Below are 233290 nucleotides of genomic sequence, written 5' to 3'. Positions count from 1 at the left end.
AATGAATGTGTGTCTCACAGTCTGACAGCAACACAGCACCAGAGAATGAATGTGTGTCTCACAGTCTGACAGCAACACAGCACCAGAGAATGAATGTGTGTCTCACAGTCTGACAGCAACACAGCACCAGAGAATGAATGTGGGTCTCACAGTCTGACAGCAACACAGCACCAGAGAATGAATGTGTGTCTCACAGTCTGACAGCAACACAGCACCAGAGAATGAATGTGTGTCTCACAGTCTGACAGCAACACAGCACCAGAGAATGAATGTGTGTCTCACAGTCTGACAGAAACACAGCACCAGAGAATGAATGTGTGTCTCACAGTCTGACAGCAACACAGCACCAGAGAATGAATGTGTGTCTCACAGTCTGACAGCAACACAGCACCAGAGAATGAATGTGTGTCTCACAGTCTGACAGCAACACAGCACCAGAGAATGAATGTGTGTCTCACAGTCTGACAGCAACACAGCACCAGAGAATGAATGTGTGTCTCACAGTCTGACAGCAACACAGCACCAGAGAATGAATGTGTGTCTCACAGTCTGACAGCAACACAGCACCAGAGAATGAATGTGTGTCTCACAGTCTGACAGCAACACAGCACCAGAGAATGAATGTGTGTCTCACAGTCTGACAGCAACACAGCACCAGAGAATGAATGTGTGACACAATATCATCAATTAAAACGTCTCACTACAACTAGGCCGCCACCTGTTATGATAAATCACAAGTATAAAAGGAAAGTATTTGAACATCTGGAAAGAATTAGATAATTTAGCATTTAATTGATCTATTTTTTTATTTTTTTATTTATTTTATTGACTCTCTAGTTTCAAGAACAAAAATATGACAAAACTTGAAACGTGAAAAATAATCTGTATGTAATTTGACTTAAGTGTCAAACACGATTTAACTAAATTGAACAAAAATATGAACGCAAAACGTAAAGTGTTGGTCCCATGTTTCATGAGCTGAAATAAAAGATCCCAGAAATTGTCCATACGCACAAAAAGCTTATTTCTCTCAAATTTGTTTACATCCCTGTTAGTGAGCATTTCTCCTTTACAAAGATAATCCATCCACCTGACAGGTGTGGCATATCAAGAAGCTGATGAAACAGCATGATCATTACACAGGTGCACCTTGTGCTGGGGGACAATAAAAGGCCGCTCTAAAATGTGCAGTTTTATCACACAACACAACGCCACAGATGTCTCAAGTTTTGAGGGGGCGTGCAATTGGCATACTGACTGCAGGAATGTCCAACAGAGCTGTTACCAGAGAATTTAATGTTCATTTCACTACCATAAGCTGCCTACAACGTTGTTTTAGAGAAGTTGGCAGTACATCCAACCGGCCTCACAACCACAGACAATATGGAAGGCGTCGTGCGGGCGAGCAGTTTGTTGATATCAACGTTGTGAACAGAGTGCCCCATGGTGGCGGTGGGGTTATGGTATGGGCAGGCATAAGCTACGGACAACAAACACAATTGCATTTTATCGGGAAGAAAATACCGTGACGAGATCCTGAGACCCATTTGGAGGCCCATTTTTATAAAGGTATCTGTGACCAACAGATGCATATCTGTATTCCCAGTCACGTGAAATCCATAGATTAGGGCCTAATTCATTTCTTTCAGTTGACTGATTTCCTCATATGAACTGTGACTCAGTAAAATCGTTGAAATTGTTGCATGTTGCGTTTATATTTATTCAGTATAAATCAATGCTCTACAGTTAAAAATATTACTTGATAAACCTTTGTATACCAGCTCAACAACATCTCTACAAGACTCTACAACGACTACATCTCCTTACTCCCTATAGGTTGGCAGCAGCTGTCTCACCCTGAGGGCTCCGTTGCTATTGCAGATGCTTTATTGCCGGCAATTTAGCCTCAGCTGCTATCTGAGCCATCTCTGGAATGGACACGCTAAAATCAAATGCAATAAAGCACAGAGTGCCACAAACTGCAGAGAAAGAAGGGGTGGGGGGGAGAGAGAGGGAACAAGCTTGTCTGGACAGCCATTGACAAAAGGAGGGAGTTTGAAGGGGGGGGGGGGGGGTTCCCCCTAAGGACCTTTACACTGACAGAAATTCTCTCACTCACACACACAGAGAGAGAGAGAGAGAGAGAGAGAGGGAGTGAGAAAGAAACGAAAACAGACAAACACACACACCCTTGCCCCCAGTCAGTTTTCTCAGGCTCCAGGCCAGACAGGCGCTCTGGTTCCAGTATGCAGAAACGTCTGTCCTCCTGGGCTTTTTACGCGTGACAGTGTCTAGGGTTTACAGAGAATGGTGCGTCGGTCCTTGTCATGGATGGGCTATTGCAGCAGACAAACCCACCGGGTTACACTCCTATCAGCTAAACACAAGAAGAAGTGGCTCTAGTGGACATGTGATCACCAACACTGGACAACTGAGGAATGGAAAAACATTGAATCCTGGTTCCTGTTGAGTCATGCCGATGGCAGAGTCAGGATTTGGCTTAGCAGCATGAGTCCATGGTCCTCTCCTGCCTGGTGCCAACGGTACAGGCTGGTGGCGGTGATGTAATGGTGTGGGGAATGTTTTCCTGGCAGACGTTCGGTCCCTTGACACCAATTAAGCAGCGTTTGAACGCCACACCTTGCAGAATGCATGCCACGAAGAATTCAAGTTGTTCTGGAGGCAAAGGGGTGTCTGACCCCGTACTAGATGGGTGTACTTAATAAACTGGCCACTGAGTGTATATGCAGTGCCTTCGGAAAGTATTCAGACCCCTTGACTTTTTCCACATTTTGTTACGTTACAGGCTTTCTTCCTCATCAGTCTACACACAATAGCTCATAATGACAAAGCAAAAACAGTTTTTTGACATTTTTGCACATTTATTCAAAATAAAAAACAGAAATAGTACATTTACATAAGTATGCAGACCCTTTACTCAGTACTTGGTTGATGCACCTTTGGCAGCGATTACAGCCTCAAGTCTTCTTGAGTATCACGCTACAAGCTTGACACACCTGTATTTGGGGAGTTTCTCCAATTCTTCTCTGCAGATCCTTTCAATCTCTGTCAAGTTGGATGGGGAGCGTCGCTGCACAGCTATTTTCAGGTCTCTCCAGAGATGTTCGATCGGGTTCAAGTCCGGGCTCTGGCTGGGCCACTCAAGGACATTCAGAGACTTGTCCCAAAGCCAATCCTGTGTTGTTTTGGCTGTGTGCTGAGGGTCGTTGTCCTGTCGGAAGGTTAACCTTCTCCCCAGTCTGAGGTCCTGAGCGATCTGGAGCAGGTTTTCATCACGGATCTCTCTGTACTTTGCTCTGTTCATCTTTAACTCGATCCTGACTAGACTCCCAGTCCCCCCCTCTGAAAATCATCCCCACAGCATGATGCTGCCACAACCATGCTTCACCGTAGGGATGGTGCCAGACGTGACGCTTGGCATTCAGGCCAAAGATTTCAATCTTGGTTTCATCAGACCAGAGAATGTTGTTTCTTATGATTGGTGGAGTGCTGCAGATGGTTGTACTTCTGGAAGGTTCTCCCATCTCCACAGAGGAACTCTAGAGCTCTGTCAGAGTGACCATCGGGTTCTTGGTCACCTCCCTGACCAAGGCCCTTCTCCCCCAATTGCTCAGTTTGGCCGGCTGGCCAGCTTTAGGAAGAGTCTTGGTGGTTCCAAATTTCTTCCATTTAAGAATGATGGAGGCCACTGTGTTCTTGTGGACCTAGTGCCAACTGTAAAGTTTGGTGGAGGAGGAATAATGATCTAGGGCTGTTTTTCATGGTTCGGGCTAGGCCCCTTAGTACCAGTGAAGGGAAATCTTAACGCTACAGCATACAATAACATTCTAGACGATTATGTGCTTCCAACTTCGTGGCAACAGATTGGGGAAGGCCCTTTCCTGTTTTAGCATGACAATGCCCCCGTGCACAAAGCGAGGTCCATACAGAAATGGTTTGTCGAAGATCGGTGTGGAAGAACTTGACTGGCCTGCACAGAGCCTTGACCTCAATCCCATCGAACACCTTTGTGATGAATTGGAGCGCCGACTGCGAGCCAGTCCTAATCGCCCAATGTCAGTGCCCGACCTCACTAATGCTTGTGGTTGAATGGAAGCAAGTCCCCGCAGAAATGTTTCAACATCTAGTGGAAAGCCTTCCCAGATAAGTGGAGGCTGTTATAGCAGCATAATGGGGACCAGCTGACATCGCTCCTTCTGATATTTCTTAAATTCTTTCTTTTTACTTTTTGGATTATGTGTGTATTGTTTTGTACTGCTATGCATTACTGCACTTTTGGAGCTAGAAACACAAGCATTTCCCTGCACTTGCGATAACATCTGCATATCTGTATACGCGACTAATTAATAATGATTTGATTTGACATGATATGGTTGCATCGTTCTCCCCCTTGTCTCTGCCCCTCTCTCCCATCTCTCTTTTTCTCCCCCCTTCTCTCTACCCCCTCTCTCCCATCTCTCTTTCTCCCCAATTTCTCTCTGCCCTCTCTCTCATCTCTCTCTTTTTCTCTCCCCCCTTCTCTCTGCCCTCTCTCTCATCTCTCTCTTGCTCCCCAGCTTCTCTCTGCCCCCTCTCTTCCATCTCTGTCTTTCTCTCCCCCTTCTCTGCCCCCCTCTCTCCCATCTCTCTCCTTATTTTCCTCTCTGCCCCCCTTCTTTCTGCCCCCCCTCTCCCATCTCTCTCTTTCTCCCCCCTTCTTTCTGCCCCCCCTCTCCCATCTCTCTCTTTCTCCCCCCTTCTTTCTGCCCCATCTCTCTCTTTCTCCCCCCCTTCTCTCTGGCCCCCTCTCTCCCATCTCTCTTTATTTTCCTCTCTGCCCCCCTCTCCCATCTCTCTCTTTATTTTCCTCTCTGCCCCCCTTCTTTCTGGCCCCTCTCTCCCATATCTCTCTCTTTCACCCCCCCCCCCCTTGTCTCTGCCCCCCTCTCCCAACTCTCTCTTTCTCTCCCCCTTCTCTCTGCCCCCCTCTCTCCCATCTCTCTCTTTCTCTCTCCCCCCTTCTCTCTGCCCCCTCTCCCATCTCTCTTTTTCTCCACCCCTTCTCTCTGCCCCCCTCTCTCTCTTTCTCTCCCCCCTTCTCTCTGCCCCCTCTCTCCCATCTCTCTCTTTCTCTCCCCCTTCTCTCTATCTCTCTTCCCCTTCTCTCTGCCCCCTCTCTCCCATCTCTCTCTTTCTCTTCCCCCTTCTCTCTATCTCTCTTCCCCTTCTCTCTGCCCCCTCTCTCCCATCTCTCTCTTTCTCTTCCCCCTTCTCTCTATCTCTCTTCCCCTTCTCTCTGCCCCCCCCCCTGTCTTTCTCTTCACATACAAAAAGTCATAGTATTTCTGCCAGTGGTAGGTAGCTGCTGGGACAAAAACACATCAGTCCCCAGACAGACAGCCCAGAGCTCTGCTGTGTTTGGAGACAGAGCAGATGTACCATTACCTGCCTCCAGCACAACAGATAAGGGCCAAGATCCCCCTCTCACTCTTTCGTTCTCTCTCCTTTTTTCTTGTCCCTTTACCTCTCCTTCTGCCTCTCTTCTCTTCCCCTCTCCCTCTCCCTCCTTTTTTCGACTTCTCTTCTGCTCTCCTCTCTCTCACTAAGGCCCTACAACTCACCCACTTAAGGGAACAAAACAATACACCAGAGAACCACTCATTGTTGAGCAGGACAGAGACAGCCAGGGGGAGAAAGAACAGACAAAAGGGTAGATAGAAAAAGAAGACAACACTCACACTACAGACAGGGGAAACAGTAGTAACAAATACAGGGAGTATGTAACCTTTTTGCAATCAATCACACCATGACAGGTCTGAAAGCCTGCCAACTGATACCTGAAGACCTGTCCTGAGGTGGCCTCGATGCAGTACAAGTCTCTGTATAACTCAATTGCAAAGCTTGCCTGAAGTGTCAGATGGGTGGGTTTGCACTTATTTGACAATTCTATTGGTTCCACAGTACCAGGCAAGCTCAATCAAGTCCAGATGAAGTATTTGGGTACAGTGTTGCAAGTCGGTTTCATGTCGACTCACTAGGCTCTGTTTACACAGGCTGACCAATTCGGATCTTTTTTTCCACTAACTGGTCTTTTGACCAATCACATCAGATCTTTTCACATCAGATCTTTACCAGAGCTAATTTGATTGGTCAAAAGGCCAAATAGTGAGAAAAAAAACATCACAACTGGGCTTCCTGTGTAAGCGCAGACCTAGAGAGGCAGCTGTATATATAGCTTTTAGTGGGGCGTATTAAAACCTGTTTATGATTCTATTGTTATGTCTGTAGCAATGGACTAGACTCAATCATGCTGTCTCTAGATCTGTGTTGGTGGCCTCACCCCGGACCCTCACTGTTAGCCTGCACACACACACACACACACACACACACACACACACACACACACACACACACACACACACACACACACACACACACACACACACACACACACACACACACACACATATCTAGCTTACACTTTTGTGCGTTTTATTTTTTATCTGACCTACTATTGATTCTGTGCATTTCACTACTCTTCCTGGGCTCCACACAAGTTGTATCCTGTGCACGTGACTAATAAACGTTGATTTGATTTGACACACACACACCACACGCCACACCACTTAGCCAAACAAGCTCACACACATTACATAACAGTCGCACGCACATGTAAACACACACTCGACCCACCGTCTTTCTCAGAATGGCTCTGCGTACTTCTGATTTACTGCAGAGTAAACGGCTTTAGTTGCTCATGTCACTCCAACACCTAAACAACTGACAGGATACTCATAAATAAAGCTTAGCCAGAGTCCGCTGCGTGGGTAATCTACACCTGCACTATCTCTTAAACTAACATGTTACATGTCTCCACTCTATGTTTCATCACTCAGGAGAGAGTCACTTGGAGGAGGGAAGATGAAGGAGCCAGATGGGGGAGAGGGGATGGGGGTTGGAGCGGGGACTTCAAAGTTGCAAGGCCCAGAGAGAGGGTTGAGGGTCTTGGGAGTGGTTTTGGGGCCCGCGGGGGAGTTGGCTCGTCACAGGCGGGGCCCACATAGGGGCGGGGCAGGCCTGGGATGTTCTCTTCAAGACTGTGGGAGCCAGTGGTGTGGTCCTGGCCTGGGGCTGGGAGCGTCCCTAGCCTCTGGCCACAGTCATGTAGAGACACAGACACAAACCTGGCCACAGAACCAGGCAGCAGTAAACCAAGCAGCTGGAAAAAATCAAGGGAGGAACACAGCCTCAAGCGCTTCTCCCCCACTTCTCCCTCCATCATAAATCGCCGTTCTTTGTCTCTTATCTCTTTCACTGGGTGAAAACTTATCCCCTTCCATTAAGAATGATGGATCTCAGACTCTCAGTGCTGTAAGAGCCTCTGGGGTTACTGGTTGTTCAGTTAGATATCCTTTCTACAGAAAGCAGGAGGTAAATAGCCTCCCAAAAAGATTGCCTCTAAAATCTATTTCTGTCCAAGCACTGCCTTCACAGAGAGCAGGAGGGAAAATGGCCTACACTTGACCTTTTTTTTATTTTATTTAACCTTTATTTAACTAGGCAAGTCAGTTACGAACTAATTCTTATTTACAATGACGGCCTACCGGGGAACAGTGGGTTAACTCCCTTGCTCACGGGCAGAATGACATATTTATTTTGTTTGTTTTCTCTGGCTCAGATCACGTTCAAGGCAACATTGAAAAAAAATGAATCATTGCAATGATTTGGCTTGGACTATTTGTAAAATTTGCATAGCTTGTTGCTGCATATAAAAACGAATTTACATAACCTTGGCTTTGTGTTTCCAACTGTAAGTAAATATGGCGCGGAATGCAGGAGACATAGCTCAATCTAACTCGAATTGACAGCATCTTGCTCCCTCTGGTGGGCATTTATAGAATATTTCTAAATATGATTTATTAGCTCTCTAACAAGTCTATCCAGCAGCCTACAGTTGCACTGCATGGAAAAATGCATTTTGAATACACAGCTGTTAACACAAACACATCACTCAACATTATGTCTGACAATTCGTTTATTGAATACTCGTTTTAAATGCTTAAGAAGAGTGAAGTACTACAGCTAACTGGCTGTGATCTGTTTGAAATGAATGGGAGAACAACGTCTGGTAGAAGATGAAAGAGTTCCTTTGCACGTGTTACAACAGCTACCTGAGTAGACTACAACACATGAATCTAGCCCAAACGTTGGTGCGCCAACCTCCAAAACAGTCCACTGAGGGGTGATGCCCTCTAGTGGTGATATCATGATATGACAATGGCCAGAGCCCTCGTTCAACAGCATTGCAGGGTGAGCCAATCCTTTGAGTTATTTGAAAAGTGATACATCCGCATTGTGTTAATACCCACTTCAACCTGAACCAGCTTGAATAAGTTATAAATGTGTGTGTGTGTCAATGGCGGTTATAGACCATTTCCACTGGGGGGGCCAAGCTGGGGCCAGTTGTACTGTTCGAGGGGCCAGTTACATTAATAACGGATGTAAAAAAAAAGAAATATAGCAAAACTTAGTTATGTAAAAATTATTTCATACTCCACATTTAGGGGGGCCACAATGGGGTCCAAAATTGTTGTCACAGGGGCACTGGCCCCCCTTGCCCCCCCACCAGAATCGCTAGTGGTGTGTGTGTGTGTGTGTGTGTGTGTGTGTGTGTGTGTGTGTGTGTGTGTGTGTGTGTGTGTGTGTGTGTGTGTGTGTGTGTGTGTGCGCGCGCAGGTATGAGTGCATGCACGTTTATGTACGTAGTCTACGGTACGTATGTGTTCAGACCATACATGCATGGTTTCAGTCAGTGTTGGGGATGCTTATCTGAAAATATAGTTTACCAAACTACCAATTAGTTCAAACCGGAAGAAATAAAGCTAAACTAAAGCTACCAGTAAAACCTTCCAGATATAAAGTCCCCTGTTTTGGGGACCTACATGGATGTGTTGAGCGGTAGCCCTGATTCTCACGGACACATGACAATGTCTCTTCTGCCTGTGTGACGCAGATGTCAAATCAAATCAAATGGTATTAATCATATGCGCCGAATACAACAGGTGTTACAGTGAAATGCTTACTTACGAACCCCTAACCAACAATGCAGTTGGAAAAAATATATAAATAAGAATAAGACATTAAAGTAACAAGTAATTAAAGAGCAGCAGTAAAATAACAATAGCGAGACTATATACAAGATGGTGCTGGGAAATATGTACATGTAGGTAGAGTTATTAAAGTGACTATGCATAGATGATAACAACAGAGAGTATCAGCGGTTTTAAAAGATGGGAGAGGGGGGCAATGCATATAGTCTGGGAAGCCATTTAATTAGGTGTTCAGGAGTCTTATGGCTTGGGGGTAGAAGCTGTTTAGAAGCCTTTGTGCCTCTGACACCACTTGAAGCTGGTACGTCCCTCCTACCATTTATTTTGCTCATCTGCCTGTCCATCAACTCCTGGCTGAACCCTATGTCATAGCCACTAACAATTCATATGCCTAGAATACTACAACTCAGCAATATATAAAACATGTTTTACCAAAAGGTGAGATTTGAACCTTTCTTGGAGTATGCAGCATTACTAGTTGTTGTTTATGGGCCTCATGATAAATAATTACTTTTGGGAATTACATAGATTACACTTATGATTACATTTAGTTACATTTAAGAGGTTAAAGAGGCAATCTATAGTTGCTACCTTCACTTATAAATGAATTATATATGCCCATTGATTCTTGAAGAATATAACTTATAAATGCCTCATGAGCTTAGTTCAACTGTTGTACCCCATCAGAACTTAGTTCAACTGTTGTACCCCATCAGAACTTAGTTCAACTGTTGTACCCCATCAGAACTTAGTTCAACTGTTGTACCCCATCAGAACTTAGTTCAACTGTTGTACCCCATCAGAACTTAGTACAACTGTTGTACCCCATCAGAACTTAGTTCAACTGTTGTACCCCATCAGAACTTAGTTCAACTGTTGTACCCCATCAGAACTTAGTTCAACTGTTGTACCCCATCAGAACCCAAAATATCAACTTGTTTTACGCCAATGTTTATAAACAAAGTAAATGTAAACCAATACCATACAGCCTCAAAACATGGCTAAAACTATACTTTTGGTATCATGGATGGTAGGTCCTTCAATCCATAGTCCTGTTTATGATTTTGAGATTGGTTACATTTATCCAGCCGGTTCCCTCAGCTTTTTACCAAAAAAAGGGGTGGGGAGCCCTCTTTGTTATTGTTTCAACTACTTATTGTCCCTTTAAGAAAATTGTAGTTTACTTAACGTTACTTTGAAAGTAGTTTGCTACATCCAAACTACTTAGTGAAAAATTATATGTATATCTGAACCGGCGGACTACAAATCGCAAGACAGATCACTTTGGGGTCACATTTTAAGAGAGTGTGTAAATTAGCCTATAAAACACCATGATATTTCAGTGAGAATTAGGCAGGTCTGATGCTAAAAAAGAAAGGAAATTATTGCCTACAAAAAAAGTAGGGTGTAGATCCAGCAGTTGGCTACATGGCAATAACAAAAACAGAAACTACTGAAAACACTACCTAGATTTCAACTGATTTCAACTACCACTGGAAAATGTAGTTCAATTACTAGTTGAACTACATGTAGTTTACTACACACCAACACTGGTTACAGTGCACTTGTGCTGTGGGCACACCTATAGCCCCAATGCGCTCGTGCTGTGCTCCACCCACTGGACAGTAAAGGCACATAAAGCCTAGTAAATTGCAGGAGGGTAATAAAACAGCCATAAAACACCAAACATAGTACATTAATCAATCAGCAAAGAGCGCTGGGTGTACTGTGTTGAGCTGGAGGAGCTGGTTGAGCTGCTGAGAGGGAAATCATTTCTAGGGTTTATCAGCTCAGTAGTTGCGAATCCCATACTAAGGGCCAGGGGGCAGTGTGGGACCAAGAGGGTAGCGCTGTTCCCCTCCCACCACTCCTGAACCTCAGCAGGCATGATGTGATCAGCCCCACCGCCACTGTTATATGTTTAACGCTATGAAACAAATGGGTTGGTACATTCATTTTCAGTGTACACTCTAATTTCACAGTTTACAATTAAAACAAGCAAATAAAGTGATTGAGTGGTAAAGTTGTAGGCCTCTCAGTGGTGGGAATAGGGATCCCCAGCTTTCAAAACGTTGGCTTTTTTCTGCTCATTGCTAACTGGGGCATTTTAAGAACTCATAGCATGTTGATTAAGGGGGTTGGGTTAAATGCGGAAGACACATTTCAGTTGAATGCATTCAGTTGTACAACTGACTAGGTATCCCCCTTTCCCTTTCATAGCCCTTGCATTCCAGCCCCTCCAGTCCCTCCTCCTGCCTCCTTCCCTCCCTCTCCCACCTTTCGGCCTCCCTGTGGCGGCTGCAGAAAGAGATGCCTGCTCAGGAGCACCTGGATTTATGTAGGGGAACCAGACGCAGCAGGTGTTGTAAACTCAAGGCCCAGTGGGTTGGCAGTCAGTAGAATGGAGCAGCTTCAGGAGGGATGTAAGTGTACCCAGTGGTCAGACTTTATTACAGACAGAAATACACCTCAGCACCCCTCCCCCTCAGTCTTTCACGTCTCTCTCTCTCCCTCTGTCTCCTCCACTTCTCCCTCTCTCTCTCCCCCTCTTTCTCTCTCTCTTATTCTCTCTCCCCCTCTCAATCTCTCTCTCTCTCCTACTCTCTCTTTCTCCCCTCTCTCAATCTCTCCCTATTTCTCTCTCTGTCTCGCTACCTTTCTCTCTCTCTCTCCCAGCCAATAGGAAACAGATGAGATACTTAGTCTGAGGCGGCCCTCCTTTGCCCTTCCTGTTGTCAAGGCAACACATCTGACATACATTTTCACATAGTTTGGAGTAAAGTCTCCTTTTTTTAGAGCCGATCGTTTGAAAGTAACAACACACTCAGGAGAGGAGGTCTTTTCAAGTTGAAAATAACCCGTTTATTTATTACAATTGGGATTAGGATAACGTTCTTGAACCTAGATATACTGTTCAGTAGCTCTGAGATGTGAAAGAGGTGTATATTTCCCACCTTCTTACCTGGATCGATACTTAATCTCAGGGAAAAAAAGACTAAACCATTCATGTTGTATCCCTGACCAGATAAAAGATGAAACCCCTAGTCTAGCGCCATCACGGAGGAAATACAGGCAGGATCATTATGAGATGACAATAACACATTATAAGAGGGTAATAGGCCTGCATGCTTATGACAAGCCTTACATTGCATTATAACTGCATCGTAATGCACCATACCGGCAAGCTTCAAGTGTTACAGATCAATTCAATTTCCCTTTCTACTCTAGTTTAAACTGATCCCTTCCAAAATTGCATGATATACTGTACCTTTCCGATACGGCGTCAGCCTTTTTACAACAACTCACTGAAACAAACCAGGTGGAGGCACGCCATCGGGGAGAGGTCAGTAGTGGAAACACATGAAACACGTGATGCTGTCTGTCCTCTCCTTGCTCTTATCATGTCTAGTAGTTGGTCAAGTGCTGCGTGGTAAAACGGACCATTAAACCTTGCCGTATCAATATTGCAACATGTATGTCAGGCTGAGTCAGGAAACCAGGGCAGGGTGCCACGGTGGTTCAAAGGACTAGATACAGAGGGTAGTGAGAGAGAAGGGGAGAGCAGGAGGGTGAGTGGTGAGAGAAAGGAGAGAGTTGAGAGATAGAGAAGTGGAGAGGGAGTGAGAGATTAAATGTTTTATTATATCCTAATTATTTTGTGTATTGTATTGCTTTGGCAACATTTGATCGTTCCTGTCATGCCAATAAAGAATATTTGAATTTGAGAGAGAGGAGGTAAAGTTGGTGAGGAAAGATGAGGGGAGGGTACTGGAGAGGGAGGTGTCTGGTGGTGGAGAGGCCATCTGTTCTGTCTGCTCCCCAAATTCACTCACATTTCCTGGATTCCTGCCACGCTAATCTGGGCTACTTTGGTAAGATTGGCTTTATTTCTGGCCAACAGAGAGGAGACGAGATGGACTTGATGTGAAATGTTAGTATGGTGGCCTGTGTGGTCCAGCGGTGAGAGCCACTGACTCTGGCATACATGTATGAGTCGGCATGGGTTCGAATCCATCCCACTGCCCTTTGACTCACCCTTCCCTGTTTTTTCAAACACATCTATTCAATAAAGCAAAAAAAATTACAAAAAAAATACCTTCAACATTTTTTGGATGTATTATGGTCATGTGGCTCTTCTCAACCACTAGAAATGAAGGATCTGATGATGACACACTGTCTTTGATCAAATACATTCTCAGCGTAATCAAAGATACTTCCTACTTCTATCCTCTTCTGATATAAAGGGCTTGGAACTGTTGTGAATGCATTACGCATGCGGGTCATGAATTCTTTTTTTTAAATCAAAACTTATAGTCAGATAATAGTTAACCCCTTAACATTATAAATCAACATAAATGACATCAACATATTTTTACTACATTACATAAAAAAAATGCTTGTGCTGCCTTTTTGTCACTGGTGTTACCTATATTTTAGATGGCAATTCAGGCTTTTCAGAATGTAATTTCAGTCTTTAATTTGCACATATAATCAAAGACAGAAAAGATTAATGATAATACTAAGAAATTATTTGGATGAGTAATAATTGACTTTAAACATGTAACATTCTATTGTCTGACATTTTTCCATTTATACTGTAGCTTTTCTTTTTTAGTAACTTTAGAAATAATCGAGGTTGAGTCGTCAAAATTGAACGATCATATCCTTAAAATGTTTACTAATGAATGTAGCAACAGTTAGGTAGATACAAAAAACGTATTCAATTCAATTGGGCAACTCTGATGCCAGAACACCAATATGCAATACAGTAATAACAGTGACACAATGTGAAACCAGTGATAAACGTAAGATCATTTCAAACACATTTTATCAATTTATTAGTACTATTTAGAATTACAAATCATTTCAGATTTCATGAGATGGGTTGATTTAATATGAACAATAAAAGGAGGGTTATGGTCAAAGATTAAGACCGAAAGATGAAGCCTATTGACTAAAATGTGCCTTTCATAACACAACATTGTCATGCAAACATATTAAACATGTCCACTAGAACATTAGAAACACCAACATTGAACATAAACTTAAACAGTTTTCCTAACCACACTGCTACCAACATTTTGTCTGCAGTAAAACGTGTTCACGGAATTCTTCCTGTATTGTTCTTCACCTTTACTTCAGATATGTTTGTCTTTGCCATGTTATTGTGTCGCGTCGATCTCTTATCATCTCTGAGACAATCTCCATTGCTTTCTAGCTACTGACGGCGTCTTCACCGGTAGCCAGTTCACGTCTGCCACTTTCACAAGGTCAAGTGCTCCTCCAAGTACTTCCAGGTACTGTGGCGAATTTGATCTGATCTTTTGTTCACTGGCAGCGGCTCTGGCATCAGACAAACAATCTGGTCATCCCCATACCAGTTGATATCATCTCTTGGGGCTCGGCCAGTAGAACTTGTTGACACCATTCCTGTGCTTGCACTTAACTTTGACATTATGTTCTTCAACCTCCAGTATAATGCCAGGGTTGTTCGTCGTAGTTCACAATACACCACTGTCCACTGTGGTGAGACTCGATGACATCCGGACAAAGTGGACCTGAGGTATCCAGGTCGATGACATCTGGTTGATGTGGAGGTGAGAGGTCACGGCCTTTAGCCGGCATTGTCGGGAGGGTGACTTCTTGGGAGTCCATAACATGGGCAATCCCACACGCCTTCTGCTGCTTGGCAGAGACAACTTCTGTCTCTATATTGTAGGATGCCAAGTGTGATACTTACAACCTGGTGCATTCGCATGGTTCCTTTTATGGTATCGAGAGATACCTCAGACATCTTCTGTGACTTTCTTTCCACCTGTTCCTCGCTGACATAATGCATCTGTATTTGACTGCCAGAGTCCCTCAACTCCTGGTAGAAAGACATTGCATCCGTTATGTCTCTCCCGTGGTGGACCAAGAGGTCGGCTGACCTCTTTAATGAACCTTCCCACTCCATCCGGAGCACCTTTTCCGTGACTGGCCTCAAAAAAGTTCCACGTAGTCCCCTGGAAGCCCTTCTTGTAAGGTTCTGTGCAAACCATGTAGAAGTTGCCCTTCTGTTAATATTGTGTGGCAGGGCCATCACTGAAGAAATGAAGGTGTTGCACGGCAGGGTACTGGTGTTTTATCATGTCCAGGATGGGGTCTAGGTAAGCCCATATGGCTGCTGGATCATGCCTTCTGCTGGGTGAGATGGTGGAGAAAGAGATGGGGGGCTCCTCTGCCACATAGGGGACACCAGTGTGGAAATTCAAATTGTTAACATATGAAGAGAGGGTGCACACTCACCGTGTGCTTTTCAAAATAGTCTCGTCTCCAATGAACCTTTGACTCAGGAAGAATTTGGCAAGGATGTTGCATTTTTTCAAAGTGGTGGTTTTTATACATTTTAACACTAGTGACATGAAATTGAGGGACAGCTATTACTCATAAATTATTTGTAATATTTATTTGATATTTTTGTTTTTTAAGTTGTCCACTAAATAACTATAATACTTTCCTTCGTATTATGACATTTAAAAATATATTTTTAAACTCTAAATATGTCAGTAAACCATGACTAAAACATTCCACTAATCTCATTGCAACTCCCCTCCAAATCTCCGACCACTACCTTGTATCCTTTTCCCTCTTGCTCTCATCCAACACTTCTCACTCTGCCCCTACTCGGATGGTATTGCGCCGTCCCAACCTTCGCTCTCTCTCTCCCGCTACTCTCTCCTCTTCCATCCTATCATCTCTTCCCTCTGCTCAAACCTTCTCCAACCTATCTCCTGATTCTGCCTCCTCAACCCACCTCTCCTCCCTTTCTGCATCCTTTGATTTTCTCTGTCCCCTATCCTCCAGGCCGGCTCGGTCCTCCCCTCCTGCTCCGTGGCTCGACGACTCACTACGAGCTCACAGAACAAGGCTCCGGGCAGCCGAGCGGAAATGGAGGAAAACTCGCCTCCCTGCGGACCTGGCATCCTTTCACTCACTCCTCTCTACATTCTCCTCTTCTGTCTCTGCTGCTAAAGCCACTTTCTACCACTCTAAATTCCAAGCATCTGCCTCTAACCCTAGGAAGCTCTTTGCTACCTTCTCCTCCCTCCTGAATCCTCCTCCCCCTCCCCCCCCCCCTCCTCCCTCTCTGCGGATGACTTCGTCAACCATTTTGAAAAGAAGGTTGACGATATCTGATCCTCGTTTGCTAAGTCAAACGACACCGCTGGTCCTGCTCACACTGCCCTACCCTGTGCTTTGACCTCTTTCTCCCCTCTCTCTCCAGATGAAATCTCGCGTCTTGTGACGGCCGGCCGCCCAACAACCTGCCCACTTGACCCTATCCCCTCCTCTCTTCTCCAGACCATTTCCGGAGACCTTCTCCCCTTCCTCACCTCGCTCATCAACTCATCCTTGACCGCTGGCTACGTCCCTTCCGTCTTCAAGAGAGCGAGAGTTGCACCCCTTCTGAAAAAACCTACACTCGATCCCTCCGATGTCAACAACTACAGACCAGTATCCCTTCTTTCTTTTCTCTCCAAAACTCTTGAACGTGCCGTCCTTGGCCAGCTCTCCTGCTATCTCTCTCAGAATGACCTTCTTGATCCTAATCAGTCAGGTTTCAAGACTGGGCATTCAACTGAGACTGCTCTTCTCTGTGTCACGGAGGCTCTCCGCACTGCTAAAGCTAACTCTCTCTCCTCTGCTCTCATCCTTCTAGACCTATCTGCTGCCTTTGATACTGTGAACCATCAGATCCTCCTCTCCACCCTCTCCGAGTTGGGCATCTTCGGCGCGGCCCACGCTTGGATTGCGTCCTACCTGACAGGTCGCTCCTACCAGGTGGCGTGGCGAGAATCTGTCTCCGCACCATGCGCTCTCACCACTGGTGTCCCCCAGGGCTCTGTTCTAGGCCCTCTCCTATTCTCGCTATACACCAAGTCACTTGGCTCTGTCATATCCTCACATGGTCTCTCCTATCATTGCTATGCAGACGACACACAATTAATCTTCTACTTTCCCCCTGCTGATAACCAGGCGGCGAATCGTATCTCTGCATGTCTGTCAGACATATCAGTGTGGATGACGGATCACCAGCTCAAGCTGAACCTCGGCAAGACGGAGCTGCTCTTCCTCCCGGGGAAGGACTGCCCGTTCCATGATCTCGCCATCACGGTTGACAACTCCCTTGTGTCCTCCTCCCAGAGTGCTAAGAACCTTGGCGTGATCCTGGACAACACCCTGTCGTTCTCCACTAACATCAAGGCGGTGACCCGATCCTGTAGGTTCATGCTCTACAACATTCGCAGAGTACGACCCTGCCTCACACAGGAAGCGGCGCAGGTCCTAATCCAGGCACTTGTCATCTCCCGTCTGGATTACTGCAACTCGCTGTTGGCTGGGCTCCCTGCCTGTGCCATTAAACCCCTACAACTCATCCAGAACGCCGCAGCCCGTCTGGTGTTCAACCTTCCCAAGTTCTCTCACGTCACCCCGCTCCTCCGCTCTCTCCACTGGCTTCCAGTTGAAGCTCGCATCCGCTACAAGACCATGGTGATTGCCTACGGAGCTGTGAAGGGAACGGCACCTCCATACCTTCAGGCTCTGATCAGGCCCTACACCCAAACAAGGGCACTGCGTTCATCCACCACTGGCCTGCTGGCCCCCCTACCTCTGAGGAAGCACAGTTCCCGCTCAGCCCAGTCAAAACTGTTCGCTGCTCTGGCACCCCAATGGTGGAACAAGCTCCCTCACGACGCCAGGACAGCGGAGTCAATCACCACCTTCCGGAGACACCTGAAACCCCACCTCTTTAAGGAATACCTAGGATAGGATAAAGTAATCCTTCTAACCCCCCCCCTTAAAAGATTTAGATGCACTATTGTAAAGTGGTTGTTCCACTGGATATCATAAGGTGTATGCACCATTTTGTAAGTCGCTCTGGATAAGAGCGTCTGCTAAATGACTTAAATGTAAATGTAAATGTAATGACTCCTGACCCGAGGGACAAGCCAATTTCATGGTACTGACCGTGCTCTACAATGTTAGTTTCTCCCTCGTTAATTGTCATAATACTAAGGAAAGTATTCTAGTTATTTTGGGGTCATTATCTCACATTTTGAAGTGTTTTTCTTGGTGAATAAGGCCGGGACAGGAAAGCCTCCATTTTCGTAGAATTACCCAGGCACACAATCCGGTGCATGCAAATATCCAGAGGAAGGGTTGATAATCTACACCACACTTAAACTATGTAACACTAATCCCATGAGCATCAAAAGTCCACTGTGCTTTGTAAATCTGTTTCCTCTTGTGGAAAGGATTCTATTTTGAGTCAAAGGCACTTAAAACATTTTGCCAGATCCGACTCCGTGCTTAATCAATGAATATGAGAACCACATTTTGTGATGAAAGAAATATCACAGTTGGAAATCCAGAGGATTTCACAGGCTCTTAGAACCATAAGCCCCCATGAAAAGAGTGTGTTTCCTTCTAATGGCCATTTCGGTTACCGTCTGACAATCTCCAGTTGAAATGTATGAAGTGTAGACAGAGCAGACCTGGGTTCAAATAGTATTTGAAATCTTTACACATTCGATTGAGCCTGCCTGGGGTGCAAGATGAGCAGTGTTTGCACTTTTGGAACTTCTCCACTTTTCCAGCTGAGTCAAGCACAGTTAAATTATTTGAAAGTAAAATCAAATCCTATTTGAACCCAGGTCTGGTGCATAGGTTAACATTAGACAGATGTGGCCATTTGTTTTTTCTCTCCATTGCCAAATGTGGCTTCTCAGTTCTACAGTCACAGCTGGGTTTTTTTTGTTATTTTTTAACTTGATCCCCCATATTGAAACCTCAAGCGTATAATACCATTCATTGAGAGAGTGTAAGGTTAGATACTTCATGGCGAAGCATTATGCTCGGATAGAGGGCGAGCAGAAACGGTTCTCTGCTTGGCTCTAGCATGCCTTGATCAGTGGTGGGCGGTGGACATGCAGCACCCAGTCAAGGGTTTGGGCAGGGCTAAGAGCCAGAGACCCAGAACGTGTCTAGGCTAAATGTGAGCGGATTAATGCTCACCACACATTCGACCTCTTTAGGAAGTACAAGCCGACTTTTCAACGTAAAAGGGCGCCAATAAGTCTCTGTAGTAAAATGCAGGGTCACATGCTGTCTGAAACAGCCCAATAGTCAGGCAGCCGTGATTATTTCGGGCCAAGGGAGGACAGGGGGCACAAAGCTGAGGGGAGAGGCAGGGGGCCTGAGGCTGGATGATGGAGGATTGGCAGCCGTGATTATTTCGGGCCAAGGGAGGACAGGGGGCACAAAGCTGAGGGGAGAGGCAGGGGGCCTGAGGCTGGATGATGGAGGATTGGCAGCCGTGATTATTTCGGGCCAAGGGAGGACAGGGGGTGCAAAGCTGAGGGGAGAGGCAGGGGGCCTGAGGCTGGGTGATGGAGGATTGGCAACCGTGATTCCTTTGGGCCAAGGGAGGACAGGGGGCATAAAGCTGAGGGGAGAGGCAGGGGGCCTGAGGCTGGATGATGGAGGATTGGCAGCCGTGATTATTTCGGGCCAAGGGAGGACAGGGGGTGCAAAGGGGCTAGGTGATGATGAAGAATAGGATGGGCCCAAGGAGCAGGTGGGTACTTTTGACTGTCCTTCCCCTTATCTTTTAAGCCTCCGAATATCTACACTGGCAGCTGTGTGCGTGTCCTCCCCAGTGAGGACATTATGGGATGCAGGTATCTTTTCAGTTTTCCACTGAGATCTAATGGTGACTGACTAGCATATCTGTATCTTCACTCTGGCTGAGGCTCTGTTCCAACCTCCATCCTAGCACACGACTTAGAATGAAGCTATGTATTGGCCATGTATTATAACTGCTGTTCTAGGGTAGATATTGGACAATGCAACCTCCAAAAGGATCCAGTTTAAATGGCTGATCTACATAGCCTGTTTGTGGTACTTCAAAGTCAATCCCTGCTGAGAATGCATTTTCCAACACAAGGGACGCTCGTTATATTCCTTAATTAGCCTCTGAATCACATTGTGCAGCTGCCTGGTAACTTAGGCTTGTCTAATAGGAATTTACACATGGCAAAGAGAGCTCCATCCCAGAAAAAAACTTATTTGAACTGTTGTTAAAATGTTCAGGAAATGCATTGCGACAGTCCCCATCTCCATGTGTAATTTACCAACAGGGACGATAAAATGAATCAGGATTCATTTGGGTTTTAGAGCTCTCCTCTTAGCTGCTGCACTGTAAATAAGGAGGACCTGGATCGTATTCATTGGGGCACAACGGAATACGAAAACTTCTTATTGGACAAGTTCAGGCAAATCTAGTTGTCTGTCTCCTCCCTGTTTTAGTCCATTTTCTTCCATTCGGAGCCTGATGAATATTACCCATAGTTCAGCCACTGTACAGTGGTAGAGCAGAGTGTGCTGAAAAACTAATTGGTCAATCCATAGTATTTATTACAGTCCAAAGAGTCACACTCTTTAATTTGATGGATCCCATACTTTTTCTTCTAACAATGTATCATCTGAAACTTGCAGGAATATAAACTTTTGTTGTATTGGAATATACTCAGCAAAATATTCTATTATACAATTACTAAAACATTGGAACCGTTGAGTGTGTGCCTGCATTGCATATCAATTCATTTCCCCCCCACCAATCATGAACGGCATACTTAATGCTTTCAATCTTCTTTCTCTCCCTTTCTTTTGTGCAAATGAATTGATGATGTAATTACAGGACAAGCCAGATCACCATCCTTAACAGATGGCAGAGAAACAGAGCTGGATCGTTGCAATCTAGAAGGGGATCAATATTCAGAAGCCCATGGTAACACTGAGTATGACACCGGCTGTATTAACATGGAAATATCATGCAATATCATGCATTATATCCAGTAACTAGGCTTTCATTCTTTGCTGGTTTCATTGGTGAGGAGAACTCGAATTACTGTCCCACCACATGTAGGTTACTCAACAACAACATAACAAAGACATGCCCATAAGAATCGAGGGCTGCTATCAATTGAACCTTCCCCTCTCCCCTTTCCTCCTCATCTCTCCTTTACTGGATTCCCCCTCTTCTCTCAGGGCTAGTCAGTCGTTTCACACTCTGCCTCCAGCATGTAACTCTAGCTAGCCTGTTTAAATTATATCTGCTCATAGGGGCCAAGAATTAGCATTTACATTTTATTGGAAGCACTGAGATTTAGAGCGAGGGGTATATCAGCTCTGAGCAGACAGAATTAGTTAACAATGCATTACCTTCCTTTTATGGCAGCTATAACTCTCTGCCCTGGTCAGTAGAAGAGATGAAGGGGAGGAAGGAGGAAAAGAAGGATGGAGGAGGGAAGGGAAGGGAGTCGGTGGAGTGGGTTAGTCCCAATCCCGCCAGGGGAGGGGGACACAACGGGAGTGTCCTAAATGGAACACTATTCTCTATACAGTGCACTACGCTACACACTGAGAATGGAGAAGCTCTCTCTGTTGCCTTCTTACTGCACATTAACCATGATAGTGAGTCAAATTAGCACATCACTCTGCAATCACCTTCATACGGATCAGTGATACTGCACTGTGCTGTGAGAAGCTGATGCCAGAGAATGGGTTCAAATACTATTCAAAATCTTTCAAATACTAAGTGCTTGCTCTAGCCTGCCTGGAGTGCCAGATGGGTGGGGTTTGCCATTTTGGAACTATTTATTTGGTCCATTAAGCCCGGAAAGATCAATCAAACACAGATAAGGTATTTGAAATGATTTCAAATAGTAATTGAACCCAGGTCTGGTTCTGTGCTGTGAGAGGCTGAAGCAGAAGCCGTCACTCACCCACAGAACAATAGCTGGAGGACAGCTATGCAGACCTGATCAGAACACCAGAAGGACCACATGACATGGCATTGGTCTCAGAGATTTTCCGACACACAGCCGCTATTGAAACACAGTATCATTATAACTCAACATTTAACAGCAAAATACAATAATAGATGGTGTATAAATTCAGTTGCCATGTGTGTGTTGTTGTTGAACAGGCCATGTAATATTGATCAAGCCCACTGCAGCCATCCTTCCCTTCCCAACTAACAACCCCAGCTGCACTGAAGCCCCCTCAACACTCATTTGTGATGATGTGCAGCAAGACAACCAACCGCTTCCTCAGGCAATGCCCTCTGGAACTAATTTACACTGAAAGTTACACAAACACACAATATACGGCACGGGCTGTGCTTGGGGAGGCTGGCGCCCACGCTTTTAATGACAGAAAGCAACCCACACACGCTTAATAGTACATGTGCTCAGCCAATTTGTCATGTCTGCTCACACTCCATGACATCACTGCAACAATACTCACCCGAAATCCATGTATTGTATTTTAACAGTACACAACAGATACACACAATACCGGGGTGTAATTTTAGTGCCTGATTTAGCTAGACAGCAAATTCTCATCCGTAGTCCCTGGCTGGTTTGATTCAACCCTCTCTGAAAGACTGCTCATATTTTTCCAGGGATGCCTCAGTCTTATTCACCACACATATCATGGACAGAGAAAGCTGCCCTGGTCCTGACTAAGGATGCGTTATGATTCTGTACCCTTCTCCAAAAGTGTGTACTTCCTTCACTCCCCCTCATGCATTGAAATGCATTGGATTGGCGCAAGCACGGTTGGAGGGAGTTTCCACTTTATTCCTTACACCAGTCAGTCCATTCCTTTTAAATCCATAAAGGCAGTGAGCAGACAACCCCCTTCTGTTCACTCCCTCTGCTGGACTTAATGGTCCCACAGGCTGGATCATTTACTGGTGACCTTCACATTCCATTTGGAGTGGAAGAACTTTTTCTTTTCTTTTTTTGAAAATTCTACCCTCCCTAAATGTAGCTATGCAGAGAGAGAGAGAGAGAGAGATCCGATTGCACCAACGGGCATGGGCGGATTTGCCGTCTGGCAATTACTAGAACGATGATCTTTTATTAGGGTGGGAAGGTCCAAAAATGGACGTGGCCAGCGGCCCATGAGCCTGTTTTTTTCTGACCTTTGCGCTATTTCTCTGTTGTCATAATGATTCTATATTGAGCATTTGGCAGACCATCAAGCGCACCAAAGAGAGTGAGACCTGCTCTGACTCTCAGTAAAAATAGAAAAACGAAAGGATGGTGCAGGAAAAAGTTAAACCAAAAAAGGGCTTGAGGCTGACGCGGCTAAACGTGTGAAATTAACCAACTTATTTTCTAAAAGTTCTGGTTCTGCTGGTCAGAGTGCTGTGAGATCATGACAGATCACATGCTGTGGTGCAGTCGAGGTAGGAAGAAAACAGAACGACACACTCACTCAGAAATGAATCTGCATTCATAAACTAGTCCAGGCATCATTCTTCTACAAACACAGGTTTTATATTGAATTAAAAAAACAGAAAGGGAGAGACTAACAGTTCCTTAATGTATCTATTGGCTACAGCCAAAACATTAAGGAACTGGCAGTCTCCCTCTCTCCTTCTACTGAATTATATTTAGCCTAATATTTAAACACTTATCTAAAGTGGACAGGGGGGGGGGGGGCACTTGAAATATGTAGTTAGGCGTTCAGTGATTTTCTTCTTTGTCTAATATACAGTATGTGTTTAAAATAAAGTGTTACCCATCCAGGTAGTAAATGAATAAAGGTCCGTAATAAACCATTTATAAAGACATTCATAAATTGTGTGTTCACCATTTATTAATAATTACTCACACATTTAACCATTTGCTGATCATTAGTAAAGTCTTTTTGCAGTCCCCAATCTAAAGTGAGTGCTATTTATACTTTGAGTGACCAGTGTAATTTCTCACAAAAAGATGGACACGCCCTTGGTAGACATTCCTGCAGTACCTGGTAAAAGAACAAGCACACAACACATGACGTTAAAGAAACTATATAGTGTGAATAACTAGCTTACTAACATTTACAAAATGTGGGAGTAATTATTATTAAATGAACGTTTTGTAAATGTGTGCGTCTCTCTCCCCACATCCATTACACGACCGCTGCAGCAGCGATGCCTGTGCTGCTCGGCATCACTGGGACCAGAAGACCACACTGCCTGTGCTGGGCATAGCAACATCCTAGTACCTACACATGTAATAGTAACTAACACTTAGGATGGCAGAGGACATATGACAGCCAGGAACTTATATTTACAATAAGCAGTTAGGCTTTAAAGGCATGGTCATCTATTAGGCCTTTATTCAGTAATCATCTAAAAAGTGTTTATTCATTCACAACTTGGATGTTGCTTGGCCCAGCACAGAAGGACACAGATGTACTGCCAGTTCCTTAATAATGTTGACTCTATATGTAACAGCAATCAACATATAGTGGTGAATTGTATCTCCAGTGGTGCTTTTACATGTGGTCTCTTACACACGAGCTGGTTAAAAGGACTATATTTCACCGGTCACTGGTACAGTGATAAACACTACTATAGTTGCCTATGTAAACGTGTGATGGTGTTTTCCTGACCACCATGTGATGAAAGCAGGAATACCTCTAGGGCTTGGTTGTAGCCTTTACTATATAAAGCCTCTTCACACAGGCCAGGTGGAAGATAATATTCCATTGAATTAGCTCAATAGACAGAGTTGGACTAATGGAGGCAATATGACATCTGTTACCTAGATGGTACTCTTGAATTAAACCGTTTTTTTTTTTTTTTTTTTTTTTAAATAGTCCAAAATAGATAGTGTAGGCCATGTATAAATCAACTACTATTAGTATATCAATCATTGAATCTCTTGATAATATATAATATGCATTCTCTGTAATGTGGGGAAATGAGATTGAGTATTTATTGCTCAAACTAAAATCAGGTCCATTTCAGGATTTCCTTTCTGACATGGCCAGTGACATAGCAAACAGCTCCATCTGCTGGTTAAATATGACTAGTGCACAGCAATCTAGCAGAAACATCACCAGTCCGTTGAATGTTGAAAACAGTTTACTACAATACATACAAAACCCAAATTTCAGAACATTAAAAAAAATATGGTAAGATACACCAAACCGTGGAACATTTTGAAAAAAGAAATCAAAAATGGACTACAAATGAAAATCTTTGAGAGTAAATAAAAATAAACATGAGAAACAGACAACCGTTACATTTGTCCTGAATTAGAGGTGTTTCTGACGAGAGAAGGATATCCAAGTAATCTTTCACTTGTTTCTATGACTACAGTGACAAGACAACTCAGGACTCAGTTGTGCCTTTTCAATTATTATTTTTTGAGTGGGAAAACATCCCAAATTGAATACGAGTATATTTGACCACAATACATAGCACTCTGTCCATTATCAACTCAATGGTATAGGCTACAAATACACTGGAATACTTTGCCCCTATTCTGTGACGGAACAACCTTGCTGTTTGTTACCACACATTTGGATATGATATCATTGAACACAACCTCAATGCTCTCATTACTACATTCAACACAACGGGCGGAAAGCCAAAATGGACAGAATATGTAGTTAAAACAAATCTGCAATATGAAGCCAATGATGTGGATAACATCTTCCCAAAACATTTTTCGGTATTTCGCATTAACAGGAAAGATGTTAAAACTAGAAATTCAGGTCGGGACAAATTATCTTTCTACAAGCGGAACAAATACTCTATAGGTTGTGTGGATTTAACCACTTAATACTCAAATCATTGACGGGATCTTAAAACGTTGAAATAGATAGATAAGCATTCCCAAGGAACACTGTCTGGAAGTAAGCCCCGATCTGCCTTATCCCATTCTCTCACTCAGGGGACTGGGCAGAGCACGTCGGACGAGCCATTTAGCCACAGGGTGGCATACCTTGATCAAATCAATCAGTATGCCCGTTTGGTGTCCCTTTCTACTGCAGAGCATGTGGCATGCTGATTGTCAACTGACGTCTGATCTAAGGGTCAGGTTCCAATTCAGCACTGCTGTGATAATGTAATTCACATTTGCAAATAAAGATGGCTTGAAACATTGGGCACAACTTTTGAAGTGGCCCGTCTGTGCATCTGTAATATTTGCTTAATTGTGCTTGTTGTGGTGATAAAATTGTCTGATAAAAACAAACTGGTAATCGGAAGAATCCAATTCCAAGTTAGGAAAAAGCAGCTACTGACTAAATATGTTCATGATCTTCGCAATGGAATCGGAGCTACATGATTACTTGACCTACAGAACAGCTACATAACAGAAGCCAATGGACAAAAGAGTTCCAATATTAAAATGTAGGTCATTCAAAACTTAGTCCAGCCACAGTACTAGTGAAGAATTGGAGAAATAAAACAAAAAGACATGGAGTACTTAGAGGGGACCATATTGACCTCAGAACATCAAAAGGTGGACTAAAACTACTGAACAAAAAAAAAATGAGCAGGGGAGATTTTCTACCAAGGTGATCTGATTACGATGAAACTAATTTTATCTACCGCATAACTACTGTTATGTTCGAGGTTTGATAAGACTTGGAAGGCTGTCATCTTCCCAGGGCAAACATGTCGAGGGCTCGTATTCCAAGTTTCCCCAGAGTGCCTGATCTAGGATCAGTTTTTTTACCTTTTAGATAACAATGAATAAGAATATATGGACAGGTGGATCAGCACTCCTACTCTGAGAAGCTTTGTGAATGCTCTATGAAAGTCCCACCTACTTCCTGGATCATGTCCCATACTGTTTTTGAATGGGATTCCGGAGTACATCAAATTCATGAAAAAGGTCATTTAAAATACATGTAAAATGATATTAGTAGATACATTTACTCCGAACTGATGGCTTTCATGAAGGTAGAAGTAAATTAATCCACTAAAACAAATATATGCTTAGGATGGCGGTGCACAATTGGCCCATGGTCATCCGGGTTAGGGTTTGGCAAGGGTAGGCCGTCATTGTAAATAAGAATGTTCTTAATTGACTTGCCTAGTTAAATAAAAATAATTTAAACATTTTTTTCCCCACGTTTTCATGATTTACTCTTGAATCCCATTCAAAAACTGCAAGTACATGATTCAGGAAGTCGGCGGGTCTTTCATACAGGGCACTGGACCATGCTTTGATCGACGTGGCCATTTTAACGTTACCTCTCAGTTAAGAGGACTACCTTCAAGTCACCTTAAGATGGCTGCCAGTACCTAGACAGGGTACCACAGAATCAAGAATCGTACTTACACAAAAATACAGAAAGGGAATAAAGCAAGAGGAAAGAAAGACAACAAGCCATCCCCAGTAGCGAGCGCAGCCAGCCTGTTTCACCACCTCCAAAACCCGCAGTCTTCCCTCATCCTTCTCAGTTTGTGTAAAATGGCTAGTTTGGGCTCTTTGTTATTCAGGGAGATTAACCTGTACATTGGGGAACATGAAGTGTGCAGTGTCGTCCATCGTTGGTTGGTGTGGTTTTTGTTATGGTCATTAGCGGGGGGGAAGGGGGGGGGGGGGGGTCTTTCAGTCCCAAATCGCACACAAACCCTCCATTTACCTTAACCCTTCACTGTTGTCAGAGCTGTAAAGGTAGAAGCAATGTGGTGGAAAATATACAACTACACTACTTATACCTAACCAAGCCACATATAAAAAAAAAAAAAAAAGGCTATCATAAAAAAGTGTTAAGGCCAAGGGGAGGAATAGGGTGCGATTTGGTACTGGCTATATGAGAGCCTCCAGCTCGTCCCTGCAGTCGGGGGGGGGGGGGGGGGGGGGGTCAGTGACCATTCCTCTGACGACACCTCCTGCTTACATGCTCACAGCGCCCTTCTCCTTCTTATCCCCGTCTTCATGCCAGGTGAGGCGCTCTTCGTAGAAAGCTATGACGATCTGCGGGCACTTGTGATTGGCCTCCTTGGCCAGCACCAGATCTGCCTCGTCAGAGTCCTTCCTGTAGCGAGAGGAAATTAACAAGAAATAAACATGCTTTATTTACAGGCCTATTACCATGATGATAATGTAAAGATAAGACGCCCTAGTAGACTGCTTAGGAAATAACGACAATTCACGATGTCACAAGACTGGATCAGGAAAACCAGGAAGCTCTTAGACCCACTGTCTTGAAGAGGAATAGTTAACAAAATCAACTTTAAGTGAGCAACCACTTCAGTTAATCAGTTTCGGTCACCAGTTTGAAGACATTCTTAGTGGTGTAATCTAGTGGACGGCATATGTCTAAGTACTCAACACTCACCACTTCATGAGGAACATGAGGTCTCCACAGGAGTCTGTGGCTCCAATAATCTTCTCTGGTTCCAGACCTCTCTCAAAGCCTCTCGCAATCAGGACGTCATCCTGGAAGACAGGAGAAATAACCATTATACCGCTGATCATCTCTATGTTGTACATTAGAAGTGAAACTTAGGCACCACCGCAGGAAATAAGCACAGACAACAGTTGTATTTCACAAAGCCTTTGTCATTCTAGTGACGGTAAGCAACACCCAAAAGCTCAACTATTTCAGTTTGAAATGAGGCGTCTTCAGTTGGTTATAAATATGCAAATGAGAGTTCTCCAGGAAGATTAAGCTTTTGTTCTAGCCAACAATAACAATGCTGCAGCACTTGGTTGGACACTTAAGAGGTCATTAAAAAAAAAAATGTCGAATGGCCTATCAGTGAACTGCAAAAGTTGGAGAGGTAACGAATCTCAATGAAAGTCACCCCCTTTCACAAAGTGATGATCTGTTTTGTAGATTTGCATGTGGCAGTCAATTCACATAGCTCTTATCTAGTGTTAACAACCAAGCCTGGTCTATGTAACCCCCCCTCCTTGATTTTTGTCTATGTAACCCCCCTTGTTTTTGCACTTTCACACACGCTGCTTCTACATCCTGTTTGTACATCCACTGTGCACAGTTTCTACATCCACTGTGCTTTGGCAAAGTGAGTGGGGTTATATCATGCCTGTTTGGCCCTGGGTATCATCGGATGGGGCCACAGTGTCTTCTGATCCCTCCTGTCTCAGCCTCCAGTATTTATGCTGCAGTAGTTTATGTGTCAGGGGGCTAGGGTCAGTCTGTTACATCTGGAGTATTTCTCTTGTCTTATCCGGTGTCCTGTGTGAATTTAAATATGCTCTCTCTAATTCTCTCGGAGGACCTGTTCCCTAGGACCATGCCTCAGGACTACCTGGCATGATGACTCCGTGCTGTCCCCAGTCCACCTGGCCGTGCTGCTGCTCCAGTTTCAACTGTTCTGCCTGCGGCTATGGAACCCTGACCTGTTCACCGGACGTGCTTGTTGCACCCTCGACAACTACTATGACTATTATTATTTGACCATGCTGGTCATTTATGAACATTTTAACATCTTGACCATGTTCTGTTATAATATCCACCCTGCACAGCCAGAAGAGGACTGGCCACCCCTCATAGCCTCCTCTCTAGGTTTCTTCCTAGGTTTTTGGCCTTTCTAGGGAGTTTTTCCTAGCCACCGTGCTTCTTTCACATGCATTGCGTGCTGTTTGGGGTTTTAGGCTGGGTTTCTGTACAGCACTGAGATATCAGCTGATGTACGAAGGGCTATATAAATAAATTTGATTTGTTTGCCTAGCCTCTTTTACCCCACCTACATATTGCCACAACTACCTCGTACTGGTACTCCTCGTATATAATCTCATTATTGTGTTACCGCTTCCCTTTCGCAAATGTCTTAATTTCTAACTACACATTGTTAGGAAAAGTCTTGTAAGTATGCATTTCACAGTAAAGTCTACACCCGTTGTAGTCGGCACATGTGACAAATACATTTCTATTGGATTACAAACAACTCATTCTTGCATTTTTAGGGGGGGGGGGGGGGGAGACTACCTACACCAATTCACGAGGTAGGTTACGCACCTCTTTTTTCCGTTTGGGCTTGTTGCTGCTCCCCTCCTCATCATCGTCAGAGTTTCTTCTCTTGCTGCTGCCTTCCTTGCTACGGCCTGATGACCCTGCACTGGACTTGGCTCCTCCGCTGCTGGGGGTGGCACCGCCGCTAGGCTTCTTGTAAGTCTTCATAAACTCAGCAATGAGCTCGGGGCAGCCAAGATTCTTCTCTGGCTCCCATGTGTTGTGCTTTCTGCAAACAAATGCATTGTCATAGCAAGAACAAAATATATTCGATAGGGAAAACACACTGCAGGGGTTTTTCTGAATATATTTTATTTAAGTATTGGGCAGGTGTAAACATGGTATGTAGAAAATTGACCTTATATATATATATATATATTTTTACATTAAAAAAAGTATATGTATATATATATATATATAACAGCGTAAAATAATAATTCTCAGTAACATGAAACTAGAACACCAAAAGATTTTTATTTTGGGGGATTTTCATCAAAATGTTATCCATGGAAGGGTCCTTTGAAGTTCTGTTGACATTTGTTTCTTAAAGCGCCATTTTTGCCTTACCCGGGCCTCCTTTAAGACGCCATAATGTTTTGTCTGCAGGTGCTACAAAGCAAAAGTTAGTGTCATTTGAAGCTTTATGGCTTGTAAACATGAATATTGAAAATATACTATTTTTGACATATCAATATAGCTGCATTCTAACACGTAAAAGACCCAACCTCCTCCACTTATGCCCTTGGGGAATATCCATGGCCATCTTTGCCATCGGTCCAAACAATTAGCCAAGCATGGGAAGTTGGCAACGTAAGCACTTCAGCCCTTGTTTGTGATAAGAGTGTGCAATTCTGTTCACGCCGGGACTTGAAACGCCCCATAATTAAATTTGGGATAATTGTACATCCGCTAAGAAAAGCCTACCAAAATGTAAAAACCAACATTAATATGGAGAAGTCAGCATTCAAGTGTAAGCAAAAATGAATGTAAATAAGTTAGAAATTGTGCTACTAATGCACAAGACAGCACAAATATGTCTCGGGAAAGTTTGTTTAGTTAGCTTAGGAAACGTTAGCTAACACATACAACTTTCCCTGACATCACACTTACACATCATTTTTACCTGATACCATCAGATGCCTAGTATCTGATGTCTACAGATGAGTGGTCTCCTAGCCAAGAAAATAAATGCAATCATATAGCTTATAAAGCACACCACACAGCAACTACCGGTGGTTTCATGATGACCGAAAACAACCGTAGGATGAACGAGTGGCGATTTCCAGGCAAGAGCGGAAATCCAATTAAAAGTAATCAACTCATCAAGTGTCCACTTAATTTGAGGGTCTGTCTTTTACGTGTTTGGAATGCAGTTATTGTTTAACATAATATACAAGTTCCAGAGGGGATCTCTGGAATGTTGTGCGTGTTTCTTGTTCAGCCCACACATGCTCCTTGTGTACAGTCCTGCTTGTACATGTGTGAAATCGTACACCCACCAAGTTATATTATGTTCAACAATATTGAAAAGTGAGCCAAATCAAAATACTACACATTACAGAGCAAGCAGTAAAGCTTTATATGACACCAACTTTTGCTTTGTAGCACCTACTGATGTCCAACATTTTTTACAAATATTTAAACTTCAATTAATTATTTCTCAATGATGCTTTAAGATACAAAAGTAAAATATATGTCAACAATACTTTCTCCAAAGGTCCCTTCCATGGATTTAAACATCATGAAAATCTTGTTTTGTTCTAGTTTCGTGAGGAATCACCCAGATGGACCTACTCTGAATAGCCTTTCCACTTAAGGAAGAATTCAACTCGGCCCTTCACCGTCCTTCTGTCCAGAACCTTCTCCACAATAAATTCTTCCTCTTCTGAAGATGAGCCCGAGGCATCATCATCATTTTCACGAGTCTTCTTTCCCATGATTTGGTAACGGTACCTCAAACGAGTGAACAAGGAGCACGTCCCAACTTGGAAATGGAAAGTTTGAAATAAAACCTACAAAACGTAGAAACAAAGTTAAGAAATGCGTGCAATATAATACATTGGTCAGCTGTTAATTGCTACTAGCTAGCTACAGCAGATAACTAACCAAACTAGTATAAAACCATGATACAGCTGACTGTCCGTTTAAAAGGGAATCACTCGAATTAAAAACCATGCTAACGTTAGTAGGTTAACGTTTACTAAATTAGCCAACACGGCTAGCTGGCAAGCAGATGTTTTGCTTCCTTAATACAACACATGGCCTGTCCTCTAAAATAAATATGGGTAAATTAACTAGTTATACAATTGCCGTTTTAATTCGTTCCAGTTTGCCAACGATAGTGTAACATTTACAGTACATAGAGACATTTCAATCTAGCTAAATAGTCCTAAACGCGTGTAGACTTGTTTGTCCCAACCCCCGTCTGGCTAGCATGAGAATGAGCTAGCTAGCGGTTCGCCACCGGCTAACGTTAACAATTCATCAAGCGTTATCCTCAATACTTTTTGCTTGAGACGGATTGATTGAAATGGGGGAGGGGGGGTGTAAACTATCTAATATCAGTTAAGTAATTGCTATATGTATTTACTCACCCTTGCTAGCTAAAGCGGTTTACTGGTTCGTTTTCTTGACGCTGTTGCTGGGCTTTTCGTTTCCCCTCCCCAAAGGACTTGCTTGTTTGCCTCGCTGTGCAAGAAAGCGAGCGCCAAAATGCACAATGGCAGACCGTGTAACGCCCACGAAACCGTCAAGCCAAATAACTAGGAGTTAATCAGTAAATGTTGTAGCTATGTTCACTTAGGAAATATGCGGACGTATTTTTGGTATTACTTCTATCAAATAGCCTATTTGCTTAAATTTATACAGACTAGCCTGGTAATGGAATGGAATTGGAATTGAAGTGACGTCTACATAACGTTTTGATAAAACGTAAGCCCACACCCACCACCGGCTGGTATCGTTTTGTTATTGGACATAGCTGATAATTGACTGTAAAATACCCAATCGGAGTTGCAGCGGAAGTGAGAAATCGAATGCAGCGGCAATAGATAACCAATCGCTGAATCCAAGAGGCGTATCCTCCCTATTTATTGTACTCTTTGTTTCATTTGCAGGGTCGTTGCATTCTGTCGCAGATCGTCTTTCTTCGAATAAGGCAAAGGAATCGTAAGCTACCATCCACAATGTCGAAGGAGGTAAGGTTCTCTAACGAATATCTACATACAATTTTGTAACGTCCGTTTAATTTAACGTGTACGTAGACCAATCTAACCAAAAGGGCTTTCCACTCGCGCGTATCTATTAATACAGCCATAGCTCATGTGGGGACGCCGCCATCTTAAAGGCCTCATGGTCTTATTGTTCGTGCGTTTTGTTCAGCCATTTTGCAATAAAGGACGTACCTTTTTTCCCCCATTGCGTTTAATAGTAGTCAGATAATTTAATCCATGCTTTACCCATCGCACATTTCATAGTTTCTTGTTTTGGTTCACATTTGCCAAATGCGAAACATGGCGCTGTCGACCCCGCCATGTTGACGCCATCTGATATCGTTTGAACCCCCCCTCCCCCCAACGTGTTTGTTTTTGACAAACTTAACTGCAGGAATATTGACTAACTGTTGGTAGTGAACATTTCGAGTTAGCTACAGTGTAGCGCTCGCGCTTTGCTGATCTGCGTCTTTTGTTCTAAATACGTTATATTTTTTTTTGTCCAGGCCCCACGTGAACCCGAGCAGCTCCGCAAACTGTTCATCGGAGGTCTGAGCTTCGAAACCACGGATGAGAGTTTGCGAGAACACTTCGAACAATGGGGGTCTCTTACAGATTGTGTGGTGAGTATAATGTAAAAATTATAGCAAACAATATTAACTGCAGGGAGAACTGTACCCGAATTGACTACAGCGTCACAAATGTTTAAATTCCTTTAATGTTTGATTAACCTAAATATCGATGAATCTGTATTTTGTTAAATAATATTTCGCATTAAACTAAATCTCATCAACAGGTCATGCGAGATCCAGCCAACAAACGCTCTAGAGGTTTTGGGTTTGTCACCTACTCTGGTGTGAACGAGGTCGATGCTGCCATGGAAGCACGCCCCCATAAGGTTGATGGTAGGTTGGTAGAGCCCAAGAGGGCTGTTTCCAGAGAGGACTCTAGCCGTCCAGGCGCTCATGTCACAGTGAAAAAAATATTTGTTGGCGGTATCAAGGAAGACACTGAAGACTCCCACCTACGAGACTACTTTGAGCAATTTGGCAAGATTGAAGTAATAGACATTATGACCGACCGCACCAGTGGCAAGAAGAGGGGCTTTGCCTTTGTCACGTTTGATGACCATGATGCAGTGGACAGGATTGTCAGTAAGTAGTTGTCTGAACACAAACTCTTTGTATTGGGATGAAAATAGCTGACTTTCATGAGTTATCTGCTGTATTTTAACACAACCGTTCTATTTTCAGTCCAGAAATACCACACGTTGAACGGTCACAACTGTGAAGTGAGGAAAGCATTGTCCAGACAGGAGATGCAGACAACAGGAGTGGGTATGAGGGGTGGTAAGTACATTTGTACACGGAAAGGGACAGGAGTCTTTCCTGCTTCAGGACATGTGATATGGCCTGGGAAAGGAGTCCACATCCTTGCTATAAGCAGTATCCCTGTGTAACACATTATGGTACATTTTATTTGATTCCTAGTTAAATCATGAGTTGCTGCTTTTATGTTGCGTTAATACTAACTGTTTGAGGTTTCTTTTCCAGGCCGCGGAGGTGGCGGCAACTATGGCAGAGGTGGAGGATATGGAGGTAATGATTTTGGCCGTGATGGTGGACACTTCGATGGCCGTGGTATGTTGTGGTCCTGCACCACTCTCTCTCCGCTTGAACCTGTATGCTTAACCCCTTGTGATTGTTTCGATATACTTTAGGTGACGCTGACTCGTCTGTTTCAGGAGGCAGAGGGGGTGGATACGGAGGAGGAGATGGCGGTTACAACAATGGTTATGGGGGAGGCGACGGTAAGATTTGGATTCTGGAATAGCCATTCAATAACTCTTCTCATCAGTGGCAATTTTAACTGGTAAACAGGTCATTACAGTAGGAAGAACTTAACACGACATGCATTATTTGAGAAGCCGCGGGGATATTACCTTATTTTCATTCGATGGCCGTGTATTTATATTCAAGCTTTACTTTCTATAGGTGGTTATGGTGGAGGCCCTGGTGGTTATGGCGGTGGTAACCGTGGCTACGGCGGAGGACAGGGTTATGGTGGAGGACAGGGTGGCGGCTACGGTGGTGGAAATGGCTATAACGACTACAACAATGGCAATGGTGGAAACTTTGGCGGCGGTAAGTCCATGGCTTCCGCACAAGAAGCAGCCCCAGTTGGTGGTAAGTGGATGGCATCGTAGGCTGTGACTTAATTCTCACACTACATTCTGTTTGGTAAAAAGTATTGATCTACTATATACTGTTTACAAAAAGTAAGGAACAAATGTTACCATACTACACTTGAGATTTCACGCGCTACAATCATATGATTGTCAACTCAAATAGCCTACTAAATGGGAAGTAGTATGAGAACTATGTCATGCCTGACTACGTGTAAGTGACGTACAAAATACTGTTATCACAGCTGTTTTAAACATTTTAAATATCCTTGGGCCGGTGTGAAATGTACAGAGAACCAATTTCATAAAGTAATATGGCTGTTCAAATTGTGTTGCAGGAAACTTTGGCGGCGGTGGCGGCGGCAACAACTACAATGACTTTGGCAACTACAACAACCAGCCTTCCAACTACGGCCCAATGAAGGGTAACAACTTTGGAGGCAGCGGTGGAGGTGGTGGAGGTAGCGGTGGTGGTGGCAGCAGTGGTGGAAGTGGCGGTGGCAGGAGTAGCGGCCCATATGGAGGTAGGTGGCACAGACTAGCTTTAGACCAGGTGTTGGTTGAGCTGTTAACTCAAGTTGGTTTGGCACGCCTTCAGGTAACTTAGGTTGTAAGAATTCTTAAGCTGACTTAACACACTAACTTGTGCTTTCTGGTTTTGTTTGACCGTTTGTTTTTCATTTCAGGTGGATATGGAGGTAACTCAGGAGGTGGCGGCGGTGGATATGGCGGGGGCTCTGGTGGACGCCGATTCTAAATGTTCAAAAGGTATGCTTTTTTTAGCGTGCCAGTTTGAAACCATAACAACCGGAGTGTGTAGATGAGACTAGCATATTCTAGGATTTGTCTTTAAAGTAGTGTTCAGAAACTAGCTCCATTCTTGTACCCTTTGATACATACAATCCTAGTAGTTGTGTTTGATCCAAGTGTTACTAATGCTGGATCTCATGTCGTAGGTTCTGGTTAATCCAACAGTCAGTGCACAGTTTAACTTAATGTTGTTCCGTATTGTTCAACAGGACTCAGTACTTAGGAGAGGAGAGCGAGACAATTGACAGGGCAGCTGCAGGTTTACACCCTAGATCTGCTCAGCCAAACAGTTGTGGCAGGTTACAGCTGCTACAAGAAGAGATGTGTACAATAGAGAAATCATGGAGGGGCTTCATACATTTTTCTGTACTGTCAAACAGGTTTCTTATGTTTCTGGAAAGCAAGCATTCCAATGAGGTTTTAATGTAGATTTTGCATCTATGGTTTTTATTTGTAACTGCAACAATCAAGTTGAAATAAACCACCTTTCAGTTTTTTTAAACTGTCGTTCAGTCTTGTTAGCCTCTCTTTTAGGGGATTGGGTGGGAGGGGGAGGATCTCTTCTGGTTTGTTTTAATGCATTAGACTCTATACAAATCCACACTTGAATGATAGATGCGGTCAATGGCCGTTCTTTAGAAGATAAGTACCACCTGTCAGTGGAGACTCTTTGCCCAGCCCAATATGCTTTATTCCTTACACGAGACATTCTTACTCTGTTCCAATGCACATACTACAGAATGTAGAAAATCTCATATCCCAGCACATCAATGGAAGGTTTGTGACGACGTAGTGTTACAATAGCGTTGAAATCCTTGATGAACTCCAATGGATGAAGTTATGGTATTACAAATACTCGGTCCACACAGAGAGCCCATCTCTTTGAGAACTGCACCAGAGACGTGAGTTGGATGGCTAGATCAGACTTGCCTGTCAGACAGTACAGCTGCCAGCAGAAGGCTAGCTTACATGATGCAGTCTTGAGGCTAGCCAGCCATGGAAGCCAGCTGAGCTGAGGGAGAGACGTAGCAAACAAACCCATCGCCTGGCAGGAAGGAGCAGTGTGAAGCAGGAGAGTGAGTAGCAAGAAGGCATGTGAGACTAGCAGACAGCAGCTACCAAAGCGCTTAGATGCCGCCTGTAGGTAAGAAGACTTTTCCAACTACTGTCAGTTTGAATAACATGTTCTGTAGTTGGTATGAGCAAACACTAGTTTTATTGTAGAAATGAATAGTATAGCGTTAATGACCATGTACGTTTTATTTGGATGTGCAGTGTTTTATTAGAAACCAATGCCCCCATCTAATACAACGGTCTGGACCTTTTGCGTAACATGGTCTTTACCAGCGTGCCAATCTCATAATGCATGCTGACGTTTGCAGTCAAATCATGGAATATATCAGACTAACGCCTCTCATTGGTTTATCTTCTGATACTCATTTGTCTCCTTTTCCTCTGGTGCTTTCTAGGAAAATGACTGATCGAAAGGACAGCTATCCAAAAGCATGATTTTAAGCGGAACATTGTTGCATTGCATACAGTAAGCTACAATAATCTTTTGATAACTTGGAAATATTAAGAGATTGTGAGGCTGTCCTGATTTTAAGCAATGGTCTGTTTCTTGTTTTTTTAGGGTGACTGGAAATATGCAATTGGCTATTTTTATACTGTGACGACTGCTGTGCAGGATTTTAACCGGTTTTTACTCACTTCCTGGTTATCAATAAAATATTTTTTACCAACATACGTTTCCTCATATTATAAATACTGTTCAACTACCACATGGTACACAATTTTCATATTCTGATATACAGGGACATTGTTATAATAGAATTCCCAAATGTACATTTAGATTTAAGATTTATCATTGTATCCAGAACGAGCATAGGCATATGACTGGTTAGCTCGCGTAACTACAGTGCCTTCAAAGCATTCGCACCCCCTTGACTTTCTCCACATTGTCACAGCCTGAATTTATAATGTATATTGAGCCTGTCACTGGCCTACATACAATACCCCATATTAAGGTGGATTTTTGTTGTAGTTGAGCATACATTTCAGGAGAAAATGTGCATAAGTTGCACCAACTACTGACTTATAATTCTGTAAATCAAACGGAATTTCAACCAATTTGACCTCCAAGACCAGGGAGGTTTTCCAATGCCTTGCAAAGAGCACCTATTGGTATATTAAATATCCTTGAGCATGGTTAAGTTACTAATTAGGCTTTTGATGTATCAAGTCGATACAGGCGGCCTTCCTAACTCTGCCGGAGCAGAAGGAAACTACTCAGGAATTTCACCATGGTGACTTGAACAGTTTCATGGCTGTGATAGAACTGAGGATGGGTCAACAGTTTAGTTATTCCACAATACTAACCTAAATGACCAGTGAAAAGGAAGCCTGTATAGACATTTTCCAAAACATGCATACTATTTGCAGTAAGGCACAAAAGTAATGTGGCAAAGAAATTAACTGCCCTGAATACAAAGCGTTATGTTAGAGGCAAATCCAATACCATATTTTCAAGTGTCGTGGTGCCTGTATCATGTTAAGGGTATGCTTGTCATTGGCAAAGACTAGAATTTTTCAGGATAAAAACAAACTGAATAGAGCTATGCACAGGTGAAATCATAGAGGAAAACCTGGTCTGCTTTCCAGGCAACACATTCACCTTCAGCAGGACAACTCAAAACTCAAGGCCAAATATACGCTGTAGTGATATACCAAGAAGTTATTGAATGTTGCTGTGTGGCATAGTTTTGAATTAAATCTATGGCAAGACGGGAAAATAGCTGTCACGCAATGCTCAATAACCAACTTGACAGAGCTTGAAGAATTTAAAATATAATGTGCAAATATTGTACAATCCAGGTGTGCAAAGCTCTTAGACTTACCCAGAAAGACTCTGCTGTAATTGCTGCCAAAGGTGATATCACGTGTTGACTTGGGTGTGAACACCAATGCAAATGAGATTTCTGTATTTCATTTTCAATGCATTTGCAAACATTTCTTGTAACATGTTTTCACTGTCATTATAGGGTATTTTGTGTAGCTGAACAAAAATCTGAACGCAAAGTGTTGGTCCCATGTTTCCTGAGCTGAAATAAACGATCCCATAAATGTCCCATACACACAAAAAGCTTATTTCTCTCAAATGTTGTGCACAAATTTGTTTACGTCCCTGTTAGTGACAATTTCCCCTCTGCCAAGATAATCCATCCACCTGACAGGTGTGGCATATCAAACTGATTAAACAGCATGATCAATACACTGCAGAATTGTACACAGATGCACCTAGTGCTGGGGACAATAAAAGGCCACTCTTAAATGTGCAGTTTTGTCACACAACACAATGCCACAGATGTATCAAATTTTGAGGGAGTGTGCAATTGGCATGCTGACTGCAGGAATGTCTACCATAGCTGTTGCTAGGGAATTTGAATGTTAATTTCTATACCATAAACAGCCTCCCCAACGTTTTAGAGAATTTGGCAACCGGCCTCACAACCACCGACCTCGTGTATGGCATGGGCAAGCGGTTGGCTGATGTCAACGTTGTGAACAGAGTGCCCCATGGTGGGGTTATGGTATGGGCAAGCATAAGCTACGGACAACGAACACAATTGCATTTTATCGATGGCAATTTGAATGCACAGAAATACCGTGACTGATTTCCTCATATGAACTGTTGCGTTTATATTTTGTTCAGTATATTTGATCCATTTTGAATTCAGGCTATAACAACAAAATGTGGAATAATTCAAGGGGTATGAATACTTTCTAAAGGCTCTAAGTATTGATTAGTTTGTTTAACATGGTGCCCTTTTAGCTGTCATTTTATCTGATCTCTACATACACTGTTCCATGGTTTTGTATGTAAATATCCTTAATGGCACTTATTGTACTGTAGATTTAACAACAATTTCATATTGGTATATAAACTGAGGCAGTATACAATAACTGTCCAATAGATTTCATCTTTACATTATTCTCCCTCCAACACTTCACTACGAGGCACCAAGTATACGTTCCCATCAGGGGTCTGCTGTAGAGAGTAGTCATCTATAGAGTAGGGATGTCCATCCTCATCCCGCAGCTGAGAAAAGACCTCAGCATACAAGTCTGTGAGGCGGTGTTTAACAATAGTCAGGTTGCGTTGGAACTCTAACCTCTCCCTGGCCAGGTGTTCCCTCTGTGCCTGTAGCTGACCCAACTCCCCCTCCAGGTAAACAATGTTCTCCAGTTTCCTCTTTCTGCAGTTCTGGGCTGCCACCTTGTTCTTCCCCCGCCGGCGGATGTCCCTGACGAGGGCGAGCTGGGAGTCCGTGAGGGTGTACTGTGTCAGGAGCTCGTTGAAGTCGTCCACAGGTAGGTTGATGATCTTCTCTAGAGGGAAAGGGATCTTGAGGGCGAGGGCTCGGCGTTCGTCCCGGTTCAGAGAGACAGGAAGTGGGTTACCTCTGGGTTTTACATAGAACGCCTGGGGAGAGCTCTCTCTGGTGGCAGAGCTGTTAAGATGCCGGTCGTTCAAGGCACTGGGTGAACCTTGTTGATGTTTCATTGACATGGGAGGCAGGAAGTGAGGCTGTGGTTGCATTTGGGATGGTTGTGTTACAGGGAAGTAAGAGGAGTGCATCCCTGAGCAGTGGTAGGGGTGATTGGGATGCTGCTGATAGTCCACAGAGTAAAAGAGGCTAGCTCTCCTACCTTGCTCACCCATATTCTCCATCTCCCCGTGACTATAGTTCAGACCAACCTCTGTGCTTGAATAAGCAGGGACACCAGTCATGGCATCCTCTGGTGAGGCTAGTGGTGGGCTGGACCCCAGAGATAGGCCAGAGTCAGATTCCAGATCATCCATAGTGCATGGTGTGTTTTTGCTCTGCCCATGACTTGTCCCTAGCACGTACCGACCCGGGCCATGAGAGGGGCCAGCATTGTTGTTTCCAACAAGCCCCTCACCACCGACGCTCGGCAGACTCATATGCTCTAGAAGGCCCATCAGCGAGGGCTGTAGAGGGTTCAGAACTCTGGGGTTCAGCTGGGCTCCAGAATGGTTTCCAGAATGTCCGTACAGTGCCTCTGCTGCTGCTGCTGCTTCCCTGGTGGCCTGATGTTGGCAAGCTGGCATTACTTTAGAGTAGGATCCCTCATAAGCAGCATCAGGATTTGTCTCCCCACCACAGGGGAGGGGCTCTGTATGAGAGTGAGACTGAGCCATGCCATAACCTCCCAGAGAGATGGGCAGCTCCATGGGATGGTACTGAATATTTTCATATGGGCTGTCATGTGGGACCTCAAACTCCTGAAATGAAAAACAAGGTAAGGATCATTGGCGGATGCTTTGTCTATGGAAAACTATGCATCATTACAGTTTATCATTACTATATGTATTGACGACAAATAAAGCAATTCGACAAGTTTGTCATTGAGTTTTAAACAGCTGTGTGTATTTGTGAACACGCAAACGTACATATCACAGGATATGTATGATCTAGGCTATATGGTGACGTAATTGTCAGGTTATTGAATACTCATCCTCCGACCTGAAGCTCAGTGATGGCCATCAGTTCCTGCCAGGCCAAGTCCATCTCTTCGTCGTGTGGGTGGGGGGCTCCATGTGACCGGGCTCCAGGGGCATGGGTGGGCATCGATACCCCCCCACACAGCCTGCCAGGATTCGCCAAGCCCTGGAGAATAGAAATATATAGCAAATCACCTTAGATATTGATAGTAGCTCATAGCAATTTGTTGGTAATGCTTTATTTTACAGCCCTGTTTTGTCCCATTTACGTGGCATAAGCAGTGGAAACGACAGGTACTTCCTGGTACTTGCTTCAAATAATTTAACACAATCAGTAACAACCTGTCATCAAATCATATGTAGTTTTAATTAATAAAGTGTATGTCTATGGTCTATTACACTACATGATGCCACAGCCCTCCAAAATAGGAAATATCCGAGCCAGCACAGTTTAGTTCAGCATGATATTGTGAAAAGAGTATCGAACTCACCTCACTGTGTCTCCTCAATGGGAGCACATAGCTGACTGCTGCACACATTCAGGTCAGGCTGTTGTTGCAGCGCCCCCTCCTGGAAGAAACAGACATTGACAAATATTACTATCAGATATTCAGCCATTAGAATATGCTGAACTCTACGGATTCAATACGTAGCTGCGATCAAACAAGGAAACCACTCATCTAGACGAAGTCTCCTCAGAGCAAAAACATGACATCTTAAAATAAGTATAGAAAATCATGTTATACTATTGTTCTACTATTTGCCCTGCAGAAAGATGTATATACCAAAACTAGACCCACTGTGACATGTAACCTACTATATGGGTGTTTGGGTGCTATTCTGTGTTGAACTCTTTGGGACATGCGAAAGCCAGGCACACAGAGTTCCGTTGGGCTGGATCCATCCTATCAGCTGAGCTGTGGTGCTGCTATGTCAGACACTGATAAGGCAATCTCCTGGGAAACAGCACAGCGTTCCCTCCACAGCAGCAGCAAACAGGGGCTGGGGCTGGGGCCTAACCGCACTCATGTTCCATATGGTAAAGTGAAAGTCAGGGAGAGCTTTATAACCTTTATAAAGGGTTTAACCTTACATCTGGGACAGCACATAAATAAGTCCTCAATTGAGAATAGCAGACAGTACACTGTCGTGGTTTTATAGTGATTATACCATGCATGAGTTCCATATTTAGTTATGTGTATTGTAGGTGGCACTATAGAATACAAGGTATTGACTAAGATACTTTGGATGAAGAGAGTTCATGGTCTAACTTTTGAACAATGCAAAAACTAAGTTATGCATGTATCGTCCAGCATTTGCTCTCATTCCTCCCTGGCTTTGTTTGGATCTCAACAAATACTCAGGAAAAGAGCAGGAATTCTCTGCAACAGCACAATTATGACCATTCCATCTTCCATGACCACAATTGTTTATTTACTTGAGGTGATCTTTTTTTATTATTTACTTTCCATCTCCTCGGCAACACAAAATATTTTCACACAATCTGGATATGCCAAGTTTCCCATGATTAAAGATCTCGGTGATAGAGCATATCATTTACAACATGGGATACATTGCTGCTTCAGAGTAGAACACTTGATGTATCACTTTGGCTCTCACACTTCCTTGTACTCCAGTCGACATGTGTATCTCACACAACTAACAGGTGATGGCGCTCACCTGAACACTGTATGTTTAGTTCCATGTATTGTACTTATACTATAGAATGCAAGGTATTGACTAAGATACTTTGAATGAAGAGAGTTCATGGTCTAACTTTTGAACAATGCAAAAACTAAGTTATGCATCGTCCAGCATTTGCTCTCATTCCTCCCTGGCTTTGTTTGGATCTCAACAAATACTCAGGAAAAGAGCAGGAATTCTCTGCAACAGCACAATTATGACCATTCCATCTTCCATGACCACAATTGTTTATTTACTTGAGGTGATCTTTCTTTTTTTACTTACTTTCCATCTCCTCGGCAACACAAAATATTTTCACACAATCTGGATATACTGCTTCAGAGTAGAACATTTGATGAGGAATCAATTTGTCTCTCACACTTGCACTCCGCTCTACATGTATCTCTCACAACTCGCAGGTGATGGCTCTCACCTGAACACTGTTGCAAAGATGTGACCTTATCCCACCAAATACCCACTCGCCTAATTCATCAAACCAACTAAAGGTTCAGCCATCGTTGTATTTCTACTATGTGATCTGTAGCTACAAGTTCCCATGCATAGAGTAACCAACATGGATGGGCTTGTAACTCTCACCATATCATGCCACTGTTATGTTTGTGGTGATGCTTCCTAAGGCTGTTTCCTCTAGTACTGAGGGGACAAGGTTGCTTGGCCTGTCTAACCAGAACTCTTCTTACATGTCTTACATCAGGTGTTGCATAAACAAGAATATCAGTTGTGAGCACACTGGTAGGGAACAGAGATCCACTAGGCTACATTTTCATATTTTAAATTGTCTTTAAAATTGTGTCGCATGTCATTATCTGAAGAGATACAATTCAATTTGGCAGGGAAAACACTTACTCACATAACTAAGAGCAAAATACATGTAATATATTTGTATGCAAAACCCATAGACAGTAATGTGGATAAGATTAAATGATATAATATGCTATTTGTGTGGATAATCCTTCTTAGCAATGGTCAATGTGGTAAATTTGACATTAATTACTGAAGAGGGATAAAAGGCTTGTGAGTCAATACTTCACCAAATAAATGGCTACGATAAGTGCTCTGGCCTAAATGCTTTCTGCTCTTGAAGATGACAGTTTGATTCGAATTCTATACTATGCCTGTCCTTCAGCTTGAGCATATGATCGTAATATTTGTTTGTGACTCATTTTGAATGAGATATAATGGCAATGAATTGTCAAATGTATTTTTTTCAGTGGAGTTACACTTGTTCTTTGAATAACTGCTTCTCAAGTTTGTAGGACCTGTTTTGTACATTAATATGACAAAGTAACAATGGGTTCATTCAAAACGGATTCTATTTTACACTGGAAAGAGACCTGAAAGAGGCCGCAAATCAACCTTATCTAGCAATGAAAATATATAAACTGCTAAAAAGCTGTAGAGAAGGGGGTTGTGAAAGAACATACTGTACCTGAGCAACATGTCTCTGTGTCTTCAACAGGTGTTCAGGAGAAAAAAATCTTCAGACTGACACGTAAGAAACATAATCCTGGTAAAGAAAAAAAAAAGAAAGTAGAAACAGAACAGAAAAAGTGTTTCTATTCAGTTTAGTGAGGACGTCTGTTAATATGTCTGCTTTTAACCGACCATTATAGGGAGTGCATGTGATTTCATTCTCACTCACTCTCTCTCTCTGTCGCTCTCTCTCTAGCGCTCTGCCTTGCTTCACAGACAACCCCCAGCATAAATGGGATGTCTCTGCCTGCGATGTAAGCAACCTTCCTGTAAAGCAGAAAACCACAAACCAAGGGCCTGACAGACCAACAAGTATCCCGTTGAATCACCTTTTAAACCAAGGCAAATAGCTTAGCTATGATGAATAGGTGTTTAAATGTTAACTACATTCTGTGACAAATTAACCAGTCAATGACACAACATGATGCACAAATCCTTGCACAAATCTAGCCGATCAGGACTCATCTTCCTATAACTAACCAAACCCCTTACAATAAAATGTCTCAAAAGAAGTCCTCTCAATGGAGAGGTTTATGGAGTGTGATCTGGAGCACCTGGAGTTAAACCAACCTGGTTACTGTTGTTAGAGAGGGCCCTGTGCAGGCGGGGGCAGTGGTGGGTTGCAACTTAGTTTAGTAGGGATGGAATGTACACCTCCACCAGGTAAGAAAGGACACATTGTTCCTTTATCTGGCAGAGCAACCACTAAGGGGGGGGAGAGGAGCAGGCCCCAATCCAACACATGCTGTATGCATAAAGACAAGCCTAACAAGCCTAAAACTAACATTAGCACGACGGACATTTCTCTAGCCTTATCAATACACAACCAGGAGTTGGTAATAAGCCTATTTAACTATTAGAAATAATTTGATGAACTTGGTGGAGTAGTTTTACTTCTGTGCAACAATGAACGTAGAGTCAAAGGGGCTGGTGTGATATTCTCATATTTCAAATCTATATTCATAGCAACGACATGTAACATTTATGTTTATCACAAAAACAACACGAAAGGGGAATTCTATGATGGATTTATAGAGGTGGGGTTGGGTTCACGTTTCAAAAACGTTGATTAAACAACAAAATACATTTAATGACTTTTAATCGTAGGGGAGAGTGGGGTAAGATGAGCCACCATTGTTTCTAAGAAACCATATACAAAATGAATAATTTCCCCAAATATTTAGAAAGTCTGTGAAGGAAGAAACCATATGGGAAGCGGTCAAATTAATGTATTGTGTTAGATGTTTCAATAATGCTTGTATCTAAACCAAAATAGATCATTTTAAGATTAATGTTCTTGGGGCTTCTATACGAGGTCCTAAACCTAGCATGAAAGTGCATCATTGTAGCTGTGTGGGCTAATACAGTAAGTTGGGTTAAGCCAACTGCAAGTTGAGCAAATTGAAGTGTTTTCCTCCCAGGCATAATGCAAGGCATTATCACTGGGATATGAGGTAACAACAGGGCCCGGCCTATGTTAAAGTGTTAACAAAAGTGTTTGTTAGGTGTTAAGCCTGTGTTAAAAGATGCTTACAATTATTAAAAGACAGACAAGTAATTTTGATTGTGTTGAATGGTGCTTAGGAAATAAAGATAGACAAGGTTTTGAAAGGGTAGTGGTAATATTGCATTCAGTACAGAAATGTGTAGGCGGCCTAACTTAGCATATCCCGTGGTTCAACTTACCACATACAAGCTATGTTTGTAATGTTTACAATGACTTCTGATTATTTCCAGGGATGCACAACATCTTGACGTAGATACTGGATCTTTGTTAGAAAGAATATTATATTTTGCTTGACAGTGATGCTGAATGTAAAGATTGCTCAACTTACCCCATTCACCCCTACACATAAAAGAACAAGCCAGAAGTTTGAAAAAGTCCTATTACAAAGACCGATCCCATCTCCAAGCCACAGTTTATGATGTTTTCGTGTCATTGTTCTCAAAACATGGGAAGAGTAGGTGGCTGACAGAGTCAACAGAGGTGGGTGTTTACCAGGAATAAGAGAGAGAAGGGACTTCCCAACTTCCTAGCACCCAGCGCCCTACTCACCCACCTCCTAAGGATGCTAGAGAGCAGGCTGTTATTACCCCGACCACAGTGGTTTTCACTCTGGCTGCAGTTACCAGCTCATCGCCCCCTCTCTATGGTTGTGTTTGTTTGCTGCAATTGGTCTGTGACATCTTGGGCAAGTACTTTTCAATTTGTTCTCTTAAAGTATCTCATCCATCCTCATGATTTTTACCACATCTCTGAGAATAATCCCCCAAACGCACTATTATAGTCCTTCCTTTGTCCCTGTCCCCCAAAGACCTACGTAGTTCCATGTAAGTGTAGGTGTAATGACCTGATGTGCGCCCTCTGCCTTTTGCATGGCACCCTGCCCACACTGATCACATCTAACCCTGTATTCTCTTGACCTACAGAATATGGGCTATAAACCATAGCCATTTATATACATATATGGATACACATAAATAATGGTATTTCTAGCATAGCCGTATGCATATACACTGAGTGTACAAAACATTAGGAACACCATCCTAATATTGAGTTGCATACCCTTTTTAGCATCAGAACAGCCTCAATTCGTCGGGGCATGGACTCCACAAGATGTCGAAAGCGTTCCACAGGGATGCTGGCCCATGTTGATTCCAATGTTGACTCCAATGCTGGATGTAGTTTAGGTGGTGGACCAGTCTTGATGCACACGGTAAACTGTTGAGAGTGAAAAACCCAGTGGCGTTGCAGTTCTTGACACACTCAAACCGGTGTGCCTTGCACCTTCTACCTTACCCTGTTCAAAGGCACTTCAATATTTTGTCTTGCCCATTCACCCTCTGAATGGCACACATCCATGTCTCAAGGCTTAAAAATCCTTCTTGAACCTGTCTCCTTCCCTTCATCTACACTTATTGAAGTGGGTTTTTCAGGTGACATCAATAAGGTATCATAGCTTTCACCTGGATTCACCTGGTCACTCTATGTCATGGATGTTTTGTACACCCAGTGTATATGGATACGGCTATGCCAGAATCACCATTCTTTCCACAGATAATTCTAGAATTAGAACTAGGAGTCAGGTGCATGTTCTACTAGTTCTACTCCATGATTAATACATTGCGTCTTTCTCGACAAGTATTTTTAATTATTGTCACCATTTTGTCATTGAAGAGGTGTGGTATTGGAAGTAATGCCTTAACAACCCGAAAACATGATTTATATGATTTGAGCGGAAAAAATACCTCACCACGAATTTGTTTCCTCTGGTTGTGGTCTGGAAAAGGGAAATTCTCAGAGCCAGTAGGCCCACAGCTGTTGGGAAGAGAGGAAGAGAGACTGCATGGACAGGGGGGAAAGTAGAAATAGTTCTTTATTGATTTTATTATTTAACTACGCAAGTCAGTTAAGAACAAACTCTTATTTACAATGACGTCTTAGGAACAATGGGTTATAACTGCCTTGTTCAGGGGCAGAACGACAGATTTTTACCTTGTCATCTTGGGGATTCAATCTAGCAACCTTTCGGTTCCTGGCCCAACGCTCTATCCACTAGGTTACCTGCTGCCCCATTGATACCATGGAGGGAAATTTATACTGAACAAAAATATACTGAAGAAAGATATAAACGCAACATGAAACAATTTCTAAGATTTTAATGAGTTACAGTTCATATAAGGAAATCAGTCAATTGAAATAAATACATTAGACCCTAATCTATGGATTTAACATGACTGGGAATACAGATATGCATCTGTTGGTCAAAGATACCTTTAAAAAAAAAAAAGATTTGGGGGTAGATCAGAAAACCGGTCAGTATCTGGTGTGACCACCATTTGCCTCATGCAGCGCGACACATCTCATTCACATAGAGTTGATCAGGCTGTTGATTGTGGCCTGTGGAATGTTGTCCCACTCCTCTTCAATGGTTGTGTGAAGTTGCTGGATATTGGCGGGAACTGGAACACCCTGTCATACACGTTAATCCAGAGCATCCCAAACATGCTCAATGGGTGACATGTCTGGTGAGTAGGCAGGTCATGGAAGAACTATGACATTTTCAGCTTCCAGGAATTGTAGATCTTTGCGACATGGGGCCGTGCTTTATCATGCTGAAACATGAGGTGATGGCGGCAGATGCCTGCCCATACCATAACCCCATGCCGCCATGGGGTGCTCTGTTCACAACGTTGACATCAGCAAACCGCTTGCCCACACGACGCATGTGGTCTGTGGTTGTGAGGCCGGTTGGACATACTGCCAAATTCTCTAAAATGACGTTGGAGGTGGCTTATGGTAGAGAAATCAACATTCAATTCTCTGGTAACAGCTCTGTTGGACATTCCTGCAGTCAGCATGTCAATTGCACGATCCCTCAAAACTTGAGACATCTCTGGCATTGTGTTGTGAGACAAAACTGCACATTTTAGAGTGGCCTTTTATTGTCCCCAGCACAAGGTACACCTGTGTAATGATCATGCTGTTTAATCAGGTTCTTGATATGACACACCTGTCAGGTGGATGGATTATCTTAGTAAAGGAGAAATGCTCACTAACAGGGATGAAATACAAATTTGTGCACAACATTTGAGAAAAATAAGCTTTTTGTGCGTATGGAACATTTCTGGGATCTTTTATTTCAGCTCATGAAACATGGGATCAACACTTTACATGTTGCGTTCATATTCTTGTTCAGTGTAATTATCACCACAAGCATTGGCAATAGATAATGCTCAGAGACAATAACAAACAGACATGGAAAGGAAAACGTGTTTTTGTATGCTTCATCCAGCATCCCCTATCTCTATATGATGATGTTGTTCAAAATATAACCCATTCCCATTCCTAAGTTAATATCGATGTGTTTTCACATTGCATGGCAAATGCAAGTTTGTGGTGACGGTAGACAGTGGACAACGCCCAGTGTGTTAGTCCAGCATTGTGCAACGGACGGTGCAATGCAGGGAGGATGGAGGGACAATGCGATAGCATGGGCTGCTCCCTTCTCCCCATCTCATGGCAAAAACCACAGCAGTTAGCAGCTCCCTTCATAAGCACCCAATGCTGCTTTTATCAGCACCCAGCAGAGTTTCCTCTACCCAACATCCTCCCTTCCCTCCTGTCTTCCCTCTCTCTCTCCCTCTCTCTCTCTCTTTCTCTCTATGCATACACACACACAGACACACTGCAAAAACAATACACATTCCTGTTGCACTTCATTGAAAAAGTCCAGGTGATAAATGTAATCTTATTATTGTTATAAGATAGTAGTAATAGGCCATAGTCATAGAATAACAACTTTTCAAAATGTGAGGTTTAAAAAGGTGAAATACTCTGTATTGTGAAAGATCACAAGTAGGGTAATCTGAACATCTTATCATTGGTCATATTGAGACATTAGCAATGAATGCAATGATAGTGCACGTTCATGTTCCTCATTTGCTGTTATTCCGATGCAACAATTGGTCAATGGCGAACATTTTACTCAACCTCAACAGACCGTCTTCTGACTATTCTGAAGAATCTCCATGAGCATTATGTTTGCTGTAATGATGAACATGATAGAACTACCAGATAAAGAGGTTATTTGTTACACCAGTAAATGCTGTTGTTCAATTTAGTCATATTGATTAAGCCGTTAAAAGTATCTTGAGCATACTTCAGAAAGGGGCATAATGCCAAAGTGTTGCCTTTAGACTTTACAGTGTCCACGTCTTGTGATTTTCCATCAGTTACATGAAAAATGCTCTCCTCTAGCTCAGGGTTTCCTAAACTCGGTCTTGGGACCCCCAATGGGTGTACGTTTTGTTTCTTGCCCATGCATTACACAACTGATTCAAATAACCAACTCATCAACAAGCTTTGATTCTTTTAATCAGCTGTGTACCGTAGTGCTAGGGTAAAAACCAAAACCTGCACCCATGGCCCCAGGACAGAGTTTGTGAAATCCTGCTCTAGCTCCCAATACAAAAAGGGTTTTATTTTATTTGACTATTTAAAACACATAAATATGTTACATCAGGCAACAGATACATATACCAAAATTGCTGAGTATTATATACACAAAAAGTCAAAAGTTTTGTTTCCATTGTGGTCCTCTATTGGTAGGTAAGGGATGTTCATTATATACTTTGTAAATCTAGTAGTATTTCGCTACACCTGCAAAACATCTGCTAAACACATGTATGTGACCAATAACATTTGATTTGGTTATGGAGGGAGGTCCTCTTTCCTCTCTATTGAATGGAAAGGAAAACCCATTTACCCATATTGTATAGAAGTAAATGATGAATACATTTTGGAATTAAACATGTAAAGTACTAACAGTCACTGTTGTCATGGTTATATTAAGAATAGGCTATACTGTAAAAACACAGGCATCAAGGATGAGAACAGAGGTAGGTATCTGTTAAAACTAAATGTTCTCATACTGCTATACTAAGTACAAGCAATGCCAACATGTGGCATGCCAACATTCTTCTGAGAAGCATACAGGCTTTTGACTGTACAGTCAAGGCTGCATATTGTGTTTCCTCTCAGACATCAAGGGTAATTTCGAAATCTTTAGTGGTACAATTGTGAAAACCCATTGCTGCATTGCAAAATGTGTCGGTTAGCCACAGAACTGTTGCAAGTGAAGTTTTAGATAATATGATCATTTAATGCAGGCTATATAATATATCATATACATTTAGATGTATATTTATATTTGGAAACATACATTCTATGACAAAAACAAATAACTTCAATGGCAATGTGTCTTTCCCGTGAAAACAATATTACACTCACAATACTCCTTGCAATAACAGACAGAATTGATGTTCATAACCAAAATGGAGGTTGACACGTAAACACTGATGCCATTCTGAATAGAGGGGAAACCCCATCACTAGTATGGGTTTCCAGATTGATACTTCCCAGAAGAAACAACCAGGGGAATTAGGTTGGTTTAATGTGGGATGATTCTTTAAAAAAAACGTTTTCATATAACATGACTGACTATACTCAGACACACAATAGGACTCAAAGGGGAGAGCAGATGAGCTTAAGCCAGAGAGGAATACAGTTGGTCTACCTTCATTACTGTAGGCCTACCATGTAGGTTATACTGTATTATACTGTAATGTAAAAACCTAAGGTTTGCAGTGGTGGAGTTGAAGTGCATGTCCTTTGGTCAAAGAAATCTAACTGACTTGAAACGTTTATAATACCCACAGAGCAAGCTGGTGGTATACCACCACCACTGCTTGCTGGAAATGTTACTGCACAGTCCCTAACTTTGTCTTAATTGGTACTGTCAGCTCCTCCAACCACAAATGTTGGCCCCTGGCCCTCAAAATTAAATCCTGCATAATGAATTATATGAGCAGGTAACCCAATTGTATCATTTATAGTAACAGAAACTTTACATTCAAAGTTTATTCACTCAAGTATTTGCACCGTAATGGTCTGGACTGGTTGGCAAATGCCTTATACCTTTGTACTCCGTACTCAGTACAGAATAGGCGGTGTCATATCGGAGTGTTTTGACTGACGCGGAATATTATCCAATGGGAGATCACATAAATATTTAGCTAGGTTGCTAACAAGCTAAGAAGGTTGCTAGCTAGGACCTATTGGAAGAAGATGGATACTGTAACGCTGGTAACGGTTTTTTTTAATGTTATAATTCCTGATGTGACTAATTAAAGGCTAGTAACTTTGCCCACGTCACGAGAGATAATGTGTTTGCTGCCTGTCGAGAAATTGGAAGATATTAGCTAGCTAACTCGCCGGATGTTTTAGCAAACTAGCTGATGTAGCATGTACAACAGTGTAACGTGTGTAGCTAGCTAAATCATAGACGGTACAGTATGTAAGTTTAGAAACTCTGTGGCTAAATCCTCTATCTCTGGTCACAATGCTTAGTAATGTAAAATGTTTCCGTTAGCGAATGTCCTTATTTGCTATCATAGCTACTTAGCTAACTAGTTGCTAATGTTAGCTAATTAGCTAGCTAACGATTGATGATGTGTAACATAGACAGAGAGAAAGAGGCGAAGCGAGAGCCCATCTCCGTCAAAAATGTGTCTTTCCCAGCAGGGGGCCTTGTTTCGTTTTTTTCGCTTACATTCAAAGCGATGAGTTTGTCTGGAGGTCAGTGTCTAATTTGGTCAACAAAAAAATGTAATGGTTTATTTGTTCGAATATAAGTTTTGTAATGGTTAGGTTGTTACGAGTGTACTGATAAGTAGGACGTGACATCCAACTTTGTGAAAAACATCGGAGTTGTCTCGAGCTGGCTGTTAGCATAGCATTTCTATCCATTGACTACAGGCGGTTGACGTCAACAACCCTATATTAAAATAATTAGATGTTTCCACCAATCCAAAGAGAAATAAGCGGGAGTTTGACAGCCCGCTGTGCTGCTTTGTGGACAACTACTCCATTGTTTGGAAGGAGAGACAATGATATTGTCAGTATATCCATAATCTTTGCCATAAAACTGGGATGGGAAAACTCCAGTCCTCGGGGGCCGGTGTGGTGTCGCACCCCTCCTAGAAAACACAGCTGATTTAAACTAATTGCATTCTAAACTGGAGCTCATGATTAGTTGATTATTGGCGTGAGGTGTGTTAGCGAAAGTGTGACTGACACAAATCAGGCCCATAGGACCCCATAGAGAATGATAGAGGCCTCTAGTGGCCAAAATGATATTTTAGCATGGGCAGCTCCATTGATGGCTTCCACCATTTTTAAAGACAAATTTTGTTAATTTGAGTCTGTAATGCCCAGAGCTTGCAGGACCCCCTACCAGCGAACAATGATCTGAACATTTGAAAGAGTCATGATTATACAAGCCTCTCGTTTGCCATAGTGGGCTTATTGAAGCTGTCATTTGTGACGGAGACTTGTAAAAGTGTGCTTTAAACAATGTACATTTGTGGATTGCTTGGCGTAAAAATAAGAGAATTTCTTGATACATTTGAAACAAGGTCTAGTTGTGGCCGCAATCAAACTAAATCGTGAAAGACTCTGGGCGGAATGCATTGCTTGACTGCCGTGAGGGTGATAAGATACCTGACGACTCACACTCAAATCTTCTGTTGCTCTGTCATTCGCTACATACTTCTAATTGCTGAGAAGAAACTAACGTCCGTAGGTGTGGCGTAGCGTTTGCCCGGAGTAAGGAGTCTGGGTAGCCAGGCCTGGTGATAAGCACATTCGAATGCGAACTGCAACCCCCCCCCCCCAAACGATACGTGTTTGAATTTGTTGAGCAGAGGCTGTGTCCATCCTAACATTCAATAATCAATTAATTACAGTCATTCTTGCACCATGCGATGACATCAGTTCTAAACATGTCTATTTTCCTGCATGCATATGACAGACTGTTGGTGAATTGAGCACGTCTCTGAAGCCGCTGAGCCGGAGGAGCGTGTATTAATCCTGCTGTAGTACTCATTGCAGCCAGCACTAGCAGGTCAAACAAACGACTAAAAGGAACAAGTTACTCAGAAAAACGAAATATGACTCGAGTCAGTAAAAAGAGTTGTTCAAAAATAAATAATAGTTTGCGAACTAGACATCACTAATTCTTATGGGTTGTAGCCTCATTGGCGCTGCCCATGCTGTCACAGATGTTATAATGGCACAGATATAAAGATGAGTCCTCTATATGTCTCTGTGTAACTTATTTCACCACAGAGGAAGAGTACGCCCATATTCACCCTCACTGCTACTCATGTCTGTGTATATTTGTCTAACAGGAACCATCTTTGTACACTGTGAAAGCAGTCCTCATTCTGGATAATGATGGAGAGAGGCTCTATGCAAAAGTAAGACTTTGATGATCAGGTGTGTTATACTGGGCTGGAACAAAAGCCTGCACACTCAGTAATTCAGGACCGAAGTTGGCAAGCTCTGCTATGTAACTAATTCTGTCGTTATGCAATACCCAGCTGCATTACCTACCATTGGAAATGTACTAACACGGTCGATCCATATGAGTTCAATCACTTTTTGACAGCATCCCTTTTGATTTAAACAAAACTTTCCATACATCTTTGCCCATGGATGTAGTGGCCAGAAAGTGACTTGTTGGACATGAATGCCAAAACATTCAGGAGATAGAGGTGCTCAAAGTTGACCCATTTTGCATACCCTACCCTGCCATGAGACATCCATGTCCATCACTGGAGAAGATAAATATTTAAGTCTGATATCATTTATAACCTTACAAAACAGGGTCTTCAAACTATTTTATTTAATATATTTTTTGTTGTTGAATAAAAATCTAACATTTTTAACCTTTTTAATGTAAAGGATTTAATAATGTGTAAACTATTTTTGAAATTTTTTATTTACATTTTTTTCTTATTCGCATATATAGCTTATACCCTACTTTAAGTCTTCAGAGGTTTTTGTGATGTGCCAGCCATCGGTTGAGACACAACATGCTCTTGAGTACAAGGTGGGTGTCATTTCAATCATAGGTCCATTCTATGAATTATATTTCTATCTCTTCAGATCAATGTCAACTTAAATGGTCATGTCTATTATCTATATTTCTATGATTTCAATAGGTTTCCTATGGAGGATTGACAGTATAATTTTGAACTGATAAAAAGTATGAGCTGGCACACACCCAGAGAAAAGTATTTAGTGTAGAGGTGCTGACTAATGGTGAATAAACTGTAAGCTATAAAAACCAGAAGAGTCGCACACTCCATATATAACCACCCAGTAATTCATTGGGTAAAAAAAAAAAACATTTCGGCATCACTGTGCCTTCTTCAGGGTGGCACAGTGATACCCAATAAATTACTGGGAGTTTATTTTTTTATTTGTATGTATGTATGTATGTATGTATGTATGTATGTATGTATGTATGTATGGGACTTAAAACATTTTTTTATAGCTTCCAGTAGCTTCCAATTTAAAACAGGTATTCCCATTCAAGTCAACATTCTCTGATGTACTGCCGGTACCATTTTGAAAGTCTAAATTTCTATTTTATTATTTTAGGACACCCACCCTGTATTCGAGCATGTTGTGCCTCAACCGATGGCGGGCACAAAAACCTCAGATGACGTAAAGTAGGGTCTAAGCTACAACATTTGTGAATGGGATTTATTTAAAACATTTTGAGTTTACGTGTTTTTAGATCATTCACATTTATGAAGAAAAAAAAGATGACAAAATTATAAAACAGTTTGACAACACTGTTCTGTAAGCTTTTAAATGATATCAATCTCAACCGTCTTTCTTTTCAAGACATGGATGTCTCATGGTATGGTGGGGTATGCACCTTTTATCTCTTGAATGTTTTGGTATTCAGGTCCAAAAAGTCACATTCTGCGCATTTTCTGCAATGGGCAAATATGTATGGAAGGTTTCATTCAAATCAAAAGGGGGTGCTGTCAAAAAGTGATTGCATTCAAATGGATTTACCCAACAACCAAAAATATTTGTGGTATCGATCCCCTCATTCTGTTCATGCATTTTACTGCTTTATTGACAGTATTATGATGGCACCTACCCTTCAGTGAAGGAACAGAAAGCTTTTGAGAAGAACATCTTCAGCAAGACACACAGGACTGACAGTAAGAAATGCATTTGAATATACACACACACGCATGCAGACTAGTTAGGTGCAGGTCAGCTTTGTTCACCTGCACCTGCACCTGCCCATGCAATTGCTAATAACCCATCTGCAACCCCCGACTATATGTGATAAAGTGAAAATCTGAGGTCCGCACCCGACCCTAAACCACAAAAATATAGAAAATTGACAGTGGGTGCAGGATTTTTAGATTTCTTTTTTTTACGCCTAATTTAGATCACCTACCAAAATGTAGTAAATTATAAGCAGAAACATAGGCCTATTTGTTAGTCAACTTGTCTATACTTAGATACGCATCTCTTCTGTCGTTACTTGTTTCCCTAGAAAACTAAATGAATCCTTAGTCACCAGAAAATGTCATACAACGATTGAAGCATTCATTCTATCTAGTTGACTACGATTCGGTACATTTTTAGGGACCGGGAACGTTTTAAGAAGTTTAGGGACCAGGGAGAAAGTGCAATAACTCTCTCTTATTGAATTAAACTCAGACATTGTCCTTTTTGCCTAAGTTGATCACCGTTAACTTTTTCTGCCCAAATTCCCAAAAGCATTTGGCGCGTGAACAGTTAGTGCGTGTGCCTAAGCTTTACGGCCTAACACCAGATCAAAAAAATATTACAGAAAAACCTAAATGTAGCCTTTAGATATGAATTGAACAATAGTTATACATTTATGGATTTTTAATGCAAAGTTTCTTTTTTTTTCAACCCACACTCCACCCACATGCCCTTCATCCACGCAATATTTCATGACCCTAAACACACCAGCCCCGCGTATATAACCGCAGGGACTATGGGTTATGAGTCAACCCGCACTTCATTAACACATACACAGGTAATTGAATCGTGTTTTACCTCTTTGTTATGTCTCATTGCCATGTTTCTGTGCCTACTCAGGTGAGATCGCTCTGCTGGAGGGCCTCACAGTCGTCTACAAGAGCAACATTGATCTCTTCTTCTACGTCATTGGAAGCTCACATGAAAATGAGGTCATCATATTGGAAAGACGCGATTGGAAACCATTAATGCATTAATTGTACGTTTCATTTCAGTGCACTCTGCCATTCTCTAAATAACCTTTTTTGGTGTGTCGGATTTTTTTTCCTCCAACAGTTGATGCTAATGGCTGTTCTGAACTGTCTGTTTGACTCACTTAGCCAAATGTTGAGGTGAGATCTAAAGCTTATTAGTTACAGCACATATTTAGTCATCGGTCATCAAAAGGCAAGCCTTGAAAAATGATTTGTCTCTCTCTGTAGGAAAAATGTTGAGAGGAGATCTCTACTTGAGAACATGGAAGGTCTCTTTCTAGCTGTGGATGAAATTGTGGATGGAGGGTGAGTTCTATACATTGATAGTTGAGCCGTCCTCTTATCCAGAATGACTTCCAGTTAGTGCTTTCATCTTAAGGTAGCTAGGTAAGACGACAACATGTCATAGTAAATACCACTTTTTCTCAGTAAAGCAGCTGTCAGTAAAATCAGTGCTAGTAAGACAAGTGTGGGCAGTGGCGTGTATTCATGGATGCCAGGCTTCCCCCCCAAAAATGTACCAAGAAAAAAAACGTCAGAGCAAACGAAACAGCACCCCTCTGTCTGTGTGTAGGGCATCTATCTGACGCTGTCTGGTCCAAAATAGTATGACGTTGTTGCTGCCCATAGCATTGAATGCAAGGGATGCCAGCGAACATTTGGCTTCCCTTGATTTAAAAAAAAAAAAGTTGAAAATAATAGCCAATCAGTGAGCTTGACTGTGAATGGTCCTGCCTCACCAAAAAAGTGTCAATGGAAGCCAGTTTGGATTTGGCGTCACTCCTATCAAATCGCGTCGAGAGCAAAACGTCATTGACAGAAAAACTTGAAATGTTGCATCTCGTTGTGTTGTCCTCCAGTAGCTAGCTAGGTAAAATTGGCCCTTTCCTAAATTAGCCATGGATGGAGATAGACATTTGGACTTGTGGTTTTACTTTATTCTCCGTACTGGCCAATGATTGTAATGGCGATTCTGACCCAACCATTCATTCATACATTGTACCCCTGGCCTTAGTTGTCACTGTATTAGACTAAGTATAGGTGATTTGATGACGTTGAAATGGTGCTGGAATAGTGGAGGCAGCTCCTGGATTCTTTGCGACTTGCCGTAACTCTCTGTGGAGTAGTTGTTTAGTGGTGCGAGTATGTCGGAAACACTAACTTGCTTGACAATGCTGTAGGTCATGCAACTGTTTGTTACATGCAATATGCTTTGTGGACTCCACCGGACAGAGGTCGCTCTCCGGTTTTGTGATGAAACAAGGGTGTGGTTGAAATTATTCTGCCGTTGTGTCTTCTTATTGTCTTTGCCTTTATATCACGGTGGCAAGACATATGAACTAACAGGTTATGCAATTATCACAACACCTGTGTTGTAATATGCCTTTATGTCTGGCTTCCCCAGTGAGTTAAAAAAAAATATTTTTACCCACCCACTGCTAATGAGTGTGGCCCTCTGTCCTTGCAGTGTGTGAGTGATAACAAGCTTTTCCCTGCTGTCTCCTACAGAGTGATTCTGGAGAGTGATCCTCTGCAAGTGGTCCACCGTGTAGCTCTAAGGGTAAGTAAAGGTCTCTCTCCTCCCCTCCCATCCTCTCCCTAGAAAGTACTCTTCACTCAACCTAGTGGACCCTAATGGAAAGTGTTCTGAGTATTGGTGCTGTTGTGTGACCAGGAGCTAAGAACACCTGCCAAATGCGGGTAGATTTTGTCATTGGTGGAAAATGTGTCTATTTCACCAGCCACTATTGGTGGGTGGTCACGGCTCCACAGTGTGAGCATTTCACTAGCATTAGTGAATAAAAAGCAAAGTTTGATCACATTTATTGTCAAATAAATGCTGCAGTAGCTGTTTTCAAAGTATTTCTGCCATTTTTGTATCATAGCTGGTAAATTTATCGTACAAAATCAAAGAACTACGAATCCTATATAGCCTATTACACCTTGCGCTGAAACACTGCCTGGCTGGAGGTTGTGCGCAGGTGAAACGAAAGTTTACAGAAGTGAGACTTTATGCTTGTTTCTTGGCTGCTTACATTGTTTTGTTCACAAGCTAGGTTGTTTTTCTATGTTGAGTTTGAACTGTTAGGGAAGAGAAGATGACACGGCTACCAGTCAGATTAAATGTCACGGGCACAAACATGACTCCAGTCGCGCAACCATGGCAACCTCCCGCCCTTAAAGGGGCAGGTGACATTTTTTGTCTCATCTGTGATATTTTGGTTAAAAGACTGAGATGACAAAAAATTACATCTATTCAATATACCAGATTATTTACATCTTACTAGTAATATTGTTTCAGAAACATTACAAAGCATGCTCATCTGTTTTGTTGGTGTAATTTTAGGGGCAATTTTTTTTATTTTGACTGGTAAGAAATCTGAGTGGCAGGTAGATTTAAAAAAAATCTACCACAGTGCCTGGTGGACCAAAACGTTAGTGGCCTTCAGGGCATAATAACAATATGTGTTCTCTCCTACAGGGGGAAGATGTGCCTTACTCAGAGCAGACTGTCACCCAGGTGAGAAAAACAGCCCTAATTACCTCATTCATCTCAACATACTACACTGCTCAGTGTGGAATATGCTCCATTGCATTATTGACTTTCCACACTCCTGAGACTTAGGATGTGTCCCAAATGGCACCCTATTCCCTATGTAATCCACTACTTTTGACCAGGGCCCATAGGGTTCTGGTCAAAATTAGTTCACTATATAGGGAATAGGGTGCCATTTTGGACAGAACCTTAGAGCTGTGCCAAATGTCCTAGCTTGGGAATCCAGACTGAATCACGCTACATTTCACCTCTCTTGTTTCACTCCACTAATTTAGTGACAGTGGAGTGAAACAGAAACTGAATTGAGTCTAGATTTCCAGGCTACCAATGTCCCTCTCTCCTCTACATGGTGGAGATCCGCATACTTCACCATCTCCAATCCTACCGTGTTGCTTTCACACTTCCTTAGTCCTTTTGGATGTAAATCACACAATTGGAAATGATTGGCTGATGGTATGGTAGCCAGTGGTGGTTTCCATCGTGTGTACGCACGCCTGTGTGCGGTTTGCGCTTAGCTCCTCTCCTGATTAATGTGCTCATTTAAGAGGCCTGTGACAGGCTGCCATCCTGCCATCCCTTCTCTCTCTCTCCCTCTCTCTCTCTCTCTCCCTCTCCATCCCTTCTCTCTTTCTCTCTGTCTACTGATTAATGGCTGGCTGTCTTCCTCATGCTTTATGCTTCTGGTTCTCCTTTCCTTCAACGAATTAAGATGATTAATTAATTCCTGCATATTTTCCTTTACCGGCATTACTCATCTTCCTCCATCCAGCCTTTTGTTAAACTTTTTGTTGAGGTCAATTTAATGATTGCATTTGTATGTGAATCATATGGTCTCCCTCCATTCCCTTAAAATGGTCAATTGGTCTTCTTCTAAACCAAGGTGGATGAGATTAGATTAATTCGGTGGATTACATTCATTTGTTTCGATAGGGAAAGTCAAAATTGTAGGGATGTAACGGTTCCCCAGTTCAAAAGTTTAAGATACGAGTGCATCGGTCCGCAGGAGCCCAAACTGATCCAAATGAAGTATGCATTGGTAAGAAAACCGAGTGAAACATTACGAATAGCCAGTTCACTAAAGTTTGTTTACTTATAATTTTTTTCTGCCTTATTGTGAAAATACCTATAATCTATTGTGACTGAATTGCTGCGTCCTCGCCTTCAGCCTATGAAACTTTTTTTTGCATGTAATTGCGATTTGAAATTGATCAACAAGTCACCGACGAGGGGTAGGTCTACCCTATCCATGTTCTAATATTTGTAGGCTACATCTGCGTGACTCCTTAAGCGTTCCAAATGCGCTGTAGAAAAGGGGGTTTTACTGGTGGAGCTGTGTAAGCTACGGAGTGAACACTCATATCTAACTGCTGATTGGGGCTTTTCGATTGCCAGGTTCACCGTACAAAATCTTTTTGGTAGTTGTGCTTTCAACAGTCAGTGCATTTACATGGACAGGGTAATGGTTTGATGTCATAACAAGACCAGCAATCAGTTTTGTTGGGCCTCACTGGTCTGAACTCGAGACGAGCGCAGCTTTCCTCCGTAAAGTTCCAACTGTCAAAACCATTCGCTTTTGAGATGAGGTGAATTCCAGAACTGTTCTATTCATTTCTAAAGAGTAATGTGTCAATATTTATATCTCAAAACATTTTAATCTGCTATATAACAATTTAATCAGTGGGTGTTGAGGATTTCAGATTAAAAGGGATTAAAAACATAAATTGCCCCCGCCCCCATGATCTGCCCTATGGCTCAGCTCAAACACTACATCACACACACACAAACAATCAAATTGCACTGAATTGTTTTGAGTAAACGTATTGTTCCTGTATCAGAGCCCATGTATCTAGATACATATGGAATCGTGCTTGTAAGGAGAGATGCATGCCCTCATAAAATGGATGTCGTTAACGCAAGCTGGGTGCTTATTACACAAACAGGTTTGTTTGTATGTTTACTTGTGTTGGTATGATCTGTTTATAAGGCCAGTTTTCATCCACAGGTGCTGCAGTCTGCCAAGGAACAGATCAAATGGTCTCTGCTACGATAGAACCTGTCGACTCCCCTGTTCAACTCCCCTCATCTAACACTGTACCACCATTTACCCATGGCTCCTCTCTCTGTGATGCCATCTCTTCCCCTGTGCTCGTTACTCACCATTCCTCCAATCAGAACTGACGAGAGGATGATCGCTCAGCCAATCAGAGACTGCCAGGGCAAGGGATATCTGAGTTTTGTCTGTCTGACTCAATCATTTCTATCGTGCGTGTGTCTTTACTGTAAAGGTGTATTCCTCTGATATCTAGTTCTAACGCTAGCTATGAGAGATATTGGACGGATGGCAGCGTGTCCATACATTCCAGTGGTTTGATTCACGTTTTCTCCCACAGTCCCTTACCATTTCCATTGACCGCTTCATGCCCCTCATCTCTGATAACATTACATGGGTCAGTACAGACCATAGAAATAACTCCTTTCAAATTCTATGGTCCAGACGATATGGTCCGATCAGGCAACATCGTTGTTAGTCACTATGTGCTCTTCGGAATACTTTATGAACTCAGTCATTTAAATCTTTTGAATAAAAAAACATTTATAGACACTGAAGCTTCGACTATTATAATATTTTGTGGTTGGTTATGTTCTTGGTCGCCCTATTGATCTTGTCACACATTGAATATGTTAATGTAAGGTTTTTATAAATGGAAACTCTGGTACATTTAAGTCATTTAGCAGACGCTCTTATCCAGAGCGACTTACAAATTGGTGGTCTAGACACTAAAATATGCTCCATTACACTGTGTATATCCACGGCTGTCAGCCAATCAGCATTCAGGGCTCAAACCCCCCCCCCCCAGTTTATAATGCCCTGTAGATTATGTGGAATTTCAGTCCACTTGAATCATGTACTGTCTCAATTGCAACATTCCCATGTCAGACAATGTATTTCCAGAGAACTTGGCTGGCCAAACAGGGAGGGACTCACAGCTAAAGCAAGGGCTCCATCTCCTGGTTGATGCATCAAAACCCATTCCTGAGGCAAATTATTTCAATGTAACTAAGTGCGTCTTTATTGAGACACTTTCAGTTAACGTTACGTGTTTAGGTGCTGATGAATCATGTCTTACATGTTTTTACCTTGATTTCCCTTGGTAATCTCACTACACATCCAATCCAAATTGAGCAGTAGAGAGAGAAATTGAAGCATGCAATTAATCTTTTTTTTGTAGAGCCCCCCCCCCCCCCCCCCCCCACCACCACCACCACCACCACCACCACATTAATTTTAAATCAATTGAAAGATGCCCTCCAGAGAAATGGGTGTGGAATCAGACACTATATCACGTTATTTTAGTGTCTGCATTCCTCCAGCACTGCTGGGTTATATTTATAAGGGCACGCAAATGAAAATGTTGTAAAACTTTTTGGGAATAGAAATCGATATTAAGAAGTCCAGATGGTCCCTCCCTGTTTGTCTGTTTGGTGCCTATTGCCCCTAGTGTAGTTACACACATTCTCAATCTGACTTCTATAAGGAATTTGATGTGTACCATGTTTCATAACTGGTCTACCATTTATTAATGTGAACTGTATTGGATCAGTATATCATCAGTATGATAATACAATGGCTTTAGTATAATATGTCTTTTTTTTAAGGCTTGTTGTCACGTCCTGGCCAGTATAAGGTTAATTGTTTTGGTAGTTTGGTCAGGACGTGGCAGAGGGTATTTGTTTTATGTGGTTCGGGGTGGTGTGTTTGTGTAAAGGGTGTTTGATTTAGTATTTCCGGGTTTTTGGTTGATGGTCTATGTGTTTGTATTCTATGGTTAGTCTGGTGTGTGTGTTTCTATGTTTGGTTAATTGGGGTTGGGACTCTCAGTTGAAGGCAGGTGTTGTCTATCTGCCTTTGATTGAGAGTCCCATATATTAGGGTGTGTTTGTTTGTGTGATTTGTGGGTGATTGTTCTGTGTTGAGCCTATGCTTTGCCGGACTGTCAGTGAATCGTTCGTTTTCTTGTTTGTTGTTTTTGTATTCGTTTTGAAGTGAATAAATGTTCAAAATGAACAATCACATACCTGCTGCGTATTGGTCTACCTTTTCCGATGACGATTTCGCATTATCGTCAGAAGACGAAGAAATCCCTGACACTTGTGAACGTTATAGATTTTCCCTCGGTGTCTTGAATGTACTCACTCACGCAGCCTGTTGTAAGTTGACAACCCCAGCGTGTACAGACCCATCTCTAGGACAGAGAGCATGTACTGCTAATGGACAATGGATGAGGTTGCAGTTCACCTCAGGCTCCCCTCTCTTTTCTATTCTCTCTATCCTTAATGAGAATTTGGCTCGGTCATCAAAGGCAGAAAGAGATGAAGGGAGTGTTCAATTAATGTCCAGTCAGATCAGAGGAGTTTGATAACACCGACACTCACAATCTTGTTAAAGTAGACGTAAAAATGGGGAATGGGCATGAAAATCCAAACCAAAGCACCCTTAGCAAGTTTGTGTTTCATAGAACAACAGGCCTCAAACCTGCTAGTGAGGTCTTATAAGCCTTGACCTAGACATGATTGTCCTTTTTCTTAGGATGTTTGCTTATTAGACCTGCTCAGACACAATGCCTCTGTTTTTGTCCATCAATTACAAGGCTCGAGCCCACCACACATCCCTGGCTGCTTAACAGCGTGTTATGTACAGCGTGTTATGTACAGCGTGTCGACCGTGGCGTTTCAGACTATTATACTCATTCCTGTATAATTAATATAAATTACCTCTACGGCGTTTCACGATGAAAGATAATTATCTGATGAAAGATAGCCGTTGACTACCCCGAGGTGCTGCCAGCCCTCCCGCCGGTGGAATATCTAGTTGGAATTGAAGGGACGGCAGGAGACACACACACACACACACACACACACACACACACACACACACACACACACACACACACACACACACACACACACACACACACACACACACACACAGAGACTGGGACATATAGAACATCTAGATGACAACTACGTGAGTGAATGGAAGTACAGGAAGTACCAATGTGTGTTTTGTGCGTGCGGGATCCATTTTAACGGTTTCCCCTCCCCCCTCTGCTGGGTGAGGGCACGGCGAGATGAATCGAAGCACCTACGGCAGTGCTGCTGTCTAGATCTGCTGCTGTCCAACCTTGTCCTCTTTAACCTTCACATCTCCTGATTCCCCTCCCGTGAAACCACACACTGACTGGGACATGTGCTATAGGTTGAGCTTCAGTATCAGCAAACTGGTTTGATATTGGAGTGAATAAATAGCATGGTACCAGTGACGGTAACACACCTGTCAGTCATGGCATCTCTGTATCCACTTCAACACAGTAAAGAGTGGTGGACTTACTGGCAACACAATAGAGGATCTGACTAGAGGCCCGACGGCGGGTCCGTAGGTCAAAGCCCATAACTTTCATTACCCACACTTCCTCTTCCTCGATCACTGGTATACACCAACGCTCAAACATCCACTCAGCTGCTACTGCAGCGTCCACAATGTGATCATTCAGAAGACGTGTTTTTTATTTTTATCATAGGATAGACTGACGCGTCACACAAATCAAACATTTGCACCCCTATTTGTCTGCCTTCAACAGAAAAATGTAGAAAAATAGAGAGTCATGAGCTGCATTTACTCAATTTAAACCAATCAGAAAATAATTTATTGGCTCAGAGACTGTGTGAACGAGAGCTATAAAGGCTTGTGTATGCATGCGCGCATTCGTGTGTGGAGGGGAGCTGGGACTGAAAGCATGGATGGAGGAGGGGTAGTAAAGGGGTCTTGGGCTGGTCTCCTCTTCTCAACAGCATCACTACAGTATGACATGCTTTATGGCTCTGGTCGCCATGGTGGCCCTCACAGGGGCTGTTTATGGATTCCCATAGAATAGAAAGTCATTGCTGCTTTGCTCTGTGGAGTAGCCAGCCAAAAACAACCCCACCATCAGAGCACAGACCACAGCACTTTCTCTCTGCCCTGGCCCCCTCAGCCATAACTCAGCACACAGTCTGTTTTTGCGAGAGAAAACAATTATTGTATTAATATCAATGACATAAGATGACGATAAATCACTGATGGAAATGTTTAATTCCGTGTTGATGTATGATAAAATGTCACAAGGACCGGAGCTGGTTTATTAGCTGCTGTTGATCCTTTCGGTGGGAAAGTTAGTTTGTTAGGATAACGCTTTTTTTTCCCATCATTGGATAACTTTTGCTTTTACACTAAGCTATTTATCCATCCTTCATCATGTTTCATTTGCTTCTCAAACTGTGTCATATAAATATTCCAACACTTTGATAGGTTAATGGCGTGCATTATCCAGGGTGTAGTAAATGGAAAAAATACTCCAACTTGGCTTGTCTTCTCTCCATCTTTGTTCTACCATTCCTCTATGCAGTTCCTATGCCTTCAGCAGTTTACTTTTGGCAAAGTGTTTTTCCTTGTTCCTCACTGAAAGTCTGTTCTCATTTCATGTTTTTATAGTATGTTATGTCCTAACACATGTGAAAAGTGTCATACGTGATGTGAACCCTCAGATGTCATTCCGCACAAGGCTGTTGATGTGGGAAGAGGAGCTGGTAGTTTCTCTCTCTCTCTTTGTGATTTACATTTACATTACATTTTAGTCATTTAGCAGACACTCTTATCCAGAGCAACTTACAGTAGTGAATGCATACATTTCATTTCATAAATTTTTTTTCTCTTTTTTTTTTTCTGTGCTGGCCCCCCGTGGGAATCGAACCCACAACCCTGGCGTTGCAAACACCATGCTCTACCAACTGAGCTACAGGGAAGGCTAGACAGATTCAAAAGCATAATGAAATCCCCTCAGATCCAGGCCTCTGTCTTGCTGTGCTGTAGTACCCAGACAACAACCGCTCTTCATTTGGACCTGCTGACTGCAGACTGCTGCAGAGAGCTGGAAGAAGGACCACATCTGGTCAGCCAGAGGCCTCTCTGAGCAGAGCATGCAGCTCACAGCCCCTGACCCTAAGACCCGGGGCAGTCTGCCTCCAGTCTGTCAGTCCCACTGTCTGCCCTCATGCCTCCAGCTTGTCTGCCCACTGATATTGCTGTTTCATGGCTATCAGAGCCAGAGGTGAGTGTTATTATGAAACAGTCAACCTACAGTTTGGACTGGAGGAGTTGGCTAGTGATGCAAAGAGAGGGTGAAAAAAATAATTCCCATAACTCATTTTCACTGCAGACATCAGACATACAGCCGTCTGTGGTGGCAGTAAAGGTTTATGGGTGTTTTTCCTGGTGTTATCCAACTCTAGTACCATCCCTCGGGGGGGGGGGGGGGAGGACGACATATGTTTCTCCTCTTTTGTGGCCGTGTTTAGTCTTGTTTTTGTCACATTCCTCTGTCTGCCCTCTATGCTCTTTTAAAAAACTTAAACAGTATGTTTTGGATGTGACTTTGAACATGGCGTGGCTAAAGAATGAGAGGGAGAAAACAAGCGTTTTATTCTGTGGCATACCGCTGTAGCCTTCAGTTCACCCACCCCTTCTCCCTCCCCTCCTCCCTCTGTCATCTATTCTTTCTCTCTCTCACTTTCTCCCCTCGCTTCCTCCCTCCCCACGGATTCCCCAACCACACCACAACCCCGTTAACAGACATACCCTTGACAGATTTACCGCCGCCGTCTTTCCATTGGCCGCCAGCGTGACGTGTGATTTAGTGCCTTGTCCTGATTGGCCCAGGCGTGACAGGGCAATTTATGGCCGTGCTGTGATTTGATGCCAGCTGCCTTTGAAGTGAGTTACAGCTCTGTCGCTTATAGGACACAGAAACGGTGTCAGGTTTCAGTCATAAAATCTTATCCCTGAAGGGAGGTGGTGCTGCCTGCTGGATAACACTGCTGGGCTGACTGACGTCACCATAGGGGAGGAGGAGAGACCCAAACACTAGCCTACTAGTAGAGAGTCGCAGAGAGAAAGAGACAGATAATAGGAGAGACCCACTACTACTAGAAAGAGTCACACAGAGAAAGAGGTCAATATAAGAGGCAGCCCGAGTCACACACAACTGTTCCACCATCATCATTGAATTGTGTGTGGTCTGTCTGTCTGTCTGTCTGTCTGTCTGTCTGTCTGTCGCAACTTCCTCAGATCTTAATTTCTCCAACAGTAGAGACGGGTATCATAAGGATCAGTAACTGCCCCCTCACCCATCTTACCCCGTCTATCCCCGGCCCATACATCCTGTAATCAACGAGGCAGAATTATATCACTTATTATATATCAAAACCTACAATAAGACTTAAAGTGGCAAACTAAATCACTATCGCATAGCTGATCAACAGAAGCAAACTGCCAGTCATTTTGAATCCCTGTCTATCTACCCACTGGTACAGTATCTCCTATCAGCGATAAATACAGTTTGCACGCTACACATCATCTATCTACTGCCTAGCTATGTTTCCATCAGCCAGACATAAGGTGACGATAAATCACTGATGGAAATGTTTAATTCCGTGTTGATGTATGATAAAATGTCACAAGGACCGGAGCTGGTTTATTAGCTGCTGTTGATCCTTTTGGTGGGAAAGTTAGTTTGTTAGGATAACGCTTTTTTTTCCCATCATTGAATAACTTTTGCTTTTACACTAAGCTATTTATCCATCCTTCATCATGTTTCATTTGCTTCTCAAACTGTGTCATATAAATATTCCAGCACCTTGATAGGTTAATGACGTGCATTATCCAGGGTGTAGTAAATGGAAAAAATACTCCAACTTGGCTTGTCTTTTCTCCATCTTTGTCCTACCATTCCTCTTTGCAGTTCCTATGCCTTCAGTCTATCCCGTGGAGATCAAAAAGAACCCATGGCCTGTATTCATAAAACGCCTCACAGTAGGAGTGCTGATCGAGCATCAGGTCCCACCCATCTCTCCGACTCTAATCTTTTTTTGGATCTTTAAAAAAAATATTAAAACATACAATATTCCTGCAGTGAAGCCACTCAACATTTACATTACATTCAGTCATCTAATCGTCTCCCGTCCAGAGCGACCCACAGAAGCAACCAGGGTCAAGTGCCCCGCCCAAGGGCACGTCGACAGATCTCCCACCAAGCCAAAACGGGGTCCAGAACCAGTGGCTTCATCTAATTCATTATGAACCAAAAGACACAACTGATCCTGGATCAGCACTAACTACTCTGAGACGCTTTATAAATAAATAATAATATTAATAATAATATATAAAGTTATTCTAATTTATGAATATGAGCCCAGAGTGCACTTTTGTACCGGCAGTGACCCGTGAATATCTCTAAGGGTAAATGGTAAGGCCGCCCCTGTTTATCAAACCCCAGGGATTCATGCATCATTCACCTGATATCAGATCCCTCCTCACTCCTTCACCTGACACTTACAGGTTAGGTTGGTCTGCTCAAGTGGAAAATTGCTGGAAAATAGAAAGAGAGAGAGAGAGCGTGAGTGAGTGAGTGAGTGAGAGAGAGAGAAGATCTGGACAACTGTAATGTAATTGCATAATTCCTTGAGAGAGAGAGAGACCGGGATATGAACTTGCTAAGCTTGAGGTTAGTACATGGCAGACGCAGACTCACTGTTGCTGTGTTGTGTTAAAGAAAGAAAACAGGTTCTGCACCTAAACAGCATGGCTCCTCGCTTCTGTGAACTCATGACTGACATTTTGACCACAGATGGGCAAAAGATATGTCCAAGTATCTTGTTACAAATACAAAATATCCGACAGATCAATGTCTCAAAATAAAATAAGAGACACTTGCCAAGTAAATACAAAATATATAAAAGTAGACGCCTTAACTATAACAACATTCTCAGTAATGGTAACATTTTTTAAATTATTATTATTATTATTGCTATGACTGTGATGTGTTTTTTTGATCGACCTTAGTTGAATGCACTGACTGTAAGTCGATATGGATAAGAGTGTCTTCTAAATGACCAAAATGTGAATGTAAAAATGAACAATTACAAAGCACACTGGGTATTATTATTGGCCTTGTTTCGGGGGCAGAGTTCATTAGAATAATACCCAGCATGCTTGCAAGTGTTCATTTCGACATTTTTTGACATTTACATTTTTGACACTCTCATCACACCATAGTGCCATCAGACTTCTGATTCCAATGCAGGGTGAGCTGCTATACATTTTTTTAAATACAGGTCTCGAAAGTATCTTGTTACAAATTAAATTGGATTGTATTTCAGGCCGGTGAAATAAAAATGACTCAAAAGTAATTGAAATACGTATTTCAAATACATGTAACAGAAATACTGCCCATCTCTGATTATGACAAGACAGCCTAATCATATCAAAAGCGTATAATAGTTATCAAGTGAGCAGTAAAAAAAAGATATGTTGCCACAATGTGTAAGGTAAAGTGCTAAACCTTTTTAATGTTCTGTTTTTGATCGCTCCCATCCGCCTCGTTGGGTTAATATGCCATGATTGTATCATATCTCCATGTGCATCGATTTCAGAAATGACTAAGTATGTCATACAGGTTGATTACAAACAGGGCTGGAATATTGCTTTAATAAATCCTCCACATGACTTCAGCGTGTCAGAGCAGAGCAGTCAAGTGATCAGACAGTCGCTCATACCAGGGCTGTGTCTCAAATGGCACTCTATTCCATATATAGAGCCTGGTCAAAAGTAGTGCACTAAATAGGGAATAGGGTGTCTTTTGGGATCAGCCCAGAAGTCACACCGCTACAGCTGAGCCTAGAAGTTGAGCCTGGAAGAAGCCTTGTTAAAATTCTATTCTATGGTGAGCACAGATTAAGGAGACTCATATTTCATGTGCAGCATATCTATGACCTGTACTATATATATTTTTTAAACTTTCGCTAACCTACTTCTTGGTCTTGACTCCTGACATATGACATACTGTTGCTGTAACAGATTTAGAGAGGCCCTTGGTGAACTCAGAGTGACTAAATATGTGAAGGGCCTCTTTAGACAAGCAAAATATGTGAATGGATTTTTTTATACCAGCAAAATATGTGAAGGGACTTTTTAGACCAGAAAAATATGGGAAAGGATTTTTTATACCAGCAAAATATGTGAAGGGACTTTATAGACCAGAAAAATATGTATTTAACTAGTCTTCCTGACTTGACACTGCATTGTAGCTAACAGGTTTAGGGCTGTATCCTGACTTGAGAGCCGGTGATTACATTCTTGCCCAAGTCTCCAAATTAATGATTTACACACAAGTCTGAGTATTGCCTGCTTATCTCAACTCTGAGTTGGGCCCTTGAGAGACTTTGGAGATCTCCGAGTGACTTCCGTAAATAGAGACTAGTAGTGCAGACTACTGCGTGCTGGCTGGGTGGCAGTGACGCCCACCCATGATGTCTTGGCGCGATATTCCCTGAAGAGGGACCAGCCCCGCCTCGCCGGCCTTGACGGGTCCCAACGAGCTGCAGATTAATGGGGTGGTGGTGGCGTGGGGCCACGGTGGGTTAATGTATCTGTCTGTCCCAGCTAAACGCCTATGACTCTCTCCGGCCTCCTTCTGTCTGCAGGGGGCTGGGGTGGCAAACCACTCACTGAGGCACCCACCCATGGTGTCTTGGTTTGGAAAGAAAGGAGGGCTGGACTGGGCGCCGGCCCGGAAGTGGTGTCAATCCTATGCAGGGAATGTGAATGACTATTGAACCAATACACCACCAGATATCCACTCTTTCAGCATGGTGGTGGACAGAATGGGACACCATGAAACTTTTGTTCTAGTCTGTGAGTCTGATGGGTTAATACATGAATATGCATGATTTGGTGTGAATAACATGTAAGTAGGCCAGTCGTGTGACTGTTTCATCGTTCAAATCCCTAGTCACTCATCATATGCTCTGATGGTGACAACTTCTCTCCCAGACTTGATCAGATCAGACAGGAGTGTTGAGGAATGGGAATAATATGCTTCAGCTAATTAATCTTGAGTTTTACAAAAATGACAAAAAGTAGCTTATTGGGTGGTAAACAAACTGTAAATTGGACCTTTTTTTTACAGCTTTTGCTTATCGTCCCATATAAAATAAATTCTATAGTATCACAGCCAGGGGACTTTTTAGTATGCTTTTTTTTAATCAAGTGATTGCCTGTGCAAAATAGAGCTGCTTTCTGTCTGTTTTTAGTAGGCAAAAGATGCATCTAAAACAGTGGAGGCTGCTGAGGGGAGGACGGCTCATAATAATGACTGGAAAGGAGCTAATGGAATGGCATCAGACACATGGAACCCATGTGTCTGTATTTGATACCATTCCACTAATTCCGCTCCAGCCATTACCATGAGCCTGTCCTCCCCAATTAAGGTGCCACCAACCTCCTGTGATCTAAAAGTCTTGTTACATTTTGGGAATTTTGCTGATGCTCTCATCACACCATAGTGCCATCAGAAGTCTGATAGCAATGTAGGGTGAAAGAGGGCAACAAAATTGTGAACTGCTGCACAAATGTATCTTGTTACAAAAAACCTTGGATTGTAGTTCAGGCCGGCAGTGAAATACAAATGACAAAATATTCCAAAGTAATTGAAATACATATTTTACAGAATTACTGCCCGTCTCTGCATTTACCCATTAAGCCAAATGAATACAACTATTTGGAAGCCATTTTGTCTATCACCCTTATGCAGTAAGTCATATAAGATGGCTGCCATTTTTAAGGGTCCATTCTTGCTTTCCTGTCCCAAGAGAGTACTTCATGCTCACTGATGTCTCGGGTCCTCTGAACAGCTCTTTTATGGGTCTATTATGCCTCTGTGTTATACTGTGTATAAGGATTCAGACTCATAATTAATTTCAGAATAATTGCATTCAGTATTTCAGAATGTTATTTTGGTGTTCATGAAAAAAATATTGTTTTCACAATTTCTTTATGCAGATCTGTTGGGATTTCAGAATTTATGGAAAAATGCCTCCTGGTAATGGAAGTGTTTGGTATCTGTTTACTAATAGGCTGTCGTTTGAGAAGCTTTGGAAGGTTGTGGTTTACCTTAGAAGCACATCATGATATAAACCATGCTTTACGACTTGGTACTCATTTATAAACCAATTGATCTATCACACTTTTAAGTGCCTAAACCTGAACTCTAGGTTTCAAGGGACAAGACCATTTCTGTATCAATATTTCGTCACTGGGTGGCCACACCGCCGGAAGGTACTAGGTAGTAGTACATGTGTGTGTAGAGGTGGTGTATAACAGGCGGTGGGGTTTGGAGTAACGAGGACGTGAATATTTAATGAAGTGTGCACACACGTTTAAAAGGAACACCTAGCTCTGTCTGTATGCTGGCTTAAATACCAGAGCTAATTAACACACAGGTGGGCTGTCATGATGAATAGCAGGGAGGGAGCGCACGCGCACACACTCTTCCGCAGCATTCACACAGAGCGGCTGTACCATTTATTAATCAAACATGAAATGAGGAGAGAGGAGGAAAGGCTCTAGGGTCGTGCACCTTGGGGAGAGGTAGATATTGTTGGGACAGAGGGTTTCAATCATATTGGCTGTGAGTGTGTGTGTGAGGTATTTGACCGTAGACAGGAACCAAACCAGGTCTAAGTAAAGAGACCGAACCCTGGAAAAATACAAAATAACCACAGATATTTTTGTAACCTGAAAACCTCTTACAATAACAGAGATATTGACAGATTTACATTTGATTATAATTGTTCATTTGTCTTCGGACTATCCTTAGTGTGTAGGGCCCTAACAGAGCAATAGTAGCAGGAGAAGAGGGGCCTCTGTCAGGCCAGCCACACCGCACTCGTCTTGCTGACTGGGTGATAATGGATAACAAAGTCGGCCTCACAATCTCTGCGTCCCAAACGGCACCCGATTTCCAACATTGGTCAAAAGTAGTGCACCGACCCCATAGTGTTGTCTGTAGAATGATTTCAAATCTGGATGATTTCAACACTTTGAGATTATGGAGTGGTATCACCCTCTCTCACCTCACTTAAGACAGTACAGTGTTAAGTGCTCTGGCCTGTGGGGACTGTAAATCAGGGGGGGGGGGGGCGATGTCTCCCCAGGGGCAGAGCACACGCTCCCTGGCCTGCAGTCTCGAGTGTAGGCTGATCTAATCCAGCTCATCTTCCTGGAGGTTTAATTACGACGCCTGGTCAATTAGAGGGAGGATAGCTCCAATACAAAGGGGAGAGAGGTTTGGAGAGGAAGGGATGGGCCCAAACAAGAGAGGGGGAGAGGTATAGAAGGGACAGCCTCACTATGTAGCCTAGTGGTTAGAGCGTTGGGTCAGTATCCGAAAGGTTGCTGGATCAAATCCCCGAGCAGACAAGGTAAAAAAAACATCTGTCGTTCTGCCCAAGCAAGGCAGTTAACCCACTGTTCCCCGGGCGCCGAAGACGTGGATGTTGATTATGGCAGCCCCCTGCACCTCCCTCATTCAGAGGGGTTGGGTTAAATGCATTCAACACATTTCAGTTGAATGCATTCAGTTGTACAACTGACTAGGTATCCCCCCTTTCTCAACAGCTTCCCTGTGGCTCAGTCGGTAGAGCATGGTGTTTGCAACGCCAGCATGGTGCGTGCAACGCCAGGGTTGTGGATTCGATTCCCATGGGGGGCCTGTACAAAAAAAAAAGAGGAATAAAATGAATGCATTCAGTCGCTCTGGATAAGAGCGTCTGCTAAATGACTAAAATGTAAATGTAGATCATGTTAAGAATAGGATCAAAGCCTGACTGCTGTTGGGTTGCAATCACAGACATAATGGCTGTGGATAGAGCATCCTCTAGTGGCGTCTCACGGTCACACGCAATATTGTTGTCCAGATATGATTTGGCGTCCAATTCAGATGAACCAGTATGGCAAGATGGGTGAAACAACAATTCTCTAAATCATATGAGAAAGCATTGACAGTACCAAATGTTTAAAAAGAGAAACACTTTTATTAAAGCTTGAGGCCCTAGTTTTTAATTCACTACAATATCTTACTGAGTCAAAACTTCATTTTATCACAACTTTACTAGGATTGTGATAATGACAGTTATTTTACTTAATTAAAAGAAAACTAATTTTATTTGTAAACAATTTTTACTGTCTTTACTAAAAACATTTATACAATATCTCTTCATTTTGGCGATCACAGATGCATGCAAAACTACTAGTAATAAAAAGTTAATGACTGCTACCGTAGACAGGCACTAGTGGCAGTTCTGCCTCTACTCCTAATTTAATTTTAAAATATATATTAACTTAAATTCAGCAGTAGAAAACTAACTGCCTTTAGTCTTTGTAAAGGGCCACAAACTCCTTTGACACGACTTACAACCTGACAGTGATGCAATAGTAACTACTGGTCCTCTATAGAAAACCTTCTCAGTCTATACAGATAACTGTTGTATATCCTATATTTTGGGCTTCCTCAATCCAGTGTTTAAGATATAGAATGTCAATGATAGCTTGGTCCCAGATCTGTTTGTGCTGTATTGCCAACTCCTATGGTCGTTGGTATGGCAATGACCACAGGAGTTGGCAAGCCAGTACAAACTGATGTGGGACCAGGCTACCATAATGCAACCTGAGACGCTCCAATAAAAATGGGAGTGAAAAGAACCCCCAGTGGAACGTCTGTTACCATGGATGTCCACTGAGTAGAAATATACTGAATTCTAAACCACCCCCTAGCACCTACTGTTTAGCCATTCCTGTAGATCTGAGGATTAGACAGATGGTATTACCATATTAGCAATTCTCTCAGATCTACAGGATTGCCTAGGTTGTAGGTGTTGATTTGGATTTCAGAAATGGTCATCTTCACTTTAGATGCTACAGGTGAATAAAGTGAGCTCAAATTATTGGGAGTGACATTTGTTGTTGTTTTCGCTCTTTACTCCAGCACATTGGATTTGAAATGATACAATGACTATGGGGTTAAAGTGCAGACTAGACTATCAGCTTTCATTTGAGGGTATTTTCATCAATATCGGGTGGACAGTTTTATTTTATTTTGTACATTTTTTAGTCATTTAGCAGACGCTCTTATCCAGAGCGACTTACAGTAGTGAATGAATACATTTCTTCTTTTTTTTTCTCCTCGTACTGGTCCCCCGTGGGAATCGAACCCACAACCCTGGCGTTGCAAACACCATGCTCTACCAACTGAGCCACATGGAAGGTTCAGTTTTAAAATTACAACACTTTTTGTAAATAGTCTCCCCATTTTTGGGGCCAAAAGTATTGGGCCAAAATCACTTGTGTATTAAAAGGAGTAAAGTTTAGTATTTGGTCCCATATTCCTAGCACGCAATGACTACGTTAAGCTTGTCACTCTACAAACCTTGTTTTTGTTTGTTTCAGATTATTTTGTGCACAATAGAAATTTATGGTAAATAATGTAGTGTCATTTTAGATTCAAAGAATATTTCTAAACACATGCATTAATGAAGATGCTACGATGATTCTGGATAATCCTGAAATGCTAAACTCTCACCATTACAATAACAAGAGAGGTTAGCATGTTTTGGGGGGGGGGGGGGGGGTGCCTTCTCACTCATCATTATTCTTTCAGGATTATCCGTAATCATAGTAGCATCCACATTAATGTAGACGTGTTCAGAAACATTCTATTCTTATTTACAGTAAAAGTAACTCCAAAATGACAATACATTATTTGCCATTCATTTCTATTGGGCACAAAATAATCTGAAACACAACCAAAACAAACAGCAAATGCATCCAAGAAATGTGTAGAGTCACAAGCTTGATGTAGTCATTGCATGCTATGAATATTGGACCAAATACTTAACTTTTGACTACTTTAATACACATACTGTATAAGTGAATTTGTCCCAATACTTTTGGGCCCCTAAAACGGGGAGACTATGACCAAAAAGTGCTGTAATTGTTTAACGGTTCACCTGATTTGGATGGAAATAGCCTCATACTAAAGCTGACAGTCTGCACTTTAACCTCGTGTATCATTCAAATCCAACGTGCTGGAGTACAGAGCCAAAACAACAACAACTGTCACAACACTGAGCTCGCTGTAGAAACAAACATGGTATGATATTATAGAGGAAGCATTTGTTCACAAACTGGGTCAGAGCAGGTCAACTGTCCTGCTTCATATGAGATTACCCCTTCTTTAAAATAACACCAGAAATATGACAAGATGGAACGACATACTCAGGACATTTGATAACAATGAAGGACAATAAAACTATTGGTACTCTTCATAGAGTCTGAATGAATATAGAGTAGGCTTACATGCACAGATGTCCTTTGAGAAAGAAAAAAAAACACCCGATTATTCACAACAACAAAAATACTACAAGATCACTTAGATAGAAATAGAATACTAGAATGGACATGAGTAATTCCATTTCCATGGTCACTATCCCCAAACGGTAGCTATGAGAGGTTCTAGAGTTAAACATCTGACCAGTGTAGCAAATTAGAAAGTTCAATATCTTTAGACAGAATTGAGTCAAACATAACAAGGACTGGATGGATGTAAATAACACTAACAACGGAGAACAAGAAATGTGTCCACTACCCAATTATCTCAATATCAAGGTAGGATCAGCTAGTTACACAGGTCTATTAGGCTACGGCCATTCACTAACAAGTCAGACCAGGAACTGTTAAGCTAGTAGTAACAGAACCAACTGGAATGAATCTGAGTAGTTCAAGGCCACGAGGATTTGTGTGTTTAACATTGTCCTTCAAATACTTAATGTCCATAGTATGATGTGCTTGGCCACTGAGGCTGCTAGTGGATCAGGAAGAGTGTCCTGGGTTACTGATCAGTATTGTCCAATGGTAAGCGTACACATACAATCAAATGGTAAAAAAAAAAGCTAAACCAGTTGTTCATATTGGTATGACCAGACCAACCTCACATTAAAGGGCTTTCCAGGCAGGAAGTGGCGGTGGAGTTTCCCATTCATTTTCAATGGAGCTAGGTGGGGGGGCCGAATTCTATCCAGGCAGAGTGGTCAGCAGCACACTTTAAGTCTCCAGTCAAAAAAAAATACTTGTCCAATTGAGGCTAAAACATGTCAGTTAATGAATTCATTATTGCCGTAGTAATATGACAGCTTGCTCAAACTCCTCCCACCTCACCCGAGGTCTCGGCTTCCCCTTCTGTTAAGTACCATGTACGTAACAATTATTTCAAAAGTTATTACAAAAGTAGAAAATAATCCACTATCCCATCAACAGGATATGAGCTAGCTGGTGAGAACAACTTAAGGTTTGGTGTCTTTGTCTTAGCCAGGTTTATCTGGGCTGAGGGAGAATGCAGTACTGGTCTGCTCCAGTATATGGTGCCACTGAGCTGAGGACTGCTGTCTGTGAGAGGGTCAGCGGTTCAAGGTCAGACAGCCAGACGGCTGTTCTGCTGCTGTAGGGGGCTCCAGGCGGCCGTGTGCCCAGGTGCATCCTGGGAGTAGGCTCCTCCTCTGCCCTCGCAGGAGAATGACTGGTTCTCCTCCTTGGGAATGCTCCTTCCCACCCCACACAGACGGCGATGACGTAGCAGACGGTCCGTCCGCGAGAAACTCTGGAACCGGGGCAGAGGGAAAGCATACAAGTAACAAATGATGGGAGTCAGTGTAATGTACATATTGACCCCAAACCATGTTCAGTAGGCAAATGTTGCAGATAGAAATGTCATGAATAGAGCCGACATGATTCCATATTCTACATAACATATTTCTATCTGAATGTTCTACAACGTTGTGCATTGCTGACAGTACCCCAGGTGTGTGTGTACAGTGTGCACAATGTACATTGAACAGAAATATAAAAACGCAACAGGTTGTGTGTTTGTCCGTTGTTTCATGGGCTGAAATTAACGTTCCCATAAGATTCGTTCGATACGCACAAAAATCGTATTTCTCTCAAATGATGTGCACAAATTTGATTACATCCCTGTTAGTGAGCATTTCTCCTTTTCCAAGATAAACCATCCACCTGACAAGTGTGGCATATCAAAAAGCTGATGAAACATGATCATTACACAGGTGCACTTTGTGCTGGGAACAATAGGCCACTCTAAAATGTGCAGTTATGTCACACAACATAATGCCACAGATGTCTCAAGTTTTGAGGGAGTGTGCAATTGGCATGCTGACTGCAGGAATGTCCACCAGAGCTGTTAATTTCTCTACCATAAGCTGCCTCCAATGTGATTTTAGAGAATTTGGCAACATGTCCAAACGGCCTCACAACCGCAGACCTGACTGCAGCTCGGCGTCGTAACCGACTTCAGTGGGCAAATGCTCACCTTCGATGGCCACTGGCACGTTGGAGAAGTGTGCTCTTCACGGATTAATCAGTTTCAACTGTACCGGGCAGATGGCAGACAACATGTATGGTGTCTTGTGGGCGAGTGGTTTGCTGATTTAATTTAACATTTCAAATTTGATGTTAACGTTGTGAACAGAGTACCCCATGGTGGCGATGGGGTTATGGTATGGGCAGGCATAAGCTACAGACAACGAACACAATTGCATTTTATCAATGGCAATTTGAATAAACAGAGGTACCGTGAGGAGATCCTGAGGCCCATTCATCCGCCTGATCAACTCTATGCGAAGGAGATGTGTCGTGCTGCATGAGGCAAATGGTGGTCACACCAGATACTGACTGGTTTTCTGGTCCATGGCCTCACTTTTTTTTTTTTTTTTAAAAGGTATCTGTGACCAACCAATGCATCTCTGTATTCCCAGTCATGTGAAATCGATAGATTAGGGCCTGATTTATTTAAATTGACTAATGTTCTTATATGAACTGTAATTCAGTCAAATCTTTGAAATTGTTGCATTTATATTTTTGTTCAGTGTAGATCTCGCTTACCTGATTGCAGCGATCACACTGGTAGGGCTTCTCGCCACTGTGAACTCTCTTGTGTCTGTCCAGGTGGTATCGCTGAATAAAGCGCATGTCACACACGTCACACGCAAATGGCTTCTCCCCTAAACAACAACACAGTTCAAATCTTAATGCTATAGATTGAATTTGTACCTTTTGGGGTACAAATTACTTTCTACAGACTTTTTTTTACACAGTAGTTACATAGCAAAATATATATAGTTATTTGATATACATTATTACATCTGGATAGATAGTACTTAAGCACATCCAGTATACATTATACACTCCGTGGCTAGTTTATTAGTTACAGCCTGTTCATGAAAATGGTTCACTCCTACAGACAGTGAGTCACGTGACCGTGGCTTTCTATATAAAGCCATCAGACAGACGTCGAGGCATTCAGCTACTGTTCGATTGAACGTAGGAATGGGCAAAATGAGTGACCTAAGCGACTTTGAGCGTATATGATTGTCTGTGCCAGTCGCGACAGTTCCAGTATCTCAGAAACGGCCAGTCTCCTGTGCTTTTCACACATGACAGTGTCTAGGGTTTGCCAAAAATGGTGCGAAAAAACAACATCCAGTCAGCATGTGGGCGGAAGCAGCTTGTTGATGAGAGGTCAAAGGGGAATGGCAAGAATCGTGCAAGCTAACAGGCGGGCCACAGACAAATAACAGAGCAATACAACAGTGGTGTGCAGAACAGCATCTCGGAACTCATCAGTCCTTGTCACGGATGAGCGAATGCAGCAGACGACCACACCGGGTTCCACTCCTATCAGCTAAAAACGAAAAGCGGCTCTAGTGGGCATGGGATCACCAACACCGGACAATTGAAGAGTGGAAAAACATTGCCTCGCCTGACAAATCCCAGTTTCTGTTGCTTCTTGCTGATGGCAGCATGAGACCATGGCACAATCCAGCCTGGTGTCTACGGTAGAGGTTGACCGATCATGATTTTTCACTGCCGATACAGATTATTGGAGGACCAACAAAAGCCGATACCGATTAATCGGACGATTGTATTTATTTATAATGACAATCACAACAATACTGAAAGAACACTTATTTTAACTTAATACATCAATCAAATAAATTTAGCCTCAAATAAATAATGAAAACATGTTCAATTTGGTTTAAATAATGCAAAAACAAAGTGTTGGAGAAGAAAGTAAAAGTGCAAAATGTGCCATGTAAAAAAAGCTAACGTTTAAGTTCCTTGCTCAGAACATATGAAAGCTGGTGGTTCCCTTTAACATGAGTCTTCAATATTCCCAGGTAAGAAGTTTTAGGTTGATGTTATTATAGGACTATTTCTCTCTATACCATATACCTTTGACTATTGGATGTTCTTATAGGCACTTTAGTATTGCCAGTGTAACAGTATAGCTTCCGTCCCTCTCCTCGCCCCTACCTGGGCTTGAACCAGGAACACATCAACAACAGCCACCCTCGAAGCATCGTTACCGATCGCTCCACAAAAGCCGCGGCCCTTGCAGAGCAAGGGGAACAACTACTTCAAGTCTCAGAGCGAGTGACGTTTGAAACGCTATTAGCGCGCACCCCGCTAACTAGCTAGCCATTTCACATCGGTTACACCAGCCTAATCTCGGGAGTTGATTGGCTTTAAGTCATAAACAGCTCAATGCTTGAAGCATTGCGAAGAGCTGCTGGCAAACGCACGAAAGTGCTGTTTGAATGAATGCTTATGAGCCTGCTGCTGCCTACCACCGCTCGGTCAGACTGCTCTATCAAATCATAGACTTAATTATAATAACACACAGAAATACGAGCCTTAGGTTATTAATATGGTCAAATACGGAAACTATCATTTTGAAAATAAAATGTTTATTCTTTCTGTGAAATACGGAACCGTTCCGTATTTTATCTAAACGGGTGGCATCCATAAGTCTAAATACTCCTGTTACATTGCACAACCTTCAATGTTATGTCATAATTACGTAAAATTCTGGCAAATTAGTTCGCAACGAGCCAGGCGGCCCAAACTGATGCATATACCCTGACTCTGCGTGCAATGAACGCACGAGAAGTGACACAATTTCCCTAGTTTAATATTGCCTGCTAACATGAATTTCTTTTAACTAAATATGCAGGTTTAAAAATATATACTTCTGTGTATTGATTTTAAGAAAGGCATTGATGTTTATGGTTAGGTACATTCGTGCAACGATTATGCTTTTTTTCGCAAATGCACTTTTGTTAAATCATCCCCCGTTTGGCGAAGTCGGCTGTCTTTGTTAGGAAGAAATAGTCTTCACAGTTCGCAACGAGCCAGGCGGACCAAACTGCTGCATATACCCTGACTGTTGCACAGAACGCAAGAGAAGTGACACAATTTCCCTAGTTAAAAGAAGTTCATGTTAACAGGCAATATTAACTAAATATGCAGGTTTAAAAATATATACTTGTGTATTGATTTTAAGAAAGGCGTTGATGAAAGCTATGATTCAATGATAAATTAACAGGCACCGCAACGATTATATGCAACGCAGGACAAGCTAGATAAACTAGTAATATCATCAACCATGTGTAGTTAACTAGTGATTATGTTAAGATTGATTGTTTTTTATAAGATACGTTTAATGCTAGCTAGCACCCTTACGTTGGCTCCTTGCTACACTCGCATAACAGGTAGTCAGCCTGCCACGCAGTCTCCTTGTGGAGTGCAATGTAATCGGCCATGATCGGTGTCCAAAAATGCCGATTACCGATTGTTATGAAAACTTGAAAATCGGCCCATTCCGATTAATCGGTCGACCTCTAGTCTACGGTACAGGCTGGTGGTGTAATTGTGTGGGGAATGTTTTCCTGGCACACGTTCAGTCCCTTGATACCAATTAAGCAAAGTTTCCATGCCCCGAAGAATTCAGGCTTTTCTGGAGGCAAAGGGTGGTCCGACCCGATACTAGATGGGTGTACCTAATAAACTGGCTAGCTCATCTAGCTCGTCTGGGCTCGTTGCTGTTAGCTAGTACATGGACAAGCAGTACTGTAGTAGTCAGACATGACAGGAATTACCACCATAGCTGGGTCCTTCATTTTTTTAAAGAAAAATAAAACATTTGCTTTTAATTGCGAGTCGTGCATGTTTCTCTACTAATTAATGTTTTTTATGACTTGTGTTATAACGGTTAACACATTTTACGAGTATTCCTGAGCAAGGAAGGGGAAACGTAATGCGATACAAACCTGTATGTGTGAGAATGTGCCGCTTCAGGTGGTAGCTACTCCGGAATGCTCCATAGCAGTGCTCACAGATAAAGTTCTTCTGTACTTGTGAATTATGATCATCATCACCCCCATTAATATTCATCTCCACCTGCTGAGAAACACAATGAGTTTAAAATATTACAACTTCTCATATTATATACACACACACACAATAAGTGTAACGCTACAGCACGCACACTTCTGTCCTGCAATTGTATCCATCACTGTACATGCCATTTCCCCCACTCTCACATAAACACAACTTACCTCCACTTTCTCTCTCAGCTTGTTGGGTGTCGCTGATTTTCTGTGCTTCTTTTTTGTCGGTTGTGTGTTCTGGCTGGCCTGCATATCTTTCTCATCCAGCAGCCTGGGTGCGTGAAATGAGTGTCCATCCTTTCTAATAAACTATCGAGAGGAGAGAGAAGGAAAAATTGGTGGGGGAAATGGGTGATAATTCATATGTTTCTAACATACCAACCAAAATGGAGCTACTGCTTAGATATGTATTCTTTTTTTGTTGTTGATAGATTTACTATAACTACATGAATATAATTTAAGATTAATTGCCAGATTAACCCCACAATGTAAAGAATCTTCAAATAGGCACATCCTTCTATTCTTCTCTTCACTGCATTCCATTTTCTCTTATTTTTTTCCCGTTCAGTTTTTTTTTTTACTCTCAAAATGACAAGTATATATAGAGAATCAACTAAATTGAATGTTCTGAGTCCATGGCAATGCATAGATCACAACGGAAGACAATTCTTTAGGTCTGGGAAAAAAACAAAAACATTTAGATTTTTTGGTGTAATTCTCCTTTACTTCAAGTGCGTACCTAGTGAGAGAGGAACGCGTTTTGGTAGCAATGTGTCTGTACTGCACATGTGAGGGCAGAGTCTGCTAAACAAATTCCCACCAATTGATACAAATAATCAGTATATTATTGACAGGTAGGCCTACTTCGCAGTTAACATTTAATTGAGAAAACGTTTCTGTCTACCCACAAGACGGTTATCATAAGCATTGCTAACTGGCTATACAAAGTGATAGTCAAACGCGCGCACACACAGACAGGCAATGTTGCTGGAAATTATTTGCCAGATATTGTTATATTTGGATTTTTAAGCCAATTGTGGCTAACCAAGTGTGGGACAATGTAAATGTGGCTGTGATTGGATAGTATCTGGGAGCTTGCAGTGTCTGATACAGTATTTGTGAGATTTGTTTATGACAGTTTGCGGTTGAACACATGAAAAATGTACTTTCTGCATTGTTTGGCGAGCTGCTCATAGTCAGGCTGCATGTGTCTATTTCTCACCAGGGGTGGGCAGCTGACCCCCAAGGGCAGGACCATGTGGCTGTGGTGGGACTGGTGATTGTTGTGGTGTCCATGGTGTGATTGGTGAGACTGCTGCTGGTGGCTCTCAGGGTTGTTGATGTCCCTCTGGCCCTGGTCATGCTGTGACATCTTCTTTTGTCCCCCAGACATGTTGTTGGCCTGCATCAGGGCCATGCTGGACAGCACCGCCTCACAGCCCAGCAACCCAGCCTGGAGGAACAACAAAAACAGCAGTTCAGTTGGACAGTAGTATGGTGGCCTAGGAGGGTCATCAACTCAGACTGCAGGAACTACACAGGACAAGCAGCAGCTCAGAGTCAGCATCAGGGTCAATGTCAGGACCACAGTCTCACGCATAAAGGCTGACACAGGGACTGCAGATGGTCGTCCACTGACTGTTTTCAGACTATTTTTGGCCTGGTCTGTCAGGCCTCTAGTGGAAAGACTCAAGAGAAAAAGTGAGAATGAGAGAAGGGCTTCAAGCCATGAATGTAATGGAATTGTGGCACAAAAACAAAAAACAAGAGACAAAATAAATAAAAACAAAAATGGAAAGAAGGAAGGAGAATTCAACTGACCCATTTCATGTGGTCTCGAACTGAGTTGTTGGGATGGTGTGTCATCGCCGGTGCGTGGATTGAATGCGTGTGTGTTTGGGGGTACAGGGGCGCATCAAGGGGGTTCACTCAGGATGAGGGGTGTGAGAAGACTACACCCACCCAAATCATCAGGTGGCAAAGCCTGGAAATAGAGGGTTATTGTGAGGCCAAATTATTTGACCATGACTACTGGTAATCAAATTCAGGCCTAATATATCTAATAGAGTGTAATTTGGTTTAATTATCAGGGGTGCTCGGTCATTGCTTATCCATATATTTATATGTACATATTCTTATTCCATCCCTTTACTTAGATTTGTGTGTATTAGGTAGTTGTGGAATTGTTAGGTTACTTGTTAGATATTGCTGCACTGTCAGAACTATAAGCACATGCATTTCTCTACACTCGCATTAACATCTGCTAACCATGTGTGTGACCAATAAAATGATTTTATACATTTGGCATGGTCAACAAAGAAAGTTGATATCAGGCTTGAAGACAGCAGCCAATGGTTTGGTGTATGCTTCCTCTTCCCATGGAAAACAAAAGATTCTTGTCAAATATTGTTGCAATGATGACAGAAATAAAGCTGGAGAAGGAGGACAAACACATTCTGTTCATGAATATGATCTGGAAAAGGGGTTATGATTCATGCATGTGCAGGTTACTCAAGATACCATTCAATGATGACCCAAGTATAGGCTAACGATATGATATCACATGTTAAGAGTCAAGTACAAAAACAAACAGGAAAGCATAGTTTACCCTATACACACAGTTGATCGATCGTGTGATCCCTCTACTCTACAAATAAGTACTCTAGTCTCCATGCAAAGCGCCCGCTAAAGTTGCCTAGAAGTGAGGGGCTAAAGCTGCCTGGACGTGAAGGCCTATCTACCTAGCTTGTTAGAGCTCACTTCAAATGCAGTATTATTCAGTGCACTTAGACTGCATTGCCCTAGTTAACTACAATAATGTCTGAATACTAAGCGAGCTCAACGTTACAGAAGGAGCTAGCTACCTAATTAGCAAGCTAAGTTAGTTGGCTAACGTTAGCTATTTAACGATAGCAAGACATCTTCACTGAGTTTCCGACGCCAAACACCAACACATAGCTATGGGGTAACGTTAGCTAAAACCGTGAGTGAAAATATTGTTTGGTTAAATATTTTGAGAATTAGCGATCATTGAGGTAACTTATGGGGTAAAGCAAGGGTCTGCTTAGGTGAAGCTAGCGCAAGATGACTCACTGGTTGGGTACCCCCCTCAGACAACACAACAGCCAGGAAAGGCGTGCGGGTTGAGCGCCGACTACAAACTGTCATAACTCTCATTGCCTTACAATTCTGGGAAATAACTTATGCATTGCAACTCTATGGTGGCTTTGTTGGGAATAACATTTTAGAATGGGTTTACCTTAGGTTTTTTTTTGTTTTGCAGATTAATATTTCTTGTCGGAGTTCCAATTTTCTCAGTTTACAAACACAGGAAACTACACCGGAAGTGTTCCCCGGGGAGAGCGTCCACATTATGAGTTTAATGACGCATGACATCGGCCATGTTGGTAAGGGAAATATAGGGGGCTTGCTGTTGCGGCGCCATGTTGGAAGACCAGATAATTTTTTTATTTTTATTAACAGTAACATGCAAAACATAAACATAACAGCCAGAGGGATTCCAAAGAAATTCCAAAGAAATTAGAAAAAAAATATTCCACATTATATCAAATCAAATACAGACATATAGCGAATACATTTTTTTGACATTTTGTTTTGTATACGTTTTAAAGACTAAATAGTTTTCCACATCAGATAAAAAAAATTAAGAAAAGGGTATTTTTCTTCATAAATTTTGATTTGTGTATGAAACATTTTCCTAATAAAATAAAGAGATTTATGACATACTCACGTTCAATTGTGGAATCAGTGTACTAAAAAAATATGTCAAACTTAGAAATTTCAATGGTTGTATGTAATTTGAGGCCAAGATATAGTTTTACATCAGTCCAGAACACTTCACTATATAAACAATTACAGAATAAGTGTTCAATAGATTCAGTTTCTAGTTCACAAAAACTGCATTCACTGGTAACATCAAGTATGTATTTAGAAATCAAGCTATTACACGGATAGAATCTATGGATTATCTTATTAAAGGAGATCTCCTTCACTTTATTGGTCACCATAAATTTGTGTGGAGTGAGCCAAGCACGGTGCCAGTTTACATCAAACGATGAAGCCCAACAAAATATCGCAGAGGGAATAGACTTCCTGTAGAAAATATCCCTTAATAAACGATTGTCGTATCTAGTAGACCAATGCCATTCACCTGAACATTGCTTACAATCGGAGATATTCCAAAATATGTATTATTCTGAAGTAAAGTTTTTATCCCACTAGGTATAGCTTTAATAACAGTGTCATATTCCTTGCTTGAAACCTCAAAGTTGTATCTTTCCATAAATTCTCTCCGTGTAAATAGATTCCCACTATTATCAACTAATTGGCTGACAAGAATAATGTTTTTCGAGAACCATTTATGGTTAAATAACATCTTGTTTCTATGTAATATCGACCCATTGTTCCATATAAAACATTTATGAGGTGAAAAGTTGTGTTTATACAACAAAGCCCAGCACATTAAAGCCTGCTTGTGAAAATCCACCAGTTTCACAGGAAGTTTACCCACAATATATGGACATTGTAGTAAAAAATTAAGCCCTCCGAACTTCTGAAAAACAAAATGAGGTATAATATTCCAGAAACGATGAGGATTTTTTATGTACCTTTTAATCCAGTTAACCTTTGATATCTGATTGAAGAGAGTGAAATCTAAGACATTTAGACCGCCATCACAAACCCTGTTGGTGATAACATCTCTTTTTATCTTATGTGGCTTGTTTTTCCATATGAAGTTGTACAAAAGTCTATCTAAGGTACAGCAAGTGGATTTGGGAATGTCAATAGATGAAAAAAGATAGGATGCACGAGATAGCTCCTCAGCTTTGGATAAAAGCACCCTTCCTTGAAGACTTAAATCCCTCCCTAACCATGAGGATAATTTTTTTTGGACAGATTCAGTTACAGGGTTCAAATTAAGATCATTCATAGCCTTAAGATTTTTGGTGATCTTTACACCAAGGTAGGTTACAGTATCTTTTTCAGAGATGTTACAATCTGCTGGATTGACAGCTTCTTTCAAAACAAACATCTCACATTTGGAAAGATTTAAAACCAAACCTGAGATTTTGGAGAACTGCTTCACGATATCCAATGCTAATCTAGCTTGAGACACATTTTTCAAAAAAAGTGAGGTGTCATCTGCCAGTTGGGATATCTTGATCTCTCTGGCCTGGAATGTAATGCCCTCAAATTGACTTTTATGAACTAATGAGCATAGCATTTGAGATACTAACAAAAATAAAAAAAGGTGAAATTGGACAACCTTGTCGTATTCCTTTGTAAACGTTAAACCTCGGATGTTCCATGACAGGGTTTGATACAGCTATTGCCACCATTATAGAGTTCTAATAGCATCAACAAAAAAACGACCAAATTTCAAATGCTTAAGACAATCAAAGATAAAATTGTGACTTACTGTATCAAATGCTTTCTGAAAATCCCAAAATAGGATAACAGGGAAGTCATCTAATAGATCACAATACTCAACCAAGTCTAACACCAGCCTGAGATTATTAGATATATGGCACCCTTTCATAAACCCTGATTGACATTCATCAATCAGATCATTTAAGCAAGACTTTAACCTTTTTGCAAAGATTAAGGCTATAATTTTGTAGTCGTTATTTAGGAGTGTGATTGGACGCCAATTATCAATACTTAGGAGATCCTTGTGTGGTTTAGGTATAAGAGTAATAACCCCTTGCTTCAGAGAGGCAGGTAGTTCTCCCTTCTTTATAGCCTCCTTAAAGGTTTCAAGTAAAAAAGGTGCTATTTCTTCAAAGAAGGTTTTGTAAAATTCAGAGGTTAATCCATCACAACCTGGAGATTTGTTCTTTTTTAATTGAGCAACCCCGTACTGGATGTCCATAATGGATAAATCTTGGCAACAAGACTGATTGAGTTCTTCATTAATCGAATTAACATTCTCTATAGAATCAAGGAGATCCTTAGAGTCACTCAAATTGTTATCTAAGGAGTAAAGATTCTCATAAAATGTAGTGGTAAATTCTGATAACTCTATCCTCAGTGGTAACCCCATTAATCTTAAGTTTCCGAAGTGTGTTGAGTTCCCCTCTCCTCTTCTCCAAATTAAAAAAGTATCTACTGTTCTTTTCACCTTTTTCAAACCATTGTTTTCTAGATCTTATGAAAGCTCCTCTAGCCTTTTCCTCATACAATGTATCTAGTTGATTCTGTAAATCATTCAATTTAGCTTTCTCATTAAGATCAAGATGCTCAATCTCTGTGATATCAGCAATTGTTTTAGAGAGTTCAGCTACCTCACATCTCCTTCTTAAAGCAAGCCGTTTTCCATAAGTAATACAGGCTGAGCGGATTTTAAATTTCATCAGTTCCCAATATTTCCCATATTCTGCATTAGATGTAGCTAAACTCCAGTAAACAGAAATTAGCTTCTTAATCACATTTTTTAAATCATCATGCAATAACAATGAGTTATTTAATTTCCAGTAACCACCAGAGTATTTCTTACTATCATTACTGCATATTCTTACAGTCAACCATATGACTTTATGATCCGTCAGGACAACAGGCAGTATTTTTACCTCTACAGTGTTGGGCTCAAGACTAGAGGTTATCACCCACAAATCTATTCTTGATTGTAAGGAACGATCTCTATTACTCCATGTGTATTGTATCTCTCCAGGGTTTTTTACTCTCCATATGTCAATTAAGTCCAGGCTTTGGCAGAAATTCACCAACTTGTTCACACCAATGTTAGGCCTATCAGTCTCATTATAATAAACCATATTAAAATCTCCACCAACTATAATCTGACTGGATGGATATTTTCTCAGAAGACTTTTAAGAATTTCTTCAATTTCCTCTAGAAGTAAGTTATTTGGAGGACTAGAACAGTATCCATATACATTACACAACACAAATAATCTGTCCATGTGGTTGATGACCGCTACTAGCCAATGTCCATTGGAGTCCATTTGAGTAAACAAAAATTTCCCTTTGAAATTGTGTGCTAAAATTGCAACCCCAGCTGAATGATTTGTCCCGTGGGTCAAAAAAATGTCACTGCCCCACAGATTTTCCCAATAATTATAGTCCTCTTTGCATGAATGTGTTTCTTGAACGAATACAAGATCTGCGTTGCAGTCCTTACAAAACAAAAAAAAGCTTTTCTCTTCAACAGGTTACGTATTCCCCTGGCATTGATTGACATAAACTTCAAGTCCATATCTATAGAATCGAAAGAAAAATCCTATGCAATCTCAACTTTACCCTCTCTATAAAATGTTGCTTCATATATGTATTAACAGAAGTCTTAACTTGTAAAATAGTAACACCATGTTTCAAAAGTAGAACATTCAGTTTGCAGTGAGGGAGGAACTACCTTGTAAACCTACTGACAGAACAAATCACCCCAGTCGTATTTCTTTACCGTTGGCGAAAAAGGCTCTGATTCCCCTGTAGTATCCACCCTTTCCTTGATTTCGGGCCTGTTGTACAAGAGGCCACAATTTTGCCTTTGCTGCCTTGTCTGCTGCAGTCAAGTCCTCACCGAATCTAAGTTTTTTTTCTTTCAGAAAGGCACTTTCCTTTGCTTTCTTCCAAACTGCATCTCTCGCTGTGCGAAAAGCAAACTGGATGATGATCGATCGGCTGACGATGGCATCTTGTTTCTTCCCAATACGATGAGCGACATCCACAGCCATATCCATATATCCATCGGGGAAGTCCGGTGCCACACGGTTACAGATGTCTCTTACTAAGCGCTTCACATTCTCATCCTGGTCCTCGGGGACACCGTAAAGCCGTAGCCCCCACCTTCTCCGGTATCGCTCTGCTTCCGATAAGCGCCCTTGCATGTCTGCGATGGTCTTCTCCTGAGCAGTGCATTTCTCAGACATAGCAGTGTTTGCAAGTTTAAGCTCTTCGATACTCTTGTATGCATGATTCAGAGAGGTCTCGAGGTCAATTATTTTTTATGTGTTTTCGCGTATCATTTTCTCCAGACCATCGGCTCTTTCGTTTATCTTTGCAGAGACAGCATCGATTATGTTGACCTGTAGTTCGTGCAAAGACAATTCTGTCTGTGTCTTTTTGGGTGCAGGACTATTGACTGAATTTTCAGAATCAACCGAATGTCCAGAATCCTCCATTTCTTCTCCTGAGGAGTCAGGTGGCGGTTTTTCTCCAATGTATGAGTGCTCAGCTAGCAACTGCCTTCTCCTCCCTTTGCTCTTTCGCACATTTTTTCCTTCCATTTCTCTAAGTTTTGAATCAAATTATCGGTCAACTAAGCGTTGTTCTCTATTGTGTTTACTATAAGCCAAGTTCCGTTACATTTAAGTAAGTTTGAGAGGGATAAAAGTTAAGGTTACTTGGAGCAAGCGGAAATCTCGTCTGCACTCGCCGCCATCTTCCAGACCTCTTGGAAGACCAGAGTCAGTCTGGTGGAAGTCCTCCAATCCCCCACATGGCTGGCTACGTTTAGCTACCAGCGGAAACGTCATAGGGATTACCTGTGAGCTATCTAGCTAGCTACGGAAACTTGGTGTTCAGGCTAACTCAAATGAGCTGCTAAAGTAGCTTTACATACTGTATATTAGGGGTCTCCAACAGTTCGATCGTGAGTTACCAGTAGCTTGCAGCCCACCTTTGAGTAGATCGCCAAACAGTTCCGAAACTACTTCCAATTTTCAAGTGTACCACCGCAAACTCTCATTAACAATAATCAGAAACCACAAGCTCCCAGCTGCTATCTAATCAACGCAAAATTGCTATTATCCCAACCCTGGTTGGCCGCTATTGTTTTACAAAGCCAAACCTATCAAAATATGTCAATTAATTTCCAGCAGTATTGCCCCTGTCGGTCTGTGGTGCCCGCATTTGTTTATCACTGTGTGTAACCATCTTGTGGGCTGATAGAAATACTTTCCCCAAAGCCTTCTCAATTAAATGTTAACTGTAAAGTAGGCTTACCTGGCAGAAGCACTGTATATCATTTGTTATTTGCAAACTTTGCCATGAAATTAGCAGCAGCAGCACATAACCATTGCTAGACCGGCACATTTCTCACTCCATAACTCTTCTGATGTGATTTAAGCATTGACATGGACTCAGAACAGATTTGAGGCTGGTGAGTAATCAAGGGCTGATTGCTCACCAGCAGTACAGGGCCCATAAAGCTGCCAGAAAAGTATCACACTGGAGGGTTGGAGGTAGTGAGAGGTTACTACCGGATAGAAGTCCGCATGCTAGAACCAAGGGGCTCTGTGGTCTACCCCAGAGGAGACAGCATTTCCCGGAGCCCAGAAGGCGGTAACCCGGAAGAGGTCTCCTGGAGGAGACCGATTTTATTTTTCTTTATTGTTTTAAATAAACACCTTTGAAACTGAGGTATCACACTTGTGTTCCTGTCAGATCTGTGTAAACGTCTTGATCAAACCCCCTCGTCTGCCACAAGTGATGGAGAATGCGGGCAGACCAGGGTTGATGTTTAAGCAGTATCAGCATAGACAAGTTGATAGCTCAGTTCGTTTGGGCCCAACAAGCGCAACAGGACATTCACGAATGAACGCTGGAAGAACAGCATCTACAGAATTTCCACCTGCTTTAGGAAGTCCGGAAGCTGCGAGGAGAAACGCAGACCGAATCGCATCCCAATCAGTTTTTTATCAAGCTACCGGAGGATGAAGACATCGAGACTTACCTCTGCACGTTTGAATTGACAGCACTCCGAGAAGGATGACCCAAGGCGAAGTGGGAGAGTCTGCTGGCCCTGTTTCTCTCCGGAGACTCCCAAAAGGCGTATTATAACCTCATCACCGAACAGGCGGCTAACTACGACTGTCTCAAGAGGGAGGTACTCAGCCGCTATGGGTACAGCCTGGCCCGTTGAGCCCAACTGGAGGTTCGTGGCGAAGCTTCCCCCGAGCCCAGATGAGCGACCTACTGTACATCACCAGGGCATGGCTCCTAACCGACATAGCCACCCACCTGGTAATCAACAAAGTGGTCATGGATTGCTTCTTACGGGCGCTACCTCACAACATGAGGGCGGAGAGCGTACGTGCGCCCCGGACTTTGGAGGACTTCTTGGGAGCTGTGGAGAAGCACCAGAATACCGAGGCCCTGCTGAAGGGGACGCAGGCCGAGTCCGGTATCCGTCGGAGGGGAAGGATGACACCACTACCGTACTCTCCAATCTGACAGTCAGCCGGGCTAAAGGACTGCAGACCCGCGGAGAGACAGCTGGGGGAGAGTCGACCCGCCGCCGACCCCAGGTGGATGAAGACCAAAGGAGGTGTTTTGAGTGTGGCGCCCGGGGACACCTCACATGGAATTGCCTGGGTCGAGAGAAGTCAATTCCATCAGCGGGCCCCGGAAACGAGCTGGGCCATGCAGTAAACTACGTCACCTCCTGTTGGGCCCAAGTCGACGGTCATGACACACTCTGTTGGATAACGCTCATACTATCGTGCCTGCTGGCCCATCCGAGCGACCATGGTGATGTCCATCTCCTGTGTCCACGGCGACACCAAGAGGTATTTGACCAGGCAAGCAACCATCTTGATGCCACAAGGGAGCTGCCAGATAGTGGTGGGTGCCAGGGAGATGGAAACCCCAACAGATTTACCACATTAACCTATTGAAGAGGTGGCACTTGAGGACAGCCTTGGCCGTGTTGCGGTCAAAACCCGGGACATCGACAGGAGCAGTGGTGGTCCCGAGCAATGTGGACCTCGGACCGGCCCAGAAGCAAGCACTCCGGGAGCTCAGGGATTGGGACACCACCGTCAAATCGGAACGACCCTCTTTGAACACCACGTCCACACCCGGCCCGGAGAAACGGTACAAAAGAGGCCATACCGGATCCCCAAGGCCCGACGGAAGGCCGCGCAGCAGGAGGTGGATCATCAAGGTTTCCCACAGCGCATGGTGCAGCCCCATCATGTTGGTGCCCAAACCTGGCAGTAGTCTCTGTTTCTGCAATGACTTCCAGGGGGTAAACGACATCAGTTGTTCGACGCCTACCCCATGCCGAGGGTGGACGAGCTCATCGACCGGTTGGGAAAGGCCCGGTACATCAGCACCCTGGACATGACCAAGGGATATTGGCAGGTAGCCTTGGCAGCCTCCTCCCGGGAGAAGACGGCATTCTCGACACGGGACGGCTTATACCAATACCGAGTCCTCCCGTTCGGTCTCCATGGAGCCCCGCCTATTATCCAGTGCCTGATGGACCGACCCGACCCCACCAACAGTACGCAGCGATCTATTTGGATGACATCATTGTCCACAGCCAAGGTTGGGAAGAGCACCTGAAGCGCCTCCAGGTGGTACTGGACACGTTCAGGCAAGCCGGGTTGACAGTGAATCCCAAGAAATGCAAGCTGGCGTTCAAGGAAATGGAGTACCTGGGGTATCTGATTGGATGCAGGAACATCAAGCCCCAGGAGAGGGAGGTCGAGGCGGTTTGTGACTGGCCTGTACCAAGAGATTGGTTCTTCCTGGGGCTATAACTTTGCAGCTATAGCCTCCCCCTTTTCCGATCTGACCAGGGCCCACCTCCTGAAAACAGTGAAGTGGTCAGATGAGGCCGAAGTGGCTTTCAGGGGCTGTCCTGACCCAGGTACACAATGGGAAAAGAGTGTCTAGTGGAGAAGTGGGCACTAGACTCTTTAGTAATACCTGTTGGGCACCCAATTCACCCTGGTCACAGACCATGCTCCCCTGGTCTGGATGGCCAGGGGAAGGGACACGAACGATCGAGTCACCAGGTAGATGTCTTCCCTTCAATGCTTCTCTTTTTCTGTTGTGCACAGGTCAGGGGAGAAGCACGGGAACGCGAAAGCCCTATCGAGAAGGGAGACGTACATAGCCCTGTCGGGGAGGGGGCAGTCGTCAGTGCGAAGGGGGGGGGGGAGGACTCGTCGAGGCCTGGTGACAGACGCAGTACTGCAGACAAGCCATCAGGGCAAGACTCGTCGAGGCCTGGTGACAGACGGAGTCTACATCACGCAGCGATGGCGCCCTCTGCTGGATGTGCCAGGTCTCAACGGGTCAAGGACTAACTGGGTCTGATTTGAGGCTGGTGAGTAATCAAGTGGCTGATTGCTCACCAGCCGTACGTGGCCCCTTAAGCTGCCAGGAGGGCAGCACACGGGAGGGTAGCACACGGGAGGGTTTGAGGTAGTGAGAGGTTGCTGTCCTCACAGTCTGCTAGATCCGAAGGGCTCAGTGTTCTACCCCAGAGGAGACAGCATTCCCTGGAACCTAGAACACGGTAACCCGGAAGAGGTCTCCTGGAGAGACCGATTTTTCTTTTCTTTGTTTTATATAAACACCCTTGAAACTGATATCACACTTGTCTGATCTGTGTAAACATCTTGATCAAACCCCCTGGTCTGCCACAGTACCTATATTAACAATAAAAAATACATATTAAACTGGAGCCTGCACACCCAGCAGCGTTGGTCTGCTTCTGTTCCAGCCCAGCACTAACACACCTGATTCCATGGATCAAACCTAATTACACTGAATAAAAATATAAACGTTACATGTGCTGAAATAAAAAATCCCCAAAATATTATTTCTCTCATTTTGTGCACAAATTTGTTTACGTCCCTGTTAGTGAGCATTTATATTTTGCCAAGATAATCCATCCACATCAATAAGCTGATTAAAACAGCATGATCATTACACAGGTACACCTTGTGCTGGGGACAATAAAAGGCCACTTTAAAATGAGCAGTTTTGTCACAGCACAATGCCACAGATGTCTCAAGTTTTGAGGGAGTGTGCAATTGGCATGCTGACTGCAGGAATGTCCACCAGCGCTGTTGCTAGAGAATTGAATGTTAATTTCTCTACCACAAACTGCCTCCAACGTTGTTTTAGAGAATTTGGCAGTAGGTCCAACCGGCCTCACAATCACAGACCACGTGTAACTACGCCAGCCCAGGACCTCCACATTCGGCTTTTTCCCCTGCGAATCGTCTGAGAGGAGGTGGGGGGGCTGTATTCCTTTAAATGAACTGTAACCCAGTACAAAATGTGCGTTTATATTTTTGTTCAGTATAGTTGACAATTACGTACTATTGCTGGGCTGGAATAGAACTCTGCTCACCCAGATAATCAGTGGAACAAGGTTGGCCATCTCTGGTATGCACTTGTTTTTATTCACCTGGTTAGCATAACAGCTAAACTTAAACTCAAAATCGATGAGACTTACCAGTGGGTTCCGGTCTTTACGGGCAAAAAGGTTTCTTCGCTTTTCTGACAGTTCTTGAGTCTTTTCTCCTTTGGGTTTCATGATAGCGAGTAATCTGTAGAAATATTTTTTCCCCTGTTGTCTTTCCTGCCTTGTTAGAGCAGCAAAATACTGCACAGAAATTGACTGTGGTGACAATCAACTAGTTTTAAGCACTGTTATCATGCAGCTTGGGGTAGCCACTCAGCTATTGTTGTCAAAATAATTGATGCAGTGGTCTTCCAACATGGCCGCCACAAGGCGTCATACATCAACTGGCAACATTTGTACCTACTCCCTGAAGAAGGCTGCAAAGTAATGAAGTAAGCTTTATGCAACATCTTTTTGAGTGCGGACCCATCACACCTTTTATCGCTCTACAGTGGGAATTTCTCTCATAAGAATCCCCTAAAATCATCATGTTCTAGGCTACATGAACATATAGAAGGCCATACAATATACATGGATTAGGTTTATTACTGTGCCACATACCATTTCAGACACTTTGTAGTGCATCTTTCTCTTCACTCAGTGCCATTAGAGTAGACTAATGAGCATTAGCAGTAGTTTATGTGTCGGGGGGCTAGGGTCAGTCTGTTACATCTGGAGTATTTCTCTTGTCTTATCTGGTGTCCTGTGTGAATTTAAATATGCTCTCTCTAATTCTCTTTCTTTCTTTCTCTCGGAGGACCTGAGCCCTAGGACCATGCCTCAGGACTACCTGGCATGATGACTCCTTGCTGTCCCCAGTCCACCTGGCCGTGCTGCAGCTCCAGTTTCAACTGTTCTGCCTGCGGCTATGGAACCCTGACTTGTTCACCGGACGTGCTTGTTGCACCCTCGACAACTACTATGATTATTATTATTTGACCATGCTGGTCATTTATGAACATTTTAACATCTTGACCATGTTCTGTTATAATATCAACCCGGCACAGCCAGAAGAGGACTGGCCACCCCTCATAGCCTGGTTCCTCTCTAGGTTTCTTCCTAGGTTTTTGGCCTTTCTCGGGAGTTTTTCCTAGGGAGTTTTTCCTAGCCATCGTCCTTCTTTCACATGCATCGCTTGCTGTTTGGGGTTTTAGGCTGGGTTTCTGTACAGCACTTTGAGATATCAGCTGATGTACGAAGGGCTATATAAATACATTTGATTTGATTTGCCTAGTAATAATATAGATTTTTTAAACAGACAAAAAAAAACAGACAGACGTCTGATGCTGAGAGTCACAAGATGAAAGACAGTGACAAAACAATGTTTAGGTAATGATGACTATCAGAGATCATTCCCTAGCCTCTCAATCTCATCTAGAAAGAAGATCATATCTTGTCGGGAGAGCTGCGGGGAGACAACTATCATGCGTAAGAAGTTGACTCGTCCACACTGAGGCTGGTAGCCCACCATCATGGTCCCCTGCTTCATCATTCGCTCCTTGATCACTGGACCCACCTAGTGAGTGAGAAGATCAAAGAATTATGTCATCCAAACACTGTATACTGTATTATACTATCTTAAGTTGACAAATTGAGGTAAGAATATTGTCATCACCATAAACTACTTCATACACCAACCTCTGACAATCTATTTTGATAATCTGGACTGTTCTCCTTTCCTCTCAAGCTGGGTGGTATGAACCGGAAACACACGTCCACAAACTCAGGCTGTTCAATGGGACCAGAGCAGAAGACCTTGGTGAGATGAAAACGTGACAAGAAAGATTTTTTTTAGTGTGTACTATTTAATAAAACCTTACCTTTCCTATAAGTTGAAACCCTTCTCATTTCTGCATCTCCTCTACCAGATAACTATGGGACAGACAACACAAATTAGTCATTATATTACATGTAAAACATTCATTGACATATATTCTATTAAAATCTTTAAATCTATGATGAGGAGATTGAGTTGTTTTATTTAGAACGTGAGCCATGGGGTTGTACCCAATACCCATGAAGATATAGCCTATGGGCTATGTGGTTGTACCTTGTATGGGCGAAAGCCCTGTTTACACGCTCTGCCAAGCCATGTGAGCCCACTGCTTTCCACATCAACCACAGCTATAGACAGTCTACCTTACGGCCACACTGTATCGACTTGTCCCCTGTGTCCAGACTCATGTCATAGAACTTATCCTGCTGGAACAGGTAGGTTGCATTTGCGCTGTGGCAATGCTTCAAAAGGCTCTGTGGAAAAGGAGAACAGATTCTGAGGTTTCGCTGAAGAATAAGAATGAAGAGGAAACAAATAACATGGAAATAAAATGTCTGGTAAGAAGGTGTTGTCTTACCATGGTATCCTTGAGCGGAATGGCTGAACACTGCAAGCCCGTCTGCAGCATTTTGGTGTGGATTCCAAGTCATTGAATCGGCTCTGATCACAAACACATTATTACATTCTGGACATTAGTTTTAATCCCAACCACCGTAGGCAAAAGTATGCACCTGACCAGACTCACACCTTTCAATTCCTCTCATGAGATGTCTATGTTCCTTTGAGAAAAAGACACTCCCTCCCCAAGCTGCCTGTGTCAAACAACAAGAGAACACCAGTCTATTCTTCAGCTCAAAATGGTCACCCTCCCAAATTAAATTAGACTGTGGCACTGGCTATCTTTGTTTGAGATTGGGGCATACAGTTGGATGGATCAACATAACCGATGGCATCGGACTTGCACTTCATCTCCACATTAGATCACTGTTGTGTGAAAACATCTGCCAACGTTTGAGTGTAGAGTGAAACATCACTTTAAGATCTCACATCTACATGCATCCACAACCCCTGTCTGTCACAGATGTCAGCTATGGGCTCTAGTGGGTTAAAGGCTCCATGTTCAGTTGTTCCTGAGGTGGCAGGAATGGGAATGCCTCCTGGTGGAAGAGAGGGGTAATGAAAGATGTCCTGTCATCTTTATTTCTGGTATGTAGTGTGTACATCTGGGGCTCTTTCTCAATTCATCTTTCATCCTCTGTCCGCCTCCTTCTCAAAAGGCATTGGAGAAGAAGGTCCGAGAGGAGGGACCTTGGAACTTCTCCTCCAATTTGGTTGCGAAGGAGGCGAGGAGAGAGGATGCAAGGAATCGCAGATAGACAAATGGAGAAAGAGCCAGGGCCACCCAACCCAGCTCCTGGAGAGGTACCATCCTATAGGACAGTACAGGAGGGTAGCTCTCCAAGAACAGGGCTAGGCAGCCTTGGTGTAAATGATCTACTAGGATCTGAGAGTTCCTAGTAGTCTACCGGCAAATCCTAGTAGTCTATCAGCAAACCACAACTATACAACTTTGCAGGCAGGCAAACTGACTCAGAGGGGTGAGTTAAATGCGGAAGACACATTTCGTTAAATGCATTCAGTTGCGCAACTGACTAGGTATTCCCTTTCCCTTCCCTATTCCTTTGTTACAAAACATACTTATGTTCTTATTTAAGGTTTTGTTTCCCTTACTGTATATCACAGCACATAACATTTCTGAATGTATTAACACTTCATGGTAAACAGTAAACTTGCTTGTGATTTCGCCAGCTCAATTTTCTCATCAAGGTCCTCTGGAATCATGCAACCCCTGTAAGACAACAGAGAACACTTGTTCAAATCTGTAAATTATGTACAAGGACTGTACAAAACATTAAGAACACCTTCCTAATATTGAGTTGCACCCCCTTTTGCCGTCAGAACAGCCTCAATTAATTGGGGCATGGACTCAACAAGGTGTCTAAAGCGTTCCACAGGGATGCTGGTCCATGTTGACTCCAATGCTTCCCACAGTTGTGTCAAGTTGGCTGGATGTCCTTTGGGTAGTGGACCATTCTTGATACACACAGGAAACTGTTGAGCATGGAAAAACCCAGCAGCGTTGTTGTTCTTGACACACTCAAACCAGTGCACCTGGCAACTACTACCATACCCTGTTCAATGACATTTTGTCTTGCCCATTCACCCTCTGAATGGCACAAATACACGGTCCAAGTCTCAATTGTTTCAAAGCTTAAAAATCCTTAAAAATGTCTTCTCCCCTTCATCTATACTGACTGGTGTGGATTTAACAGGTGACATCAATAAGGGATCATATCTTTCACCTGTATTCACCTGGTCAGTCTATGTCATTGAAAGAGAAGATGTTCTTAATGTTTTGTATACTCAGTATATGCATGTGATGATAATGAGATGACTGACAAGAGGGTCACAAAGAAAGAATGATTCCGGTCACTTTACCGATCATCCACTTTGATCTGGAACACATTCTCTGTCCCAATGCCCTGAAATGTAGCTGCTTTCGTCACAGAGTAGTGTCTCTGGATGAAAGTTTGGGTATAATGAATGAATGGGAAATTGAATATTGTATTACTACAACCATACTGTCCATTTTCCCGTATCTTTTGAGATGTGAAGACAGCCAGTGGAGGGAGGGCCCACAGTCCCTTGAGTTTCACTTCTGGGAAGGTGTGGTATGGTGCCACGTTCATGGCATACATGTTAGACACAGAGCCGCCTGGGCAGAAGATGCCATCTCCCTCTGTCCACCCAACCAGAGAACGTAGTTTGGCGAGGACCTCGTCTTCCATCAGGACAAACACTGGAGCTACCTCATAGGTATACCTGTAAAGGGAATTGTACAACAGTCAATCACAAGCCTCTTCATATCATAACATACGTTATGGTATATACTATATTGCTGGAATGTAGAGACAAATTAAAAGTTATCTTCACTGTCCAAATAAATCCGTATTTATTTGGACAGTGAAGCGAAAATGTTTAATTTGTCTCTTAACTCCAGCATTTTGGATTTGAGATCAAATGTTTAACAGAACATCACCTTTTATTTGAGGGTATTTTCTTACATATCTGTTTACCATTTAGAAATGAAAGCACTTTATGCATCTGGTCCCCCCATTTGAAGGTGTCATAAGTATTTGGACAAGTTCACTTGTAGTATATTACATTTAGTCAAAAGTTGAGTATTTGGTCCCATATTCCTACCGCACAATGACTACATCATGCTTGTGACTCTACAAACTTGTTGGATGTATTTGCAGTTTGTTTTGCTTGCGTTTTGGATTATGTTGTGCCCAATATGCTGTGTGAGAAAGTTACAGAGGCACAAAGATCATATCCCCAAAACATGCTAACAGGGGAGATTCAAAAACATGTTCTGTTCTTATTTACAATAAAAGGGACTCCAAAATGACTCAATACATTATTTACCATTAATTTCTATTGGGCACAAAATTGTCGGAAACACAACCAAAACAAACTGCAAATGCATCCAACAAGTTTGGAGAGTCACAAGCTCATCACTAAGCTAAGGTCCCTGGGACTGAACAACACCTTCTGCAACCGGATCCTGGACTTCCTGACGGGCCGCCCCCATGTGGTGAGGATAGGCAACAACACTTCCGCCACGCTGACACTCAACACGGGGGCCCCTCAGGGGTGCGTGCTTAGGTCCCTCCTGTACTCCCTGTTCACCCACGACTGCATATTTTCTACTCGCTATATATAGTTATGTTATTTTCTACTCGCTATATTTTGTCATGCTATTTTCTACTCGCCATATGTAGTCATGTTAAGTAAGCATTTCACTGTTAGTCTACGAAGCATATGACGAATCAAATGAAATTGTATTTGACAAGCTTGATGTAGTCATTGCGTCGTAGGAATATAGAACCAAATACTACAAACGTTTTACTGAATTTAAAACACTTTAAGTGAATTCGTCCAAATACTTATGACATCTTCAAATGGGGGGGACCAGATGCAAAAAGTGCTTTCATTTCTAAACAGTAAAATAGATATGAATGAAAATGCCCTCAAATCTAAAATGCTGCAGTATAGTTTTAGCTTCACAGTCCAAATAAATACATAAGGAAGTGTATATGGTATGTATGGTATATATGCATATATTGCTCTCTCCTACTGGCTAGTGTTGAGAGCCTCCGTAAGGAATTGTACTGTCAAGACATGGTAATCCACCCCTGCAAAGAGCTGACTGAAGAAATGCGGAGGATCTGGAGAGAGATATGCTCTTTACTTTATTTAGTGCATGCATTCAGGACAGTTCTAAGCGATTGCATACCAAGAATCAACTGTAACCAGAACCACACTCATCTCCCCCTGTCTGTTTCCCTGTGGGGTTGGGGTAGCTCTGGTCCAGGGCGTTAGTGCTTGCTTATTAGTGAAGGAAGGCTCAGCGATAGCAAACCGCCCTAACACCCTGGACCAGAGCTTGGGCTGTGGGGGACTTACTGGTCTTGACGCTGTACTTGGCTACGCCCCGTACTCTCTGCAGCAGCTGGTGCTGGGACTTCCCGTTCTCTCTCAGCTCCAGATCCAGCAGAGCAGCCAACTCCTCCGGCTCCCGCCACTCACACACCTGTAGCCCGGGTATAACAAGCACAAGAAACCCCTGAAAATACAGCTCTGGGTAATGTGTACCTCCAAGGTTTGATTGTAATGCAAACAATCAGGTGGGAATATATCTGTTAATTTACCAGTACTTAGCCCAATGCCCAGTGGTTCCTAATTATTTTTTGCTAAACTATTTTATAATTTCTGGGGAAAAATATTTTTGAATAAAAATGGTCATTTTTTAACCTTTAACGTCAATTATCTAAAAACGTGTAAACTCAAGATTTTTTTCATATTCACATATGCTGTAGTGTAGACCCTATTTTACATAATCTAAGGTTTTTGTGTTGTGTCCCGCCATCGGTTGAGACACAACATGCTCTTGAATACAGGGTGGGTGTAATTTAAATAATATAAATAAAATTCATAGAATGGACCTGTAATTCAGACCAGTGTAATTTAGCTGGTACACCATTGAAATGAAATCATTTTTACTTAAAAACAAAACATTTCAAGAAATAATATAATTGTTTGACAACACTGTAAGCGTTTAAATGAACTCAACCATTTATCTTTTCCAGCGATGAACACATGGCTGTCTCATGGTTTGGTGGGGGTATGCAAATTCGGTCAACTTTGATCATCTTTACCTCCTGAATGTTTTGTCATTCAGGTCCAAAAAGTCACTTTCTGACCACTTCATCCATGGGCAAACATGTAAGGAAAGTTATTTTTAAATCAGAAGGGATGCTGTCAAAAAGTGATTGATTTCAAATGGACACAATGCAGGAAGTTTACAGGTTAGACAGAATTATCTTTCAACAGGAGTCATTCTAAAGTGACTGCGTTGCCATGAACTATCAATGCAGATGGTTGTGCTCTCACCACTGGTGTCCCCCAGGGCTCTGTTCTAGGCCCTCTCCTATTCTCGCTATACACCAAGTCACTTGGCTCTGTCATATCCTCACATGGTCTCTCCTATCATTGCTATGCAGACGACACACAATTAATCTTCTCCTTTCCCCCTTCTGATAACCAGGTGGCGAATCGCATCTCTGCATGTCTGGCAGACATATCAGTGTGGATGACGGATCACCACCTCAAGCTGAACCTCGGCAAGACGGAGCTGCTTTTCCTCCCGGGGAAGGACTGCCCGTTCCATGATCTCGCCATCACGGTTGACAACTCCATTGTGTCCTCCTCCCAGAGTGCTAAGAACCTTGGCATGACCCTGGACAACACCCTGTTGTTCTCCACTAACATCAAGGCGGTAACCCGATCCTGTAGGTTCATGCTCTGCAACATTCGCAGAGTACGACCCTGCCTCACACAGGAAGCGGCGCAGGTCCTAATCCAGGCACTTGTCATCTCCCGTCTGGATTACTGCAACTCGCTGTTGGCTGGGCTCCCTGCCTGTGCCATTAAACCCCTACAACTCATCCAGAACGCCGCAGCCCGTCTGGTGTTCAACCTTCCCAAGTTCTCTCACGTCACCCCGCTCCTCCGCTCTCTCCACTGGCTTCCAGTTGAAGCTCGCATCCGCTACAAGACCATGGTGCTTACCTACGGAGCCGTGAGGGGAACGGCACCTCCGTACCTTCAGGCTCTGATCAGTCCCTACACCCAAACGAGGGCACTGCGCTCATCCACCGCTGGCCTGCTGGCCCCCCTACCTCTGAGGAAGCACAGTTCCCGCTCAGCCCAGTCAAAACTGTTCACTGCTCTGGCACCCCTATGGTGGAACAAGCTCCCTCACGACGCCAGGACAGTGGAGTCAATCACCACCTTCCGGAAACACCTGAAACCCCACCTCTTTAAGGAATACCTAGGATAGGATAAAGTAATCCTTTTAATCCCCCACCCCCCTAAAAGATATAGATGCACTATTGTAAAGTGGTTGTTCCACTGGATATCATAAGGTGAATGCACCAATTTGTAAGTCGCTCTGGATAAGAGCGTCTGCTAAATGACTTAAATGTAAATGTATCTGGGGTAAGACAATGGTTAGACAGACAACTATATAAGGTGAAGCGGGGATGTGAGACCTTCTCATTGATGTCTGTGCCCTTACACAGCACCTCCTCCATGACGACTTTAAAAGCCTGGGTTAGGAAGTGCTGGCCCTGTCTGTGGTCCAGAAGTGGTTCATTCAGGCACAGCAGATCATTGGGGGAAGGTTCTGTAGTTGTCCCATAGTCTAATGAAGGAAGACAATGAGAGTTGAATAGTGACGTGGCAATCAGATGACAGTGTGACGCAAAAATACACACACACACACGAATTGAAATCAAAAAGTTTTTTGCACTACTAGTCAGATGTTTTTATTTTACATCAAAATGTTCAGAAGGAAACATCAATGTATCGTAGATATTGAGTCACAGGTTGAAAACCCTGCACAATACAGATGTACACCCTCGCCCCATCAGACAACACAAACATTCCATATCACCTCGCTCCGAAACAACACTCAGATTACTCCAGCTATTGCGAGAGGAACGCCATACCAGGTTCCAGCATCTCGCTAGTTGACGCATGGCTTAAAAAGCCTCAGTCTGTAAATGTGATGTGCATACCATAAAATATTGGTAAACAACAGTGCAAATGCATCCCATGACAATTTAATATTCAAATAGCACTTGATTTATATATCTGTACTCTGTAGTAACGTACTCGAAGAAAACGATTTCCAGAGAGCAACATGATTCATTTTAATAAATCTCCTATGGCAATAAACATCTTAGACTGTGGCTGTTAAAATGGTTACAGAACAAACCATAAGATTAAGTTGTACAAAACATTTCAAACATACCTTGGAACTGGATATACAACACACTAGGTCTATGTCGTAAATGGTCATCTGTGCAAATCTCAGAAACTGAAATCTTGTTCACAATAAACACCACATAGATAGCACTAGACCCTTAAGAATGAAGTCTGCAGTACAAAGTCCATATTCTTATATGATATGACTCATTAGCTAATGTACCTGTAACAGAGTAGCCCTGCCTGAGACAAAATAACTATACAACTACAAAAATGAGATACACACACACACACACACACACAGAACCAGTCAAAAGTTTGGCCACACCTACTCATTCAAGGGTTTTTCTTTATTTTAACATTGTAGAATAATAGCGAAGACACCAAAACTATGAAATAACACATATGGAATCAGCAAAAAAAAGTATTAAACTGATGCTCCAGATACTCAACTAGTCTAAAGAAGGCCAGTTTTATTGCTTCTTTAATCAGGACAACAGTTTCCAGCTGTGTTAACATAATTGCAAAAGGGTTTTCTAATGATCAATTAGCCTTTTAAAATGATAAACTTGGATTAGCTAACACAACGTGCCATTGGAACACAGGAGTGATGGTTGCTGATAATGGGCCTCTGTACACCTATGTAGATATTCCATTAAAAAATCTGCCGTTTCCAGCTACAATAGTCATTTACAACATCTACACTATTTCTGCTAAATTGTGCTTTTCTTTAAAAAACAAGGACATTTCTAAGTGATCCCAAACTTTTGAACGGTAGTATATATTTACAAAAAAATTATTAACAAAACAAGAGATGATGCAAAACAAACGTATAAAAGAGAGATGTTTTTTTAAAGCTGATCTGGTAAAAAAAGAACAAAATAAAAGTAAGACCAATTGTCACCCAGTCTGACCATGAGGATTTCCTCCTGGTCTAATGGTAAAGACGTTGAGTTACCATGCAGAAGACCTGGATTTACATCCCAACGGTTACGTCCTTTTCCCACTAAACCTCAACCATGGAAACACTAAAGTCTGAGGCCAAGCACTGTGGTAAATCCCTGCAGTGGAAATTATGCAATAGTAGCTAAGGGTTAGTAGTAAGGCCAGACTGCTAAGGGTCTAAGATGGGGTCCAGGAGAAAGTCAATGCTGTTTGGTGGCAAGGCCCAGTCGTCCTGGCTGAGCAGGGAGTGGAGATTGGCCGCAGTGGCCTCATGCCGCTTCAGTGTGCTCCAGTAGCGCAGCATGGCGAACACACGGTCCACATGGCTGTGTGGATAGTCCTCCAGGATCTGATCCAGCTTGACAGAGGGGATGTCTAGGGCCCCTGTACCAATTGCCCTCCAGGAGCGACCGATATTTTTAGCCACACGCATCAGATCCTTCTCCACCACCATCTTAGAGCCTGCTCAGCAACAGACGGGTCCAATATGAAACACCAGACAGACTGTCACTAGACAGTCAACATTCGAACATTTTGAATGAAATTATACCCTATATTCCCTTGTTTCAAGAGGGTCAACTCACCATCCTTGCATGTCTGTTTAGCGGGAAGGTTCTCTTCGGACTCAAATGTTTGTCCTCTCTTTCTGGTAACTTCATTTCCCTCTAGAAAAACAAAAAACATGATTTAAAAAAGGCATAATTTTTCAGTACAGTAAATATGGTAATATAGAGGGGCGACACCATCCCCCAGGTGAGTCTAAAGAGATGAGTACGGTACCTGTACCTTTTTCACCTGCAGCTCTTTGATCATTCACTGTCAGTTCCTTGAGGAACAGAAGGTTGGGAAACGTATCCTGCATTTCTTTGCCCCTCAGGAGCTGCAGAAACTGCTCTGCAGCAGCAGGTCCTTTGTTGATCACATGGTCCAGAAGGTCCTGGGCCTGTTTTGATGGGTCAGTGAGGGCTTTGACCTGCTTGTACTCATGCCGTGCCAGTAGGCTGAGGGAGTCTACATGCTGCAGCACAAAGTCAGGGTCTGCACTTAGAGTATCGATCAACTTGGGCTTCAGACGACGCAGTACCTGCTGGGCGCCACCTAGGGGTTCTTCTTCAGCCATGATCAGCTAGCTATCCCCTTATATCGCTGGACCTGAGAAAATGATGCATTACAGTAGCTATCATTAAATCTGCAAATGAAAGCTGTTATGCAAACTGGCATTCATTCTCATCAAATGTAGGCCTATAGTTTGATTTCATTCATTGGAAACTTATAGTCAAAGTGAAATGCTTACAAAGATTGTGTATTTATTCCTTGTGTTATTATACTGAACAAAAATATAAACGCAACATGTTTCATGAACTGAAATAAAAGCGGACAGAAATTTCCCATATGCACCAAAAGCTTATTTCGCTCATATTTTGTACACAAATGTGTTTACATCCCTGTGAGGGAGCATTTCTCCATTACCAAAATAATTCATCCACATAACAGGTGTGGCATATCAAGAAGCTGATTAAACAGCATGATCATTACACAGGTGCTGGGGACAATAAAAGGCCACTAAAATGTGCAGTTGTGTCACAACACAATGTCTGAAGTTAAGGTCGCGCGCAATTGGCATACTGACTGCAGGAATGTCCACCAGAACTGCTGCCAGAGAATATAATGTTCAATTCTCTACCATAAACCGCCTCCGTTGTTTTAGAGAATTAGGCAGTATGTCCAACCAGCCTCGCAACCGCAGACCACATGGAACCACGCCAGCCCAGGACCTCCACATCCGGCTTCTTGACCTGCGGGATCGTCTTAGACCAGCCACCCGGATAGCTGACGTAACTGAGGAAGGAGTATTTCTGTCTGTAATAAAGCCCTTGTGTAGGGAAAACCACATTCTGATTGGCTTGGGCCTGGCTCCCAAGTGGATGGGCCTATGCCCTCCCAGGCCCACATCCATGCCCAGTCATGTAAAATCCATAGATTAGGGCCTAACATATTTATTTCAATTGACTGATTTCTTTATATGAACTAACTCAGTAAAATCGTTGCGTTTATATTTCTGTTTAGTATATTTATTTCTGGGTTTTATTTATCAACTATTTATCTTTTTTCCCTCTGCATTGTTGGGAAAGGCGGTAAGTAAGCGTTTCACTGTTTGTCTACACCTGTTTACGAAGTGTGACAATTAAAATGTTATTTGAAGTTGTCAACTGTGCCCTCCCTTGAAGCATTTGGCTGCCTGATTTGCATACTGCTAATTTGGCCAGGTAAACATTTGAACGTGACGACCTGATAATGGTAGCCTACTTTTTTGGCTTTAAATTGAGATTACATTTTTTCGTGGATCGAGGTAGATTTAAGCATTTACTGATTTCAGCTCCCAAATGACTTCTGCGCCCAAACATTTGACTGCAATTACACACAACATTGTTCTGTGTAATTGTGGGCTATTATTTGGGTGCAGGTGCTAGTCAGAACTAGGAAACATCCAACTTGCTAACTGCTTGAACAGGACACTTGTCTAACTACAACCAGTTAACAAGTCTGAAATGTCCATGTTCTTGTTCCGACTAGCATTTGAATGCGGCAAGTCGGCTAACGTTACTTATCGAAAAGACTCGAAATACCCATAACTAAATAATGCAGTCTTGGTAGAGTTTTGTTGATGTCTGTAAGCAGGAAGTCGCCCCATTATCTTTAACTCGAGCTAAATGCATTTTTAACGCACAGAACCAAAACATCATTAGCTGAATGTTTTTATTTTATGATAAAATCGTATGCAACTTCTTACCAGACACGTTTGAACACACCAGGAGACCCTTCTTCTTCTGTGGGTTTGATGGCGGACTACAACCCAAAAGGGTCTATTGCCGCCACCAACTGGACGGGTTGAAACCAAAACAAGGTAAAAGGAAAACCCATACGTGATAGGGAAACTAACTTAATCCACCCAAATAAAAATAGTACATTAGCAAAACAAAACTCCTTCTTCCTTCAATTCCCCATATCTCCCTTCTCAGGCTCTAGGGCCTGAGAGGGTGGTACGGCTTGTACCAGAAACCGCTCCGCTGCTTCCACAATGATTTCTATCTTCCTGGACCTTCTCTCCACCTTTGCAGTACCATTTATCACCATAGCTATAAAGGCCACAACATCCACCTTCTTAACTTTTAAAATGTCAGGATCCTGCTGGTGAAAGGCAACCCCTGCAGCCTGCAGTGAAGGCCTATCTTCCACCATGGACTCTTCGAGTGTCCCATTCACAGCCTCAACCCTTTTAACAGCAGCTGCATATGATATGCTCTGGATAGCCCTGACTTTGGCCCCCTCATTCTCTTTCACCCTTGTGGATATTCGAAAAGATGTGGCATCATGGTTCCCACCAGAATTGCAACATATCACTTTTATAACACATATGATCTTTTCCCCAACTTGGATATCTCGGCTTCTCCCTTTGCAAACACTTGACACATGACCAAAAGCTTTACAATGCATTGGTCTTGGGATAAATGCTCTGACACTGTAGTTAATATACCCTAACTGCACTTGATTAGGGAGAGACTACATATCAAAAGAACAGATAGACATGCCTTTTTCTTCATTCACCACACAATTAATCCGACATGCATCAATCACTCCAATAATATTTTCAATCTCTTCAACATCTACTTCCCACGAGACGCCAGATATAACCCCCTTGAGGGGTGCTCTGTTCCTAAGAGATGCAAACAACACTTCAAACTTATCAAATCAGGTGAGACCCAACACACATTTCTTCTGATCCCCAGGAGCACAAAAAAATCGAAGCCAGCCCGCCTCTCGTGATCCTAACAGACTTCACTCTACCCAGCCGACTAAAAACGAGGGCTGAGGGGCTTACGTTGCAAACTTCCCTTGCTTGGCTAATCATTTGGACCACCCTCCAAGATGGTGACAGGGATTCCCCCAAGGGCATAAGGCAAGGGTAAGTGGACGAGGTTGTGTCTTAAGTGTTTGGACCACCAGAAGACCCCTGTAGCGACTACTATCTTCTTTTTCTATGATATAATGGCGGTCTGCAAACAAATGTTAAAGAAGCATGCCGCCACCTACTGTGCTGGAGTGTGTGGTCAATCACGGTTTATAACATTTCTAAATCCTCCTACCTAACTCCGTACTTCTGAAAAAGTAAAAAAGAACCCTACTAACTTCTAATTGACCCTCCCCCATCCCTAAAATCCCTTCCAAAACCCCCCAACCCGTCCAACCTCAATGACCCTAAACTTCAATCTTTCCCACTCTTCAACATACTTACAACAATATAGCGACACATGCTCCACCGTTTCATCGACCATACACTCCAGACACAAACCATTCACATGCTTGCCAACCAGATGTAATGACGAGTTCAATGTCCTAAGCACAATCGAGCAAACACCACCTCTTTCTTCCTAATCTGACCTTTGAATCTTAGTCCACCGACCTTTCTTTAGAGGGCATATAAATGCTGGCCCTTGGGCTCAGAGTCCCATCTCTTCTGCCACACATCTATCAAAATGTCTCTGATCTTACATCTGGCCTCACCTCTACCCAGTGGAACATTAATATCAATTATATCTTGTTTCAAAGCTCTTTTGGCTAACTTGTCTACAATTTCATTCCCTTCCACACCTGAATGTGCTGGGACTCTCACTACTACACCCAGTCCCAGCACATTCGGGTGTGGAAGGGAATGAAATTGTAGACCACAACATAATAACATTCATACCTCCAATAGTAGGTCACTCCGATTAGATTTACAAGATGATAAACTACTCAATACAGACAGAGAATCTGAGCATATTATAATTCTAACAGGTTGTACCCACTGGAGGGCAACTAGTATCGCGAAACAGTTCAACTGAGTCTACATATCTGCACATCAAATTCAGGAACGTAAACACCTGCTCCTGTGTGCCCACTATCTGGGTTATTGGATCCATCTGTGAAAAGTGGTAAAAAAGCATAAAAACTTCTACCAATGTAATTGTCAACCAGTTTCGCTATATCACTAACTTCTGACCAATCTTTCCTTATATCTACCAAGGTTAGATTAACAACAGGATCTGGGAGTAACCATGGAGGAACATCCCCTATCAATACAGAAGGGCCAATCTCCAACTCCCTCAAACCCCTCTCATCAACAAGCTTTCCAACTGTCCAACCAAAACCACTGCCTTGTCTACTAGTATATTCCCAACAGTCATCTAGAACAGTAGCAGTGTGATTCTCAACCTCACAGCCTTTCAACCTAACCCAATAAGCGAATGACAATTTGTTATGCCGTATATCCAAAGGCATCTCACCTGCTTTCACTAGTAAGGCATATACAGATGTTAATTTAAATTCACCAATACATATCCTTAGAGCTGTATACTGGATTCTGTCCAGCCTCTGAAGCCAAGATTTCACCGCTGTTCCATAAACTATACACCCATAATCAATTGTCGTCCTGATCAGAGCTCTATAAATATCCATCAACGATTGTCTGTCAGCACCCCATTCATAACCAGAGACCGAGCGCATAAGATTCACCACATTCTTACACTTTGTTTCAACATTTATGACATGATCTTTCCATGTATATCGCTCATTGAATCATAGACCCAAATATTTATACTTAGAAACCCTCCTCATAGGCTGTCCATACAGAAATAACTGTATATTATCACAATCAGCAACTTTATTCTTCGAGAAGAACATACAAGACTTCGCCACCGACAATTTAAAACCCCAGTTAATCGACCATCTTTCAACATCCACTATAGCTTGTTGAATAAATTCGATCACACGAGACACATTCCTTCCCCTCTTCCAAATGTACGATCTTCTTCTTTGAGTTTTTTATTGGCGGATCACAACCAACTGACAGGTGCATACACCGCCACCTACTGTACTGGGGTGTGAGGCCGGTAACCAACTGTCTATACCACAATATTCTCTTAATTAACCCTGAATTTCGAACACAGGAGGTTGGTGACAAATACATCAATTTGATGCCATTCCATTCGCTCCATTCCAGCTATTATTATGAGCCGTCCTCCCCTCAGCAGCTTCCTGTGATTTCGAACAAAATGCAAAAATTCCCTACAAACCTCACTATTCCCATTACCCCCACCCAAAATACCACCCAATCCCCATTCCCTTCCGACCCTGTCAAACAACCTCTCCCTTTCTGCATCGTACATTTCACAAAATAATAATACATCTTCAACCGTTTCCTCTACCATACAGCCATTACACATTCCAGTACCATGGTACCCTATCAATTTCAAAGAGCAATTCAATCCCATTCCTGTATGCCCTAATCCCATCCTACACAACATAACTTCCTCCCTTCTGTTTCCATTTCATGACACTCTATCACATTCAGATTTCCTTGTACTATCAAAATGTCTGCCCTTACTACTTTGATCTCATTGTCTCTGCCAACAATCTAACCCATTTTTCAGAATCTGTTTTCATTTCCCCTCTACCCAACTGCACCTGTATAGAGTGCCACAGTATGAGTCATAATACCCATAAAACTTAGCTGTCAAAAAAGGAAATTCCAATCGTTTCCCACCATAAATGTTTCCCATAGGGGATTTTAGAAACAGTAAGGGCTGTGTTTCCTGTAGGCTTACCCTAGTGTGACGTTTTGATAACCGTGTAAATCTCTCTAAGACAAGGTGACTGTTATCAATATATTCGGGCTCTATATCCACAATATTATTTTCCACAGCTTTTTTTTGCTATTATAACTACCATATTATTTCCATTAACTCCTGTATGAACCGAAATCCAACAGAACTGAATTTCAATACCATTTCTTTGTAAACCGAACAATAGCATCATCATTTCTAAACATAAATCCTCACGTTCAGACTTTCCAGATCTTAAACTACACAGCCTAGTATCTTCTTCATCGGTGCTGACGTGCATGGCTAGATACTTAGCACTGCCTGCAGGGTGGAGGGTGGCTGCTGCACACACTGGACTGTTGAGAGCCAGCACATGTCAAGTGAGTGCTGCATGGTTGACATTCATGAAGCCAGCTAGCTAACTCGTAAATGATTAGGTTCCTCCTGTATACGTTTTGTAAGTTAACAAAATTGCAAAAGAGTAGAGAGAAGTCATATTTTGAAGAGCAACTTGAACATGTATTTGAGCAAATTCAGTGATGAGTTCTATTACTGCTGTTGTTTACTGTTTGACTATGGAGGATGATGATCGTTCATGGCCTAGGCTGTCACCCAGTTGGTCACCAGTCTGAGTTGTTGTTGATGAGAATTGACTGGCAGTTAGAGTAGAGCATACCCTACATGACCAACAGTATGTGGACACATGCTCATCATGGGAATTAATATAGAACTGGTCTCTCCTTTGCTGCTATAACACCCTCCTCTCTTCTGGGAAGGCTTTCCACTAGATGTTGGAACATTGCTGTGGGGACTTGCTTCCATTAAGCCACAAGAACATTAGTGAGGTCGGGCACTGATGTTTGGCGATTAGGCCTGGCTCGCAGTTGGCGTTCCAATTCATCCCAAAGGTGTTCGATGGGGTCGAGGTCAAATCAAAGCACATTTGTATGGGTCACATACACATGGTTAGCAGATGTTAATGCGAGTGTAGCGAAATGGTTGTAATAGGCTGGGAGCAACAAAATTGAGTCATGGTCAGATTTGCCAAAGGGAGGGCAGGGGAGGACTTTGTATGCATTGCGGAAGTTAGATTAGCAATGGTTGAGAATGCTACTAGCCCGTGTCGCGCATTCGATATGCTGATAAAATTTAGGAAGCCTTGTTCTCAGATTAGCTTTGTTAAAATCCCCAGCTACAATAAATATGCATCGCGGAAGTTAGATTAGCAATGGTTGAGAATGCTACCAGCCCGTGTCGCACATTCGATATGCTGATAAAATTTAGGAAGCCTTATTCTCAGATTAGCTTTGTTAAAATTTGTAAGTCGCTCTGGATAAGAGCGTCTGCTAAATGACTTAAATGTAAAATGTAAATGTAAATACAGCCTCAGGATGTATGGTTTCCAGTTTACATAGAGTCCAGGGAAGTTCTTTCAGGGCCGTCGAGGTGTCTGCTTGGGGGGGATATACACGGCTGTGACTATAATTGAAGAAAATTATCTTGGTAGATAATGCGGTAGGCATTTGATTGTAAGGAATTCTAGGTCAGGTGAACAAAAGGACTGAAGTTCCTGTATGTTGTTATGATCACACCATGAGTTGTTAATCATAAGACATACACCCCACCCTTCTTCTTACCAGAGAGTTGTTTGTTTCTGTTGGCGCGATGCGTGAAGAAACCGGGTGGCTGTACCGACTCTGACATCATATCCCAAGTGAGCCATGTTTCCGTGAAACAGAGAATGTTACAATCTCTGATGTCTCTCTGGAAGGCAACTCATGCCCTAATTTCATCCACCTTGTTGTCTAGAGATTGGACATTGGCGAGTAATATGCTCGGAAGGGGTGTATGGTGTGCTCGCCTTCTCAGTCTGACCAGTAGGTAGCTCCGTCTACCTCTCCTGCGGCGACCGCGTTGTTTTGGGTCGGCCTCTGGGATAAGATCCCACACAGTGTAAGTATGCACACTACAATGCTAATACACTCCAACATAGCTCAGGTGCATCCAATTTCCTTTGATCATCCTTGAGATGTCGCTACAACTTGATTAGAGTTCTCCTTTGGCCAATTAAATTGTTTGGACATAATTTAGAAAGAAACACACCTGTCTATATAAAGTCCCACAGTTGACAGTGCATGTCAGAGCAGAAACGATACAATCAAGTCCAAGGAACTGTCCGTAGAGCTCCATGATAGGCATATATCTGGGTATATATCTGGAAAGGGTATAAAACTATTTCTAGAGTGATGAAAGTTTCCAAGAGTACAATGGTCTCCATCATTGGGAAATGGAAAAAACATGGAACTACTCAGACTCTGCCTAGAGGTGGTCGTCCGACCAAACTGAACAATTGGGCAAGAAAGACCTTGGTTAGGGAGGTGATCAAGAACCCACTGACCCCCAACAGAACTACAGAGTTCCTTGGTTGAGATGGGAGAACCCGCCAGAAGGACAACAGTCTCTACAGCTCTTCACTAATCTGGGCTTTATGGGAGAGTGGCCATAAGGAAGCCACTCCTGAGAAAAAGGCACATAACAGCACGCCTGGAGTTTAAAAAAAGGGATGTAGGAGACAAAGGCAAAATATTCTGTGGTCTGATGAAACAAAAATGTTACTATTTGGCCTAAATGCAAAGCGCTATGTCTAGAGAAAACCAGGCACAGCTCATCACCCATCTAACATCATCCCTACCATGAAGCATGGTGGTGGCGGCAGCTGTTCAGCAGCACGGTCTGGGAAAACCTTTATTTAACTAGGCAAGTCAGTTAAGAACAAATTCTTATTTACAATGACGGTCTACCTAAAGGCCTCCTGCGGGGACGGGGGCTGGGATTAAAAATAAAAATATAGGACAAATCACACATCACGACAAGAGAGACACCACAACACTCCATAAAGAGAGACCTAACACAACAACATAGCATGGCAGCAACACATGACAACACAGCATGGTAGCAACACAACATGGCAGCACCACAACATGGTAGCAGCACAAAACATGCTACAAACATTATTGGGCACAGACAACAGCACAAAGGCAAGAAGGTAGAGACAACAATACATCAGGCGAAGCAGCCACAACTGTCAGTAAGAGTGTCCATGATTGAGTCTTTGAATGAAGAGATGGAGATAAAACTGTCCAGTTTGAATGTTCTTTGCAACTAGTTCCAGTCGCTAGCTGCAGCGAACTGAAAAGAGGAGCGACCCAGGGATGTGTGTGCTTTGGGGACCTTTAGCAGAATGTGACTGGCAGAATGGATAGAGGGAAAAATGAATGGTGCCAAATACAGGCAGATCCTTGATGAGAACCTGCTTCAGAGTGCCAACAACCTTAGACTGGGGTGAAGATTTACGTTCCAACAAGACAATGACCCCAAGCATACAGCCAAAGCAATGCTGGAAATGGCTTCAGAACAAGAATGTTAAAGTCCTTGACTGGCCCAGACTTAAATCTCATTAAAAATCTGTGGAAGGACTTGAAGATTGCGGTTCACCGCTGCTCCCCATCTAGCTTAGCAGAGCTTGAGAAAATCTTCAAGGAAGAATTGGAGAAAATCCCCAAATCCAGATGTGCAAAGCTGATATAGACATACCCAAGACGACTCAAAGCTGTAATCGCTGCCAAAGGTGCTTCTACAAAGTATTGACTCAGGGGTGTAAGGGGTAAGTGAGATATTTCTGTATTTCATTTTCAATACATTTGCAAAAATGTCTTAACATGTTTGCACTTTATCATTATGTGGTATTGTGTGTAGATGGGTGAGAAAAACATATTTAATCAACTTTGAATTTAGGCTGTAACACAACTAAATGTGGAATAAGGGTATATGAATACTTTCTGAAAGCACTATCTTTGACTACAAAAACTAAATAAAATACAATGACCATCAATATTATTTTTTTCTAAACTGGGCCAAAATCTAATGGAAACCCCCCCCCCCCACACACAATGAGGTTTTCAAGCTTTATTTTCGAATGTTATGACTGGGTAGGACCAGGCGTTTTATTTTTAATTTTTATTTTAATCATGTGATCTCGAGACCAATATAGCGTCTTCTCACGTCACGTGTGAATTAATTGCCACGTGTGCATACCACGATCATCTAACATAATTATCCAATTAATTCAAAATAAATGTTCAACCATGTGGATTGACTTCAAATGAAATGCTTATCTTAAGGACATTATCAACAAACATTTTAACTTATTGTCTGTTATCAACATTATATGGGAATAATAACCATTTTATCTAAGAAAATGTAGCCTCTTTCCGTACAAAGTTAGCATTTTCATTCGCTATCCATGTAAAAACGTAAATGAAGTGGATTCATTAATATATGTGAAGAACGGAGGCGCAGTCTGGTCAAAAAAACAGAAAGCATCTCCATAATAACAGACGAATCCACTGACACAAAATACCAATATGTCCTATATATTTATTAGGAGAGCTGGGTGAAGACGTTAAAGTTGTTCTGGCTGATACAGTGTATTTACAGGCAGTGAATTATTCAACAGTAGCAGAATATCATTCTGAGTACCTGCGCTTTTATGCGAGCTTTGTGGAGGCAGAGAAGCATATCTCTCCAAATTATGTAGTCTAACAGAGTGGGAGAAATTGTTGGGTTGTTATTTCTATAGCGAATGAAAATAGGCTAGCAATTTATGTTCTGAGAATTGTCTACATTTCCCTTTGTACATTTTCTTATATAAAAAGGCTTATCAATAATGTTTGTACCACGTTTTGTGCTGCTACCATTTTGTGTTCCTGCATGTTGTGTTGCTACCATGTTTTGTCATGTTGTGTTGCTACTCTGCTGTGTTGTCATGTGTTGCTGCCTTGCTATGTTGTTGTCTTAGGTCTCTCTTGTCGTGATGTGTGTTTTGTCCTATATTTTTATTTTTAATCCCAGCCCTTGTCCCCGCAGAAGGCCTTTTGCATTTTGGTAGGCCGTCGTTGTAAATAAAAATGTGTTCTTAACTGTCTTGCCTAATGAAATAAAGGTTTAATAAATAAATCATACCCATATGTTAAGAACAGAAAACGAATGCGTTGTGAAATATTTTTGTTGATTTATATTATGTAAGACTGTTTCGTTATATCCTCCACAACCTTCTAAGGTAGAAGCATTCTTCTGAGGCAGCATAATCTTTTAGTTTTTTTTCTTCCGATGACTGTCTATCAAGCCTTTCCGTTTATAATCTGATGCTAAATTGCAGGTTTTTCAGAATATATTGTTGTCTGCAAAGAGTGTCCCAGCGGGGTATTGGCATGCTCTTTTGTTCAAAATATGTTTTTCTGGTTGAATTCAGTCTCTCCCCTTTAACTGTCACAATTGCCCCATTTTTATAACCTCAGATGATCAGGGATTGAGTCTGTTGGAGAAGATCAGCTTGAGAATCACTGATCTACAAATGGTAGAATTGCAGGAAATGAGATTTAAAACTGCTACATTTTCTGCTCGCTCATGGAATAACGTAGAATCGCAGAAAAGGAGATTTAAAACTGCACATTTTTCTCTGTGCCAACAAGAAGTGTGTGAACAGTTTGGTGTCGCATGGGTTGCGAGTTGGGGGTTTGTTACTACGCCGATAAATGCCAACATCCATCCAGACATTTGCCACCTAGGACATTTGTGTGACAGACCATCTCAAATAGTACTGGAGTACCCCTGCTATAGGCCTACACCACATAAATGGCTCTTAGCCTCCCATGCATAACCCTACTTTTATTCCCTAACACTAAGAGTAAAACTAAATCATATCAAAACTCAATAGAAATGTTTTTATCAAACTGAAACTGAATAAAAACGAGTAAATCAAGTCTGAAAAAATAAATGAAACTAAACTGAATTTCAAATCAAAATGTAAAAACTAATAGAAAATCACAAAATTGTATTAACTTTGCTCCAAAGAGAGTGATTAATCCTGAATCTGATCCACACTGGGTTTTGGCTGTTACACAACTTTGTATTCTCAAAATACTGTCTGCCATAGACATAGCTATGTGTCAGGTTACGTTCAATTCTACAGACACAGAGCCATTTCCTACACACACAGAGAAATCATGTGGTTTGGATTAGACTGTAGTGATGTGTCACTGATCTAGACTAGACCCTGGTGCCACACCATCTGAAGCTTAGCAGTCCTGTTTAACCAAATGGTAAATTAGAGGGCACAATAACAGTGTCTTAAACATCTTAGACTAGGTACAACAAGGTATAGAGGATTGTTCTGGTATGGGTTTATTGATAGACAGAATGGCCGGAAGACAGATAAACATACAGACCTTTTAAGGAGTTGAAGAGGGATGATAACATGGGTTTGACATAGTGATAAGAAGTCTCGTCTTTTGAACACACACACACACACACACACACACACACACACACACACACACACACACACACACACACACACACACTCAGTCAGTCAGTGGAGTTGTCTGGATTGTGAATGACTCACATCCTCTCAGCCTTTGACCTCATGAGAAGGGTGGTTTGCTTCACTTCCAGGAATTGAGTGGGATGCTTCCTCGTATGTCATACTGTAAGGAGGTGTAGTCTATACTGTATGTACCCACCTTTTTTGCTTTCAGATTCTCTCTGGGGAACACAGTGGTTTGGATGGGAAGGGCAGCTTGTACTGTACCTGCCAGGTAGAAGTAAATGCTGCTATGTTATTGGTTGGAAAGAGTCTCATGGTGTTGATTTGCCCCCTCCCATTATCCCAAGCACACATACTTCCATGAGCACAGCACACAGCAGTGCCAGACAGCAAAGTGTTACTGAGAAGGAAAAGAGGGAGGTTGAAACAAGCATCAAGAAATAAGAGAGGAGTGATAAGAAAAACTTGAAGGTATGTAACGTGCCTGAGCTTTCTATGGGGGTTGAGGTGATGATTTTAAAAAAATATTTTGTGTAGAAAGGCTTATCCTAGTACTTAGACATCTTTCTGGAAATACTGATTTGAAAGTTGGATGCCTAATTTGGCTGTAATCTTTTTAGTCTTTTGCTCTTTGTGTTCAAGTCATTTCCTATTAGTTAAATATTTGATTGTAGTCAGTCATATGCTGCTGGCAATTTCCAAAATGTGTTAGCTGAGGTGATATTTTGATTTGATGTGTGTGGTGTTTGATCAGTGGACAAAGAAATAGAGAAAGTGTTAAAGGTCCAATGCAGCCGTTTTAATCTAAATATCAAATAATTTATGGGTAATAATTAAGTACCTTACTGTGATTATTTTCAATTAAAATGGTCTAAAAGAAACAAATAACTTATTAGTAAATAATCTTTCTAGGACTGTCTGGGAGTAGTTTGAGTGGGAGGGGAAAACTGATAACTAGCTGTTATTGGCAGAGAGGTTTGAAACTCTCTTTCTTATTGGTCTATTAACTAATTTACTGCCTGGTGATGTCACCAGGTAGGCCAAAACTCCATCCCACCAAAACAGGCTGAAATTTCAGGGTTTCTTTTCAAACAGCTCTTACACTAAAAGGGCATTATTATATTTTTTCACAGTATTATTCCAACTTCATAGTTTGGAAATATACTGTATATAAAACACAGGAAACCAAGTTTTTGACTGCACTGGGCCTTTAAGGCTTGCCTATATTCCAGAGCAGCATATTTGGATTAATGCCAACCTGCTAAATGGGGACTTCACTATTATTAATGTTATTCATAATAATGGTGGTTTATCTGCTGGTGGTGGATGTGGTGTCTCATATTTATCATTACCAAGGAAAAGTATAGTCTAGGTCTACCTGTCCTGTCTTACCATATCTGTTTAAAAAGGAAATTTAAACCAATAGGCTAGTTTGACAGTACAGTATATGTTAGCTCATTAAACTGTACAGAACCCTAGAGGCTATTTCCTAACTAGAATCCTCAACATTGGCTAATTGTTTTTGTACTGTGAACCATGTGTAATTCTGAAGTGACAGTTGAAATGAAAGTGCATACTGTATAACAGCAAGGCTGAGAGTGAATGCATGTATCTGCATGTATCTGCTTGCCCTGGCTTCCAGACAGAAAGTCTGTGTGACGTCCCAGGAAACAAGTGGACACGTCACTGTCTCTGTATGACACTGAGAAAGATGACCAGGCAAGGCCTGTGTATGCTGTGTGTAGTAGCTTCAAGTTCATGAGTTCAGTGTCTCAATGAGGCCTGAGTTGGATGAGTAGCTGCTGTGTGCTGGCTAGTGCCTTACTCCTTTCTGATTTATTCATCCACAGGAACCATGAGTCATCTTACACAATAGTCGCCTACTGTCGCTCACTGCAGACTACTCATACCATAGACCTATGGCTTACGCACATAGTCTCCTCACACATGCTGAGATACGAGGAGTATGATTGTCTAGGGTAGAATCTTATTTTTGTTCCTTTAATTGTGAGGTAAATGTAATATCCTATATTTGTTTCTTCCTATCCAGCCAGCTAGAGCAGTTTTCCCCTGAGAACAACCGAGATGGCCGTCGCTCCGTTCAGTCGCAGACAGTGGGCCTCCCAGTCCCTAAGAGTCACAGCGACGGAATTGTCCATAGTCGGCACCAGAGGAAAGAACAATGCCATCGCTGAGCGCTTCTCGAAGTAAGTGGCGTACAGTAGATTCAAATATATTTCTAACTAACTCAAGATAGTTCATATGTGTCGTTTACAGTGGGAGCAAATTAAGGATAGTGGGCAGAATAAACAAGGAGTCGGGCTAAGCATGCGCGAGCGAGATCCTATCTGCTCGTTGTAGTATGTATTTGCATATTTCTGTTAGGGAACGCCTCCTTCGTGAAGTGTGCACAAACTCATTTGAACCTTCCACTCCTTCTAAACAACACAATTTAACCCCAAAAAACTTTGGCAAAGCGTCAAGTCTATAAAACTTAGGGCACTGTGTTCGTAACAGATTCTAGTTTTGGGAACAGAAAACTGTATTGAGATCAGAGATGTTTCATCGATTAAAAAAACGAGCAGAATGTCAGCCCAGTTTCACCTAGATCCATTCTCTCCCACTACCCGGGACCGGACTTCCTCTCACTACCATTATGCTTCAGCTTTATAGCTCCAGTCACGTGTCTGGGTTACCCCTTCGGTCTGTGGTAGTATCGCTCTCATTCACCTTAACTGTTACTCACTTTCACTTCTTGCTCTATGATGACTCTTCACATGTACCCTCGTACTTGTTCCAAGGTAGAAACGCAAATACTCACTTCAGTGTTACGTTTATCTCTCCTTCTCCTACAGACCAGATAGCTTTTTCCATCCCAGTCCATTCAGCCGCTTGAAACCATAGCATTAGATCACACACTCCCCCCCCACTCTCTGTCCTCACCATGTCTGCTGGATCAGTACCAGATAAGACAATTACACCAGCAATAATTTGAAACTGGATTTAATTGTGCCAGTCTGCTTGTGCTATCATGCCAACTCATTGTCATGGAGTAGGCAAGAGCACAAACAGATCTGGGACCAGGCTAGAGTTTTACCAGTTTGTCTAGCCAAATGTGGAAACAGCACTGGCTAAGCCATGATACAGCCCAAAACTTCTGAGATCCAATTGATCCGTTATGTAACCCTATTCTCACAACCCCCTCCATCCTCTTCCAAGGTACCAACTGGCTGCAGAGGAAGCCAACTTGGAGAGGAAGAAAGCCGTAAGTACCCAGTCAAGGTTGAAGGGACTAATATCTAACAAAGCTAGAGATATTGGGATGAACCTATTTCTCTCTCAGGCCTAAACACGCACAGTCATGCCTGTCCACATATTGCACTTGAAGGATACACTAGTAAAGCTTTAATCCTTCTTCAGAGACTTTTAATCTGAATGTAGATAACCTCTGTCGCTCCCAGTACCTCGCATCACGTCTACGCTTCTGTTACAGACCTGATCAATTAACACTGGGTGGTCACACACTTCACAGGCATGAAGGACTACAATGTAATGCCAGATCCCACCTGGGCAATACAGACACTCTTCCTAGAGGTCTGTTGGCTGGGCCCGGGAATGTCACCTGAGGGGATATAAACAGACAGCAGGGAATTTAGTTATTTTCATTAAGCTTTTTCAATCCCAGGTATGTGTCTGAGTCTGGAATAAGTCGACTGTCAGCTGTTGTATTGTATTGTGAGCAAGGCTTGAAGTATTGTTTGGATGCAGGACGGTACTGTTAATATTTTGAAGCCTATATTCAATAAGAGGTACCAGGTATTAAAGCCTTAGAACAGGGCCGAGCCCAATTCAATCACTGATTTATAGGGTGCATGTTCTGGGCGTTGGCCTAGGTAGAATTTAGTCATTTCAAGGTACTTTCAAGGCATTTAGTGGGATTTTTTTGTTGTTGTTGTTGCTACAATTATGTACATTGTCACTGTTAGCAGAAGAACTTAACATAAGAAAATGTGTTAGTCTTCACAGTTTGTGGAGGGGGACATCCTGCTGGTCTCTGTCCTCAAACAGTTCATTTCTCAAAAAATGACAATTTCCTGCTTACTCGTTTTTGGGATTTTCCCCTTCTTTCAATTGACCTTTTCTGTTTTTTTCTCGCTTTCTCTTACTCATCCTCTTTCTTTCCTTTCTCTTCATCTCTTTCTATGTTCCTCCCTTTCTCTTCCACTCTGTTTCTCTATTTCTCTCCCTCCTCCCCTCTCTGTGTTTCTCTCACTCTCTCCTGGCGTAGAGGGGTGGGCTAGCTAGCTCCTTCATGCAGATATTTTCTAGAAGCTCACATCTGGGAGAGTTTTTATCATTTCTACCCAACAGACACAGAGCCAACTGGATCTCCAGGTTACCGGGCTTTCCAAGGTTTTTACTATTTTTCTTTGACAAAAGGAGACAGACGGTAGTGAAGGGAAAACTATGAATTTTTAGGGTCCTTATTTCTCATTCATTTAAATGTCTGCGAAACTTTTAGCTCCACTTATCTTACTGTTACGGTTGTCTAAACAGAGGACAATGCGTCCGTTGTTTACTTGAAAGAAAGCATTGAAGCTTGTGTTAAAAACCCCTTAAAGTGTTCTCGTCATATGGTCCTAGTCATTTGATGAGCATGAGAAACTGTGTCGTCATAGCCAGGTTGGGTTAACCAGGGAGAGGTCTGGTAGAAAGATGCTACTCAGGTTGAATGCGAACGGTAGCTGTATTAGTAGCTATAGAAGAAATCGGAGACCAACTCGTCTCCTGAAACAATTGGATGTGGGTGTAACACTGGTATCTGATCTGTATTTTTTTTCTCCCCTCATCCTGTAATTACTACCGCATATCATTCCTCAGCTTTTCTATTTTACACGACACAAAACAAAAAAAGTAATCCTGGTCTCTTAAGTATCTAAGTTATGGATTCAGCCAGATGGGATGCTTCTGGAACGTGTCAGTGATTATGATCCGTTAGACAATCTCAGTCTGACTATCTTTACCCCCTCCTCCAGGCTGCGGAGCCATCGCCACAGACTTTCCGCAGTTGCAACCTGAGTGTGTTGAAGAAGCTTTGGGAGCAGCCTGTCCAGTCAGCCACACCTTGTGCCGCGCTACCCCACACTCGCCGCTTACTCCCCTCAGATCCTAACGCCAAGCACCAGATCCAGACCCAGCCCCAGGCAACTCAGGCCCAGCCACCTCTCTCACCAGACCCCAACACCAGTCCCACAGCCGCAGAGGACCAGGCAGGACCAGGTATGGAGAGGAGACGGCAGCAGAGAGACAGAGAGAGGCAGGAGGGAGGAGCAGCAGCAGAAGGGCCTTGCGTCCCCAGTGAGAAGCCCGACATACCCCTCAACAACCTCAAGATGATGTTCGAGAAAGGAGAGAACCTTCAGAACAAAGTAAGTCCAAACTTACTGATTTACAAGCTACATGCCCCTAAATATTTTAATAGGATATATGTAATTTTTCTGCCATTTTCCACCACATAAATGAGAAGAAATTAGAATGGCTAAACAGGAGCAAAGCTGACGAACTACTGCAAAATGCATTGTTTGTTTAATCTTTTATTATTATCAAAGTGGTTTGTTTCTTCAAATCTGTGGTTTCCACATGTATTTTGGAGAAACACTTGTATATTGTTTAAGTATTAGAAGTCCAGTGTGGTCATGTTGATCAGGTGTTGTGAGGCCTTCTACTCTGTGACAGTGACTTAAAAATGTGCCTTTCTTTCAAAAACAAGGACATTTCTAAGTGACCCCAAACTTTTGAACGGTAGTGTACATACATACACTACTGTTCAAAATATACATACACTACTGTTCAAAATATACATACACTACTGTTCAAAATATACATACACTACTGTTCAAAAGTTGGGGGTCTCATGAATTGAACGACAGTGTACATAACTTTTGAACGGTAGTGTATGTATATTTTGAACAGTAGTGTATGTATATTTTGAACAGTAGTGTATGTATATTTTGAACGGTAGTTTATGTATATTTTGAACAGTAGTGTATGTATATTTTGAACAGTAGTGTATGTATGTACACTACCGTTCAATTTCTAAGTGACCCCAAACTTTTGAATGGTAGTGTACATGCATACATACTAACATACATACAGTGCATTCAGAATGTATTCAGACCCCTTCACTTTTTCCACATTTTGCTACGTTACAGCCTTATTCTAAAATGGATTAAATAAAATACAAATCTCAATCTACACACAATACCCCATAATAACAAAGTGAACAGGTTTTTCGAAATGCATGCACGTTTTTATATAAAACTGAAAAACCTTATTTACATAAGTATTCAGACCCTTTGCAACGAGACTCGATATTGAGCTCAGGTGCATCCTGTTTCCAATGATCCTCCTGATGTTTCTACACGATCTGGGGAAGGGTACCAACACATTTCTGCAGCATCGAACTCTTTGGCCTGAGTGCCAAGCATCACATCTTGAGGAAACCTGGCACCATCCCTATGTTGAAGCATGGTGGTGGCAGCATCATGCTGTGGAGATGTTTTTTCAGCAGCAGGGACTGGGAGACTAGTCAGGATCGAGAGAAAGATGAATGGAGCAAAGTGCAGAGAGATCCTTGATAAAAAACCTGCTCCAGAGCGCTCAGGACCTCAGACTGGGGGCGAAGGTTCACCTTCCAACAGGATAACGACCCTAAGAACACAGCCAAGACAACGCAGGTGTGGCTTCGGGACAAGTCTTTGAATGTCCTTGAGCCGCCCAGCCAGAGCCCGGACTTGAACCCGATAAACATCTCTGGAGAGACCTGAAAATAGCTGTGCAGCAACGCTCCCCATCCAACCTGACAGAGCTTGAGAGGATCTGCAAAGAAGAATGGAAGAAACTCCCCAAATACAGGTGTGCCAAGCTTGTAGCGTCATACCCAACAAGACTCGAGGCGGTAATCGCTGCCAAAGGTGCTTCAACAAAGTACTGAGTAAAGGGTATGAATACTTATGTAAATTATATTTCCACCCCTCCCCTAATTGGAGTAAACTAATGGAAAACACCACTTAGGCTTCTACTTCCAGTTTATACGTACTATATAGATTTTACGGACATGCCTAGTTGAATAAACAATGTATTTTACAATAGTTATCTTTTGTTTGTTTTTAATCCCATCCGTTAGCTACCCTCAACCCCTCCCATCTGTCTCTGAACACCATCCAGTTTTGATTTCTGTTTGCCATTTCACAAAAGTTCTGAACCTATATACATTATGGACACAGTATATTTTACCTTAGTTATCTTGTTTTTTTTTGTCTCAGTCTTCAGCTCCACTCAACCCCTCCCATCTATCTTTGAACACCATCCAGTTTTGATTTCTATTTGCCATATATTTTTCAACTGTGCTGTGATGTTTGACAAAAGTTCAGAACATTTCTATTCTCATAGTCTCTACAGATTGCAAACCAAAGATAACCGCTAAAACTTTATATTATTGATCGATTGACCAGGACTTCAAATCACCCAGCAGTGACAGTGACTTAGATGTGTTTGCTAAGGAAAGGCCCTGTGAATCAGCCCTATGAATTGTAGAGTTTAGAATGATTTTTTTCTGAAGATGTAGCATTGTGGTTGAGACAACAGGTCTGTGTGTTGTCAATGTTCCTGTTCCAGAAGTAAAGAATGTTGTGCTGTGTGTTCTCCAGGGGTCAGAGCCCTCCTGGGGTTAGTCATGCTGCCAGTCACATGCATCGCTCTGAGTGTTCTCATCTCACAGTACATTCCTACAGATGGGCTAGATATAAACATGCCCTCAGGCAGATAGGAGGGTAGGATGGGGGGCTTCAAAACAAACACTGTCCTCCTCCTCCTCACACTCACTTTGGAGGTTAACAGCCATTTTGATAATAGAAAAGTGGATAAGATCGTTTGAAGCAAAGGATCCTTTTTAAACCTTTTTACTCTAGGCTAATAGTCTAGATTTTGTTTATTTTCCCTGGCTTGTATGAAATATTAGGTGTTGGAAATGAAAAGCCAGACTTTCAATGGAACTTCCTTACGAGGTCGAGTTTTTGGTTGATTGTTGATCAAGATTCAGACCTTCATTTTTTTTTTTACTAAAGCTAGTTTACTAGTCGGTTTTTGAACATGGGCACCCGCCTGGACACCAGATCAGAGGATTGTTTTGTAGCGGCTTAATGAGTTGCCTCGCCACACCCCAGCTGGTTGAACCTTCCTTCCTTCCTTCCTTAAGCACATTAGCAGCTTTCTCTCTCCCAGCTGAAAGCCAGGAAGTGACCTGGGCTCTCCCCACACACCCCCACACCCTGGCCTCGACCCACACCTCCACATCCAGCCCTGACTGGCTCCCTGCTCCTTGGCCTGTAGGCCTAGCCTCTCTCCTCGCTTCTCTTCCAGGGGTGGTGATGTCATGGGGTGGTGATGTCATGGGGCAGGCATTGCACATGACTGTTTTAGAGATGAGCAACTGAGCCTCCTCAGATAACTCTTCCTCCCCTGGTCTCTGGTTTACCAAAGAAAAGGTCTTCTCCTTCTCCCCCTCTCCCTGGAGGAGACGGTCATGAGGGAGAGGCACTTAATTGACCCAACTTCATCCCCCCTGTCACCCACACCCTCTTTAGCCCCCCACTCCCCTCCGTATACCCCCATGAAGGCCTCCCCTCCCCTCTGCTCCTCTCTCTCTCTCTCTGTGTGACTGTGACGAGGCAGAAAGGAAGGAGGCACCAGTCCAGTCGTGGTCCCTGCTCTGCTCTGTCAGGCAGCCCAGTCCAGTGGAGCCACAGTCTAATGAACACAATTGAGTTAGCTGCGGTTGATGTTCCAAACTCCTCCAGGACAGGTATGAGTACTCCAGCGTAACAGTCTTCTCCTCTCCTCCACTCGTGCTTCGGTCCGCTTCTCCCTGTAGCTCCTAGCGTTGCTTTGCGAGAGGTAAATATGTATTTTTTTTTTTTTTCTTTGTTTGGTCTCAAACCCCTCGACCTCGGACCTCCTTGAGCTCACTTTTATTATTGCGGCTCTGAAACATAAAGCGGAGACTATCTGGGGTTTGCTTTCATTGCTTGTTGTTGGATTAGTATGTTTGTATTAGGTTATAGCGCATTATGCTGTGAATGTAATCTTTTGATGGGAGGGCTAGCATATACACTGACTTCACTATGGTTGATGAAAGTACTGGTCTGTCAGTGAATAGGGCTTTTCAAGGACTTTGTTTTTGTCAATGGTGGTTTTGTGCTATATGTAGCCTAGCCTACAACTCAGTGATTTGAATTGGCCTTTTTTCTTGTTATTGTTCTGGAGCCCAGGCAGCCAGCCGGCAGGCGGTAGGCTTTAGGGAGGAGCCTCAGTCTGTCTCCGGGGGTTTTAATTGTCACTGGGATTAGTGTCAGAGCTCTTTGTCTGGGCCGCTGATCACTTCCTCCCTCTCTAAGCACAGCTGCCTTCTGGCTGTTTGTTTGTTTACATCCTCTGCCTGCTCCCCCATATTGTTGAGGCACCCACCGTGACCACCGTCTGGAGAGGGGTTGAGAGGAGAGGGATCAGGCTGAAGAGTGGTCACGCTTGGGAAGGGGCCTCCGGCTGCGTTAGAGAGAGGTCTCTCTGCCTGGGGTCCATCTGGGGTCTGGCTTCCTCTGCCTGGCTCTGTCTGGAGTCTAGAGCCTAGATTAATCCACTCTGGAGGATGGAACAGCACGTATCACCCCCTTCTGCGAATGCAAATCTAAAATCCAGACGGCCACGAATGCACAATTCTATATAGACTTTTCCCCCGGAACAGCACTGCTCTGTCTCGTTCTTGTATTTCAGGATTTTATCTACCCTTTGCCTCGTCATCTCTCTCGGTCTGTCTGTGTATTATAAGGTTGTCCCAGCCGACCAGGGCTTTGTGGCACCCTGCTGCTCCTCTAATCTCTGATACCGATCACACCTGCGGCTTACAGACACAAGCGGTACAGACGGATAGGAGGCAGGAGACCGTGTGCGTTCCAAATGGCACCCTATTCCCTACACAGTGCACTACTTTTGACCAGAGTCCTCTTTGCCCTGGTGAAAAGTAGTGCCCTATATTATAGGCAATACGGCAACATTTGGGGCTCATCCATAGGCTGATCTGGCATTGAGCGGGTAGAGGCCAGGTGAAGCCAGGCTTAACTTGAGTCTCTGCTATTACAGGTGTGCCAAGAACAGCATGTCTTCTCCCCTCGGCTTTTACCACTGACCTTTGGCTCTACGAAATCCTTCTCTCACCAATGGCCTGATCACTGAAACGAGAGTTGAAAAGTTGGTTGAAAAGCATGCAGCCACTCTGTCTCGTCTTCAGCTCTGTTCAGAATGAGCTGTGCCATGTGTCAGGCGGGAGGGTGACTGGTGAGTCTCCTGGCGGATGCTGGTGTTGACTGGGGATGTGGGACTGTGGACAGGAAGACAGACTGGGGTGTCCTAGCTCACAAGGGGATTAGAGTAGAGGAGGGCTGGGCTGAGCATGAGAGGCAGACAGCTGGGACGGAGGCTGGACAACAAGCCAGGCTGATACTGCTGACTCCCTGACAGGCTGCCACACCTCCTCTCCGCCTCTCTCAGCTAGTTCCTTCTGATCTCTCTTCACCACTCTTCTCCTCTTCTCACCGTCAGAGCACTGGGCTCAGAGCTGTCTGATGGATGGCCCTGGTTCTCCCCTGCCTAAAATTTAGTTTCAGCAACGTGAGCATCATATGGTTCTGTATGCAAAGCACGAGGCAAGTGCTGCTGGCCTTATTCTGGATGTTCAGAGTCTGCTCAATCTACAATGTAAAGGCTACCATAATGGAATATACCGTCCTGATAGCGTGGCTTGGTTCTGTGTTTCCAGGTGTCCAGAGAGCCTGTGAGGATTGGAGGGACCGGAGGCATCACTGACAACATGGATCAGCTACTTGGAGGTACTATTACGCTGACAGAGCTCTCTCTCTCTCTCTTGCTCGCTCAGACACCAGAGTTAAAAGCAGGTCTACTGTTCTCCACGAGGATGGACATATTGTTTCACTAGGATAGAGAGGCGTACAGACACACTAAGCATACGTAAGTTGTCCATACTACTTCCTTCCTGTAAATGTACTGGGTCAGTGACTGTAGATGGCTCCTTCCTAAAGTGCCATGATCAGCACAATGTCTGATTACAGGAAGAATGATAGTTACGGGAAGAGGGCTTTTCCCTTCTATTCCCCCTGTGACCCTGTGTTCCCGTCGCAGCCTGACAAACACCATGGGCGCGTCCCAAATAGCATCCTATTCCCTATATAGTGCACTACTGTTGACCAAAGCCCATAGGTTCCGGTAAAAAGAAAATAAAAAAAGAAGTGCACTAGATAGGGAATAGGGTGCCACTTGGGACGCATCCCATGACCCACACAGTCTGCATTGTGCTGAATGGATCGCCTGTACTGTCGTCTCCATAGCTTATGAGAGGTGTGTGTGTGTGTAACCTGTGCTTCTCTCTGTCGGTCTTCTAGATGCAGGGAGCATAGAGTCCATGCCCCTGAGGGACAGGATGGCCATGTACCAGGCTGCTGTGTCTAAAACAGAGGTGTTATCCTCCTCAGTCAGCGTGAGTACCTGTCCTTTAAGCCTGTCCCATACTCTGCTTCACTGCCTGCCTGCCATGGGAGATCATGTAAGACTGACCACCATGTCCATGGTCGCACTTCTTAAACCTGACTGAACTTGACTAGCCTCGTAAGGTATAACGATCCTGAAGTCTTGCGAGCTTAGATTCTGTTCGAGAAATGAGAGCGCAGCGGTGGTCTTGGATCAGGCTAGAACTTGACCCCAAAGTGAGAACTTCAGGCCCATCCCGACCAGAAGCTGTCAGTTGCGGGTTACTTTTATTTTATTTATTAATGTAACCAGGCAAATCAGTTAACAAATTCTTATTTACAATGACGGCCTACCCCAGCCTAACCCTAAAGACGCTGGGCCAATTGTGCGCCGCCCTATGGGACTCCCAATCACGGTCGGTTGTGATACAACCTGGAATCGAACCAGGGTCTGTAGCGACGCCTCTAGCACTGAGATGCAGTGCCTTAGACCGCTGCACCACTTATCCCAACTCTAAAACATGTCCCTGTTTTTCTCTCTCTGACAGAGTGATCAGCTGGACTCTGACCTCTGCAGCAAACAGAAGGAGAATGTACCCCCAGGCAGTGTGGACACGGTGAGGGATTGTGTTCTCGTGTGTGTGTATGTGAGAGAGAGAAACACTTCTAAATCACCACCTCTCCCTCTCCTCTCAGGGTCCGGACTCAGAGCCCAACAGTAGGAAAGCCTCTTCCACAGAAAGCAATGGTAACTGATTTGGTGCTCCACTGCATTTCACCAGATCTACAGTATATTCTTGTCTGTCATTATTTGTCTACTCTATAGGTTTCAGCTTGTGAACATTAGGTCAGTATATTCATAAACAGCTCCCTCTGGTGTCCAGTGTGTGCCATTACTGATTTTAGTCTCATCACAGCAGGCTCCAGTACCGGCACCTCCTCTGTATCCTCGACTCAGAAGGACCAAGCTCAGCCCAAGACCTCCAGGGTGAATTCAACAGTCCCTTTTCTGTATTTGTCTCAGAGCAATCGCCAAACCAACCATTCCCTCTCCTAACGTGTCTTGAATGCCTCTCTTTATTTTGTGTGTGTACAGAGCTTCTGCTTGCCTGCACGGGAGAGTTGTGTGTCATGTCAGAAGACAGTCTACCCTTTAGAGCGTCTGGTAGCCAACCAAAAGGTCTACCACAACACCTGTTTCAGGTGCTCCCACTGCAACACCAAACTCAGGTGAGGGGATAGGATGGGGCAGACACCATGCAGCAAGGAATTGTTTATTTGTTAAAACATCTGTTCATCTCACTATTAGTGGAATTGATATTGTCTTTAGGTCCACAGTGTTGTTCCTCTAGAGTTAAGGATCAGGGTTTATGCTGCAAGATTAGAAACAAATATTTGTCAATAGGTTGTATTTGTCTCCCCCTGCTGGCCAGCCTGGGGACCTACGCCTCTCTGCACAGCCACGTCTACTGCAAGCCTCACTTCTGCCAGCTGTTCAAGGCCAAGGGCAACTACGACGAGGGCTTTGGCCTGCGCCCTCACAAGGAGCTGTGGGAGACCAAAGGAGAGAGTGGGGCTGGGGAGGAACCCAGGACAGAGACGACTACCAAGGCCACCTCCTTCTCCAAAGACAAGCTGAAGAAGTGCGCCTCTACTGGCACGCTGTTGATCAGCCCAGCGGTAGAGGAGTCTCCACTGGCCAAGGTCAACGTGGTGACGGCCTCCCTGGAGACCCGCGCCCAGAGCTCAGCAGAGAAGGACAAGCCAGTGGAAACACGTCGGCTGAAGATCTCCTGGCCCCCCCGCACTGAAGGAGACGGAGAGGGGGGCAACATTGGGGCCAGCCCCACCTCAGACGGGAGCTCCGCTGGGAAACAATCCCGTGCTAAGTGGCCCCCAGAGGATGACTCAGCCTTCACCGACCAGAGCCCAGAGTCCACCGTACGCTCTACCCTCTGCAGGAGCGCCTCCCTCAAGGAGCGTAGCCGACCCTTCTCATTGGCCATGTCCTCCCATGCTCCCGCTCCTGCTGCCAGTCAGACAGCCAATCCTGAGCCACTGGAGAGGAGGAGCTCATTCGAGGACGGTGAGCCTGAACTGGCCTGTAGCCCTGAGGAACAAGGCATGGAGGACCAGGAACAACCAAACAGCCTGTCACCGGACTACCACACACCTTCTGACGACAGCTACGTGGACATCCACACCAGCTCTGAGGACGAGGGGATGGAGGGGAGAGTCGCACGTCTGAAAGACCACCACGAATTACTAGAAGCAAACCATGAACAGGGAGCAAAGAATGACGGGGAGGAAGAAGAGGAAAAGCTGGAGGGAGAAGAAGAGGGAGCAGGAAAAGAGGGGGAAGGGTTACCTTCTCAAAACTGCCAGACTGCCTCGTCAGAGATTGCCGAGCCGAGGTCCAAGACCAACCGCCCGTCTCAGGATGTGGGCTTCCGGAACGACGAGGAGGCCGTGTCTGTAGAGGAGATGATTAAGAGGAACCGCTACTATGAGGAAGATGAGGACTGAAAGAGACTGGATTGGCGTTTTTTATGCCATGAAAACGATCAGCCATTATCACCACACTGACTGTTAACTTCCTCCCCTCTCTTAATTTCCCTGTTACTAAGGAACAGTGTCTATCTGGCTGCGTTTGGTGCGATGTCAGGTGTTATACTCTCTCTGAGCTCTATTTGTGCCTCTGAACTATCACCTCAATTGAAGTGTGCAAGTCCTCAGAATATCTACATTGTTAGTTTTCCAGAATATAGATTTATTGAAGCACAGATCAGTCTTATGTTTGTGTATCATTCATTCAACGCTAATTTTAAAATATTCCATTATCTAAAACTACCCATTGTGATCATTTATGTCTGTCCATTCTACCTTAGCTCTGGGTTTGTCTGGATGATGGCACAGTAAAAAACAAACGAATGCTGATGATACCAACTGAACCCAGTGAATGAGACATATGAGTCTGTATTTAGAGTCCGATGAATGTTTTTAAGGTGGATTGTTTGACCAGAACAGCAGGAGAGCTCAGCTGAAAGGACAGGATGGGTTTTCACCATATTCATTCTGCTTGTTATCATTGTTTGTATGAATAAAAAAAAAAGGATGCACACAAAATATTCTGTGACCTCTAGTCTCATTCTAGTTTGGACACCTACTCATTCAAGGGTTTTCCTTTATTTTGACTTCACTACATTGTAGAATAACAGAAGACAAACTATGAAATTACACACATGGAATTATGTACTAACCCAAAAAGTGTTAAACAAATCAAAATATATTTTATATATTTCAGATTCTTCAAAGTAGCCACCCTCTGCCATTAGGACAGCTTTGCACACTCTTGGCATTCTCTCAACCAGCTTCACCTGGAATGCTTTTCCAACCGTCTTGAAGGAGTTCCCACATGCTGAGCACTTGTAGGCTGCTTTTCCTTCACTCTGCGGTCCAACTCATCCCAAACCATCTCAATTGGGTTGAGGTTGAGTGATAGCGGAGGCCAGGTCATCTGATGCAGCACTCCATCACTCACCTTTTTGGTCAAATAGCCCTTACACAGCCTGGAGGTGTGTGGGTCATTGTCCTGTTGAAAAACAAATGATAGTCCCACTAAGCACAGACCAGATGGGATGATGTATTGCTGCAGAATGCTGTGGTAGCCATGCTGCTTAAGTGTTCATTGAATTCTAAATAAATCAGTGTCACCAGCAAAGCACCTCCTCCATGCTTCACGTGGGAACCACACATGCGGAGATCATCTGTTGACCTACTCTGCGTCTCAAGGACTTATCAGACCAAGGACAGATTTCTACCAGTCTAATGTCCATTGCTCGTATTTCTTGGCCCAAGCAAGTCTCTTCTTCTGATTGGTGTCCTTTAGTACTGGTTTCTTTGCAGCAATTCGACCTTGAAGGCCTGATTCACACAGTCTCCTCTGAACAGTTGATGTTGAGATGTGTCTATTACTTGAATTCTGTGAAGCATTTATTTGGGCTGCAATTTGAGGATGGTAACTAATGAACTTATCCTCTGCAGCAGAGGTAACTCTGGGTCTTCCATTCCTGTGGTGGTCCTCATGAGAGCCAGTTTCATCATAGCGCTTGATGGTTTTTGCGACTGCACTTGAAGAAACTGTCATTTCTCTTTGCTTATTTGTTCTGTTCTTGCCATAATATGGACTTGGTCTTTTACGAAATAGGGCTATCTTCTGTGTACCACCCCTACCTTGTCACAAGACAACTGATTGGCTCAAACGCATTAAGAAGGAAAGAAATTCCACAAATTAACTTTTATCAAGGCTCACCTGTTAATTGAAATGCATTCCAGGTGACTGCCTCATGAAGCTGGTTGAGAGAATGCCAAGAGTGTACAAAGCTGTCATCAAGGCAAAGAGTGGCTACTTTGAAGAACCTCAAATATAAAATATATTTTGATTTGTTTAACACTTTTTTGGTTATTACATGATTTTTGCATATGTGTTATTTCATAGTTTTTAAGTCTTTATTCTACAATGTAGAAAATAGTAAAAATAAAGAAACCCTGGAATGAGTAGGTGTGTCAACTTTTGACTGGTACTGTATATTAAACAATGAAAGTCAAACAATTGTAGTATGGAAATAACTACCTTTTGATGCATATATTAATTAGTAAGACAGCCTTCCTGGAAGTAGGCAAGGTGCTAACATTTACATTGAGATCATGGTTGCCAAATTCTGACAATTTCCCCAAAATTCCCAGGTTTTCCATCAATCCTGTCTGGAAGATTCAGGAGGGAATACATTTACATTTTAGTCATTTAGCAGACGCTCTTATCCAGAGCGACTTACAGTAGTGAATGCATACATTTCATTTCATACAATTTTTTTTTTTTTTTTCTGTGCTGGCCCCCCGTGGGAATCGAACCCACAACCCTGGCGTTGCAAACACCATGCTCTACCAACTGAGCTACAGGGAAGGCTCGCAGGACATCCAGAATCCTCCAACCACGATTTCTGGAAAACCTGAGAATTATTGGAAAGTTACAATTTTGCAACCCTAATTGAGATACAAGTACAGCCTTCTTTCTGGTGCTTCTATGTCATCTATGAATAAGCATGTCTATGGTCTTCATGATGCCTGAACGGTAACTACAGAGGTGCTTGCTGTGTGGGATTGTGTCAATATCAAGGGAATGAGGCACTTTCAGGTGACAGTGTCCCAAATGGCACCCTATTCCCTTTATAGTGCACTACTTTTGACCAGGGACTATAGTGCTCTGGTCGAAAGTAGTGCGCTATATAGGGAATACGTTGCCATTTGGGATGCACACAGAAATATCTCATGGCGAGTTAAATCATACAAATAGAAATGCAATATGGCAGATTGATCAGAATCCATTTGGATCATGGGGCACATAAGACACAAAAGCTGCCAAACCTTAAACACTTGGCAGAGATCGGAACAAGTGTCTTAAACCTTCTGAACAAATGACAAGCGCTCCGTCTCTTCCTCTGTATACATTTAGACAAGACTCAGTCAAAAATGGCACCCTATTCCCCACATATTGCACTACTTTTGACCAGTAGGCCCTGGTAAAAAAATAATAATAATTGTGCATTACGTAGGGAATAGGGTGCCATTTGGGACCACAAACAAACATTCCTCTTAGATTGGGCTGAACAGCATGCTGATCGCACTCTGCTGGCTCTACTGTGTACTACAGACACCAGTCGACTCAACCATTTCTAACGCGCTTGTGACAAAAGCATACTGTTGCAGAAGACATTGTCAGCATATTGATAATCTCGTGTGCAGTTGATCTACTATCCTCAACCAAAATATGTTCATCTGCTTTGATTGCAATGAAGATATGTTCATGAAAAATGAATCGAAACATATAATTAGGCAAAAAGAAACCGCTTGTAAATTACATTGGGAGTGGATAGAGTACACTTAAAAAGTACTTTGGATTTTTAACTAAACCCTCACCACCCATCCCCCCATTACAAAAAGCCAACAGTCTCTCTCCCACGTCTTCAGTTATAGAATTCCATGTAGAGAGAAATCTAGGGAAATATATAGGAGATTATAAATCTATACTGTCAAACATATAGGATATAGAATTTATACATACACTACATGGCCAAAAGTATATGGACACCTGCTCGTCGAACACATTCTAAAATCATTGGCATTAATATGCTATAATGGCCTCCACTCTTCTGGGAAGGCTTTCCACTAGATGTTGGAACTTTGCTGAGGGGACTTGCATCCATTCAGCCACAAGAGCATTAGTGAGGTCGGGTACTGATGTTGGGCGATTAGGCCTGGCTCGCAGTATGCGTTCCAATTCATCCCAAAGGTGTTCGATGGGATTGAGGTCAGGGCTTTGTGCAGGCCAGTCAAGTTCTTCCACACAGATCTCGACAAACCATTTATGTATGGACCTTGCTTTGTGCACGGGGGCATTGACATGTTGAAACAGGAAAGGGCCTTCCCCAAACTGTTGCCACAAAGTTGGAAGCTGGCTCGATTGTGTACACCTGTCAGCAACGGTTCTGGCTGAAATAGTCAAATCCACTCATTTGAACGGCTGTCCATATACTTTTGTCCACATACCATGTAGTGTATATTCACACATTTCCATAATTTCCCATCTTTGATAAGGGGTTTCTTGATACCAGGATGCCATCCATGTGATATGGAGAATATCATTTTTACTCCCACCTAGCCCAGCTCTAGCCTGGTCCCAAATCTGTGTGTACATGTTTGGCATGACAATGACCATAAGAGTTGGCTATAAAGCACTAACAGATCTGGGGCCTAGCAAGCTCAGCTCAGCTCCAGGAGGCAGGTTAGTGAGCACTCACAGGAGGGCACTACTCACTCAGTCACACAGAATCTACCGGCGTCCCAAATGTCACCCTATTCCCTATATAGTGCATAATTTTTTTGTCCAGGGCAAATAGGGCACTAGTCATAAGTAGTGCACTATATTAGGGATAGGGTGCCATTTGGGAAGCAACTTCCAGTGCTCACAGGAGAGCACTAATCACTCACTAGTGCCTATAACATCAACTGCCAGCAGGCTCTCGGACTCTGTTGGACATGCACTGCTATGTTTGGGGCCATGACAAATGAAATAAAGTGTGCCAGTAGACCTCATGGGAGACATTTTAGGGGCTCCACTGTTTCAGAGTCCAGGACCAGGCAGGACTGACTATTTGCTTTGACAGGGGAAAAAATGTGGTTTGATGAAAAATGATGAAACAACAAATTGCACATAATTATCCAACAACTCTGTCTTAGGCTAAGCCTTTAGTTTAGCCACAGTGAGTCCTGATGGTAGTTTTGGCACAGTGAATCCTGATGGTAGTGTTGCCACAGTGAGTCCTGATGGTAGTTTTAGTAGTCGCTGGTTCGAATACCCGAGACAACAATGTGAGAAAAAAAAAATCGATGTTCCCTTGAGCAAGGCACTTTACCCTAATTTGCCAAATTATTATTGCTGACCCTGTAAAACAACACATTTCACTGCACCAGTGTATATATATATTCTTCCTACAGTAGACCTCATGGTAGCTTGCCACAGTGAGTCCTGATGGTTGTGACTAAGGCTGGAATTCTATTCAAGTTGTGTTACAGGGCAGCACCCTATACAGCCCACAATATGCCTTTTAACAGCATTTTCCCAGACGTTTGCAGAGATCAAATAAATGGTACGTTTCACTACGCTGATCCCCAGCAAGGCTTGATGTGGTCACTGCTCAGGCGATGACAGGGTGCAGTGTTCGGTTTCTGGACTCATCTTATCCACTAAGAGGAAGCAGGTTGGTCAGGTTCATCCACTGAGGGGGTGCAGGTCCACCTTGATCTTTTCTCCGCTGCTCAGCATCCCCACGGTGGGGTAGAACCCCCCTGGGGGCACCACCACCTCACGGCGACCCATCAGCTTCCCGTTCCGTGCGAAGAACACCTGCCACACAGCCACAGGGGGGCGCCAAAAAGAGATTCAGATTCACTGCTGTTTACGTTCACATTTGAGTCATTTAGCAGACCCTCTGACTTAGGTCAGGATTCAATCAGAGGAGCATTGTAGACTACAGGCAATGCACCTTTTTAAGGCAATTTCACGGTACTCGCGGGGATCGCTGCGGACGTCGGCTCAAATGTAAATTGCCTTTAAAAGTCAAGTTCAATGTGATTGGCTAAAACGTGCCTTTGATTGAATCCCGACCTTCAACTGAGGTAGGCAAAACCACCACATCACAATAATTGAAGAACACCTGCATAGCCACAACGGGACGCCCGAAGACATTCCCTACAGTTACTGACACTCACTCGCTCATATCACACATCAAATATTTACCCAATCATTCTAAAAGCAGCTCTTTATATGAAGGCCTATAGAGTTTCATGTCTTAGATGAATGATGTTTAAAAAATGGCAGAGCTGCTATTTTGTCAATATTGCTTTTCTCATGTAGCTGTGAAATTACTACACCCTTAGTGATGCCAGTGTGTGTGTGTGTGTGTGTGTGTGTGTGTGTGTGTGTGTGTGAGAGAGAGTGGTGCGGTACGTGCGGTGCGGTGCCAGAGTGTTCTGTAATGTCAAAGCAGGCTTTGTTGGTAATGTGTCCCACTGAATAAATATGAACAAATCCCTGGATTACGGCTTGGCCAATTCTATTCTCACTCTCTAAGGTTGCAACAGCAGCACAGATGGCACCCTATTTCCTACATAGTGCACTACTTTTTACCAGAGCCCTGGTCAAAAGTAGTGCACTGTGTGGGGAATAGGGTGCCATCTGGGACGCAGCCTGCAGTCTTGCTGACCCCTCGTTGCACAATGCAGCAGTGAGACTAGGGCCTAGGGCTGGCAGCCATATGAGACATATGATCTCTGTAAAGAATGCTGCTTGACCATTCCAGCAGCTACAGTCAATCAAAATAACAACCAACAAACACGATCAAACCACAGCGCAGATTCAGTTCATGATTTTACATCAAAGGATCTGCGTGGGTGTGATGGTGTGTGTGTGTGTGTGTGTGTGTGTTCCCAACTACATGTGCTCACCATGACCTTCCTGCCGTCATGCTCCTGGTCCAGTTCGTCCCCCTCTTCCTCATCATCATCATTCAGGTACAGAACGTTCTGGATGCGCCCCACGCCCTGCCTCGGCAGCACCTCCAACGGGTCCCACTCATCTATGTCATCTGAGGACAAAACACAAAGGGGTAAATCTTAACTTTCATTATTTCCATCAAGGGTACAACTTTCACTAGGGACATGTCCTCCACATCACATTCTGTGATACAAAAACACGGCGCTGGTGTGCTTTAGGACCACCTGTCGGGTAGGCTGTTTTCTGGTTACAGTAGGCTGGATTTAGGACCTGACGAACACCACAGAGCAGAGCGTGCAGACAGGCTGTGTGAAGGCAAAGCTTCTGAACCGCTGCAGTGTAGGACCATTATGGGAGAGATGGACAGAGGCAGCTGCTGTCTGTGTTGCACTTTTTTTTTCTCCAGAGTTTTAAAAGCAAGCAGAGCCGAAACTGGCTACTCTTTAGTTGACTAATCTAGCCAGCAAGACAACTGCTGTTTGACAGAAGAAAAAACAAATATTCCCAGTGCTGAGCTAGAAGTGTAACTGACATGTTACGTTAGCTAATGTTTCATCCCCTCTGGACTTAAATTAATGAACTACTAGCAGGCAGTTAGCTAGCTAATATGGACAGTTCAGCTCTGGCTAGTCTCTAGCTATCTGCCTGGTAGCAGTATCTAACAGCTGTTGTGTGTATGGAAATGTTTTGTAGCCTCTGTTTTGTCCCATTTCAACAGAAGTAAAATTGATGATTTACCATTCGCTAGAGCTAGCCAAAAGTTGGCTAACATTAGTTAGCTAGCTCACTAACTTTAGCTATAATTTTTGCCTCAATCACACTAGATCTGAATCAAATAATGAAACCAGCAGCCAAACGATTGAAGACCGATATTCTGACATTTTTTTCAGCGCAATATGAGTTTTTATTAGTCAGTATAGTAATGTAGTTTACATAGCAAACTCCCTACTTATCACACTGACACAGTATGAACAGCTCTACAGGCTTCACTGTCATAGTGCACAGTCAGTACACAACACAATGCTCATCATGTCTCATCAGGGTCAGATGGTGACAGGGTGTATCATCAGGGTCAGATGGTGACAGGGGTCTCATCAGGGTCAGATGGTGACAGGGTGTCTCATCAGGGTCAGATGGTGACAGGGTGTCTCATCAGGGTCAGATGGTGACAGGGGTCTCATCAGGGTCAGATGGTGACAGGGTGTATCATCAGGGTCAGATGGTGACAGGGTGTCTCATCAGGGTCAGATGGTGACAGGGTGTCTCATCAGGGTCAGATGGTGACAGGGTGTATCATCAGGGTCAGATGGTGACAGGGTATCTCATCAGGATCAGATGGTAACAGGGGATCTCATCAGGGTCAGATGGTGACAGGGTGTCTCATCAGGGTCAGATGGTGACAGGGGTCTCATCAGGGTCAGATGGTGACAGGGAAGACTAGTCTGTCAGCACAGAGGTGAACTTTTGCAGATACACTTTATTCTCTCTGTGCATCAAACACTGGACAAGCAAGAAGCTTCAAAGATGTAGACTATTTTAAGGCAGTCTGACAAACCTCTAAAAGTAATTTCCAAACTGTATCAAGGGTTGATAGAGGCTTTTCCCCATGACACAAAACATGTAAAACAAAAATGTGAGGAAGACCCGGGAGATGCTATTGATGATGATGAATGGACACATTAGAAGGCCCAGTCATGTTCATATAATCTCAGACATAAATGACTGCAGTTTAAGACCATCCATAGAACCTACTATATGCCAGTGAAACTGAATATCATGTACTCAGAAATGCAATTTGTCTTCTGGAGGCGTAAAACACAAATTGGGACATATGTGCATATGTTATGGTCTTGTGAAGGCTGGCTGAATTCTGGTAAAGAGTATGTTCTTTTATCTCAGCATGTCTACAGATTCTCCCGTCTCCCTGTTTTTCATTGCTTGGAAATGTTGATACTGGAGACTGATAGTCAGAAGAAATTGTGTAACCTAGCATTTATAGCGGCTAACAAATGCCTTGCCATTAATTGGAAGGTTGGTTATCCTCCCACAATGGATGGAAGAAATGTCAAGTTATGTATCACTAGATTTGATTTATTCCAAGATTAAGGGAATAGTGTGCAACTTTCATAAGGTCTGGATGCCTTATATGGAATACTGTATGACAAATGAGTCTGCATTGAAAACATGCCCACGTCAGGAGAGATACCTATTTAGGCAATCCCTAGCTGCTGGGCTGCTCAGTCTTGACCCTGGGGTTCTGTCATACTGTTGTTTGTCACTCTGGTCTTGGCCTAACACACCTGAAACCAATAATGAATGTTTCGCTAAGATCCTAAAGCTGTGTGGGGTGTGTTGGGTTAGGGCGCTACAAGGCTGTTGACCCCTAGGGGCAGGACGGGGTGATCCAGCTATATTGTGTGCAAGTAAAAATAACTCTACAGTACTATTAGCCCTATGATATGAATTATATTCAGGATGGACTGTTTGTGTGTTAATGTGTAGGTGTGTTTTTATTAAACTTTTGTTTTTCAAACCTTTCCCTTTGAGACATAAAAAAAAGAAAGCTGGGAAGGCAGTTGTGCTGGGGAGAGTTGAGGTATTGACTAGACTGTTGGGGGTCGGGCAGGCAGGCGAATCGGGCTGGCTTAAATTTGATAGAGGATGTCTTAATAAAGACAATCGAAAGAATTTATACTTTATTTGTAAGAGTTGTTCATTTGTGAGGTTATTGGTTAAAGGTGCAACACAATATTGATTATTGAATTATCACTGATCTAGTTTAGTTTTATCAATCCCTTAAACATATTTAATAATGATCTCTTAGCTTGACTGTGGGCATTTTTGCTAACTTTTTGTTGTTCTAAACAGAGACGGCTAGAAGGGCCTTGGGTCATATCAGATTGTGTAGAACTGTAGGAAATGAGATTTAGATGCCCCAAAAAATGGGAGAACCCCCCCCCCCCCCCCCCCAAGTTATGTACCCCCCACTTCTAAAACCAAAGTTGTGCCCCTGATTTCCATTGACATCAATGTATGACTAAGTGAAAATTGAGCGGAAGTGAAGATTCGCCCCCAAACAGCTGAATCATCTAACATTCACTCTCAACTCAGGCAAGTGTCACTACTTCCTCTTTATTCTACAACACACCTGTAAGTTGCAGGGAGGAAAAGTCATGTCATTAATGGGAACAAGTGACATTGAAAACTCTTTTAAAGGGATTCTCCGGTACTTTTGTAGACTTTTTAGCCAGTAGTTCTGAAAGTAGCCCTCACGAGCAAAAAGTGTTTCCTGAAAATTACGTACTACATCACATATGTGCAGAAAACTGTATGTTTGTTTGTTTCGCCATTTGTTTCGCCTTCTCTCTCACTCTGCTGTGTGTGCATCTTGCTATCTGTCAGTCATATGGCGAGGGGCTGAAGCTCATTGGTTGAACTCGAATTGCTAGGGGGCTGGCCCACTTGGGGAAAAATTAAGGGAAAATGGCACAGCTTCCAGAAAAACAGTTGCTTTCAAACTAGGAATTTCATCAGACAGTAATTCTCCTCATAGATTATGCATGTATGAACTACACATTGACACATCCAGCCCAAAGCGGGAGGTTTAAAAAAATACTAGTCAGTCGCCAAAGTTCCGGAGCATGTCTTTAACTTCCGCTACTGTAAACAAATTGCCATTCGGGAACAATAAAGGTCTATTGAATTGAACTGAAAATGTGCCCCCATCTTATTGTCCTTACCTTCACCATCCGATATGTAGTCCCGTGGGAACATGATGCCACAGCCCATGATGTCACCCTCGATACAGCGAGGACCAAACGGCTCCCCAACCCCACTACCATGGAAGATCTTCCCATCATCTGAGAAAGAGAGAGAGAGAAAGACAGAGGGAGAGATAGAGAATGAGAGCGAGAGGCACAGAAAGAGAAAGAGAGAGAGGGGGAGACATCTTGTCACTGTGTGAGGATTGTTGTAATGTAAAAAGGGATAAAAGGGATTTATTTCTTTATTGATAGCTAGATAATCCTACTGTATACTGCTACAATCTTTTTAACTTTCACCAAGAGGGCAACATTGTCACCTAATTGTTCTTCGCAAAAAACAACATGTTACATGAAACACCTCCAGTGGAATCTCACATGAAACTCTTTTTAGGATGTCCACAAGAAAGCAAGGATCATTAAAGTAAACAGCTAGGTAAACAGCTAGGTAAACAGCTAGGTAAACAGCTAGGTAAATGTGTTGCACATGATGCTCTAATATTTCCAATCTTATTCTGGATTTAGTGCCGTGCCATCTATTCAAAATGCGATGGTCTACGTTGCACACCGTGTACAGTGATGAGCAAGGGTCACAATGTTCTTCCATCCCAATGTTCCAGGGACATGATCACTGGGACAAACAGGCCTACACAACACTACTTCAGTATTCTTTCAGTAAAACAAATCCAATCTCTGGTGGAAAAACAACTAAACAAGAAAGAAGTAAAGCACGCACACACACACACACACACACACACACACACACACACACACACACACACGAGAGAAAGAGAACAATAAAAAAAGAATGAAAAACACTAAAAGGTAGCCTGCAGACATGCTCCTCTACGGTGCGCTGTGGCTGGTTTCTGGTAAATATTTGTGGAGTTGTCATGGGAGCCGTCCCCGGCTCAGGATACTGTTTAAACAATCTTTATCTGAGATTGTGTGTGTGTGTGTGTGTGTGTGTGTGTGTGTGTGTGTGTGTGTGTGTGTGTGTGTGTGTGTGTGTGTGTGTGTGTGTGTGTGTAGGACGGGGAGGGAGATGGAGACACTATCATTAGGGCTCCCATGTGGGCCCCTGTCACAACACACACAGCAAACACTGGTTCCACCACGGGGAAAGAGAGGAGGAGGAGGGGGGGGAAGAGAGGAGAGAAGGAGTGCAGCTAAAAATAGCAGTGTGGAGCGTGGATAAAGAAATGGCTCTGGCTAGAGAAGGCAAGGCTTCTGGCACCTGAGACACCAGCTCGCCAGGCCAGGGAATCTGGCTGACACCTGGCTGGAAGACAGCTGAAGACCGGAGGGACGGAGGAAAAGAGAGGTGTGAACGAGAGAACAGGGCCGCTTGGCGTTCATAATAAGAGAGTATGTATGTCTGGAAAACACAGGGGCTTCCCTGAATCCCTCCCTGGCCTGGCCCAGGGAACTTTGACTCAACAACAACATCTAGAATATGTGCATGGATTTTAACACCACAGCCACTGACCTAGAAGATACATTAGTAGGTCTTTATTGTTAAAATGTGGCTATGGTGGTTGTAGGGTGGGGCCTGGGCTAGTTCGGCAAGGCGGTGGTGGTAGGGTAGGGCGTATGCCAGGTCTGGCACCTGTGCCAGGTTAGGTAGTGCTGGTTGTTGTAGGGCAGGGCATCGTGCTGGTGTTGAGTCAGAGCGTGAGTCATTGATGAGGAGTGGCGATAGGGTCGTGCTCTGAAAGCGTAGCGTCTGCCAAGGTGACAGGGTTAATGAGGCTTGGTGAGCTGCTGCCTCACAGGCTGCTACTAACAGGGCACCACAACACGCCGCACACACACACACACACACACACATAACAGGGTGCTGTGCCTTGGTCCGCTCAGAGCAGAGAAAATGGACCACGGCCCATCGACACAGTCAGCAACATCACACTGTGGCAACACACGGAATGGAGGTTCTCACTGTCTGTGCCAATATCGCAACAGTCACACTTTTGATTGATTTGAATGAAATGATACGCTGGCAGCCACTTGCCCTCTGGAACGTGAGGAGAACATAAAAACAGATACGGCTGATTCCCAAATGGCTGACTATTCCCTTTATATGGGTCTCTGGTCAAAGGTAGAGCACTATATAGGGAATAGGGTGCGATTGGGGACGCACACATGGTCGTGAGCTAAACAGACTGAGTTGACAAACCAAACAGAAGTACCTTTTCACAGTGTTCTATCTTGGCCCGCCAATGTTTTTGTGTCTGTAAAAAAAGCTAAACAGCAAGAAGCCCTCTCTCAAAACTCAGTAAGGCAAAAGATACAAATTGAACATCGGCCTTTCCTATTATTATTGCATACATAGATACTTTGGATACTAGTTTGTCTTGCGTGTGCATATTGTGAAGTCCTGAGTTATTGCGCTGCTGACTGTGCTGAAGGCTTGCTTGGATGGCTGGCTGGCTGGCTGGAGAGGATATAACTAAGAGGTTCTAAGAGGCCTCTTGTTCCCTACGTAGTGCACTACTTTTGACCAGATGTAGGGAATAGGGTCACGTTTGGGACGCACACTATGAGCTACTAGGAGTCCTGTTGATGTAGACTGAAGGAGCCTGTATGCGAACCCAGGCATGGGAAGGCAAACCTCAGAAACAGTGTGGAAAACCACATACATCATTTTTGTCTCTAACAGATAACATTAATGGGAGCTGTGCTTGGGCATGCAAATTCTTGTGGAGTCTTCCACACGCCAGCCAAACCAGAGCGGGAGCCCACATACAGAACCCAACGGGACTGACGGTGGTGCCCCAATCCATCCCTCAGTCAGCACTGGTTGTATCATCTCCAGCCCTCCTAGCATCCCAAATAGCACCCTATTCCCTTTGTAGTGCACTACTTTTGACCAGGGCCCATGAGGGTTCTGGTCAAAAGTAGTGCACTAGGAAATAGGGTGCCATTTGGGAGGCAGACTAGGACAGCTAGCAGATTACTCTGGTCAAAAGTCGTGCACTACACTGTATAGTCAGTTGGGAATAGGATGCCATTTCAGACACACCATCTGGCTGATGCCTTCTAACCCATCGACGATGATGGATTTAACAACGAGGTCCTTCCGACTGACCTCTGTGTAGATAACTCTCATGTGTAGCGCCCTCATGATACATTCCCTCTAGCGCTGATACAGTAGCAGCCCTAGCAGCACTTTATAGCTAATCAACAGTGATAAGTCTTTAGTGATAGATAGCGGTGGGGATGCCGGAGGCTTTGGGACGACAGATGCCCGGAGACAGAGAGATATAGCAGCAGTTGGTAACAGGGCCTGTCTTCACAAAGGGCCACACTGAGCAGTTATACAACCGTAGCAAGATAACTGCAACTGATTCCTTGATTGGAGAAGGAGAGATCACTCCCCGAGGAATGAGATATCATCCCCCTTTCTTCCTCAGACGTTTTGCCGTTCTCTCTCTTTATCACCCTGCGTGATCCTACTCTATCTGCCCTGGCCCCCTCCAGCTGAGATGGTGCCCAGAGATGCTTGGTTTGAAACTGTGTGTATCAGAGAGATGTACAGGAAACAGCTCTGATCCAACAGCCATCTAAAACATGAGTTGGGTCAAAACCCACATACTCAGGGAATGAGCTAACCAGTAAGCAAGACAGGCCAGGAGAGGAGAGAAAGGCAAGACAGAAAACAAGTTAGGAAGAGCACAGAGAAATGTTGACGAAGGGCACAGAGAAATGTTGACGAAGGGCATAGAGAAATGTTGACGAAGAGCACAGAGAAATTGTGATGAAGAGCACAGAGAAAATGTGATGAAGAGCACCAAGTCTCACCTGCGTGATAAGCCACTGAGCCTTGGCTCCAGCCCGGGTGTCTGTTCTTGGGGTAGTCCTGAAGACAGACACACAAGTTACAATCACAGCTCACTACACACATTCAAGTCCTCTCTAAAAGACATAACTTTTCCCACAGGCCTACAAAATAAGCACTTGTATTGGCTTTTATGTGTTCCCACATAGTTTTTTTGTCCAGTGTACTCCCCTGCTTAGTCTGTCAGCCGCTTAGGTGTTAAGTGTACCTTTTATATTCTTGCTGATTGTAATATATCATTTTATTGCTTTGTTATTAATCTCGCTGATTTATTATGTAAAGTGATGGTGTCTGATACCGACACTCTTTAAAGTTTTTCTCCCTCAAATCAAACCAGTGTTTGTTGCCACAGTGGTGCACACTAAAAGTACACATAGGAAGAGGACACATATTTTCTATACAGGTTCTCCATGCCAACAGAAACAATAAAAAAGGGCCAAGTAAGGTTTGGATTAGATCAGAGTCAGTGTGACTCACCAGAGATGTTTTTAATCACCAGAGATGTTTTTTTGGTTCTCTACGGGTTTACTCAATCTCCATAAGTAGAGAGCCAACCATCCACAGCCCAAAGAGGAACACAACTCCTTTTCATTCTGCTGTTCATCGTCCATGTAGCAGAATTGCTAATAAATAAACCCTCAAAACATGTAACAGGTCATTATTGATTGTTGAAGCGGTTAAGAAAACGAATACATCCCTTTCCTCAAATGGACCACACTTCAGTGGAGATGAGTTTACCTACAGACACAGGCCGTGTCTGAAATCTGGCTTGCCTACTACTTACTGAAACTGAACACTGTTTATTAATCGTGCTACAGCCTACTAGGCTCAAGCAACAAATATCAGCCTACTAGGCTCATCCTACTGAGAATTTGTCATATGACGCGGATTTGCGCTGATTCCCGCCGTTCGTTTATTTTGGTACAGCGCGTCCCCTCAGATGATTATCAGCTGTTGTCAAACACACAAGTCTCAGAAGACGATTCTCTTCCTCAATAACGGGCAGCGAATTCTACTTGATGAAAAGCTGCAATGAGTATGACATCCTGGCATTTAAAGCATACAAAATGTTGTCACATAATATAAAAAAACTATTTTTTCGTATACCCAAAATGTGTAATACTGTATTTAGAACGTAAGTACGGGTATTCGGACAAAGCCACTGTCTAGTGATCTCTACACAGGTGGGAATGATGCCATGATGGGCCTTCAGTTGAGTCCTAATGGAGAGGCCACAGACAGCTGCTTCATCAGGTCAGATGAGAGAGGAACCCATGGCGGGGTTAGTCTATCTGACGGCCTCACTGAGGGTGGAGAGCTGGAAGAGCAGGAGAAGGAAGCGAGCGAGAGAGCGGAGGAAAGACACAGAGGACCAGGAGGAATGCAGCTCCTGCTCCAAGCCATGTCTACTCTCTTTCTTTTCCCGTTTTCAACCACAAGCCCTGGAATCTCTCTGGCTGGCCCCGTCTCTAGGATGACAACGCTAAAATCGGATTGTTTGGGGTTTTGTTCCAGTAGAGGCTATGGACCCTGGTCAAAAGTAGTACACTATATTAGGGAATACGATGCCATGTAGGACGCAGGCTCTGAGGGTGAAAGCCAAAAGGAGCGCTGGGCTCATTGAATCTGTTCATCTAATTCATATGGATTGTAAGTGATGGATTCACAGTCAAGACACAGTGAAACCACAGACCTGTGTCTTGCCACAAATGAGTAATACCCCTCAGTTTAATTCCCAAACCACTGGATCTCTGCCAGCTACTTGATCATGTTGTTTTCTGACTGGTATGTTTTCTGACATATTATGGTACTCAGTTGAGCAATCATTTTTATAGATTAAAAAAAAAATATTTAGCCTTTATTTAACTAGGCAAGTCAGTTAAGAACAAATTCTTGTTTACAATGACTGCCTACCGGGGAACAGTGGGTTAACTGCCTTGTTCAGGGGCAGAATGACAGCTTTTTACTTTGTCAGCTCGGGAATTCAATCCAGCAACCTTTCGGTTACTGGCCCAACGCTCTAACCACTAGGCTACCTGCCGCCCCCATTAAAGCAGCAGTAACTTAATTCGAAGCGTATCGTTTGTTCACACACAAACACATCATCAACGGTCTCCCTCGGACGGTATAAAGCTGCATAAAAGTTTATTCTGTTAACCCCGGAACCTCGGTCTACTACTTCACCATGAACTTTGGACTGCAATGTTCTGCAGAAGCCATTAGTCTAAAACAGAGCTGCTTCCAAGAACAACAAAGAGTAGCGTTCTGTCTGTCCATAGCAGACCTCTATCTGATCCTCAGGGGCTTTATCAGTGTCATTGGAGCTAGCCTGCATTTCCACACTGTGACAGAGTCAACAAGCTGGAGCTGCAGAGATGCTGGCCTTCCCTGGCCGGGCCCTGTTGGATTCATGGAGGCAGATACTCATCTCTCTTCTGAGTCCCCGGCTATAAATATCACCACAGGGATTACTGCAGGAGAAGCCAGGTGAGCGTGTGTTTGTGTGTGTGCCCACAACCCCTCAGAAGGGGGTAAGGGTAAGGAGTGGTGGTGGTGATGCAGGTTTGTTTGTGTAACCCCTTGTCATCGTGTAAAAACCACCATCGTGAAATACCAGGGCAAAGAGATGGAGATCAGAGATCAGCACTTGATGGGAATGAATAGAACAACAGCCTGTGTGTGTGTGCCCTGTCTATTATATTGCTGCTACAGTAAACCAGATAGACAAGAGGCCTTGGCTTTCGCTCTCAGCTCCTTTGTTCAGCCAGATAGAGTCAACATGTTAAAAGGCTCTGGTTCTGCACCAGGGAGCATTCCAAAGGCAGTGAGGACACAGTGACACAGCCACAGGGATAGGTCAGGCCATAGTAAACACACACGCATTAGCCTGACCTGGCTGGAACTACAGTATGTGGTACACCAACAATAACCATGCCAAACAAAGAAGAGGACAGTGTCTCGCTTGCGCAGGTGAAAGATCTTTTAAAGCAACAAAAATAATTCTACAAGGAGCTGTTACAACTGCAGGAGAAGAGCTTCAAAAGTTTCACATACGGAAAAAAATAAACGTTTAAAATGTAACACATTTTTAAAATTGGCCAAATAATGTATTTTTCCAGTATTGGAAAAATACTGCTGCCAGGACTTGCTTCCATTCAACCACAAGAGTATTAGTGAGGTCGGGCACTGATGTTGGGCGATTAGGCCTGGCTCGCAGTCGGTGCTCCAATTCATCCCAAAGGTGTTTGATGGGGTTGAGGTCAGGGCTCTGTGCAGGCCAGTCAAGTTCTTCCACACTGATCTCGACAAACAATTTCTGTATGGACCTCGCTTTGTGCACGGGAGCATTGTCATGCTGAAACAGGAAAGGACCTTCTGTAACGCCCTGGCCATAGAGAGGGGTTTTTGTTCTTTATTTTGGTTAGGCCAGGGTGTTACATTGGGTGGGCGTTCTATGTTCCTTTTTCTATGTTTTTGTATTTCTTTGTTTTGGGCCGTGTGTGTGGCTCCCAATCAGGCACAGCTGAAGCTCGTTGTTGCTGATTGGGAGTCACACATAAGGAGCATGTTTTTCCTTTGGGTTTTGTGGGTAATTGTTTCTGTTCAGTGTGTTTCCTGTCAGTACTGTTTGGCTGTCGGTGTTCCTGTTTTTTGTATAGTGTTCTCTTTGTTTGAATTAAATGTCAAGATGAACACTAACTCCGCTGCACCTTGGTCTTCTTCCGACGACAGCCCTTACACCTTCCCCAAACTGTTGCCACAAAGTCGGAAGCACAGAATATCATTGTATGCTGTAGCGTTAAGATTTCCCTTCACTGGAACTAAGGGGCCTAGCCCGAACCATGAAAAATAGGCCCAGATCCTTATTCCTCCTCCACCAAGCTTTACTATGCATTGGGGCAGGTAGCGTTCTCCTGGCATCCGCAAAACCCAGATTCGTCCGTAGGACTGTCAGATGACATACAGTTCTTGTGCTGACGTTGAATCCAGAGGCAGTTTGGAACTCGGTTGGGAGTGTTGCAACTGAGGACAGACAATTTTTATGCGCTACGTGCTTCAGCACTCGGCGGTCCCGTTCTGTGAGCTTGTGTGGCTGAGCCATTGTTGCTCCTAGACGTTTCCACTTCTCAATAAAAGCACTTCCAGTTGACCAGGGCAGCTCTAGCAGGACAGAAATTTGATGAACTGACTTGTTGGAAAGATGCCATCTTATGGCAGTGCCACGTTGAAAGTTACTGAGCTCTTCAGTAAGGTCATTCTACTGTCAATGTTTGTCTATGGAGATTGCATGGCGGTGTGCTCAATTTTATAAACCTGTCAGCAACAGGTGTGGCTGAAATAGCTAAATCCACTATTTTAAAGTATACATACTGTATGCGTGAAATGTTTGATAGTGTGGGTGAGGTAAACAGAGAAGTCTACTTTCTTGGGGACCTGAATATTGACTGGTTTTCATCAAGCTTTCCGCTCAAGAGAAAGCTTCTCACTGTAACCAGTGCCTGTAATCTGGTTCAGGTTATTAATCAACCTACCAGAGTATTTACAAACACTACAGGAACAAGATCATCCACATGTATTGATCCCATTTTAAGTAATACTGTACAACTTTGTTCTAAAGCTGTATCCGTAACCATTGGATGCAGTGATCACAATATAGCGGCTACATCCAGGAAAGCCAAAGTTCCAATAGCTGGGCCTAAAATAGTATATAAGAGATCATACAAAAGATTTTGCTGTGACTTCTGTGGACGACGTTATAAATATTTGTTGGTCTGATGTGATTAATAACGAGCATCCAGATGCTGCACTTCATGAATATATGAAATAGCTTTTTCCAATTATTGATAAACATGCACCTGTTATGAAATGGACTGTGAGGCTCAATGGATTGAGAGAAATTGAAAAACTGTATGGTTGAAATAGATGGTGCAAAAGGAGTGGCTAATAAGTCTGGCTGCACATCTGACTGGCTGACTTATTGCAAATTGAGAAATGTGACTAAACTCAACCAAAAGAAGAAGAAACTGTATTATGAAGCCAAGACCAATGACATGAAGAACAGTAGAACAACTTTTGAATACTTTAAATCAAATTATTGTCAGAAATACAAATTCAACTCCATCTTTCATTGAATCAGATGGCTTATACATCACAAAACAATTTGATGTTGTCAATTATTTTAATGATTACTTCACTGGCAAAGTGGGAAAACTTAGGCAGGAAATATCAACAAAGAACAGTAGGCAATCGTACTCAAGCATAAAAAAAGAATGAAAAGAAAACATTGTAAGTTTGAATTTTGTAAACTTGATTGGAGTCCACCTGTGGTAAATTCAATTGACTGAACACGATTTGGTAAGGGACACACCTGTCTATATAGGGTTCCACAGTTGACAGTGAATGTCAGAGCAAAAACCATGCCATGAGGTCAAAGGATTTGTCCGTAGAGCTCGGAGACTGGATTGTGTCGAGGCACAGATCTGGGAAGGGTACCAAAACATTTCTGCAGCATTCAAGGTCACCAAGAACACAGTAGCCTCCATCATTCTTCGATGGAAGAAGTTTGGAACCACAAAGACTCTTCCTAGAGCTGGTCGCCAGGCCAAACTGAGCAATCGGGGGAGAAGGTCCTTGGTCAGGGAGGTGACCAAGAACCCGATGGTCACTCTGACAGAGCTCCAGAGTTCCTCTGTGGAGATGGGAAAACCTTCCAGAAAGACAACCATCTCTGCATTGCTCCACCAATAAGCCCTTTATGGTAGTGGCGCAAGATGGAAGCCTCTCCTCCGTAAAATGAACATGACAGCCCGCTTGGAGTTTGCCAAAAGGCACCTAAAGGACTCTCAGACCATGAGAAACAAGATTCTCTGGTCTGATGAAACCAAGACTGAACTCTTTGGCCTGAATGCCAAGTGTCACATCTGGAGGAAACCTGGCACCATCCCTATGGTGAAGCATAGTGGTGGCAGCATCATGCTGTGGGGATGATTTTCAGAGGCAGGGACTGTGAGACGAGTCAAGATTGAGGGAAAGATGAACAGAGCAAAGTACAGAAAGATGCTTGATGAAAACCTGCTCCAGAGCGCTCAGGACCTCAGACTGGGGCGAAGGTTCACCTTCCAACAGGACAACGACCCAAAGCACACAGTGAATACAATGCAGGAGGGACAAGTCTCTGAATGTCCTTGAGTGGCCCAGCCAGAGACTGGACCCGATCGAACATCTTTGGAGAGACCTGAAAATAAGCTGTGCAGCGACGCGCCCCATCCAACCTGACAGAGCTTGAGAGGATCTGCAGAGAAGAATGGGAGAAAATCCACAAATACAGATGTGCCAAGCTTGTAGCATCATACCCAAGAAGACTAGAGGTTGTAATCACTGCCAAAGGTGCTTCAACAAAGCAGTAAGTAAAGGGTCTGAATACGTATGTAAATGGGATATTTCAGTGTTTTATTTTTTATAAATTTGCAAACATTTCTAAAAACCTGTCAAGGCAAAGGGTGGCTACTTTGAAGATTCTCAAACATAAAATATATTTTGATTTGTTTAACACTTTTTTGGTTACTACATGATTCCATATGTGAAAATATAGACAAACTCTGGAATGAGTAGGTGTGTCCAAAAGTTTGACTGGTATTGTACACCTTCCTAATATTGAGTTGCACCCTGCCTTTTGCCCCCTGAACAGCCTCAATTCGTCAGGGCACAGCGATGCTGGCCCATGATGTCTCCAATGCTTCCTACAGTTGTGTCAAGTTGGCTGGATATCCTTTGGGTGGTGGACCATTCTTGATACACACGTGAAACTGTTGAGAGTGAAAACCCAGCAGCGTTGTTGTTCTTGACACACTCAAACTGGTGCAACTACTACCATACCCTGTTCAAAGGCACTTCAATCTTTTGTCTTGCCCATTCACCCTCTTAATGACACACATGCCCAATCCATGTCTCAATTGCCTCAATGCTTAAAAATCCTTCCTAAACTGTCTACAACACCTCACGGCACAACGTCTCTCCCCTATTTGACCTAGATAGTTTGTGTATGCATTGACATGTATGTAGTTCTGTCCTTGAGCTGTTCTTCTCTATTGATGTTCTGTATTATGTCATTCTGTATTATGTTTCATGTGGACCCCAGGAAGAGTAGCAGCTGCTTTCACTACAGCTAATGGGGATCCTAATAAAATACCAAATACCATAATCTATACTGATTGAAGTAGATTTAGCCAGTGACATCAATAAGGTATCATAGCTTTTACCTGGATTCACCTGGGCAGTCTGTCATGGAAAGAGCAGGTGTTCCAAATGTTTTGTACACTCAGTATATATGCACACACACACAAGATGAATTTACACAAGAATGATATGTACAGTAGTAGATATATTTGTGAGCTATGTCAAGAATTCAGTATCTAAATAAATATGCAGTGTGAATAAACTAACTAAAATGCAATGTACAATACTAGAAATATTAAAATGAGCTATGTCGAAGAACACATTATTTAAATACACAATACAAAACCCCACGGCAAAATTGTATATATAAATATATACAGTCCATTCGGAAAGTAATCAGACCCCTTGACTTTTTCCACATTTTGTTACGTTACAGCCTTATTCTAAAATGGATTGAATATACACTGCTCAAAAAAATAAAGGGAACACTTAAACAACACAATGTAACTCCAAGTCAATCACACTTCTGTGAAATCAAACTGTCCACCTAGGAAGCAACACTGATTGACAATAAATTTCACATGCTGTTGTGCAAATGGAATAGACAACAGGTGGAAATTATAGGCAATTAGCAAAACACCCCCAATAAAGGAGTGGTGGGGACCACAGACCACTTCTCTGTTCCTATGCTTCCTGGCTGATGTTTTGGTCACTTTTGAATGCTGGCGGTGCTTTCACTCTAGTGGTAGCATGAGACGGAGTCTACAACCCACACAAGTGGCTTAGGTAGTGCAGCTCATCCAGGATGGCACGTCAATGCAAGCTGTGGCAAGAAGGTTTGCTGTGTCTGTCAGCGTAGTGTCCAGAGCATGGAGGCACTACCAGGAGACAGGCCAGTACATCAGGAGACGTGGAGGAGGCCGTAGGAGGGCAACAACCCAGCAGCAGGACCGCTACCTCCGCCTTTGTGCAAGGAGGAGCAGGAGAAGCACTGCCAGAGCCCTGCAAAATGACCTCCAGCAGGCCACAAATGTGCATGTGTCTGCTCAAACGGTCAGAAACAGACTCCATGAGGGTGGTATGAGGGCGCGACGTCCACAGGTGGGGGTTGTGCTTACAGCCCAACACCGTGCAGGACGTTTGGCATTTGCCAGAGAACAGCAAGATTGGCAAATTCGCCACTGGCACCCTGTGCTCTTCACAGATGAAAGCAGGTTCACACTGAGCACATGACAGACGTGACAGAGTCTGGAGACGCTGTGGAGAACGTTCTGCTGCCTGCAACATCCTCCAGCATGACCGGTTTGGCGGTGGGTCAGTCATGGTGTGGGGTGGCATTTCTTTGGGGGGGCCGCACAGCTCTCCATGTGCTCGCCAGAGGTAGCCTGACTGCCATTAGGTACCGAGATGAGATCCTCAGACCCCTTGTGAGACCATATGCTGGTGCGGTTGGCCCTGGGTTCCTCCTAATGCAAGACAATGCTAGACCTCATGTGGCTGGAGTGTGTCAGCAGTTCCTGCAAGAGGAAGGCATTGATGCTATGGACTGGCCCGCCCGTTCCCCAGACCTGAATCCAATTGAGCACATCTGGGACATCATGTCTCGCTCCATCCACCAACGCCACGTTGCACCACAGACTGTCCAGGAGTTGGCGGATGCTTTAATCCAGGTCTGGGAGGAGATCCCTCAGGAGACCATCCACCACCTCATCAGGAGCATGCCCAGGCGTTGTAGGGAGGTCATACAGGCACGTGGAGGCCACACACACTACTGAGCCTCATTTTGACTTGTTTTAAGGACATTACATCAAAGTTGGATCAGCCTGTAGTGTGGTTTTCCACTTTAATTTTGAGTGTGACTCCAAATCCAGACCTCCATGGGTTGATAAATTGGATTTCCATTGATTATTTTTGTGTGATTTTGTTGTCAGCACATTCAACTATGTAAAGAAAAAAGTATTTAATAAGATTATTTCTTTCATTCAGATCTAGGATGTGTTGTATAAGTGTTCACTTTATTTTTTTGAGCAGTATAGTTTTTTTTCTCAATCTAAACAAAGTAAAAACAGGTAAAACATTTTTTTACTGAAATATTATATTTACATAAGTATTCAGACCCTTTACTCAGTACTTTGTTGAAGCACCTTTGGCAGCAATTACAGCCTCGATTATGACGCTACAATCTTGGCACACTTGTATTCTGGGAATTTCTCCCATTCTTCTCTGCAGATCCACTCAAGTTCTGTCGGGTTGGATGGAGAGCATTGCTGAACAGCTATTTTCGATTGGGTTCAAGTCCAGTGAACATTTTCCCCAGTCTGAGGTCCTGAGCGCTCTGGAGCAGGTTTTCATCAAGGATTTTTCTGTACTTTTCTGCCAGGTTTCCTCCAGATGTGAATCTTGTTTTTCATGGTCTGTGAGTCCTTTAGGTGCCTTTTGGCAAACTCCAAGTGGGCTGTCGTGTGCTTTTTACTGAGGAGTGGCTTCTGTCCGTAAAGGCCTAATTGGTGGAGTGCTGCAGAGATGGTTGTACTTCTGAAAGGTTCTCCCATCTCCACAGAGGAACTCTGGAGCTCTGTCAGAGTGACCATCGGGTTCTTAGTCACCTCCCTGACCAAGGCCCTTCTCCCCCGATTGCTCAGTTTGGCCAGGCGGCCAGCTCTAGGAAGAGTCTTGGTGATTTCAAACTTCTTTCATTTAAGAATGATGGAGGCCACTGTGTTCTTGGGGACCTTCAATGCTGCAGACATTTTTTGGTACCTTTCCCCAGATCTGTGCCTCAACACAATCCAGTCTCCGAGCTCTACGGACAATTCTTTCGAACTCATGGCTTGGTTTTTGCTCTGACATGCACTGTCAACTGTGTGTACCTTTCCAAATCATGTCCAATCAATTGATTTGACCACAGATGGACTCCAATCAAGTTGTAGAAACATCAAGGATGATCAATGGAAACAGGATGCACCTGAGCTCAATTTCAAGTTTCATAGCACATGGTCTGAATACTTAGGTATTTTGGTTTGTAGCTTTTTATAAATTAGCTAAAATTTCCAAAAACCTATTTTCACTTTCTCATTATGGGGTATTATGTGTAGATTGATGAGGAACAAATATAATTTAATCAATTTTAGAATAAAGCTGTAACATAACAAAATTTGGAAAAAGTCAAGGGGTCTGAATAATTTCCGAATGCACTGTATGTAAATGGTGTGTATAGACAGTATGGTAATAGAAAATGTGTGAACAGCAGTAGGTATACAGGATAAGCCCTGACTAGAATACAGGAGGCTGCTGAGGGGAGGATGGCTCATAATAATTGCCGAAATGGAGCGAATGGAATGGCATCAAACACATGGAAACTGTGTGTTTGATGTACACTGAACAAATATATGAACACGACATGTAAAAACATGTTTCATCAGCTGCAATAAAAGATCCCAGGAATTTTCCATATGTACAAAAAGCTTATTTCTCTCAAATTCTATGCACAAGTTTGTTTACATTCCTGTTAGTGAGCATTTTGCCAAGATAATCCAGCCCCAGAATTTCTGCACAAACTGTCAGAAACCGTCTCAGGGCAGCTCATCTGGGTGCCCGTCGTCCTCACCGGGGTCTTGACCTGACTGCAGTTCGGTGTCGTAACCGACTTCAGTGGGAAAATGCTCACCTTTGATGGCCACTGGCATACTGGAGAAGTGTGCTCTTTACCGATAAATCCTAGTTCCAACTGTACTGGGCAGATTTCAACCGTGTGGGCGAGCGGTTTGCCGATGTCAACGTTGAGAACAGAGTGTCCCATGGTGGTGGTGGGGTTATGGTATGGGCAGGCATAAGCTACGGACAACAAACACAATTGCATTTTATCGATGGCAATTTGAATGCACATAGATATCGTGATGAGATCCTGAGGCCCATTGTCGTGCCATTCATCTGCCGCCATCACCTCATGTTTCAGCATGATAATGCACAGCCCCATGTCGCAAGGATCTGTCCACAATTCCTGGCAGCTGAAAATATCCCAGTTCTTCCATGGCCTGCATAATCACCAAACATGTCACCCATTGAGCAGTTTTGGGGTGCTTTGGATCGTACAACAGTGTGTTCCAGTTCCCACCAATATCCAGAAACTTCTCACAGCCCACGAAGAGGAGTGGGACAACATTCCACAGGCCAAAATCAACAGCCTGATCAAATCTATGTGAAGGAGATGTGTCACACTGCATGAGGCAAATGGTGGTCACACTAGATACTGACTGGTTTTCTGATCCACACCCCTACAGGTATCTGTGACCAACAGATGCTAATTTGTATTCCCAGTCATGTGAAATCCATAGATTAGGGCCTAATGAATTTATTTCAATGGACTGATTTCCTTACATGAACTGTAACTCAGTAAAATCTTTGAAATTGTTGCATGTTGAGTTTATATTTTTGTTCAGTGTATTTGATACCATTCTACGTATTCTGCTCCAGCCATTACCACTAGCCCATCCTCCCCAATTAAGGTGCCACCAACCTCCTGTGATAAATAGATATAAAGTACTTAAAGCAGTATGTAAACATTATTAAAGTTACCAATGTTCAATGACTCTGTAAAGTGCCTTCGGAAAGTATTCATACTCCTTGACTTATTCCACATTTTGTTGTGTTATAGCCTGAATAATAAAAAAATATCACATTTGTTTCTCTAACACATCTATCTACACATAATACCCCATAATGACAAAGTTGTTGTGAGGTATTTACAGAACAACCGGTGCTGTGAGATTAGGATACCAGGACCTGCTTAGACAAAGCAATTGTAACAGTAGAGCAAGGGATTCGCAATATATGGGAGAATGAATGGCTGCAGTGTTGCCGTTATAATGAGTACATGATGCATGGAATGCCAAGGCATAAAAGTATGAAAGCATCAATTCTTATTTTAAATATATGTAGTTCTGTCCTTGTGCTGTGCTTGTCTATTAATGTTATGTACTGTATATGTAATGTTTTATGTGTACCCCAGGAAGAGTAACTGTTGCTTTAGCTAATGGGGATCCTAATAAATACACACACAGTGGGGGGGTTATGGAGGGGGGCTGGAACAGCCCGCGGGGATGGAAGGAAAAGGGCAGAGGAAAGGGCCGACGGAGAACGGACGGGAACGGAAGGCCAGCCAGCAAGATAACGGCACGCACGCATACGCACGCACGTGAGCAATGGCTGCTCAGGCAGGCACCACTGATTGCACCTCGCCACCCCACTCAGGGCAAGATCTCTCTCGTTGTCCTGCACCTTAGCAACCAGTGTGTATCTCCGGATGAAAGCTGAAGTGCTTCCAAGCAGCACACATACATCTAAACTCTTATCTGCAGAGAGAGGAAGGAGATCGAGAGTAGAGGTAGCGCCAGGTCTAGGAAGGGGAGATAGATTACATCTCTCCCCCAACACACATACATAAACAAACATATAAGCAATGTGTGCCTTTACCTGGCAACTAAAATCATATTGCTGCTGAGCTAAAGCATCAGTGATTTCATACTTCCCGAACCGGTCATCCGCCTTCTGGCAGGGTTCTAGACCAACTTTTTCCACTGGTGGCAATGACCTGACCTCTGACCCATAATGTACCTGCATTCCATACAGAACCAGGCTAATAACATCTATCCATCTTTTAAATTAGCACGTCCTTGCAGTGCTTGACATTCAAGTTCATTTGCCAGGGGCACACTGGGCCAGTGCCAACTGAAAGCTACTATACAGAATGAAAGGAATACTGGCCCGCGAAAGCGGATGACCTACAGTACCTTCCACGCACAAATAATTACATTTTAACTTGACAGTATCAGATTTACATTGATTGTATGGCGGGAAACGATTACGTGGTTGCGCAATCTCAAAGGGTGTGTAACAATGGTAAATGTAATAACTTTTCATGTAATAAACCCAGTAAATGTAATAACATGCCGGTAAACGCAATAAAATGTTGAACAGTAAACGTAACTTATTACATTTAGAGGAAAAAGTTATTACATGAACCGCTGATTATTACATTAACTGGTGAGTAACAATCTTTTCATGAACAATGTAATAACTTCCACCAATCATGCAATAACATAAAATAAAAAATAGGATGTACTACTTCACTCAATTCGATGCACATACCACCACCTACTGCCAATCACAACAGAAACAAACTCATGCACATCATACATGAATAGTCATACATAGATACTCAAAAGCACACATTGAAATGCACACACACACACACACACACACACACACACACACACACACACACACACACACACACACACACACACACACACACACACACACACACACACACACACATTTTATTATTAATCAAGCTTATTATTGTGTTATGCGGTTGTTATGTTATCAGGTCAGTAGCAACATACCAAAATCAATGTCTTTATGTTTAACTTCCTTTATTTTATCCCTTACTTTGATGGACATGTGCAAAACCCTTCAATCTAGCACTCCATACAGGCTCAAGTAAATCCTCAAGGTATTTGAACGATTTCAAATCTGGATGGCAGATCTGGATGGCACCAGGGCAATTGGTGTCAAATTAACATATTGAGTAAACTTGCCTGAAACCCGAAGACTTGCATTAGCGCCACAAGCTAACCAGGTAGAGGCACACAGATTGTTTATATCAACTCAAAAATCTAATCAAATTGTGTCACATGCGCTAAATACAACAGCAGTAGACCTTACAGTGAAATGCTTACTTACAAGCCCTTAAACAACAACGCAGTTTTAAGAAAATACCCCCAAAAAGGTAAGAGAAAGAAATAAAATAAAGAGCAGCAGTAAATAACAATGGCGGGGCTATATACAGGGGGTACCGGTACAGAGTCAATGTGCGGGCGCAGCGGTGTCGAGGTAATTAAGGTAATATGTACATGTAGGTAGAGTTATTAAAGTGACTATGCACAGATAATAAAAGAGAGTAGCAGCAGCGGGGGGGGGGGGGGGGGGGGGGGGGCAATGCAAATAGTCTGGGTAGCCATTTGATTAGATGTTCAGGAGTCTTATGGCTTGGGGGTAGAAGCTGTTTAGAAGCCTCTTGGATCTAGACTTGGCGCTCCGGTACTGCTTGCCGTACAGTAGCAGAGAGAACAGTTGATGACTAGGGTGGCTGGAGTCTTTCACAATTTTTAGGGCCTTCCTCTGACACCGCCTGGTATAGAGGTCCTGGATGGCAGGAAGCTTGGCCCCGGTGATGTACTGGGCCGTATGCACTACCCTCTGTAGTGCCTTGCGGTTGGAGGCCGAGAAGTTGCCGTACCAGGCAGTGATGCAACCCGTCAGGATGCTCTCAATGGTGCAGCTGTAAAACCTTTTGAGGATCTGAGGACCCATGCCAAATTTTTTCAGTCTCCGGAGGGGGAATATGTTTTGTTGTGCCCTCTTCACGACTGTCTTGCTGTGCTTGAACCATGTTAGTTTGTTGGTGATGTGGACACCAAGGAACTTGAAGCTCTCAACCTGCTCCACTACAGCCCTGTAGATGAGAATGGGGGTGTGCTTAGTCCTCCTTTTCCTATAGTCCACAATCATCTCCTTTGTCTTGACCACATTGAGGGAGAGGTTGTCCTTGCACCACAAGGCTAGGTCTCTGACCTCCTCCCTATAGGCTGTCTCGTCGTTGATCAGGCCTACTGTGTCATCGCCAAACTTAATGATGGTGTTGGAGTCGTGCCTGGTCGTGCAGTCATGAGTGAACACGGAGTACAGGAGGAGACTAAGCACGCACCCCTGAGGGGCCCAGTGTTAAGGATCAGTGTGGCGGATGTGTTGCTACCTACCCTTACCACCTGGGGGTGGCTCGTCAGGAAGTCCCTCATCCAGTTGCAGAGGGAGGTGTTTAGTCCCAGGGTCCTTAGCTTAGTGATGAGCATTGAGGGCACTATGGTGTTGAACACTGAGCTGTAGTCAATGAATAGCATTCTCACATAGGTGTTCCATTTGTCCAGGTGTGAAAGGGCAGTGTGGAGTGCAATAGAGATTGCATCATCTGTGGATCTGTTGGGGCGGTATGCAAATTGGAGTGGGTCTAGGGTTTCTGGGATAATCGTGTTGATGTGAGCCATGACCAGCCTTTCAAAGCATTTCATGGCTACAGATGTGAGCGCTACAGGTCGGTAGTCATTTAGGCAGGTTACTTTAGTGTTCTTGGGCACAGGGCCTTTGGTGGTCTGCTTGAAACATGTTGGTATTACAGACTCAGACAAGGAGAGGTTGAAAATGTCAGTGAAGACACTTGCCAGTTGGTCAGCATATGCTCGGAGTACACGTCCTGGTAATCTGTTTGGCCCTGCGGCTTTGTTAATGTTGACCTGTATAAAAGGTTTTACTCACATCGGCTGCGGAGAGCGTGATTACAGTTTCAGTGTTACTTGCCTCGAAGCGAGCACAGAAGTTATTTAGCACGTCTGGTAGCCTTGTGTCAATGGGCAGCACTCGGCTGTGCTTCTCTTTGTAGTCTGTAATAGTTTGCAAGCCCTACCACATCCAATGAGCGTCGGAGCCGGTGTAGTACGATTCGATCTTAGTCCTGTATTGACGCTTTGCCTGTTTGATGGTTCGTCGGAGGGTATAGCGGGATTTCTTATAAGCTTCCAGGTTAGAGTCCTGCTCCTTGAAAGTAGCAGCTCTACCCTTTAGCTCAGTGCGAATGTTGCCTGTAATCCATGGTTTCTGGTTGGGGTATGTACGTACAATCACTGTGGGGGGCGACGTCATCGATGCACTTATTGAGGAAGCCAGTGACTGATGTGGTGTACTCCTCAATGCCATCGGAAGAATCCCGGAACATATTCCAGTCTGTGCTTGCAAAACAGTCCTGTAGTTTAGCATCTGCTTCATCTGACCACTTTTTTGTGCTGCTTCTTGCTTTCATTTTTGCTTGTAAGCAGGAATCAGAAGGATAGAATTATGGTCAGATTTGCCAAATGGAGGGCGAGGGAGAGCTTTGTACGTGTCTCTGTGTGTGGAGTAAAGGTGGTCTAGAATTTTTTCCCCTCCAGTTGCACATTTAACATGCTGATATGAGGTAAAACTGATTTAAGTTTCCCTGCATTAAAGTCCCTGGCCACTAGGAGCACTGCCTCTGGATGAGCATTTTCCTGTTTGCTTATGGCAGTATACAGCTCATTGAACGCAGTTTTAGTGCCAGCATCAGTCTGTGGTGGTATGTAGACAGCTACGAAAACTCTCTTGGTAGATAGTGTGGTCTACAGCTTATCATGAGATACTCTATCTCAGGTGAGCAAAACCTTGAGACTTCCTTAGATATTGGGCACCAGCTTTTGTTTACAAATATACATAGGCCGTTTACAAATATACATACACTCTATCCTGCCGATAGAGTGTATAACTCGCCAGCTGTATGTTAATGTCATTGTTCAGCCACGGCTCGGTAAAACGTAAGATATTACAGTTTTAATGTCCCGTTGGTAGGATATACATGCTTTCACTTCGTCCCATTTATTTTCCAGCAATTGAACGTTGGCTAACAGTATGGATGGCAAAGACAGATTAGCCACTCGTTGCCTGATCCTCACAAGGCACCCCAATCTCTTTCCGCAAAATCTCTGTTTCTTTCTCCAGCGAATGACGGGGATGAGGGCCTGTTTGGGTGTTTGGAGTATATCCTTCCCATCCGACTCATCCAATTCGAGGTGAATAATCGCTGTTCTTATGTCCAAAAGCTCTTTTCGGTCATAAGAGAAAGCAACATTATGTACAAAATAAGTTACACATTTTTTGAAAAAACAAACAAAATAGCACTGTTGGTTTAGAGCCAATAAAACATCAGCCATCCTCTCCGGCACCATCTTATGTTTGTTTATGAAAGTAAAAACATTGATTTTGGTATGTTATTCCATGACTGGTTGAAGTTATTACATTATTCATCAAAATTGTTGTTACTCACCGGTTAATGTAATATGCACTGGTTAATGTAATAACTTATTACATTTAGCAGGAAAAGTTGTGTTTACCATTCAACATTTTATTACATTTACCAGCCAGTTATTACATTTACCTGGTCGATTACATAAAAAATGGAAACGTTATTACAAATAGAAAATGTATTACATTTACCAGTGTTATTATGTTTACCATTGTAACAAGGTGTTAATTCAGGGTTTCCCAAACTCGGTCCTTGTTTTAACGTATAAACAGTCACACCCCTATTTTGCACCAAACAATGTACAGTTTAGGCTACATGCAACAGCAGAGTTTACTAAACAAATGCCCCACGATTGATACAAATCATCATGATATCATTCTGCCAGCTAAGCCTACTTTGCAGTGAATATTTAATTGAGAAGGTTTTTGGGGAAAGCCTTTAGAAAATGTTCATTCAAACATCGCATGATGACTGACTGGCACATCGCAGAGATTCAACCAAGACACATGGTTGTCTAAGTCTTAATTTAAAGGGAAAAAACTAAAACCAGCAGACACTAGGCCCTCCATGGAATGAGTTTGACACCCTTGCTCTACTGGGTTAGAGTAACTGTACGGTGCCACCAGTCAGTCAACCGGGCCAGGCAGGCAGTCAGTCAACCAGGCCAGGCAGCCAGTCAGTCAACCGGGCCAGGCAGGCAGTCAGTCAACCGGGCCAGGCAGGCAGTCAGTCAACCGGGCCAGGCAGGCAGTCAGTCAACCGGGCCAGGCAGGCAGTCAGTCAACCGGGCCAGGCAGGCAGTCAGTCAACCGGGCCAGGCAGGCAGTCAGTCAACCGGGCCAGGCAGGCAGTCAACCGGGAAGTCAGTCAGACAGAGTGTGTGTGTGTGTGTGCACATGCGAGGGTGTGTGTGTTGGGCATCCACTCTGAGACATCTAGCAAGATGCTGTCTGAGTGAAGTAACTGATCCCAACAACATGTAACATTCTGGTGAGTAAACAGCGATTAACCAGCCTTTCAATTATCTGCTTTATCACCTCAATTGTCCTTTGGAGAAGGGAGGCCATAATGTCTCTGTAAACAAACACAGATGCAGAGAGACTGAGGGGGACAAAGTCTTAAGGGGAGGAAACGTTATGGAGTTAGTTATCACTAACAAAATGTCTTCCTTTTTTCCAGGAGTGGAAGGGAGGAGGAGCAGGTTGGTCTGGTCGACAGACCTGGATTCAATACTATTTGAAATCATTTCAAATACATATAACTATGATTGACTAAGCTTGCCTGTTGCAATGGAACCGATAGACAAGTACCAAAATAACAAACACTGCTCACTTGGCATTCCAAGTAGGCTAAAGCAAACACTCAACCTATTTAAAATATATTTTTTTAAATGTATTGAACCCAAGTCTGGTTGGTTGGACCCAGTGACCTTGACCTTAAATCAACCTTCCCTTTCACAAGACAAGACTAGTTTCAGTCTGCGGTCGCCGGTCGGTTCAAGACCTGAGAGTAATTAGTCTCTGTCTACAGTGAGCCATGCCCATGGCCACAGAGAGATCAGAGCAAGCATGACAGGACAGGGCACCTCCACGTAGACCAGGCCTTGGGTTGTGGCTGGCGTTCATTACACCTCATGACTGATGTTCCTAGGTCAGACCTACACAGTCAGTCCCAGCCCTTTTCATCCTCTACAGACAGTATGAGCAATGCAAATGGGTGATATCAATCGGCCATTGAGCATCTCTCAGTCTTGGCCTTCCATTGATACCTATGTATATTATGGATACGTCCAAAAATTGTATACTATTCCCTATACTATGCACTACTTTTGGCCATAGGGGCAACCTGTATTCTTTTTTCTCTGTTCCAGTCTACAATGGTGTAAGACCAGATGTTGCTCGTTGTTTTGATCAGTTCCCGTACAACTGTTTGTTGTGTTAGGCTTCAAGGCACACAGGTTATTATGGAAAGTCTAGCAGCTCCTGTCCTGTGCTAACATTAGATGGGAACCGCATGTGCATTCTTTGGAAAACGAGATGAGGGGTTTGAATTAGTCGTGCTAAAATTTCTTTAATTGTTTTTTTCCTCTTCATCAAGCACACTGTGTTCTATTCCTACAACAAAGGTGTTGAATAATGAGTGAAGTATGTAGGTACAGTGGATTCGAAAGTATTCAGACCCCTTCCCTTTTTAGTACTGACTTCCCATTCATGTATGTTGCAAATAAGTAGAGAAGACATATTATTGAGTCGAACTTGTAAGGTAGTCATGAATAGTAAGTAATTTTTTTTTTCATGAGGTTGTGGCAACATACTGCCATCTGGTGGCGACTAGAAACAATGGCATAATAGGAACTACTTCAAATTGATGGTCCTTGAAAATAAATATTAGTGCTTGAATAAGTAATTGTGAGTCCTTGAATTTGACTTGCCACTGTCTGTACGAACCCTGTACTGTACCTAAATGTGTTTTACGATTGTACTATTACTTCCTCAACTTCAAAACAAGCAGAATCTGACTAAATAAATGCCACCTATACTTCTCTGTGGTGCTGATGGTTAAAAACTGTATAAAGAGTTATGAATGCTTACCCTTAGGCTATGGCCAGACAGAGATTTTGTCTCAGAAAATTACAGATTGAGCCAATGTTAATTTTTGTTGTTGTAATTTTTACCCACTTTTTCTTCCCAATTTCGTGATTATGATCCTGTATCATTGCTGCAACTCCCCAATGGGCTCGGGAGAGGCTAAGGTCGAGTCTTGTGTCCTCCGAAACATGACCAGTCAAGCCGTGCTTCTTAACATCCGCTTGATTAACCCGGAGGAAACACTGTTCAACTGACGACCATGATCAGCCTGCAGGCGCCCGGCACCGCCACAAGGAGTCGTTAGAGCGTGATAAGCCAAGTAATGCCCCACCAGCCAAACCCTCCCCTAACCTGGAAGACGCTGGGCCAATGGGATCGAACCCCAGGCTGTAGTTACAATGCGATGCAGTGCCTTAGACCGCTGCGCCACTCGGGAGGCCAGAACCAAATGGTTTTTCAAATGGGAGTCATTTGTTGACAGATGGACAACGGAGATCATTGCCAAACACGCACGCAACTCTTCCGAAAATAGTTGATTAACTTTTGACAAAAATGGACAATTGATGAATGCATGTGATTTCATCTGTCTCTGTGTGGCCATAAGTTTACTGATGTGCAATTGTACAGTGCTTACCCTTCTGGCCAGGCCCAGGGCAATGTAGCACTTCTCTCCAGCATCCACTATCTCCACCTCAAAGTAGTGGCAGCGTGTGCTGAGGGGCTGCCTGGCCTGGGCCAAACCCACGTCCAGGATGCTCTTCCCCTTCCCGACGTACTCCAGGAGCTGCTAAAGTGTGTGTGGGGGGGGGGAAATAGGGTCAGTATTCATATACAACATACTGTAGTTTTGACTAAGTTGGCCTTTCGCGAACACGCTTGGAGTACTCAAAAGACAGATACACCTAAAGCCGGGCGTACACTACACGATTTTGGCCCCGATTTAGCTGTCCCAGATGGGAGACAAAATCCACATGTTGATGCATACTCGGGGCGCGCTACCGTCATCTACCTTTGTTTAACGTGAGTGGGTCCGAGACGGAATCTAAGGTCTACCGATCACATCTTTGAGCCGTCCCAGAGGTCCCGATACTTTCAAACATGTTTGATTTTATCGGCACAAAATCTGCTATGCTCTTGTAGTGTGAGATGTGCAACGACAAGTTTTGAGAATGGTGATCAGCAATAGCCAATGAGAGCTTGCCAGAGAAGATGCCAGTGAGATGATGATGCTGTATCGCATCACCCAGAATGTGTAGACTCTCAAGCAGGAGCCATGACAACTACTGGTAGCCTATGCATTTGTACTTGCAACCAGTGTCATATTGTCACAGCTTTGTAGTTCACAAGCAATGCTGTTCAATAAAAAATGGAAAGCAATGCTATTCAATTAAAAATGTATTGGCTAGATATTTCAACTCTGCATGGCAAGCATGAATGTTTGAGGCTGGTTTGAGCAACAGCTCGTTATAGCTACGTTAACCTGTTGGGGCTAGGGGGCAGCATTTGCACGTCTGGATAAAAAAAATGTACCCGATTTAATCTGGTTACTAATCCTACCCAGTAACTAGAATATGCATATACTTATTATATATGGATAGAAAACACTCTAAAGTTTCTAAAACTGTTTGAATGGTGTCTGTGAGTATAACAGAACTCATTTGGCAGGCAAAACCCTGAGACATTTTCTGACAAGAAGTGGATACCTGATGTGTTGTATTGACTTTAAACCTATCCCATTGAAAAACACAGGGGCTTAGGAATATTTTGGCACTTCCTATTGCTTCCACTAGATGTCACCAGCCTTTACAAAGTGTTTTGAGTCTTCTGGAGGGAGATCTGACCGAACAAGAGCCATGGAACGATGATGTCCCATTAGACACCTGGCGCGCGAGTTCATGTTGGGTAGCCTCGTTCCAATACGTTATAAAAGAGTATGCATTCGTCCACCTTGAATATTATTCATGTTCTGGTTAAAAAAGGCCCTAATGATTTATGCTATACAACGTTTGACATGTTTGAACGAACGGAAATATACTTTTTCCCCTCGTTCATGACGAGAAGTCCGGCTGGCTTACATCATGTGCTAACGAGACGGAGATTTTTGGACATAAATGATGAGCTTTTTTGAACAAAACTACATTCGTTATGGACCTGTGATACCTGGAAGTGACATCTGATGAAGAGAATCAAAGGTAATGGATTATTTACATAGTATTTTCGATTTTAGATCTCCCCAACATGACGTCTAGTCTGTATCGCAACGCGTATTTTTCTGGGCGCAGTGCTCAGATTATTGCAAAGTGTGATTTCCCAGTAAGGTTATTTTTAAATCTGGCAAGTTGATTGCGTTCAAGAGATGTAAATCTATAATTCTTTAAATGACAATATAATATTTTACCAATGTTTTCTAATTTTAATTATTTAATTTGTGACGCTGACTTGACTGCCGGTTATTGGAGGGAAACGATTTCCTCAACATCAATGCCATAGTAAAACGCTGTTTTTGGATATAAATATGAACTTGATAGAACTAAAAATGCATGCATTGTCTAACATAATGTCCTAGGAGTGTCATCTGATGGAGATTGTAAAAGGTTAGTGCATCATTTTAGCTGGTTTTATGGTTTTGGTGACCCTGTCTTTGACTTGACAAAACATTACACACAACTCTTGTAAATGTACTGTCCTAACATACTCTAAATTTATGCTTTCGCCGTAAAACCTTTTTGAAATCGTAAAACGTGGTTAGATTAAGGAGATGTTTATCTTTCAAATGGTGTAAAATAGTTGTATTTTTGAAAAATTAGAATTTTGACATTTATTTGGATTCAAATTTGCCGCTCTTGAAATGCACCTGCTGTTGATGGAGTGCACCACGGGTGGCACGCTAGCGTCCCACCTAGCCCCAAGAGGTTAACAATCTAATCACATCATCACCTTGTTTTCGTGAGACAGTGTGATATCGAGAACCCTCACGACCAAGTGAAGAATCTTGTAGTGTGTGACCCCCCCCCCCCCCCCCCCCCCCCCCGTCTATGCCACACTTGCGTTGGCAAGACAACAAACTACAGGAAACACAGAGGCAAAGCGATGTTAGGATTTTGGAAGTCGTGTAGTGTACGCCCGGCATAAGGAGGAAGTCACCAAGTACAGACTAGCAAATGTACTAAATAGGGAATTGGGTTCCATTTTGGAACACAGTCATACTCCCACTGTAACAGGCACGCCCATGTTGATCATGCGTAAATAGTCTCGCCAAATATTCCACTGATTGAACATTATAATATGGAAGGCTTAACAGATCCTATAGGAAAAACACATTACTAAGCCTCAGAAGAACAGGTTTCTATGGGAAGGGCAAGTAGGTGGGCAGCTAGGCAACCAAGTGCTGCTCCTATTTTTCCATCCAGTGTGTCATAGAGAATAGAGAGACCGAAGGAACGCCTTCAGCTTGAAGTGGAAGAGAAAAGATGAGACAAAGTGGGGGTGGACTCCTCTAATAAGCTTGTGACAACACCTGGGTGCGTTAAGGTAATAGGCCTACAGCGGTTTTGAGTTCTACTTCAAAAGGAAAGGTTTCCCTCAATTAAATGATGATGAATGTTGCCAGGTTATCCATCCAGTGGAAATAAATAATTTCCTAACTTGGTCTCAGTCAAGAAAATATAGTTCTTTCAATTATTCTGTGACAGATTGAATGAAGGACCAATCCAGGTAGAGTGTTCCTTACAGTACCTGGGCATACTATCTCACACCCAAAATACATACTCCTTACATCAGCAATATCAAGTGAGAAAGGACAAACACAGGCCAGGATCAACTTTGTCAAACTCTACTCTCAATATGAAAACTGCGTTTTCCCATCAACATAACACCAAATGATGGAATTTCTTGTAGAAGAATGGTGTCGCATCCCTCCAATAGAGTTCCAGACACTTGTAGAATCTATGCCAAGGTGCATTGAAGCTGTTCTGGCTCGTGGTGGCCCAACACCTTACGACACTCTGATGGTGTTTCCTTTATTTTGGCAGTTACCTGTATAATACTGCTGACGACCCAGATGCTACAGTCTGGAAGGGAATCTGCACATGAAAGCTATATTTAAAGTGGACAGGGATCGTGAAAGTTGATCATGTCAATTTTTTTTATTTATTGGCAATACTAATCTTCCAAGTCACAATCTGGTTATTAGACGTCCTAAAACTCAGACATGAAAGACATCGTCAGCAGCTGACAAAAAAAAAAAAATCTTCCCTTTAAAAAAACACAATTCATTCTATTACTGTCTGTCTGGCCAGTTGCAAAAAAATACAAAAATGAGTGCCCTGTCTTGTCTTGTGTGTCCTCAACTCACAGGCCTGCCCTACATTAATGGGTATCCACTTCTTTACAATCTTATTTTTTAGACTGTCCTTTCTTGTTCTCTTGCTGCTATCTTATCCTTCTCCTCAACCTCTTCAACTTTCATGCCTGGACAGTAGCTGTTATTTTGAGGGAGAGAGGGAGTTGCAGCGAGTGTGTTGTCACACCTTCCCGCGTCTGTGATGCTGAGTAATGGAGAGAGAGAAAGAGAGAGGTAGATAGAGCAAGAGAGAAGTTTTTAATCAGCTCTCCCTCCCAGCAGCTTGGAACACGCTTCAGTGAGAGTGCTGACAGATGCCTGCAGTCATTCTCTCTGCTCTCCCTTTTGCTCTCTCTCATTCTCCATCTCTTCCCTTTCTCCTTCTCTCTCTGATCATGGCACCATCCGGGGTGTTGGTGTCAGGGCTGGTGGTAGGGGTAGTGTGTGAGTGTGTGTGTGTGGGGGGGCTAGGTCTTCCAAGTTTCCTGTCACTCCTGGAGGCATTTGGAAGAAACGTAGGAGATTAGAGGGCCTCTCCCTCCCAATCAGCCCGCTTGGGCTTGGTACCTGTTTGGCTGCCACTGTGTGCTGCCTGTGTAAAATGTTCTACTGCACCCCAAATGGCACCATATTCCCTATTTAATGCACTACTTTGACAAGGGTCCAGGGCTCTGGTCAAAAGTAGTAACGACACTAAATAGGGAATAGGGTGCAATTTGTGAATCAGATGATTACTCACCAGTTGCCTACCAAATTACCTATCCATCAATCATATTTAGCCAATTGATCCCAAATAACCTAGAAGAAGTTCCTGGACTATTTACATTGACATGCCCACCCTCCCTTTTGTTTTTACACTGCTGCTATTTTTGTACTATTTTTACATTATTTAGTAAATATCTTCTAAACTCTTTCTTTAACTGCATTGTTAGTTAAGGGCTTGTGAATAAGCATTTCACGGTAAGGTTTACACCCATTTTATTCGGAGCAAGTGACAAATAAAAAGGGATTTGACTGACCAAAACACAACCAACTATCATTTTGACACAGACCATTGATAGCTTTCTATCAGTAGTGCTGCGTATGGCCAAAAAGCTGGCACGCAGGCTGCGCCGTCTGTGCTGAAGCAATACAGCAGCACTTGAAAGTGTGTAATTGAAACTTAGTCAACATACTGCAGAATCAAAACACACTCCAAAAATATAAATAATCAATCAATCACTCATTCCCTTACTATCACTTGGTAAATAAACTCACCACAGATGCCAAATTCAGAGGAATGTTTTGAACACACACTGGGGTGAGGCTGTGAAGGTCTGAGAGAGAGGGAGACAGAGAGACAGGGTGTGTGAGATGATTTTTCTACTGCACCCAATTAAATCAATCACTCACTCAGGACAATGATTCCAGGGTCTGTTTACATTGACTGTGTGTCAGGTGAACTGTAGGTCTACATGGCAGATGGTGTGGAACATAGAAATAGAATGAAGTAGGGCATAGAACGGCCGCTGGTCCACCCATCACGGAACGTTGACTTGAAAGGAAATTACCATTCTAGTCCTATGTCTATGGCGTGTGAAGATACTGAAGTGATGTGGACAGTGGAGTAGGCCTAGATAAAAGCAGAACCTGCAAGAGGACAGGGATCAAAACATAGCCTTTGTTTACCACAGTATAGAACGCAACACTAGCTTCGTAGCCTTACATCCATCACCTTCCTGTGTTTGACTAGCCAAAAAAAAGGCCCACTTCTTATTTGAGGAGTTGAAGTAGTGACTCCTTAGTTTTAAAACATTTTCTTATAAGCCGTCTTCCGGATGTACTCAACACAACCAGACAGTCATGGCCCCACTGCAGATGAAGAGAAACCTTTCATTTGGCTTTGGCTGTACATTTACATTTTAGCAGACACTTACCCAGAACAACTTAAGAGTTAGTGTATTCATCTTAAGATAGCTAGGTGGGACAACCAAATTTCACAGTCATAGTAAGTACATTTTTCTCCTCAATAAAATAGCTCAGCGAAGTCAGAGCTAGTAAGGGGGAGAAAAGTAAAGTGCAAGTGTTAGTTCACTTGTAGTTACATGATACAACTTTTTTTTTGGGGGGGGGGGGGGGGGTGTGCTGTGTCATCAACTCCCATCCCTTTCATGCAGACTCCTACACGGTTTCCACCTTTAATCTCTTCCTTCCACTTCTGAGTGGAATTTGAGTCGAGTAACTTTCTTTCAAAAGAAAAGAAGCAGCTGTTACCTAAAAGGTGTTTAGAAAGTCATTATTACACTTTGTGACATAAGTATTACATAAGTGAGTCAGTGTAAAAAAAAACGAAGAGAAAAAGAAAAAAAAATCTCCCTCAGTAAAAATCTCCCAGTTGGGGCCAGGAATGACCTTGATATAATTCTTCAACTGCACACACACACCCAGTCAAGTACGCGCACACACACACACACACACACAGCTACTCTCCACATGATGTAATATTAAGACCATAATTGCCTGCAGCAGAAGCTTCTTGCTGCCCCCCCCCCCACCCCGATAATCTCTGGTTAGTTAGCTTCAGGGAGGAGGAGGGGGGGGGGGGGGGGGTGGGGGGGGGGGGGTGCGAGAGAAAGAGCAGAGAGAACGTTAGTTACCTCCAATGAAAGAGAGGAGCTTCTAATAGTTTTGTGGTGATACAGTGAGGGAAAAAAAGCATTTGATCCCCTGCTGATTTTGTACGTTTGCCCACTGACAAAGAAATGATCAGTATATAATTTTAATGGTAGGTTTATTTGAACAGTGAGAGACAGAATAACAACAAAAAAATCCAGAAAAACACATGATTTGCATTTTAATGAGGGAAATAAATATTTGACCCCTCTGCAAAACATGACTTAGTACTTGGTGGCAAAAACCTTGTTGGCAATCACAGAGGTCAGACGTTTCTTGTAGTTGGCCACCAGGTTTGCACACATCTCAGGAGGGATTTTGTCCCACTCCTCTTTGCAGATCTTCTCCAAGTCATTAAGGTTTCGAGACTGACGTTTGGCAACTCGAACCTTCAGCTCCCTCCACAGATGTTCTATGGGATTAAGGTCTGAAGACTGGCTAGGCCACTCCAGGACCTTAATGTGCTTCTTCTTGAGCCACTCCTTTGTTGCCTTGGCTGTGTGTTTTGGGTCATTGTCATGCTGGAATACCCATCCACGACCCATTTTCAATGCCCTGGCTGAGGGAAGGAGGTTCTCACCCAAGATTTGACGGGACATGGCCCCGTCCATCGTCCCTTTGATGCGGTGAAGTTGTCCTGTCCCCTTAGCAGAAAAACACCCCCAAAGCATAATGTTTCCACCTCCATGTTTGATGGTGGGTATGGTGTTCTTGGGGTCATAGGCAGCATTCCTCCTCCTCCAAACACGGCAAGTTGAGTTGATGCCAAAGAGCTCCATTTTGGTCTCATCTGACCACAACACTTTCACCCAGTTGTCCTCTGAATCATTCAGATGTTCATTGGCAAACTTCAGACGGGCATGTATATGTGCTTTCTTGAGCAGGGGGACCTTGCGGGCGCTGCAGGATTTCAGTCCTTCACGGCGTAGTGTGTTACCAATTGTTTTTTTGGTGACTATGGTCCCAGCTGCCTTGAGATCATTGACAAGATCCTCCAGTGTGGTTCTGGGCTGATTCCTCACCGTTCTCATGATCATTGCAACTCCACGAGGTGAGATCTTGCATGGAGCCCCAGGGCCGAGGGAGATTGACAGTTCTTTTGTGTTTCTTCCATTTGCGAATAATTGCACCAACTGTTGTCACCTTCTCACCAAGCTGCTTGGCGATGGTCTTGTAGCCCATTCCAGCCTTGTGTAGGTCTACAATCTTGTCCCTGACATCCTTGGAGAGCTCTTTGGTCTTGGCCATGGTGGAGAGTTTGGAATCTGATTGATTAATTGATTCTGTGGACAGGTGTCTTTTATACAGGTAACAAGATGAGATTAGGAGCACTCCCTTTAAGAGCAGGGGATCAAATAATTTTTTCCCTCACTGTAGCTGGGAAACAAATTAACTCTGTTTTATTTCCTCTGCAGAAAAACAGAGATGAGACGTCCCTGCTGTTGTTTTTCTGGTCACCAGCATACCAGCATCAAGTCACATTATGCAGGCTTGCAAAGTGATGTCTAATTCCTATTGGAATCCAGCACCAAGTGGGGATACAGTGCCTTTGGAAAGTATTCAGACCCCTCGACTTTTTCCACATTTTCTTATGTTTCAACCTTATTCTAAAATGGATTAAATAAATAATACATCCTCAGCAATCTACATACAATACCCCATAATGACAGTGAAAAGTTATTTATTTTTGCAAATGTATTACAAATAAAAATCTGAAATACCTTATTTGCAATAGTATTCAGACCCTTTGCTATGAGACTCGAAATTGAGCTCAGGCACACACCTGTCTATTTAAGGTCCCACACTTGTCAGAGCATAAACCAAGCCATGAGGTCGAAGGAATCGTCCGTAGAGCTCAGAGACAGGATTGTGTCGAGACACAGATCTGGGATAGGGTACCAAAAATGTTGTGCAGCATTGAAGGTCCCCAAGAACAGATGCCTCTGTCATTCTTAAATGGAAAAAGTTTGGAACCTCCAAGACTCTTCCTAGAGCTGGCCGCCCGGCCAAACTGAGCAATCAGGGGAGAAGGGACTTGGTCAGGGAGTTGACCAAGAACCCGATGGTCACTCTGACAGAGCTCCAGAGTTCCTCTGTGGAGAAGGTTGTCTTTCTGGAAGATTCTCCCATCTCTGCAGCACTCCACCAAATCAGGCCTTTATGGTAGAGCAGCCAGACGGAAGCCACTCCTTAGTAAAATGCAATTGACAGCCTGCTTGGAGTTTGCCAAAAGGCACCTAAAGACTCTCAGACCATGAGGAACAATATTCTCCGGTCTGATAAAACCAAGATTGAACTCTTTGGCCTGAATGCCAAGCGTCACGTCTGGAGGAAACCTGGCACAATCCCTACAGTGAAGCAACGTGGTGGCAGCATCATGCTGTGGGGTTGTATTTCAGTTGCAGGGACTGGGAGACTAGTCAGGATAGAGGCAAAGATGAACGGAGCAAAGTACAGCGAGATCCTTGATGAAAACCTGTTCCAGAGCACTCAGGGGCAAAGGTTCACCTTCCAACAGGACAACGACCCTAAGCATACAGCCAAGACAACGCAGAAGTGGCTTTGGAACAAGTCTCTGAATGTCCTTGAGTGGCCCAGCCAGAGCCCGGACTTGAACCCGATCAAACATCTCTGGAGAGACCTGAAAAAAGCTGTGCATCGACGCTGCCCATACAACCTGACAGAGCTTGAGAGGCTCTGCAGAGAACGGGAGAAACTCCCCAAATACAGGTGTGCCAAGCGTGTAGCGTCATACCCAAGAACACTCGATGCTGTAATCGCTGGCAAAAGTGCTTCAACAAAGTATGGAGTACAGGGTCTGAATACTTATGTAAATGTGATATTTAAGTTGCTTTATTTTTTATAAATTAGCAAAAATGTATAAAAAAACTGTTTTTGCATTGTCATTATGGGGTATTGTGTGTAGATTAATGAGGGAAGAAAAAACTATGTAATCAATTTTAGAAACAGGCTGTAATGTAATAAAATGTGGAGAAAGTCAACGGGTCTGAAGACTTTCCGAAGGCACTCTATATTTCCGTTGACCCCCTGCAGTACCTCTGTGGACCCACGGTTGAATACCACAGGCCAATATGAATTCTAGCTACTTTCGAACTACATGCGCCCTAGAAACTAATATGTAACACTGTAAATACATTGATTTATTATAAAAGTAAAACATTTTGATACAAATACCAGTCATTGAAATTACTAAATCATTTGTGGAATATTTGGTTTCTACATTGTATAAAAAGCACTATTTTCCTAATGGGATGCAATACACTGAAAATGGTACACTGTTTCTTTAAAAACGTCAGGTTTGTGATGACGACATACAAGAGATCTATCATTCATTCATTGCTATGATCATTGATCTCCTGAAGATGGTATTCCTTTACTTCTGTGTCCCCAAATGTTTGCATACACCGGTAAAGTTACCAGGTTGTTAGATAGCTAGCCAATGAGGTAACATTACTGAACAAAGTGTAAACAAATGGTTAACGACGTCGCCAGTTTTAGAACGGCCAACGACATGATTTATGAATGTAAAATGCAGTCCCTGTGATCCGCTATAGTAAGATACAAATGTTGCGCCGGTAATATGGGTCAGATCTTTTGACCTGGAAGTAAGCCATTTTTGCTGTAGTACTCATTTGTTGCTCTAGGGCAGGAGGAAACAAGGGTACAGCAAAGCCTTATCATTACAACAATTATTATCTGGGAGATTTTGCTCCCAAAATAAAACTCCTAGACGCACAGCAAAATATTTTGTCTCATATGCGACCAAATGTGTCGTACTTTAGAGCTCTGATGATGGTAAATTTTTCTACCCAATATTTTGGAAATAAGGTACAATCATCACTGCGCTTTGAAAAGTAGGTGGAGGCAATGTACCTGTGTTAATTTGTAGCCTACTAGTAACACACCAAATACGACAAGACACAGACCATGCTGGTCTTCTAGGCAGAGTTCCTCTGTCCAGTGTCTGTGTTCTTTTGCCCATCTTAATCTTTTATTGGCCAGTCTGAGATATAGATTTTTCTTTGCAACTCTGCCTAGAAGGCCAGCATCCCGGAGTCGGCTCTTCACAGTTGACGTTGAGACTGGTGTTTTGCGGGTACTATTTAATGAAGCTGCCATTTGAGGACTTGTGAGGCGTCTGTTTCTCAAACTAGACACTCTAATGTACTTGTCCTCATGCTCAGTTGTGCACCGGGGCCTCCTACTCCTCTTTCTATTCTGGTTAGAGCTAGTTTGCGCTGTTCTGTGAAGGGAGTAGTACACTGCGTTGTACGAGATCTTCAGTTTCTTGGCAACTTCTCGCATGGAATAGCCTTCATTTCTCAGAACAAGATTAGACTGACGAGTTTCAGAAGAAAGTTCTTTGTTTCTGCCCATTTTGAGCCTGTAATCGAACCCACAAATGCTGATGCTCCAGATACTCAACTAATCTAAAGGCCAGTTTTATTGCTTCTTTAAATCAGAACAACTGTTTTCAGCTGTGCTAACATAATTTCAAAAGGGTTTTTTAATGATCAATTAGCCTTTTAAAATGATAAACTTGGACTAGCTAACACAATGTGCCATTGGAACACAGGAGTGATAAAAATAAAAAAATCTGCCATTTCCAGCAATAGTCATTTACAACATTAACAATGTCTACAATGTATTTCTGATCAATTTGATGTTATTTTAAAAATGGACAAAAAAAATAGCTTTTCTTTCAAAAACAAGGACATTTCTAAGTGACCCCAAAATTTTGAACGGTAGTGTATATTTTTTTTTAAATAGAGCATCGGTAGAATTTCCCTTTAAGTCAAGTAAATGTATTGCAGTAAAAAATGTTTTTAAATTGTATGTTGCAAAATCTGTTTTTGCATATACATTGACTGATTAAATCAATACATTTATCTTATGCTACACAAAGATAAAAAAACGAATCCTATCCGTTAGCTGGATTTATTGCACCCGTTACTGAAATGGTTGTTCCAGTTTAAACGGTTTAGGTCAGGGATGGGCAACTTTTATGGGGTCGGGGCCACAGAAATTCTGGGGGGGCCACAGTTGCTCGAGGGTCTGCGTAAGCACATCCATGCCCACACATGCAGTCATAGCCGGCCCTAGCCTTCTGAGGGTCCTAAGCGAAATTTTGTTAATTTCCTGCAATTCTACACATTTTGCCATGGGACATAGTGAACATTTTGTAGTTTTAAAGCAAGTTTGCTGCAAATCTAAACATTTTGCCATAGGGTGGAGATAAATGTTTGCAGATTGTAATATAATATCTGAGTGAGTGACTTGGGGGCCCCACGGTCGGTTATTCAACCATAATTCCTACAAGTTTAGATATCTGGACGCTACACTAACTTAACAATGACATGGGCTAATTGAGTGACTGTCATGAGAAAAACTACTGATGCACAAACAAATAAAAAAATTGCACTTCGTTCAATCTACTATTCTAACTCTCAACAGTAAGTTGAAAACACAATGAATGCTGGTCAGCCAGCACAGCCAGTTAGACCATGCTAGTTGGCTTGCAGAACCAGCGAGACCATGCTGGTCAGACCAGCACAGACCAGCATCAGACCAGCACAGACCAGCTTAAAATTCATGCTGGTCTATGCTGTTTTTTTCAAAATGGCTAAAGAGAATAAATGGAACATACATCTCTATTGTCTGTGGTTGCACCCCAAATGTCACTCTATTCCCTATATAGTGCATTACTTTTGATCAGCACCCTGATGACCATCAAAAGTAGTGCACTATATAGGAAAAAGTGTGTAGAACAGCTCAACTAACTAACAACTCGGCTAAACTATGATGAACCAGAACCAATATTTTGAATATCATAAAATCTCAGTCTTACTTTAAACTGTAGCTGGCTATTTAAATCAACACAATTCTTAATCTGTGTCACTGTCATTCGTGTGAGATATCTCTTGCCATCTAGGCCATTTTTCAGATATGATGCAGACTTAAGCGGAAATTTTCAGTGAGACGTCTAGTTAAAGAAGCAGGTTGGCCCGGCCTCGCCTAAACCTCCCACATACAGTATTCATCAGAGCTTCCTTTCATACTCACAAACACACACTTTCTCACGCTGTTCTGTTCCCATCGTGGAGACAGTCAGAGGACACTCCGGTCGGTGCCACTGCCTGCAGTGTCTGCCTGCCTGCCTGCCTAGTGGTTCTCAACAGTGAAATTACACAGTTTATGGGAAACTGATGAACTTCAGCAGATCAAACAGTATCATGATGGGATGCATGACAACTGTTCCTCCAAGGAAGGAACCAGGCAACCTTAGAAGGGTGTTAGCTCCTCTAGCAAATGGAAATAACATGACTGGTGGTTCAGATAGAACTCTATGGAGAGGTGCATGTGTTGGCTGGAGACCAGCACAGATGATAATATATTCTATGTGCTGCTCAAGTTTAGGTGGGGGAACCTGGAAGGGGCAAGAGGACATGATGATTTGATCTTTCTAGGTTAATTGACACACTAAGAAGAATAATATGGGATTTAATACTAGAACAGTCAGCCCATTTAAAACTTCAGGAGGATACGTGTGTGTGTGTGTGTGTGTGTGTGTGTTTTTTTTACTATCCTTGTGGGGACTAGAAGTCCTCACAAGGTTAGTAAAGCAAAGAACATTCTGACAAGGAAACATTTCACAAGTAACCAAAAAATGATATTTTAGGCTTAGGGGTTAAGGTTTATGGTTAAAATTAGGGTTAAGGTTAGAGAAAATAGGATTTTGAATGGGAATCAATTGTTTGGTCCCCACAAGGATAGTAAAACAAATGTTTGTGGCAGATAGCCTAGCAGGTAAGATGGTTCAAATCCCAGAGCCGGCAAGGTGGGAAAAAAATCTGCCATTCTGCCCTTGATCAAGGCAGCTAACCCACGACAACAACAACTGCTCCCTGGGTGCCGATGACGTCCGATTAAGGCAGCCCCCGGCACCACTCTGATTCAGAGGGTTTTGGTTAAATGCGGAAGACACATTTCAGTTGAATGCATTCAGTTGTACAACTGACTAGGTATCCCCCTTTTTCCCCAATGCAGCCCACCGGGCGGTAAGTGTAAAAGTGTCTAGACAGAACATTATGGGGGTGGGGGGGTGCAAACTCAATATACTTTGAAATGAATAAAACCAAATCGAAAACTGTGTAGAAATGAACCCACATAGTTCCTTGACTGTGTCCAGCTCGCTGATAATCACCAAAATGAAAGCTAGAGAGTCAGGGAGCATAGAAAATGGTGTTATGTTGGTGACAACAGAAAGACAGTGGCAGCCATGCAGGTGTATGTACATGCGTGCATGTAAGCGAGATGTGTGCGTGTGTGTGTGTGTGTGTGTGAGGGAGGGAGGGAGAGCTCAGTCATTCCAGCAGCAGACTGAGGTGTTGCCCAGCCCTCTGCAGCACTATGCTGGGGGGGGGGGGGGATTAGCTTGGTGGGGACAGCCGCTGCTGTGGCAACAGGGAGAGAGGGATTTGGCTGCTTGCATTTGTATCAAGCAGCACGTACGCAGCACAGCCAGCCAAATGCCTCCTCACAAGACAAAACATACAGGAGCAAGAGCATGGCGGCGGACAATACAACTTATAACATTACCTAAGTCTTATTTCAATTGGGAGTTTTAGTCTATTAGTCAAAACTGATTTATATGGATTACACAATACGTGTTCTGTCTGTTTTGTGTACCTTCCATTAAAAACCATGACAAAAGGAGTTCAATAAATCAGTAATGATGTAATATTATGACATTAAGGGAATTGAGCAATCCCCCATCCCCCCAAGAATAACAGACAGAGACAGATCAGTCGTAAATTTAGACACACCTACTCCCTCAAGGGTTTTTCTTTATTTTTACTATTTTCTACATTGTAGAATAATAGTGAAGACATCAAAACAATGAAATAACCTGATTGCTCAGATTAGAGCTGTCCGCCTGGCCAGGAAGAGTCTTGGTGGTTCCAAACTTCTTCCATTTAAGAACGACGGAGGTCTCTGTTCTTGGGGACCTTCAATGCTGCAAAACATTTTTGGTACCCTTTCCCAGATCTGTGTCTCAGCACAATCCTGTCTCGGAGCTCTACGGACAATTCCTTCGACCTCAATGTAGAAAATAGTAAAAAATTATGAAAAACCCTTAAATGACTAGGTGTGTCCACACTTTTGACTGGTACTAATTAATACATACATACATACATACATACATACATACATACATACATACATACATACATACATACATACATACATACATACATACATACATACATACATACATACATACCGCACGCACACACATACACATACAGTTGAAGTCGGAAGTTTACATACACTTAGGTTGGAGTCATTAAAACTCGTTTTTCAACCACTCCACAAATTTCTTGTTAACAAACTATAGTTTTGGCAAGTCGGTTAGGACATCTACTTTGTGCAAGGCAAGTAATTTTTCCAACAATTGTTTACAGACAGATTATTTCACTTATAATTCACTGTATCACAATTCCAATTTTCCAATTCCAGAAGTTTACATACACGAAGTTGACTGCCTTTAAAAAGCGTGGAAAATTCCAGAAAATTATGTCATGGCTTTAGAAGTCTCTGACAGGCTAATTGACATAATTTGAGTAAATTGGAGGTGTACCTGTGGATGTATTTCAAGGCCTACCTTCAAACTCAGTGCCTCTTTGCTTGACATCATGGGAAAATCAAAAGAAAATCAGCCAAGACCTCAGAAACAAAATTGTAGACCTCCACAAGTCTGGTTCATCCTTGGCAGCAATTTCCAAACGCTTGAAGGTACCACGTTCATCTGTACAAACAATAGCACCCAAGTATAAACACCATGGGACCACGCAGCCGTCATACCGCTCAGGAAGGAGACGCGTTCTGTCTCCTAGAGATGAACATACTTTAGTGCAAAAATTGCAAATCAATCTCAGAACAACAGCAAAGGACCTTGTAAAGATGCTGGAGAAAACAGGTAGAAAAGTATCTATATCCACAGTAAAACAACTCCTATATCGTCATAACCTGAAAGGCCGCTCAGTAAGGAAGAAGCCACTGCTCCAAAACCGCCATAAAAAAGCCAAACTACGGTTTGCAACTGCACATGGGGACAAAGATCGTACTTTTTAGAGAAATGTCCTCTGGTCTGATGAAACAAAAATAGAACTGTTTGGCCATAATGACAATTGTTATGTTTGGAGGAAAAAGGGAGAGGCTTGCAAGCTGAAAAACACCATCCCAACCGTGAAGCACCGGGGTGGCACCATCATGTTGTGGGGGTGCTTTGCTGCAGGGGGGACTGGTGCACTTCACAAAATAGATGGCATCAAGAGGTATGAAAATTATGTGGATATATTGAAGCAACATCTCAAGACATCAGTCAGGAAGTTAAAGCTTGGTCGCAAATGGGTCTGTCAAATGGACAATGACCACAAGCATACTTCCAAAGTTGTGGCAAAATGGCTTAAGGACAACACAGTCAAGGTATTGGAGTGGCCATCACAGAGCCCTGACCTCAATCCTATAGAAAATATGTGGACAGAACTGAAAAAGCATGTGGGCCAAAATTCACCCAACTTATTGTGGGAATCTTGTGGAAGGCTACCCGAAACGTTTGACCCAAGTTAAACAATTTAAAGGCAATGCTACCAAATACTAATTGAGTGTATGTAAACTTCTGACCCACTAAGAATGTGATGAAATAAATAAAAGCTGAAATATATCCTTCTCTCTACTATTATTCTGACATTTCACATTCTTAAAATAAAGTGGTGATCCTAACTGACCTCAGACAGGGGATTTTTACTAAGATTAAATGTCAGGAATTGTGGAAAAACTGAGTTGAAATGTATTTTGCTAAGGTGTATGTAAACTTCCGACTTCAACTGTACATCCATCCATCATTGGAAAAGAAGTTGGGGAGAATAGGACCATATATATATATATGATTCCTTTTCTATTACATTGATTCTATGAGTTTGACTCAGTTTATCTCAAGAACATAAACTATAACAGCAATGTACATTTGAAAATGGAGGACATAGCCTATGTTATTATAGAGAGGAAATCTTGTGATGGATGGGTTTAGTGTTTTGCCAGACAGGCCTGATGCTGACAGTTGGTAAACAGCTGGGATCTGATACCCACTTATCTAAACAGGAGCGCCCGTCCCGCCAACTGCAATGTAAACAGTGTTCAAAGACAAGGACTCCATGGAAGGCAAGTCAGTGCCGTCACCATTGTACTACTCTGCATTCTGTGGCTTTGCACGTCTCACTTCTCTTCAGCCCCATAAAAATCACACTTGTCAGAAAAGTAATTTACAGTGCCTTCAGAAAGTAGTCATACGCCTTGACTTATTCCACATGTCTGTAGATCTCTGACATAGAATTGTGATGAGGCTTATATCTGAGAAGGGTATAAAACTATTTCTAGAGTGATGAAAGTTTCCAAGAGTACAATGGTCTCCATCATTGGGAAATGGAAAAAACATGGAACTACCCAGACTCTACCCAGATTGTGGTCTGATCAGACAAAAATGTAACTCTTCGGCCTAAATGCAAAGAGCTATTTCTGGAGAAAACCAGGCATAGCTCATCACCAATTAACACTGTACCTACCGTGAAGCATGGTTGTGGCAGCAACTTTTCAGCAGCAGGGAATGAGAGACTGGTAAGGATAGAGGGAACAATGAATGGTGCCAAATACAGGCAAGTCCTTGATGAGAACCTGCTTCAGAGTGCCAACAACCTTAGACTGGGGTGAAGATTTACGTTCCAACAGGACAACGACCCCAAGCATACAGCCAAAGCAATGCTGGAAATGGCTTCAGAACAAGAATGTTAAAGTCCTTGAGCGGCCCAGCCAAAGCACAGAGTTGAATCGCATTGAAAATCTGTGGAATGACTTGAAGATTGATGTTCACTGCTGCTCCCCATCCAACTTAGCAAAGCTTGAGAAAATGCCCAAATCCAGAAGTACAAAGCTGATATAGACATACCCTAGACAACTCAAAGCTGATAGACATACCCTAGACAAGCCAAAGCTGATATAGACATACCCTAGACAACTCAAAGCTGATAGACATACCCTAGACAAGCCAAAGCTGATATAGACATACCCAAGACAACTCAAAGCTGATATAGACATACCCTAGACAAGCCAAAGCTGATATAGACATACCCTAGACAACTCAAAGCTGATATAGACAACTCAAAGCTGATATAGACATACCCTAGACAACTCAAAGCTGATATAGACATACCCTAGACAACTCAAAGCTGATATAGACAACTCAAAGCTGATATAGACATACCCTAGACAACTCAAAGCTGATATAGACAACTCAAAGCTGATATAGACATTAGAGGTCGACCGATTAATCGGAATGGCCGATTAATTAGGGCTGATTTCAAGTTTTCATAACAATCGGTAATCTGTATTTTTGGCCACCGATTTGCCGATTTTTTTTTATTTTTTATTTTTTTATTTTTATTTTTTACAACTTTATTTAACTAGGCAAGTCAGATTAAGAACACATTCTTATTTACAATGACGACCTAGAAACGGGGGTTAACTGCCTTGTTCAGGGGGGATTCGTTTTTGCAACCTTCGGTTAACGCTCTAACCACCTGCCTTACATTGCACTCCACAAGGATTAACAGGCTGACTACCTGTTACGCGAGGGCAGCAAGAAGCAAAGGTAAGTTGCTAGCTAGCATTAGACTTATAAAAAACTATCAATCTTAACATAATCACTAGTTAACTACACATGGTTGATGATATTACTAGTTTATCTAACGTGTCCTGCGTTGCATATAATCGATGCGGTGCCTGTTAATTTTCATTGAATCACAGCCTACTTCGACAAACGGTGTTGATTTAACAAGCGCATTTGCGAAAAAAGTACTGTCGTTGCACCAATGTACCTAACCATAAACATCAATGCCTAACAGGAATATTTAGACTTAGCCACCCGTTAGATAAAATACGGAACGGTTCCGTATGTCACTGAAAGAAAAAAACGTTTGTTTTCGAGATGATAGTTTCCGGATTCTACCATATTAATGACCTAAGGCTCGTATTTCTGTGTGTTTATTATATTATAATTAAGTCTATGATTTGATAGAGCAGTCTGACTGAGCGGTGGTAGGCAGCAGCAGGCTCGTAATTCATTCAAACAGCCCTTCGCTGTGCTTCAAGCATTGCGCCGTTTATGACTTCAACCTGGGTGGGTATAATTTGTGGAACGTTCCAACAGGAATCTATTCCAAAAACTTCGTAAATAACAAGGTTTCCAAAAAACAACGCATACAAAGTTGTATAGCGGCAGAATAAGATACCGGGTAGGGAGTGGTCTATTTCATTGCGTTTTTCACTCATCACGTTTATTCCGAAAAATGTCTGTCCTCACATGTCTGTTTGCCTATGGACAAACATTAAGAATAAGCTACGTGGTGAGTTGATGCCTATTTGGCAGCTAGTTAGCTAGGTTTGTATGCGTTGCTACTTTGTATGCGATGTTGGTTGGAAACCTTTTACTTTACGTTTTTTGGAACAGATTCCTGTTGGAACATTCCACCCCTTCAAGCCTATCAACTCCCAAGATTAGGCTGGTGTAACCGATGTGAAATGGCTAGCTAGTTAGCCGGGTGCACGCTAATAGCGTTTCAAACGTCACTCGCTCTGAGACTTGAAGTAGTTGTTTCCCTTCCTCTGCATGGGTAACGCTGCTTCGAGGGTGGCTGTTGTCGATGTGTTCCTGGTTTGAGCCCAGGTAGGAGCGAGGAGAGGGACGGAAGCTATACTGTTACACTGGCAATACTAAAGTGCTTATAAGAACATCCAATAGTCAAAGGTATATGAAATACAAATCGTATAGAGAGAAATAGTCCTATAATTCCTATAATAACTACAACCTAAAACTTCTTACCTGGGAATATTGAAGACTCATGTTAAAAGGAACCACTAGCTTTCATATGTTCCCATGTTCTGAGCAAGCCACGTAAACATTAGCTTTCTTACATGGCACATATTGCACTTTTACTTTCTTCTCCAACACTTTGTTTTGCATTATTTAAACCAAATTGAACATGTTTCATTATTTATTTGAGGCTAAATTGATTTTATTGATGTATTATATTAAGTTAAAATAAGTGTTCATTCAGTATTGTTGTAATTGTCATTATAAAAGGTTTTTAAAAAAAACAATAATCGGCCGATTAATCGGTATCGGGGTTTTGGGTCCTCCAATAATCGGTATCGACGTTGAAAAATCAAAATCGGCCGACCTCTAATAGACATACCCTAGACAAGTCAAAGCTGATATAGACATACCCTAGACAAGTCAAAGCTGATATAGACATACCCAAGACAACTCAAAGCTGATATAGACAACTCAAAGCTGATATAGACATACCCTAGACAAGTCAAAGCTGATATAGACAAGTCAAAGCTGATATAGACATACCCTAGACAAGTCAAAGCTGATATAGACATACCCAAGACAAGTCAAAGCTGATATAGACATACCCAAGACAAGTCAAAGCTGATATAGACATACCCTAGACAACTCAAAGCTGATATAGACAACTCAAAGCTGATATAGACATACCCTAGACAACTCAAAGCTGATATAGACATACCCTAGACAGCTCAAAGCTGTAATCACCACCAAAGGTGCTTCTACAAAGTATTGACTCAGGGGTGTAAATTACATATCTGTATTTCATTTTTAAAACATTTGCAAAAATGTCTAAAAACATGTTTGCACTTTTTCATTATGGGGTATCGTGTGTAGATGGGTGAGAAAAAAAACCCAACATTTAATCCATTTTGAATTCAGGCTGTAACAACAAAATATGGAATAAGTCAAGGAGCATGAATACTTTCTGAAGGCACTGTACCTTTCTTGTGGCATCATAATTCTTTGTCCCTTTTCTACCATCTGTTAGGACGGTTATCATTCAGAATCAGAACAGTTATTATAGTTTTGAATAACAACACATAAAAGTATTCCATTCTGTGGCAAAGTCTACAAATGGTGATACTGACAAAGTAAACAACGCCAGGCAAGAATACGGTACAATAACGTAGGCCTAAGTGGTATAAAATGATAAGACGCCCATCCGCGATACAAACTGTATAGCTATGTCATCGGAAACTTTCACCGGAAAGCTCCGTTGCATAGTTACAGTACATATGAAAGAGGGATAATATTTGCATTGCTTCTAATTACTATACATCAGATTAATACTCTCATTCAACAGAGGAACTAACATGACATGTGGGGGAGGGAAAAACCCACACACACACACTGTTTAGAAAACTATGAGACGAGCCAGGTGTTTTTTAATGGAACAATTGTTAACACATCATGAGAGAGAGGTTTGCTTCTCACCAAAAGAGATAAAAGTTTGAAGTATTGGTTTTCATTTGCTGAATGTTGAAACTAAAACCCACAGAGATCCACCCAGGGCTATTAAAGTGCAACTCTATCACCCTGATATTCCAAGTAGGTTATTTAGAGAGCCAGGCAAGCTCTGTCAAGTGCAGCTCGAAGTATTTGAAATGAAACAAATATTATTTGAACCCTGGTCTGTTCAGATTCCGAAACAACTATATTGTACTAGTCTTTGTGTGAAGAGAATGGTTGTAAGACCTAAGAGGCCAGTCTCAGATCTCCACCCGAAAAGACCTTGAGCTTGTCAAAACTCGCCCTTATCTGTTTCCAGCATCAACAGAACCACCATCATCACCCTCTCCTCATGTTGATGAGGGCTACTTTACTCACTTGCTCCTAAAGTAAGACACAAAAAAGGAACTAAACAAAATGGTCGCCTGCAGGACACACACAAACACAGCTGAACACCCCAGCTGTGAAAACCTCCGACCACATGAGACGGAGTAAAAGATTCCTTGGAGTCCCGCTACTCCCCTTACTGAATTTTTACAACCTGGTGAGCTGCCAGGCCTTGGCTCGTACCATCCCGTTCCGTGCCACTGCCAACCATTAGTCCAGGAAAGCAGAGCTCAGAAATAATTTGTCTTAACCCGCAGACCCTCTTTTATGACCTCAGTCTACCCTCACTACTTACAGATGATGGTCTCTCTCAGTCCTCTCAACTGGAGGTGTCACGACCTGTGGATGAACAAATCTGTCACGCAACCCGTGTGTGTGTGCGTGCGCACGCCCGCCCGCATGCCTCTAGTATCAACATATATAACCTGGATTCTTTGAATCTCTCCGTATTAGAGATGAGGGGGGTCTGATCTACGTACCCACAACACAAACAGAACCCAGGATGTTACTGTTTTTCTTAAATTTCCTAAACACTGCTGGGAAACTAACAGAAACAGCAGCCAAATCCATCCTGACCCCCACTACTGGCTGTCGCAACCAACGGCACCTTGGCACACAAATGTAAGTGGGAAGGTGCCAGCTAACAACATCACTAATTGACACAGTTTTACAGTTAGCCAAGAAGGTCTTGTGGAGTCAAGAAGCTGGGGCAGGAAGGGGGGAGTCATAATTGGGAAAAAACCTCTCCTCAAATCCCCATTCCTGTAACCACTTCCAGTAACAGCCACCAGATAGCTACATGTCTAAAACAATGTTCAACCCTCTGGAAAATAGGCTTGTTGGCCAAAACTTGTCCATTGTGCCTGCTGATAATAAAACGAAATAAAACCTAATACTTAATTTGCGAGTGCTGTTCGTCTTTTTCATACACGTCATATCTGTTGGCCATGCACGTTCCTCCACAACTGGCCATTCAGTAGCTTGTGCCCTTGTGGCCTGTTGGTTATGTTACGTTGAGGTGGTTACAGAAAGACAGGGGCAGCAATGCAGGTGTGTGTGCGCGCATGCATGTACGCAGATGCGTACGTGTATGTGTGTGTGTGAGAGAGCTCAGTCATTCCAGCAGCATAAAAAGGGAGTGACAGAATGGGAGGATGCTGTTCTGTATTACTCCTTACCGTGCCAGTGACCCTGATGTCGTAGAGACGTCCCCAGTCGTCCTCGTGGCTGTCCACCATCATGACGCTGTCGGCCTCCTCCATGTCCCACTCTGCCTGGAGGTCCAGCCTCACTTCCTCTCCCAGAGAGTGCATCCCGATGGCTGGGAACAGGCACTCTGCCGCTACCGGGAACGCCAACGAGCCCACCTGGAACAAAACACACGGAGGTCGGACGCATGAACGCACAGACCCGCGCGCACACACACAGACATGCAGGCGTAGACACACACACACACAGACGTAGACACACACACACACAGCCATGCAGGCGTAGACACACACACACACACACACAGACGTAGACACACACACACACAGCCATGCAGGCGCAGACGCACACAGACATGCAGGCGCAGACACGCACACACACACACACACACACACGATGTCTTAGCTCTTCTTCTCAAGGATGTTAGGCTTAAGGGGGAACAGAAGCACTAGGTTCTAGAATGCCAGCTAACTGTAAATTACCTTTCTTCATATTATTACGTCACTGAGTAGTCAAACATTTTAGGATGTTGATTTATGATGGCCTATAAATGCTTGTTTCTCAAGACGTTCTTCAGGTCAATTCTATTTGTCTAATGGTTGTAAACTCTTAGATCTTATTTTTCATAGTAGGCCTACTGGTCTCTGCCTGTCTGTCGCATCCTACAAATGAGATCACATCATTGTACTCTCCCACCTTTCAAACTTTTCCCCACCAGTTAATTTGGCCTATGCTGTATTTTAAATTAGGCAAGCAAGAGCAAGGTTGGTTCTGTCCTCAAATAGGCTAACAGTAAAACAATCTTCAAAATACAGTGACGGTACGTACATATCCTAACCAGAAGCCATGGATTACAGGCAACATCCGCACCTAGCAAAAGGCTAGTCCAGACGCTTAAAAGAAATCCTGCTATGCCATCAGACGAACCATCAAACAGGCAAAGCGTCAATACAGGACTAAGATTGAATCCTACTACACCGTGTCTGACACTTGGCTAACGTGTCCACAGAGCCCAATGGCGGCGAGCTTCACACTGCACATGGCGATCTTAAGCTTGTGAGAGGCAGCTCGGTGTTGTGTGCTGTCTTGTGCTGACGAACATTTCTTGTGCTGACTTTGCTCCCAGAGGCAGTTTGGAACTCGGTAGCAAGTGTTGCAACAGAGGACAGACGATTTTTCATGCTATGCGCTACAGCACTCGACAGTCCCGTTCTGTGAGCTTGTGTGGCCTACCACTTTGCGGCTGAGCCGTTGTTGCTCCTAGACATTTCCACTTCATAATCAGAGCACATACAGTTGACCGGGGCAGCTCTAGCAAGGCAGAAATTTGATGAAATTACGGAAAGGTGGCATCCTATGACAGTGCCACGTTGAAAGTCACTGAGCTCTTCAATAAGGCCATTCTACTGCCAATGTTTATCTATGAAGATTGCATGGCTGTGTGCTTGATTTTATACACCTGTCAGAAACAGGTGTAGGAAGGAGGTGTCCACACACTTTTGTATATATAGTGTATTTGACCAACAAGTTGTAGCCTAGTTTTTCCTGGGACTCAACAAGGAATAGCTGGAAGGCCTGCTGAGAGGCAAGCGGAGGTGTGTACTTGTGCAGGAGAACAGTGATGATAGATAGGCTAAAGATCATCAACATATTTAGAAGCTCATTCATAAGCATAATTCGTAGGCTAAATATAAGGCCTAATACTGCAGTGAATTAACCACCCATGTTTTGCAAGACAGAACAAATCTCTGCCAGTTTAAAGAGTGTACTCAGAATTCAAATGTGGTGTCAGCATTGACCACCTGCTTCACTAAAATTGATCAACGGTTAATCATTATGTACAGGTAACTGCCAAAATAATGAAGAAAATTAGGGATACAAAGTATTGAAATTACTGCCTCTGTGCTTCTTGTGTTTTAACAAAGCTTAGCGACATTTGACCTAGCTTGTAAAAAACACTTCCATTCCCCTTTAAGCAGCGGTCAAGAGCACTGAAGTTAAGCCCCAATTATTTGATGGTCTCTCATTGTGGAATTTGGGCAAAAGCAAGGAGCAACTCACCTCTTTGCCATTCTTAGTGAAAAAGACTGTGGTCAACCCAGCCTCGATGGTATCACAGTATATTCCACAGCCAATCCTGTCACCACGGTTGCATTTGGGCCCAAACTGCTGGCCCACAGGGTTTCCATCGTACAGCCTATACATAAGAGGATAACAGTGACTCATTGAGCCTTATTCACACTGGACAATGCTGTAGGACATTATCATGCCTGTGGTGTGACTATTTTTGTTGTTGTAAAAAAAGAGACATTGGTCTTAAAAATGGGACTTCCTGATAAAATAAAGGTGAAATAAATAAATAAAAATAAGGTCCATAGCATCTCTGAAAGTCCCTGCAATTAGCCTACATCCATAACAAAACATCTTAGAGGTCAAACTGAGGAGCTGGTATGACTGAGGCCTACTTGCGGTCATCTGCATGGTGTGAGACTTACTTGCCGTCATCAGCGTGGTAGGCTACAGACTGTGGCAGCCAGCCTGGCTGATGGTCCAGCTTGTAGAACTGTGGCACCAGGCCTACTGCTATCGTCCCTCTCACCCCTGTGTCCATTATGGTCACCTAGGTCAAGAAATAAAGAAAGCACACTGCTTAGAGGGAACATTGTATGTGACACATACCCAGGTATGTGCCACAATGCTGGTGTTTCACAATTAGATCGGGGAGGAGTGAGAGATATAGGCCTCACAGGAAATCGAACAGTCAACAGTTACTGTGAGAACTTCACTGAGTCACAACTTTAAATGGAAAACTGCTGTCAGGGGCTGCTATTAAATCATTGACTTTTCAACCCCAGCCTCTCCTCTCTCTCACATACGTACACACCCGGCCTGACTGGCCGACTCCCTACCTGTCTACAGCTGGATGGCCCACCGCCTCCCCACTGCCCTGGGCAGCCACCCCACTCTGCCTTCTCAGCCAGCCAGGCAGGGAGAGAGAGAGCTACAGTTACAGCCAGCGGCTGGCAGTAGAGCCAAGCATAATTAGGTGAAAGGTGATGCAGCCCATACAGGAGAGGGTAGTCCTCCTGTGCCTCTGGCTGTGAACCTGTCCAACACTCACTCTCTCTGACACACAGTGGAAGTCTCTCTAGCTCAGTGGAAGTCTTGACCCATTGCTCACCAGTCTTAGGATACCCGGTTCAAATGCAGACCCTTCTACCTCACGAGAGAGAATTTCAGTTGTTATCGTGACTGCCCACCTCAGAACAAGAAAAACAACAAGTTGGCACAAACTGTATGAGGCTATAAACAAGCAGGAAATCTTGTACCCGCAGGGCTGCGTTTCTTGTTGCCGGTGATTTAATTCTGCGTCATTAAGACACGTGATGCCCAACTTCCATCAACAAGTCTCCTTTGCCTAGACAACTGTTACTCTACCCACAAGCAAGCATTCAAGGCCCTTGTTCATAGCAAAAGCTCCTAGCAGAAACTCAGACAAGAAGTACCCATGATGCACAGAGGCTAGGCTACAGGACTGATGTGCTAGCACTGACTGGAATAAGTTCCGGGACTACACCGATAGCGTCAACGAGCTAACCACCTCAGGTCACTGGCTCCGCCGCCAACCGTATGTGGCAGGGGCAACAGTCCATTACAGATTAAAAAGGAAGACCCAGCCATGATCTGCCCAACGATGCCTCTGTACCAGAGGACCCCAATGCATTTTATGCACGCTTCAACAAAAAACAACAGCGGGCCATGCATGAGGGCCCCCGCCGACCCAGAGGACTGGGGGATCTCACTCTCCGAGGACGACGTGAGTAAGGTTTTTAAATCAGGTCAACACCCGTGGGCTGTGTTCTCAGAGCATGCGCAGAACATCTGGCAGGTATATTCAGTGATTTTCAACCTCTCCTTGTCCCAATCTGTAATCCCAATGTCTCAAACTGACCACCATCATTCTCGTTCCCAAGAACTCTAAGGCTACCTGCCACAATGACTACCGCCCTGTATCACTCATCTGTAATCATGAAGTGATTTGAAAGGCTGTTTATAGCACAGAACTCAATCATCCCAGACACCCTACACCAGGGATCATCAACTAGATTTAGCCAATTGTTTTACTGAGCGGATGGTCAAAGGGGCCGGAACATAATTACAAATAATTTGTAGACTTCAAATTCACTGCAAGAAGCCCCAGGAGTCGCGTTGAGTCAAGAAATCTGCATTTTCAAAACGCAGAACATCAAAAACGTGCACTTTAAACTATTTCACCTGCGTTTTATATTGAAAATGAACAGTTTTCTTTGCTTCAACAGACTGATCAGGAGCGTGCAACTATAGTTTCCATTCAAAGAAAATGCATTGGTGCAACACATTCAGCAGAAAACGGCTTAATTTACATCAGATTACAGAAGTGCAATGCTATTTAGCTAGCAGCCACACAAGTAAATAAGCTTAAAATGAAAAAGCGTGGTATTTTTTGCAAAAATTATCCATTGCCATCATATTTCTAATGTTTATCATAGAAGGAATGCAGCCAGCAACATTGACTGAGTGTTTCGCTATACAGTGCCTTCGGAAAGTATTCAGACCCTTTGACTTTTTCCACATTTTGTAAGGTTACAGCCTTATTTTAAAATTGATTAAATCGTTTTTTCCACCTCATCAAGCTACACACAATACCCCATAAAGACAAAGCAAAAACATTTTTTTTTTTTTAATTGTTGCTAAATATCACATACGTAAGTATTCAGACCTTTTACTCAGTAATTTGTTGAAGAACCTTTGGCAGAGATTACAGCCTCGAGTGTTCTTGGGTATGACGCTACAAGCTTGGCATACCTGTATACCGGGAGTTTCTCCCATTCTTCTCTGCAGATCCTCTCAAGCTCTGTCAAGTTGGATGAGGAGCGTTGCGACACAGCTATTTTCAGGTCTCTCCAGAGATGTTCGATCGGGTTCAAGTCTGGGCTCTGGCTGGGCCACTCAAGGACATTCAGGGACTTGTCCTGCAGCCACTCCTGCGTTGTCTTGGCTGTGTGCTTAGGGTTGCTGTCCTGTTGGAAGGTGAACCTTCGCCCCAGTCTGAGGTCCTGAGCGCTCTGGAGCAGGTTTTCATCAAGGATCTCGCTGTTCATCTTTGCATCGATCCTGACTAGTCTCACAGTACCTCCCGCTGAAAAAACATTCCCACAGCATGCTGCCGCCGCCACCACCATGCTTCACCGTAGGGATGGTGCCAGGTTTCCTCCAGATGTGACATTTGGCATGCAGCCCAAAGAGTTCAATCTTGGTTTCATCAGACCAGAGAATCTTGTTTCTCATGGTCTGAGAGTCCTTTATGTGCCTTTTGGCAAACTCCAAGCGGGCTGTCATGTGCCTTTTACTGAGGAGTGGCTCCCATCTGGCCACTCCACCATAAATGCCTAATTGGTGGAGTACTGAAGAGTTGGTTGTCCTTCTGGAAGTTTCTCCCATCTCCACAGAGGGACTCTGGAGCTCTGTCAGAGTGACCATCGGGTTCTTGGTCACCTCCCTGACCAAGGCCCTTCTCCGCGATTGCTCAGTTTGGCTGGGGAGCCAGCTCTAGGAAGAGTCTTAGTGGTTTTCGAATAAGGCTGTAACTTAACAAAATTTGGAAAATGTCAAGGGGTCTGAATACTTTCCGAAGGCACTGTAAGTTAATCTTGTATATTACCGGAGAAAAGCAGGCTACACTGAGAAAAGTACGAGAGAGAAATAGAGTGCCTTCAGAAAGTATTCACAACCCTTGCCATTTTTACCCCATTTTGTTGTGTTAGAGCCTAAAATTAAAATGGATTCAACTGAAATGTTATGTTACTGGCCTACATACAATACCCCATAATGTCAAAGTGGAATGATGTTTTTAGACATTTTAAAGATGAAAAGCTGAAATGTCTTGAGTCAATAAGTATTTCAACCCCTTTGATATGGCAAGTATCAGGAGTAAAAAGTCACAGACTCACTATGTGTGCAATGATGGTGTTTAACATGATCTTTGAGTTACTACCTCATCTTTGTACCCCACACATACATGTACAATTATCCGTGATTGGGAGTCCCATAGGGCAGCACACAATTGGCCCAGCGTTGTCCGGGTTTGGCCGGGGTAGGCCGTCGTTGTAAATAAGAATTTGTTCTTAACTGACTTGCCTAGTTAAATAAAGGTTAAATAAATAAAAAAATTAAAAAGATAAAGGCATCCTTCTTAACTCAGATACCGGAGAGGAACAAAACCGCTCAGGGATTTCACAATGAGGCCAATGGCGACTTTAAAACAGTTAGCGTTTAATGGCTGGGATAGGAGAAGACCGGATGGATCAACTAATAGTAAAAAGAAGGGAAGCCTGTACAGAATAAAAATATTCCAAAACATGCATCCTGTTTTTAACAAGGCACTACAGTAAAACTGCAAAAAATGTGGCAAAGAAATTAACTTTATGTCCTGAATACAAAGCATTATGTTTTGGGAAAATCCAACACAACACATCACTGAGTACCACTCTTCATATTTTCAAGCATGGTGGTGGCTGTATCATGTTATGGGTATGCTTGTAATTGGAAAGGATTAGAGAATTCTGGGGGGGATAAAAAGAAACAGAAAAGAGCTAAGCACAGGCAAAATCCTAAAGGAAAACCTGGTGGTCTGTTTTCCATCAGACACTGGGAGATAAACTCACCTTTCAGCAGGACAATAACCTAAAACAAAGTCAAATATATCCTTGAGTTGCTTACCAAGACGACATTGAATGTTCCCTAAGTGGCCTAGTTACAGTTTTAACTTAAAATCGTCTTGAAAATCTGTTAAAGATTTGAAAACGGTTGTCTAGCGACAATCAACTTGACAGAGCTTGAAGGATTAAAAAAATGATGCGCAAATATTGTACAATCCAGGTGTGCAAAGCTCTTAGAAACTTGTATTGACTCAGGGGTGTGAATACTCATGTAAATGTGATATTTATGTATTACATAAAAAATAAAAATTGCTAAAATTTCTAAAAACATGTTTTCACTTTTTCATTATGGGGTATTGTGTGTCGATTGATGAGAAAAAAAAATATTTCATCCATTTAGAATTTAGGCTGCAACAACAAAATGTGGAATTAGTCAAGGTGTATGAATACTTTCTGAAGGCACTGTAGCTACACATCAGTCAGAGCCCTGTCTACTGATCGAACGCCCGTTGAGAAGTGCAAATGAAGCACAAAATGAGTCTGACGCTGAGCAGAAACTACAAGAACTGTTTAAAAAAACTCAGCAAGATATTTCTTATGCGTTTTATATATACTGCTCAAAAAAATAAAGGGAACACTTAAACAACACATCCTAGATCTGAATGAAAGAAATAATCTTATTAAATACTTTTTTTTTTACATAGTTGAATATGCTGACAACAAAATCACACAAAAATAAATCAATGGAAAAACAATTTATCAACCCATGGAGGTCTGGATTTGGAGTCACACTCAAAATTAAAGTGGAAAACCACACTACAGGCTGATCCAACTTTGATGTAATGTCCTTAAAACAAGTAAAAATGAGGCTCAGTAGTGTGTGTGGCCTCCACGTGCCTGTATTACCTCCCTACAACGCCTGGGCATGCTCCTGATGAGATGGCGGATGGTCTCCTGAGGGATCTCCTCCCAGACCTGGACTAAAGCATCCGCCAACTCCTGGACAGTCTGTGGTGCAACGTGGCGTTGGTGGATGGAGCGAGACATGATGTCCCAGATGTGCTCAATTGGATTCAGGTCTGGGGAACGGGCGGGCCAGTCCATAGCATCAATGCCTTCCTCTTGCAGGAACTGCTGACACACTCCAGCCACATGAGGTCTAGCATTGTCTTGCATTAGGAGGAACCCAGGGCCAACCGCACCAGCATATGGTCTCACAAGGGGTCTGAGGATCTCATCTCGGTACCTAATTGCAGTCAGGCTACCTCTGGCGAGCACATGGAGGGCTGTGCGGCCCCCCAAAGAAATGCCACCCCACACCATGACTGACCCACCGTCAAACCGGTCATGCTGGAGGATGTTGCAGGCAGCAGAACGTTCTCCACGGCGTCTCCAGACTCTGTCACGTCTGTCACGTGCTCAGTGTGAACCTGCTTTCATCTGTGAAGAGCACAGGACGCCAGTGGCGAATTTGCCAATCTTGGTGTTCTCTGGCAAATGCCAAACGTCCTGCACGGTGTTGGGCTGTAAGCACAACCCCCACCCGTGGACGTCGGGCCCTCATACCACCCTCACGGAGTCTGTTTCTGACCGTTTGAGCAGACACATGCACATTTGTGGCCTGCTGGAGGTCATTTTGCAGGGCTCTGGCAGTGCTTCTCCTGCTCCTCCTTGCACAAAGGCGGAGGTAGCGGTCCTGCTGCTGGGTTGTTGCCCTCCTACGGCCTCCTCCACGTCTCCTGATGTACTGGCCTGTTGCCCTCCTACGGCCTCCTCCACGTCTCCTGATGTACTGGCCTGTCTCCTGGTAGCGCCTCCATGCTCTGGACACTACGCTGACAGATATAGCAAACCTTCTTGCCACAGCTCACATTGATGTGCCATCCTGGATGAGCTGCACTACCTGAGCCACTTGTGTGGGTTCTCATGCTACCACTAGAGTGAAACCACCGCCAGCATTCAAAAGTGACCAAAACATCAGCCAGGAAGCATAGGAACTGAGAAGTGGTCTGTGGTCCCCACCTGCAGAACCACTCCTTTATTGGGGGTGTCTTGCTAATTGCCTATAATTTCCACCTGTTGTCTATTCCATTTGCACAACAGCATGTGAAATGTATTGTCAATCAGTGTTGCTTCCTAAGTGGACAGTTTGATTTCACAGAAGTGTGATTGACTTGGAGTTACATTGTGTTGTTTAAGTGTTCCCTTTATTTTTTTGAGCAGTGTATATTTTTTCTGGGTAAAAAAAATGCTGAATTCTGTGTTAATGTGATCCCTGTGCCCAAACAGATAAAATATTTGACTTACACAAATAATTTCAAACCTTGCTTACATTTACATCTCTCTCTTATATGTGGGAATACTTTCTAAAAGGAAAGATTTCTAAAATAAAAATCTCTTGGAACTGATTTGCTGGTGTTTTTACAGTCTTATGACCAACAATTATTCTATTTTTTTTATCAGTTGAGGAAACCTGCCCAAGACCCACTCCAATTTGCATACCGCCCCAACAGACCCAGACTTAGTAATCTCAGTTGCACTCCACACTGCCCTCACCCATCTAAACAAAAGGAATACCTGTGTGAGAATTCTGTTTATCGACTACAGATCAGCGTTAAACACAATAGTCCCCTCCAGGCTCGTCACCAAGCCTGGGACCCTGGGTCTGAACACCTCCCTATGCAACTGGATCCTGGACTTCCTGACGGGCCAACCCCAGCTGGTGAGTGTAGGCAACATCACAGTACATCACTGGGGCCAAGCTCCCTGCCATCCAGGACCTCTATATCAGGCGGTGTGAAAGGAAGGCCCAGAAAATTGTTAAGTCACCCATGCCATAGACTGTTCTCTCTGCTTACGTATGGCAAGCGGTACCGGAGCAACAAGTCTGACAACAACATGCTCCTGAACAGCTTTTATCCACAAGCCATAAGACCGCTAAATAGCTAACAAGAATTGGCTACGCGGACTATCTGCATTGATCTATTTATTTATTTTTGGGGGGATTTTTTGCACCGGCTCTATGCACACTTACATGACTCTACACATTCAATCACACACACTCACTTAATTGGCTCACACACATTCATAGTGACGCTACACACACCATATGACAGCGAGATGTTTTATTATCTCGCTGTCAAACTGTGTTCTACCGTGTTTGATCTTGCCTAGCCATCTTGTTTCAAGGACAACAATGGAAATAAGTCCAATACTTTGTGTTATCCTCGATGATTTTACTCATGTGCATGTATGGCTTTTTCGAGTTTTATGTGTACTTGTTTTGTTTTTTTAAATGGTCAAACACTCACATTCAATAATCATATGCTGCTACTCTGTTTATCATACTGTATATCCTGATGCCTAGTCACCTTACCCCTACACATACAGTATCTACCCCGATCACGCCAATATCCCTGCACATTGTAAATATGGTATTGGAATTGAGCCTGGAACTGACCCTGTGTATAGCTTACTTACTTTCTCGTGTTCTTCTTATTTCTATTTCTCGTTTTGTTCTACTTTCCAAAGGCTGGGCCTAATTTAGTGCATAAGAGATCATACAAGAGGTTTTGTAGTGTTGAATTTGCTGGTCTGTTGTGTGTAATGAGGAGCAACCAGACGCTGCACTTGATGCATTTATGAAATTGCTTATTCCAGTTACTAATAAGCACAAAACCAATGACTAAAAACTGCTAAAATCCTGTGGATTGATGAGGAATTGAAAAATTGTACGGTTGAGAGGGACGAGGCAAAAGGAATGGCAAATAAGTCTGGCTGCACAGCCGATTGTCAAACGTACTGTAAATTAAGAAAACATGCGTCTAAAACTAAAGAGGGAAAAAAACGTATTATGAAACAAAGATAAATTATATAAAGAATAGGGCTGGGCGTTGTACCGTATTTGACTATATAGTGCTATCGTATTGCTGCATGGACTGGTTTGGGTTTTAACTGTACCCTCTATAACGGTATTTAAATGTTTGGTTTGTTAAATGTGATACGCTGTGTAACATCCATTTTTATAGTTTACTCCGCTACTTGAGTCATCTCACTCTTTTCACACAAACCTAGCCCTGCCCCGTCACTCAAGGAGCGCATTTGTTGTTGCTCACCATGAGACAGTTGTGTTCAGTCAATGCAGAACAACAATGTTGAAGACAACGATGCTATTTCCACTTTGCGTCTTAATATAAATCCACAAGCATTCTATAATTTCACTATTAGTTTGTTTTTCTTACATCTGCAAACATCTAGTTTTCTTAGCAAGCTGTGGCTACATCATGTTAACCGTTAACGCTAAATCACTAGCTTAGAAATGTACTGAGTCAGAGCAAATGTAGCTAGCTATACAGCCTGATACCAGTGATGGTGTAGGCCTAAATCAGCATGTTGTTTGTGCAACAGTATCTTCTAAACGAATGAGGATTAGGTGAAGCATGAATATGTTAGATACATGAAGTAGCTAAAAGAAAACATTTCATGTCGCCAAAGATTATTGGGTCCCCTAGGAAACACTAACCAACACTTTGGTTCCAACCCTGTTACAATAACTCCTCCCTGGCATTTTTATTCATTGTCATGTCAAACACTGTATTCAAAGTGCCCACTATTATCTTCCAACTAAAGAATTATAAATCATTCCATTTCCATGATGCCAAGTGTTTTGCTCTAAATCGCAAGTCAAATAGCAATTGCAACATTTGGTTAAAAATAAGGCATAGATCTTTTGCCAATATCATGCAGCCCTACGTGGCAGTGTGGAAACAATCTCAAATGAGTGTAGGAAATGCAGTAATTGATTAAAATGCAGAAAATAATTTGGGGTTGAAGTTTAATTGAACAGAATAAAGCAAATCAGAATGAAGAAAGACCCATTAGAATCCAAAGACCCATTGCCACCCTAGGGTCACGCACTACTCATAAAGCAAAATTTAATTTGCATTAATCTAAAACATAAAATACTGTCAAACTATATTTTGGCCATATCGCCAAGCCCCAATAAAGAATGATAGTAAAAAGCTTTGGAGCAAACTCACTCCATCCTCATTGAATCAGATGGCTCATTCATCACAAAACCAACTGATATTGCCAACTACTTTAATATTTTTTTTCATTGGCAAGATTAGCAAATTTAGGCATGCCAACAACAAACTCTGAACCTACACAGCCATTCATAACTCAACAAATTATGAAAGACAAGCACACATTTTTTTTATCCATAAAGTGAGTGTGTAAGCATTGAAAAAATGATTGTTGTCTATCAACAATGACAAGCCACCTGGGGCTGGATGGAAATTTACTGAGGATGATAGCGGACTATATTGCCACTCCTATTTGCCATCTCTTTAATCTAAGCCTACAGAACAGTGTGTGCCCTCAGGCCTGGAAGGAAGCAAAAGTCATTCCACTACAGAAGAATAGCAAAGCAGGGAGGGGCACTCAACATGTACAGCACTTACACAAATCACTGATGATTGGCTGAAAGAAATGTATAAGAAGCTAGTACGAGTCGTTTTATTAGACTTCAATGCAGCTTTTGACATTATTGATCATACATAATAGGCTGCTGGAAAAATGCATATGTTAAGGCTTTACATCCCCTGCTTTATTGTAGATTGAGAGTTCCCTATTTAACAGAACACAGAAGGTGTTCTTTAATGGAAGCCTCTCCAACATAATCCAGGTAGAGTCGGGCATTCCCCAGGGCAGTTGTCTAAGCCCCTTACTTTTTCAATCTTCACTAATGACCTGCTACTGTTATTGAGTAAAGCCTGTGTGTCTATGTATGCTGATGACTAAACAGTATACACATCAGCTACCACAGCAGGTTAAATCACTGCAATACTTAAAGAACTGCAGTCAGTTTTAGAATGGGTGGAAAGTAAGAAGCTAGTACTAAATATTTCAAAAACGAAATGCATTTTATTTGGGACAAACCATTCACTAAACATCACCTAAATCTTGAAATGAATGTGGAAATTGAGCAACTTAAGGAGACTAAACTGCTTGGAGTAACCATGGATTGTAAACTGTCATGGTCAAAACATATTGATGCAACAGTAGCTAAGATGGGGAGAGGTCTGTCTGTAATAAAGCGCTTCTCTGCTTTCTTGACATTGCTCAGCAAAACAAGTCCTACAGGCCCTAGTTTTGTTCACACCTGGACTACTCCCCAGTCATATGGTCAAGTGCCACCAAGAGAGACACCGGCCCAGAACAGAGCAGCACAGATGACTCTTAAATATACACAGAGCTAACATCAATGACATACATGTCAATCTCTCCTGGCTCAAAGTAGAGGAGAGATTGACTGCATCAATACTTGTCTTTGTGAGAGGTTTTAACATGTTGAAAGCACCAAGCTGTCTGTTCAAAACGACTAGCATACAGCTCAGAGACCCATGCATACCCCACAAGACATGTCACCAGGGGTCTCTTGCCACTCCCCATGTCCAGAAGAGACTCCAGGAAACGCCCACTACTCCACAGAGCCATGACTTCATGGAACTCTATTCCACATCAAGTAACTCATATGCGAGCAGTAAAATCAGATTTAAAGAACAGAAAACTACACCTTATGGAAAAACACAGACTGTGAAGAGACACAGGCACACACACGCTAGCACACACACACATACATTTTACTATTGTTTTATGGCGTTATTATACACTTTGTGTTGTAGAAATGTTGTGGTGTAATGATGCTATATGATTTATAGTTTTTGTTGTTGGTATATTTTTTGTGTGATGTGCCTTAATGTGCTTGGAACCCAGGAAGAGTAGCCGCTGCTTTGGCAGAGGAACCAATGGGATAGTCCTAAAAGTGCAAATTCTGCCTATCCAGCAATTTAGGCAAGCTCAATCACATTAAGTTTTTGAAAGAAAACATTATTTGAACCCAGATTCTGGGCTGGATCCCATGTGATTATTCACAGTCTGAAACTGAACTCCTTGGGTTTTTCTGAGTGAAAGTCCAGGTCTCATTCACCTGCTCTCCTCTGCACTCATTCGAGGATACTTTTTGATCAGTTCAGTTCAATCTCTAGGTTTTTACAGTACTGGCTGTATTGCACTTGACAGGTTCAAATACATTAGTAGAAGGTACTTAAAAGCTTATAAATGTCTGAATGAAAGATTCACAGACGCAGCTGGGCTTAGATAGGCTGATGAAATTGGAATGGACTTTGAATGGATTGAAATGGAATTCAAATAAAATGTTGAAATAAGTGAAATGCCGCAAATCCCAGATGTTCTTCTGCTGGATTCACAGAAGACAGATAGGCCTAGATTTGAGTGCACAGGGGCAGTGCCTGACGAAGGTGAAATTATTTCCTTGTGAAAGCATAATGAGGAAACATGAGGATACTAGTGACGCATATTCTGACAGGCAAATGACCTTTATGGGAAAGAATGCCCCCAAACTTTCAATATCTGGGGGAATTTCACAGGATGTGCGTCACGCCGAATGAGAATTGAGAACCGGATCACATAAAGTATGGACGTGGAGTTCTTTAAAGATCACTCTAAACTTCTAACTGTAAATGTCAAACTCATTTAATCTAACTTGCAGATAGCCATCAGACTCCAACTGTGACTAGCATTTGAGAATTATTTTGGTTACCCTTTTCTTTGATAAAAAGGGATCCGGTTCTGAGAAACTCTGGTATCTTGCTTGGAAAATGGCCTCTAGCTTGCGCACATACACATCTCCTATAGGTCAGGAGCGTGAGGAACATCACTTTCAACAACATGTCAGCACTGACGCTACTAAGAAAAGCTTTATGCATAAAATTACACTGCACTGTTATAATATTCTCATATTAGGGTACGTATACAACCTAAGTTTAGTATGGTAACATGTTACATACTTAAAAGGATTTATAAAGGAGTTATACAGTAAGTAGGCCTAGCATATAAACAATTATCAACTACTTATAAACCCTTTATTCTTAATCTATACCTCAAGGATCATGGATTTTATCGCTTATTTTCTTGAATTTTAATTTTGGGGGGGGGGCAATTTGGATAACTAGGGCCACTATCAACTTGCTGTGGAGTTGTGGAGACAAGCTGTGGAACAGTGATGAGGAGACTCCGGGATGCTGGCCTTCTAGGCAGAGTTCCTCTGTCCAGTGTCTGTGTTCTTTTGCTCATCTTAATCTTTTATTTTTATTGGCCAGTCCGAGATATGGATTTTTCTTTGCAACTCTGTCTAGAAGGCAAGCAAGTTGCCTCTTCACTGTTGACGTTGAGACTGGTGTTTTGCGGGTACTATTTAATGAAGCTGCCAGTTGAGGACTTGTGAGTCATCTGTTTCTCAAACTAGACACTCTAATGTACTTGTCCTCTTGCTCAGTTGTGCACCGGGGCCTCCCACTCCTCTTTCTATTCTGGTTAGAGCCAGTTTGCGCTGTTCTGTGAAGGGAGTAGTACACAACGTTGTACCAGATCTTCAGTTTCTTGGCTATTTTTCACATGGAATAGCCTTCATTTCTCTGAACAAGAATAGACTGACGAGTTTCATAAGAAAGTCCATTGTTTCTGCCCATTTTGAGCCTGTAATCGAACCCACAAATGCTGATGCTCCAGATACTCAACTAGTCTAAAGAAGGCCAGTTTTATTGCTTCTTTAATCAGAACAACAGTTTTTAGCTGTGCTAACATAATTGCAAAAGGGGTTTCTAATGATCAATTAGCCTTTTAAAATGATAAACTTGGATTAGCAAACACAACGTGCCATTGGAACACAGGAGTGATGGTTGCTGATAATGGGCCTCTGTACGCCTATGTAGATATTCCATAAAACATTATTTATTTTTTAATCAGCCATTTCCAGCAATAGTCATTTACAACATTAACAATGTCTACACTGTATTTCTGATCAATTTGATGTTATTTAAATGGACAAAAAAAAGTGCTTTTCTTAAAAAAAATATCTAAAAAAACTTTTGAACGGTAGTGTATCCTCCAAACACCGACTTCGAGGGCATTATCACTTTTATACAACGGGTTACCAACATATTAAAATAATGATATACATACTTTCATGTAAAAAAATTATTTTGATTAACTTATTCATACCATTTCATCCTTCCACAAGATATACTCCCGACACAAATCTAGGGTTGCTACCCAAGCCGGCTGGTCGTTCGTTCTATCGGTTCGGTTGCCAGTCATTGAGTCTTTTTGTTCTGTATCTATGGACAGTCATTTGTTCTAAATGTTCTATTGCCATACATACAGCACCAGTCAAAAGTTTGGACACACCTACTCATTGCAGGGTTTTTATTTATTTATATATTGTAGAATAATAGTGAAGACACCAAAACTACGAAATAACATATGGAATCATGTAGTAACACAAAAAGTGTTAAACAACTCAAAATATATTTTACATTTGAGATTTTTCAAAGTAGCCACCCTTTGCCTTGATGACACCTTTGCACACTCTTGGCATTCTCTCAACCAGCTTCACCTGGAATGCTTTTCCAACACTCTTGAAGGAGTTCCCACATATGCTGAACACTCGTTGGCTGCTTTTCCTTCACTCTGTGGTCCAACTCATCCCGAACCATCTCAATTAGGTTTAAGTAATGTCTAGATGTTTTTTTATAGTGGAGATCGTGTTTATAAATTGCCTGGCTGGGCTGATAAGACAGTGGATGCGCAGTCAAATGGAACAGAGTAAATAGGCATTTTAACGTCATAGCTTTAGCCGGTGATAACTTGTGGAATAGACAGCGGCTGGAATCCGATTTTAACCAATCAGCATTCAGGATTTTTTTTATTTAACTAGGCAAGTCAGTTAAGAACTAATTCTTATTTACAATGACGGCCTAGGAACAGTGGGTTAACTGCCTTGTTCAGGGGCAGAATGACATGTTTACCTTGTCAGCTCGGGGATTCGATCTAGCAACCTTTCGGTTACTGGCCTGGACCAATGCTCTAACCACTAGGCTACCTGCTTCCCCTATTAGCATTAGACCCACCCATTGTACAATTGAAAATAATAACTGCTTAGAAGCGTGCAAGGCACACACATTTCAAAAGATAAGGCTATCATCATCTAAGGATACTAATCATTAGTGAAAATAAAACAGGTGTTAACACTTACCTCAAAGTAGCAGTTTCCCTTTGATAAGGGACGGGGAGCCACATAGCAGCCAACTTCATCAGAGTTCCCTTGATAGCTGAAGAGAAATAACAAAGAAACACTTCCACTCAGACATCTGCCAATTAGAAGGTGAAGAACCTTGTTTGAGATAAGAGCCAGGGGCACTTTTTGGGGGCCATAAGCTGAATTTAGTTGTCGTATAATAACAGTCATAATTGTTTTAATGCATTCATTTTTAGGAGAAGGGGGATTCAATGTTATATTCAAGTAGATATAGTTACCCAATAGCAGTTTTTCCATTTTCACATTATTTTACAAGCAGAACAGCACAGTTGGGAGAAGCTTAATTTCCAACATTTCTAAGCAATCAAAACCATTATTTTTTGAGACAGAGGTGTTCCCAAAGCTGTGTTGTATTAAGTACTGTATGTCGTAGTTGTATTCATTAGGTACAGTGCCTTCGGAAAGTATTCCGATCCCTTCCTTTTTTCCAGTTACGTTACAGCCTTATTCTAAAATGGATTTAAATATATATATCCTCAGCAATCTACACACAATACCCCATAACGACAAAGCGGAAACAGGTTTTTAGAAATTGTTCCAAATGTATTGAAAATACATTAGTATTCAGACCCTTTGCTGTGGTAAATTCAATTGATTGGACATGATTTGGAAAGAAACACACCCGGTCTATTTTAAGGTCCCACAATTTCCAGTATATGTCGGGGGAAAAAACCAAGCCATGATGTCGAAGGAATTGTCTGTAGAGCTCCGAGACAGGATTGTGTCAAGGCACAGATCTAGGGAAAGGTACCAAAACATTTCTGTAGCATTGAAGGTCCCCAAGAACACAGTGGCCTCCATCCTCCTTAAAAGGAAGAAGATTGGAACCACCAAAACTCTGGCCGCCCAGCCAAAACTGAGCAATCGGGGGAGAAGGGTCTTGGTCAGGGAGGAGAAGGGTCTTGGTCAGGGAGGTGACCAAGAACCCGATGGTCACTCTGACAGAACTCCAGAGTTCCTCTGTGGAGATGGGAGAAACTTCCATCCAGACAACCATCTCTGCAGCATTCCACCAAATCTGGCCTTTATGTTAGAGTGGCCAGACGGAAGCCACTCCTCAGTAAAAGGCACACGACAGCCCGCTTGGAGTTTGCCAAAAGGCACCTAAAGACTCTCAGAACATGATAAATTATATTATCTGGTCTGATGAAACAAGATTGAACTCTTTGGGCTGAATGCCAAGCGTTACATTTGGAAGAAACCTGGCACCATCCCTAAGGTGAAGCATGGTGGTGACAGCATCATGCAGTGGGGATGTTTTTCAGAGGCACAGACTGGGAGACTAGTCAGGATCGAGTAAAAGATTAAACAAAATGTCACCTTGTGTATTCTACTATTCTAACTCAACAGTAAGTTGAGAACACAACGGAGTTTCAAAAAAAGTTAAAAAATATTTGAAAAAAATTTTGGGGGGGGGGGCGCCAGTTGCCCATCCCTGTTATAGCACCATATTTTAATTCAAGACTACCAGCTAGGCCTACAAGAAAAGAGTTTCATAAAGCTTAAACACATCTTAATTAAACAACAATCACAAGTCTTTAAAGCCCCCATGCAGTACATCAAACAAAGTGATCATAAACATTGACACTGTACATGACATGATCTTTGTGAAATCAACAAAAATGTTATTGGTCACATACACATATTTAGCAGATGTTATTGCAGGTGCAGCGAAATGCTCGTCTTCCTAGCTCCAACAGTGCAGTAATATATATATTTTTTTAAATACTCCAAAGTCGCTTAGGAGCTAGGAACCAGGTGACCATGTCTATCGGCGCCATCTCGTCTATGATATGGAAATGTGAAGTTCCCATTTGGACTCACGGGTGTATGGCTTGCTTGTACGACATCAAAGTGGTATTTATTATAGTCCTCAACGTCTCATCTTCCAAAATACATAGTCCTCTTAAATTTACAACATTTTCCTCACTCAGACAACAAAACATTTGCAAAAGTTGCCCAATTAGCAGGAGTGATGGGGGCAACTTACTGTCGCGCGAGGTGCTCAAATTCAGAAGAGCTTTCAGTCAAAGCCAATACAGCGCTGTGAAGCGCAGAGCCCGAGCTCTGACATCATGTATAGCATGTTACTGTACATGCACTGCGTTCCAATTTAGGCATTTATAATAATATATTCCTTAGTGTTCTCAAAGCTTAACATAGTAAACAATAAAAATGTAAATACAATATAAAACATCATACATTTAGAATCAAGGCAGGAAATAGCAATACACCCTAAAAGGACTTTCCATCTTAGGACTATAGGAAAGAGTCTGTAGAAATGTGTTTTAAGGGCCGTTAAACGTTCTGATTGATGGAGCAGCTCTCAGATGATCAGGGAGAACATTCCATAGGCGAGGGGCAAGGGAGCAGAAGGCTCGGTCCCCCATAGTACGGAGATGTGTCTTGGGGAATTAAAGAAGTAGGGAGTTGCTCGAGAAACTCCCTACTTTCAATCATTGATAGAAATGTGGTCCCTGATATAGGTGGGACCCAATCCATTTGAGGTTATAAACACTAGGAAGATTAAAGTCAGCCCTATAGTTGACCGGTAGCCAGTGGAGTTCAACAAGGATGGGGAGATGTGGGCTGACTTCTTGGTCCTGATCAGTACTCTGGCAGAGTTGTAGCCTCTGAAGTGATTTGGCTGGAAGGCCCCCCAAACATAGAGTTGCCGTAATCAAGCCAGGAGAAGTTGAAGACGTGGACAAGTTTCTCTGCAGCTGGCTGGGAGAGCAATTGTTTGAGCTGGGCGATGTTTCTCAGATGGAAAAAATTATGTTTTGCAGATGTTTTATATGGGTATCAAAGACAGAGAAGAATCAATCTTGACTCCCAGGTTGGAGAGATGACAAAGGACAGATGGATGCCTTGGCCGTCAATTGTAGGGCAGCACTGAGGACCTGCTTGGGTGTCCCAATAAGCATAGCGTAAGTCTTTCTGCTGTTCAGGTGGAGGAAGTTCTCTATATCCATGCCCTGATGTCATCTATGCAGCTGCTAAATTTTGCTAGGGCTGAGATGGTGTCCGGTTTGGTGTTAATATATACTTGGGTATCATCAGCGTAGCAGTGGAAGTTGTTGTTTGGCCGAGGGAGCATGTAGATAAGGAACAGAATAGGCCCCAAAACGGACCACTGTGGGAAACCACATGTGACTGAAGACTTCTCAGATCTGAACTCTCCAATCGTAATGTATTGCTTCCCATTGGAGCGGTAGGAGGATAACCAATTCAGAGCAGTTCTAAGAGGAGGAGGAGGCTAGCTAATCCAGAATCTGCAGCCATCAGTAGGTAATTGGTAACTTTCACCAGAGCTGTTTTGGTGCAAGGGCCAGAAGAGAGACTGGAAAACCTTGTACAGCGGATTGGAAGACATAGGATTGAAGCTGGTTTGCGACTACTTTTTCCAGTCTTTTGATAGGAAGGGGATGTTGGCGATAAGCCGGGGAGGCTGACGATAGGCCTGTAGTTGGATAGGATGTCATGGTCAAGGTTGAGTTTCTTCAATAAGGGGGTGACTGCAGCGGTTTTGAAGCGTGATGGTATCTCCCCGGTCAGCAGGGACTTGTTGATGAGGGTGGTATCAAACTGAAGCAGGCTAGATGAGCAGGTTTGGAGTAGGGATGTAGGGATAGGGTCAAGGGAGCAAGTGGTGACCTTCATTTTAAAGACGATTGACTGCATAGTGGTTTATTTTGCTGAGGGGAGGGGCAGACTGCGTTGGGGGCTCAGGAGGTGGGGTGCAGGTCGTCTCAGAAGCCGTGATGTTAGTTCAAGTGTTGTCAACCTTACTCTGAGAAGTGATTGCACTGCTCAGATGAGCCTGCAGGAGGGCATGAGTTTGCAGGGTTGAGAAGGCGGTTGATGGTTGAGAACAGGGTTCGGGGGTTAGTTTTGTTCGTGTCAATCATGGTAGAAGGCAGCAGTAGAAGACTGATCCTGCTGCTCTTAGGGCAGCAGAGTAGCTTGTTTGGTGGTCTTTGTAGGCCAATAATGGACAGTGAGGCCATCCTTCCACCAGCGCTTCTCAAGCTTACGGCCATGACTCTTTATTCCGCACAGTTCATCAGTGAACCAGGGTGAAGAGCGTTGGACGGTTACTTTGCGTTTTTCTCAGGAGCAAGGATGTTCAGGGTAGCACTCAGAGTGCTGTTATACAGGTTGACCATGTCGCTGAGGGCCAGCTCACTGCAGTCAGACTCAAAGGTGGGCTGAATGTGTTCCAGGAAGAGGGATTCGTTGTTTCGTGAATTTAATGGTCCTCTTTGGGCGGTGGAGCGGAGTGGGTGCCATCAGAGATAATGTCACAGCCTTGTGGTCAGATAGGCCAAGTTCGAGGACATCCAGGTCAGAGGCAGGGACATCTCCAGTGATAATGACATCTAATGTGTGTCCACGGTTGTGGTTGGTAGCATTAATATGTTGCACAAGGTTTAGACAATCCAGCAAGTTGAGGAAATCAGCAGCAATACATCACTTTGGTGAGTCAATATGGATGTTAAAGTCATCCAAAATCACACTGGAGAAGGTGGGGCATACAGAGGTTAATATTTCAGAAAACTTAGGCATAAAAGAGGTGCTTGTCTTGGGGGGGGGGGGGGGGGGGGGGGGGTTAACAAGGATAACAGTGAGAGGATTTGGTTGTTTAAATTTAAAAAGCAAGGCACTCAAAAGACTGAAAATCAGCAGCAGTCAATAGGTTTAAAATAAAGCAGTCTCTGTATAAAACAGCAAGGCCTCCATTACGTCCAATGGAGGCCTTGTGTGCCTTTTCAATGTATTTATATCCAGGCAGAGCTGCCTCATTTAGTTGGTAAAAGTCCTCCTCTTGCGTCAGTGAAGCAGGTCATGTAAAATTCATTGTCTAAGATGAACTCATACAAAAGAGGAGAATTGTTTGTTAAAGACTAGACATAGTAGAGTGCAAAACGCTGGAAACAGTTTCATTACATGTTGGTTGATCAACTGCGCTCTGTATGGATTGTATAGACTTGGAGTGGGTGACGTCATTTGCCTGAGGGTCAGCCTGCAGAAATGGCTGTATTGCTCTCAATACGAATGTGCACAATATACTTTCGTTTGTTAATTAGTCTCCTACCACCTAGTCATCTGCATGTTTTCCCATAAGAGCCTGTATTGAAAGAGGCTGTTCTTAAACTCCTTACACAGGGATGTTTTGATCTGTGCAAAACTTTAGGAGGAATCCTTCTGTGTGTAGTGAATGAAGGTTGCTGACATTTCTGAATATTTTGGTCCAGTAGATGGTAGGTGAGGATCAAGGAAGATCTAGCTAGGCAGGTATTTGAATCTAAACTATTTGCTAGTTGAAGAGGTTGGAGAAGTAGCTAAATATGTTAACTAATATAACAATTGATGATAAAAAAAAAAATGTTTTACTTGATTCCTGTGTTCTATACTTGATAAGCTATCAAATTAACTAAAAGGTTTATAAAAACAATGCACATAATTATTTTTTTTTACTCTTAAAACTAATAATTATGGATAATTTTGCAGGAATAAACTACCAAGGCAGCCTCTAGGCACCATGAAATCCCATATTTATCGTCTTGTTTATCAGTGGCCAAATCTGCAATTTTCAACCCGTATACAGATACGAGTGTAAAGGACTAATGAAAATAACTCCAAAATATATGTTTTATCATTTATTTCCCTGAGCCTCCTTTGGCCCTTGAAATGCTCAGTCTGATCGTATTGGCTGTAGGAAACTAATTTGAAGAGATTTAGATACACAGCCCTTATTGGCTGATAGGATGTTCTAGAGCCCACCCCCTTACCCAGATAAACAGTTGGGAAAAAATTAAGGGACTGCTTTTTCCACTTGGAACTGGTATGTTCGCTAGGACCTTATGGTTTCCTCTCGCATAAAGGTGGTGGAATTATGAGGGAATTAAGTCAAGGTCAGAATACGGTGTATCTGTAGACACACCACCGCCACACCTTCATTTTATCTTCACCCCCAAACGAATAGCGGGTGAACAGCAGGCTATTCTCATGCTTAAGTTCAAGGTCAGAATACGAGTAGAGAAAAGTGCATAGAAAGGGAATCACATTTCATTTACGCACGCTGAACTCAAGTCGGAATTGCCCCGTATAGCCTATCTGTACCATCTTTTCATAGGACAACCCTGTTTTTACTGAGTTGGCATATTGATTTACAGAACTGTACCTTTTCAGTGTTTTGTAAAAATAACAAAGCATGCAGATTGAGCACATGAATACGACAACTTGGCCGTCTACCTCGTCATGAGACAGTTTCCATCAGTGACGTGCATGGTAGGCCCAACCTCATCCCTAGACTATGTCGCACAGCTTGGTGAGGAACCCGTTTTTTGCCGAGACAGTATAATGATGCATAAGCCTAACACTTTAATGAACTGCATTACGGGCCAGGTGGTCCCAACTCAGTTTGTGCTCTTGCCAACTCTGTTGCTGTCATCTTGTTTTGTTCAAATACCAGAGCATGACTACATCAATATTACAATGCTTGAGTCAGTAGGACATTCATTGTTTTTGGGGTGGGTGAGTCAAATGTTCAGATCATGTGCTAGAAATTAGTTTGTGGTGTACCGAGTATCCCCTAAAATGTTTTCAATGATTTCAATCACTGTATCATAAACAGACCTCATGACATGAATGAATATGAACAGAAGGGACACTGAAATTACGGTAACACTATACTTGACACCCAGTACGGTCATAACCATGTCATAACAGCTGACAAAACTTGTCATAACCTGTCATAATATGGTAATAACACTATGACCCATATCCATAGATCGTACAGACAGTGACAAGTCAAATTCAAGGACTTAAGTACTTTTCCCAGCACTAATATTTGCTGTATTCTATCACAATTTGAAGAGAAACAAGTTATTAATGCGTTTGATAAAATTAAAGATTCTCTCACTCAGGGGACCCCATTTACATTTTAGGGGACCCCACATGGGTCCCAGACCCCAAGTTCGGGAACCACTGTACTCCTAATCTCTCTCCCTGCTTGCTTCAATGTTTCCAGTCTCTGTATCTCCTTTATTGAAGCCTGAAGGCCAAACGGAACGCAAACAAGCGTGTACACGCTGGTATTATAATGCACGGTAGTAAATGACAGAAAACAGACGTGCCGCGAGCATCAACGTCATCAAAAGCGTCATGTTCTACAAACTAGAAAGCAAGTCAATTTCTCTGTCTACCCAAAGCAATGCTCATTCGCGGTTCATTTGATTTGGCCTTCACTCACCACTCTGTCTCACTACTCACTGTAAAGAAAAAGTATTTTGTTATGAGAACTCATGTCCATGTTTTGATTATAGCTAGCTTAATTTCTGTTGACTGCTCCTGTTGAGATCAGGCTCCGTTCAACGTTAGCTTCTAACTTAATCAGTCTAACCAGGGGCGGTTCTGGGGGGGGGGGGGGGGGGAGTGGAGTATGAAATAATTTTTACATAACACATTTTTGCTATCGTTCTTTTTTTACATCCGTTATTACAGTGGCAACGATGATGATTATGAACATGGTATTTTGCCTGCTAATTTTAATTATTTATTTATTTTATTTCACCTTTATTTAACCAGGTAGGCAAGTTGAGAAGAAGTTCTCATTTACAACTGCGACCTGGCCTAGATAAAGCAAAGCAGTTTGACACATACAAAAACACAGAGTTACACATGGAGTAAAACAAACATACAGTCAATAATATAGTAGAAAGATAAGTCTATATACAAAGTGAGCAAATGAGGTGAGATAAGGGAGGTAAAGGCAAAAAAGGCCATGGTGGCGAGGTAAATACAATATAGCAAGTAAAACACTAATGGTAGATTTGCAGTGGAAGAAAGTGCAAAGTAGAAATAGAAAAAATGGGGTGCAAAGGAGCAAAATAAATCAATAAATACAGTAGGGGAAGAGGTAGTTGTTTGGGCTAAATTATAGATGGGCTATGTACAGGTGCAGTAATCTGTGAGCTGCTCTGACAGCTGGTGCTTAAAGCTAGTGAGGGAGACAAGGGTTTCCAGTTTTAGAGATTTTTGTAGTTCGTTCCAGTCATTGGCAGCAGAGAACTGGAAGGAGAGGCGGCCGAAGGAGGAAGTGGCTTTGGGGGTGACCAGAGAGATATACCTGCTGGAGCGCGTGCTACAGGTGGGTGCTGCTATGGTGACCAGCGAGCTGAGATAAGGGGGAACTTTACCTAGCAGGGTCTTGTAGATGACCTGGAGCCAGTGGGTTTGGCGGCGAGTATGAAGCGAGGGCCAGCCAACGAGAGCGTACAAGTCGCAGTGGTGGGTAGTATATGGGGCTTTGGTGACAAAACAGATGGCACTGTGATAGACTGCATCCAATTTATTGAGTAGGGTATTGGACGCTATTTTGTAAATGACATCGCCGAAGTCGAGGATCGGTAGGATGGTCAGTTTTACGAGGATATGTTTGGCAGCATGAGTGAAAGATGCTTTGTTGCGAAATAGGAAGCCAATTCTAGATTTAACTTTCGATTGGAGATGTTTGATGTGAGTCTGGAAGGAGAGTTTACAGTCTAACCAGACACCTAGGTATTTGTAGTTGTCCACATATTCTAAGTCAGAACCGTCCAGAGTAGTGATGCTGGACGGGCGGGCAGGTGCAGGTAGAGATCGGTTGAAGAGCATGCATTTACTTTTACTTGTATTTAAGGGCAGTTGGAGGCCACGGAAGGAGAGTTGTATGGCATTGAAGCTCGTCTGGAGGGTAGTTAACACAGTGTCCAAATGAGGGCCAGAAGTATACAAAATGGTGTCGTCTGCGTAGAGGTGGATCAGAGACTCACCAGCAGCAAGAGCGACATCATTGATGTGTACAGAGAAAAGAGTCAGCCCAAGAATTGAACCCTGTGGCACCCCATAGAGACTGCCAGAGGCCCGGACAACGGGCCCTCCGATTTGACACACTGAACTCTATCAGAGAAGTAGTTGGTGAACCAGGCGAGGCAATCATTTGAGAAACCAAGGCTGTTGAGTCTGCCGATGAGGATGTGGTGATTGACAGAGTCAAAATCCTTGGCCAGGTCAATAAATACGGCTGCACAGTTTCTTATCGATGGCAGTTAAGATATCGTTTAGTTAAGATATCGTTTAGGACCTTGAGTGTGGCTGAGGTGCACCCATGACCAGCTCTGAAACCAGATTGCATAGCGGAGAAGGTGTGGTGGGATTCGAAATGATCTGTAATCTGTTTGTTGACTTGGCTTTCGAAGACTTTAGAGAGAGGTAGGATAGATATAGGTCTGTAGCAGTTTGGGTCAAGAGTGTCCCCCCCTTTGAAGAGGGGGATGACCGCAGCTGCTTTCCAATCTTTGGGAATCTCAGACGACACGAAAGAGAGGTTGAACAGGCTAGTAATAGGGGTTGCAACAATTTCGGCAGATCATTTCAGAAAGAGAGGGTCCAGATTGTCTAGCCCGGCTGATTTGTAGGGGTCCAGATTTTGCAGCTCTTTCAGAACATCAGCTGACTGGATTTGGGAGAAGGAGAAATGGTGAAGGCTTGGGCGAGTTGCTGTGGGGGGTGCAGTGCTGTTGACCAGGGTAGGGGTAGCCAGGTGGAAAGCATGGCCAGCCGTAGAAAAATGCTTATTGAAGGTTACGTCGCGACGTAGGGGCCAGTTGGATAACTCCCTCGGGCAGATAACGTCGGTAGACCAGTCGTGAAGGCCCGCTTTTCGAGCTAAGGGATAGCTGATGACCACCAACCGTGGTTAGCTGAATTCTAATGTTCCCTAGTGAACTGGCTAACATTTCAGATTTGAGGTAAATAATACTTAAAAAAAAAAAAAATAAATTGGTGAGGCGGGTTCCAGGAGAGTGTTTAGAAGTTGAGTTTTTAGAAAAAAATATATAAAAAGATATGCGAAGAAAAGATGTAAATATATATATATATACATACACGAGACACGACAAAACAAGGACGTCTGACTGCTATGCCATCTTGGATAGATAATGCCTGCAATGCAGTGAAGAAAACGATATGACAACAATAACGTCTTATGTAACTGGCCCCTCTAACAGTACAACTGGCCCCAGCTTGGCCCCCCCAGTTGAAATGGTCTAGTACCGCCACTGCGTCTAAGCTGATAGTTCTAACTAGCTACCTGTCTATCAGCCAGAGCCCTTGAGCTACCTAGCTAGTTAGACATCTGACTGAAATATCAGAGACTATTTACCAGTTGTACAATAAGTCTTCGAGAGTCAGGTTTTTTTTGGTTTGGTGGCAGGAGTCAAGGGTTGTTAAAAAAAATCCCACTGTGAGCAGCGTCTCTCTGCCACTTGCCACTGTAGGTCTGGGCTGAGGTAGTTCGTTTCACGTCTCGGCATATGTCGTGGGCGGAGTTTCCCGTTGGACAGAGTGGAGAGTGAATGTGTCGCTAACAAGGCAAAGGTGGGGGAGCAGGAGGACATAACGAGCATACATGAATCATTCATGATTCCACTTGTTCGCAAATGTAAGCACAATTAGAACTCATATCAAGAAGCCTTTGAGCATTGATCAACGCTGGGAACGCAATAATATGCGGGTAAACGATAATTAACTAAATAAAAAAAGGTGAGTAAACGCTATTTCACAAATAAAAATGTACATGAACGGCATTTACCCTCTTGAATCTACATTTGCCCGGCATTTTAGCTATCGATGTGATGTTTGGCAGCGCCTAATCAGTCAGTTATGTACCTGCCTGGCTGAGTGGCAGTGTGGGTGGAATGAGCAGGATTGCCTGGCAACCAGAGCGCATAACACGTGAGGAAATAAAATGCGGTAGTCTGCCTGGAAATGTATTTGCAATACAATACATATACATATACACCAATACATTTTTCTAATATTTTTCATATTAACATATTTTATCATTTATCTGTACTTTTTAAATAACAACTTGACAAAAAATCTGATTTTCAAGGTATTCCAGTACTTGAATTTCAGAGTGTCAAATTCAAGTACTTTAAGCACCTTGTGCGAACCCTGCATATATTTACACCTGTTGTGACATACATTGCATTCTTTTATGTGGCTGGTTATGACACCTATATAAGAGTGTCAACAACCACATTAATTCAAATGCAGTTTTGAAGACAGTCGTGAAGAGGGCACGACAAAGCCTATTCCCCCTCAGGAGACTGAAAAGATTTGGCATGGGTCCTCAGATCCTCAAAAGGTTCTACAGCTGCACCATCGAGAGCATCCTGACTGGTTGCATCACTGCCTGGTATGGCAACTGCTCGGTCTCCGACCGCAAGGCACTACAGCGGGGAGTGCAAACGGCCCAGTAAATCACCGGGGCCAAGCTTCCTGCCATCCAGGACCTCTATACCAGGCAGTGTCAGATGAAGTCCCGAAAAAATTGACAAAGACTCCAGCCACCGTAGTCATAGACTGGTCTCTCTGCTACCACATGGTAAGCAGTACCGGAGCGCCAAGTCTAGGTCCAAGAGGCTTCTAAACAGCTTCTACCCCCAAGCCATAAGACTCCTGAACATCTAGTCAAATGGCTCCCCAGACTATTTGCCCCCCCACCCACCACTGCCACTCTCTATGCGGGGCAGCAGGTAGCCTAGTAGTTGGACTAGTAACCGAAAGGTTGCAAGATCGAATCCCCAAGCTGACAAGGTAAAAATCTGTTTGTTCTTAACCTCTCTCGGGTATGTGGGACAAAATCGTCCCACCCTATTCAACAGCCAGTGAGAAATCAGAGCGCCAAATTTAAAACCACAAAATGTCATAATTCAAAGTTCTCAAACATAGGACTATTTTACACCATTTTATAGATACACTTCTCCTGACTCGAACCACGTTGTCCGATTTCCAAAAGGCTTTACAGCGAAAGCAAAACATTAGATTATGTTAGGAGAGTACATCGACACAATAACCACACAGCCATTTTCTAAGCAACTAGCATGCATCACAAATACCCAAAACACAGCTAAATGAAGCACTAACCTTTGATGATCTTCATCAGATGACACTCCTAGGACATTATGTTATACAACACATGCATTTTTTTGTTCGATAAAGTTCATATTTATATCTAAAAACAGCATTTTACATCGGCGCGTGACGTTCAGAAAATATTTTCCCTCAAATACTGCCGGTGAATCAGCGCCACAATTTACAAAAATACTTGTCATAAACATTGATACAAAATTAAAACTGTCATTCAAAGAATTATAGATGAACATCTCCTTTATGCAAACGCTATGAAAGATTTCAAAAAAGCTTCACGAGGAAAGCACTCTTTGCAATAATCTGAGTACTGAGCTCAGAAAAATACACTAGGCTATAAAGATAGCCGCCATTTTGGAGTCATCTAAAATCATAATTTGCATTAGATATATTCCCTTACCTTTGATGATCTTCATCAGAAGGCACTTCCAGGAATCCCAGGTCCACAACAAATGTTGTTTTGTTCGATAAAGTCCATAATTTATGTCCAAATAAGTCCTTGTTGTTCGCGTGTTCAGTAAGCTACTTCAAATGTAGAAAGCACACGGACGATGTCACGACGAAAAGTTAAAAAAAGTTGTATTTATGTTCGTTCAAACATGTCAAACGTTGTAAAACATCAATCTTTAGGGCCTTCAGAACGTGAAGATTCAGTAATATTTCAACCGGACGGTTCCTGTGTCTTGAAAAAGGTTTTGGAACGGGAGGATCCATCCTCATGAACACGCGCCAAGAAGTGATGTCATTCTCTGGGTGACAAACTACCCAGGCTTCTCATTCGGTCTCTGTTCATCGTAGACGCTTCAAACAACTTTCTAAAGACTGTTGACATCTAGTGGAAGCCTTAGGAAGTGCAAAATGAACCCTAACTCACCATGTGTTCGATTGGCAATGACTTGAAAGGACTACAAGCACCAGAATTCTCACTTCCTGCTTAGATTTTTCTCAGGATTTTGCATGCTAACTGCATGCTAACTGCAGGCTCCCTCAAAACTTGAGACATCTGTGCGTTACAGGGAAGACATCCTCCTCCCTCATGTGGTACCCTTCCTGCAGGCTCATCCTGACATGACCCTCCAGCATGACAATGCCACCAGCCATACTGCTTGTTCTGTGTGTGATTTCCTGCAAGACAGGAATGTCAGTGTTTTGCCATGGCCAGCGAAGAGCCCGGATCTCAATCCCATTGAGCATGGCTGGGACCTGTTGGATCGGAGGGTGAGGGCTAGGGCCATTCCCCCCAGAAATGTCAGGGAACTTGCAGGTGCCTTGGTGGAAGAGTGGGGTAACATCTCACAGCAAGAACTGGCACATCTAGTGCAGTCCATGAGAAGGAGATGCACTGACTTATTCACCGGACGTGCTACCTGTCCCAGACCTGCTGTTTTCAACTCTCTAGAGACAGCAGGAGCGGTAGAGATACTCTCAAAGATCAGCTATGAAAAGCAAACTGACACTCGTGTTACTGACTTGTTGCACCCTCGACAACTACTATGATTATTATTATTTGACCATGCTGGTCATTTATGAACATTTGAACATCTAGGCCATGTGCTGTTAGAATCTCCACCCGGCACAGCCAGAAGAGGACTGGCCACCCCTCATAGCCTGGTTCCTCTTTAGGTTTCTTCCTAGGTTTTGGCCTTTCTAGGGAGTTTTTCCTAGCCACCGTGCTTCTACACCTGCATTGCTTGCTGTTTGGGGTTTTAGGCTGGGTTTCTGTACAGCACTTTGAGATATCAGCTGATGTAAGAAGGGCTATATAAATACATTTGATTTGATTTGATTCATGCAGCTGGTGGCCACACCAGATACTGACTGTTACTTTTGATTTTGACCCCCCCTTTGTTCAGGGACACATTATTCCATTTCTGTTAGTCACATGTCTGTGGAACTTGTTCAGTTTATGTCTCAGTTGTTGAATCTTGTTATGTTCATACAAATATTTACACATGTTAAGTTTGCTGAAAATAAACGCAGTTGACAGTGAGATGACGGTTCGTTTTTTGCTGAGTGTATATGTTGGGTACAGAGATGAGGTAGCCATTAAAAAATCATGTTAAACACTACTAAGTTGCATGAATCCATGCAACTTATGTGACTTGTTAAGCAAATTTGAACTTATTTAGACTTGCCATAACAAAGCGGTTGAAATACTTACGACTTTCATTTTGAATTAATACATTATTCCACTTTGACATTATGGAGTATTGGTGTGTAGGCCAGTGAAAAAAAATCTCAATTGAATCAATTTTAAATTCAGGCTGTAACACAACAAAATGTCGAACAAGTCAAGTGGTGTGAATACTTTCTGAAGGCGCTGTAAATGTGTAGCCTAATACATGGGCATGGGTAGAGTTGTCATCTTCAACCAGTTTACAACCAGAATTGATTGAAATCTCATTGTGATGACATTTCAAACTTGTGGAGCCGCTGGGAACCCTCTTGCCACTCATAACAGGCTCACCTGAGTGTGTCTCCATTCTTCAGCATTCTTTTGTAGCGCTCCTGAAAGCGTACAGCACGCACGTCTCTGATCCTCCTCCGCCAATTCAGGAACCTGTAGTGTAGGTTGATGTCATCCATCTTGACTTGAGGTCAGGATCGGCTAAATCCAGTGAGTTCGGGTAGGACTAGTGTAAAAACCAGCACTCATGCTTTCCAGAAGACGGATTGGTTACCCCTGTATTTGAGGGAGGGGTGAAAGGGTGAGTCAAATTCTCTACTTGGAAGCTAATTGGTAGAAACCTAGGTGAGCAAGGTGCAAATTACAGGGGACCCAGGAGGGGCTCATATCCCCTGAATGAGACGTTAGCTTCCCTAAACGCAACAAAAGGCAAACTTTGGGGTGTCTCTAAATAATGCTAATTTAACCATTCTCCTATTTGTTTAAAATGTAGTGGTAAATATGTTGTACAGTGGTAATTATGAAAATAAAAGCGATCACCCCCACCTCTCTGTCATAGTTTAAACCATTTATTTCTGTGTGACGGCGCTGTCCGCTTAGTAGGGCTGAATTTTGGCCTCAGCTGAGCTGCTTTATGTATAGATTTTCATTTGTACATCTTCATTTTTGCCATTTGTTTGCCATGCATCCTTGATTAAAAAAAAAAGCCTTTATTCCAATGCATTAGATTTATCTGTTGATTTATCATTGTTTGCTTTTGTCAGTCAGCTGTTTAGAGCGCTCATTGCTTGCCAGAAGAAGTAGATCATTTATTTAGCTTTATTATTTTCTTTAATATATTCGTTTTCTTTCCTGGATCAGCTGATGGTTGAAAAATACCACTAGATGCCAATTTGCATCCAATCCATACAACAGGAAGACTATACGTTAACGACAGTAGGCCTATATAGTGACCCTATCGGTTAGAAGAGGTTTTAACGTTTGGTTAGAAGCTTTCGATTTTGAAATGACATAGGCTTACATTATTTTGGATTTGTGTTCCCATGAGAACTGTTTTCACAGCAAAACAAAATGAAATGTTACGTAGGTATAGTTACACTTACAGAGCATTTTCTGAGATCCACAAGATCCATGATTTGTACAGGGTTTAAGTTCAATGATCTAATTCAATTGTTAAATGCTAAGTAATGACAAATAACATTGTCATAAATGTTATTAATGTAATAAAAGAAAGGTAGTGTTTTGTGTCACACGATCTGTGAAGACAAAGCATTAACATGAATTATGTATGGGCAACTCATGAACTAGATTGTAAAACATGTTCTGATTCAACATGTTTTATATTGAATGTAGGGTCCTTGTTCTGTGTGTAAATTGCCATGGCTGAGAGGGTAGCTGTAAGCTGTATTTATCAATGTATATATCTGTATCTGTATATATCAATGATGTCGCTCTTGCTGCAGGTGATTCTTTGATCCACCTCTACGCAGACGACACCATACAACACTCCTTCCGTGGCCTCCAACTGCTCTTAAATGCTAATAAAACGAAATGCATGCTCTTCAACCGATCACTGCTCGCACCCGCCCGACGAGCATCACTACTCTGGACGGTTCTGACTTGGAATATGTTGGCAACTATAAATATCTAGGTGTCTGGCTAGACTGTAAACTCTCCTTCCAGACTCATATTAAGCATCTCCAATCCAAAGTTAAATCCATAATCGGCATCCTATTTCGCAACAATGCCTCCTTCACTCATGCTGCCAAACTTACCTTTGTAAAACTGACTATCCTACCGATCCTCGGCGAAGTCATTTACAAATTAGCCTCCAACACTCTACTCAGCAAATTGGATGCAGTCTATCACACTGCCATCCGTTTTGTCACCAAAGCCCCATATACTACCCACCACTGTGACCTGTATGCTCTCGTTGGCTGGTCCTCGCTACATATTCGTCGCCAAAACCACTGGCTCCAGGTCGTCTATAAGTCTTTGCTAGGTATAGCTCCACCTTATCTCAGCTCACTGGTCACCATAGCAACACCCACCCGTAGCACACGCTCCAGCAGGTATATTTCACTGGTCATCCCCAAAGCCAACACCTGCTTTGGCCTCCTTCCCTTCCAGTTCTCTGCTGCCAATGACTGGAATGAATTGCAAAAATCACTGAAGTTTGAGACTTATATCTCCCTCACTAACTTTAAGCGTCAGCTGTCAGAGCAGCTTACCGATCGCTGCAGCTGTACACAGCCCATCTAACCAACTACCTACCTCATCCCCATATTTGTTTTTCTGCTCCTTTGCACCAGTATTTCTACTTGCACATCCTCATCTGCACATATCACTCCAGTGTAAATTGCTAAATTGTAATTACTTCGCCACTATTGGCCTATTTATTGCCTTACCTCCTTACTTCATTTGCACACAATGTATACAGATTTTTCTATTGTGTTATTGACTGTACATTTGTTTATCCCATGTGTAACTCTGTGTTGTTTTTGTTGCACTGCTTTGCTTTATCTTGGCCAGGTCGCAGTTGTAAATGAGAACTTGTTCTCAACTGGCCTCCCTGGTTAAATAAAGGTGAAATATATATATATATATATATATATATATATATATATATATATATATATATATATATATATATTTTTTTTTAAGCCTAGTGGAGGGTAAACTCAAGTGAATGCTGTTGACACACCTTTGTCTGATAAATGCATTGAACAATAGGGAGTGTAACTTTTTTTTATTTTTTTTATTTACTGTGACCAGCAATCAGAGTTTACCCACCACTTTTTTGTACCACTACATCACTGGCTAACGGTAGGCCTATTAGAAGTTCATGGTAATACACATTGTAGACTACTAGCCTAGTAAATTGACCATATGTGTTAGGGTGTCCATCCTGTCTTCCTGGTACAGTTTCAGCCCCATTTCAGGTGTCCCGACATTTCAGGCTACAAAAAATGTACATTTGCCATACAATACGCATCAATTAATGTAGGCCTAATCAATGGCAATCACTGAATGACATTAGGCACACTTTGTGTTTTGTAACAGATGTCTATTTCCATTCATCAAATGGCGCGAGTATAGGCTACATGCAGTTTGGACGCTGTAATTATTTTGTAGTGGACTAACATGCACTTCTTTAAATGGTTTGTTTGACAATCAGATGAAAATATAATGATTTGTGTTCATGCTAAACGCGTGCACTCTATAGAGAATATCGTGGTATAATTCGCACCGAGTCTGGGAAACCCTTAGCTATTGAAAACTCTAGCAAGCATTATGCCTTCTCCCTAGTTTTCAGGCATTAGCGTCGCCCACGACAAGCTCATGTGAACTACAATCCCGACGCTTTGTTTAACTTTTAGGAACGTCAATAATCATCCCTTGCGATATGGCTTTCGAAACATATGGCCCTTATCTTTAATCAGCGAGAAAGAATCCTTTAAATAAATGGGTGCCTCCATCCAACGAAACGAAACGAAACTTCCCAAGTCAAACTTGCACACGGGTGTTTGGAGCCTGCTAGATGGCTAATTAGCAGAGGTGTTCGCCTCATGTTTTCCGTAAACAAGTGCAACATAGAGATATGGCTGTGTGGGAACACTAACCCCATAAAGGTGTATATCAATTTAACCTAAGCTATTTAGCTAGTGGCACCTAACGGTATTAGCAAAACAATCTGAGCAACGCTTCAGTAGCTAACGTTACCTACGTAGCATGCTAGCTAGCTCACATCGGACAAATAGGTTCCCTAGCTACTAACGTTACTAGCTTGTGAATTCACTTGCTAGAGCGGTGACTACACAGCATACCACTATTCTTGTGAATTGCTTACCATTTGTCCAGTATGTGTTTAAATAATTAATTCAAAGGCACTTATGTTCATTTGGTAAGACTCCAAAATGTTACAGTAGAAAAACGTTGTAAATGTATGGCGCTTCCTACTGACATCAGACACCGGTAACTTCAGTGAGCCAATCAAAGCTAGCCATGAGAAAGACTGACAAGCTGTGAAGCCAATTCCATATCAGAATCATAAAATCATATTTTGTGATATCGAATAGGTCTGTCTGTGTACAGAGACGTGTTTCCAGAGGCAGTGGTGCTCCCTGATAAAAGGAACCAATGAGATATTGTAAATAGTTGTTCCCACAATATGAATTGTCCTGGACACAGTATGTCACTATCTGAGTTAGTTACGGCTTTGTGCCCTTGCTTTACCCTATGGGAAAACTGTTTGCTACCATAGGCCTTGGACACAAATGGAGTTTCCCAGATACTGTAGCGTTAGGTGGTTGAGGTGGTTGAAAGGTGTGGAGGGCATGCAGTCATAGTAGTCTATATTTTGTGAGAAGAGGAGAGGAGGAAATAATAGGAGTAGCCTACATCTGACTCAATAGAGACCTGAGAGGGGTGGGGGTAGAAGGTGTGAGGAAAAATGAGTAATCCAGGGAGTGTGGAAAAAAAGAGCCCCCATTGGTCTGGCGTGTCTCTTGGAACGTTCTCCTGACAGAACGTGTGGAAACAGACTAGCTAGGGCTGTAACTGCTGTAGCTAGCATTGATGGGAACACAAGACGGCAGGTGATTTCTGTTCTTAGTGCCAAGATTAATCATTCGTAATAATAACACCAGGCGGCTGACGACCAAGAAGGTTTTCACCAAGTGGGGTTCCTGAACTATTGCGATGTAGTCTAGTTTGTGTGTTTCAGAATGTCTATGGGTTCCGGAGCTTTGGGAAGTATTGACCTGCTGCTGTGTTCTAGACAGAATGTTGCCCAAAGATACAGCAGGTGATCCAGCAGGTTGGTCAAGAGCCAATCATGTATATATGTGCCCTTATTTTAGTGGTGCTTTGCCATTACAATTTCAATGTTGTTAAATCAACATCTTTTTAATTCCTGTTTAATGCTCTCTGAAATGCTAATTTGTGTTTTGATATCGTTGTGTTGATGTTGCCTCATGACAACAGTTTATTGTCCTTACAGGAACCTCCTTCATGGTAGTGACCTCAGACAAACTATAGCACCCAACACTATGAGATAGATGGCCTAGATAAGAGTGGATTTCTAACCTATGGGGCTCTAACACTTAGAAATAGAATAAGCCATTGTAATTCTATTGATTCATTAGAGTCATTCTAATTCTAATGCGTCAATCTAAATCTCTGCTCTATGATCCTCCAGCTAAGGCTGGCTTATCAAATTAACTGTAATCTACATTATAGCCCCATATCTCTTGTTATTTTATGCCTACTATAATCACAACTCTAAAAACACATAGATCATCTTTTTTACTACATGCAATGGAACTGTAAGTGGTATGAAGAGGTTTGAGGCTCAGGATGGGTGAGAGTGAGTGATCTCTTGAAGATGGCGCCCGTGAAGCAAATCTTGAACGGTTGAGTGCATAGATGGATTGCATTATTAGTAGCTGCATGCCTGGCACAGCCTTTCCCTCTTACAGTCAGTATGTACATTCCAGTTAAAGCAAGTCCTCCTTAATTATCCAGTGGATGCCTCTTCCAATACAAACAACGGCAGCATGGGCAAGAAAATCAGAATCTACCATCTACTGTCCCCTCAAGACTGAATAACTTCTTTATATGACTTAGTCCACACATAGTCTCGAGTTTGTAAAAGGACTGCTGAGAAATCAAGACTTTTTATGAAACTTCACTAAACTACATTCTATGAAACAGTTATAATGTGTTAAATACCCAGTCCTGCCATTATCAAGATCTGTCATCCCTGGTCTCAATTCACGTTCACTATAGTTTGGCAGGAGGCGGGATAATCCCCCTAGTGGAACGATACCAATTCATCCAACATTGTTTGATCTGGAAAAGATCCAGCAAACTCCAATGGGTTATAGTTATGCACATGTATTACACAAAGTGGTACATGATACGCCAGCTTCTGAAACATTGTGTTTTTCATGGCAATCAGTTTACATGAAAACACTTCTACTTCTGGAAACCTTTCTTAACTAACATTTGGCACACATCTGTGTAGATCATTATTACATTGTACTTAGGTGGTAAAATAAGGTATTTGTTTGGTTATTTTAACTTTCACCTTTCTTCTGTACATGGACAGTTCAATATCTATTTAATTATCTGCAATTGGACCAGTGGTTGTAGTTTTAATTGATTTATCAGTTCCTTTTTCATGTAGTACCTCTTTTGCGAGAACCAAGCAGTATTCTGTATTCTTCTGTGGTTGGGGTTAACAAGAGTATTAGAACAACTCCCATAAAGCTAGACATTGCAGTCAGTATAGCTGAATGCAATGCTATACCTTGCCGTAATTGTTACCATGGCAAATATGATCAGAATGGTCTGACTGACATCAATACATAATGGGGAGAAAGTGTATATTTTGTAATGTATACTGTTTGTACATGTAAAATGTTTAACATTACTATGGAAAGGGGTCAGTCTATGGGGGTGTGTTGATATACAGTAGAAAAAGAAGGGGCTGGGGAGATTTGGTAATTTCCAAAAGGAAAATAATCCACCCCCCACCTCTCTCTACTCCCTCTCTGCCTTCCTCCCTCTCTCCCTCCCTCTCTCTCTCTCTCTCTCTCTGAGTCCCAGCCCCTGAAGGTGTCATAACTGTGCTCTCTCTCTCCCTCTCTATCACCGCCTTTCAGATCTTTAAAAGCTGCTGCTTTGCTGTGTCTCTCTCGATCTCAATTTGTCTCCTCTGGCACTGCAGGGGACTCCTGGCTGCCTAACGATTGAACCGGCTAAGCACCAAGCAAAGCTGAAGAGACGGAGAGAGGACAGAGAGAAAGAGGAGAAAGAGATAAATATACATCCAGAAATAGCATCAGCCACATTTGACTGACAGTGAGAGAAAGAGAGAGAGAGAGAGAGTGTGTGTGGAGCTTAACCTGAGACCTGGACAGAAAATGCCTCTCCTTTCTAACTTAACGACTATTGTCTTGTTGCTGATCGCTCACTGCGGATCTTGGATTCTGGCTAACCGCTTGGGCCCCTACAAGGGTTGTCCCTCCTGTAGAGAATCTTTGGGGGCAGGTCGGGCTCCCCGGGACCATATTGGACAAGCAGGCAGCACATCCATGTTGGCCCAGGGAGAGCCCTGTGGTGTGTACACCATGAGCTGTGCCAAGGGGCTGCGCTGCGTGCCCCCTCCTCAGGAACACAGCCCTCTCCAGGCACTGCTGCAGGGCAGGGGCTTCTGCACCAAGCACAGCAGGACCAGTCCCACGGAGAGGCCCCACCCCACAGGTAAGACTGAGACACACACCACTGGCACATCTAATATTATTCAATTCAGCTCTGTGTTGTGTGTGTTAGGGCAATTATACTACAACTTAGCTTATCAGGTAAGGCTGATAAGTAAGAAACACACTCTCTTATCATCTGTGTGAGAATTGTATGCTATGTTGGTGTGCACCAAAAATAAATGCTAGTACTGTTTTATTATAAGAGTATGACATTTAGCGTTAGATACATGACAGGCACCAAATATGAATTTGAAAAGGCTGCATGGTCTTGATTTCTATGCTGCAGTGCCTCTGCATGGTGTCTTGTGACAAAAATCTAATTTGAGAGACTGTTGGACTAGAAGTCTCAAATGTTGGATTGAACAGCCTATCATCAGTCATGTAATAAAAAGATGTAGTCAACACTATGATGCACAGACACTTGAGGCACGCTTTAGGTGTATTAGTATGTTGGAGCTTGTGTAAGTATGTGTGTGCAAGTATGTGTATGTATATGGATGTGATGTGTATGGTGATGGTGCTGTACATGCATGCATTTCAAAGAGAGGGTGTGATCTAGGCATTTTATTGACAGCACAGAATGAGTGTTATACTGTCACCTACAGTCAGATAATGATGCTTTTCATTGCAAGGGGTCTCCATCTACTGTTCAGACTAAGCCACTGCGATTCCTTAGGAAGGACATGCTACAGGAAATATCAATTCAGAGCCGAATCACTGTGTCCAGTAAAGATGTAGGGTCTTCATTTGAGCCAGTTTGCTACAGCAGGAAAATAATCCTGCAGCAACAGGAAATGTGATTGTATATGTGGATTATAATTCATGGACATTGTTTTGTAGTGGTTGATAATTTTTTTTGTAAGGGAAATTACAATCTTCAGACGCCTTTTTAAACCTCAAATACAATACACGTTTTACATTTCCTGCCTTGCACTTGTATATGATTGATGCTTCATGTCTTGCAACAGCTTGAAACAAAACATTTCTAACTTATATTTTGATATCAGAGATGGTTTAAGGTTCTTAGTAATACCCTGGTTGGATGTATTCTTGGTAATGTGCTGCTCTCTCCTATAGGTCCACATCCTTCACAAAGTGGTGAAATAGAAAAGGTAAGTGTTATCCAAGTACGGTACCTGCTTAAGCCACTTGATGCAGTAAGCTAATAATGACTTCTACTTACATTTACCCACACCTGTTTAAATCTGAGAAATATGTAGAGCTGCTTACATAATGCATTCATATTCATACAGATAGATACTGTATGATGGAAGGAGTCGGGTAGAGAGAGTTATTACTGAAGCTGCTGTGCTGTCTGGGTGATACAGCGACAGCAGTACCACATATAGTGCTCTAAAGCCATACATTATGGTGCATGATGTGTATGCTGCTATGCGGCAGAACTAATAGACCATGATGTGAATCAGTAAAGTTTAGACTCGACTGTGGCGGCCTTGGATTTTTCACTTTACGAGGAGAGGAGAGGAGGTGGATCCGCAATGAAACACAAACCCAACAAATAATTTATTTCTACAATTTGACAGATACTGCATACATAGTCACACAGTTGCTTCAAACCACTGTCTAAGTGACCTGGAAAAAGGCAGTCCTTGTTTAACAATATCATTATATAATGACATGATATTATGTGACATATAATATGTTTTGCTTCTGGCTTCATGCTGCATCAGTGACCTCAATCTTCAATGATATCCACACGTGTTGTAGCTACTCTAACAGGCTAGAAATGGTCTTCTAACATCAACCATGAGCTTCTCTTCCTGTCATTTAATATGTAGGCTCTCTCCTTGTATACAGTAGTTACTGTATTTATCGATGTATAGTTGCTGTATTTATAACTGTATAGTTTCTGTATTCATCAATATATCCTCTTTTTAGGCACCCTGCCGTAAGCTGCTCAATAGTGTTCTGCGGGGTATTGAGCTCACTATCTTTCAGTCTGATCGTGACATCTATATCCCCAACTGTGACACTCGGGGCTTCTACAGGAAAAAGCAGGTAGTTATAGCGCAGCGCCGCTGTTGATGTGAATATTTGCCTGTGTATGAATAGTATATGTGTTTATGAGATCAAGAGAGTGGCATGCTATTTGGGCTCCCGAGTGGCGCAGCGGGCTAAGGCACTGCATCTCAGTGCTAGAGGCGTCACTTCAGTCCCTGGTTCAATTCCAGGCTGTATCACAACTGACCGTGATTGGGAGTCCCATAGAACGGCGCACAATTGGCCCAGCGTCGTTAGGGGTAGGCTGTCATTGTAAATAAGAATTTGTTCTTAACTGACTTGCCCAATTAAATCAATATTTTTTTATTCCTCTTTTCAATTGCATGCTATCTCTCTATTCAATTCAGCCCAAAAATGGCTCTGGATAAAGGACACTTTGCTTCCAGGCCCTCTGGGCTGTGGGCATGCAGACAATAGTTATGTGGTATGATGACATATTATCATTCTCTATCCTGTCACACAACACAGTGTCGCTCCTCCAAGGGTATGCAGCGTGGCCACTGTTGGTGTGTGGATGAGCTGGGTACCGCCTTGCCCTCACGTGCCAGCGAAGACGGCACTTTACCATGCGATGGAGAGTGAGAGAGGTCCTTGTCCCAAAACTTTGAACCTAGAGGAGGGGGAGTAAGGGGAGGAGGAGGTGGTGGAGGCAGAGGAGGAGGAGGAGGAGGACGAGTAAGGGAGGAGGAGGGGGGGGGGGAGTAAGGGGAGGAGGAGGTGGAGGAGGAGGGGGAGTAAGGGGAGGAGGAGGTGGAGGAGGAGGGGGAGTAAGGGGAGGAGGAGGTGGTGGAGGAGGAGGAGGAGGAGAGGGGGTGGCTTTAGCTTGTGCTAGACACTGCCTGGACAGGAGACACCAGGGATTAAACCACTTCCTATGGAAATTACCCCAAATTAGTTTACTGTCCTCTAGTCAAGAAACAGCCTAACAAAGACACAAACCTACAGTACAGTACTACAGTGGCAACATCCAGCTGAATGTTCAACAGTTTGCAGCAGCAGTACCAGTCCTCTGAATCATTCAGTGTGACAACGTGCAGTAGCTTATCTATCTCACATTACTGCTTTGTTACTCACTGCCTCAACTAACTGATATCAAAGCTGTATTTCTCAATATTGAATTCCCTGGCTCTTGTCCTGGCTTCGTCTGTTTGTATGTTCGTTGTAGATTTTCTGTTTTATAGGATAGCTCACACTGCCTGTGTTTGTTATTAAAGGCCCAATGCAGCCGTTTTTATCTCAATATCAAATCATTTCTGGGTAACAATTACTGTGATTGTTTTCAATTAAAATGGTCAAAAAGTACAATAGCATCTTAGCAAGAGCAATTTCTCAAGCTAAAATGTAGCTAGGACTGTCTGGGAGTGGTCTGAGTGTAGAGGGAAAAACTGAAAACGAGTTATTTGGAACTCTTATTGGCCTATTAAGTAATTTACCACCAGGCAGGCCAAAACTCCATCCCACCAAAACAGTCTGGAATTTCAGACGGTCTGGTCAACCAGCTCTTACACTAAAAGGGCATTATCATAATTTTCATAATTTTACAGTATAATTCCAAACTCATAGTGTGGAAATATTTATTTTTAAACACAGTAAAATCACATTTTTGACTGCACTGGGCCTTTATCTAAGTGGGCTGAAATACTGTTACGCTGGTGTTGGTGTGACACAATGTTTGAAAATGTGTCTCCGTCACCATCCTCTCTCCCTTTCTCCAAAGATACACTGACATTATGATACTTAATTCAATTGATGAAAATTCCTTTTCTATTTAATTTATTTTGGAGTATGAATTTCCATGCAGCACTGCTTGAATTTTACACTTATCCTATAATCGTGTCAGAAAAATAGTTAGGCCATGTGAAACAGTCCATTGTTGTTGAAATCACATTCTGACTGCTCTAATAGTTGATTGTTTGTACATATGTTGGATTTTTGTGGTTGACAGTGTGTGTTCTGAAGTGGCAGACAAAAAAAAGCTTATGGCTGTTACCCTTTTCAAGAAGTTGTTAAGCATATTTTTATACACGTCAATATAATATTTTATATATAAATTGTTGGTTTATGTAATGAACTACAATGCCATGTATTTTTATATT

General features: G+C 42.9%; 9 protein-coding genes and 1 pseudogene across 29 annotated transcripts; 4 read left to right on the top strand and 6 right to left on the bottom strand.

Annotated features, from left to right (window-relative positions):
- Window positions 1–27720: 27720 nt before the first annotated feature.
- Window positions 27721–32820, bottom strand: cbx5 (chromobox homolog 5 (HP1 alpha homolog, Drosophila)). The gene is made up of 5 exons (XM_014135922.3): window positions 32537–32820; window positions 31737–31954; window positions 29949–30171; window positions 28302–28402; window positions 27721–27998 (listed from the first exon to the last, which is right to left on the bottom strand). The coding sequence occupies exons 2-5, from the start codon at window positions 31877–31879 to the stop codon at window positions 27857–27859; spliced, it is 609 nt and encodes a 202-aa protein (XP_013991397.1). The 5' UTR covers window positions 31880–31954; window positions 32537–32820; the 3' UTR covers window positions 27721–27856.
- Window positions 32821–32933: 113 nt separating this feature from the next.
- On the top strand, window positions 32934–37891 carry roa1 (Heterogeneous nuclear ribonucleoprotein A1). 9 transcript variants are annotated; one of them, XR_001319971.3, is made up of 11 exons: window positions 32934–33139; window positions 33661–33777; window positions 33951–34308; window positions 34408–34503; window positions 34708–34794; window positions 34875–34964; window positions 35149–35340; window positions 35678–35863; window positions 36026–36107; window positions 37619–37689; window positions 37783–37891. XR_001319971.3 is itself a non-coding variant. In XM_014135551.3 (10 exons), exons 1-9 carry the CDS (start codon window positions 33128–33130, stop codon window positions 36094–36096), a joined length of 1143 nt encoding a protein of 380 aa, XP_013991026.1. In that variant the 5' UTR covers window positions 32934–33127; the 3' UTR covers window positions 36097–36107; window positions 36359–36656.
- A 1929-nt stretch (window positions 37892–39820) lies between these two features.
- nfe2 (nuclear factor, erythroid 2) lies at window positions 39821–45168 on the bottom strand. 2 transcript variants are annotated; one of them, XM_014135920.3, is made up of 5 exons: window positions 45023–45168; window positions 44810–44887; window positions 42168–42246; window positions 41699–41842; window positions 39821–41457 (listed from the first exon to the last, which is right to left on the bottom strand). In XM_014135920.3, exons 3-5 carry the CDS (start codon window positions 42213–42215, stop codon window positions 40138–40140), a joined length of 1512 nt encoding a protein of 503 aa, XP_013991395.2. In that variant the 5' UTR covers window positions 42216–42246; window positions 44810–44887; window positions 45023–45168; the 3' UTR covers window positions 39821–40137. The 2 variants fall into 2 exon arrangements, with proteins under 2 accessions (XP_013991395.2, XP_045549239.2); XM_045693283.2 differs by having other exon boundaries at window positions 44810–45064.
- A 7240-nt stretch (window positions 45169–52408) lies between these two features.
- On the top strand, window positions 52409–64128 carry LOC106567068 (coatomer subunit zeta-1). Its single transcript, XM_014135923.3, has 9 exons — window positions 52409–52501; window positions 54607–54675; window positions 56361–56442; window positions 57362–57453; window positions 57578–57633; window positions 57724–57801; window positions 59005–59056; window positions 59978–60016; window positions 62055–64128. Exons 1-9 carry the CDS (start codon window positions 52484–52486, stop codon window positions 62100–62102), a joined length of 534 nt encoding a protein of 177 aa, XP_013991398.1. The 5' UTR covers window positions 52409–52483; the 3' UTR covers window positions 62103–64128.
- Window positions 64129–74996: 10868 nt separating this feature from the next.
- Window positions 74997–92378, bottom strand: LOC106567069 (uncharacterized). Of its 5 annotated transcripts, none has more exons than XM_014135928.2 (7): window positions 92261–92348; window positions 85100–85262; window positions 84501–84731; window positions 83447–83587; window positions 83159–83291; window positions 79932–80050; window positions 74997–78633 (listed from the first exon to the last, which is right to left on the bottom strand). In XM_014135928.2, exons 2-7 carry the CDS (start codon window positions 85142–85144, stop codon window positions 78448–78450), a joined length of 855 nt encoding a protein of 284 aa, XP_013991403.1. In that variant the 5' UTR covers window positions 85145–85262; window positions 92261–92348; the 3' UTR covers window positions 74997–78447. The 5 variants fall into 5 exon arrangements, with proteins under 5 accessions (XP_013991403.1, XP_013991402.1, XP_013991404.1 ...); XM_014135927.2 differs by lacking the exon at window positions 92261–92348 and adding an exon at window positions 86538–86637; XM_014135929.3 differs by lacking the exon at window positions 92261–92348 and adding an exon at window positions 85578–86516.
- Window positions 92379–96273: 3895 nt separating this feature from the next.
- LOC106567070 (cysteine sulfinic acid decarboxylase-like) lies at window positions 96274–101098 on the bottom strand (annotated as a pseudogene). Its single transcript, XR_014380092.1, has 5 exons — window positions 98819–101098; window positions 98515–98714; window positions 98285–98336; window positions 98103–98192; window positions 96274–97980 (listed from the first exon to the last, which is right to left on the bottom strand). The product of XR_014380092.1 is annotated as a cysteine sulfinic acid decarboxylase-like (transcript).
- Window positions 101099–105556: 4458 nt separating this feature from the next.
- On the bottom strand, window positions 105557–109674 carry LOC145850331 (uncharacterized). Of its 2 annotated transcripts, none has more exons than XM_082960109.1 (4): window positions 109373–109674; window positions 107362–107733; window positions 107166–107246; window positions 105557–107043 (listed from the first exon to the last, which is right to left on the bottom strand). In XM_082960109.1, the coding sequence occupies exons 2-4, from the start codon at window positions 107699–107701 to the stop codon at window positions 106751–106753; spliced, it is 714 nt and encodes a 237-aa protein (XP_082816235.1). In that variant the 5' UTR covers window positions 107702–107733; window positions 109373–109674; the 3' UTR covers window positions 105557–106750. The 2 variants fall into 2 exon arrangements, with proteins under 2 accessions (XP_082816235.1, XP_082816236.1); XM_082960110.1 differs by having other exon boundaries at window positions 107368–107733.
- A 10148-nt stretch (window positions 109675–119822) lies between these two features.
- On the top strand, window positions 119823–134330 carry LOC106567074 (LIM domain and actin-binding protein 1). Of its 3 annotated transcripts, none has more exons than XM_014135939.3 (11): window positions 119823–120078; window positions 121658–121814; window positions 122827–122872; window positions 124644–125036; window positions 130481–130550; window positions 131121–131215; window positions 131753–131821; window positions 131901–131952; window positions 132125–132192; window positions 132301–132434; window positions 132638–134330. In XM_014135939.3, exons 2-11 carry the CDS (start codon window positions 121693–121695, stop codon window positions 133728–133730), a joined length of 2142 nt encoding a protein of 713 aa, XP_013991414.1. In that variant the 5' UTR covers window positions 119823–120078; window positions 121658–121692; the 3' UTR covers window positions 133731–134330. The 3 variants fall into 3 exon arrangements, with proteins under 3 accessions (XP_013991414.1, XP_013991413.1, XP_045549236.1); XM_014135938.3 differs by having other exon boundaries at window positions 119824–120078; window positions 132122–132192; XM_045693280.2 differs by lacking the exons at window positions 119823–120078; window positions 121658–121814; window positions 122827–122872 and adding an exon at window positions 122916–124020 and having other exon boundaries at window positions 132122–132192.
- Window positions 134184–225873, bottom strand: spryd3 (SPRY domain containing 3). 3 transcript variants are annotated; one of them, XM_014135940.3, is made up of 11 exons: window positions 225755–225873; window positions 221965–222180; window positions 207453–207528; window positions 193133–193257; window positions 192699–192834; window positions 190607–190795; window positions 168242–168394; window positions 147879–147936; window positions 144057–144176; window positions 140268–140407; window positions 134184–139167 (listed from the first exon to the last, which is right to left on the bottom strand). In XM_014135940.3, exons 2-11 carry the CDS (start codon window positions 222081–222083, stop codon window positions 139033–139035), a joined length of 1251 nt encoding a protein of 416 aa, XP_013991415.1. In that variant the 5' UTR covers window positions 222084–222180; window positions 225755–225873; the 3' UTR covers window positions 134184–139032. The 3 variants fall into 3 exon arrangements, with proteins under 3 accessions (XP_013991415.1, XP_013991417.1, XP_013991418.1); XM_014135942.3 differs by having other exon boundaries at window positions 168242–168391; XM_014135943.3 differs by lacking the exon at window positions 168242–168394.
- On the top strand, window positions 150184–231870 carry igfbp-6b2 (insulin-like growth factor binding protein 6 paralog B2). Of its 2 annotated transcripts, XM_014135596.3 has the most exons (5): window positions 150184–150402; window positions 228638–229173; window positions 230250–230284; window positions 231072–231191; window positions 231663–231870. In XM_014135596.3, exons 2-5 carry the CDS (start codon window positions 228834–228836, stop codon window positions 231774–231776), a joined length of 609 nt encoding a protein of 202 aa, XP_013991071.1. In that variant the 5' UTR covers window positions 150184–150402; window positions 228638–228833; the 3' UTR covers window positions 231777–231870.
- The last annotated feature ends 1420 nt before the right edge of the window (window positions 231871–233290 follow it).

Source organism: Salmo salar, chromosome 13, assembly GCF_965601325.2.
Source record: "Salmo salar chromosome 13, fSalSal1, whole genome shotgun sequence".
NCBI classification, from domain to species: Eukaryota; Metazoa; Chordata; class Actinopteri; order Salmoniformes; family Salmonidae; genus Salmo; species Salmo salar.
This window is presented reverse-complemented; position numbering and strand designations above follow the sequence as displayed.

Excerpts from the sequence above, each read along its gene's own strand:
- cbx5 (XM_014135922.3), bottom strand. The coding sequence starts at position 31,879 with ATGGGAAAGAAGACTCGTGAAAATGATGATGATGCCTCGGGCTCATCT. Across the intron at positions 28,403-29,948 it reads AGCCCAAACGGAAAAAAGAG|GATGACGTCCTGATTGCGAG; the intron begins GTGCGTAACCTA and ends CCTGTCTTCCAG. Across the intron at positions 27,999-28,301 it reads CTCATGTTCCTCATGAAGTG|GAAGGACTCTGACGAGGCAG; the intron begins GTGAGTGTTGAG and ends CTCTCGCTACAG.
- LOC106567068 (XM_014135923.3), top strand. Across the intron at positions 57,634-57,723 it reads TCACTTAGCCAAATGTTGAG|GAAAAATGTTGAGAGGAGAT; the intron begins GTGAGATCTAAA and ends CTCTCTCTGTAG. Across the intron at positions 60,017-62,054 it reads CAGAGCAGACTGTCACCCAG|GTGCTGCAGTCTGCCAAGGA; the intron begins GTGAGAAAAACA and ends TTTCATCCACAG.
- LOC106567069 (XM_014135925.3), bottom strand. The coding sequence starts at position 92,350 with ATGTGCCGGTCTAGCAATGGTTATGTGCTGCTGCTGCTAATTTCATGG. Across the intron at positions 83,292-83,446 it reads AGCTGAGAGAGAAAGTGGAG|CAGGTGGAGATGAATATTAA; the intron begins GTAAGTTGTGTT and ends TGTGTTTCTCAG. Across the intron at positions 78,634-79,931 it reads AGTGTGATCGCTGCAATCAG|AGTTTCTCGCGGACGGACCG; the intron begins GTAAGCGAGATC and ends CCCCGGTTCCAG.
- LOC106567074 (XM_014135938.3), top strand. The coding sequence starts at position 121,693 with ATGGCCGTCGCTCCGTTCAGTCGCAGACAGTGGGCCTCCCAGTCCCTA. Across the intron at positions 122,873-124,643 it reads ACTTGGAGAGGAAGAAAGCC|GCTGCGGAGCCATCGCCACA; the intron begins GTAAGTACCCAG and ends CCCCTCCTCCAG. Across the intron at positions 125,037-130,480 it reads GAGAGAACCTTCAGAACAAA|GTGTCCAGAGAGCCTGTGAG; the intron begins GTAAGTCCAAAC and ends CTGTGTTTCCAG.
- roa1 (XM_014135545.3), top strand. Across the intron at positions 34,504-34,707 it reads AGGAGTGGGTATGAGGGGTG|GCCGCGGAGGTGGCGGCAAC; the intron begins GTAAGTACATTT and ends TTTCTTTTCCAG. Across the intron at positions 34,795-34,874 it reads TGGACACTTCGATGGCCGTG|GTGACGCTGACTCGTCTGTT; the intron begins GTATGTTGTGGT and ends GATATACTTTAG.
- igfbp-6b2 (XM_014135596.3), top strand. The coding sequence starts at position 228,834 with ATGCCTCTCCTTTCTAACTTAACGACTATTGTCTTGTTGCTGATCGCT. Across the intron at positions 229,174-230,249 it reads GGAGAGGCCCCACCCCACAG|GTCCACATCCTTCACAAAGT; the intron begins GTAAGACTGAGA and ends TCTCTCCTATAG. Across the intron at positions 231,192-231,662 it reads GCTTCTACAGGAAAAAGCAG|TGTCGCTCCTCCAAGGGTAT; the intron begins GTAGTTATAGCG and ends CACACAACACAG.
- LOC145850331 (XM_082960109.1), bottom strand. The coding sequence starts at position 107,701 with ATGGCTGAAGAAGAACCCCTAGGTGGCGCCCAGCAGGTACTGCGTCGT. Across the intron at positions 107,247-107,361 it reads TGCAGGTGAAAAAGGTACAG|AGGGAAATGAAGTTACCAGA; the intron begins GTACCGTACTCA and ends TTGTTTTTCTAG. Across the intron at positions 107,044-107,165 it reads TAAACAGACATGCAAGGATG|GCTCTAAGATGGTGGTGGAG; the intron begins GTGAGTTGACCC and ends GTTGCTGAGCAG.
- spryd3 (XM_014135940.3), bottom strand. The coding sequence starts at position 222,083 with ATGGATGACATCAACCTACACTACAGGTTCCTGAATTGGCGGAGGAGG. Across the intron at positions 147,937-168,241 it reads CCCTGGGCCTGGCCAGAAGG|GACTACCCCAAGAACAGACA; the intron begins GTAAGCACTGTA and ends GTCTGTCTTCAG. Across the intron at positions 140,408-144,056 it reads CTACATATCGGATGGTGAAG|ATGACATAGATGAGTGGGAC; the intron begins GTAAGGACAATA and ends TTTTGTCCTCAG.
- nfe2 (XM_014135920.3), bottom strand. The coding sequence starts at position 42,215 with ATGTGTGCAGCAGTCAGCTATGTGCTCCCATTGAGGAGACACAGTGAG. Across the intron at positions 41,843-42,167 it reads CATTGAGGAGACACAGTGAG|GGCTTGGCGAATCCTGGCAG; the intron begins GTGAGTTCGATA and ends TCTATTCTCCAG. Across the intron at positions 41,458-41,698 it reads TGGCCATCACTGAGCTTCAG|GAGTTTGAGGTCCCACATGA; the intron begins GTCGGAGGATGA and ends TTTTCATTTCAG.